The 269,405-nt window shown below is 47.2% G+C and overlaps 10 protein-coding genes across 16 annotated transcripts; 4 read left to right on the top strand and 6 right to left on the bottom strand.

The window, feature by feature from the left end:
• The first annotated feature begins 17,880 nt into the window (after positions 1–17,880).
• On the top strand, positions 17,881–55,529 carry Rgs10 (regulator of G protein signaling 10). 3 transcript variants are annotated; one of them, XM_038344443.2, is made up of 5 exons: positions 17,881–17,988; positions 31,448–31,566; positions 32,917–33,003; positions 43,848–43,991; positions 55,096–55,529. In XM_038344443.2, the coding sequence occupies exons 1-5, from the start codon at positions 17,940–17,942 to the stop codon at positions 55,240–55,242; spliced, it is 546 nt and encodes a 181-aa protein (XP_038200371.1). In that variant the 5' UTR covers positions 17,881–17,939; the 3' UTR covers positions 55,243–55,529. The 3 variants fall into 3 exon arrangements, with proteins under 3 accessions (XP_038200371.1, XP_038200382.1, XP_038200376.1); XM_038344448.2 differs by lacking the exon at positions 17,881–17,988 and adding an exon at positions 22,389–22,483; XM_038344454.2 differs by lacking the exon at positions 32,917–33,003.
• Positions 55,530–89,479: 33,950 nt separating this feature from the next.
• LOC119799913 (proteasome subunit beta type-3) lies at positions 89,480–90,125 on the bottom strand. Its single transcript, XM_038309769.1, has one exon. The coding sequence runs from the start codon at positions 90,095–90,097 to the stop codon at positions 89,480–89,482; it is 618 nt and encodes a 205-aa protein (XP_038165697.1). The 5' UTR covers positions 90,098–90,125.
• Positions 90,126–136,879: 46,754 nt separating this feature from the next.
• On the bottom strand, positions 136,880–137,805 carry LOC119805383 (alpha hemoglobin stabilizing protein). The gene is made up of 3 exons (XM_038317341.1): positions 137,715–137,805; positions 137,470–137,544; positions 136,880–137,240 (listed from the first exon to the last, which is right to left on the bottom strand). The coding sequence occupies exons 2-3, from the start codon at positions 137,542–137,544 to the stop codon at positions 137,007–137,009; spliced, it is 309 nt and encodes a 102-aa protein (XP_038173269.1). The 5' UTR covers positions 137,715–137,805; the 3' UTR covers positions 136,880–137,006.
• A 3,996-nt stretch (positions 137,806–141,801) lies between these two features.
• Positions 141,802–163,362, top strand: Rusf1 (RUS family member 1). 2 transcript variants are annotated; one of them, XM_038338069.2, is made up of 13 exons: positions 141,803–142,149; positions 142,368–142,482; positions 147,542–147,587; positions 148,865–148,897; positions 149,151–149,256; positions 151,715–151,816; positions 158,047–158,117; positions 158,200–158,384; positions 158,470–158,527; positions 159,907–159,977; positions 161,448–161,591; positions 161,692–161,769; positions 162,151–163,362. In XM_038338069.2, the coding sequence occupies exons 1-13, from the start codon at positions 141,859–141,861 to the stop codon at positions 162,246–162,248; spliced, it is 1,398 nt and encodes a 465-aa protein (XP_038193997.1). In that variant the 5' UTR covers positions 141,803–141,858; the 3' UTR covers positions 162,249–163,362. The 2 variants fall into 2 exon arrangements, with proteins under 2 accessions (XP_038194003.1, XP_038193997.1); XM_038338075.2 differs by lacking the exon at positions 161,448–161,591 and having other exon boundaries at positions 141,802–142,149.
• Positions 162,573–168,384, bottom strand: Slc5a2 (solute carrier family 5 member 2). The gene is made up of 14 exons (XM_038338062.1): positions 168,265–168,384; positions 167,668–167,739; positions 167,487–167,591; positions 166,550–166,714; positions 166,149–166,254; positions 165,551–165,631; positions 165,193–165,422; positions 164,717–164,852; positions 164,380–164,487; positions 164,099–164,249; positions 163,807–163,975; positions 163,489–163,704; positions 162,879–163,008; positions 162,573–162,793 (listed from the first exon to the last, which is right to left on the bottom strand). Exons 1-14 carry the CDS (start codon positions 168,382–168,384, stop codon positions 162,573–162,575), a joined length of 2,010 nt encoding a protein of 669 aa, XP_038193990.1.
• Positions 168,385–179,189: 10,805 nt separating this feature from the next.
• Positions 179,190–185,730, bottom strand: Tgfb1i1 (transforming growth factor beta 1 induced transcript 1). 3 transcript variants are annotated; one of them, XM_038337566.1, is made up of 11 exons: positions 185,696–185,730; positions 184,421–184,536; positions 184,238–184,290; positions 183,989–184,131; positions 183,764–183,851; positions 183,551–183,656; positions 183,246–183,440; positions 180,664–180,837; positions 180,305–180,386; positions 179,963–180,111; positions 179,190–179,774 (listed from the first exon to the last, which is right to left on the bottom strand). In XM_038337566.1, exons 1-11 carry the CDS (start codon positions 185,706–185,708, stop codon positions 179,508–179,510), a joined length of 1,386 nt encoding a protein of 461 aa, XP_038193494.1. In that variant the 5' UTR covers positions 185,709–185,730; the 3' UTR covers positions 179,190–179,507. The 3 variants fall into 3 exon arrangements, with proteins under 3 accessions (XP_038193494.1, XP_038193511.1, XP_038193503.1); XM_038337575.1 differs by having other exon boundaries at positions 179,522–179,774; positions 183,250–183,440; XM_038337583.1 differs by lacking the exon at positions 185,696–185,730 and having other exon boundaries at positions 183,989–184,065; positions 184,231–184,290; positions 184,421–184,437.
• A 1,909-nt stretch (positions 185,731–187,639) lies between these two features.
• On the bottom strand, positions 187,640–194,897 carry Armc5 (armadillo repeat containing 5). 2 transcript variants are annotated; one of them, XM_038346481.1, is made up of 6 exons: positions 193,757–194,897; positions 192,223–192,330; positions 191,339–192,125; positions 189,553–190,049; positions 188,798–188,930; positions 187,640–188,691 (listed from the first exon to the last, which is right to left on the bottom strand). In XM_038346481.1, the coding sequence occupies exons 1-6, from the start codon at positions 194,217–194,219 to the stop codon at positions 187,911–187,913; spliced, it is 2,769 nt and encodes a 922-aa protein (XP_038202409.1). In that variant the 5' UTR covers positions 194,220–194,897; the 3' UTR covers positions 187,640–187,910. The 2 variants fall into 2 exon arrangements, with proteins under 2 accessions (XP_038202409.1, XP_038202419.1); XM_038346491.1 differs by lacking the exon at positions 193,757–194,897 and adding an exon at positions 193,584–193,741.
• LOC119825553 (zinc finger protein 239-like) lies at positions 194,302–197,981 on the top strand. Its single transcript, XM_038346501.1, has one exon. It carries the CDS (start codon positions 194,868–194,870, stop codon positions 195,864–195,866), a length of 999 nt encoding a protein of 332 aa, XP_038202429.1. The 5' UTR covers positions 194,302–194,867; the 3' UTR covers positions 195,867–197,981.
• A 28,354-nt stretch (positions 197,982–226,335) lies between these two features.
• LOC119826874 (cytochrome c oxidase subunit 6A2, mitochondrial) lies at positions 226,336–226,927 on the top strand. Its single transcript, XM_038348422.1, has 3 exons — positions 226,336–226,433; positions 226,622–226,758; positions 226,844–226,927. The coding sequence occupies exons 1-3, from the start codon at positions 226,361–226,363 to the stop codon at positions 226,925–226,927; spliced, it is 294 nt and encodes a 97-aa protein (XP_038204350.1). The 5' UTR covers positions 226,336–226,360.
• A 332-nt stretch (positions 226,928–227,259) lies between these two features.
• Itgad (integrin subunit alpha D) lies at positions 227,260–255,848 on the bottom strand. The gene is made up of 30 exons (XM_038335615.1): positions 255,795–255,848; positions 253,958–254,063; positions 251,456–251,559; positions 251,254–251,324; positions 251,006–251,120; positions 246,624–246,754; positions 245,690–245,835; positions 243,121–243,274; positions 242,872–243,022; positions 242,627–242,700; positions 241,308–241,437; positions 241,079–241,221; positions 240,785–240,925; positions 240,488–240,697; positions 239,734–239,864; positions 239,469–239,626; positions 238,379–238,533; positions 237,984–238,112; positions 237,099–237,172; positions 236,766–236,907; positions 232,130–232,243; positions 231,932–232,011; positions 231,741–231,824; positions 229,492–229,570; positions 229,257–229,364; positions 229,090–229,167; positions 228,820–228,933; positions 228,578–228,679; positions 228,043–228,153; positions 227,260–227,592 (listed from the first exon to the last, which is right to left on the bottom strand). Exons 1-30 carry the CDS (start codon positions 255,829–255,831, stop codon positions 227,479–227,481), a joined length of 3,486 nt encoding a protein of 1,161 aa, XP_038191543.1. The 5' UTR covers positions 255,832–255,848; the 3' UTR covers positions 227,260–227,478.
• Between the last annotated feature and the right edge of the window lie 13,557 nt (positions 255,849–269,405).

The raw sequence follows: 269,405 nt of genomic DNA, 5'->3' as shown, positions 1-269,405 counted from the left end.
CATGTCTTTTGTCTTAATTTGGATGAGAAAAAAGGTTTTCTTGATAAGTCAGTCATAAGCATTTCACAGCAGATAGTTTTAAGATAGAAAGGGAAATGTCCAAACGAAATGCACTATTTTTGAAAGTACAGTGATCAAGCTAACACAGGTTCAGACTGTCTTACTACGCAGATTTGAGTTTGTGCCATCTCGGTCCACTTTAAGCCTAAGAACTGTTGCCTTTCCCTTCCTGTGTTCGTTAAGAACAGCAGAGAGACTCTTTGGCATGCAAGGAAATGTCTCTTCATAGTTTCTTGAGATTTATCTTGGTGTGTTTCTGCCTGCCATCGTCTGTGCTTGAATCCTTTTCTACTAGCATTTCCTCGATGCCAGTCCGTCTGATCTTTATGTCTGCCGGCAGTGAGAGGCCAACTAAAGCCAAAGCTGTAAACCACAGTTGAAGTAAGTCTTTCAATAAAGACTAGACTATGTAAGTGGCTTTTTCTTATTGTTGTTTATTGTGTAACTGTTCCAGGCTGCCATGAATTAAGCAGTTTGCTTTTTTCAGCAAGGAGTAAGACATACCTATAGTCTCTGGACTTGGGCTCTTTGTGTGAAATAAAATTTAAGCTCTGAATATGGAGGGACAGAAATTTGTGCACATGGGGGTCAGTAAGATGACTTAATGGGTTTAGGTACTTGCTGCCAAGCCTGATGACTTGAGTTCTATTCCCAGGAAACCACATGGTGGAAGGTAAGAACTGATTCTGATCTCCGTGTAGGCTCACTCTTTTATTCCTTATTTTATTTATCTATCTATCTATCTATCTATCTATCTATCTATCTATCTATCTATCTATCTATCTATCTATCTATCTATCTATCTATCTGAGACAGGGTCACTCTATGTTATTAGTCTTGGCTGTCCTGGAGCTTGCTGTGTAGATGAGGCAGGCCTTTAGCTCAGAAATCCTCCTGCCTCTGCCTCCCGAGTGCTGGGATTAAAGGCGTACACTATTACACCTGACAAATGAATATAATACAACTTTTAAAAAGAAATTCTCATCCTTCTAAGAAGTATATTTCTGTTGTTATATAATAAGAACTTCATTGTTTTGAATTCCATAAGCATCACTCAGAAACAAATGTTAGAAGTAAATACAACAAGGGTTCTAGACACAAAGTACAGGCATCTACAAATTAAACCCTCACTTTTATTTATGGTGTAGATCGCAAAGATGCAGAACCTTTTAATCTTTTCCAGTTTTAAAAAAGCCTTCACTCTCTGGAAGTGGGTGGCGCACACCTGTAATCTCAGTATTCAGGCTGGGCAGGGTGTCAAGTTCCAGACCAGCCCAAGCTACAAAGCAGAAACCCTACTTTAACACCCTCCCCCAAGAAAAATCCTTACGTCACCCAATGGACATGTGCTATGTTTAGTAAAACAGTACCCTAGTAATCCTTCCTAAGTGAAGATTGATAACTAGTCTGGAGGGAGGGTAGGTTGGGCAGAGAGTTAGGGATGACCTTGACCTTTAGCATACTAGAGATGCTCTACTGTGGAGCTACATTCGTAGGAGACTGGCTCCATTTGGTGAAGAAAAGTTAAAAATCTCAGTATGTAGCCCAGATCTCATGATCCTCCTGCTTTAGCCTCCCTAGAGCTGGGATTGCAGGTGTGTGCCTTGGGATTACAGTGTTTAAATGCCTTGTTAAAATTAAATTTGGTTCCTTTTTTCTGCTGAAGTTGGGTTTATTTGAAAGACTTGAGCTAGCCTCAGCACTATAATTAAGGTACCCTGTTAAGGCAAATTTGATTAAGAACCTAAATGTGAAAGAAAATTTAGGGATGAAAGTTAGTAAAGGGAACACTCCACTGAAAAGGGAGAACTGAGGAGCTAGCTGAGTTGGTAAAGTGCTCTGCAAACAAGGAAGACTTGTTGGAAGCCTGGCACCCATAGTGGGGGCAGAAACGGGCAGATCGTGAGACTTCACTGCTCAGCAGTCTAGTTGAAATGGAGTTTAGGTTACAGTGAAAGGCTGTCAGGAAACGGCGGCCGTCTGTGAGGTGACCCCACCGGTGGACACTTAGTTCCATCCCCAGCATTCATATGGTAAAGAGAATTGACCTGTGCAAGTTATCCTCTAACCTCCATACGTGCACCACCCAGTTACATAGACACAACACAGTAAGTAAACAGGGTGCCCAGACTGCCCTTCAACTATCGGGCTCAAGGGATCTTCCTGCTACATACAGTCTCTGGAATAGCTGAGACTTGGGGTTTATACCACTCTGCCTGCTTTCATATAAATGTCTTGAAGTTGCTTGGAAATTTTCACAAAATGCTTACAGCTGTTAGAGGACAGCCAGGTGATCTGTGCTGAAAGGAAGGGGCTCTGCTTACCTGTGCATCTCACCTTGACTTCTTTCCTTTCCACTGAGAAGAGTTTTCCAAAATTTCTAGTCATTAACTGGCACTGTAGAATTGGAATATTTTAAAGATAGATCAGGTTTTAGTGTATACATATAGCCAGTAGATAACACAATGCTGCAAATCACCACCCCTCCTCCTATTTTAAAGCCATTAAATTTGAGGGCTGGAGAGATGGCTCAGAGGTTAAGAGCACTGACCGCTCTTTCAGAGGTCCTGAGTTCAATTCCCAGCAACCACATGGTGGCTCACAACCATCTGTAATGAGATCTGGTGCCCTGCTCTGGCCTGCAAGTATACATGCAACCAAAACACTGTATATGTAATAAATAAATAAATCTTTTTAAAAAAAGAAAAAAGCCATTAAATTTGAGTATACCTATAAACAGAAATTCAAACTTATTTAGGCAAAATGGCACTAAGTAGCTGTGTGCAATATTGTTCTGATAGTTGATAAGTGTATATTCCAGATTTTCATATTCAATAAACTGATTAAAAACTAAAGGTAGACCAGCTGGAGAGGTGACCCAGGGAGAGGTGACCTGGTGGTTGCAAACGCTGGCTGCTCTTCCTGATGACCAAGGTTGATTCCCAGCACCCACACCACAGCTCATGGCCGTCTGTAACTCCAGTTCCAAGGGATCTAAAGCCATATGGCCCCTGCAGGTACCAGGCACACACATGGTGCACATACATACATGCAGGCAAAACACCCACATACAGTAGAAAAATAATACTCCTAAAGTTAGGACTGGGGAGATGACTTGGTCCATAAAGTTCTGTCTGTGTTCAAGACAGAACTCATGAAAAAGGTTTGGGATGGTGACACCTACTTGTAATCCCAGTGCTGGAGGTGGGGAAACAGGCAGACCCTTGGGGCTCATTGACCAGTCAGCCTAGCCTAGTGAGAGGCCCAGTCTCAAAAAACAAGGTGAGCAGCTCCTGAGGAACACCTGAGTTTGATTTCTGGCCTCCACATGTGTGTGTGTAAACGTGCGCACGCACACCAAGAGCTTTAGTTTCTATTCACTCCCCTCAAGAGTCCCTGGGTGAGACTGCATGTTAGTGCCACATAGTTTAGGGAGGGTTGCCTTTTAGAAAGAGGGGCTACCAATATAGCAGAAAGGAGATATCTGAGCCAACCCATAGAAGTGACAGTTGGGCCGGGCGGTGGTGGCGCACGCCTTTAATCCCAGCACTCGTGAGGCAGAGGCAGGATGATCTCTGAGTTCGAGGCCAGCCTGGTCTACAAGAGCTAGTTCCAGGACAGGCTTTAGAAACTACAGGGAAACCCTGTCTCGAAAAAACCAAAAAAAAAAAAAAAAAAAAAAAAAAAAAGAAGTGACAGTTGGGACTCTTGAAATGGCACTTAAGTACAGCATGGACATCTAGAGAGTTCCTCAACATCTGAGATAAATTGGTTAGCAGAGGAGATGATTTTTGTTTCAAAGTTTGTACTTTGGTTTTTTTCTGGAGATTGTTTTTGCTTTTTAAGGCATGGTCTCACAGTATAGCCCATCCTGTCTGGGAACTCGCCTATCTCAGCCTCTTTGGTGCTGGGCTTACAGATGTGCACCATCACATGAGAAAGTCTCTTAATTGTGAGACATGGGAGAGGGGTGATAAGCTTTGAAAGACCAGCCAATCCTAGGAAAGAAGGCATTTCACAGTTAGTCTCCTTGACATCTCCCATGGGATGCCACCATCAAACCAGTGTGTTGGTTAAAGTTGACTTGCCCTGCTGTTGTGAAGGCTCCATGTTTGTTCAGGGCTTGATGTTCTCTGTTCTTAGTTTGGTTGGGTCTTGAATGTGTACCCTGAATCTAGTATTGTCAAACAGACATATCTGGAGGTGACTTGCATTTGCTCACAGATAATCTGCTGACTTACTGAAGTTAACTCTCAAGCTAATGCTCTTTTGACCTTAGGTCTGAGGGAGGATTTATTATGCTTATTAGACTAGTGACAGAACGCAAAATAAGAAACTCCAAAAGGGGGCTGGAGAGATGGCTCAGTGGTTAAGAGAATTGGCAGCTCTTCCAAGGGTAGAGTTCAATTTCCAGCAACCACATGGTGGCTCACAGCCATCTATAATGGAATCTGATGCCCTCTTCTGACATCTATGTGTACATCATGTACACGAGGATAGGACACCATATACATAAAATTAATAATACATAAAATTTTTAAAAAGCAACAAAAATAGATCTCTTTGTAGGGCAGGGAGGGTGGTGCTGGGGATGAAACCCAGGGCCCCTCTGTCTACCATTGAGCTATATCCCTAGTTCTATGAACCTGATGGATACTAATATCTGCAGTATTTGAGGGTTAGGTTGGGGCAGGTTCTCATACATGCTACCCAAGGTTCAACCACTGAGTGCACACCCCCAACCTGTAGTACCGCCTTACCAGGATTTCTTTGTACACATACACACAAGTGCATACACACATACACACAGGTGGTTCATCCCTTGGATGAACACTCAGTGTAAAATGTCACATAGGGAAGTCCACATCGTGTGTATACAGCCCAGAATCTTCAAAAAGTGAATATGCTCATATCAATGGCAGTTGGGTCAAGAAATATGACCTCAGGGCTTGAGAGATTAGTCAGCAGTTAAGAATGCTTGCTTCTCAGAAAGCAGAAAAAGACAAGATCTCCTAAGTAAATTTGGAAAGGGTTAAAGGGGACGGGAGAGGAAGGGAGGGGTGCAGAGAAAAATGTGTAGCTCAATAAAATCAATTAAAAATAAAAGGCAAGCCGGACGGTGGTGGCGCACGCCTTTAATCCCAGCACTCGGGAGGCAGAGGCAGGTGGATCTCTGTGAGTTCGAGGCCAGCCTGGTCTAAAAGAACTAGTTCCAGGACAGGCTCCAAAGCCACAGAGAAACCCTGTCTCAAAAAATCCAAAAAAAAAAATTAATAATAAAATAAAATAAAAGGCAAAAAAATGCTTGCTTTTCTACCAGGAGACCAGAACCCACATGGGCTGGCCCACAACCACCTGTAACTCCAGCTCTAGGGGGATGCCTCAGAGGGCACCTGCACACACATGAATACACACACTTGTAAAATACACACTTTGTTTTAAAGAAATGCAACACTATTCTTCCCTAGACAGCCACTAGCTTGATCTACATGACCACAGATAAGCTGGTCTTATTGGGTTTTTTTTTTTTTTTTTTTGGCTTTTGTTTTAACTAGTAAGTGGAGTGGAACTATATGGTATATTTCTACTTAATCCTGTGGATCTCCTCTCTCTGCATTTTGCTGAGCTTTTCAGTGCTGGGTGAATGTACTACAATTTATCCATTCTACTTGGCTTTTAGAGGCTATCAGGATTCCCACTCCATCCCCCACCCTGACCCCTGAGACAGGGTTTCTTTGTGGTGGTCCTTGGAACTAGCTGTGTAGACCAGGCTGGCCTTGAACTCAGAGATCTGCCTGCCTCAGGAGCGCTGCAATTAAAAGCATGCACCACCACCACCCAGCAGGAATTTTTACCAATATAATACTGTGTAAGAGTGTACACTTAGGACAGAAATTCTGGATTAGAATATGTGTAATTGGGTTACTGTTGCCCGATAGTTTTTCTTTCTTTTTCTTTTTCTTTTTTTTGTGTGTGTTTTTTGTTTTTTTTTTTTGTTTGTTTGTTTTTTGTTTTTGTTCTTTTGGTTTTTCGAGACAGGGTTTCTCTGTAGCTTTGGAGCCTGTCTATAGACCAGGCTGATCTCGAACTCATAGAGATCCACCTGCCTCTGCCTCCCAAGTGCTGGGATTAAAGGTGTGTGCCACCACTGCCCAGCTGCCCAATAGTTTTTCAGTCTGAATACATCAGTTTTCTACATGTGGTATGTGAAAATATCAGCTCCCCACATTGATAGCATTACATATTACCAGGTTTTTCTTCTGTCTATTTTTATTTTGTTCAGTTCTGTGGATCAAATTCAGGGTCTCATTCGTGCTAGGCAGTGTTCTACTACACATCTCAAACACAATTCAACCCGTGTTCCTTTCATCCCTACAGCCATGTAGCTCCAGCCTAAGCAGGTGCCAATGTGATCAACATCCTATGTAATTTGAGGTGAGGTTTACTTGCATGTGAATATTTAGGATCTCATTTTTTCCTAGAAATACAGTCCGTTCCATATCCTCTTTCATTCACTTAGTAAACCTTAGAGTCCATTGTATAAAGGTTACTGACGTTCATTGTTCAAAATCATGACCCTGCTAACAGCCCCAAACCGTCTCAGTGACTTCTCACTGCCCCTGAAACCTGGTCCTTGATAGGTCCTTGTACTCATGTGCAACTGGATGCTCACCTGCCCACCCATCCTTCCTCTCCTGTGTTCCCATGCGAGCAAGCATCAAGCCCACAGGTGGCTCTCATTGCCTGATCCTAGAGTTCCCACCCCCAAGCTGTGGCCTGGGCTGTCCTCTCTAGAAGGAGCTCCACTGTCTGACGTGGGTATTCTCATGGTTTTGAGAAACCGTCCTCGGCTGCCTCGTTTCCATATCTAGATTGAGACCTCTGAGGCTGGAAAGATGGCCCAGTCTTCAAGTGTGGGGACCTGAATCCAATCCCCACAACCCATGTTTTCTGTTTTTGTTTTAAAGCCAAGGATAGTAGAGAACACTGGCAGTCCCAGCACAGGCCTGAGGTGAAGGCAGGAGGCTCCTTTGGACTCACTAGCCAGTCAGTCAAGCTTAAGGAGAGACCTGGTTGAAAAGGAAGTGGGCACTGTCTTTTTGTTTTGTTGGTTTTTGTTTTTGATTTTTGGAGGCAGAGTTTCTCTGTGTAGCCCTAGCTGTCCTGGAACTCTCTCTGTTGACCAGGCTGACCTCGAACTCACAGAGATCCACCTGCCTCTGCTCCCTGAGTCCTGGGTGCACCACTACCACCAGCTTCCATTCATTATCTACCTTTCAGTAACACACACTGACAACTTTACTGTGGGTATTAAAAGAATATAATTTTAATGAGATGCCAAGTCTGATGACTCATACCTATAATCACAGGACCTGGGAAGCTCAGGCAGGAGGATTGCCCATGAGAGCAGCATCGGCTACAGAGTGAGTCCAGGCTAGACTGGGCTGCAGAGTGAAACCCTGCCTCAAAATACCCATTTTAATGAAAGTATTGGCAAGAATGTGGAAAACTTGTAATTCTTGTAAACGGTTAGCGGGATATAAAATAGTAGAGCGACCATGGTCGGCAGCGTGGAGGCTTCTCAAAACTGTGAAACAGAATTGTCATGTGGCCCCACCCCCCTTCTGGGTGTATATCCAGGAGGATGGAGAGCAGGTACTCGGTGGTTTGTGTGTCTAGTTTGTAGCAGAGGCGGGAGAAGCTGCAATGTTCACACACACAATGGAATACCGCTCGGCCTTATTGAAACTAAATTGGCCGCACGTGCCCTGTAATCCTGTCACTCGGGAGGCAAAGGCAAGGAGGATAGTTTTGTTTCTTTGCTTTGTTTGTTGTTTTCGTTTGGAGACAGGGTTTCTCTGTGTATCCCTGCCTATCCTAGAACTGACTCTGTAGACCAGGCTGGCCTCGAACTCACAGAGACCCGCCTGCCTCTGCCTCCTGAGTGCGAGAATTAAAGGCGTGCGCCACCACCGCCCAGCAGCAAGGAGGATCGTAACTTGGCCGTCAGCCTGGGCTACATATTGAGACCCTGTCTTATAAAAGTGGGAAAGAAGAGATGGAAGCAAAGAATGGTAGGACGGAGGGCATGAAGCTGCAGGCTTCTGCCGTGCAAGGAGCCATGAAAACATTTTGCTAAGTGAAGTAAGTTAGATTTGTTTACATTATTAATAAGGTTTTCAAAAAAAAAAAAAAACTAGGGTGTTAGAGGTGAAAGGAGTGGGGAGTGAACAGTTAGTGGGTAGAGCATCAGCTTGACAAGATGGAAAATTCTGGAGAACGCTTTTGCAGAAGGGGTGGCATTCTCTTTTTAGTTGGCAAGCAGTATTCCGTTATATCCATACGCCAGGGTTGTTCCTTCTGGTCACTGATGGCTGTCTGATGTTTCCAATGAGTGCTGTTTCAAGTAGCTGTGGACATTTTGCACTAGGCTCTTATGTACACTGCCGTTGAAAATTTTTGTTATATTTTTATTTTGTGAGCGTGAGTTGAGTGTGTGTATGTGTGTCCATGCGCAAATGGCACAGTGTGTGGGGGTCTGAGGACAACTTTCAGGAGCTGGTTCTCTCCTTCTACCATGTGGGTCTCAGGGACTGAACTCAGGTCATTCGGGCTTGGCAGCAAGCGCCTTTACGTGCTGAGCCGTCTTGCTGGCCATATGTCTCCACTTTTCCGTGGAGTGTTGGATTAAACAGCAGACATATGTTTAACTGTTTTTTATTTAAAGGTTATCTCATGTACCCCAGGCTGGCCTCAAATTCACTGTAGCTGAGGATGGCCTTGAATTTCTGATCCTCCTTTTTCTGCTGCCTGAATGCTTGGCTGACAACCACGCCCGCTGCACGTGGCTCATGAGCTGGGGACTGGACCCAGAGCAAACACTGCTGAATGAGCTGCATCCATCCCCTAGAGTTCAAGCCGGGTTGTTGTAGCCAGGGCTGGTCTGGAACTCCTACCCTCCAGCCTCTGCCTGCCCGTGGGCCCCAAGCCCAGGGCCCTTGTCCCCTAATATTTCTGTTCCTAAGGTGGCTGGGAGAGGCCCGAGGCCTGCCGACACAGCCTTCTCTCCTGTCGGTGATGCTAACCTTCGCCTGCTCTGTCTTCCTGCTTCCTGCGGTCTCTGCTCTCCAGGCAGGAGCTCTCTGTGCTCTGTGGGGCTCTAGGCTGCATTTCCCGGAGCACCTCCGGCATTCAGGCCCTTCCTCCTGTTATGGCAACTGCTGCTCCTCGGCCCATTCTCAATTGGTTATGAGCTCCCTGTTCTCAGGTATTGGTCTTCTAGCTCCTCTCTGCCATTTCAGTGGCCTTTGGGAGGAAGGAGAGCTGTGTCCTTTCTTTTGATCTGCCAGCATTATGTGGACTGTTTCCTACATCAGACACCTTTGCAAGTGCTGGGACAACATGAAGAAAGCAGAGCCACTGAGTCCCTGTTCGAGGGAGCTCAAGGGCGGGGCCAGCCAGGAACAGAACCTGTAAATTATACTGTGTTGAGATGGACCTACTGTAAGACAGGTAGCGAGGATAGAGAAAAAGGAGGCATGGAAGAGCTTGCTTGCTTGCTTGTTTAGAGACAGGGTCTCATGTAGCTCAGGCTGGCCTCAAATTCAGTGTGTAGCCAAGGATGACCTTGAACTTCTGATCCTCCTTCCTGCACCTTCACCAGGATTACAGATGTGCACCAAGTCTAGTTTATGCACCACTAGGGATTAAATCCAGGCATTTTAGGCAAGCAGTCTACCCGCCTACCCTCATCTGTAGTCCTGACTCTGCCATCTTAAACATGATCTGTGGGGACCTGTATGAGAAGGAGAGAGAGGACCTGCGGAAATGACCCCGAGCGACACTCGTATTGAGAGTGCTCTGGATACATGGCAGCAGGAATTGGGCACAGGCAGGTCACAGGCAGAGACATCTGGGGAGTCCCGAGGAGGTGAACTGATCACCAGAAGCCCCACAGGTCTCTATGTGATCTGGGACTTCCTCTCAGGGTGACACGAAACAGTGTCAGACAGAGGGTTGTCATGGAAGACTTCCCTGGATGGAGCAGTCCCTTCAGGCTAGGTCTACAACAGCTCACAGCGAAGGGGAAGCAGGCTGGAAAGAAGTGCTTTATCTGGGTGGAAGCGGTGGCTTGGACGGAAAAGGAAAACAAGAAACGTCAAATTCCAGATTTTACAGGATTATTGGGCAGAATAGGCACAAGATTGGAACAATGGCTGGCAGATACTTGTCTGAGTGCTGATGAGGTACAGTTACCTTTAGCTGGAAGAGAGCAGGTGAGGGAAGGAAGAAATTTGTTCCAGAAACATTGCATCTGAAATGTCTTACTAGGCTGCCCAAGGAGAAGCTGCGGAGGCAGGTGGGGCTGAAGAGACGAGTGTGAGCACCGTAGTTCCGAAGAGCACACTTGATATGAACTCTGGGTAACCATGGTATATCAGTGTGGGCTTCCCCACAAGAGCGCAGAAGCCTCTGCGGTGTGGGAGGCTACCCACATGCAGGTCTGGGAACATAGGAAAGCTCTGTTTAATTTTGCTATAAACCTAAAAATTCTCCACAAAATAAAGCTGATTTTTGTTTTTTAAAAAAGAAAGTGCTATTCAGAGCCATGAAGCTTGATGGAATAGCAAAGAGAATAATACACAGAAGGCAGCTCTGAGAGTCAGGCCCAGCAGCAGAGGAGGGATAGACGACTATGGGTATGCACCACTAGGGATTAAATCCAGGCATTTTAGGCAAGCAGTCTACCCGCAAGTGTAGCGCATGCGGGTAAAGGCAAGGAGCAATGGGGGTCAGAGGAAGGGGCCAGTCCTGGAAAGCAGTGCCCCTCGACAGGCGGAGGAGAGGGCCGACTGTCGATCTGGACTAGGAAGGGTTAGGAGACTAGGAGGAGAGAGACCAGGCATGCTGAGAGAGGGTTAGTTTACCTCAGGTGTTTCCCTGAAAATGCTGTGATGAGGTTGGGCAATAGAATAAATGGAGAAGTGAGGAATTTTTAAAAATTGTTTTGAAGACACGTTTCCCTATGTAGTAGCGCAGGCTGGTCTTGAACTCATGATCCTCTTGCCTCAGCATCCCCATTGCTAGGATTTCAGACACACACCACTACCGTATTAGAAACAAAAGTTTATTATTTACTTATTTAATAAAAAAATATTTAATTTGGGGGGCTACAGAGTTGGTACAGTGGTTAAGAGAGTAATACTACCCTCAAAGAGAATCCAAGTTCAGTTTCCAGAACCCACACTGGGTGGCTCACTACTGCCTGTAACTCTAGCTCTAGGGGATTGGACACCCCCTTCTGCCCTCCCCACACACACCTGCATTCGCATGCACCCTCCAATAGGAGGCACACTCATACAGCAGACATTTGTGCCCTGCGATCCCCAGTTTCCGCCTTCCCCAGAGCCCCGACCCCAGGCTGCCACCATTCTCCCTGGTGGCTCTACAAATGCCGCTGCCTTAGGTCCCCCTGTGGGGCGAACTCACGTTTACCTCTCTGTGTCTGACCTCTCTCAGTACAATGTCCTTCAAGCTCAGTGTGTCGGGAACAGCAGTATCTCCTTCTTTCCTTCTTGGGACTGTTTTGCTTTTGAAATTGGATAAATACAAGCCTAGTTACAAGCTGATAGAATTAATTGGTCTTATATCTTATTTTTTTTTCTTGAGACAGAATCTCACTGTAGCCTAAGCCTAACCTAGAACTCATATTGTAATCCAGGTTGGCCTCAAACCTCTTGGCCACCCTTTTACAATGGCCTCTCTACTGCTGGGATTATAGACACGAGCCGTCACACCCTGCCAGTCTGCTGATTTCGCTGAAATGCTGTCCAGAATCTTCAGTTTTCTCCCCGTGAATGCAGCCGGAGGAGGGTGCTCACAGTAGCTCAAGGAAGGTGCTCCCAACATGGTCACTAACGAAACTAGGTTCAGCAGCTGTCTGGCCTTCAGCTTCTTGATTGGCAGCCCTAGATGCTGGCCTCCAAGGATCTCTGAGCTGTGGCATGCCAGGAACGCATGGGGTGACGTTCAAGAGAGATCAAAGCTGGGAACAGCGAATGCTGTCTGCCTGATCCTTCCAAGGGAAACTGAGTTTTAAGAAAGGAAAAAGAAACAGTGCAGTAAAAGTGACAACCCTGAAGAGGACGGGGGCCTGAGCAAACTGTAATGGTAAAAGTGTACAAAAATGTCATAAGAAAACCACCAAATTACTTAATGTCTATACAATCAATATGCTACTTTGAACACTCACTAAAAATTAAGCGAACTTTTATAAAAAACAAAGTCTTACATATTTGTATCATTAAACTCAAATGGAGTTTTGAGCCAAGTTCTGATTTCTGATTTCTAACTCTCTGGTTTGAAAGTGTGTATCAGCACTAGGGAGGCAGAGGCAGGCGGATTCCTGTGAGTTCGAGGTTAGCCTGGTCTACAGAGTGAGTTCCAGGACAGCCAGGGCTACACAATGAGACCCTGTCTCAAAAATTCCAAAACAAACCAAACCAAAACAACAAAAAATGGTGTATGAACTGCAGCCATCTTGCAAAAACATGAATACATATAATAATGAAAATATAAGTTAAAAAAAGCCTATTTTCCAAAGATAAATTTTAGTAATATTTAGTATTGTTAACTGTTGGCTTTGTGCACATAAACATGGACCTCATCCATTCAAAAAGCTGAGGGCTTACTCTACCAACTGAGCTCTCCCCAGCCAGGATTATCAAACTTTAATTAATTAATTAATTTGTTTATGTATATGGTTGCTCATGTGCCACGACCAAGAGCTGACTTTACCACCTGAGCTATCTATCTATGTATCTATCTATGTTTCTGTCTATCTATCTATCTATCTATCTATCTATCTATCTATCTATCTATCTATCATCTATCTATCATCTATCTATCTATCTATCATCTATCTATCTATCATCTATCTATCTATCTATCTATCTATCTATCTATCATCTATCTATCTATCTATCTATCAATCATCTATCTATCATCTATCTATCTATCATCTATCTATCATCTATCTATCTATCTATCATCTATCTATCATCTATCTATCTATCATCTATCTATCTATCATCTATCTATCTATCTATCTATCTATCTATCTATCTATCTATCTATCTATCGTGTATGTGCATGGTCGTGCCTGTGGAGGTCAGAGGACAACTGGCAGGGCTGAGTTCTTGCCTTCCACTCTGCGGATCTGGGGGATTCTATTTTCCTGTAAGAGTTTTGTTAAAAGTCTGCTCATAAACCACCGCCATGAGCTTCATTTGGTCTTTTTTGTGGTTGGTGGTGGTTTTTCCAGCCGTCTCCCACTAATCTAGGCTGTCCTCAGACTCACTGTGTGATCAACAATAACCTTGAATTTCTGATGTGCTGCCTCCACCTCCTGAATGCTAGAATTAAAGTCAGCAGCTACCACACCCAGCTTTTGTGTTGCTGGTGTGGAATCCAGGCTTCCTGCATGCCAGGCAAGTGCTCTACCAACTGCGTCCCATTGCCTGCTAGCACATGGGCTAAATAGTCTATCAGAGGAGTGTGTGATAGCTTGGTCATTTCCTGAGTGGGCATTTTTAGCTACCATAAATAACACCAAAAAAAGCCATGCCATGATACATGTAAATAATTGCACTGATTATTCTACTTTTTGGCAGAAGTGACTGGTTGTCAAATCACCCACTGGCTCAATGGATGTAAACACTCTCCACACAATGCCAAATAGCATTTAGCCATCCCTGCCTCCCTGACCAACTAACCGAGTAGCTGTAAGGACTCCCCCGACCCCGCTTTATGTCTTGTAAGAATTACTTTTGGTAATTATACCTTGTGCACACCTCACTGTTACTACCATGTCAACTTCCTATAATTAAAAAAAAAATTCAGGGCCAAGGTCTAGCTCAGTGGTAGAGGGTTTGTCTAGCACGTGCCAGGCTCCAGGTTGCATCCCCAGCACCACCCATCGGCAGAGCAAACACTCCCCAGAACCTTCCGACTGTGTGTAGGCTGAAGTTTACTATTTATGGAAGCGGCGTGCGGCAGGAGCACGGGTAACTTGGATTCCAGTGATTTCTTTGTGCGCCTACGTGTGCTAGGCACCATGCCAGGGGCTTTTTTTGTTTATTACTGCTGCAACCACACCTTCAGAATGTAGGTGCTATCCTGTCCCGTGTCCCTGTGACATGCCGAGGAGAGAGTGCTGGTCAGTTTGCATGGTGAAGACAGGTACTAGGGCATTTGACATGAAACCTAGCATGAATCTATTTGTGTATTTAACCCTACCTCAAAGGGCTTAAGTGGATCTGATCTATATACACACACATATATATTATACATCACATGATATATGCCTATATGAAATATACACATATATGGATGTACATATATAATATCACATGTGACTATATGTATATAATATATGTATGTCATAACATTCACAGCTTACCAGTTTTTTTTTTTTTAGACATAGTTTCATGTAGTGTAGGCTGGCTTTAAACTCACTATGTAGCCGAGGATAATCTTAAGTTTCAGATCCTTCTGCCTCCCCCGAGTGCTGGTGTTACAAGTGTACACCATCGTGCCCTGTTCTACTTAGTGCTGGAGTGAAACCCACGGCTTGGTGGGTTTGCCTAGCAACTGAACAGCACCACCAACCAGGTCTACAAAAGTCTTATTACATTTATTTATTTATTTAGCTATTTTTACTTTACCTTACGGGTATGACTGTTTTCCTTGCACACACATGTATATCCCACACGCATGCCATTTGGCTCCTTTGGAGCTGGTTGAGAGTCACCAGGTGGGTCCTGGGAATTGAATGCAGGTCCTCTGCAAGAGCAACAAGTCCCTTAATCACTGAACCATCTCTCCAGCCCCCAACAGCCACTTATTTTAGTCTATAAGTGTTTAAAAGTGTACATATTGGGCTGGACGAGGCGGCGCACGCCTTTAATCGCAGCACTAGGGAGGTAGAGGCAGGTGGTCTCTGTGAGTTTCAAGGCTAGCCCGATCTACACAGTGAGTTCCAGGGCATTCAGGGCTACATAGGGAGGCCCTGTCTCAACAAAACAAAACGTTGAACCATGGTGTCAACGTGGAGGTCAGAGGACAACTTGCAGGAATTGGTTCTTTCCACCGTGTGAGTACCTGCTGACCCATCTCACCCATCCCCACTAAGATTTTAAAATTCCTGGGTGAGCCACGCTGGCCTATAAAGCTCAGCTCTCTGAAATCCCAGTCTACCTGAGGAACTCCAGAGGCGCTGCTTCCGGTCTGTGTGATAGGTGGTCCTTTATCTAAAGGTAAAGCCAGCAGGGGGAGGAATGGTGCCTGACCTATTTGCCTTCTTGGTCAATCAGCTGCCGTGGTTTCTTTAGAAAGCTTGACTGAGAGGAGCAGCAGAGAGGGCAAGACTAGGAGGAGTGATCCCTCTTGGAAGGGGAGTGTCTTCAGTTAGGAGTCCTACTGTGCCCATAAACCACCTGTGTGCACACTGGGAATCAGCTCTGACGGCTTGAGGTGGCTTACTTTTTTTTTTTTCTTGTTTTATTCTGTTTGTTTTTGAATCTCTTTGTAGATCAGTCTGACCTCAAACTCACAGAGATCCAGCAGCCTCTGCCTCTGCCTCAAGTTCTGGTATTAAAGGTGTGGCCACCATGCGCATGCTGCTTTTCTTCTTGGTCTCTGTGACATGCGAACACTGGCTCTTGGATCTACAAATATGAGTGTTTTGTCTGCATGTGTGTATGTGTACCATATGTGTGCCTGGTGCTCGAAGAAGGCAGAGGGGGACATCAGATCTCCTGCATCTAGAGTTTCTGATGGCTGTGAACTGTCATGTGGGTGCTGGGGATTAAACCCTGATCTTTAATCCCGAGCCTTCTCTCCAGACCCAGGCAGCAATTTCATTAGTCTTAAAACAAAAACAAGCAAACAACAACAAAAGAGAAAGAAACTGTTCACAAACTCCTACGCTCGTCTTTTGACAAGCTCGCAGGACAGAGGAAGGGGTCTGAGCAGTTCGCCTTTCCCATTCCCTCCCCCCCCCCCCCTTGTCTGGGAAGCATGAAGCTCTTAGCTCAGCGGGGGCCTTAGAGCATATGCTAAGCCACACCAGGACTGTTGAGGGCATGGTGGGGTGGACCTGGCTCCTAGTGTTGGGTTTGGCTGACTGTGTCTAACTTCTACTCCATTGTGTTAGTTTCCTTGTTTCCTGTGTTAGTTTAGGCGTATTTGTGATTAGCCTTTAGGGAAACTTTCAATGGAGGTTGGTCGGGAAAATTCTGCTACTCTTCTAAGAAGGCAGTGGTTTTATTGGGGTAGTTAAACTCTCTACCTATCTCTCTCTGTGTCTATCTATCTATCTATCTATCTATCTATCATCTATCTATCTATCTATCTATCTATCTATCTATCATCTCTTTGTCGATTCTACATAGCAAGTTCAGGGAACTTGCTATGTAGACCAGCTGTCCTCTAATTCAAAGAAATCCTCCTGCTTTGCCTTCGGAGTCGTGGAACTACTGGGATTAAAGGAATGCACCGCCACGCGCTGTCGGTTTAGGTTCAGCTCTTACAGAGTGCTTGCGTATTACTGAAGAGCCATTTCAATGGCCGGGAAGCCTGTCCCGGGAGTGTGCCAACAGCAGCCGGAAACACTCAGAAAGCCCCGTTTGGAAGCCAGACTTTCTGATCGTGCTCACCTGCAAGACGCAGCTGAGGACTTCGGCAGCCTTCAAGGGAGTGAACATCCTCTTGGGGTAGCACAAAGGGCTGTGTCTGGAAATGATGGAGTAGGAAAAGGGTAGAGAGACTAACCACAGAGGACCAGAGCTGAGATGGCGTTCGGACTGCAGGGTGGACAAAAAAGGGAGGAAAATAGAGCAAAATGGGAAGCTCAGAATAGAAGATATAAAGGAAAGTGCCAACTAGTGAAAATCCTGCGAAAGAACGCGCGGTGGGGGGGGGGGGGGGACGGACGGACTGGGGAATGGTTTAGAAAAATAGCAATTAGCACAGCTAAAAATAAAGACCAATTTCGAGACAAAGCCAGATCCACAAGGAGAAAAATAAAAGTCGCCAGAAAAACAATTCCTTGTGAACCAAATACTCAAGAAAATGGGGCTAATGACACCCCACCTCTTGGGCTGTTCTGTAGAAGAAACGAGAAACTAGATGAGCGTGGAGCCCGGCGCTGAGCAGGTGACAGGCACCAGGAGAGGAGCGATAAGCCTGGCGCTGGGACCAACAGGATTCCCGTAGTTGAGCGTAAAGATTCTCCTGAGACTGCTCCCAAGTGTCGTCCAAGTTAAAAATGTGCCGGCGCGCTCCGCTACGCGCTGCAATCGCTGAGGCTCAGGCAGCGTTCTCCGAGGTCTGTCTGTTCCAGACACTCGAAGCCGGGGCACAAGGCGTGGCGTGGGCCGGAGTGGGCGCCCACAGCTTGGCTCACGGTTCTGGTGACACCTCCCTGGCATCCGCGGAGTGAGCAGGCCGCGCACCCACGGACTCGGAGTCGGGTAGACCCGGGGGCGGCATGGGGGGTGGCGATCTGGGAGGTGACTCGGTCGGGCCTGGCAGGGACAAGAAATGCTGTGCTTCTCCCAGGCCGCGAGGGGAGGGACCGGGATGTGCGCGGGAGCTGAGGGTCACCCGAGGCCACCGCGCCCTGCCCTGCGCGGGGAGCTGGGGGCTGGACTCAGTGCCCACGGGCGCGGGTGGGCAGGGAGAGGGGAGAGCGGCGGGGAGGAGGCGGCGGGCGGGGCCTGGAGGGGCGGCGTCGAGCGGGCTCCTCCTCCTCTCTACCCTCTTCGGGCTCAGCAGCCGAGCCGCCCGGCTGCTCCGTCCTCCCGGAGCCCGCGGCGATGTTCACCCGCGCCGTGAGCCGACTTAGCAGGAAGCGGCCGCCGTCTGGTAAGCGGCTGTGAGCGCTGGGGCGCAGGAAGGGCCGGGTCGTGGTGGGGTCCCCTGGCGCGGCTTGCCGTGCCGCCCGGACAGCAGCTGCGCTCCTCCCCGCTCGCTCTGTCCCAGCCACGGCGGGAGCGCAGAGCCGGGGAGCCGCCCCGGGAGGAAGTTAGGCTTGAAGCAGGAGCTACAGCAGCTTTCTTTCTTTTTTTCTTCTGAAGAAGATCTGGGAGGCACGGGCGACACAGAACAGCCTCACACTCTGAGGCAGCGTGGGAGCCAGGCTCCCCTCCTGTGTGCAGCCCCCACCGCGGGTCGAGGTGGGAAGGATGCTCCACCGGACCTCTGCATCTCCCGGAGCGGCCCGGCCCCGCGGCGCCAAAAAGTGGAGTCCCAAGGTGGTTGCACCCCAGGGCGGGGAAGGTACTTGTGTGACACGGCGGAAGAGTCACTTTGTCTTGGACTAACCCGACCCACAGTTTGGGGCAAGTTGGCAAGACAAAGAACCCACAGCGCAGAAACAGTGATTCGAATCTTGTCATCCTTTTTGTTCATAACACCTAACAAATGATGGCTTATGTTGTGGCCAGGAGCTGTGTTGACGTCTTCTTCATTTTCCTCCTGTCTTCACTCAGAATAGCCGGGTAGGAGGGGTGGGGTCCTGAAGCCAGGGCGTTGGGTAACCTGTGCCACACACTTAGTTGGTGGATCTTTCAAACCTACGTTTGTTTGTTTGCTTGACTTTGGTTCGGAGTTCACCCGCTTGCTTCCCTGTCGCCCTGAGAGTCATTACGTGTCAGCCGGTTTCCTCTTTACCCCTAAACGTCAACTGTGGTTAAGTGACTGCAGTCAGACAGACTGAATCCCACGGTGGTGGCTCACCAGCTGTGTAACTTCTTTGTGAGGCATCGGGTTGTGCAAAGTGGAGCTTTAAGTGCTTAATTGGAGCCGGCCCTCCACCCGTCAATTCATGCAAATCATTTCATTAAATATTTAAGACGACCTTACTAAAGTCAGATTTCATGGAATTATTTGTAGAGTTTGCACTGCTGCCTAACATGAATTAAAGTGTTCCATTAGTGTTGCCTGTGTGGTCGGATTCCCTTGTGAGTGTGGATGGTTGACACAGGCCACGGGATGGTGTTCAGGTTCTAAGCACCGGGGTTAAACTTCTGATTCCAACCCTGAATCCCTCATTCAGTGACGCTAAATAATGAATGTCCTTGGACCTCTCTGTGCTACAGAGCTGTGCTGGTGCTGCCTCAGTGCGGCTTGCAAGACCCAATCGCTAAATATTCAGGATATCTGGGAACTGGTTGCTAAGTCATAGGTGGGCTGAAGTCAACTGTGGTGGGACAAAACATGTCAGGCATCCAGACTTGATGAACCTCTGTATAGTAGATTTCAGAGAGCTGAGGACTTAACTACACACTTAATTTTAAAAATTTTTAAATTACATTTATCATGTGTGTGTGTCTGTCTGTCTGTCTGTCTGTGTGCATGCCACAGCTTACAGTGGAAATCAGAGGACAACCTGTGGAAATCAGTTCTCCCCCTTCTACAGTACAGGTCCCAGTAATGAAACTCAGGTCATTAGGCTTAGATACAGACATATTTATTTACCCACTGAGCCATTTTGCTGGCCCTTAACTACAGACTCTAATTCCGATAAATACGTGTTCAAATTAGTAACAGTAGAGCCAGTGGTAAACACGGGGAGTTCCAAATGCAATGCTGGATATGATAAAGTGTAGGAGTTACTAGCTTCCCTTTCTTTCTCTTTCATGCTCTACAGAGCAGTGGCGAATAGCCCGCTTGTGGCTTTGAATTCAATTTGGCCCGAATATAATACAAACAGAACCCCGAATCATGACAGACACATGCATTTTGGATGCTTTTGCATATGGCCATGCTGCATTCCCAAACTGAAGTGCAGTTTTAGAAACAATGTAGCATGTACCTGTTCCAGGGCCACAGACCTGACCGCTGGTGTTGCTTTCCCATACCGCTGGGGGAAAGGCCAGAAGTTAAACTGCAGCGGTTGGTGTTACACACGGAGGCAAGTGGTCTGCCCCAGAGTGACCTTTGCTTTTAAAGAGTTTTCCCAAAATATCCAACTCGGACCCCACAGAAGTTGGATGCACTTCCCTCCTTGAGCTGAGTGATCCCCCTTGGCCCCCTCATGCTGCGTTCTAAGAACTTGTTTATACTGTACTAAATATATTCTGGTCGCTTCTGCTTCCCCCAGATAGCTGTCCGCTGCGGCAGCCTGGGGGTGGTAGTCAGACAAGAGGGGCCTCAGACAGGCAATAGCAACAGCCTCTTGATAAGGGCTGTCAGGAGGCGTCCACCATGTGAAACAGCCCCTGCAGACTTCCAGGGACAAATTTCTCTTTGAATCTGATTCCCATCTCTTGAGGGCCATGTCTTGTGCCCAGGTTGCCTTGCTGACTCTACCTGGGCTGTTCTTGTCAACCCATCCTCCCGCCCCCACTCAACCGGTAGAGGTATTGGGCATTCCTACCTCCTGAGGGTGTCCTTCCTCCAAGGCTGATTGATCCTTGGCACCTGACAGTAGCTTGTCTTGGAAGAAGGAAAGTTGGGTCTCCAGACGTTCATTTCCAGTGGAACAGACAAGATAACCTGTCTCCGACCCTAGTCGAGGGCTACCTGTGTACACATCTACTCACTCAGCTTGTTAAATATTTAGTGACCCAGTCTGGAGTTGATGGCTTCTTCCCTGTCTCCTTCCCTGCCGTCTGGGAATTCCTGGCTTCTTTTCTCCATTCACAGTAAATCCCTGACTAAAAGGTTTTCACGTGTTGCATCTTTTACTTCAGTTTCCTTCCCGGCTTCTGAAACAGAACCTGAGCCCCTCCATCCTGTTGCTTTCTTCTTTGCAGTAAGTTAGTTCCTTCACCTCTGTGGGCCTTATTTCTGTTGGTTACTGTATAGTCTCAGTGACTGTCACCTGTTTTCGGTAGCCCTTCTTCCTCTCAGCGCCTCCGAACCCTGGATCAGTGCTCAGCTTAGCTCATTCCTGTGAAGGGATTGATCATTATAAACCGTATTTAGGAGTACCAGATGTGGGGTTGACCCCCTGAGGAACACATCATCTTTGTTCTTGAGAAATGTGTGGACTGGAGCCAGGAGAGAGTGTACAATTGGTAAAGTGCTGTTTATTCAACACGAGGACCAGGCCTCAATCGCCAGAACCCTGAGGGTGGCGCATGCTTGTAATCCCAGCACTGAGGACGAGGAGTCATGTGGGTCCCAGGAGCTCACTGGCCAGTGAGCCTGGTCTGGTTAGTAGTTCCTGGCCAATGAGAGACTCTGTATCAAAAATCAAGGTGGGCAGTGCCCGAGGGACACCACAGTCTTCAGCTGGACTTGTGCACACGCACCAGCACACACAGGAAGAGACACACAAAGAGAAAGATGTGGGCTGGGGGCGTAGCTCAGTGAAGAGAGTGCTCTGAATTCAATCTGCAGTACAACATGGTGGATTCTAGCACCAGAAGCATCAGAAATGCAAGATCATCCTTGGCTGCATAGCAAGTCAAGGCCAATCAGAATTATATGGAGCCCCCCTCAACACACACACACACACACACACACACACACACACACACGCACGAACACGCACGCATGCACGCACGCACACACATGCATGCACACACACATGCACACACACCAAAAAACAACAACAAACCCAACCAATCAAGCAAGAAAGAAAATAAATATATGGGTTAATTCATGGATGACATCCAGGCTGGGGTTGTTAGGTGTCTGAGACCAGCCAAGAGCTACACAGGAAGACCTTGCCTTAAAACTGCCCGCCCCCGCACACGCAAAGACAGCATGACTGATTCTGACAATTTTATAGCGTTTGGGATTAATGAGGGGCCCTGTGCATGGTGGGTAAGTGCTCTACCACTGAGCCACACCCCTAACCCAGAAGTCCCTTTTCTGGAAGTGAGGAGACCGGGAAGACAGTGTGGGGGAGGAAAGATACATTTAAGCATAAATATCAAAGCCCTGTTCTTGTAGACAAGGGAAGTCGGTGACAGGCCCTTAGGACCATTGCCGCTTTTTTCCAGGGCCTCGGGACCATTATTGCTATTGTGGTTGTTGTTTTGAGATAGGGTTTCCTTGTGTAACAGTCCTGGCTGTCCTGGAACTCACTTTGTAGCCCAGGCTGGCCCCACCTCCCAGCTGGGTGCCGTCATTGTTTTCCCGGACCTCTTTGCCACCTAGAAAGCGGGGATTGTTGGGAGGGCGCAAGCCAGAGTGTGAGACCGTGGCATCTTATTTCCTTCCCTCTAGGCGATGCTGAAAGCTCTGGCCATCTGTTGTTTAGTCCACCCAAAAGAGGATGTTGAGTATTGTTTTCTTTCTGGACCTGACGGCAGGCGTCAGGGTGCCCTGAGCTCCGGCCTTTCTCCTACCAAGCGGCTTTGAGAAGGCAGCGGTGGTTGGGTCTGCGTGGACCGGAGCATGGACAGTAAGGATTGCCCCCAGCCCCTGCAGAACCAGTTCTTGACTTGAGGGATGGAGCGGGGCTTAGGGAGGAGGTTGTCACATAGAGAGTGCTGTGACTTTGTACACCCTTGCCTGCCTTTGAGTCTCGAGCTCTCTGATCAAAGTGTCACAGTGCATGTTCGGAGCTGTGCACCCTCTGCGGCCTGTTTTCCTGTTCTTGTCTTACGTGCCAGTTCTTAGTAAGCTTGTTTTAAAACTTTTAAATTTAATTTTCTTTCTTTCTATCTTTCTTTCTTTCTTTCTTTCTTTCTTTTTCTCTTCTTTCTTTTTCTTTCCTTTCTTTCTTCCCCCCTCCCTCCTCTCTCTCTCTCTCTCTCTCTCTCTCTCTCTCTCTCTCTCTCTCTCTTTCTTTCTTTCTTTGCTCACTGCCACACTTTGCTGTCTCCCCAGCCGGGCCCTTGCATGCCTGTAAGGTAGTTCTCAAAGGATAGATGATAATTGGAGTGATAAATACGTAAAGTAATATTTAAATACAGGATTTCCATGAGCCAGTTTCTGTGGAGCCTTAAGCAGATCACCAGTTAAAACAAACAGAGTCTCTGCTTCTATATTGGGATATAACTTTTAAAAAAACGTATTATGCTCCATGTGGTGTGGAAGATACGAGCTTTTGAATAAGTTTTGTGGGTACAGCCTTTGCTTGAAATCTCATGCTAAGGAGTGTATCTGTTTTCCTTCCTTTTTCTTTCTTTCTTGTACCCACCCCCTCTTCTTTTTTTTTTTTTTTTTTTTTTTTTTTTTTTTTTTTTTTTGAGCCAGGGTCTTTTGGAGCTCACACTGGACTGGTCTGGGGATTTTGCTATGTAGCTGATGTTGGCCTAGTCCTACCTCTCAGCCTTCAAGGTACTGGGTTATAGCTGAGAGCCACCGCACTGGGCTCGGAGGAGAGTGCTTGGAAGGAAGGGAGGTGCGCTGTCTAACTAGAATTTAGGGCTAACATCTCCGCCTTTTCCTGGATGTGAATGTCTCCTCTGTCCCCTTCAGTGTGCTGTGAGTTGCTGGTACTTAGAGCAGATCTTGTGAAGATGTAAGTTGCCTCGGCTATTGAGGAAGTTGGATGTTGAGAGCTTATTAAAATATTATTTGAATGGGGGAAATGGTCCACTTACGGTCCTTCATAGCTCTCCCCTACAGAGCGGTAGCAGAAAGCGAAGCCGCAAGCACTCAGGTCAGTTGAGTGCTGCAGATGCCTTTGGAGTATGGATTTCTAGGGAATTCCTGTCTGGAGAAAGTCTCGATTAGCCGTGACTTCATAGCTACTATAAATAATGTATTACGAAATGGATCGCAAGCAACATGCTCCAGCCATCTGCACGGCCGTGCTGCACACCTCTTCGGAGACAGGCTTTTAGCGAAGTCAGTCAGAAACCACACAGAAACAGCACTGATAGAAAAGAAACTGCATGTGCCGTCCGTGTGCTAGATGCTTCTCCCTCGTCTCACAGGACTCCCCCCCCACCCAGCTCACTCAGTATGGAGTTGACCGCAAGTTTCTCAATCTTCCCCATACTGTGATTATTATTAGTCTCTCAGTCTCCACAGAGCTCTGGCCGAACACTATATAGACCAGGCTGGCCTCGAACTCAGAGATGTGCCTGCCTCTGCCTCCCAAACGCTGGGACTAAAGGTGTGCGCCACCACATCCTGCTGTTGTCAGCCTCCTTCAAGCTGCTCTTTTCTGGCCTTTCAATATAAAGATGAGCAGAAGTCAAAATTAAACACAGCGATGGAGCCTTGTGGGAAAGGACAGGTGCCCTGAAGCCAAACTATCTGTCTGCCTTTGGGCCACAATTTCCACTTCCCAGCTAGGTGACCCTAACAGGTCTCACATCTCAGCTTCTTCACCCGTAAAATGGGGATGTTGTAAATGTCACACGAGACTGCTTTGCGAGGCTGAAATGATTCAACAGCCGTGAACATGTGGCGCGCAGCCTCACACCTGGCAAACGATTTGTAAGTGGTGTTGTCATCAGCTAAAGAGAAATTTACTGAAAAACTAGGGCCAGGCATGCAAAACTGTGAAGATCTGAAAAGAGGTAGTTGCGAGTAAAAGGGAAAAGAAAACAGAAAACAGCCGAGCAACCATAGAACCCCCTTTCTTCATCACAAAATGTGAACAGAAAAAAATGAGACAAACTCATATTACTGCAACTTGCTTCTTATAGCTTGAGAAATCTTAACGCTGCTGGAAAAGCACGTTTAATGTACCCCCTCCCGCCCCAACCTGGGCATTCTAAGCCTGCTTTCCTGCCTTATCATCTACAATGAAAAAGGATGAACAGGCTGATGGAGCTGGCTCGGGCAGTCAAGTGCTTGCTCTCTGAATGCATAGAGACCTGAGTGTGATCCCAGACGCAGGCAGAAGAAGCCAGTGTAGTTTGCGATTGTAATCCCAGTTCTGGGGAGTGGGGCGGATACAGGAGGATCCCTGGGGCTTGTGGTCAGCTAGTCTGGCAGAACCAGCCAGTTCTGGGTAAAAGTGTTCTCAATTCAGACTCAAAAAGTAAAGTGGAGAGTCGCTGACACTGAAGATGACACACACACACACACACACACACACAGAGAGAGAGAGAGAGAGAGAGAGAGAGAGAGATGCATGTACACACCCATATGAATGAGAGAGTACCTGAATTTTAAGGACAAGGTTTGAGGACGAAGTTTGGGCGGCTGTGAAATCTTGGTGTTGCTTGACTTTTTTCTGTTTTTATTGTCGTTATTAGTATTGGTCATGGTAGTATTATGAGACAGTCTCCCCACATAGCCATGGCTGGTCTGGACCTCCCTACGTGGGTCAGCCTGGCCTTGAACTTCCAGGGTTCCTCCTGCCACAGTTACAGACATGTGCCACCATGTTCTTAAGCTTAGAAGTAAGCTTGCTTGCTATTGAGAAAAGCTTTTCTTTCTCTTGTGTGTTACAAGGTGAAATATCATGTTTAAAGGGAACTGAGATAGTCTATACCCAAAACTTAGATTAAGTCTTCTGAGCAGGAACACTGAGTCAAAGAACTATGGTGACTTCAGGGTGTCTTTACTGGTGACACCAGATGGAGCGGGCTGGTGATCTCTCTTACGGGAGCCTGGGGATGATGGCTTGCCATGATCTGGGTGCAGTTTGGCTCTGTCTCAAAGTTCCTGTCTTGAAGTCCAGTTCCCATTGTGAGGTCTTAGGAAAGTGGAAGAAACATTACCCAGATGTGCTATTTAGACCTGGGGCCTCTGGGAGCTGAATCAATGAGCCAAAATAAACCTCTTGTTTTTATAAAGTAGCCTGCCTCAGGCATGTTGTTACAGAAATGAAAAGATAGACAAAATATAGATGCCATTAAGTGAGTTATGTTTGCAGATGTTGAAGATCTGTTGTAACAACAGCAAAAGTCTTCATCTGGTTTGAAAGTCAGGCTGGGTTTGATGGCATGGACCTATAATCCCAGTTCCTCAGGAGGCTGAGGAGGGATGACTGCCAAGATCAGTACCTATCTGGGCTACAGAGTGAGTTCAAGGGCAACCCGGGCAACCTTTTCTCCGAATGAAGAAGAGGAGAGGGAGGGGGAGGGGGGAAGGAGAGGTGGTGGGTGGGAACACAGTTTAGTGGTAGAACACTTGCCTGGCACGTGCGAGGTCCTGGAGTCAATCCCCCATATTGAAAAACAAGCAACAAAAACCCTTAAAGTCAATCTGAAGTCTTGGAAAAGATCCAAACCAATATCCAAAGAAAGTGAAAACACATGACAGGAGCTGGGAGAAGCCTGTGGGAAAGTTACAGTGGCAGAGGTGGACCAGAGGGAAGGCTTTCTTGTAGTTAAGAGAACTGAAGTCCTAACGAGGCTCAGCAGCTAAGAGCGCAGACCACTCCGGGAAGATTTGAGTTTGGTTCTCAGCCTGCTGGTCCATCAGCTCACAACCACCCGGAACTCCAGCTCTGGTGTCCTCTTCTGGCCTCCTTGGGCACTGCACTCGTGTGCTCATACCCCTCTCATACATACACATAATTAAACACACATGGAGCTCTGAAGTCAAAACACCAGGAACCAGGACTTTTGAGAATACCTTTCTAAGTGTCTCCTGAAAAACCACCCAGTATTATTATGTCTTGGCCCAAGGGAGATGAGAGCCCTGGAGCATACCAGTGAGAGGCTACCATTCCTTGTGTTCCAAGGACTCTGGAGTCCTATGGAAGCAGTCCTGATGGGGCTAGATAGGTCCCGCTGGTTCCATGTGGTGATTCTGTAAACATGTCATCCAGGACAAGCTGTTTTCTTGCACTTCTGTTTCTAGTCTAAGAAGGAAGTCTGAATAGTGGACCTGGAGTTGTACAACTCTGTGTTTATATGTGTGCATGTGCACATGCCTTCTGTGTATGTGTGCATGAGCACAGCATATGTGTGGAAGCCAGAGACTGATGTCACGTGTCTTCCTCAATCACTTCCACCTTGTTATTTGGGGACACGGTTTCTCACTGAACCTGGGATCCTGTGATTGGCTTTACTGCCTTGTGGGTGAGCCACCGAGTCCTATCTCTGCCCCCTACCACTGGGCTTATATAGGTATTGCTGTATGCTGTATGTGGGTGCTAGGGTTTGGCTGCAGGTACCAAAGGGGCCATCTCACTTTTTGTACAGCTGAAAGCTGCCACTAAAAGCTAATCCACAGATCTGGAGTAACATCAGCAGTGAAGGGGTGTTTGCATTTCCCCAGCAGCAAAGCCAGCTTTCAGTGGCCTGAGAGCAACCCACCAAGTGCATTCATTTGCCAGAGAGCAGGGCGGTGAGCCCCCTAGCATGGTGTGGTTGATTATTTAAGGGAGCGCCAAGGATTCTGGCATCCTTTCAGGCCACGGCTGAAAACATGGAAGAGAACTTGTGGCGGCCCGAGGTCGCTCCTAGAACAGGGCTCGTGTCCTGCTGTTTATTTGCTCACGAGAATCTGACAGGGCAGTGGAGTCAATGCTCAAGCAGTGTTCTCGAGGCAGAAGACAGAAGGCAGGTGACCGGGATGCTTGGCAGAATGAGCCTGCTTCAGGAAACCGCTTATAATGATGATTTAAAAATCTGATATGTGGGGAGAAACTGTGTCCAGAGTTTGACATTCCATGACGGATAGGAGCCAGGAACTCATTTCTTACCCACGAGCTAGAGAGAGTCACTTCGGGAAGTCAGCAGGGTGTTTGGTAGGTGTTCTGGGGAACTGGCTTCGATGGGGAGAGGAACGACGCTGCCACAAATAATTTCTCACACTATTATGAGTATCTGTCATGACGGCAAGCATCGACACACCATCCCTAGGTCTCCGATGCTGTTTTCTAGGGGTGCAGGAGATGGAGCCCCAGAAAATTAAGAGGTTAAGGTGTGGAGCTATCTGTGGTGTTCAGACAGGCAACTCCAGCCCCAGAAAGACCAAGGTAGAAGTCTGTGAGTTCCAGGCTAGTATAGGCTACATAGTGGGACCCTCTCTCAAGATGCCAGGTAAAATCAAGGTTAGGATGTGTTGCTTTGCACCCTAAAAGAATAGCAGCTGTCAACTAGTAAGTCTAGTGTTCTCTGTGTGTGTGTGTGTGTGTGCACGTGTGTGTGTGTACAGATATGCATGTAAGTGTATGTACATATGTGTTGAAGTGAGTGGACAACTTTGAGTGTTGTTCCTTAGTAGCCGTCCACTTTGTTATTGAGGCAGAGTCTCTCAGTGGCCTGGGGCTCACATATGGGTGCTGGGAATCGAACCCTGGTCCTCATACTTGTATGCAAGGCACTTCACCAACTCTTTGGGCCCAAGTCTAGTGTGTTCTGGCATGAATTTTCTTAAAAAAGCATTTCAACTATTTTTAGTGATTAATAAGGTATAAGATTTTTTTCAACCATGCTTTAAAAGTAATTTACTTTGTTGGTCTCTTAATTGAAACTTAACTTTCTCTTAGATTTTTTTTGAATATAACATTGTCTTTAGTGTTGTACTAACTGTAAATACAGTTCCTTCAGTAGGTTGTTATTTCCAGAAAGGGGAGAAAGGGACAGACAGTGTGCTGCTCTCAGATGGACTTCCTATTTTTTTGTCCACCCAATGGAGACATAATAATTCCTTTTTTGTAACCAAATTGATTTTATTTAGGAATTTTTCTTTTTTAATTGATTTTTATTGAGCTCTACATTTTTCTCTGCTCCTCTCCATGCTTCTCCCCTCCCTTCAACCCTCTCCCATGGTCCCCATGCTTCCAATTTACTCAAGAGATCTTGTCTTTTTCTATTTCCCATGTAGATTAGATCCATGTATATCTCTCTTAGGGTCCTCATTGTTGTCTAGGTTCTCTGGGATTGTGATTTGTAGGCTGTTTTTCTTTGCTTTATGTTTAAAAAACACTTATGAGTACATATGATAATTGTCTTTCTGGGTCTGGGTTACCTCATTCAAAGTGATGTTTTCTGGATCCATCCATTTGCCTGCAAATTTCAAGATGTTGTTATTTTTTTCCCGCTGTGTAGTACTCCATTGTGTAAATGTACCACATTTTCCTTATTCATTCTTCAGTTGAGAGGCATTTAGGTTGTTTCCAGGTTCTGGCTATGACAAACAATGCTGCTATGAACATAGTTGAGCACATGCCCTTGTGGCACGATTGAGCGTCCTTTGGATATATACCCAAAAGTGGTATTACTGGGTCTTGAGGAAGGTTGTTTCCTAATTTCCTGACAAATCGCCACACTGATATCCAAAGGGGCTGTACCAGCTTGCATTCCCACCAGCAATGCAGAAGTGTTCCCTTTTCCCCACAACCTCTCCAGCATAAGTTGTCATCCGTGTTTTTGATCTTGGCCATTCTTACAGGTGTAAGATGGAATCTCAGAGTTGTTTTGATTTGCATTTCTCTGATGACTAAGGATGTTGAGCATTTCCTTAAGTGTCTTTCAACCATTTTAGATTCCTCTGTTGAGAGTTCTCTGTTTAGGTCTGTACTCCATTTTTTTAATTGGATTATGTGTTCTTTTGATGACCAATTTCTTGAGTTCTTTGTATATTTTGGAGATCAGACCTCTGTCTGATGTGGGTTTAGTGAAGATCTTTTCCCATTCTGTAGGCTGTTGTTTTGTCTTGTTGACCATGTCCTTTGCTTTACATAAGCTTTTCATTTTCAGGAGGTCCCATTTATTAATTGTTTCTCTCAGTGTCTGTCCTACTGGGGTTCTATTTAGGAAGTGATTCCCTGTGCCAATGCATTCAAGTGTACTTCCTACTTTCTCTTCTATAAGGTTCAGTGTGACTGGCTTTATGTTAAGGTCTTTGATCTATTTGGACTTGAGTTTTGTGCATGGTGATATTTTCATTCTTTTACAGAGACACAATAATTCTATATATTTGGTAGATACGGTGGGACATTTAAACGAATGTCGTATCAGGATCGGGTTAGGGTAATTGCCGTATCTACCACTTCAGCGTCCCCTCATTTCTTCATGTTGGGAACATGTAAAATCTTCCTACCTGCTGAGGAGAACATATACGGTCTGTCTTGAATCCCCTAGATGACCTTGAGCTCAGAGGCTCCTCTGCAATGCATGCATGAATTTTACCACAACCTTCTGTGTCTCAAGCCAGTCAAGCTGGGCTTTGAACTTGGACCCACCCAAAGTGCATGCCGGCAGATTTCCCGTGATTCCCGTGATTCTAGGACTGAGTCAGGGCCATAGACGTGTTTTATGCATTGCTTCCTCCTTCAGCCTGTGGCCCCAGTGTGATAGTCTGAGACCCTCTTTCACTCTTTCTTTGGTAAAGAGGTTGTTAACTGTCAACCCTGTTCATGTAAGATCTTCCATGCAGTCACCCATTCACCCTGTGCACCACCAGGTTAGGGGGCTGCCTCGGGGTTGGTGATAGGTCATTCATTCATTCATTCATTCATGACAGCATCTCATGTTTCTCAAGACGGCTTTGAACTCACTATGGGGCCAAGGATGACTGAACTCCTGATCTCTGTACCTCCCCAGGGCTAGGATCCCAGGCAGGTGCTACCATGGCTGCTTTGTGTATGTAAGGAAGGAACCCAGGGCTCTGTGTATGCTGGGCAAGCACACTCTCCCAACTGCGCCACATCCCCAGCTATGTTTTTTAGAGATATGACATATTTTTTTTTTAAAAAAAGAAACTAAACTGAACTAATGCAGAGCCCTTCACGATGAACTCAACATCAGAATTTTAATAAAAACTGGAGAAGTATGATGCAAAACCACGCTTGGGATCCAGATGGAAGGAAACATGGGGACTATTGCTGCGTTATTTAAAATGTTGGCGTTTGCTTATCATGGATTTTCTTTGTTCTGGGACTCGGGATAGAGCCCAGGATGGACCCTGCACATGCTAGGCAGGCTTTCTACCCCACACATACATTCCTAGCCCCATTTTGGATTCTCTGAGCATTAATTTTGAATTTAAAAAAATGCATGAAGATATTTATCTTGATGCCTGCGTCTCTTGACACCTCTTGGTGTGATCATCCTCACCCTGTCCCTGCTTCACACTCTTCCTTATGTACCACGGAAGGAACACACTGCTACATTGGAGTTTTCAGATCCATAGAGTCACCATAACTGCAAAAGAGGAGAGGAAGGAGTCGATGCTGGGTCAGGGGTCCATGGGCGGTGGGTTGCAGAGAGATGCAAGGGCCAGTGGACAAACTGGGACTTCACAGGACATAACAGAAATGGCAAGTCCCTTGCTCTGAGCCTCATTTTTTTTTGTCTTAACCTATTTTTTACTGAACCACAGAGGGAATAGTGGCCCCCACCTACCTCAGTAGAGTCTTCTGTGACAAGCCCTAGCACACGTTGGTTTGGTGACAGCGGTAGTGACCGTGCAGTACAGATTGACAGTGATAGCCTCACGTGCGCTGTCTGCACCAGACAGACTCTTTGGGTGGTGACATTGTCTGAACTGTGTCTCGTAGATATCCATGATGGTGATGGGAGCTCCAGCAGCAGCCACCAAGGCCTCAAGAGCACGGCTAAGTGGGCAACCTCCTTGGAGAATCTTCTGGAAGACCCAGAAGGCGTGAAGAGATTCAGGGTTTGTCTTTTCATTGTTCATTGGAACTGATGCAATAGGAAAAACTTAGATATGCGTATGATGGGAGTGGATTCACAGGGACCAGGACAATGTTTATCACTGTCTGCTCCAGCTAGAGCCTAAGAACTGCTCATCTTTCATGACCACGTTGGACTTCCAAAGGGACATACAGTCTGTCTCTGGTTTTCATATATTGGGAATAGGGAGAGTGGAGTGGTAGGGGAGGATGTTCTACTAGTGTGGGTTCTGGAAGGATTACCAGGACTGGCAGGGATGATCTGGGTCTCTCGGGCATGAAGGTTTGTTCTTTCCAGTCTCAGAGCCTCTTTGGATGCATCAGTACTGGTGAGAGAGGCTGGGTGGTAGCTGACAAAGTGAAGCAGGGGGAGGGAATCTCCCAAAGGAGGGCTGATGATGGACAGGGAAAGGCTGATGATGGACAGGGAAGGGCTGATGATGGATAGGGAAGGGCTGATGATGGACAGGGAAGGGCTGATGATGGACAGGGAAGGGCTGATGATGGACAGGGAAGGGCTGATGATGGATAGGGAAGGGCTGATGATGGACAGGGAAGGGCTGATGATGGACAGGGAAGGGCTGATGATGGACAGGGAAGGGCTGATGATGGACAGGGAAGGGCTGATGGACAGGAAGGGCTGATGCTGTCAAGAAATAACTTTCCCTGCCACTATGACTGTTGCTGCCCATTGGAGGGTCACACGTGAATTCCAATACTGACCCTTGCTAACTTGGCCTTTTAAGTGAAAGGCTAAGAAGCCAACTGGTCCCCGTGGAGCCCCTGGGGCAGGGAGGAGAACTGTAAGCATCATCTAAATGCCAGGGAGGTTTGGATGCAGCCACAACTGACCATGTGCTGACTTGACCAGCAGTCCCAGGACAGCACACCTCCAACTTCAAATGGTCTCCATCACTGTGATTTGGACAGGCTTAATATGTTTTCTTTTCTTTTGTTTAAAAAAAAAAAGGGCCTGGCTCTGGAGGAATGCACTTTGTTTAAACAGTGTCTGGAAGGGGCCGATATATCTTCCACTTTAATTTACTTTTTGGTAATTTATTGTCAGCCTAGAAACGCGAATAGGTTCCCCGCTTTGTTTCCATTCCGCCTTGCAGTGTCAAAACCATTAAGGTGAATGCGTAAGGAATTCTTGCTTCAACATTAAACACGTTCTTTGTTTTTCCGGGTGGAGTTTGTTTTTTTTTTTTTTTTTTTTTGAGGGATGATTAAACCAGGCTCCTCTGTCCGCTTTTGCCATGTCATCTTCTAAAGGAAACCCAGGTTTTCTCAGCGCCGAGCACCGTATGATTCTCTTCCCCCTTCTTTATCCATAGGAATTTTTGAAAAAGGAATTCAGTGAAGAAAATGTCTTGTTTTGGCTAGCGTGTGAAGATTTCAAGAAAATGGAGGACAAGAATCAGGTACCTTCTGCCTTCTGCTTTTGCCATGAGCTTTCCCTCCTGTTATGGTCACAGACGCCTGTTGCCTAGATTTGGGAACTCTCCAGACTGTCTTGATTCATACTAGGTCCGAGGGACGATTTCAGCTCCCCAGTTGGTGCCTAGTGCTGACCAGATATTAGTAATTTTTTTAAGAGCACATTAGCCATTTCTAAAGAGAACTGTGTTGATGGTTCCTTCCATGAATAAGTCATGAGGGTGCTCCCCAAGGTGACGCTGGTGTTGTCAGAGCCAAGCAATGGATTAGCAGAAGTGTGGCTAGATCCCGTCTGTGATGGTGTGTGACCCTCCGGTAGCCGGCAGGCATTCTGTGTAGGAAGTTTCTGACTTCTTCCAGGTGTTGGTCTTTTGTCAAGGTGGCCTTTAGGTCCTGTACAGCTGCCGAAGGATGGATGTGAGACCGGTGGCCGGGTGGGGCTCTGAAGTTGCTTCTGTCTTTCTAAAGGGCGACTAAAGGCCTTAAGTCCCGTGAACTAGTTTGGGTTCTGGGCAAGGCTGTTGGAAGTGAGGGGCCGGGGCCAGCAGAGGATGTCCCGTCCTGCTTCCAATGCCTGCACTGTTCACTGAGGAGCCTAAAGGTTATGCTTCCTGTCTGCTTCTGTCTCCAGCTCACCGCTGGGTTTCTCTCATTCTAAAGAGAAACCATCTAATTTGTCGATATTGGAACTAATGTTAGTTTATAAAGTTTACCACCTCACTGTCTTAGTTACTGCTCTATTGCTGTGAAGAGACACCTTGACCAAGGCAACTTAGACCAGAAAAGCATTTAACTGGGTGGGTGGGGGGAGGGTAGCCTGTAGTTTCAGAGGGTTAGTGCGTGATCATCATGATAAGAAGCATGATAGCATGAAGGCAGGCAGGCGTGGAACTGGATCAGTAGCTGAGAATTTACATCCTCATCCATAGGTGGAAGGCACATGCAAGTATGCTTATGCACAAACACACACACACACCACACACACACACACACAGAGAGAGAGAGAGAGAGAGAGAGAGAGAGAGAGAGAGAGAGAGAGAGAGAGAGAGAGAGAGAGAGAGAGAATTTGAGGACTGGTCCCTGGCATGGGCATTTGAAATCCCCCAGTAACACACCTCCTCAACAAGGACACACCTCCTAATCCTTCCCAAACAGTTCCCCAGCTGGGAACTAGACATGCAAGCAGATGAGCCTATGAAGACCAATCTCATTCAAACCACCACACTTGCCCTCCAGATAGAACACCTCTCCAGACAGCTGTGGGTTACAGGATGCCGGGTCTGGAGGTTCTGTCTCTAGAAGCTAGAATCTCCAGGGCCAGTAGCCATGAACTGTTGTTTGCAGACAACAGCCTGGAAGATGCACCACTTCCAAGGCTCTCTTCCCAGGAGGGAGCGGCTTGTGACCTTCCTCTTTAGGATGGGTGAGAAGTGATTCGGAGATGGCTTCCTCCAGCTTGAGTCTCCCAAGCTGGCCTGGCTCTGTGAGGAATGACTATGACTTCTGTCTGTGTCTTTCTGCCATTTCTTCCCCCAGAACATCCTGGTTGGAGAAGGGACTTAGTGAGGAAGTGGGAAGTGGCACCAGCCTTGGAAAGCTGGCTTCAGGGTTGAGGTCCCCTGGGAAGGAGCACACACCATTCTTCTCTGTCCCCAGCGCTGAAGACAGCCCTGGGAGATGCCCAGCTGTCTGCTGGCCTTGTGCATCTGGTGTCACCAGCATCACGCCCCAAGCATCGAACTCAGAGTCGGGTGGCCTTGAAGGTCAGGCGTGGGGAGGACCACCGAGAACAGATCTATCCTTGTGGCCCAGACAGGAAGCCAAGGCCCTGAGTAGAGCTGGGTTTAAGCAGTGCTCAGGAGTCAGCCAGCCATCCTCCTGCCCTGTGTGTGTCTGTTCTTATGGAGTGCCCAGTCATTGCAGAGCGCCTGCTCAGTGCCAGGCATCGTGAAAAGCCGTGGAGAGAGACATCCACCTCGTGAACAAAGCAGAGAAGCTTCTTTCAAAGCTCTGCAAGCATGAGGCTTATAGACGCGGGAAGTGTGAGGCCTAAGGACACTCAGGCAGTGGAGTCCCAAGGTCTACTGGAAAGTGAGTTGTAGCCTGAACCCTGCAATGCTGGTCGAGGAGAGGGAACTAGTGACTCTAGGAGCAGGAACAACCTGTGGGAAGACCAGCTCAGGGGTGCGAGGGTTCCGTTTGCCAGGTGGAGCCGCTACGGGGCTGTGTTTGAAGCTAAGGGTAGGTGTAGCCAAATCTAGGAATGTGGGCACATGACACAAAGGGGACCTCATGCTGTGGCCTTGGTAAGTTCCTTCAGGACCTTAATGTTGTATGTGGCAGATGTAGCATTAGGTGTCACTGTTCTGTTACATACTGTGGAAATAGACTCAGCAGTTCTTCTCTTCACCCTCATGCCCAGCGCCTATCACGGGGCTCCGGAAGGCTTGAGTCCCTACGGTTGGAACATACGCAGTGGCATATAATGAGTGTTGCCTTGCTCCCCCCTCGGCTCAAGGCACAAAGATGCTTGTCTCAAACTTTCCTTCGGAACCTAAGAAGCCAGGCCCCCATCGTCTGCATCTCTCAGCAGCTCCCGTCTTCCAAGCTCCCACAGAAGAGCTCACTAAGCTTTGGAGGCCCAGTGATTTTTCTAGCCCAAAATTCCAAGGTCCTTCTACAACCCCCCACAGAACCCCATGGTCAGGGCGGTCACAGCATACCTCACTCCTGCTACCGATTTCTGTGCTGGTTAGGGTTACTATCGCTGGGATGAAGCTAAAGTGACTCAGAGAGGAAAGGCTTTCATTGGCTTACACTTCCACATCAAAGTCCATCGCTGAAGGAAGTCAGGGCAGCAACTCAAACGGGGCAGGACCCTGGAGGCAGGAGCTGATGCAGAGGCTGTGAAGGAGTGCCCCTTACTGGCTTGTTCATCATGGCTTGCTCAGCTGGCTTGCTTATAGGATCCAGGACCACCAGCCCAGAGTTTGCACCACCCACAATGGGCTGGGCCCTCCCCCATCAATCACTAATTAAGAAAATTAAGGCTTATCAATAGCTCAGTCTTATGGAGGTATTTTGTCAATGGAGACCCCCTCCTCGCAGATGACTCTAGCTTGGTTGACACAAAACTAGCCAGCATAATGCTGCTGGGAACAGTGGAGTCATTGGTGACATGTCTGGGTCTTGGTCTGGGCCACAGCGTCGAGCCTTCACGTGCTCCCATGCGCAGATGCAGGGTTGTGATTTGAGAAGCCAGCGGCAGCCCATCTTAGGCTACCGTGCACGTTGCATCAGCTCATAGAACCAACCTCTGGCTCCCCGCCCACAGGCTCGCCTGGGTCCTGCTGCTGGGGAGGTAAAACCAGGCAATCAGCTCTGAGTTACTAGTTTTGAGGAGTGTAGGAGGAGGCAGGCCCCGCAGAAGGCACCTAACCGAATTTCACAATCAGACTTACCACATCTGCCCCAAAGGGAGCGTGGGAGGCTTTAATCTCTCTCTGCAGTCAATAGGCAGCTGTGAGCTTGACGCAAATCAGGCTGTCAAACCTCTTCCAGTTTGAGGACAACTTTGTTGATTTGTTTTTCTCTTTCTGTTTGCATGTTTACATGTGCATGCATGCATGTGTGTGGTGCGTGTGTGCATAAGTTTGTGTGTGTGTGTGGGCACAGGTGTGGGTGCTCATGTACATGTGAGAACATGCATGTGAAGGCGTGAGGTTGACATGAAGAATTATCCTCCATCACCCTTCCACTTTAGTCGTCGACACAGGGTCTCTCAACCAAATCCAGAGCTGGCTGGTCTCACTAGCTCGCACTGACTTCCTTTCCCAGGCTGGGATTGCAGGGAGAGCCACCGTATGTAAGTTCCAGGGATCCTAATTCTGGTGCTCACACTTGTGTGGCAAGGGCTTCCCCGCCGAGCCTTTCCTCGGTGAGTATCTCACACTCTCTGATCCTGAGCATCTTGTACCACTTACTTCTCCGCCTTTTGTAGCCTGTCTTTCTCTCTCATGCTCATCAGCTCAGGCATCTTTGTGTTTCTTCCTCTCCATCATATCCAAACGCCTAGACCCATGCCAGGCATGCAGTGCGGTCCTTCCTCCCCCTGGGATGAAGGTGTGCCCTCCAGGCAGACTGGACTCTCACCTTGTCCTGAAACCCTGGCCATGACAATGGGCTTGGAAGACGAGCATACATTCTAGCCTACTGAGACTTTCGTTCTTAGGTGCCCCCAAAGAGTGGAACAGACCGTGTCTTGATGGTCTTCCCTGGTCTGTGTTCCACTGTGACCTGGCAGACCACTGGGCGAAGCAGGGCCATGGCTTAGGGAGGTCCGACATTGCAGGTGTCAAGGGAAGGCTGGGGACTTTGGGAAACCGGGGAAAGTGACTCTTCCCACCTCCCGTCCACATGTATCTGTAGTCTGCGCTTCCATGGCTCTGTGGTTTATCCCCTCAGGTGAGTCAGCCCGTGATGTACGTCTAACTTCTAGGGTAATTCAGCATCACACCTTGCAAAACCACGGAGACGGGGCTGGAGAGATGGCGCACCCAGTCCAGAGCCCAGGCTAGTCTCCCAGAGGACCAGGGTTTGGTTCCCGGCACCCACGGCAGCGGGCTCACAGCCTCCTGTAACTCCAACACAAACATGTGCACAACCCCATAATATACAGATAATTAAAAATGGGAGTAAATCTTTAAAGAGAACTCCAGAGAAGCTCCAACAAGGCATTCGTTTTTGGCTAACCCTAAGTTCATTTGTTCATTCATTCATTCATTCATTCACTCATTCATTCATCCATCCATCAGCTCTTATACATTGAGCCTGTTTACGATGTGGCAAGTATTGAAAAGTGCTTGACCTTGTACAGACCATATGGAGAATGGGGCGGGGAGGTAGAATAGGAACTGGTTTCCAGTGTTCACCGCCCGGAGAGCTGTGCCAGCCTTTGTGCCAGCATTTAAATATGGCAGTCCCTTGTATTTTAATAGCATTTCAAAGCTTACAGTTATGGGAGTCGATGGTATTATTTTATATTATTATATTATTATTTTGGTATATTTTAACACTACAACTTGATCTCATAGCTAGCTATATTTGGGTGTGATTTTTTTGTAAAAAGTGTTTTGAAAGAGTTCTAAAATGTTTCCTGCCGGGCGCTGGTGGCGCACGCCTTTAATCCCAGTACTCGGGAGGCAGAGGCAGGCGGATCTCTGAGTTCGAGGCCAGCCTGGTCTACAAGAGCTAGTTCCAGGACAGGCTCTAGAAACTACAGGGAAACCCTGTCTCGAAAAAAAAAATGTTTCCTAAAGGAAGTTTGTTCTCCACGAGCGAGTGGCTTGTGTGAGAAGGGCAGCCGTGGCCTTCACCCTCAGCACCCTCGGGAACTCAAGGGCTATCTAGTTTGGGTACTGTCTTGTGGTGTGAAATTTTAATCCATTGAATCCATTGTCACTGCTGGAGTAGCAGGGTCCACGGTGAACCTCAGGAACTCAGTGTGATCTTGGCTGCTGTGCTCACTGCCTGCTGCCTCGGCTTCTCCCTTGGTGAGCGGCAGGGTGGACTTGGCAGGTGGAGGCCTGGGGCAGCCCAGCCAGTTAATAACACATCAGCTGCCCCTCTTTCCTCCCTTCCCCCGTTTCATCCACTGGAGCCAGGACCTTGTGGTGGTGGTCTGTGTCCTACACATGTAGGACCAGAGGAGGACACCAGGTGCTGTCATTCTCTGGCTCATTCCCTTGAGACAGGGTCCCTCACTCCACTACCACTTGGGAAAGATTAGGGTCTCTTAATTGCTCAAGGTTGGGGTTAGGTACTGAGGACACGGCTTCCTTCTGTCGACTCCCTTCAAGGGAGGTGCCCAGACTCCCACTCTTTCTGGACATGTCTCTTCCACCCCTTCTCCAGGCTCTCATGGGTACCTAGGCTTGTCCCTCCTACTGTGGTCCCCTCTGTGCCTGTGCCAATTGCTCTCCATTTCCTGAGCTAATTCTCCAAAAGTTTCCTGTGTCCACTCTGTGGGTCCTGGAACTCAAAACCAGGTCGCCAGGCTTGGTGACAAGTGCCTTTACCTGCTGAGCTACCTCCCCATCCCCTCGCTGTGTTTATTTGATATGTCTCCACTCCATTCTCTTTATGAAACACAAACACATACGAAGGAAGTTCATACACGATTATGTCCTGTTTTTATGTGTTCTCTCCTGGGTCTCCTCTGGTGGAGGAGCAGGAGGGAGAGAAGTGGGCTCGTGGGAGAAGTGTTCTGGAGTCAAGCATGCAGCAAACAGGGTGTGGGCCATGTGAAGAGGTGTCACGGAGACTTGAAGTCCGCTGTCCTAGAGGAGAGACTAAAGCAGCACAGGCCAGGAGGTGACTTCCCTTTTCAGGGTGTCTCTGGGATACCTGCCCCGTTGCCAGCAGTCCGGTGACTCATGCGGCAGCGGCTTGGGAGACTGTTGGGCTGCATGGTGGAGCATGTAGTTACAGCCTCCAGGGCAGGACTCGAGTTTAGGGAGGGGCTAGGAGGGCACCAGACTCGGTAAAGAAGAAAGACAGAGTCTGAGGATCCTGAGAGAACCGGGCTCCTCTGGTGAGGGAGCAAGGTGAAGGAAGAAGGCAGGCAAGGTGCGCAGGACTGGAGCCAGAGAGGCATCCAGGGGCCCCTGGAAGGGCTTAGCTACTGGAAGCTGCACGATCCACCAGGCACTATGGTCGGAGGTGCAGGATTCAGCTGAGAAAGGTGGAGAGAGTAGAAGGGGGAGCCACCAGAGGATGCGTCTCTCTGAGATGCATCTTGGAAATTGGGAGCGAGGAGGCTGTTTGCCACGGGGAAGTGATGTAAAAGCTTTTAAGGTGGCAGAACATCAGCGTGTGCCCTAAGTGGGCACGGGGGTAGGGAACGGACCACACTGCACCCTCCTAAGTGCTGGGCAACCCATTACTTTGCTGTTCTGAGCAGATGGGTGTCTGGATCTGTGAGCGAAGTGAATTCGCTTCTCTTGAACCTGTATTGGTCAGGAGCAGCAATGGAGGGCTGGCTTCCTACCCAGTGCTGCTGCAAACCAGGCATTATAGTACCCGAAGGCAAGGCCCTGGCTTGTGTCTGGAGGAGCTCACTTAGGTGCCAGAGACCGGCACATCTATTTCTTAGGACTGTGGTGTGGGCGACAGCTGGACATGCCTGGTAGTGTCTTCACAGACCTAGAACTGACTCCATCGAGGGACGTCTGTTCTTCTTACAGCAGTTAGAAGAGGGTTAACCCGGCTCTGGAAAAACCTACCAGAATAGCTCAAGTGACCAGTTCTCCTTTTCTGTTCAGTGTGTTCTCAGCCTGGACACCAGGCCCTCTTCCCGTGACTGGCCTGTGGTCAGCAGTCCCGGGGCTTCTCTTTTCGGTCGCACTTCCTATCCTCGCCCAGAGAGACTCCGCTGCTCACTCGTTCCGCTGCACCCGCTGGGTCAGCACAGGGGCTCATCCTGTTCTCAGAGGCTGGAGAAGGGTGGCTGACGAGGGAGAGGGTTGGCTGAGGGCCAGGGTTTGGACATCTGCAGCCCTGGCACCTGCTTCCTCTCCCCTGGGCCACCTGCCCCCACATTGGCGTCTCAAGCTGCTCACTTGCGTGTCTCATTTTCAGAACCACTCAAGATAGCCTGGATTCATGTGGGCCACGTGTGTGCATACACACATGACAGAGCGTTCGCGCATATGTGGATGGATGTCTTGCGGCGGGGGTGGGATGGGGAGGCCCTGCACACAGGCATGCAGTTTGCTCGTCTGGCTGACTGAAATTCTACTTTCATGAAGTAACTAAAACAGGAAGTGGGTTTCCAAAAATGTTCCCTTCTGACAAAATGGCGGTGGTGGGAGAGGCTCTGTGGAGCCAGTGGGCCTTTGAGAGACGTGAAGTTCCAAACTGCTGGCTGCTCTGGACCTCGTCACGGTCCCCAGACCTATCCTAGGAACAGGCATATTTATCTTAAGAGGCTCCTATGTCTTTGGGCTTGACGTTAATTAATTGTTCCTGTAGTCAAGAAAGAACAGACGCAGGGCTTTGAGTGGTGACCCCACCTAGACTCTGTTCCTGTAACAGCAGGGGTCTAGTCGGGTCTCCACCTCATGGGGTCTTCTGCCTTCTCGTCTCTGCCATGAAACAAGCTCATTTTCTCTGCTGTCAAGCTCTGTTAATTGAAACCTTCCCAGGATTTTCCTAAGACCAGAAGTTTTCAGAGCCCATTTCTCCCTTGGCCAAGCTCTGCAGGCATCATTAGAGGCTGAGGACCCCTCTGGGAGAAAAGTGTTTTCTTAGGGCCTCTGACCGCATCATCTCCTGTACAAACCACAGCTGTGCTCACCACGCTAAGGGCATCTCCCCGTTGCCTCGCTCCGTGGGGTCAGAAAGGGCCTGAGACCTGAGGTTGACAGAGTAACTGTCTCTGCTACAGGGAGGCAGGGGCACACAAAACTTCCTTTTCAAGCACGGGAGCCTCGAGGGAAGTTCTTGGGAGACTGCTGAGTCCATTGCCCTGCCCGAGGCACTTTGAAGATGGCTCGCTTAGCGTTTAAAGTTAGCTCCTTCCATCAGGGAAGGTCACAGCCTGTCACGGTTCTCGATGGCTCCTGCCATGGGGTCTGTCCCAACCCTGGCACAGTTCTCGGTGCAATGGGACTACACGTGAGTGAATATCTTGCTGGCACTCTCTCTGGGACACCTCCATGCTTTCCAGCAGGGCCGCAATAGGGACTTCTAGGCACACAGTGAGTGTCCTCTGCATTACTTACTCTTAATGTTTGGTTACTTGAAGGGAAACACCCTCTTCCGGAAGACTGATAAGCCATGCACCCAGAGAGCTCAGTGAATCTCGTGGGACCCGAGTGGGCTTGAAGTTTGGAATTAGACAGTTCTGATATCACCTATCCTGGCCCTGGTCCTCACCAGGAAACCAGCATTAACAGGGAAAGAGACCAAGAGGTTAAGGGAAGGGAACAGGCCTAGTATGTTCGCAGTACAGCAGGCACTGGCCGTGAGACATGCACGTGTATGTGATTTCACGGGACTTTGTTTGTCCTGGTGAAACACACATAATAAAAACTTCGTTTGAGTGTAGTCACAGTGCTGTGTAGACGCTGCCACTTACGAGATCCAGATTCTCTCAACACAGCAGAAAATCCTCGTGACCGTCACGCCTTTCTTACCGGTGGTCAGAGTCTGGTCCAGGTGTTTCCAGGTTCTCAGGCAAGGAACTGAAATAAAGGTGCAGAGAGATTGTAAAGTAGCAAGGAAACTACTTAACAGAGAAGCCATAGTACAGATCAGAAAGACATGCTCCGTCAAGAGCTACAGCAGAGACCAGATGTGGTTCCACACACGCCTTTAACCCCAGCACCCGGGAGGCAGAGGCAGGCAGATCTCTGTGAGTTTGATGCCAGCCTGGTCTACAGAGTGAGTTCCAAAACATCCAGGACTACAGAGGGAGACTCTGCCTTTAAAAAGAGACAGAGAGAGCCAGGCAGTGGTGGCACATGCCTTTAACCCCAGCACTGGGGAGGCAGAAACAGGCAGATCTCTGTGAGTTCAAAGCCAGCCTGGTCTACAGAGTGAGTTCCAGGACAGCCAGGACTGTTACACAGAGAAACCCCATACCAAACCAAACTAAAACAACGAGAGAGAGGAGAGAGAGAGAGAGAGAGAGAGAGAGAGAGAGAGAGAGAGAGAGAGAGAGAGAGAGAGAGAGAGAGAGAGAGCGCGCAGGTCACATGAGTGAGAGCATACTCGGGGCCTCAGGTTATTGAATGGGATTACTGTGATGGGTCTAGAGGAAGGGCTGGTTACTAAGGGCTATGCCTTGGATGGTTCTCTGTTTTATTGACATGTCTATGATACGTTTACTGTGCTTATCCCTCCCCATAATGCATCTGATCTCAATCACAAGCACACTCGGTTGTACATAGGTATAAGATGGTAGATAGAGGATTCTCCCTACCACTTCACAGAGAGGACTCAGTTTGTCCTATTGCTCACCCACCCCAAACCAGTTCTGGACAGAATGGCCCCTACAATGCTCCTGGTTATGACTGGAATATGAGTGACTGGGGACATGAATATGTTCGGGAGCTGTTGAGGGGAGGGGTGGGCTGTTTGTGTAGCCCAGCACAGGTGGGGGTCCTAGGTCAGTAGGTCCCTAGGTGCATTGTTAGGATAGTGGTAGCTGTGCATATAGTACACGCAGGTGAAAGCCCTAGGCTCAAGGCATCGCTGGAAGAAGGATGTGTGCACCCCAAACTGAGTGAAGACGCAGGCTCTTGCCCTCTTCGCCTCCGTTCCCGTTTCTTCCTCCTGCAATCCCCTAGCAGCTACTAATCTTTCTGTTTCTGGGGGTCCGCACATCCTAGGTTTTCCCATGAACAAGATTATGCACTATGCAGCCTCTGTGTCTGCTTTCCTTCACGCAGCTCAGCCGTTCCAAGGTTCATTCAGGGCGGAGTTCTGACTAGCGAGTGCTTCATTCCCCGTCGAGGCCCATTACAGTTTCCATGAGCTCTGAGTTCATGGTTCTCACGGGATTGGTCCGAGTCATGGTGGGGTCCCATGTTCAGTGTTTTTGAATGATCAGTCTGGCAGTTTTGTTTCAGGAGACTTGGCTGCACATTCATTAGTAGGTATGGGGTAGGCTGGGCTGCTGTAGGCTCTCTCAGGGAGCTGGGCTCTGGAGGTGGCAATAGCTCCCAGCTGCAGCTCTTCCAGGGCCGGCTGGAGGGTGGAGCTGGCTTCAGGCCAGGAAAGGCTGTTCTGGTGGGTAACAGTCCAGCTCCTCTGTCTCCTCCAGATGCAGGAGAAGGCCAAGGAGATCTACATGACCTTCCTGTCCAACAAGGCTTCTTCACAAGTCAACGTGGAGGGGCAGTCTCGGCTCAGTGAAAAGATTCTGGAAGAACCACACCCTCTGATGTTCCAGAAGCTCCAGGACCAGGTAAAGTGACCTCCTTACCCGTGCCTTGCTCTGAAAAGCTATGTATGTCCACTCCAGGCCTGGGAGAATTCTTCAGGGAACTGCCACATTCCCTAGGAAGTACCTCATCCCGCTATGCAGGCCAAGGTTCCTGAGCTCTGATTGGTGAAATTTGGGGAACCCTGGGTTGTGACTTTGGGCTGTGTTGATTCCTGTGCTGTGCACTGTTTGAACCACTAGGGTTCTCAGCCTTTCCCATCCAGATGGGATGAGGGACTGGGTCTGTCTGAGGGACACAGGTTAAATAAATGTGGCAGCCATTGAAGGGAGGGACAGTTAGGGAAGTCTCGAAAGAGCAGCGGGGAATTGAACAAATGTCCCAATAACTCCCTTGCTGCTGGTGGCCCAGAGCTGGAAGTGACCTCTTGGTCATGACAATGGGATATGTTTGCATTATATTCATTCCATTTAGAACCTGAAGAGGTAAGTTTTAAAATGGGCGTGTTAAAGAGGCAAACCTTAAGTTTTCTGGCAGGATTTCTTATGAGGAATAGTCAGTAAACGTCACTAGACAAAAGGGATGTGACCTGATTTCAGACCTGGATTTGTAAATGTGTGTGCACGCATGTCTGTACTCTGCTGGGAAATGTGATATTCACACTGGGTCAGGGGTGTACTTCTGCCAGAAAGGCAGACCGAGGTTGAGGGACCCATGCTGAAGAAGTAACATGGAACAGCTGTTGAAGGTAGAGAGAGAGAGGAGTCCAGAAACAGCCACAAGAATTCGAAGATTCAGAGACCCTGGAACTGTTTTTTTGTTTGTTTGTTTTTTTGTTTTTTTTTTTTTTTTTTTTTTTTTCGAGACAGGGTTTCCCTGCAGTTTGTAGAGCCTGTCCTGGAGCTAGCTCTTGTAGACCAGGCTGGTCTCGAACTCACAGAGATCCGCCTGCCTCTGCCTCCCGAGTGCTGGGATTAAAGGCGTGCGCCACCACCGCCCGGCTCTGGAACTGTTTTTGTATAGATACACAAGCACCTTCCTCGCTTCCTGTCCTGGGGAGGTCACTCACATAGAGGCCCCCCAACATGAACAAACCAGTCACATGAAGGGTGTGTTAAAACTGATGGTGGGTCCCACTCCCAGGGTTAGCTCTTCAGAAGCTGTAGATCATACATGGTGTGGGACCACCTCCCCATGTTCCCAGGGGAAGCTGCTTTGGCAGCTCTGAGGCTACACACCATGGGGACTTCTCTCTCTGTGTTGGCTGAGCTTTTGCTTTTCGAGAGCAGTGGTTCTCACCTGTGGGTCATGACCCCTTTGAGGGGGATCACACATCCTGTGTATCAGATATTTACGTTATGATTCACGACACCAGCAAAATTACAGTTATGAAGTAGCAACGACATAAATCTGTGGCTAGGTCACCACAACATGAGGAACTAGATTAAAGGGCCACAGCGTTAGGAAGGCTGGGAACCATTGGCCTAGAGGATGTCCCAGCATCCATGAAGCTTCATCTCTGCTCACCATCTGATAGAAAACAAAACACCAGGCAGAAACATAAGCAGAAGTCCTTTGAGAACAGTTTCCACCTGACACAGTGGCAAGCGTAGATTCCACGCAAATTCCGAACCGGATTTGGGTGTTGAAGGATTGCTGCCTGGGTCTCTGGAGAGGCTGATTAAGGCCGGTATGGGCATAGATCCAGGAGAGAGAGGAAGACAGGGAAAGGCAGTTTTTGTGACTGTAGCCGCATGGGCACACCTGCCTGTCCTGGCCCTCAGGATCTTCTTAAAGGCTCTGCCGGGTGCTTTAAAATGCATCCGGTGTTGAGAGCTTGGCCAGCTACTAGATTCTGGATTATCTGCGGCAACAGTGCCCACTCCCGCTGAGCCGCACTGAGAGCTGTTGTCTCACTTGGCATGGACTCTCATCCGTTCTCCAAGTGTTCTACTCGTTTTGTTGACAACAGAAGCAAGGCTCAAGGAGTTGTAGTGGCTCATTAGTTAAAGTCACTCAGATAGTAAAAGTTGCTAGAAGCTGATATCCCATCCTCCTGCCTTCCAAAACCGTGGGTGCTCTGCCTCCTTCATAGCCGCCCCTGTCTTCCAGTTCAAGGGCAGTTTCTCTCTGCTTGGCAGAGGCCCCGGATACCCTCAGGACAGAGGGAGTGCAGAGATCACGAGAACACAGGCAGTTGCTTTATGGGGCTCCAGAGACCAAGGTGGGAACAAGAGGAGAGAGGTTGGTGAGATTCTACACAGCGGCCTGCACGTGGTGCCAAAGAAATAGAGCCAGCTGCTGTGACCTGCACCCAGCCCAGGCAAGTGTCTGCTGGGGGCCATGGCTGGTGCAGAGAGGAGACATGTGACAGAAAGGGTTTTTTTCTTCTTTCTTGAATGACAGCATAGTTGTTATTCTGAGACATAGTTTGGCCTCAAACTCAAACTTCATTCCTCTGCCACACAAATGCCAGGGTCACAGGTGTGTGTCTCCACACCTGGCTAGATGACAAAAAGTTTAAAAATACTTTTTTATCTACCTGATAGTAAAAGGCACCTGGGAACTGAAATCTATTGAAGGCACACCCCCGCCCCCGCCCCCACCATGATTTTACCTGGAGATAGCCACTAAACAACATTCCATCTGAGATGCCCATCTTTCGTGTTCTATAAATAACGTGTGCCACCACATTCGTTACCAGTGCGGTTCAAAGTCTGACTGTAAAGGAAGCGCTTTTATATCCTGTTGTGAAGAAGAGAGAGACAGAGAGAGAGACAGAGAAAGAGAGAGAGAGAAAGAGAAAGAGAGAGAGAGAGAGAGAGAGAGAGGACTAACTGTCCTAAGGTGTAGGTGGGTGGCTGGGAGAGAGTCGTAGCCATCCCATCCTTCAGTATTCCTGGAGACAGGTTGCAGGAACCTTCCTGATACCCACACCCTGTGCCCAAGGTCTCTCTATCAAGCAGGGTTAGATGGTGTGTAAACCTAAACACATCTTCCCACATGGTTTAAATCCGATCCGACATGGTACCACGTCTGTAGTCACCTTCTATTCCTTAGGGAATCGTGCCAGGAGAGGAGCGCTCGGCACACATTCAGCTGTTGTTTTCCCGTGATGCCCAGCACGGCCTCCTTGCACAGCATCTGCTGATTTCCTGGAGGTGGGGAGTGCTGGCGGCACCCGTTGGGAGCCTCTGTCAGGGGCCAAGACACAAAGGGGCTCAGCATCACCTGTACTCCCAAAAAGCTCCTCTGAGGACCTTGATTTCTTAGATGAGGGATGTTAAGTTAGAGGGAAATGTGATGGAGACCCCAAGATTTTAAAATGTTTCTATTTATTTATTTGTTTGTTTATTTTTGGTGCGTGCGCGTGCGCGCACATTTGTATATGTGTTGCATGTAGAGGCCAGAGGTCAATACTGAGTGTCCTCAATTGATTCCTACCTAATTTTTTGAAAGAGTCTTTTTCCTTGGCACAGAGCTCACAGAATAGACTAGACTGGCTGGCCAGGGATAACCTGTCTTTGCTTTTCCAGTATTGGGATTACAGACACGTGTCACCCTGCCCAAGTTTTAGGTGGGTGCTGAGAGTTGGAACTCAGGTCCTCATGCTTGTGTGCCCAGCACTTGGTTAACTGAGCCATTCCTGGTTCTAAGGTCTCAGTCTCAGTCACAGCTTTGGCTTCACCATGACCACCGTGTGGCTTAAGGCGGGCCTACCTGAACAGGCGGCCAACTTTTGCTTTCAGCCACTGTTACCAGAAAAGCTCCAGGTGGCCAACCACTCACAATGTGTCCTCGTTCCGCGGCTCTCGGGGAGGATAGTGGTGTCACATGACTTTCATGGGAGCTGAAAGTGCAGCAAACCATCTCAAGCTCAGATTAGATGGCCCTGCATCTCTACACCCTTACAAGAGCCTCTTAGGTCCTTTACCCAGGTCCTGCTAACATATACCCAGGGAGCAGGCAGGCAATGATACTGGACGTTAACCACAGCATGGTGATGTGGGGCCAGAACACACGGGACCCATGTTCCCACACACCGCGGTATGGGCGGGCTTCTCTGTACTACAGGATGGTAACTTGATTGGTGAACTAACGATGCTCACAAGACACCAAGCAGAAGCTCCCCATGATCAGTCTACTGTGTGAAGAGCGCACTGTGCACGTCAATGAGCATCTTGGTGGAGGCGAGAGAAGTGAAGGCTTAGCTCTTAATCTGAGAAAATCCCCTTTGGGATAAGGGGAGAGATGACTTCCGATTTAATTTATGCTTGGCTCATCTGTACGCCCAGTGGTGACCGATTGGGAGAGGTGGAGGTTGTCCTGTGTGAAGTGGGAAGGAAGGTCACTTGGCTTCTTCCGTGACTGTGCTAAGAACTATTTGTGATGCAAGGAAACCAGCTCCTGTCCGTCCACAAGGACCAAGATAAATGCTGAGAAGGAAACACAACAGCCAAGAAATGGGCTTCGAGTGTCTGGGAGGGGTTCCTGGGGGGGTCTCTTGGTCCCTGGAGAGGCCAGGGTCCTGAAAGACAGCAAATGATCCTGGGCTGTGGGTTAATGGGGGGATTTTGCCTGCTTGGCCCTGATGCCCAGCCCTGGCTATCCTGCCTGTCCTGTCTGGACTAGAGAGTGCAAACGACATAGTACTGAGCCACCTCTGTCACTTAGGGGGTCCACTGTGGCCTTAGCTTCACAACCATGGACCAATTATTTGTCCTTGGCCTGGTGCCAGCCCTCCTCCTCATCCCTGTCTCAGGTCATCACTTCCTGGATGCTGGACTCAGTCACAGTCATGATCACCACATGGTAGATTGGCTCTTGGTGTGATTCCCATCCTGTCTCAGAGCCCACACAGGTTCTGTGTCTTAGTGTGGCTTCTGTGTCCCCACGTGTAAAATGGAGACTGTAAGCTAATGTGCTTCTCCTCCTCCAGAAGGAACTTTGTACTGCTCCTTCCAACAGACCCACATGCTGCCAGAATGCCCTCATCCTTGGGTAGTGCCACTGTCTATTCAAGGTCAAACACAGCAAAATGGCCTCCGGAATGTGCCAGGTTCCTAGTTAACAGCCTTGGCAGAGGAAGGAACCAAGTCTGGGCCCTTTGCTTCTCATCCTCTTCCTCCATGTCAGTAGACAAGGGTAGATTGGTGATGCGAAGGGCCTCCGGGCCTCCGGGCCTCCCGGGGTTCACCCCAGCTCCCCTGTTTCTCCACACAGGACCTTGGTCTGTGCTTCCTTGCATCACCATCGCTCCTCCTTCTGGGCTGTGGTTGGCAATCAGAGCCAGGATGTACGCCATCTCTGTACGGGTACTGTTGACATTCACTCCCAAAGATCAGACCCAGCCCAGAGATGAGCAGTTTCCAGGGTGGCCATGGATTCCTGTTCCAGTGGAGAGCAAAGGGGTTGCACATCTGTGTGGTCAGGTGTCTTCAGCAGGGTGAGGCATGGGGGACTTTCAGACTGACCTTACAACTTTAAGACACGAGACTCCTTGTCACGGCAGAAGTGCCAGGAACTGTCACTGAACTTCGGATTTGAGCTTCACAGACTCCGGGTATGGCTGGGTAGCCCACACTGAGAGAGCATATTTTGCCCCATGCCGAGGGTCTTTCTGACTCGATTTCTGATCTTCTTGGGGTCCTGATCCCACCCTTGGCACATTTACATGCCTGTGAACTAGAAGTGATATCCAGGTCAACAAAACCTTTCTGGTGGCCCAGTCATGCTTAGGGGACAGGTTCTGCCCTCTTCGGCTTGGCACTAGCCTGCTGTCTGCCAGCCCCCCTCAGACCTCCTGGGTGTACTCCGTTCCTTCCTTAGAAGAGGGGGAGGGACTTCCATCTCACAGGGTGGGCACATCAGTTCTGTAGATACAAGGAGAGAGAGAGAGAGAGAGAGAGAGAGAGAGAGAGAGAGAGAGAGGAGAGAGAAAGAGAGACAAAGGAAGAGAGACAAAGGGAGAGGGAGGGAGGGAGAGAGAAGGGAAGGGAGAGAGGGAGGGAGGGAGAGAGAGAGGGAGGGAGAGAGAAAGAAAGAGAGAGAGAGAGAGGGAGGGAGAGAGGGGGAGGGAGAGAGAGAGGGAGGGAGGGAGAGAGAGAGAGGGAGGGAGGGAGAGAGGGAGGGAGGGAGAAAGGGAGGGAAAGGGAGGGAGAATGCTCTAGAATGACAAATCAGCAAAATCCCATTAGCAAACTTCATGTTACATTGAAAGATTTTGTTTTTTCCTCCTTATGCGGGTTGAAGTGACCTGGAAAAAAGGGGGGTAGGTATTTCCTTTAGCCCTTCTCATGCACTTGATTTTGACATGACCAAATATTTATCAGGTCAAAATACAGTGGATGGAGGCAGCGGATTAACCTGGAACCACCACTCTGAGGCCAAGAGCTTCTGGCGGATTTCTTTCCTAGAACAGCATGTTGGGAACTACAAGGGTGTTTTTGTGTTTTCCCTCCTTGAAGCTCAATCCAGGACTTGAGGAGGCATGGTGGGCATCTGGGTGATGCAGGGACGTTGCGCTGGAAAGCAAGGGGCAGGGCACAGTTGCGCAGGCGCAGGACATAGCAGGGAATCCCAGGCAATGAGGCTAAACAGTTTATAGCGCAGGCCTGCAGATGTGGGGCCTGAAGACCAGAAAGCCTTGCTAAGCCACATCTGTCTCGGAAAAAAAAATCCCCGCAGCAGCCCAGCTGCCTCCTCACAGTTTCTGCCTTGCCCACTGGTGATAAATCACTCCTGGGCTGTGCTCGGAGGCCACTTCCGCCTCTTCCTTCCCCTGTCTGAGTTGTCTAGAATTCTGATCACATTGTTTAGGTCCGGGTCAGCTGTGCGGGTAGGGTCGGCTTTGCTTGTCAGAGCCCTGGCGTCTCTGCTGGGGATGAAGCTCCCTAGCACCTTGGCCTTGAACTGCTGTCTTCAGGACCACGAGGGAGTTCGCATGGTAGCCGTTTCCTAGTGTCGTACTAACTGCCGATCTCACATACTTTCTAACAGCAAAAACTTTTTGCACAACTAGGCTAGGAGCCTGGGACCATCTGTGGGCAGGGTCTGGGCTCCTGAGGAAGGCTCTTGAAGACGAACTTGCCTTCCAGTTGCTTGTCATCCTTGGAGTCTGCAGACTATGGCCCTGTCACTGCTATCTCTGTCACTCTCGTCAGACGGCTTCCTCCTTTCCTTCTACACCTGCCCAACGTCCCGTGTTGGAATCCTCACTTACAGCCCTCCAGGATGTGACTGTATCTGGAGACAGGGTAATTAAGTTAAATAAGGTCACACGGGTGGACCCTGATCCGAAGCGACAAGTGTTTGGTTGTTTTAAGGGGTTATGCTTATGTGTGTGACAACATGCGCGTGGAGGTCAGAGGACAACTTTGAGGAGCTGGTTCTCTCCTCCCACATTGATGTGAATTCTGGAAATCAAACTTTGGTTCCCAGGCCCTCGGGCCAAGCCCGCTTACCCGCTGAGCCATCTTGCTGGGCCTTGATGGGTGTTCTCTTAAGGCATACATGGGGGACAGTCGTGTGACACACAGAGAGAGGCCCTGGAAGAAGTCAGCCTGCTGGTAGCTTGACCTCAGATTCTGGCCTCTGGAACTCTGAGGGAAAGTTGGCCATGGTTCTGTTTTGCCAGACAGAGCTGAGCAGCCCTCGTCATCCTGCCAAGCCCTAGCCCTAGGTCCTGGTTTCCTCCTCTGCGAGACCACAGTCCCCAGGGCATTGTCACGGTTTCGGGGGAGAGCGCTCTATCGGATGCCTGGAGTGTGTGGCCACAGATCTCTCAGACACGTTGGTCCTCACTTGACGGTCTGTTGAACACACAGGAAACATGCTAGGCTCCGTCGCGGCCATTTGTCCTGTGATGGGCTGTGGTCAGTAGCTACGGCCATGTGTCCTGAGATGGGCTCGTGAAGGATTTGGAGTCAACTTCCTCGTGTTCTGTCACCCTGATGCATCTCACAAATGAGGGGCTCCATTGTGAAAACTCTTGGGACCCAACACTCTCATGCCCATGCCAGGGGGCCGTTCTCGGTAGCAGCGGGAAGCTGGCCCGTGGATTCCCTGCAGAGCCGCAGAGCTGTGAACGACCAGGAAGATGAAGTCTTCCTGGGCCTGCTGCCCACAGCTGCTTCCTAGTTCCTCCAGTACCCAGAGGTGATGAAAGCCAGACATCCGGAAACCACAGCCTAAGCACTTCGGGTCTGACTGGGCATTTCACACCTGCCCACTGCAGGGAATGGCCCTGTGCTCTTGTTAAATCATTTGTGGCAGGGCCAGCAAGATGACTCAGCAGGTAAGAGCATTTGTCCACAAATCTAAGTTTGCTACTTGGGTCCTGTGGTAGAAGAAGAGAACCAACCCCTAAAAGCTCTCCACTGAGTCCTCTGACTTATGTACGTGTGTGCTGTGCTCACATTCCTCCTCCCCCACAACCCACAATAATAAAACACATCCTCTCAAAAGAGTTATTTTATTATTTTATGTGTATGCATATTTTATGTCTAGGCACTATGTGCATGCCTGGTGTCCTGGCATCCTGAGAAGTCAGAAAAGGGCATCAGATCCCCTGGGACTGGAGTTACAGGTGGTAATTCCATTGTGAGCCACCATGTGGGTGCTGGGAATCGAACGTGGGTCCTCTGCAAGAGCAACAAGTGCTCTTAATTGCTAAGCCGCCTCTCCCAGAGCTGAGAGAGCAGAGGAATGCAGAGCCTCTGGGGTTCTTGGGTACTATCCCCAAATGAAGCAGCCTTCCGGATTCAGCCTCTCACCTCCGCACACCCTGGGTGCCTCTAACACACCCTTTCTCTTCTCTCTGAAGTGTGAGCTTCAGAGTCGCAGACGGCAAACAGGATACTCCTCTCCCAGCCACAGAGACTTCAGAGGAGAGGCCCTACCCCTGCTACTGGTGCTGGCTGGGTTTGCTAGGGACCTGGGGGAAGTGACGGGGGTATAGGACTGCATGTCCGGAAAGGCCTTCACAGAACTGGCTCCCTCAGGCTCACTCAGAGCATCTGTTCTGGACTCGGAGCCAGGAGGGCACCTGTTAGATCCTCTGGAGGATCATGTACCTGAAGGGCTGAAGGATTCCCAGTGGTGAAGGGCATTGATACCTGCTTAGCACGTTTGTGGGAAACCTAGAGAGGAGAGTGAGGTTTCTTATCCCCAGCCTTCTCCCTTCGCTGTTGATTATTTTCTTGATTTCTGGGGTGTTACATTTTCATAAACAGTGATGTATTCAAACCTTAGCTAGTTATACTCACTTTAAAATTACAAAATTGGCACAAAATAGGTAAACCACTGCAGAGCTTGGGTAGGAATGGAATGGCCCAGGGGAATGGCGGGCACCGGGTGGACACTATGAGCAGCGCAATGTGCCCAATGTTTCCTAGGTGTGATCTCTGCAAAATGGGTGATTCGGTTCTCATGTAGTCCTGCTGAGAACGTGAAGGTGAAAGACAAAACATTCCCATCCCTTCCCTGGGCACCTCCTGCCTTCCAAGCGGGTGTCCCAAGGCCTCGGCCCCTGCGTGGTGTTGGGAGAAAGCAGGTTTAAAAGACATCAGGGTTTTACCACCGACTTGACAACCCTGCCTGGTAGCGAGTGGCATTCTGGAACTTTCCATTCAGTCAAGTCTGAGCGGCTATGCAGGAAAGCACGTTGGGCTCTTTAATCTGGAGGTAAGAGCCAGTCACATACACACACACACACACACACACACACACACACACACAGAGAGAGAGAGAGAGAGAGAGAGAGAGAGAGAGAGAGAGAGAGAGAGAGAAAGAGACTGGCTCTGTGACTCTCTCTCACACACACACAGTCACAGAGCCAGTCTCTCTCTCTCTCTCTCTCTCTCTCTCTCTCTCTCTCACACACACACACACAGAGAGAGAGAGAGAGAGAGAGAGAGAGAGAGAGAGAGAGAGAGAGAGAGAGAATGTCTTGACAAGATGACTACACCAGCAAGAAAATGTGTCATTCCTTCCTTTCCCTCTCCATGTTACAGGGCGAGGGGAGGTGAGCAGGAGTGGATCTGGGGTCCAGGGAATGTGGCTCAGAGACAGGGGGCTTCTATGTGGGGCCTCCACACAGTGCATGTGTGTTGCCAGCAGGCACAGCTCTGTCTAGTCCCAAGGACTCAGCCCCATCATACCTCAGAACCCCTACATCCCAGAGACCGCAGCCTGCCTGGTTGACAGGGGTCTGCTCTGCTGCTGCCTTCTGTGTTCTCTGCAACTGAGACCTGGTCCTGCAGCCTCTCCTCATGCAGACTGTACGAGCACCCCTTCCCCTCCATGAGATATCCTCCCTTTGTCTTGGCATGGTAATAGGTTTGAACTTTCCAACACCAAACTTACTGGGTCCTGATATGAGGCTTCAAAAAGAGTTTTTGTTTTCCAGACAAGTCTCATGTAGTTCAGGCTGAATCCCACTCACTATGTCGCCGAGGCTGAGCTTGAACTCCTGAGTGGTGGTGTGTGCCACCATACATGGCCAGTGAAGATTCTAAGGGCGTGACTCAGGCTGTGTGCATCTGTACTTCCACGGAAAATAAAGATGTATTTGTGCATGTGATTCTCTGGAGCCCTTTGAAACTGTTACGTGATGACCAAAAGTGTCCAGGGTGTTTGCCTTGTCCAGCACAGCCCTACCCTAGTGTTCTTATTGTTATTATTATCAGTGTGTGTATGTGTAATGTGTGTGTCAGTGTGGGCATGTACATGCCATCGGCATGTGTGTGGAGGTTGGAGGACAACTTTTGGAAGTCTCTCCACTGTGGGTCTTGGGGATGGAACGCAGGTCATCAGACTTGCATGGCAAGTACTTTTACTTACTGAGCGATTTCATGGGGCCTATACTAGCATGTGTTGTGTGTGTGTGCGCGCGCGCGCGTGTGCGCATGTCTGTGTGTGTGTGTGTATATGTGTGTCTCTGTGTGTGTGTGCATGTGTATATGTGCATGTGTGTATGCGTCTGTGTGTATAGGTGTGTGTCTGTGTCTCTCTGTGTGTATGTGCATGCTTGAGGGTGTTACTCTTTGGCCCATGGTAGGTGTTTGACACGGTGATTCATTGTCTGAGTTTGTGGTGGCCCTCAGACTCTTTCTCTTTCCTCTTTAGATCTTCAATCTCATGAAGTATGACAGCTACAGCCGCTTCTTGAAGTCTGACTTGTTTTTGAAACACAAGAGGACGGAGGAAGAGGAAGAAGATCCTCCTGATGCTCAAACCGCAGCTAAACGAGCTTCCAGAATTTACAACACATGAGCCCCCGAGAGCCAGCGGAGCAGAGGGATGGACTCTTGGAACTGTGCAGGGTTGTCATCACTTGTCGCGTTTGAGGACTGAAGTGTGCCAGACCTTCCCGTGGGATATGTGTACTTTATTACATGTTTGACCAGTAACTTTTGCATGATGACTAATCTTCCATTAAAAACAAAGTAGCTTTGAAGTTTCAGTTCACAAAACAAATGAGATTCCGCCAACACTGGACACTCAGAGCATTTTAATCCTAATTAAATTTCCTGTGAGGCCACAGGTGAAGCCTTTCGCTACTTCTGCTTTGTGAGCCTTCGTCCTGCCTCTCTGGCCTGGGTTGTGTGTCTCCACAGACTCTCTTGGCAAACGCAGGCGTGGTGGGCATTGCTTGCTGATTGCTTTAGGGTTAAATAGTTCTTAAGAAAAGTTCAGAGATGTCTAAAGCAAATCTCCGACAGCTGCTAAAGATTGATTGACAGGAGCTGAGAGTTAGCACTGGCAAAGGGTTGTTATTTTCTCGTAAGGAGTCCCTTGATCCATGACATTTCACACATCACACATGTAAAGTTCATTTTCACAGAAACACCGTCTCAGCCAAGGGGGAAAAAAAAACAGAAGAGAAATTGTTCAGAGGTGATGGCTGGGCTGCTCCTGGTGGTCTCCAGTGGGACCCCAGCCCAAGATGTGCTGACCTGGGGTTGATGGGATGGTCCCCCTTTCCCTTTGACTACCTAGAGACAGATCAACCCTGTACCTTCTTCTCAAAATGCCTTTCTGCATTTGTGAACTCTGGCTTGACATTCCAACGAGGGGAAAGAAGTGCTGTCTGCATGTGTTCAAGTCCCAGGCCAGCCTGGTCTACATATGAAGCCTGCTGCAGCTGGGTGGAGAGGCTGGGAATGACCAGGGACCCCTCTTTTACAGTGGAGCCCAGCGGGGCCCCAGATCAGACTCAGCTGCCTTCAGCTAGTGTCCACACCTCTTGCAGGGCTCAGCACCGTTGCTAGACTGTCTCCAGCATGTTTGCTAGCTCTCATTGGTACCCACAACGAGCCTCTGCTGCTATGGGCCCTCCGGACTCAGGCTCTATCATTTGCAACCCCCCCTGCCGTTGAGGTGACTGTGCAACTTACCTCTTAAACCAGGACACTTGAGAGACACATTTTAAAATATGATGAACAGGCATGTTGTAATCCCAGGCAAAGGTGGGTCGATCTCGGTGAGTTCAAGGTCAGCCTGGTCTACACATAAAGTTCAGGCCAGCCAGGGATACATAGTGAGAACTTGTCTCACGAGACAGTCAAGAGCTGGAGAGGTGGTTCAGTGGTTAAGAGCCCTCGCAGCTCTCCCAAAACACCTGGGGTCAGTTCCTAACATCTGCATGGTAGCATACAACTATTTGTAACTCCAGTTGCAAGGGATCCAGTGCCCTCTTCTGGCCTCTCTGGGAACTGCAAGCGCATGGTGCACATATATCCATGCAGGCAAAACACTCATACACATAAAATAAAAGCAAATCTGAAATAAAAATAAAAATATTTTTTTAAAAATACAAACCCCCAAAGAATTATAGTGTCCTGACATCTTTGATAAAGCATGAGCAGTGATTCCCTGATGATGACCTTCTGATGACCTTGCCCTATCTGGACTCCCTAGTCTGCTGGCTGCATCCTGTCCTTTCCTCTTGGTCTTGGAGGAGGAGTGGCCTTTGGGGAATGATTCCCTGCTGAAGAAAGAGCAACCACTGAGTATCTGCTGACAACTACGAACCCAAGACATTACACACCCCTCAGGCACACGTCTCCAATGTGTTGTCCCTCTGCCATGACAATGAGAATGACCCTAAGCGTCCTGTCACCAAAGCCACAGTGTCACTGTGAGCAGAGTGGATCAGCACATTCTAAAGAGTAAAGGTTAACAATGCAGGTTCTCCAATCCACCTTTGCTTGGTTGGCCAGAGGGATTGGGGGGAACAAGGGAATGCAGGGATCGGGGTATGCAGGGATCAGGGCTATGCAGGGATCAGATACACAGGGATCAGGGCTATGCAGGGATCAGGGCTATGCAGGGGATCAGGGGATGCAGGGCATACAGGGGACCCCTCTATATCACCGTGGATGCAAGGGGCCAGGCTAGCAACTCCCAGAAAACCACCAAGGGCAGAGACCAGAGTGGCTGGAGGCCTCTGACTTCTCCTCTTACACCACTGGGTTCAGGGGCTGTGTCAGAAGAAACTAAATGGAATAAAGGGACAACCAAAGAGAGTCCACAAACTGTCCATATGAGGAAGAGTGCCCTCTCTCGTTCCCTCTCTCTTTACTTCTTGACCACCAGAATCTTAGGGACCTGTAGAATCTGGTCCCTAGAGAAGCAGTTGCAATGAGATTAAAATGTAGGACCCCAAATAAATGCTTCTATCCAGCCCCTCACTTTTATCCTTGTGTCTGTCTGTCCAGTCCATACACCTACCAACCCACTTGCTCATCATCCATGTATCCACCAAATATACACCCACCCACCCACCCACCCACCCATCACCCACCCTCCATCCATCGTTCCAACATCCATCAACTCACCCACCAATCACTCATCCACCCATGGATTAGTATCTAAGCTAATTCTGCCATGCTCTGAGGATTATTAGACACCAGGACTGAAGTGTGTGTGTGGGGGGAGGGGGGAAACAGAAGAATAAACAACTGTCACACACCATCGAAATTTATAGATGTAGTTTTATTATTATTATTAAGGTGTAGCGAGGCTAGCAAGCCAGGAGACAGTTCCTATTTTAGAGACTTGGTTGCTCTCAGTTCCTAAGAGGGGGTTATGCAGTCACGCAGGGCCATATGGGGTTTGTTGTACAAGGGTGCTGACGGGAGGCAGAACAAAGGGTGGCACGGAGTGGGCCTGTCTTGTCATTTCCTGGGTAAGGCGAGCAAGTTCAGGATGTTTGGGATTGGCCAGTATGCATATTTCTGCTAGGCTCCTGGATATGGCTGTCCCCTTATATCCTGTACCTGGCTGTGGGGCAGTAAGGGTAGGTGGACCGTGGCCCAGCATGGAAGAGCCTGAGAAAAGCATAGTCTAGTTGGTGTGCTCTAACGTGGCTGCTTTGTGTATGAAGGGATACAGTCCAGTGGCTTATGGCTTAGAACTTGGCTGGCTCTGGGGCGGGGGGAGGAACATCCTCTCCAGTGTCAGCAAGGTCCAGATGTCATGGCAGCAAAATAAAAAGACATGCTCCGTCCAGTGGTCTCCAGGGACCTCAGCACTCAGCCTGCAGGCCACGGGTGCATTTTGCTGTCTTTGCCTGGGCATCTGTTTAAAATCTCGCTACGCTGATGCCTCAGGCAGATAATGCCATCAGCTCCTGTAGCCCATAGGCTCTCTCCCCCGTTGCTGTCGCCCTGTCTCAGGCCACTCACCGGCCTCTGTTACCAGCTCGTTCTCAGTGTGCACCCTCATCTCCATTTCCCACCTGCAGAGAGTACAGCCCAGGGGACCCCTTTTCTCAGACTTTATGGTCACTCATTCCTCTTCCCTATGCGCTCCACTGCCCTGCCTGGCTTTCTGAGAGTAAGCCATGGTGCTTTTCTCCCTGGGGGTTCTGCACTGTCTGCCTTCTTTTCATTGTTAAAATTATGCGCTCTCTCTCTCTCTCTCTCTCTCTCTCTCTCTCTCTCTCTCTCTCTGTGTGTGTGTGTGTGTGCATACATGTGTAGGTCAGAGGACAATTTGCAAGAGTTGGTTCCCACCTCCCACCACCTGGGTCCTGGAATTGAGCGTGGGTGGTCAGGCATGGCAGGGAGTGCCCTGTCTGAGGAGGCATCTCACACCCCTGCTGTGCCTTCTCCATGGGGGACTCCTCTCTAGAGGCGACAGGAACCACTGGGGCTCTTTCTCTTAGCCTCCTACCCGAAGAGATTTGGGGTGAGGTCACCAGATCGAATAGTAAATACAAAGACACACTTGTGAGGGGGGATCTGAGGCTGGAGCCACACCTGTCTCCTGACCCAGCTCCCCTTTGGCCCATGCCCTTATCGGACAGAACCTTTGCGAGGCCACGCTGGGGTGAATGCTGGTCTTTAAGCAAGCACGCTCATTTCTCACCCAGCAGGTATTAAATGAGCACCGACTACGCACATCCTGGGCTGCGGGTCCCCCGGGCGGGGGGGGGGGGGGGGGGGGGGAGTGGCTGCCTTGACAATGGCCCTGGGAAAGTGCTGCATGAATCCTGTCTTGGGGAAGCAGCTGGGCAGGCGGTGATGTGACGGTCCCAAAGAGGGACGGATGGACATGATTGACCGATTGTGTTCAGCCCTGAGGCTCACAGGCTAGGTTGTACTGGGGGTGCTAGTCTGAGACAGGCAATGGTGGGTGAGCTCTGTTCTTCTGGGGGGTGAGCTTTCATTTCAGCCTCAGAGGAGAAGAGCTGGGCCTGAGCTAAGCTTTTTCCGATTGCCATTGGTGACTGGGCCACGGACAGGCATTGTGTCATGTGTCACAGAGTTAGAAGCTGATTAATTGACAGCCAGCACCCAGGCCCCAGCTCTGCTTTGGGGAGGACTCTTTGTTTATAAGCTCTGCAAACTATCCGGCGAGCACAGTCCGGATTCACATCCGCTACTGTTTACTTTCATTTTGCCTGTGGTTGCTCATTTGTTTAAGTGCTCCATGGTCTTGTCCCATTAGCTTCCAGGGATGCTGTTTTCAATTGTCTTCCTCCGCAAGGTTAGCTCAGTGCAAGGCAGCGAGAGCTATAAAGAGGCCAATGGCTAGAAAGGGCACGAAGAAACTTCACTGCTGAAATCAGCGCTAACCCTTGAGCAGGCACTGTGACCTCTCATAGGATTCCCACCCACGCTGCCAGTCCAAAGTCACAGGGAAAGCTGTAGGAGCCTGTGGGCGAGGGCCTTGCAGGTGGTAACTATGCTGGGGGCTGGGCTGGAGGGGTGGCCCCAAAGCTGTGGCCACCGGGAGAAAGGTGGCCCTTTTCAGACTCTCACAAAGTCAGAGAGAGACAGCTAGGTGTTCACAGCATCTCTTCTTTCCCACACTGTACCATGTGACATAGCACTCACCTTGAGTTCTGAGGGTTTTTTTTGGGGGGGGGGGGTGTATGTGTTCATGTGTGCATGCATGTGTGGAGTGGAGGAGGTCAGAATTAAATTCTGCCTCAATTGTTTCCCACATTGTCTTTTTTGTCCCCGCCTCCCCTGCTCTTGATTTGCAGGTACAGCCACCATGTCTGGCATTTGTGTGGGTGCTGAGGATCTGAACTTGGGCCCTGATGCTTACTTATAGCAAACACTTTACCCCCTGAACCATCTCCGCAGCTCAAGGGTTTTTTTTTTTTTTTCCTTTACTCTTTGGGGTCTGCCACCCAACTCCCAAATAAATACACAGAAACTTATTCTTTTTTAAAATTTTTTTTGTATTTTAAGTACATTGGCTGCATGTATGTCTGTGTGAGGTGTTGAATCCCCTGGAACAGGAATTACAGACAGCTGTAAGCTGCCATGTGGGTTCCTGGGAATTGAACTCGGGTCCTCTGGAAGAGCAATCGGTGCTCTTAACCACTGAGCCATCTCTCCAGCCCCAGAAACTTATTCTTACTTATGGATGCCCAGCCCTTGCCTGGCTTGTTTCTAGCCAGCTGTTCTAATTTAAATTAACCCGTTTCTCTTCTACCTTTTGCCTCTGGGCTTTTTGCCTTTCTTTATTCTATATATCTTTCTTTCCTTCTTGCTTCATGGCTGGCTGTGTGGCTGGTCCCTGGTGTCTTCCTCCTCTTCTGTCTTTTTTTGTTCCTCCCTCCTCTCTTCCTCTTTTCTTCTTTTCTCTCTTGAGCCTAGCTTTCTCCTTCTATTTATTCTCTCTGCCTGGCAGCCCGGCCTATTCCTCTCCTGCCTAGCTATTGATGAGTCAGCTCTTTATTAGACCAATCAGATGTTTTAGGCCGGCAAAGTAACACAGCTTCACAGAGTTAAGCAAATGAAACAACAGAATGCAGCACATCTTTGTATCACTAATCAAATGTTCCACAGCGGAAACAAATGTAGCACATCCTCAGCTAGTGTCCTATAACAGTGCTACATCCTGCTTCCACCTGCACTGCCACAGCACTGATCAAGCAACTTGCTTCCTACCAGTGACGGCTCTAGTGTCCCCTCGCCCTCATTCCGCCCAGAATCTGTTAGAAGCACAAACTTGGCCAGATATACTCACTCTGTTGTCTTCCCCTCCTTCTCCACCTCCCCCTCCTCCTCTCCCTCCCCTTCCATCTCCCCCTCCTCCCCCTCCTCCTCCATATCCCCCTCCTTCTCAGAATGAAGATTCAGGTCACACCTGTTGTCTTGGGTCTACAGGGCCAGAGAGATCTGGGTCCAGCTTGCCTCACTTCCTATAGTCTCCCAGTCTGGCTCTTAACAGCTTCTGGGACCTGGAGTCAGCTCTGTAAGGAGGCACCAGGCTACTTTTGGCCACCTCTGTGTAGTATTCTGCTTAGGATAACCTCCTCCTAACCTTAGAGCCCATCCCTCCCCATGCACCAAGCCTCAGGCTGACGGCTAGTTCCAGGGAGAATATGTGCTGAAGACCCCTTGAATCAGCCCCTCGCTTGGGGCCTCTCCTGGCTTCTTTTTACTTTTACTGGTTCTGTCTTTCCAGGGCCAGGGACCAGCTCTGTTTCCTGGTGAACACAGTGGCCTGCTCAGTGGTGCTCGGCCTGAGAAGCCACATAGAAGACACAGAGAAGCCACATAGAAGACACTCCAAAAATGCTCTCTGTGCTGAGTGTATGAGTGTGGAAAAGACTGGAAGCTGACATCCTCAACTAGTCTCAGTCATAGCCCATGCCATTAGCATAACAGTAAAGACTCTGGAGTTCCACAAAGTCGTGCCTCCCACATTCTCCTCCCCCGCCATAGGTGGCACTACCTTAGCAGGTGTGATTCTCCAGGGCCCTGTAGGGCTCTAACCTTCAGGGTTGCTGAATCCATCATGGGTCACTGGGGCTGCTCTCAGCAGCACCAGACCCAGAATTGGGTTTTCTAGACCTTGATAGTTTAAGACCCTTCCCTGCACCAAAACAGAGCAGCTTCCGGCTGGAGCAAATCTTGGGCTATGTTGTCCAGGAAGCATGTCTCCAAAGACTGGGGCAATGGTTCTGTTCGCTAAATGCTTCCCCCTCAAGCATGAGAACCGGAACTTGATTCCCAGAACTCACCTCAAATATCCAGGTGGCAGTGCATGCTTGTAACCCTAATGCTAGGGAGAGAGACAGGAAGATTCCTGGGCTCACTGGCAAGCTGGTCCTAGCCTACCTGGGGAATTCCAAGCCAGTGAAAGACCCTACCAAAAAATGGCACCTGAAGAATGTCACCCAAAGCTGTCCTCTGACCTCTACACATGGACACACATGAAAAAGAAAATATGTCCTATTTCTCTGGTCTCTGCACATAGGTACACACACACACACACACACACACACACACACACACACAAGTGTTTTGTTTCTCAAGAAGAAGAAGGTTATAGGACAAACAGTCTTGTCTTCCTTTTGGTCTCCAGGACATGCAGAGGGGTCCTGACCCCTGCCCAGTGGCAGAGCCAATGCTCCTTCACAAAGTTCAGTTTCATATTTACAACCGATTTTTTTCTTTACTGATATATAGTGAATTCCTTTCCGTGCCAATAAATGTAATTATACCCCATTCCCCCAAAGTCTTGTTTGGAGATTAGATAGGAGATAAATGTTTCCCTTGTGCTAATTCTAGCTCAGTTTATATTACTGTTTTGCAACGTAGGCAAACTGTTTTCTTCTTATTTAAGCATCTAAACTCTGTGTTTTAAACTGTTATGGCATACAGATCTCCTCAGAATAACAGATGTCTGCTTGATAGAGCTGTTTCCCAGGAAAATAACTGGCTGCCTTCTGGTCTCCAGAGGGTGACTGTGCAAATATGTCTTCTCACCCTCTCACCCTCTTAATGGAGGGAGCAAACACGGTGCCTCGGGCCGCACTTCCAGATGGGGACAGACACAGCGGCAAGGCTCTCAAGAGGCTGATCTTCTCCCTCCGTCTTAGAGGAAGGATGCTTCTTAAATCTCCTAGGTGAGCAAGGTCATGACACAGAGACACCAAAATGTGTGTGTACTTTTACTAAATTTGCAAGTTTCCACTGAATCTTAGTAGATAAACTGTCAATTATCACTACCACCATCATAATAATTGTTATCATGGTCCCCACCACCACCACCACCACCACCACCATCATCATCATCATCACCACCACCATTGTGGTTGTCATTATCCTTCTGACAGTGAGAATTCTGGATCACTCAAGTTGTGATGTTCTACTGTTTAAATTCTAACCCAGCTCTGTCACTTCCTAGCTGTGCTCTTGGGTCCCACATCTTTGTAAGCCCATCTCCTCTCTTGTTAGATGGCAGTACCGTGGGTGCCCACGCTTTAGTCTGTTTAGGCTCCTCTAACAGAACACCCTAGGCTGAGCAGCTTACAGACAACAGAAATTCCCTCCAGAGGCTGGAAGCCCGGGGCTAAGGTACCAGTGGATGTGGTCGCTGGTGGTGGGGCCAGCTTCCTCACACAGGATGCCTCCTTACTGTGTTCCCATACGCTGACCGGGGCAAGTTGACTCCATCCAGCCCTTTCAGAAGAGCACCAATTCCATTCTCAGATCAGAGCTCTCAAGACTTAAGTTCCCTTCCCAAAGACTACCTACCCCTCTTAATCAGAACACACTGGGGATATGACTTTTGCAGGGACATAAAGGTTCAGATTCCGGCATATGGCTCGGAAGAACATGTATGCCATGTGCCAGACACAGGGCCTGGTACACAGGGGGTTAACAAATATTAGTGTACTGGGGAATCATGGAGCTACAGAGGTCGCCTGGTTTGTCTGAGGCCACACGAGGAAGGACAGCGGTACCTGGTCTGACTGCTACAGTGGGTTTCCTGTCACTGCTGCCCGTGCAGCCCAAACACATGCCACTCCCGGTGTCACCCGCGCGGCCCGAACACATGCCACTCCTGGTACACCCGCGCAGCCCGAACACATGCCACTCTCGGTGTCACCCGCGCGGCCCGAACACATGCCACTCCTGGTGTCACCGCGCAGCCTGAAAACGTGCCACTCCCGGTGTCACCGCGCAGCCCGCAGTCCTAACAATGCTACTCCCAGTGAGGTTTGAACAGCCACAGGAAGCGCCCCAGGGCCAGAGCTGGGTCTGCACGTCACTCCAATGATTAGTGTCCTAATCAAACACATCTTCAGAGCAGGATCTGCTGAGGCCCAGAGCAGAGCCAGCGAAGGAGCAATGAGGGAAGAGAGAGAGAGAGAGAGAGAGAGAGAGAGAGAGAGAGAGAGAGAGAGAGAGAGAGAGAGAGAGAGAGAGAGAGAGAGAGAGAGAGAGAGAGAGAGAGCGCTAATGGCAGAGCTCCCAACAGCTGGGACATAGCTCAGTTTCCAACCTGAAGCCAGCTTCCTCAACAAATAGAGCAGTTAGGCCGAGGCAAGGGAGTGGGAGGGGCTTGGAGGACCATGGGGAAGTAGCTAGGAAGGTTGGAGTGGGAAGTCTCTAGACATTCTGCATCTGAAGGAAGGAGAGGGGACCCTGGGGTCTCTGGTCTCTGTGTCACTTGGCATGAAGGTCTGAGTGGGGCCCACAGTACCCACATGAAGACAAGCCTCGCGCGGTAGTCATACCTGAAATCCTAGTGCTGAGGAGTCAGAAGGGACCCCTGGGGTTCACTGGCCAGCTAGCCTAGCCAGTCAGTGAGCTCCAGGTTCAGTGAGGGACCCTGACTCTGAAAGTAAGGTGGAAGGTGACAGAAGATACCTGACATTGGTCTCTGGCACCAACATGAGCGCGCTCACACGAAGGGAAGGTTGCAGGATGTTTCCTGCAGTTCACAGCTCTACCTCAGGAGGGCGATAGTGAGCTATGGAGGAAGAGAGGCTCCTGGCAGAGGAAGTTTTTGAGGAAAGAGGACCCTTAAGTCCGGGTCACCATCCTGGATGGATTCTTTTATATGAGAGGGTGTGAGAGGCCTCTTCCCCAGGTCTGGCTGTGAAGGCTCATGTACTAATCTTCAAAGACTGATCTGGCAACCAAATGCGGGTGGCGGAGGCTGAGACTCAGTCTAAAAGAAGAACAGCTGCATCTCTCTTCTGGTCCCCAGGTCCAGTGCTGTCTGAACAGGGGAAAGACTCGAAGCACTTTCTGCCACGCTGATATCCACCCACCCCACCCCCCCCCCCCCCCCCGCAACTCTTGTTGTTTGTTTGTTTGTTTGTTTGTTTAGTAAACTGATTGGCCTATTAGCTCAGGGTTTTTTTTTGTTTGTTTGTTTGTTTGTTTTGCTCTTTTTTGGAGACAGGGTTTCTCTGTAGCTTTTGAAGCCTGTCCTGGAACTAGCTCTTGTAGACTGGGCTGGCCTTGAACTCACAGAGATCTGCCTGCCTCCACCTCCTAAGTGCTGGGATTAAAGGCGTGCGCCACTGCCCTCCAGCTAGCTCAAGCTTCTTATTAACTCATATATATTTCTTTTTTTCTTGATTTTTATTGAGCTCTATATTTTTGTCTGCTCCTCTTCCTGCCTCTCCCCTCCCCTTCAAGCCTCTCCCAAGGTCCCCATGCTCCCAATTTACTCAGGAGATTCTGTCTTTTTCTACTTCCCATGAAGATTAGATCCATGTATGCCTCTCTTAGTGTCCTCATTGTTGTCTAGGTTCTCTGGGATTGTGATTTGTAGGCTGGTTTTCTTTGCTTTATGTTTAAAAACCACTTACGAGTGAGTACATGTGATAATTGTCTTTCTGGGTCTGGGATACCTCACTCAAAATGATGGCAACTCTTGTTTTTTATTTGATTTCATCCTCTGTTTTGGTCTCTGCAACTCTCAAAGACCCTACATAGTCCCAGAAGCCCAACAGCAAGATGCTTACGTTAATTTCTTAATTCTCTCTCTCTCTCTCTCTGTGTGTGTGTGTGTGTGTGTGTGTGTTAGCAACTTTTTATGGGGTTTTCTTGTTGCTTTTTGGTACAGTCTTACACAGGTAGCCCAGGCTGGTCTTGAACTCACTAGGTAGCCCAGGCTGGCCTTGAACTCATGACCGCCCTCCTTCAGTCTCCCAAGTGCTCAGATAACAAGCATATATCATCAAACGCAACAGAAGCATTGTTTCAATAAAGTTTATTACTTAAAAGAACTGCAGGGTTTTAATTTAATTTTATTTTACAGTAAACTTCCTGACCCTAAAGCTACATTAACAATGATCAAGAAATGACTGGCTGGGTACACAGATGTTTAAAGGCTTAAAATGGTTGAGATATTAAACTTCTCTCTTACCCATTACTTGACTTGAAAAGCAAATATTTAAATCCTCATCTTGAGCCAAAGAGATGACTCAGCACATAAAGTTGCTTGCTGCCATGCTGATGACCTGAGTTGGATCTCAGGGTCCCACACGGTGGAAGGAGACAGGCTATATCTGACCTCCACACACACACCATGGCGCCAAGGCCATACCATCCTCCCATACATAGATATAGGTGCACACGTAATAAATAAATTTTTTTTGCTTTGGGTGTTTCTTCTAAACTATAGTTATTTTGTAAACTTCAGAGACAAGAGGCTAAAATTTTGGCTTTTTCTACTCCTGCTTGCTAGGGTAATTTTACTGAACAGATGAAACATCCAGAAAACCTTTCAAACCCTCAGAGCTAGAAGGAGATCGCCAGCTCATTTCCAGTTCCATAGCCTCTCTTTTTTTTATTGTTATAGCATTTTAATTATACAGACTAATGGATTTTAATTATATATACTAACAGACTTCGTTGTGCCAATTTTATACATAAACATAACATACTTTTGTGTTGTGCTTTCTTTCAGTCACAGCAACATGAAAATTCAACTTTTCAAAGCTCTGACTCCGTCTGAAGGAATGTAGGGCCAATGCCAGTGAACGAATGGTCTTGCCGGAAGAGAGAGAGCAGGGGCAAGGAGACCAAGACAGCAAGTTCCTGTTATCCGTGTACTCTAGAACAGGCTACTGGCAGAAGCTGGGTCGTCCCGCTTCAAAAGGTCTGGATTAAAGGTGTATTTTTCCACCCCAAAAGACTCAGATTAAAAGTGGGTTCGCCCGCTTCAAATGACGTAATTAAGAAAAAGATCCCTCACAGCTGTGCCCGGTCGCTTGGGCTTTAGTTAATTCCAGATGTAGTCAAGCTGACAACGGAGACTAGGCATCATAGAGCCATGGCCTTCTGCTTGGCCAGGAGCCCCATGCTCAGGTCTGGTCCCTTTCCATATACACACCGTAACACAGAAATCTTGTCGGGGTGGGGAGGGGGAAGAGGTCATTAGAATGTCAAGGCATTATCTGTGATCCCCACCCCTCTCGTGCGTGTGTGTGAATGCAGGGGCTGGGCAGCAGCTGTTGGATATTTTCCTCAGTTGCTTTCTGCTTTCCACTTTGCTTTTAAGACAGGGTCTCTCCTGTCTTCTTGTTGCCAGTGCTAGGATTATGCATATGTGCCACTGGGCCCAACTTGTATTTGGGTTCTGGTGATCAAACTGGGGCCTTCATGGTTGCATGGAAAACACCTTACTAACGGAACCACCTTCCCAGACCCCAATCCAGAATCTTTAAGTTCATCTCACCTTTCCTGTCCCCATGATGCGTGAGGACAATTCCTCCAGGGCACCTCGGACAGAAGTCACTGTGGGGAAGAAAACAGGAAAAGAGCTGTGTCTCCCCCTGCCAGCCTGGAGCTTAGCAGCTGTGCGGTCCTTGGCTAACTTGCTTGCTGGAATGCACTCTGGCTGAAACAGCGTGGGACAGTCACTGAACTCCAGCTGAGCTGCCAGAGTTGAACAAGCCCAGTCCTGCCCGTGAGTTCATCCTGCAGCTGCATGGACAGGAATAGTGTCCACCAGACTGAAGATGAGCTCAGCGGTAGCAAGCTAAGCTCTCTTTGTGTGCAGGAGGCTGGCTGTAGGTTCAGTCCCTGGTATGGAGTGTTTATGAGAGCCGATTTGAGCTGGGGTAGGTCTCACAGTGTTATTGCAGTTCTCCAGGGATGTCATTTTATGATGCCCCCTCTCACTCCCATATTTAATGAGGCCATTTTTTGCCAAATCTTATTAGGTAGAAGGAGTTTGGAGCTCTTTTTCAACTAAAATATCAGTATTTCTTTGATGAATTATTAAAATTCTAAATTAGAATGTTGGATTATTTCCAGTTTTATTATCCTTTAATAGTTAATAATAATCTATTTGTATGAAGCACTGCCCCCCCACAGACACATGCACATTTGCCCTGGAACTAAACGTGTCTGGTGAGGCCTGCAGACCAGCCCCCTCCTCTAGCTGGCGTGGATCCAAACTGCTACACCTCCCCTTGTGGTGCATGACTGCAGAGTTGTGCCCTGGCCCGGCGTGACCCTTGCTGCCTTCACGCCCTTAGCTGCGGTGCTTTTCATAAACCTGTATCAAAAGCAGCTTCAGTCTCTAATCTGCAAAGAAGCTTTCGATCGGGTTTAAGTATCTTTCTGTAACAGTTTCTATCGCTCACAGTCTGGGCACTTGCTCTGTGTACGGCAGGGTGGGAATGCTTGTTCTTCATCTCCTAGATCATCTGCAGCCCCCACTGGGAACAGGGGTCAAGGTGGGAAAAAGGTAGGGGCAGGGGCACGGAGGCAAGTACCCTTCCAAGAGGTTTACCCGGGAGGAAGTCATGCATTGTCTGCTCAACCTCAAGATGCAGCAGAGTCCCAGCTGCCCAGAGCATCCAATGCAGGGCTGGGCCACCAGCTGTCCATCATCCCAAAGGCTCTAGATCTGAGGCTTCTCCCACTCTGAGAGGTGGCTTATGGAAGATGCTTTTCAAGAAAGACAGGAACTCAGGTAGTTCAGTTTGTGTGTTTACCTAGCTCGCACAAGCTATGCATAAACCAGGCATATGGTGTATGCTTGTGATCTTAATACTTAGGAGAATCAGAGGCCAAGAGCAACTTCAACCACATATTCTATTTTATGTTAACCTAAGCTACAGGAAACCCTTTCTGAAGTGGGGGGCAGGCTGGAGATGAGTCAACAGTTAAGAGCATACTAGCTGATCTTCCAGAGGATCCAAGTTCCATTTTCAGCACCCATATGGTGGGTCACAGCCATCTGTAACTCCAGTCCAGGGGATTCCAGTACCTTCTCTGGCCTCTGCAGACACCAGGCATGCATGTGTTGCATAGCCAAAAATACAGGCCAAACAACCATACACACAACGTTAAAGAAAACGTTTTTAGAAACATAGGAATCCACATTTTCATTTTACACAAAGGAAAAGAATGAACTAAGTAGGGAGACCGACGAAAGAAAAAAAATACCCTTGAAGACCTGATTTATTTCAGTCTTGGCTCAATTTCTAGCCTGAGCTCTGGAGAGCTTTTGAGGGCGCATCAGTCAAAACAATTGCAGTGGGCTGATAAATATTAACCAGTCCCCTGGTTACCAGCAGCCTTTGAAGCTCCCCATTACTGGCTGCTCTACCCGCTGCCCTACCGTGGAAGGACTCTGCATGACCCAGAAAGGCCAAGTTCAGCTCCACTGCACAGGAAGAAGGAGAAAGTGATGGATGGTGGATGTGGCTGGAGAACGGCTCAGTGATGCAGCGCCTGCTGTTCCTGCAGAGGATCGGAGTGTGGTTCCCAGCACCCACAGAGACTCAGAACTGCTGCAACTCTGGCTCCAGGGGATCCAACACCCTCTTCTGGGCTTGGTGTCACTTGCGTGCCTGTGTGAATGTGTGTGTGTGTGTGTGTGTGTGTGAGAGAGAGAGAGAGAGAGAGAGAGAGAGGAGAGAGAGAGAGAGAGGAGAGAGAGAGAGAGAGAGAGAGTACACACACAGAGACATATATGTAAATAAAAATAATAAAGTAAATCTTGTTTTCAGAGGCAGCAGGAGCTGTCAGGGCAACTGCCTGGGTGAGGGTTGCGGTGAAAGAAAAACGGGGCTGCTAATTAGTTCCCAGAACTTGGTATGTGACTTCTCAGTGTTGGGGTGTGTGTGTGTGTGTGTGTGTGTGTGTGTGTGTGTGTGTGTGTGTGTGTGTCGGGGGGAGCAGAATATGTCAGACTAGGTTTGTTCAGTGTCAGATGTTAGACTGGTCCTGGGTTTTATGATTACTGTTTGCCCTTGGGCTGCACAAGAGGTGGATGCACGCTGCCGTGGAGTGTGGACCAGAGTGGACTATCTTGTCCCATTGGTTTGTCCCCTGAGAGGCGGGCCGCCTATGTAGTTTCCTGAGAACCCCTCTCTACCTGTCACAAATGCTTCTGCTTTTCTCTTTCGAGACCCACTGCAAGCCCAGAGACCTACACACAGGGACCCTTCGACCACTGAGTGGATCCGGAAAAGAATTCCCAAGGGCGAAGCTGCAGAAGACGCCCACACTGCGCTTCCTTTTTCTGACCCGGCACCTGGTGCTCTTCCCATCATGCCCAGCTACAGCGCTGTGAACACCGGCCTCCGTCCGCCAGTAATTGGTCTGGCGGCGCTATCCTCAGAGAAACTCTCAAGTAACTTTGGGACTCGGGCTGAATCGTCAGTCTGGTTTTTTTCCACGCTTTCATTTGCTTGTTACAGTTTTCAGAGCTCCATTGAACCGTTTGTGAAAATGAGTGATGGTACATCTGCCGAAACATAGTGTGGGTGGTGGCATCCTGCTCTCTATTCTGCACACACAAAGAGACGCTGCTGCTAATTACATCTGTCCCGTCCTCATGTACCCGGCTGCCTGCCTCAGCATGGTCTCTGCTGATGGTGTTCCAAGCTCAGACGTGAGGGAGGAGGGCCAGGCAGCCGAGCCTTTATTCTCTCCATGGTGTGAACCCCAAGCTGGGGAAGGGTGGTGTTGTGGAGTTCCACTTTCAGCGTTGATTGTGTTGGAGGGGAAGACTGGGGTGCCTCTTGGAAGCAAGCAGCCGGGCAGCCTGAATTGCAACCAAGAAATGAAGCCTACGGTTTACCTTGTGGCCAGCTCAAGAATGGGTTTGGAAAACTCGCAAGTGCAGTTCTGGAGTGTTTGGGGTCTAGATGAAAAAGAAAAATCCCATAAAATGACTTGGAAGCTCATCTGAGTAAGACTGGCTGAAACCGGTCTAACAAGAACCCCTTGACGAACCCAAAGAAGTCAGAGTGATGGAACAGGCAGAAGGGAGGAAGGGGTATGTTATGTTAAATACAGCTTTTGAGACAGCCTTGTGGGGGAACTAACCTGTGTCCTCAGACTTCTGTGTGGAATCAGCGTAGGGAAATAACCACTCTTTGCTTATTTTTAAGCATTCTTTTGGGCGACCTTGTGAACTGAGACGAAAGGAAAGGATGGTCTGCTGTGCTGGTTTCGCTCAAGTTCAGGCTGTAGAAACCACAACTCCTTAAGAGATCAAACCAATCTGCCGAGCCCTTTCCTCTCATGGCGTAGGAACAAAACGCAAGATGCCATTAGCTGTGCAAAGGTTACTGTGTCTCTAGTTCTGGAAGTTTCGGGTGGGCCATCTCATCATTCTCTTAGGACAGATGCTGAGGGGCAGAGGTCATGTGACACGTCTCGCCACCTCAACAGAGCCCTGCAGTGAGTGTGGACCCTGACATGCGATTCTGAAACCCCTCCACTGTAGCTCTGTAGACTTCAATCTCGTGTACGCTCGGTTCAAGACTTCCCTGTATCACCAGTTCAATGAGTTTGTCTCCAAAACTGGCTGCAGGTGCCGGTCTGCAGCCCTGTGTGTTCTGCTGCTGCTGCTCAGCTGATGTCTAAATCAGGCCATGCACTTTCCAGGGGCCATCCCGTCCACGACTGGTGTCGTGTCCTGTAGAAGGAATTTTGACCTGTAATAAATGTCAAAGCCTTCACAGGGAGGGATGTGTGCCTCCCTATTTTTTAGTGTCTCATGTAGCCCAGGCTGGCCTCAAGCTCACTTGGGTAGAAATCCTGCTTCTGCTCCCGGCCCAGCAGAAGTCTGGACATTTCTATAGATGAGAAGGGTTTCCTGAGGGCCACCATCCTTGTGTCCCTGGATAATTCATCCCCTATGACACATTCAAGCTCTGCAATGTGCACCAAACACAGCAGCCTTCCCTCAGATCCTGCAGGCGGGAAGGAAGGCACGCTGGAGGAGAGGGGAGGCTTCTGGGTGCTGTCAGCAGCACATACTAACACCATGCAGTGAGTCTTAGGAAAAAAAATCCATTCAGTGTCCAAAGGGAGTCAGCAGAGCTGTGGCAAACTGAAGTCTCAGATAGCTTCACTAGCAGCTCTGTGCCTTGGCCTCCAGGTCCCCAGACTGCCTTCCTGGGCATCTCTAAGGGCTGGGTCTTGGCACATGGTGGGGATGGATGTCATGCTCTTGTACACAGTAAAAATTTGTCATTTGTATTGGCTTAATGAAATGCTGGTTGGCCAGTAGTCAGGCAAAAACTATCACTGGGGTGACCAGACTAGGAGAATTCTGGGAAGAGGAAAACAGAGAAGTAGTCACCATCAAGATACAAAGGAAACAAGATGAAAATACTGCACTGAGAAAAGGTGGCTAAACATAGATAAGAATTAGAGGTTAATTTAAGTGTAAGAGCTAGTTAATAATAAGCCTGAGCAATAGGCCAAACAGTTTATAATTATATAAGCCTCTGTGTGTTTATTTGATTGAATGGCTGCAGGACTGGGTGAGACAGAAACTTCTATCTACAAAATGTTTTTTTTTCCTGACCATTGTCTATAACAACTTGTAACCAACATGCTAAACAAAGACAAACATCCTTAATCCATTTTTTTGGGAAGAATGTAGGTGTAGTTTTCTAGGCTATTTCTTGCTGATTGGGGTGCTGATAATCTTATGGGGACTGAAAGAAAATTTAGGATTACGGTCAAGTCCTGATTGGAGTATTCTGTAAGGTTGGATCATCTCGGACATCAGCCTTGAAGCTGTTCTGGATGCAGAACTCAGAAGAAACTTCAATAGAGATGCTCTGAAGTGTTGGATCATCTAAGCCACCCATTCTCATTGGAGATATTTCCTCAATGAAACCTTATTTTTCTTAACTCAGAATGAACCCACAGCCTCTCATTTCCTGTGGAAATAAAAGCAAAACCTCTTCTCCAAAGTAACATATCTTTATTCATTCTTCAGTCAAGGGGCATTTAGATGTTAGGAATATTTCCTAATGCAAGCTCTCTGCCGAGGCAAAATCCCAATTAAGCCAAATCAAAACAAGCCAAATTAAGAAATATCCAGGTTTAATGGGAGTTTTGCACTCTCTGGTGGCCCCAGCAGGAACCTGAGGCCCCGCAAACAACGACCACCAGGAGGAAGGAAAAGAGACCACGTGTTCCTCTTTTGAGAGTTCATTTAAATACTCTGTGGGAGTGGTCCTGACCACTCCCCCGCCCCAGGAGGGATCAGGACCTGGTCTACTGGGATTTAGAGTCCAGACCAATACAACTCTCAGGCCTGGGTGCTGGGATAGATGCAAGGGGCTGGGGCCTAGGCTCCCAACTTAACACCAGGTTTTGGCTATAACAAATAATTCTGCCATGAACATAGCTGAACATACAGAATCCTTTTTTATTTTAAAACCTTTCTCAGGTTTTATGTGGAAAAATGTCCCACATTGGGTGCCATTTGTAGATAGAAGTTTCTGTCCCACTCAGTCCCAAAGAAACACACAGAGGCATATATTAATTATAAACTGTTTGGCCTACTGTTAAGGCTTCTTATTAACTAGCTCTTACACTTAAATTAACCCGTAATTCTTACCTATGTTTAGCCATGTGACTTAATACCTCTTCTCGGTGCAGCATTTTCATCTTGCTTCCTCTGTGTCTGGATGGTGATCACTTCTCTGCCTTCCTCTTCCCAGAATTCTCTTAGCCTGATCACCCCAGCAATACTTTCTGCCTGGCTATTGGCCAATCAGCATTTTTTTCTTTTTTTTAAATATTTATTTGTTTGTTTGTTTGTTTATTATGTATACAATATTCTGTCTGTGTATGCTTGCAGACCCCATTACAAATGGTTGTGAGACACCATGTGGTTTCTGGGAATTGAACTCAGGACCTTTGGAAGAGCAGGCAATGCTCTTAACCTCTGAGCCATCTCTCCAGCCCCAGCCATCTCTCCAGCCCCTCAGCATTTTATTAAACCAATACAAATGACAAATTTTTACAGAGGACAAGAGCATTACCTCACAGCAGATGGATGTCTTTTCAGAGAGAAGAATTCCAGGGGAAGGGGGCTATTGAAGGAAGTTTATCTAGGGAGGAAGGACACAGAGTCTGAGAGCCCCAGGGAGACAGAGACAGGGACACAGTCAGCAACTGGGAAGAAGAAAGTGCAAGCAAGCTGAGAAAGATGCTGAGGAGAAATCCCTTGAGCTGTCCCTTCTGGGCTGTGTTCTTCCCAGAACCAGCATAAGGAGGCAGGGGTGATGTCTCCTGGGGGCAGGTTGGAGAATGAATAGCTGTCCACATTAGGAAAAAGGAAAGGATTCCCTGCCTGCCTGCCTGTCCTATGTCTTCCCCAGAGGCTGCTAGCAGTGAGGGTTTCAGTGGTCCAGGGATGCCAGGCACTCTGGCTCAGTTATCTGTACCACTCACTATGAAACACACTCCCTGGTGCATCCCGGGAGGAAGCAAATGATTGAGGGGAACATTTTCTCTGGTGGCCTTGCACACTTTCACAGAAGACAAAATGTCAACTTCCAGGCCCTCACTGATTCTCCGAGTTTCCTCCACATCTAGATGCACAGCAAGGATCTTCTTTGGGCTCAGGACCTTGTGAGTGACCCCAGAGAGAACCTCCAACTAGGGTGCTTATCACATGTGCACAAGACTTCACACTTCTCACATTAGAGAAGGAACATCTGTGAGAGCAGTCGGACCACGGGGACCCAGACTGAGAGAGATTAAGAAACTTGTCCAAAATTACACAGATGATAACTGAGGAAGGCAATCAAGGCTTAACTGTTTGTGGACTAAATGTTGACATGTTAGAGATGGAGCGAACTAAACAGAGGTGCTTGGAAGCACGAATTCCCACAGCATGAATGTGGACCAGAATTAACTGACCACCCCCCCCCCACACTGATGCTGCTGGACCAGTGCCACTAGTAGGGTCACAAGATGTCAGACTAAATTTTGGACAGTCTTTGATGAAAGTCTGCACTGCCTTTGCAACATCAGATTCCCCACTGTGAGTGCAACTAGCGCAGGTCTTGTTCTTAGGACCATGGCCACCCACCCACCCACCAGTCCACGCTCGAATCATCCACTCATCCACCTAGCCACACACCCATGCATTTATACATACATCTATAATCCATCCTTGCAGGCGTCATCCACCTATCCATTCATTCATGCATCATCAACCTACCCATTCATTCATGCATGCAATATCCATTTGCTCATCCCTCCATCCCTCTATCTGTCCATCATCTACCATGATCCAACCACTCGTGCATACATGCATGCATTTTCCACGGATTATCCATTCACCCATGCATCTGTGAATCCATCCATGCATCAGGGATATAATAGATCTCTCCCACCTACCCACATTTTCATCCATATATCTCCACATACAGGACATGTCTTGTTCAGAGGATCACGGCCATCCATCCATCCATCCACACATTTAATCACTCACCTACAAGTTATCATCCATCTCCAGGCTCACTAACTCCCAAAGAGAGCCATTTACAAATCACTGTTTCCTCTTGGAGCTCATTCATTCAGTGTGCTTTTCTTCACACTGGGCAGGTAAATCAGTTCATGGTATTCCCCTGTCACTTCAGGCCCCCGTCTCTGTATGCAGACAGCATGAAAGGATGATTAGCTTGCTGCCTGGGCAAACTCTTGAGATGGTGAAGGAAAAGGTCCACATCACAGCTTGAGTGTGATAGAATGTGCCCTTTTAGTATGAGGATTAGTCAGAGTTCAAGACAAGGGAGAAGCAGGTCTAAGCACAATTCTGCTTTTCTACTAGAAACAGGGCTAGGTTTGTAAGTGCTGCTATGCACTGAGCCACCTCTACTTTTCTGTTGGATGGGGTTTGTAAAAGTGTTCCCCCCTCTGCTCTACCAGGGATATCTTTACATCTTGAAGGACACCATCTAAGGAACCTATATTGAAAATCTTTGCCTACCTACCTTGATCTACCTTAGTTTGTCCATTTATTTGTTTTCCACACCTCAAAGTGCCTTTCCTAGTCTTGTCAAGTCTCTGAAAATCGTGTCCTTTGATTGTACGTGGAAGTTTCTGTCCCACCTTGTCCCACAGCCATTCAGTCCCAAATAAACACACAGAGGCTTATAGTAATTATAAACTGTTTGGCCTATTGCTCAGGCTTATTATTAACTAGCTCTTACAACTTAAACTAACCCATAATTCTTCTCTATGTTTAGCCGCTTTTTACCATTTTTAGTACTTTTTCCCAGTAAGGCATTCTCATCTTACTTTCTCTGCATCTGACTGGCAACCGCATCTCTGCCTTTCTTCTTCCCAGAATACTTCTAGGCTGCACCCCACCTATACCTCCTGCTTGGCTATTGGCCAGTCAGAATTTTCTTAAACCAATACAAGTAATAAATCTTTACAGTGTACAAAAGCATTCTTCCATGAGAATGTGAGCACGAGCTGTTCACCCAAACAGTTTGTATTAACTGTTTAACTGTATTAACTAATTAAGTCTTTGAGCGATTATTTAAAAGTGGCTTTGAGATGGGACAGGACAGAGAAACCTCTGGTTACAGGTAAGAGTCCTAATGGCCGCTTTTTGCACTGGCCACCAGAGCTGGGTCATGTGATGGAAGTTCTTGGTGTGGTTACTGTGGGGGCTAGACTTGGGTGGAGTGGAACCCCTGGGTTGAGAAACGGTTAACTGAGAGGCCCCAGCTGCCAGTATGGGCATCTTTCAGCAACAGCCACACACAGGTGAACGAGGTCCGCACCTCTGCAGAAGGAAAGAACTGCAATGTTAGGTTCACTAGGGAATGTGCTTCTCTTTATAAGACAACAGTGTTTGTGGCTAGACACACTGGTACTGTGACGTTGCGAACAGTACCTGAGAGGCTCAGAGCAGGACGGAAGCTGTCATCATTGGGAACGACCTCCAAGACGGAATCACATTCATTCATCAGTTAAAAAACTCCTTGGACAAAAGGAACCATTGGATACTAGAGTTATAATAACAATGCCAGTAGCCACAATGCCCTTTTTTTTCTGAGATAGGGTTTCTCTGTGTGGCCCTGGCTGTCCTGAAACTCACTCTGTAAACCAGGCTGGCCTCAAACTCAGAGATCTGCCTGCCTCTGCCTCCCACGTGCTGGGATTAAAGAGCTGCACCACCACTGCCCAACTGCCACAATGCCCTTCTAATGGAGAACACTGATTTGGGTTCTGTTATAGAAATGGTGTCTTGATGAGCTGGGGAAATGTCCAGCATATCCATCTGAGGAGTATGGATACTTTTTTCCTATGGCGAGCTAGCTCATCACATGTTCAGTCACCTTCCAGTTTGGGTCAGAGGAAGGACCTCATGTATCTGTGCAAGATCTGGCTTGCACACCAGTTTCAGCAGCTGGGTGGCTGGAAGGTGGCCCAGGGGGGAGGCTTCCTGATTGTGATCTGGAGGAAGACATGATAAGGTTTCCAAACACACGAAGACCTTATACTGTGTTTCCACAGCAAAATCTAAGAACTAAGGATGTCCTACCTCAGGGAATCATGGGAAACTCCTTGGGAGGGAATGAGGAGACAGAAAAGCAAGCACACAGAAGCCCAAGAGAAGAGCCAGTGTTCTTGGATTGGGCCTTTCTCTTTCTCTCAAAGAAGCTCTGGAAGCCACCACCCCTCCCTTTGTCAAGGCTTAGAGTAGTGTCTGCTCTGTGTGCAGGTCAGGAGCTCAATGACTGGGTCAATGGTTCTGACATGGAGCCGGTAGTTCTGCTGTGGAGCTGCGTTTTAACTCCAGCACAGTGGCTGTACCTCAGTCTACTGCTATCTCAGCCGGCAATTGCAACTCCGCAGTTATCGGCCTGCTTCTCTGGCAGCAGCCCAGCCACTCAGGCTGCAGCGACTGGCCCTGTTGCTGCCGTTAAAGGTAGCTTTAACTAAATCTCTAGCATTCTAATTATGAATAAGACTTGAGATTCAAAGGCTGTGGTGGAAACCTGTTAGCTCAGTGAGGCTGAGAAGCAACTAGTTAACCCTCTCTCCTTGCCGGAGTCCACATAAGATTCATGCTTCCGCTTTGCCAAACCACAAAAACCTGTGCCACTGCAAATCCCACCCTACCACTTCCTGTGTCTATCTTCCCCAGATGCCTTCTGTGAGTACATCTTCTTTTATGATTCATTTATTTTTTTTCTTTTTTCTAGGCATTGGTATTTTGCCTGCTATCTGTGTGAAGGTGTTGGATCCCCTGGAACTGGATTTACAGACAGTTGTGAGCTGCCATGTGAGTGCTGGGAATTGAGCCCGGGTCCTCTGGAAGAACAGCCAGTGCTCTTAACCGCTGAGCCATATCTCCAGCCCCATCTCTGTGATTACTTCTGTCAACTAGTTGCTAACTCAGCCTCCTGGCCCCAGGTTAATTTTATTTAGTTAATGAGTGGTGTGATTGAATATCTCCTAACAAGGAGCCAATGATTTTAGCTTTTCAAGAAAGGATAGGATGCAGAAGGAAATGATGAATTTCGCATGGAAACTTCCGGGCATCAGCTTCCTCAGGGGCTAGCCTCAGCTCCAAGGCAGGTCCCATCTTACTTGTGCCTGTAATGCAAAGATGTGCCATGCACATGTCCCCAGAACACATCATAGGCAGGCCTGTGGAGCGTACATGCCACTGAGGCTACCCGTCTATGTGTCTATGTCCGTGTGGCAGGCTTGTTGCTGCCCACCTCTCTCAGAGAGCAATGCATTTCAGCACAGCAGCCCTGTGGCTGCAGCCAGACTCAACTCATAGGTAGACGAATGGCCCTGGAGCCTACTGGTTCAAGTTGAAGAATGCGTAAAGGGCAGAAACCATCCTCCTGGAAGGTAAGGATAAGGCCTCCTTCATAGTCTGGGGTGATACACAGGAGTTCCCCTCTCTAAAGGACGCTCATAAGACCGGATAGAGATTGTGCTGTCTTTTGCAAAGAGAGACCTGTCTCCAGATCAACAAAAGCAGAGAAGGTTCTTATTACAAGTCAGTGGACATTGAGTGAGAAAAATGCACACTTGAAGCAAGACAGGATCTTCTACAAAGAGCTCAAATGCATGGCACAGTGCCATCCATCCACCATCCATGGATGCCTTCTGCTGGACAGTGAACGGGCAGAGAGGGTTTTTAAAATTATTATTATAAAATATCATTTAAAAGTGCAACTATAGAAACAAAGGTGGGAGGAAGACTCACTGGGGGAGGAGGGTCAGAGTTCATGGTCTGTTCTCTTGTTATGACGTCATGAGTGGACCAAAAGGAACCGAAGAACTGAACTGATCACATGACTGCCCCTACCCCCCATGGGCACTCAGGTTCTCATCTGTGCACAGCGCTGTGCCGGGACCTCATGATGGGAACACATGGCAGCCAGACTTATGCTCTCTTGACTCAATGGGGCTTCTTTGCTGCATGTGGACCATGCCTTGACTTGGAGGCTGAAGGAGAAGCTGCTTTCCAGCAGCTTCCCACAGTGGTTAAATGAATGGGGATGGGGAAGAAGAATCATACCTGTGGGCAGGAGGCCAGGTGATACATGGTGGGGCTGGAGACCATTCCAGAAGGGCAGCATCAGCAGAGCATGAAGATCTCCACGTGCCAAGTGTCCTGCTCTCCAGTAGAACTTGGACATGTATTGTTGGGTCCTAATGGCTCTCTTGGGGGACAGGGTGAGAAGGCAGGGCAGCAATGGCACAGACACCACTAGTCAGGTAAAAGGCACACAGCAGACTTGTTTATTCAGCTATGGGAAGAGCCTAAGGTACCCTCCTCCCAGCACCCAGGCTGCTTTCTGCTCCCTTAGCATTGCATGGTCGCCCCTCATTGGTTAGGCAGGATCAGGATCAGGACGTCTGACAGCGCCTGTTGCTACGCCCTCAGGCCGACTCCAGGTTGACTTATCTCTAGGCCATGTAGCCCTTATCTTCCTTCAGACAAATGGTCATTTGCATTTGATGCACGGTCAGCCCAAGAAGGTGTGAAAGTCCCCCAAGGGCAGGGCTCCATGTTAACCTGCACCTCTGAGGCCTGGGGCCGGGGTGGAGCTGGCTGCTTCCTCTCTCCACGGGCCTCACCGTGACTAGTTCCAAAGGCCAGGCCCCTTTCTAGCAATGAGCCTGGGGATCTCTGCAAAGTCTTGGGAGAGCTTGCAGTGGAAGATAAGAGGCTGGTGGGCTTGGGGTCCTCCAAATAGACTTAGGGCCCAAAGCTCTCAGGTTCTTCAGAAAAGCACGCTTGGGATAACCGTCCCCACAGGTCTGGCTCTCACAGTGCAGAGTTTCAGGAGGATCTGGGGAGCTATACAGTTTGCACTCAGGAGGCTGAGGCAGGAGGATTTTGAGTTTGAGACCAGCCTGGACTACATAATGAGATTACCAAGAAGTAGTGTGGGGTGTGGGCCAGGACTCTGCATTTTAACAGGAGCGGATCCAGGCATACCTGGCTCACCCCATGAGAAACCCTGATATTTGGTGGCTGTGGTGGCTGTTCTTGGTGTCAGCTTGACTACATCTGGAATTAACTAAAACCCAAACAGCTGGGAACACCTGTGAGGAATTTTTTTTCTTAATTAAATCATTTGAAGTGGAAAAACCCACTTTTAATCCAGATCTTTTGAGGTGGGGAGATCCACCTTTAATCTGGGCCACACCTTCTGGTGGCAGCCTCTATAAGGACTTGGAAGAAGGGAGTTTAGCTCTCTCTGCTTGCTCTCGCTCTCACTGAAGGTCCATTCCTTCACAGGCACTAGGGCCTGCTTCTTCGGGATTCTGGTGTATACTGAAGACAGCTGAGACATCCAGCCTCAGGAACTGAACAATTATTGGATTCTTGGACCTTCTATTGACAGAATGGACACCTATCTCGATTGTTGAATTATCTGGACACCAGCCTGTAAGCCATTCTAATAAATCTCTCTCTCTCTCTCTCTCTCTCTCTCTCTCTCTCTCTCTCTCTCTCACACACACACACACACACACACACACACACACACGCATGCACGCGTGCACACACACACACACATTCTATACAGTCATTCTATAAGTTTTGTTCCTCTAGAGAATCCTGACTAATACAACGGCTAAGGCCAGTGTTGAGGTAAAATCATGCTCAGGGCCTAGGGAAACGGCGAGACGGTGCTGATCCCGTCCTGGTGAGGAGCTGATGGCAGACCTGCCTCCTGTCACCTCCTGGGCCTTTAGGGGTTGGGCGGCAGCTCCCCAGCACTGTTCAATTAAGTCCACTGAGTCTTCCAGGGGTGACTTGTGTCTGATACGTTGAGAAACCCAATTAGAACCTGCCTCTGGCCCACCTCTCCTGGGGACGTGGCAGTGAGTTTGTCTCATACTCCATTGATAGCTGGGTTTCTCCTCAGACATTCCATTTGCTGGAGAGATGGCTTCCATCATGCTACATGGGCCAACACATCTGTGGGGCCCCATGAGGTAGTCACGATCTGGTGAGCACTTTAACACCCAGCCAGTGCCTGGACAAGACTCCCTTTTTCTCTGTAGACATGAAGGTGGCCACTCAGGATGGGCCCTGACTCTCATTTCTCTGTGGTCCCATGGTGTGGGACAGATGGCACCCATGACAAGTCCTTATCATCAGTACGCAGCTCCAAAACATAGTAGAAATCCCCAAATACCACAAAAACCTCTTGGAAACCCCTGGCTGTAGCAGCTGAGGGGCTCGTCAGCCTGGTAGGCATTGGTCATGCTAAAGGTGACCAACTGTCTCTTTTTGCTCAGGACTTAAGACTTTCAGTGCTAAAGCCAGGCCAGGTCCGGGTGGCTAGGGGCATCGATGACAAGAGAAATTCCCTTCCATGACCTGGGTTCTTCTTCCAGCCTTGTACCCCTAAGGTGCCTCGCTACCTCACGTCCCCCCACAGCTACCTGTTCTTTCCCCGTGACTCCTGGTCCCACTTTTACTTACGGGATGCTTGTTGGCACTTGGATTATAGGCCGAGATTTCCATTATTGAAATAACCCAGAGTCCTATTCATCATGTGTCCTCAGGGGCTTGGCACAGAGCCTGGAGCCTGTGGAGAGGTTGAGAAATACATCCTGTGTCATGCATGATCTCATCCGATCACCATAGCAACAGATAGCCCAAAGGCCAGGAGGATGGCTCTGGTCCTGGACAAACCTCAGACTGGGTGCCCAACTCAACTGCAGCACAGCGCATGGACCGCGAAATCACTGCTGTGCCCTCGCTGTCACTCTCGACAGGGCAGCGCCCATCCCGTAGCTCTCAACAAATCTAAAAAATAACCGTCGAACAATAGACACCCAGCTGGTAGCCTGTGCTGTAAGTCTGTGGCTGTCAACCCCAGCTGCATCTTAGAATCACCTGGAGTTTGACAAATCCTGGTGCCCAGGCTTGGTCCAAGACTACTGGGGCCTGGGTATAAGATTAGTACTGTGTGTGTGTGTGTGCGTGTGTGTGTGTGTGTGTGTGTCTGCCTGCCTGCCTGTCTGTCTGTGGGTGTGTCTGTATGTGTAGGTACTCAGAGATAATTTTGAGTGTCATCCTCAGGAACACTATTCACCTTGAGACAGGACCTCTCATTGGTTTGGAGCTCCCAATTAGGTGAGACTGGCTGGCCAGGGAGCCCCAGGGGTCCTCCTTTGTCTGCCTTCTCAGTGCTGGAATTAAACGCACACACCAGCACATCCCATTTTCTGTGGGAGTTGAGTTCTGGACTCAGAAACTCATGTTAGCTTTGCAAACACTCTTCTAGTGACCGAGCTGTCTCCTTCTCTGTGTCTTGCCTCCCCCACTTGAAACAGGGCTTCATGTAGCTTAGACTAACCTTTCAAACTCGCTGTGTGTGTGAGGATGACCTTGAGTTTCTGGTCCTTTTGCTTTCACATCATAAATTCTGGGATTACAGGTGTGTTCCATCTCACCCAGCTCCTAGGGTGCTGGGGGCCAAACCCAGGACTCTGTGCATGCTACAGAAACACCTTCAGTCACCCCGCGGTGCCTTGACAGGTCAGCGGCTCAGGCTGGTGCCCACATCTGGGCTTCTCTTTTCTATTTTATTTTAATGTTTACTTATTGTTATGTGTGGCTGTTTGTGCCACAGCATGTATGTGGAGGTTGGAAGACAGCTTTGTGGGGTTGCTTTTGTCCCTCTGCCTTACACATGGGTTCCAGGAGCTGAATGCACGTTACAGGTATGAGAGAAAAGCTTTACCTGTGGGAAGCCATCTCTTCAGCCCTGGGCCAATCTTTCCCAGGTGTAAGGAACTGGGTTGTGCTGTTTCCATCCCCAAACACAAACAATGCAAGACTGCAGTGGTTGGCCCGCCACTTCAGCCCCAGCGCCCGCAGGGCCAGCAAATCGGTAGCCTCATCAAGGGTGATAAGCTGAAGGCAGGTTGAGAAGCGGGGCTGACTGCCCATCAGCTCCGGCCAGGCAGAGAGGCAAGAGTTCTGCCTTCCGCAAGGAGTGCCAGAAAACCAGGTTTTCCTGGGAAATGTCTTTGTCTGAAACGTTTGGCGATTACCTCAACATTTGTTCGTTTTTAAGATAGGCTATACAGGTGGAACAAACACCTACCCACAGTGTTGCCAGTTTGCAAGCGCTATAGCTTGACAGGTGTGGATGGACGGGAGGAGGAGGCAGAGTGGTTCCCTGGAGGTGGGAGACTACACGCGAGCTGGAATGGCTGGGAGACTCAGATGCTGGGAGGGATCAAATGTGGGTGGGGGCCAGAGATGGGCTCGGTGGGGACCTAAGGAAGGAACATGCCTGGGTCTCAGGGTTGGATCCAGGGAACAGGGCTGTTAGATGTGTGACCTTCTGGACCTCACGGGGCAAGGTTGCCAAGATGGATCTTGTGTAGCTGCCACCATGGTTCATGGGTCAGGTAGCCTAGTCTAACCCAACTCAGTCCTGCTTCTCAACGTACCTCTCACCTTATCATCCTTGATGACACTACCTATTTGCCAACACTGCGGGCTCTGGGGCTGCAGCGGCGGGGTGGTCAAGGAAGGGAGGTACGATTAAGATGCTGTGGTGAGGAGGTGCAGACCACAGTGCCCAAAGGCAGAGCAAAGCTTGAGGCTTCTGGTGGTTCTTCTCTGTCCCAAAGCACCAGGCCTGGCCACTGCCATTCCCCCTAGAGGCCACAAGGTGGTAGCAGAGGGACAGTAGTGTCCCTATTGGTCCCACTACTCCATCTCAAATCCTGGCATTGAAGGGGAAGGTTTGGAGAGCCTGGGGAGGTGCAGAGACAGGGAGGTGTGTGGGGATCATCTTCCTTTAATTCTCTCACCATGTCCATGTCCGTGTTGAGGTCTCTTGAGACCCTGACCTAAGACATCCGCGATACACTCGATCGTGGCCGTGGCGCACTGTTCTTCAGGCTTGTCACACTGCATAGACAGCTGGCCATGACATAATGGAGTATTGCCGCAGCCATCTCTCCACACCCCTGACTTCTGCTGCCTGTTCTTCCAGCTCCCGCCTTGACTGTACCGTAGTGACAGTCTGAAGGCGCGGAGGTGGTGCGGTTTGGGTTATGAGTTCCATGCCGTTCTTCACCATGCCTTTACGTCGTCACTGGCAGAGCGATTCTTCCTCTTCTTCTAGACTTAATCGGATGGCAGATCCAGCCCCAAATCCTTCCTGTGTCTCTATGACCTGGGATGAAGCTGGTGAGAGGAAATGGTCAGGCAGCGGTGGCTGCATGAAAGAGGCCTCTGGGGATGAGGGAGCCAAGCCCTGGGGTTCTCTGGCTCTCTACGTGTAGAAGCTTAGCTGCTTCCCTTCAGACTTTCAGCCCTGGCCCTCCCTAAGTTCCAGCTTGGGCTTGGATCTGCCCTATGCCATTTGGGATGCAGAGGTGGAAGATGAGGGTCCCTTTGAGGCTGGACTTCTCACCTGCTGCTCCAGATGCAGTAGGGGATCCAAGGGAAATTGCCTATGGCCTTGCACAGGTGTGGAACTGGGCCAGAAGACCCTCCCTGTCTCTATGTGGTTGTGATTGACATCAGAGGACAGACGCCTGTGGTGATCTAGGCAGGAGCAGGAAGTGACTGACTCCATATGGCATCAAAGGGAGGACCCAAGGACCAGCACTGGGGCGGCAGCAGCTGGGGGAGGCGCAGCACTCCAGGGAAGACTTGCTGGTCACTACTACTCCTTCCTCTCTCTGGCTGCCGGGTATCCAGACCTGGTCCATCCCACCCCAGCCAGTCCAATCCTCCTCACATGTATGTTCTGCCCGTTCACTGATCTTCCCACAAAGTGAATGGAAAATTAGAAGATGGTCAAAGACCCGAGGACATCACCACCCTCCTGCAGTCTTTGGCCTTAAGCCAGTGTCTGGGCTTCAGAGCTTAAGGAACAGGAGGCCCAAGCAGTCGCCAGCACCTGGCAGTCCACCTCCTTCTAGCTTGCCTTCTCCTTAGTATGGCTTTAGAACGGCAGCTGGCCCGTGATCATCTCATAGATGAGGCAGCCCAGGCTCCAGGAGTCAGGGCTCAGCCACGTTGCTCACTATTCAGGACTTCTCGACCTGAGCACAGAGGAGGGAGTAACTGGCAGCAGGATGCACCCTGAGCACACGTGCCAGGGCTGCTGCTCAACCCAGCACCCCCAAGGTTGACGGCCTGGAGTCATGGGCCAGGACAATCTTCCCTCCAGCCTCTAACCCAGCAAGTACTGTGAACACCACTCTGTCCAGAAAACCTTCCCCAATGGTGCTCTCTGACTGTGGCTTCAGAATTCTTTTTTTTAACATTTATTTATTTAAGATTTATTTGTGAGATATATATATATATATATATATATATATATATATATATTGTTCAGCCTGCATGTTTACCTGCATTCCAGAAGAGGGATCCAGTTCCCTGGGAATTGAACTTAGGACCTCTAGAAGAGCAGACAGTGCTCTTAACCGCTGAGCCATCTCTCCAGCCCCTTCTTGGGCTCAGAATTCTTACCAACATGGGTGGTGTCTCCCCAGACAGAACCTACACACCAGTTTTCACTACTGTGTCCCAGTGACAAGCAAGGTTGCCACCAACAGGGTGTGCTGCACACGTGTTTGTCTCAGTGAAGAAGGGTGTCTGTCCACCCACCTTAAAGATTATATTAACCTACCTGGACTTTGAACCATCCCTTGGGGGTGGAGTGGGGGCTGGAGATGGCTCAGTGGTTAGCAGTACTCACTGGCTGTTCTTCTAGAGAACCAGGGTTTGATTCCCAGCAGCCACATGAAAGCTCACAACCGTAGGGAGCCCCAGTTTCAGGGGGTCCAACACTCTTTTCAGGCTTCTGTGGGCACCACCGACATGATGCACAGATGCATGCATATACATAAAAATATACACAAAATACCCATATACATAAAAAACAAAAATACGTTTTAAAAATCTCTTACTTCATCTTCCCCACCGCTTTAACAAAATGACTTATAGATTTGCCACAGAAGTACAAGGGGAGAGCTGCATGCCTTGAGATAACCAGGATTAACACAAAACTCAGTCATGACTTTAAATATCAATGGTTCCAATTGTTCAAATAAAAGAGACTGACAGAATGGATCAAGAAAATCCACTGATCTGCTGCCTACAAGAAACACATCTTAGTTTTAAAGATGGGGCCACTTCCACTTCGGAGTAAAAGAATGGGCAAAAGTACTCCAGTCAAATGGGACGACGAAGCAAAATAGGCTTTAAACTAAAAGTAACCAGAGAAGATAAAGAGGGACACTTCATTGTAACCAAGGAAACCGTTAACCAAGAAGACACCACTACACTAAATATACGTGCACCAGACTCTGGAGCACCCAGTTCAGTTAAAAACGTACTATTGGAGTTAAAGACAGAGATGGACAACAATCCACTTATAGTAAGTGATTTCACTACCCTACTTTTTCCCAGTAGGCAGGTCATCTGGACAAAACTTAAACAGAGATGCAGAAATAATTAACACCACACATCAAGTGGATGAACCCAGTAGATATTCACAGAATATTCAACACAAAAAGCAAAGAATACAGATTCTACTCAGCAACACAGAGAAGCTCTTCTAAAACATGCCACATCCTGGGATGCAGAAAAAGCTTTACAAATTCAAGAAGATTGAGACTACTCCTTGTATCCTACCTGACCATAGTGCAATAAAACTTAACATTGATGGCAAACTCTAGTAAATATACAAATTCATGGAGATTAAATAACTCATTACTGAATGACGAATGGGTAAAATAATATCAAGAAAGAAATAAAAATGTCTTCACAGAACTAAGTGAAAACACAATACAACAAAACCTCTGGGACCAATCGAAAACAGTCCTACGAGAGAGATTTATAGCTCTAAGTGTCTACACTGAAAACTCAGAAAGGACAGAAATAAACGGTTTAGTGATGCAACTCAAAAGTTGGAAAACCAAGAATAAATCAATTCTGCACCCAGTCAACTGCAAAGAACAATAAAAATCAGAACTGAAGTCAATGAAATAGAATCAAAGAAACAATTCGAAGAATCAATGAATCCTAGAGCTGGTTCTTTGAGGAGAGAAACAGGATTGACAGACCCTTGGCCCATCTAGCCAAAAGAGAAAGCCCAAATTAACGAAGGTAAGAAATGAACAGGGAACTATGACAACAGACATTAAAGACATTCAGAATAGTATAATGGAATATTTTTTAAAGCCTCTACTCCATTTAGTTGGATAACAAATGAGGAAATTGAAATAGTAATAAAAAGCAGTCCATCTTTTAAAAAAAGTCTAGGACAAGATCAGAAGAATTCAAACAGACATTCAAAGAAGATATATAGTTAGTCTTTTTAAACTATTCAAAAAGGAAACTAGGGACAGAAGCAACACTATCCTTTGATGTATCTCAACCCTATACACTTTATACCTCTTTACATGAGTTTATTTTCTGAATTTGTTCACAAGGAAAAACTATAACTATCTAGTCTTCAACTTCATCAGAGACACAATGATGGAGGAGAGTTATCTGTCTATGTTTCTTTCATTGGTTAATTAATAAAGAAAACTGCCTTGGCCCTTTAAGAGAAAATTAGGTAGGTGGAGTAGACAGAACAGAATTGTGGGAACAAGGAAGTAGAGTTAGGGAGAGACGCTTCAGGCAGTCGCGTGGTGAGTCTCCATGCTTCTCCTCTCCGAGATGGACGCAGGTTAAGATCTCTCCTGGTAAGCCACACCTCGTGGTGCTACCCAGATAACTAAATATGGGTTAAAGGAAGATGTGAGAATTAGCCAATAAGAGGCTGAAATTATGGGCCAGGCAGTGTTTTAAAAGAATACAGTTTCCGTGTAATTATTTTGGGTAAAGCTAGCCGGGTGGCGGGACACAGCCCGCCGCTTCACACTACAGACACAAGATGGGCATACTACCTAAGTAAGCAGGAAGTGCAAACAAGTAACTTCCAAAAAATGTGAGAAATGACAGAAACAGCTACCTGGACGGTCACCCAAGGGCCCTCTGTAATGTTGGGACATCCATATGCAGCCTACAGGCCTAACATATACGACAGACTTTTCTGTGAAGTAAGCTATTTTGAAAGACTGTCCTTTTTTTGTCTTAACAGTGTTTGGCAGTCACTTTCTTTTGTGTCCTTCTTGTCCAGTTAGGACAATATATTGTCAGTAGTCAAGGAAAGGACACTTTCTTGCCCTGTGGCTAGCTAGCTTTTGACACAAAGAGAGTAAACTCCATATGGAATTTTTTTGATGCCCATCATCTTCTCTGAAGTATATTGGTGCTGCCAGGAGCATTATCATTATCTCATTATCATTTAAAAAAAAAAGAACCTATACTATTAAGACTAGTAGTTGTTGTTTATTTTTTGTTTAAAAGTAGATTCAATAATCTATTCTTTTTTCTTTTTTTTTTTTTTTTTGAAAGAAAAGCAGTTTTATTAAAAAGAAAAATAACAAAAGGAAACCGGGACCAGAGTGCAGGGTTAGTCCATCCGGGCCTTCAGTGTCCTAGTGGTGATCTTGTCCTTTTCAATGATGTGGACAATGACGCCCATGCCTGAGACAGCATCCCGGTCCACGGCGTTCAGCATGGCTTGGGAAATGGTCTCAAACAGGTGTTCTGGATCCATGTTGGGCTCCCAGAGAGACTCGCACATCCCATACATCTGTTCGGAGCAGGTTCCACTGACTACAAAGTCGTCAGTCACCATGGGGCAGCCAATGAGGTCTAGAGAGCAAATGAAGGGCTTAAAGGTCTTCGGGTCCAACCCGGCAATGACAGGCTCTGTGTAGTAGGGACCAAACCGTTTCTCATACAAGAGGTTGGCCACCATGCTCATGAGGGTGTAGGGCTTGATCTGCCGACCTTCCTTCAGCTCATACAGATTCAACCGGAACTTGAGGCGCTGGGCAACTGTCTGGACGTCGGTGGCCAGCCCGGCCAAGCCTATGTAGAGCCTGTCACCCATGGGAAAGATTTTCTGGAAGTCTGTGGTCACCATCTGGGCCTGGATCCCGAAACGCCTGTCCGCGGCGATGGCCACACAGTTCTTTCCCTTCATGGCCATGACAGCCCCTCCGTTATAGGACATAATAGACATGATTGCGCTCTAGTCGGACTCCGATCGCCACTGCCAATAATCTATTCTTTTATCCTATCATATCTATATCCCTCCTTTTTCTTTTTAGAACAAGAACCCTGAATCTAATCTCCTTTGTTCAGCTTTTTTTTTTTCCTGACCATTAACCATTACCAATAACAACTTGTAGCCAACCACCTTAAATAATGATAAATATCTATAACCAAAAACTGCCCACCCCTCCTCTTGGGAATGTGGGTGTTTTGTTCTTAAAATTATTTCCTGCTGTCTGGGGTGATAGCATCTTTAGTGAACCCTGAAAAAGATTGGGATAGTTATCAAGTCCTGGGAGAAGTAGCTGTATCATTTGTTGTCCAGTCTCTGTGTAATGGGAAAGTGCAGGGCTTGTCCCAAGTCCTGGTTGGAGTAGTCTGTGAGGTTGGGACATCTCAGCTAGCTACCTTGAAATTGTTCTGAGCAGTTTGTAGTCCAAAGTTGATCTTTAGGTAGTGTTTGTCAGCTTAGTGGTGTTATCACAATCCTGGTAGAATTGTCATTGTGAGATTCCATCCTCCTTTTGGAGACTTCAAAGGTCACTGTTAGGCATGGTCTCGGTTCATTGCAGAAAACCTAAACATTTTAAATGTCATGTGCCACTGATCTCAAGAGGTTAAAGGACCATACTTTGTTATGTACATCCAGATTATAAAACTTAATTCCTAGTTACCTGATAGAGATTAAAACCTGAAATCACATACAGGAAACTAGATGATCCTTATTCTAGAATTAGTTAGTGTTCTATATGACCATTAATATCATGACAAAAAGTTTAAAAATATATTAATCTTATAAATTTTGAGATAATATTTATAACTTAAAGTGTTAAAGAGTCAAAATAAGATGAAAGAATTACAAGATTAGTGAATTTAGAATAGTCCCTAAATTTTAGCTTTTGTTCTATTCCATATCAGGTGGCTCTTCTAACATGATACAGAGATTTTGGATTTTCCTTCAACAAGCATGCTTGGGTTTAGAGAAGGAGAGAGCCACACTCCGACTCCAAAGCCAGCTTTAATTTTTAATTAAACTGGGACTAACTACAAAAGGACCATTTGCCGTATGTGTCTATAGAGAACAACGGAAGCAAACATTTGGGAAGATTTATGAAAATTTGTCCTGTTGGAGATGTGATATGCCAATAGGCCAATTTACTCTCTTTCTTGGGACATTTTCTCTGGATGATTCATCCTTTTTCTTCAGACATCTCACTTGCCCAGTGGTCTTTAAATTCCTTAGCTGCCTTCATTCTCCTGGAAAGACAAAAACAAAACCCTGCCCCAGCCCTAACTTTGGGGAGGTTCCCTTTTGGCAAGTTATACCTGACCCAATGAAAAACATTTTTTTTAGTATTATAAGGTAGTTTAGATTGAATGGTCATGCTGTTTGATGATCTATCATCTCTTCTAATTAAGAAGTCTCTCTTGTTCATATCTAATCTTTATAATATTTGCTTTATGGTTTCTCCTGAAATTGTGCTTTATCTTTTAAAGCTGTTCTATCATTCAGAGCAGTATGTTTTTTTACAATAGGCATTAGGTCCTTTAATTGCTCTGGGGAGAAGTTTTCCCCATGATGAATGAATGAACCAAATTTGACATGGGGGCATGTAAGAGGCTCCCAAGAAATTTACAGATGGCAAAGGGTTACCTTCCCTATTCCTTGTTGATTTGGATTTATTGGTCCAATGTTGATCTTTACCATACTTTCTGCATATTCCAGAAGGGAGGGGTCTTCTGTTTGGATTATTATTAGAAAAAAATATTGTTTTTAGGAATGTCCTGCCTACAATCCCTTTTTAGGTGACACTGTTTGTCACAATTAAAACACCTGACATTCTTATTGTTCTCCAAGCCTCTGAAAATTACCTCTCCTACCCAAGCATCATCATGGTTATGAGATTCAATACTGACTGCATCTCAGATCCATTCTTGTATGGGTACTAACCCTGCCTTTAAAGGTCTAATTACCCCTTTACATTGTGAATTAACATTTTCAAAAGCCAAAGAGTCAATTATTATTTATCTAACTTCTGAATTTGATATTATTTCATTTACAGCTGAAGTCAATCTTTATAAAAAAAATCAGTGAACTTTTCTTTTGGGTCCTATATAACTTTAGTAAATGACTCAGTTCTCTTTCCAACTTCTTCAGTTCTGTCCCAAGCATTCAAAGCTGTTGCACAGCATAGAGCCAACGTGTGATCATCATATACAGACTGTCTTTGTACATCAGGTTAGTCGCCCTCTCCAAGAAGTTGGTCTTGGAAACTTCAATGCCTCTACTTATGTTTCATCGTTCAGTGGTCCTAGCCTCATCTTTCCACCAGGTCCTCCACTGCAATTGAGGACCAGGCTCCAATACTACTGTCACCAAGACTCTCCAGTCTTGTGGGATAATTCTATTACTAGTTGACCATGAATTTGACATCTGCTTCACAAAAGGTGAATGCATACCATATGAGACTATCACTTCCTTAAATCTCCTTAAATCTAACATTTCCACAGGAATCCCGTCAGCTCTTACATAGCTTTGGGGATATTTGTCATTTGGCAGTTCCTGTAAGGCAAATGGATAAATTAAGGTTGGTTGCTTGATAACTTTGGGCTGTTCCTCTCTATCCTTATAATGTAATGCTGAGGTTGGTTAATAATGATAAAAATTTCAGCAATATGGCAGGATACAGAATCAACTTGCACAAATCAATAGTTTCTGTGAACCAACAATAAACATACAGAGGAGGAGATCATGAACACAATCTCATTCAAAACAGCCCCATAGAAAATAAAATATTTAGAAAAAACCTAATCAAAGAAGTTAAGGACCTGTTTCGTTGAATAGTATTTTAAGATGTGTTACATTTTTTTATGCTGCGAAACATTTGTTTTAATGATGCAACCATGTTTGCATTCTTTTATGCTGCAACCGTTTAACTCTGTGATGCTGTGTTACTTTGCTTGTCTAAACACCTCATTGGTCTAATAAAGAGCTGAACAGCCAATAGCAAGGCAGGAGAAAGGATAGGTGGTGCCAGCAGGCAGAGAGAATAAAGGAGAGGAGAAATCTGGGAAGAAAAGACTGAGGAGTAAGCAAAGGAGGAGAGGAGAACATCAGGGCTGGCTAGCCATAGAGTAAGAAGTAAAGAAAGACATACAGGAATAGAGAAATATAAAAGCCTTGAGGCAAAAGATAGAAGGGATAATTTAAGAAAAAGGTGGCTAGAAAAAAAACAAGCTAAAGCTGGTCATTTATAAGAAAAAAAAAGTCTTGGTATGGTTTATCGGGGAGCTGGGTAGCAGGTCCCCCAGAGGGCTAAGAGTAAAGAGTTAGACAAACCAACCACAGACCTCTACAGTGAAAACTTTAACTGTCTGGAGGAAGAGATAGAGACCCTACAATGGAAAGCATCCCATGCTAATGGATTGGTGCAATTTACACTGTAAAATGAGCACTCTACCCAAAGCTGTTTACAGAGTCAGTGCAATTCCAATCCAAAATCCTCATCTTCCTAGAAACAGAAAAAAAAAAAAAAACTATCCTAAAATTCTTTTGGAGCCACAAAGACCCCGAATATCCAAAACAATCCTGAGCAATGCTAATATGACTACACTTCCAAATCTTAAAATACATTACAGAGCCATAGTAACAAAAACATCACGGTATTGCCACAAAAAAAGAGACACGAAGACGAAGGGGGGAAAATCCAGGACCCAAACATGAGCACAAGCAACTCCAGCCACTGAGTATTTAACGAAGACTCCAAAACATAGACTGAAAAAAGGAAGACATCTTCCATCTTCCACAAATGGTGCTGGGAAACTGGATGCCCGCATGCAAAAGAATGAAACTTCATCTGTATCTATCGCCTTGTACAAACACTTAACTCCAAATGAACCAAAGACCTAAACCCGAAACCCCAAAACTGCTAGAAGAAAACACAGGCAGCGTCCTTTATGATACAGGTACAGGAAAAGTCTTTCTCAACAGGACTTTATTTTGCACAAGAATTAAAACCGACAGCTGACAAGCGGGACTTCATAAAACAAAAAAGCATCTGTGCAGCTAACGAAACACTCCACCAGGTCAGGGCCCCCCATGCACAGGCTTCTGTCTGAAGATGTGATCTCAGTTGTCCTCTCAGCGTAACCGTGTGGCTCTGGGAGACCGTAGGTGAGACGGGTGGAAATTGCACATTAGAGAGGGATGCTAATGAAGATGGAGGGGAGTGCCTAGGTGAGGCTGCTCGCTGGCTGGCCTGCAGCATTTAATGCCCAGTGGGCTCCTTGGAAGGCCAAGGTCACCCAATTTAAAATGTCCTGGAGGATTCTGGAATTGCTTCACAGGAAAAATATGAAGTTCTTGACATTTTGCAACCATTTGCTTAAGGGGAAAAATTTGTAAAGCGGTTTGGGAAGCCACTCCTTTCCTGAGGGATTGGCCTTTGGAGGTGGTTTATTTTTTCTTCTCCAAAGAAATGAAGAAATGAGAAGGGCAAAGGCCTGCTCTGGAATCTGCGCTCGGAGTCCAACGGGACCCCAAGGCCCAGACCACACCACGCTGCCCTGAAGGCCATGCCTCTGCCTCTGTCACCCCCTAGGGAGGGTCAGGACTACATTTCACACTCAGGAAGGAGCACAGGCCTTTCCACGGGGCCTGGGCCATAAACACCTGCCTGGTTTGAGTGGCATGGGTAGCCCAGCCCTGTGATGCTTGACAGGAAAGGGGAAACGAGCATGTGCGTACCACAGTGGGCCACTGGACCTTGGTGTGGGTAGTACGGTGAAAACACCGTAGCCTAGACCCCTCAGAAGACCCTACTCCATGCTTCTTCACACATAGGTTGTCAAGGCTGGGAATGTTGGAGTCAGAAGCACACAGGAGACCTGTGAGACAAATATCATGGATGTCTGCCCCCACCTCTGGGCTCAGGTTGTCTGGTCTCTCTGGGCCAAGGTCATTGTGAATTAGTTTCTATCTTCATAGAGATTGGACACAAATAGCCCTTGGCTAGGAGGTTAGGAAAGGCCAGTTCTGGTCCCTGTCCTCACACAGATGGTAGAGGACAGGCTACTGAGGTCAGGGACTCCCAGGAGGTCTGGGAGGACCTGACATCACAGAGTTCCCTGAAGGCAGAGCAAGTCCTGGAAACAAATAAAGAGAAGTCACCAAGACCAGAACATCAATCTCACAATTGGGAAGAAGGCTGTAAGGCAGTGGTTCTCAACCTGTGGGTCCCGACCCCACTGAGGGTCAAGCAATCTTCTCACAGAGGTCACCTCAGCCCATCAGAAAACACAGATACTTACATTATGATTCATATCCGCAACAAAATTACAGTTATGAAGTAGCAATGAAAATACTTTTCATGGTTGGGGTCACCACTGTATTAAAGGGTCACAGCATTACAAAGGTTGACAACCATTGCTTAAGGGAAGGATGGGCCAAAGGAGAGACCCCAATGGATGATATCTCAAGAGGCTGTCACATCACCCAAGTCCCGCTGTGCCACAGCCTAGGAAGAAGCTCAGGCAGAAGGCTCAGTTGCCGGCGGGGATCACCCTGTCCCCAGTATCTCCTCTCTTTAGTGACAGGCTCTTGATCACGAAGGGGACTGTCTGACTTTCTAGGAGGTGGGGCAGGCCGAAGACTGGATTTCCCAGTGGAAATTGGGTAAAGGTAAAATGTGCCCAGGGCTAACAATACTGGCACCTAGATGCAGTTCAGCACCAGCTAGTTCTGTTGGTTTAACAGATGGCATCTGTATGGCTGGTTGTGTGTGTCAACTTGACACAAGCTAGAGTCATCAGAGGAAGGAGCCTCAGTTGAGGAAATGCCTCCATGGGATCCAGCTGTAAGGCATTTTCTCATTTAGGGATCATTGGGGGGCGGGCCCAGCCCACGGGGGTGGTGCCATCCCTGGGCTGCTGGTCCTGGGTTCTATAAGAAGGTGGGATGAGCAAGCCGTGGGAAGCAAGTCAGTAAGCAGCTCCCCTCCATGGCCTCTGCATCAGCTCCAGCCTGGGGGATCCTGCCCTGTCTGAGTTCCTGTCCTGACTTCCTTCAGTGAGGAACAGTGTTGTTCATGTTAGGATGCTGAAGAGTAAGCTTAATAACCTCTTTCCATCTCCCTTTTAGGGATGGTGTTTTGATGAAGCAACAGAAACCCTAAGACAGTATCTATCTTTTTGAGAACTAGTTCACACACCCAAATCCTGGGCAGTCTCATCAAATAAGACGAGTGTTTTCATTCCTATCCTGATTACAAACCAGTTTTGCTGTTCTTTGTTATTTACATGGGCTTCTTTTGATATGCTAACAACTCCAAATAAGGGCAAAAACTCTCCTCCTCTCAAGAAACCATTGGCTGTGGGTTGGATATGACAGCTCGCCAAAATCAAATCCAAAGGGAGTCCAGGGCAAGGTGGTCAGGACACCGAGGGAATTTAGTACTCCGGGGTTTCCAATCCTTTCTTTTAACAGACAGGCAATCAAGACAATCAGGGGGTTCTTTGCTTCCAGCCCTTAGGGGAGAACAGAAACACAGATGCCGGCTGATATTTGGCATGGAGGCTCTCAGGAACATTCTTTCTTGTTTCTAAAACCTCTTGAGGTCCCAAGATAATCTCTACCCAGAGAGTCATGCAAAGTCCCCAGTTGACTCTATGGTGCCCATGGATGTCTGAGGTCACCATGTTTTGATGTTGGCCAGTTCCATCCCATTTCTCAAGGGACTCAGAGGATTATGGTGACTTTGGTGGGTGCTCAGGGAGCTGACAGGGTTGCACACAGGCTCAGTGTCCAGTGTGGAGTCCCTGACGTCATCCTTTACCTTTCAAGAGCTCTCCCCTTCCCCACCCCTCCCCGCACAGCTTTTTATTATTTGCTACAGCGATCCGACTCCACTGGGTTCCTTCAGGAATGTGATGTAACTGGCTAGATCAAAACCATTGACCCCTTCTCTTGAACACATCAGGGAGTAGCTCAGTGTTCACTCAAAATTCAGGAAGGAAGGCAGAAGAGATGTCTCAGGATTGAGAGCACTCACTATTCTTCTAGAGGACCAGAGGTTAACCGCCATTATTCACATCAAGGTGGTTCACAACTACCTGTAAGCCTAGCTACAAGAGATCTGTTGCGCTATTCTGGCCTCAGCAGGCAATGCACTCATTCAGACAAACCCACAAACACATAACCACATGAGTTTTAAAAATTAATAATATAATACTTTTTAAAAAGCAGAAAAGACACAGAACTTTTCAAAGTCCTCTGTGGAAGGCTCTGAAGACAGTGTGAAGCCCTGTTCACTGTGAGAAGCTCCTAGGAATGGACTCTCTAGAGGTCAGGTCATGGTGGCATTAAGGTGAGAGGAGCAGAGGGAGAAGGTTAGAGCAAGCTCAAGCTGGGGTGGGGCAGGACATAGAGGCCTGAGTCGCCCACCTATCTGAACTGGGTGCAGAGTTCTGTCAGGGTCCATCTGTTGTCTCCACACAAGACCCAGCTTGCCCAGCCAGCAGCTGGCATGGGCAGGGTGGGAGAGGAAAAGGTAAATAGAGCCAGTCTGGTCTTGACCTCAGGGCTTTTCTCCAGGAAGACTCACAGGTGATGCCCCCGCCTGGAAACATTCCAGTGTCCCTTGATATTTATAAAATGGGCTAAGATCAGAGCTGATGGTCTCCACATTTTCTTAACCCCTGGCTTTTCTCTACTTCCAAATGAAATTTACCTAGAGACCCAACATTAAAAAGCAATAAAATAATCTTTAACGGTGTTTTACATATGTTAAAACCCAACAGTGGCTAGCAATGAATGGAACACCTGACACATTATCCTGTTTAATCCCCATTGAAGCTGTGTCTACATCCTGCAGAAAAGGAACGTTCAGAAAGGTTAAGTAGTTTTCTCAAGACCTCTCAACCAAGGAGTGGTAGAGAAGGGATTTGAACCCAAGCTGGGTTATCCTGGGTTGAGATCTGTCTGGAAGTAAATGGTTTATCCGGTCTCTTCGTCCATCTCCTAGGCGGTCCCTAGGTGTGATCTCAGCCCTTGCTTGGGATTTTGTCAGTGTGGAGACCAAGACTCTGTGAAGTCTATCAGAGGCTGATGGGAAGAAATCCAAGATGTACTGAGGCCACCTGGGAAGATGGAGTGGGAGGCAAAGCAGGACCTAGCCAGGGGCTTCTCATCCTCTTAAACCCTGTAGGTGAGGGCAGCTAACAGCTCTCTGCTCAGGGACAACAGGTCTACCCAGAGTCTGGAGGTAACACACATGTGTTTATTACAGTAGGCCATCCTCACACTCCGGGTTGGCTGTTCACAGGCAGAGAGCCCAGGCAGGGAAGTCACAGAAAGGACAGTTAATGATGTCCTTTGGCTTAGCAACCACAGCTTTGAATTCAATTCTACATGAAGAGATTAGGTGACTGCAACCAGATCCTCTTCCCAGTGACCCCAGGGAGGGAGAGCTATGGCAACATGAAGGGGCCAAGGAGCTTCTGGTCAGCACAGGCCTGGATGGGAAACTTGAGCCCTCCAGGAGAGTCAGAGATGCCAGGGCATTGTGCCACTCACCTGGGGTCCTCTCCTGCTGTCCTCGTTACTGCCTTTTCTGCCCATCCATTACTCTTCCTGAGGTTACTCCAGATTCTGCGGGATCCTAATAGTTCTCAGAGAGAGTGGGGAGGGGGGAAAGAGAGAGAGAGAGAGAGAGAGAGAGAGAGGCAGAGAGAGAGAAAGAGAGACACACAGAGAGAGAGAGAACACAAACATTATGCCATACTAAAGCAGGGTAGGTCCCTGAAGTTGAGTGGCCAAAGTCCCTTCATTTCTGTCCAGGCCTCTCTCCTCTCTTTCGTCCTTATCTCCTGCGATATCCGCTATGTACCCCTAAGCTTCAGCATGCCAACTAGGAACACAGCCATTGAACTGTTTCGTCACGGTGCTGGTGGCCAGTCACCTATGATGCAATCACCACGGACCGGCCTTAGAATGTGTAGAGAAGGTTATGGTAGCAGTCTGGTCGTGTGAGAGTTCAGGGATCCCAAAGCGTGTTGGTAAAGCAATGGATCTGGGGTGAGTGCACCCTTGGCTTGGGGTGGGGGTTGGTGGCTGCAAGAGTGTATGTGGAAGGTTGTGATTCTCTCAGTGTCCTGGGCACAGCACTGCACTTCGTGGCCCTCCTGAGTTCTGTCTGTGGTGTCACAGAGTCTTCATTACTTAATTCAAACAGGATAAGCCTGGGAATTTTGGGAACTGAGGCAGGTTGGTGGGGGTATCTGTCCTGGGATAAGGCCACCTGCTGGGAGCCTTACTTAGCACTCAATCCAGGAAGCTTGTGAGGATGATCCCCACACCTACAGCCTCTGTTGACAATTGCATACCCACCCCTGATGACCTTACAGAGAGATGACTCCAAACCCAAGGGCAGCTGGAAGCCAGGTCCCAGCTCAGCCTCTGCCCTTCAGCCAAGGCTAACAGTCTGGCAGGCAGCTCGTGAAGTGGAGAAATTGAGTTCCTCTGGTACTGCTTCCCAAGGAGAGGGTGATGATACCCCACGGGGCCAGACTTGTGTCCCAAAATATGGGAGGCCAGAGGAGCCCACTTGAAACAGTCACTGTAGATCAATCACTTCCATCCCTGCAGTGTGGCCTTGACTGTCACAGCGGAAGGGGAGAATAACAGACCAGTTGGAGAGGGAGGCCTGAGCAGTGTAAGATGAGAGCTGGACCTCTAGGGAGACCGAGGATTTACGGGCTAAAGAGGGAGTTCTTGGTGAGGGCCTGAGGTTGCTCAGTGAGTCCAGTCTAGACCATGAAGACATCAGCCTGCAGGGACCCTTAAGGCAGTGCCACCAGGGAATTCCTGGGAATTGTTTCCCCCTTCACCATGCGCGACAGAAGGAGGAAAGGACTTCTGTTTCACATCTGAGAAGGCCTGGATGTCACCGGCTCTCATAGCCAATGCTTTGTCCCTGCATCAAGTTCTCTTGTCTGAAAAGGTCAGAGTGGAAAGCAGATCAGTTGCATCAGGCGTCCTTGGATCCACAGACTCCTCTCAGCCCCTCTCTTCTCAGTGGTCATCAACTGTCCTCTGACACCATCTGAAACATACACCATACAGATAGGGAGGGAAGTTCAGAGGCAGCCCTCCAAGGAAGACCCCCTTGGGGTTCACTGAAAGAATAAACCCCTCGTGTGTCGATGTTGGTTCGTGGCAGGGCTAAGAACCATCTAAGCAGCCTATGAAACCGAGCCTCATGAACTCTCGTCCAGTTTCATGGGGAAAAAAAAAACAGACTTGGCTTCATCAGTTCCACTCGAAACCAACTTGTCTGCCTTATATCCCTAACCTCCTTGGTCCTGGTGTCTCTCCATCTCTACCTCACTTCTCTGGTTTCCAGAATTCTCTCTCAGGAAGGTCCCTCGTGGGTTCTTGCTTAACCACTTGTCCCTGGACTCGACATCATATCCCTGTAAAGAGTTTTCATAATACCCCACGATTCTTGCTGACTTCAGGACCAACTGTCCCTCAAATACCCTTCCAGACCTGCTTCCTGTTTCTGGCTCCTCTCTCATGCCCTGACCATTTCCTGGGTGGACTCTGTACTTCCAGCTACTGGGCCCTTGTTTGTTCCCATGGACAGAGCCCTTTTCACCCATCATGCTATCTATGACCCAAGAGAGGCTTCAGGACCCACAGCCAAAAAGTCCTCTGAGCAGCTAGGGCCATCATCCACCTAGCCCCACCCCCAAGTGGTAACAGTCACGATCACTATGCTCATGGCTGCTCTGTGATGAACATCTTACTACACGCCAGGTCTAGGTGCTATCCACAGAGTGATCTTGTCTAACCGTTTACTATTGCTGTCTCTATTTTACAGAAGCAGAAATAGCTCAGAAGTTAAGTGTCTTGCCCAAGGTCCACATACCTGAGATTTAAAAATGCATTTTATATCCTGGCAAACTGACCAGAGAGCCCCATCCTTAAGCAGCAGTGTGACGTGAAAGACATCAAGCTCCTTCCTAGGTAGCACACAAGAACGTGACTTTGGCCTTGAAGAGCAAGCCCTGTAAGTAGCCCCTGGATTCCAGAAAAGGAAATGCAGTTGCTTGTGTGGTGTTGTCACGTGCAGGGTGTGCGTCCAAACACACAGGCGCACGTGAACAGACACTTATATAGACACCAAAGCTAATGTCCAACATATGTTTTGCTTCAACATACGGAAGCATCCCCCTGAGGAGCTGAGCGCTCATTAGCAGCGGTTCAGTCAGTGGACAAAAGGTCAGCCTGGGACACATCTTCTCTATCTCCAGATGCAAGTACTTAGGTCTCAATGATGTGTATATTCTCATATGTGGGCAGCTGGCTTTCCCCATGTAAACTATTTGCAATTTCCCAATATGGACAGAGTTGGCTTTCGGGAAAAGTGGAGCAGCGGAGGCAAGGCTCTCGAAGAAAGGGAGCCTCAGGGGTTCCCTTCATTTTACACAAGGGGATTTCCTTGTCCTGTTGGACCAGGATGAAGACAGCTGTTTCTTGAGGACCCTCATTTCTCCCTGGAGAGGAAGACAAGGGGTGGACGCTCCTATAACTGTATCCTGACTAGCCCTTGATCCTTCGTGAGGGGATCTCATCAGCTATGGGAAGCGTGGCTTCAGGAGTTGGGCAGGAGTGGTCTTCAGGCACCCAACAGAAGCCAGGGTTGAAGGTAGCTTGTGGGAGCCAGGGAGAAGGGCTGGCTTAATAGCTGTCAGCCCTGAGCAGAGGCTACCATGTGGGGTGTTCTACCTTCCTCACACTTCTGCTGTGAGGTGGGGATCCTGGTTCCAGCGTCTTGGACATGGATGGTGAGCCTCAGAGAGCTCTAGGGAAGAGCAGGTTGGTGTTTCACTGCTGTCTCCTAAAATGGAATGTTCTACAAGAAACCAAATATTCAGGAAGTGGTGGGCTTGACATGTGAATTCAGGGCCACCTCAATCCCAAACCTAAGATCTCTCTATTCCACTTTTAAAATGAACGGATGGGGCTTGGCAAATGAGACGCACTCAACATTGCTTGTCGGTTAAGTGTGTGTGCACATTTGTGTTTGCTCATGGTGGAGAGTGCTTGCCTAGCAACCACAAGGCTCTAGCTTCCATACCTGACACCACATTAAAAAAAAGAACTTCCTGATTGGACACTAGAAGTGTCTTCATGGAGTCATCTGGTCTACCTCTGCCTTGGTAACAAGTGGGACCAGTTTTCTTAGTCAGAACCAGATGGAGAGTCAGGATGTTTCAGGCAGGTCTTCGGAGCTGGAGGCTAGGGATGTCAGAGCTGCACTTGGGAGATGTTTCTTGGGCCTAGGGACTCCCCAGCCCAGTCTAGGTACTGCCCTGTTTCTTGTGGTTTTGTCTGATGATATGGGAAGTCTCTGTCCCCAGCTTTCTAATAACTTCGAAGCCCTTTGAGTGAATGGAAGATAACACCCTGCCACTTGCTAGGATCTGGAGATCTGGGTTGGGAGAGGAGGGGTAGTAGGGGCACAAAGGGCACTTGTAGACTGGACTCCTGGCTCAAAGTTAGGCATGCTCTCCAACCATAGACAGAAGACGCAGGAGGGAGTTGGTGGACAGCAGCCCATAGTGAGCATTCTTTGCTGGGGACTGGTTCAAGGTCTGGGTGATAGGAAGACAAAGCACCATTCTTCCCCCTATATAATCAAAATCGCAGGGCCTTGTGTGAGAGTTGGGGTTGCCTGCCCTCAAGTTCATCTGGGATAGTCCCTCTTGGTCTGTGGCCAGGAAGGAGACAACCCACAAGCCCCAGACAAGAACAGATCAAAAGAGAAAGAAAGGTTTTCTTTCTGGGTCACCGGTGAGAAGTAAATCAGTTTAGTTCACACGCAAAGGGTCCTCTGCCCTGGTTGTAAAGTTGACATCTGGCAGCTGGTGGTAGGAACACCCCTTTTCTCACTCAGGGTCCCCAAGATCAGCCCAGTAGGTCAGCTGCACCTGTGCTCTTTACTGCAGAATCATCTTCTCACCAAGCCCCATAAGGTGCTCTTCTCCTCCTTCCTTCCTTCCTTCCGTCCTTCCTTCCTTCCTTCCTTCCTTCCTTCCTTCCTTCCTTCCTTCCTTCCCACCTGCTTTCCTTATCCTCTGAAGCAGGACTTTTTTATATTTATTTATTTATTTTTAGGTGTGTGAATGTTTTGCCTGCACACGCCTGGGACCCTCAGAGAACAGAAGAGGGCACTGGATCCCCCTGGAACTGGAGTTAGGATGGTTATGAGCCACCGTGTGGATACTGGGCATCCAACTTGGGTCTCCACAACAGCATCAAGTGCCCATAACAGATGAGCCATCTCTCTAGCCCCATGAGGCAGGATCTTGTTATGCATAACTCAGGCTCACTTCAAAATAACGATGCTTCTACTGCTTCAGCCTCCAGAGTGCTAAGGTGTACACCACCATGGCCAGCTGCTATTCGTTTTCTTAAAGATGATACACTCCCACGTTCTCTAAGCTTTAGGCCTCACGAAACCTGGACTTGCCCTTGTCTGCAATACAAAGTGTTGATGCCCAGCCTCACAGGCCCTTCTCTAGGGGCCTATCCAAGACTTAGCTCACACCTCAGCAGCCTTCAAGCCTTTAGGAGGATGTGTCCAGCCTGCCACCTTCCATCTTCATGGAGACCTCAAAGACCCAGGGTCTGAGTTCTGTGGAGTCTCACGTGGTTGGGTGTTTGGGCAACTGGAAGGCAATGCCTCACTACTTCCATCTAAACTTGGTGAAGTTTTTAATGCTTAGGCAGGATTGACGAAGAGTATAAATCTCCTAAGAGGCCTGGAGGGAGATGCATAGGAAACATAGGAAACACCCAGATTCTGTGTTTGGAAGTGACAACAGCCTATAAGAGTCCCACAATTCCTCCACAGTGCAGGCAAGCCGGTAATTGACCTCTTGCACCTTCTGGGTGGTGGCCCCGAGGACAGTTTAGGATTCCATTAGCCCAAGAATAAGCAGAGGTAGAGGATGCTATGTGACATGCTCCTGGTGTCTGATCCAACTTTATCCAGCAGCTACGGGTCCCCTAAGTGTCCACTCTGCATCCAAGTCACAGGCCTCAGCTCAGGAACTTAAAGGCCAACAGAGCTGGCCAGCAGCAGTAGTTCAAGGCTTACTAGAACTTGAGCGGCCAACTGTGGGCAGCCTCTTGATACCCAAGGAGAGCTCAGAGATGGCCCCATCAGATGCAGGTGGTTCCACCACTGAGACAAGGACTGACCATGTCTGAAGGTGAAGGTGTTGGTAGGCAGTGAGGTGGTCCCTCCATCTTTTCCTTCCTGGCGCCTGTGCTCTTGAAAGTCTCTAAAGCAGACTGAGGCTCTGAAGGAATCCGTTTCTCCTTAGAGCAAAACCGGTACACTGCCAGTCTGGGCTACACCTGGGAGCTGATTCAAGGGACATTTTGGGGCTTGGGTAACCACACAGTGGAGGATAGAGCACAAGCTCCAGACTTGGACGGACAGGAGCATAACCCCAGTCCACTCTCTCTTCTTTGTTCTGCGGTTATACAGCAGAACGTAAACGTGACCCTGTCATCACTATTAAGTGTACGGTCTTCACCTGCACAAGCATCTGTCCCTAAAGATTTTCACCCTCCTAAACAGGAGCTGTAGTCACCCCTGCCCCATTCTAGCCCTTAGAGAACTCCAATGTGAATTCTGTAAGTTTGTCTGTCCTGGGCTGGCGAGATGGCTCAGCAGGTCAGAGCACCGGCCACCAATTCTGAAAAGAGAAGTTCAGTCATTGGGACCCACACAGTGAGGGTACTGAACCAACTCTCACAGGTTGTCCTCTGTCCTCTACATATACATACAGACATGTGTGAGCATGTGTGCACCACACACACACACACACAGAGTTAAATCTTTTTTTTTTTAATGATCTGTCTGGGAATTTCATATAAATGAGCTCCTGTAGGATTCTGACTTCTTTCACTTAATGCAATGTATTTATTTATTTATTTATTTATTTATTATGCATACAATATTCTTTCTGTGTGTATGCCTGCAGACCAGAAGAGGGCACCAGACCCCATTACAGATGGTTGTGAGCCACCATGTGGTTGCTGGGAATTGAACTCAGGACCTTTGGAAGAGCAGGCAATGCTCTTAACCGCTGAGCCATCTCTCCAGCCCTAATGCAATGTTTTTAAGCTTCATCCATGTTTCACCCTGTGTCAGAATCTGGGGGCATGAAATATGCCATTGGATTATGTGTTGTGCTTTGCCTATTCATTGTCTGTTGATGGACGCCTGGTTTCTAGTCCACCAATTATAACTAATACTCTTACGGACATCTGCAGACATGTGTCTATCTGAGCCCCTGTTTTCAGTTCCTCATCCTTCCTTATTACTAAAGAAGGTGGCCCAGGGTAAAATGGTGACAAGTGTTGTTTTCTACTTGGAACCCTAAAGACGTTGGAATGAGCGGAAAGCACAAAGCCCCGTGCAGTATCCGGAAATTGTTACAATGTTTCTCTTTCCCGCCTCACTAGAAACCCACTTGTGGTGAGGAAGCAGAGGAGATAACAATTCACCATGTGAGTGGGTGGTGGTACCAGTCGCCTTCTCCACTGAGCTCAGGCACAGCACACAGCGCAGCCTTGAGACATTTACTGCCGCGAAGAGCAGCTGCAGGCAGGGATGGTGGAAAATGAAAACCACGTCAGGCAGTGGTCCTTGTGATGCCGTTTCTCTGTTTCTAGCCCAGGCTTGTGGAAAGTTCCACCAGGTGTCACCACTCCCATCCCTTCTTTCAAGCTGTGTGACCAAGGACATCAACTCTCTCTCTCTTTCTACATGAAGACAAACCATCTGGCTTAGATCAGTAATTTCCAAGCTAGGTTCCACCCCATCTTGCAATGTTTCCTGAGCCTTAGGTGTGGGAGTGTTTTCTAGATGTATCCATTGGACCTGAGCTAGATATGGAGGGTTGCCTGGAGCCCACGCCACTTCTGAAAAACCTATCTATGAGGAAAGACATTCCTTCTTCTTAGGAAGGTTTGAGAGACGTTCTATATTGCTTATAATTAATTGAAAGCTAAGAGATAGTTGTGTTTTTCTTCCTCCTCCTTTCCCTCTTTCGTCTTCTCCCAAGTGAAGCAAACCCACTCTTCAGATGCTTCAAATTGTGAGAACTGCATTTCCCAGGTAAGCAGATACAGCGACAGAGAGTGACTGGACGCCCTGTCAAGAGCAGTCTGAAGAGAAAACAAGGTGGGCAACTCTGCCCCAAGCCAGGAGATGGAGTGCCAGCCACGGCGGCTTCGTCATATCAAACACCTTACCCTGTCCTATGGTCACTGTTTCTGATCAAAGGCACCTCGCAGGAGGCGTCAGTGTTCTGAGTAATGTGGGATGATTGAAGAAAGAGGTATTTAGACTTTGCAGCCACAGCAGAGGGACCAACCTCTGAGGGACTGAACTCCAAAAGTCTTGCAGAAAAGCGCCTTTACTGATTGTTACACAAAAGACTTTTTAGCAAGTCAATTTCTGATTTGAACCTCTTATCTGATCTAGAAGTTGTCTAAAGGAACAATTACCTAAGCCAATCTCAGTCATTGCAGCAATTGCAGGTTTGCCAGGAATGTCTTATGACTGAGGTCTTGCTAAGGCTTTGAAGTTCCCAAGGGAGAGCAACCCTATAAATCTCAGATAACGAGCACTGATTATGTATAAGAGATTACTTCAAGGCCTAAGTGTTCATCACTCCAGAGTAAATGCCAGGTTCATGGCCCTTCTAGTTTTTCCTCTACCGGGAGGAAAGGGTTTATTTGGCTCACATATCCAGAATGGTAGTCCATCGAGGGAAGTCAAGGCAGGGACTCAAACTGGGCAGGAACCAGGAGGCAAGAAGTGATGTCAAAGCCATGGAGGAGTGCTGCTTACTGGCTTGCTCCTCAGGTTTGTTCAATCTGCTTTCTTATAGAGCCCAGGACCACCAGCCAAGCCCTACAAATTAATCAGTAATTAAGAAAATGCCTGACAGGCTTGCCTATAGTCTGATCTTTTAGAGGCATTTTCTCAACTGAGGCCATCTCCTCTCAGATGACTCTAGCTTGTGTCAAGGTGACATAAAAACAGCAAGTACTCTGTGAGCATGGTTCCTTCTCTGAAAAGCAAAGCACTCATTTGGGAGTGGGACCAGGATTCTTTCCCCATTATGACACTACAGCTTTTCTGAGCTTTCCCTGGCTAGGGGATACTTGCTCCCTGGCACTGGGCATCTGGCCTTCTATTCTGAAATTCCCCCCCCCAAACTGATAGTGCTTGGAAGGAACTTGGTAGAAAGGAAGGGCTGTGTCCTTGGCCGTTATGGAGGAGCAGGGATAACAGTCCACAAACCGGGCTGTGGGGGTTGCTGTTTTTAGCCTGGAGGTAACTTCCATCTCTTCTAGGGAACATCTTCTCTCCAAGTCTGAACAAATCCTCATCAAACTTTCTGGTTCCCAGATGCCGATGCTTCCCAAGCTCTGGGAATGACTGATGACTCAGCCCCAGCCAATCAGAGTCACCCATCTTCCAGCCCCAATGACAGGTTCAAACAATGGGCAAATGACTCAGCCCCAGCCAATTAGAAACTTCAGTCTCCACATCACGGCAATGACATCAGGTGTGTTCACTTGACTCAGTCATAGCCAAATTGGAAGCCTGTCTCTTGACCACAGCCGATCAGGGAGTGGGCCATGCCCAGACCTAGCCACCGAGGTCAGGGGTGGTGACCCTAGCCCTAAAGCTTCAGCTAGAGCTTGGGATTTGTCTGTTAACCCACATGCATGCCCTGTTGTCCCTTCCAACCAAGAAGCCTTCTTCCCCACCCCTCTGGAACCTAGCATACACCAAAGCTAAAATACTTATGAACCATCTGTGCCTAGAGATATGGAACCTGTAATGGTAAAATAAAAACGCTGTGGATCCCTGAGTGGCTGCAGCAGCAGAAACAGTGCAGGTCCCCAAGCAGCAGCAGTGGGCAGCGGGTCCCGAGAGCAGTCAGTCCCAGGCAGGGACAGTGCAGTTTCCTGAGTGGCTACAGCAGGTCATGAGACCCAGACAGGGAGCTGCATGGTGGGTGAGAGATCTCGATGGGGCAGCCAGTCCCACAAGGAAAGACAGACAGATGGGCATGCCATGAGACCATGCCGCAGGTCTCTGAAGGTGGCTGGTCCCAGGCAGGAAGTCACTGGCAGTGGGTGAGAGACAAGAGGACATGGATAGGCATGCCATTCAGAGTGAGGTTTGGATATTTATTTAGTGGGTTCTGGAGGGAAAGGGTGCGAAAGGGAGAAGAAGAGGGAGAGAGAGATAGATGAGAGAGAGGGGGGGGGGGGGGTGGGGGAGATGAGACGTTCGCGCAGGGAGAGCGAGTGATCGGCGAGGTTACGCGATGCGGGAGAGAAACAGAAGGGGGCACGGTGTAGGGAGAGACTTGGGGGAAAGGGAGAGTACAAAAAGCTGCTCTCTTCAAGGGAGGGAGACAGAAAAGGAAAGGACTCAGGCTGGAAGCTGAAGATCAGCTTACCTTAGCAGACTAGAGGGGAGGGAGTGGGCGTGGCTTGTCTCTTAAAGGGACAGAGCAGACTATCACATTTATGAACCATCTGTGCCTAGAGATTGTGGGAGCCCAAGTGATAATTATGAAGTGGAATGTTAGGTGAGTTTGATTATAGCCACAGGAGGGACCCTGGCCACTGTGGTTCATGGCTGTAGCCTGCATCGGTGAGCATGAGGCCCTGCCCAGTTTACTGCTCACTGACTTCCATGCAATACCACCTTACAAGAAAAAAAAAACACCAACAAACCTTTACACTTTTCTCCAACCAATGAGCAAATCACCAAAACCAGAGCAAATTACCACGAGTCAGTTTTACTCAAGTATGGGAGGAAGAACGGTATCTCTTATTTGATTGGGCATGAGATAACCACAATTTCCAAAAGAAATTACAAGATTCACGTCTGATATTGTGACAAGCTAGAGCTTCCTAGAAAGAGCCCTTGCTTATCTTTGGTGGGCTGCGGACTTAGGACTGATAGATGTCTCTCAGGCAACTAAACCCCAGCCTGAGGCCATAGGCATCTGCGTCTGGCAGGGAGCTTGCCAAGAGTAGATAGAAATGGCTTTGAAGGCAGAGCGTGTTTCAGTAGGAACTCACAGATTTTAATATGACTGTAGAAGTCATTTGCTAAGGTGACTTTCTCTTTAGTGCACCTTGTGACTCCTTAAGGAATTTTACCTGGGCGGGCTTTCTTCCCCTCCTTATGATGTTTTTCTGTCAGTACAGAAACAGGGATGCTACAAACACCAGGCGCAGTGACAGTGTGAGGCTGACACAAGCCGTCAGGACCCGCCTTCACTGCCTCTTCCCACGCACAGAAAATCCCAGGAAAGAAAGCCACTGGCAGTTGCCGTCAGGGTTTTGTTCTCAGCCTCTGACAGAGGATTACATTTATCCTTATCTGCAAAGTGCAATGAATGCAATGTTTGAGATTCCTTTAGTATTGGACGATGTCATAGCTGGGGAGACCACGGACATAGGAATGGTCTGGCGGAATGGCAGGAAGTGCAAGCCCAAGTTCTCAGCATGCAAGAATAACACGGAAGGCAGGCACTTCCCGCAAAGGTGGATGATACTGAAGTTGGAGGTACAAGAAGCCGTGTGGCATGGTTTTGGAGTAGACCCTATCTGAAGGGTTGCAGCAGCAGCTGCATTGCTGACAAGGCTCTTGTGGACCTGCCCACCCTCTGTTTCCCAGTGTGGTCTGAGAATTGTCAGGAGGACAGAAGCCTTTCTCTCTATCTCTGCAGCTGGAACTCCTGGGAAGCTGTACACACAGGTATATGTGCACTGCTTATACACATATATACACACTCACACACACCAACTCATACATATACACACACCATACACATACACAAACACACACATACACAAACACACATACACAAGATACATACATATACAAACACACACCTTCCACATACCACACACACATACACTTACAAGCATATATCCCACATACATACACACAACACACACACAATACACACACTATACACACATGTCCCACATGTATACATACATACCACACACATACAAAACACACATCTACATGCACATACACATCCACACCATACCCACACATACACACCTGTAGGTATGCACACATATACACACACATACACAAATACACACATACAACCTGCACACACTCACACACACCACATATACACATGCAGGCATGCATACATACATACACACGGACATACACAATACACACTCTATACACACTATAACACGTGCCTCTCTTTCTCTCTTCAGTCTGGAATCTTGCTTTGGGTCCTGTACCTCACTGGTAAGTCCTCAGTGCTTCAAAGTATCCACAAACCACCAGAGCATCCATCCCAACTTTGTCCTTTTGCTTCCTTTATTCACCCATCAAACTCTCTTCTAAAACTTCATGCTTCTTGGTACTAGAAGGTTCTTTTAGTTTTAAAGGTCCCTTCTTGAATTCAGGACAGAGTATGTGTCCCCTGCAGGGTGCCACGGAGCAGTCTTGGGAGAGTGGTTTAAAGAAAGTGGCAGGTGCTTTGGGGTGAGGGCCAAGCATGAGGGAGCCAGCATCAGCAAGTCGTGTTACGTGGGGAACGATTTACCCAGGGATAAGTGGAACTGTATGAAGACCTGTGCTCAAATGCACAGCAAGCCTTTTCTCCATCTTCCAGGCCAGCCTGACACTTGCCCAAGATGCAACCTCCTTGTCCTCACAACCTAATTCCTAGCAATAGCTGGTGCCCTGCCTGGGACCATGTCTCGCCACCCTGCTGACATACTGCTGCCGCCCCGCCCCCAAGTCAGAGTAACAAACACAGAGGGAGGAATGCTGGGCAGGAAGCCTCTCTGCTGTCACTCCGTATACTGCCCCAGACTGGGCCCGAACTGTGCAGAAGTAGGTGGACAGAGACTAGATACACACAGTCAGCTGATAGAGACATTTTCCTGGTTCTAGTCAGGACTCAAAAACTTTCATCTTCGTGGAGAAGTGCCATCTCTTATATTGGATCGTTTGCATCAAGGTAGAGATCTCTGGTCCAGCAGCTTGGTCCTGAGGCACAAATGGGGCAGGCTTCAGGAACAGCAGTGAGTTTGCAATCTAGTTTATCTATCCTGCTCAACCCAGCTGAACGGTCACTAATTTCCTTTAAGGAAATTCTTCCTAACACCCTGAACCAGAGGGGTCTCTGCATCATACAGAATTCTTCCAGGCAGGCAAATGGGTTGCACATTTGTTCAAAGATCTCAACATTCCTTCCTATTGTTTTTAACATTTCCTCCTACTAGGTGACTAGAACTCCAAATGGATTGAAGACCTAAATCTGAAACCAAAGACAAGGAAACTTCGAGAAGAAAACATAAACAGTAAGGATATAGATATGGGAAAAGACTGTTTGAAGATGATTTTATTTGCCCAGGGATACAGGCCAAAAACTGGCAGATGGAAAAATTGAGAGAGGCCTGCCCTGTAATGAAGGTGCTGGGGGAAAAGAAAGCTCAAGGCTACTCCAAGTGGGGGAGGGACAGCTCTCACAGGACACCAGTCCCATAACCTCCTCTCCTTCCACAATCCCGAAGACTGCACAGAACTGAGGGTACTTGGAGAAAGGAGAATGTCTCCAGGGCTCCCCATATTGGGGGCAGGCAGGCTGCTCATGGGCCTCTATCAAACATCCTCTCCTGATGTGGGATTCGCCTCTGTATGCTGTGAATATTATTGGTTAATAAAGAAACTGTCTTGGGCCTGAGCATGGAATGGAGGTAGGTGGGGAAAACTAAACTGAATGCTGGGAGAAAGGAGGTAGAGTCAGAGAGAAGCCATGGAGCTAGAGATAGATGTGCTGGAACTTTGCTGGTAGGCCACAACCTCATGGTGATGCACAGATTAATGGAGATGGATTAAATTAAGATGTGAGAGTTAGCAAATAAGAATCTAGAACTAATGGGCCAAGCAGTGATCTAAGTAATACAGTTTCTGTGTGATTATTTTGGGGCTGATCAGCCGGGAACCATCAAGCGGCCTCTATATAACACTCTCCTGTCTTGGCCTTGGGGTTTTCCAGAGACAGTGGTACTTGGAGAAAAGAAAAACATCCAGAACTCCTCGGAGATTGTTCCAGGCAGAGGAGAAGCTGGGCTCTGGAGAAATCTAAGAACCTGAGGTATGTGTCCTGGACGGAAGGAACTTGGAGAAAAGGAAGCGCTCCAGGCACCCCCACCCCCCGGATATGGTGTCAGGCTGGCCAGGAGGCTGGGCCCCTAGCATCTTCTCTGCCCAGATCTTGGGTCACATGGAGATTTATTTAAAAAAAAGCTTCAGATTTGGGGCCAGGCCGGTAGAAATACTAGGGCCCTAGCACCCTCTCAGGTCACAACCCTGGGGCCTGCTGTAACAGAAGGAACTTGGAGAAAATGTGGGAAAAGCCCCAGAACTCCCAAGGGAGGGGCCAGTCTTACTAGGATGCCCTTGCATCTAGCACCTTCTTGTTTGGAGAATTGGGGGGGGGTGTCGTGTGTGTGAGTAAATAGGTATGTGTGTGTGTGTGTGTGTGTGTGTGTGTGTGTACGTGGGGGGGGGAGCAGGACAGGTGTGTTTGTGATGGAGGGCACTTGAAAAAAAGGAAGAAAAAACTCCGGGATACCGTGAAAGGGGCCAGGCTGGCCAGCAAGCTGGGCCCCTAGTATCTACAGTCCCAGGACTCTGAGGCCAGTCTGGGATGGAGGGCACTTGCAGAAAAGGAAAAAAATTTCCTGGGCTTCCCCAGAGGAGGTGTGGGGATAGGGGTGGGGTGTGGGGAGGCAGGGCCCCTAGCATCCTCTTTGGCACTCCTGACCTGGTCCCATAAGGAGGTAAAGGTTATGGTCTAACTGCTCAAGTCTGTAATACTTTTTTGACAAAAGGCAGGGGCTGGCCATAAACAAACACCAGATTGACTGGTGTAACAGTTGGACCTTCGAGTGAGTTTGAAGCCTGCCTGGTCTGCATAGCCAGCTCTGAGCTACAGAATGAACCCTGTTTCAAAAGTAGTTACTGGGAAAGACGTTAGGGGGATTCTGCTCAAACCCGACCCCCTCAGCAGGCACCCAGCTGTAAGAAAACAGAGACAGGTTTATCAACTGGTTGGTCCATATTTGCACAGTATTGGGGGATGAGATGGACCTATGGATCTTAGAAACCAATGGAAATCCATAAGTCTTTACCATGTGACTACGTAGTGAAACTACAGGTAACAGCTTAGATGTGGTGGATTTATGCAGAACATAGGAAAGCAAGGGACTCTGGCAGAACTACACACCAATAATTAAAGGATATTGAGTAACATCATAAGTGCCATACAATCCAGTTTTCCTCTCCAACACTAACAAGCCAAAGAAACTTCATTCCCTGTGTCTAAAAAATGTATGTATGTTTGGTAAAAGCTCTCTCTCTCGGCAAGCTCTCTCTCTCATCTCTCATCTCTCTCTCCTCTCTCTCTCTCTCTCTGTGTGTGGGGTGGTGTGTGTGTGTGTGTTCTTTAAAGGATTTTCCCAAGTTTAAAGTCAAATATGTGCGAGGTATCCTGTTACCTCTGATCACAGCACTAGGGAGGCAGATCAAGGCCAGTAGTCTACATGGTAAGATCTTGTCTCAAAAGTAAAAGGGGTCATGACCATATTGGGGAAAATTACAGAAATAGCTGACCTAAACTAGTGAGAGCTCACTGACTCTAGACTGATAGTGGAGGAATCTCTATAGACTCAGACAGTCTCACTGAATGTGGGTGACAGTTGGGGCAGACTGTGGGACCACTGGCAGTGGGGCTAGGATTTATTCCTAATACTTGAACTGGCTCTTTGGAACCCATTATCTTTGGCGAGATACCTTGCTCAGCCTATGTTGTGGGAAGCTGCTTATTTGTTTTCCTGGCTGCCCAGACTCCCGAAATAATCACAGAGAAACTATATTATTTAAATTACTTAAATGATTGGCCAGTCATTTAAGTGTATTACTTGCTAGCTCTTATATCTAGTATTAACCCATTTCCAGCATTTTATATTTTACCACAAGGATCATGGCTTACTGGCAAGGTTTCAGCATGTCTGTCTCTGGTGGTGGCTCCATGGCTTCTCCAGAATCTACCTCCTTTCTCCCAGCATTTAGTTTAGTTTTCCCCGCCTATCTCTGCTCTACCCTATCACAGGCCCAAAACAGTTTCTTTATTAATCAATGATATTCACCGCATACAGAGGGGAATCCCACATCAAGCCTAGATATAGGAGGAAGACCTCTGTCCTGCCTCAAAGTGATGTGTCAGACGTTGTTGACTCCCCTTGGGAAGTCTTATCCTCTCTGAGGAGTGGATGAGGGACTGGGGTGGGGGGAAGGTGGGGGAATGGGAGAAGGAAAGGGAGTGGGAATTAGGATAGGTATGTAAAATGAGAAAAGATTTTTTAAAAAATAAATTTAATAGTAATAAAAATTAAATATTTAATTAAAAGCAAATATGATACATTTAAGCCATTTTCTAGGTGATATTTTAAAAAATAAACAGTTTGGGGCAGGAAAAATAACTTCATGGTTAAAGGCTTCTCTCTCTCTCTAAATAAATAACAAATAAATGCATGTAGGTATGTGTGGGAACAAAACACAGGACAGGAAAAGGCATGCTTCTTCCAGGGTGAAAACAAACCAGTCATCATGGAGAACATCATTTTCCTTCAAGACCAGTGACATTACTAAATAGCATCTACCATGTTGGTGTTTAAAATTTATTATTATTATTATTAATCATTATTATTATGAAGATGGGGCATTACTCTGTAGTACTGGCTTGCAGAAAAATTACAGGAAGTATGTGGTATAAAGAAAAATTAAAGAATCCAAAGGAAAGAAAAAACAAAAAAAGAGCGAGATTAATCAAGGCAACGACAGGGCTTGCTCTGCTCCACCCTCCTCCCCCTGTGGAGGGGGTTCTTGCTACCTTGTGCTCATCTTGGGCAACTACTGCAAATTAGGTTTTGGAATACTGGCCAATGCCTAGCAGGAATACATAGAGAGCCCCTCACTCGGAGGAATGAATACATGATACAGCAATAAATAAACATGCACAAAACTGAAAGAAACATGGAATGCAGGGCAGGGCAGGAAGCTGAAGGGGGCTGAGGAGGTGAGAAGTACAATAAGATTTATTCATAAGGCCAGATTAGGAAGAGGGCCAAAGAGATCCTGCTGGGCCTATCTCCCTTTCTTCCCTTCACCATAAAAAAGTAAAGGCTAGGAGCTAATACTTGATTATTAGTAATAAATAACAACAACAGCAATAATAATAAATTCGAAATAAATTTGAGATGCACACTGTTTTCATGACAGCACTCAGGAGGCAGGTAGTGAGACAATGTGTCTGCAGACCTGAGGGTAAACCGGGGCTTGATGGTTTCCAGATAAAATTAAATCAAATTAAAACGAGAAGTAAAATCAAATAAGCTAAAATACTTGTGGGCATGGAGTTTCCTCCGAGAGGGGGAAACAGCTGGGTTTGGAAAGCAGCCTGGTTTTCTCTGTCCCCTGCTCCCTGTAGCAATGCCATGTCCGGGAAATATGGTTTACATGCTAAGAGACTGGAGCTTTGGCTGGACCTCAGTCAGAGTTAACAATGCACCTTGAAGTCACTTACAGCTGCCACCCTCCTGTGCAATCGGACTGCTTAACCTGCCTTTAGGAGAACAGTGTAGCAATCGGCATTACCTTTGGATTTCCCATTTATAACTTGGATTTAAGCTTGATGTAGAAAAGACTCAAAGCAATAGGACTGATGTTAGAAGAGACTCACTAGTTGATTTGCTGAGGAGACCTCCAGTCACACAGTGCAACTTAGCTAAAGGAGCTCCGCCTCCAAAATACCCCAGAGGTAAAGGGTCTGCAACCAGGCCTGTTGGAGATGAGGGAAGAAATCAGTAGTCCTAGGATGTTAATGTTTACTCAGCAGATTAACTAGCTGATGGGCAGCTCACCAGGGTGACACAGGATCACAACCACCATTAAGTGCTGGTCTGCTATGAACTCCCTTGTGCTCCTATCAGAAAGGGGCAAGATGGATCTGGGTAACAACCATTGGAAGAGAACAACACTGGTGCCCTAAAGTAACCCTGGCAATATGTAAGCTCTTTGCTGTGTACACCTCCCATCTGTCTAAGTACCCAAAATTGCAGCTTCCTGTTTCTGTTTAAATTGTTGGAAGTGTAACCTGGGGCCAGGCCCAGAGAGATTTAAGGATGGCAGCGTCTGTAGAATATAAAACCCGAATGCGTGCATAAGCTAATGAAATCTGTTGGGGGTCGACTCTTATTTGGGCATGGCCCCTGTGGACCACGTACAGTGGACCCTGTACTTAAGTAAAGAGTTTTCCTTCATTTCTAACCTTGTGGAGGGATTTTTTTTTATTAAAAGTGCATGTTATTTCTGTAACAGTATAATTAAATCAGTTTTATCAGAGTAATGAGAGCTGGGAACATCACTTCCCAATTATTGCACAGCATCGGGTAGAAACATACATTGGGTGCACCAAGTGGGTCTCTCCAGGGCTGTGTTCAGCAACTGTGGACTGAAAATAACCTCAGTGGTGGCAGAGAAACCGAGGAGAGGACAATATACAAATAAGAGTTTTTACTACCATACGTTTTTGGAGACTTGATTTGCTAAAATCAAGGGTTTCCTTTTTCTTGTTTTTTTTTTTTTTTTTTTTTTTTTTTTTTTCTTTTCCTCTTTTTCTCTTATTTTTGTAGAGTGCAGTGTGTTGAAACCCTTTTCAAAGCTTTCGGGTATCTGCATCTTTTAGGTTTTGTGAGTTAAAGTGTTCACTGGCCACGCATTCCGGGCATCTCAAGCCTGACTGTGGTGTCTGTTAGAAAAGGAGGAGTGAGGGGCTGGAGAGATGGCTCCGGGGTTAAGGGCACCACCTGTTCTTCCAGAGGTCCTGAGTTCAATTCCCAGCAACCACATGGTGGCTCACAACCATCTGTAGTGAGATCTGGTGCCCTCTTCTGGCCTGCAGGCAGAGCACTGAGAATACTGTATACATAATAAATAAATAAATCTTTAAAAAAAGAAAAGAAAAGGAGGAGTGAGGTGTGGAAAAACAGCAGCTCACACCTCCTAGAGGTGAGCAGGCGAGAGGCCTTGACATTCCTGCAGGCATTTGCCTCTTTCTTTGCAACCCAGTGGTGGTTGGGAAAGAGAGTATGTCTTCACTGTGGGAAAAATGGTTGGCAAAACCACTTCAGGTCTTTACTGTTTGCAATGCACACTCTGGCAAATGGGCCAGTTAAGAAAACAATGATTTCACCAAGAGGTGAAGATGCACGCCTTTAATCCCACAACCCGAGAGGCAGAGGCAGGAGGATCTCTGAGTTGGAGGCCAGTCTGGTCTACAGAGTGAGTTCCAGAACAGGTAGGGCTACACAGAAAAACCCTGTCTTGAAAGACGGAAACAAAACAGAAACAGAGAGAGAGAGAGACAAAAGAAAAGAATGAAAAAAATAGCGATTCCCCCACCTCACCCCTGGCAAGCACAAGACAAGGGTTGGTGCTGATGTGCGTTAGTTCACAACTCAGGTTTTGTTTTGCTTCTTTTTTTGTTTCTCGTGGAGATACAAAGCTCCAAATGAATCCATCTGTATTTCCTTTAATTTTTAATAGAAGAAATTTGAATATATTATTTAATAAAGGGTAAAAGAGCGGGCGGCAGTGGTGCACGCCTTTAATCCCAGCACTCAGGAGACAGAGGCAGGCGGATCTCTGTGAGTTTGAGGCCAGCCTGGTCTACAGAGTTCCAGAACAGCCAGGACTGTTATAGAGAGAAGCGTTGTCTTGGGGAAAAAAATGCTTGAGCATGCACGGAACATGTGCTCATCAGCTCACTCCTCAGACACCGATGAGGATGGCATGTTCATTGTTTAGATGTGGGAATTGTCATTACAAAATGACACAGTGTTTGCCTATTGTCTTCTTTATAAATGTGAATGGATAACTGGCAATGTATGAAAGAATACAGAAAACCCATTCAGGGGCTTCTGCAGTAATTAGCAACTGCAATGCAAACACTTAGGGACCATTGTAATCAGCTGCCTTAGGAAGACACCTCGTGTACAGATCTAGTTAGCAATTTAAATAGCACAGAGATCATACATCTATTAATAGGGGAGATTGCTAGTAAATGTCTTTTGTATTGTCTTGTGTTACATCAAAGACCCTGATCCGGCTTCATGCTGGACCATTGTGAGCTGTGGCTCGTGGGCTGACACAGCTGTAAACAGGCAGAGGTGCAGCTGCAGACAGGAGGCACATGAGCTGATGGAGCTTGTTCTGCTGCAAGGGAGTTCCTTCAAGAAATGCTCTGAATAAAAACACAGTAGGGATGTAGCCAAAAAGAGAGACTGAAACTGAGAAATACTGACTCTCTCGTGGGCCACGGAAATGTTGCAAGTGCAATACTGAAAAGAGTATTCCTAAAGTCTTATATCAACTATGTCTCTTTTGTTATTATTCTTTATAGCAGTGAGGATCATCAGTATACTAATGGTTTCAATTAATAAGGTGATATGGTTAAATTATGGTTGAGGATTATGCTGATGGCAATCTGTTTCTTTTTAATATTTGTGCCTTATGTTGAGAATTCTTATATTCAAGTCCTGATGAAAATATAAGATAGAATTCAGGTGTGCTCTGTGGCAGAGATGCCTCAGTCTGGTCTTAGGTCTCTAGGCAACATAGTCCTATAGTCCCATAGTCCTCTATGCAGTCCTTCCCATAGCCCTCCACGTAGTCCTTCCCACAGTCCTCCATGTAGTCCTTCCCATAGCCCTCCACGTAGTCCTTCCCATAGTCCTCCACATAGTCTTTCCCATAGTCCTCCACGTAGTCTTTCCCATAGTCCTCTATGCAGTCCTTCCCATAGTCCTCTACATAGTCTTTCCCATAGTCCTCTACGTAATCTTTCCCATAGTCCTCTGGTGGATCAAGACTTTGAGTTGAAAATCAGCGAGAAGTAAAATGTCAATTGAGATCTTACCACTAAATATTTTCTTTTAATTTGGTTTAAAACTCTTTACATTTTAAATTCAATTACTTGGGTGAAAAGCAAAGACAAAAACCTCATCAAATCTATAATACATTTAGAAGATCATCAAATACAAGAAGGCACTGAGTCAATATTCAAAGTTTCAGGTGGAGCTTTTCATCTGGACTGCCAGCCAGCTCCCAAGTAACCACACAGGGACTTAATTATAAATGCTCAGTTGATAGCTTAGGCTTGTTACTAATTAGCTCTTACAACTTAAATTATCGCATACTTCTTATTGAAGTTCCACCATGTGGCTCATGGCTTGTTACCTCATTTTGTACATGTCCTGCTTCCTCTGTGTCTGGTTCTTGATCTCAGACTCCACCCTTCTTTTTTCCAGCATCCTTGTACTTTTGCTCTCCTGCCCAATCTCCTCCTGCCCAGCTATAGGCCAGTCAGCTCTTTATTAACCAATGAAAATAATACATATTTACAGTGTACAAAGATTGATTCATAGCACAAAGTGATGTTAAAAGCTAAGATAAAGCATTTAAATACCAAAGGTTTTTTTAAAAAAAATAATGGAAGTTAATGAACAGAATTTCACTTGGTTTTTAAAGTTAAAAATGTGAACAAACTGATGATTTTTTTAATAAATGGGGTTGGATATAATCAAAATGTATTATATAAATGTACAGAAATATCATCATAGCATCACTTTGGACATTTGGAATATACTAATAAAATATGTGTGTGCCCTTTAGAAGCCATTACAGAAGCTTTCTAATTTCTGTCAGTGAGCAAGCAGATGGAAAAGTTTCTATCCAGTCATGCAAAACTCTGCCCTGCCAGTATCTCATGCCCGTCTACTTTTTCCTCCGCTGGGCTACCTCCCACCACAGCTATGCCTGTCTGGGGCCAGATACTCCCACCCCCAACTCTCCTTTTCAAAATTTCTCTCTCTCCATCCTGCCTCTGCAACCGCTGCTGCTGCACCATCTAGCCCAGAGAGCGGGTCCTTCTTTCCCGTCACACTGCAGCTGCCGGTGCTTAAAAGTTTCTTGTCTACGTCATGTATAAAAGAATGTGTAAATGATGTGGCCACATGGATGTGATTTCTGTTTTAAATGTATGTTCTATGCATCCTATATGTCTCTCTTGTTATTTCTATCCGTTTAAAATCCCAGTGGTTTTTCCATTCTTCGCATTACATGAACGCTACCATCTTTGTTAGTGGCAACAATTTCCCATGGTTTCTCCATGCTTTTGTACCACATGACCTTGCTACCATCTTTGTTAGGGGCAACCACCACCATTTAACTCTGGCAGAGTAGTACCACTACTATACTGCAAGATCAAGATTTTAAATTCTCTTCAGTCATTTTCTAAAGATAATTTTCATTGTGCAAAAACATCTGTCACAGTCATTCTGGCATAAATATGCTGCTGTTTATACAATGTATGTGTCTAAAACTTACGTTTGCACAAACTCAAAAGATTCTTATGCATTCCGGGGAACTGAACTGAAGAATTCACCTTAAGCAGGTCAGATACCCCCTCCTCTCAATTTCCTGGTCCTGACACTCTCCTCCTCAATTACCAGTACCTAAAGAAAAATAAAATTTCTTTCTAAACTTAACCTTGTCCTCTACTCTGCCAGCACCTCTCCAGGTCCAAGAGACACTGGTGAGTTCCATACCACCAATCCTGGGCAGGAGAGAAGCAACAAGCTACCCCAGGATATGGCCAGCATCCCAGCTTTCTCAGGTCCCCCAAGACTTCAACGCCCACAAATCAACAGGAAGCAGTCTCCAGAACTGTCCTCATTCACTTATCCTGCCATGCCCAACTCCTTGCCTTTTTATTATAAGACAGGAATGTTATAGTTATAATTTTGCTGGCCTGCCCTGTCACCTGGGTACACCTGTCCCTTTAAGAGACAAGCTCTTCCCACTCCCAGTCTCCTCCTTCCCACCAAGGCAAGCTGGTCTCCATTATTTCTTCCTTTCTTTCTCTCTGTTCTCTCCTGAAAAGTCAGCCTCTGCCTCTGTCCTCCCCCCTCCTCTTCCCTCTCTGTCTCCGTCCCTCTCTCTCTTCCTCTCTCTTCCCCCATACCCTCCCAATACCCACTAAATAAACTCCCCATACCCAAGCTCTCTCTGCATGGTGTATCTATCTGTCTCTCACCCGCCATGATCTCCCACCCACCACGGGACCTTCCAGGGTCACCTGAGCCATAAATCATAACATCAGGAATAATGTTTTTGATGCATGGGATGCATGGGTTCTATGAAGGACTGGAGGCAGAACTACAAAGATGTGAGAAAACAACTACACTTTTGCTGAAATGATAGGATTGTGTACCTCCATTGATTTACATGTCTGTTTATTCTAGTACCAACTTGCCTTGGTTACTGTAACTTTTAAAAAAATGTTTTCCTTTTTATTAGTTCTTCGAGAATTTTTGAACAATGATTTTTGAACATATTCACCTTCTCCCCCAACTTCTCCCACCATCCAATCCAGTTAATGTTTCCCATGCATTGATGGGTGTGTGACCTTCCCTGGAGCTCACCGGTGGTCATGCCCTTAAAGGAAACAGGCTTCTCTCCCCAGCAGTCATCAATTGCCAATAGCTCTTGGGTTTTGTGCTATTTTTGTTTTGTGAGGTGATGTCTTTCTACGCAGCCCAGACTGGCTTTGATCTCAGGCTACACTTGGTTATCCCTTGAACTGTGTCTGGAACCAACTAAGACACAAGCTGTAAAGAATTTTTTTTATCAGATTATTTGAAGATCTACCCCACGTGTGAGTAGCACACACAAGAATATAAATGAGCACTCATACATTTCAATAATAAATAATGCAGGATTATGTTTTCCAGAGGGAGTTTGTATACGTTAAATATGATAAACTGTGATTTATAGATTTTGGAAGCCTTTGCATGATAAAATGAAGATGTTATATTCCCATCCAAATGTAATTTTCCTTTTATTCTTGAAGTAGAAAGCTAGTTGTTTTTTTTTTTTTTAACAGTCATTTGGACAATGGTTATCTCGGTTGCTTTGACTTTAACTAGGGATGTGGCTGTGTGGACAGCGGTTTTAGCACCTGCTACATTGATTAGGTTTTCTAAGATGACCAAGGGCTTTCCATGCACACATTATATCTCTTCCCACTTAACAGACACAAAAGAAGGCAGAATGAGGAACCACCAGCTATGGGCAAGGACAGCCCAGCCTGTAAACGAAGTGCTTCCCAGCACACTTTACCAGCAGGAGCTCCATAAGGAGCAACTGGCGGCCACAGCAAATGGTAATTACACATATTGTGTGTAAGCCAAGACTGCAAGTCATAGGATGACTTTGCAAAAGAGAATTCATTCATTAAAACCATGGTCTTGGATAAGAGAATTCATTCATTAAAACCATGGTCTTGGATAAGAGAATTTATTCATTAAACTGATGCTGGAGAAAGGCTAACATCTTCCACAGGATAATAACAAGAACATTTGGGTAATTCTGTTAAAGACTAAATGTTCAATGAATTATAAGAGTCAGTAGAGGTGGGTAAGCAATTGCTAGACATTGTCGGGTAATCATGAATTAATAAACTACTAATTAGCATATCTCTAGCACCACCCAGAGGTTTTAGATTTTTAGTTTTTGTCTCTATTATCTTTTGGCTGAAATGAAGTAAGGCAGTTTTAGAACCAAGCAACACAAGTTCGCCTTGCACTTGACAAATTCTGTCTGTCACAGAAGACTACATGTGCTCAGAGTAAAAGACAGGTAACCCTTCCCCGTGAGTGGTCACTCAGTGTCTTATCGTGTGGCGGAATGCCAGCTCCACAACAAGCATATGCCTTTTAACTTTCATTGCACGTTCGGTCTAACTAAGCTCTAGCATATTACTGATATTTTGCTTTTGTTTGAATCTGTCAATTTTCAGTTGCCTGAAAAAACAAATTTAAGTGAATATAGTTTAAGTGATCAAAATTATTGATTTTGAGCAATTGTTGCTTTTACTTCTTCAATACCCTCATGAGAGCACTCAAGGTACATCTGAATAAATGTCAGTTCAGTTCATGTGGGCTGTCAGAGGCAGCGGGAGATGGTGAAGGCACCATTCTCTGTTGCTAAGATGAAGTTACATTTCAGCTTCTGACAGCCTTTCCAGTGGTCACCTGTCTATCACTTCTGAACATCAATGACAAAGTCTTAAAGCCCATCAAACTACTTTAGCAAAGTTAATATATTTTATTAATATTTCTATCGAAATCAAGTTTTAGAGACACTTATTAAGATAAAGTGGCAAAAAGCAGCCACATACTAGCACGGCTGACTTTTCTTCTGACTATCCAACTCAGGTCCTCATGCCCATATGATGAGGTGTGGCATAATGTCCCTCCTGCCAGGCAACCTGATAGAGGTTATAGCAAGCAACCTCCTCTGGCCGTGAAACCCTACTGGGCCATTCCTGGCCTAGCTCCAGAGTTAGCACCCAGCATTTAATCCATCCTTTGTGTTACAGATACCTTTTGTTGCCCTATATGAATCTTGTCTGAGACTTTCCCATGGATACAAAGCCTATGCAAACCTGGTTATGGGAAACCTGAAAACCATGGTACCTCATGAATCAGGCATTTGCACTTGGCATTGTATTTTTGGAAGTTTCATTCAGTTTGTTTTGAGTTATAGAAATCTACTAGCTAAAGTGTAAACATAGGGAATAAGATTGCCAAGAGGCAAAAGGAAAGCCCTTCAATTCTCAGAAGTTGAGCTCCCTGCAGTTGAGAGGCTAAATTCATTAACCTTACACCTAACCCTAGACCTAATCTTAACACTAAGTGTAAACCTAAACTTAGTACTAAACCTAACCAACTCCTGTATATAAATCTAGCTCCCCCATTACCCATAAGGGCTATTATTGGCTCTAACCCCAACAGGAGACCCAACCCTAACCTAACCCAAGACCTAGCCCTAACACCAGGCATAAACTAACAGTATCCCCAACATTTTGGGGGCCTGCAGAAGTGGATCTGCTCCACTTTGACCGGATATGTGAAGACCCACAGCAGTGAGTCTGCTTTACCTTGACTGAAGGTCAGAGAGTTTAAGCCAACTCTTGCTCTTTCAAGACTATTGGCAAGATGTTTGACGTAAGGTGTGGCCACAAAAAAAGATATCTTGACCCAGTGGTTACTTGGTGTGTTGAGTATTGAGATGACTCACAGAGATGGATCTGTTGCACCCTGACCCAAGGTCAGAGAGTTCAAGCCTATTCCTGCTTCTTCAAGAGGTTTGGCCCAGAGAGTGGTTGCCTACAGGACGCTTGGTCTAAGGTGTAGTCACTGCATGTCCTGCCTAAACAACAGAATGCTTTACTCAGGATATAGTTGCTTGATGTTTCAGGTACTGAAACAAGTAATTGCTCTGTTTGTTTTTTGTGTCATGTTAAAACAGTCTTTTGATTCTTCCCCCTTTTTGTATTGGGGTGTATAAGCATATGGAAAATAAGTGTGGGTGTATTCAGTATCCACTGGATTGCCCTTCTGATTCTGTCCTATGTCTCTGTATGTCTTTCCTAACCCTGTTCCTCCTATCTAATATTTCTAATCCACATGCCCCTACCCTGGAACATGCAAGCCCCATCCAGGCTGGACCCGACACAACACTAACACTAAAGCAAGTATTAATGGTAACCCCGACTCTATCTCTAACACTAATCATAATTCTAGTCCTAGTTCTAACCAAAACCCAAGCCAAAATTATAACCTTACCCCCAAAATATACCTTTACCCAACATAAACCAAACCCTAGCTCTAAACTTAAATTTAGGTCAAAATTTTACCATTAATACTAACAACAAGCCTTAGGGACACCCTAAACCTAATTCTAACCTCAACCTAATTGCTAACCCTAACTCTAGCCATAATCCAACCTTAGCCAACAGCCCTAAACCTAAATTTAATACTAGACTTTACCCTGTACCTGCCCTAACCAAACCTTAACCCTAACCCTAAAACATCCCTAACTCTAACCCTCTATCAAGAATCCTAGCTATAGACCTAAACATAATTCTAGTACTAAGGATAAATCTAGCCCCAGTCTTAACCCTAAATAGACCATAAACTTAACCTTGACCCAAATCAATACCTAATACAAACCAACAACCAAATTCTAACCATAATCCTGCCCCAAAATGTTACTAATCTTTAACCTTCCCCAGTCATAACAATGCACTTAACGCTAACTTCAGCTAAACTTAACACTAGCCCTAATATTAAACTTAGCACTAATTTTAACCCTAATCCTAATCTTTAAAATAATCCTACTGTAATAAGGCCTAAATATGTTCCTTACCATGAGACTAGACCCAGACCAAAGACTATCCTTATGCTAGCTTCATATTACTTAACCAATTCTGCTTCCTAGTCCTGTCTACACAAAACCCTAACACTCACTGTAAGCAAATATCTAACCCTAACTCTAGTCATGATTTTAGTCCTAAAATAACTCTAAAACTAACATTAGCCATAACTATTACCCTCACACCAATCCTAATATTAAGCCTTTTACAATGCCCTAAAGCTTATCTTAATACTAACCCAAACCCTAACCTTAATCTTACAACCAACTGTAAACCTAACCAAATCCCTAATCATGCTATCTTTAACCATAATCTATATTAATAATAATATATAATAAACCAATCTAAACTATAGGTTTAACCTATAGCATCAGCCCTAACAACAGTCTTGATATTAATCCTAACCTTAACCTGAATCATAGTACTAATCTTAGCCCCAGCCCAAACATTAACCCAAACATATCCCAAACCTAACTCAAACCAAACTCTACCTCTGCATCTATCTCCGACACTAGCCACAGCCATGAATCTTCACCCTAGACCCAGCCATATTACCAAACAGTGTTAATCTTAACACTAATCCTAGCCCTACCCAATCATACCAGTTGACTTAAACATAACTGTAGAACTAACCCTAACCCTAATTGTAGTTCTCATCCTAGCCATGACCCATCAATAATACTAATCCTAGCTGTAACCCTGTCTAGACCTAACACCAACCCAAGGCCTACTTATAACTCTAACTCTGATCTGAACAATAGTGTTAATAGTTACACCAACACCAAACCTAATCAAAACAGAATTAACCATAACCTTAGCCCAAACCTTAGCTATAGACAAAATCATAACAATAGATCCAGTTCATGCCTAAAGCTAGTACTAACCCAAAAGACTAATCCTAGCCCTTAAATAGCTAACTGTAGATCTACTTACTCCAAGTTCTAAAAATAGTCCTGGCCATCACTCTAACCCCAGCGGAGACCCACACCTAATGTTAACAATAACCACACTAACACATTTAACTCCAGCCCTAACATTACTGCTAAATGGAACACTGCTAATAGTAGCCCATCCCAACACTAATCCAAACCTAGTTATAACCTTAACCTGTAACATGAGGGCCTGCTTGTTGGGGTTTCTGTCCTGCCCAGTTCCCACAGCCATTTAGCCCCAAAGAAATCACACAGAGTTCTATATTAATGATAAACTTATTGGCCCATTAGCTCAGGCTTCTTATTAACTCTTATAACTTATATTAATCCATTATCCTTATCTATATTAGCCATATGGCTCGGTACCTTTTTTGGCAGGGTAGGTCACATCTTCCTTCTCCTGTGTCTGGGCAGAACTGTGGAAAGAGTTTCCTTCTTCCCAGAATACCCCTGTTCTTATTGCCCTGCCTCTACTTCCTGTCTGGTTGTCCCGTGTAAACTTACTGCCTGGCTACTGGTCAACAGCATTTATTTAAAACATAATTGACAGAATACAGAACTGTCCCGCACCATTAACCAAAACCACAAACCTATCAGTACCATAATCACTTGTCATAGAAAAAGCCTGATTCCTGACTCAATCCAACACAAAAACCTAGCCCTGAGTCTAACACTACCAACTAGCCTTAAAACTAACGATAGTACTAACCCTAACCCCAGCCCTGATCCTAAACATAAACCTAACAGAGTCCCTCTAACCCTAACTCTAGACAAAAACACAACCCTTATTGGATACCCAAACCTAGTCTTAAAACCTAACTATAACCAAAACTTTAACCTTAATACTACCAAAACAATCCATGACCATATTCCAGCCATACTCTAAACCTAACCCTACAATTAAATGGATCCTAAGCAATAATCCAAGATCTACCATAACCCAAAATCTAGATCTACTCAAAACCTGACCCTCACTCTACCCTAACCCTAATTCTAGTCCTATCCTAATCCTAACTCTATATTTAAAAATTATTCTAACAAGCCGGGTGGTGGTGGCTCACGCCTTTAATCCCAGCACTCGGGAGGCAGAGGCAGACGAATCTCTGAGTTCGAGGCCAGCCTGGTCTACAAGAGCTAGTTCCAGGACAGGCTCTAGAAACTACAGGGAAACCCTGTCTCGAAAAACAAAAAAAAATTATTCTAACACTAATATTTTAATAATAAATACCTAATCCTAATATTTTTCCTGTCCTAACACTAACCATAGCCCAAACACAACACAGGTACAAAAATAGACTTAAGCCTAGCCAAAGAACTAATCCTAAACCAGGCCATAACCCTAATCTTAACCCTAACTCTAAACCTAACCATAACTGATATGGGATGTCCTTCTACATATGTGTTACTTTTATTGGCTAATGAATAAAGCTATTTTGGCCAATGGTTTAGCAGAGTTAAACCAGCTGGGAAAATCTGAACAGAGATAGATAGAGTAGGCAGTCAAGGAGACGATATGTAGCTGCTGAAGAAGGACAAGCTGGAAATTTACCATAGGCCACAACTTCATGGTGATACACAGAATAATAGAAATAGGTTAATTTAAGATGTAAGAGTTAGTTAATAAGAAGCCTGAGCTAATAAGCCAAGCAGTGCTGTAATTAATAGTTTCTATGTGATTATTCAGGTCAGGGCAACCGGGAAACTTATGAGCCGTCTCTGCCTACAATGAGAAATGAATGAGCAATCTTCCTTTACACATAACCCTAATCTTATCTCTAATCTTAACCCTAACCCTAACCCAAAAAACTAGTCCTAAAACTAACTGTTGTCCTAAACCTAAGACTTGCCCCAGCCCAAACTGTAATCCAAACCCTAGCACTAACCCTAATGAGTTTGAGGCTAGCCTGATCTACAGGGTGAGTTCCAGGACAACCAAGGGCACATAGAGAAATCCTGTCTCAAAAAAACTGATGATGATGGTGATGATGATGATGATGATGATTTGAATCTTCTCTTTGTGTCTTTGGGTAATTTGTCTAAGTCAATCTTAATTTTCCCAAAGAACCAAGTTTTGTTTCGCTGATTCTTTGTTTTGTTTGTTTCTACCTCATTGATTTCAGTCTGAATTCCGTTATTTCTTCTCATCTTCCCTTTTGTGGTGCTGTTTCTTCTTGTTTTCATAGAGCTTTTAAGTGCATTGTTAAGTTACTAATACAGGACCTCTCCAGTTTTTTAATGTATGCACTCAGTGCTATTAACGTGCATCTTAGGTCTTCATTGCGTGTCATGGTGTGTATTTTCTTTCTCATTCGTTCCAAAAGGTTCTTAATTTCCTTCTTTATTTATGTCTTGACTCAATTTTTATTTAGGAGTGAGGTGTTCAGTTTCCACGAGTTTGCATATTTTCTGGTGTTTCTGTTTCTGTTGAGATCCATCTTTAATCCCTGGTGGTCAGATAGGATGTAGGCTGTTATCTCGATTTTCTTATGCTTATTGGGATTTGGTCGGTGTCCTGTTATGTGATCAGCTTTGGAGAAAGGTTTGTGAGTTGCTCAGAAGAAATTATTCTTTCCTATTTGGGTAGAATGTTCTGCAGATCTCTGCTGGATCCATTTGATTTATGTTATTTAACTTCAGGCATTCTCTGTTTAGCTTTGTCTGGATGACCTGTTTATTGGCAAGAGAGGAATTTTGATGTCACCCATGAAGCCTTAGTCAGCGTTCTATTGATGTGAAGAGACGCCATGACCACAGACACCATGACTACTCTTATAAAAGAAAATATTTATGGGGGCTGTCTTACAGTTCAGAGGTTTAGTCCTGTTTGGTTCAAGGCATCACCCCAGTCCCTGACACCCATCCTTGGAGTGCCAATGGAACAGGAATAGAGCAGGAAGCTCCATTTCAAGTTCCCTCCCCTGGGAGTTGCCTTGGTCTGGACTCTACCTCCAGAAAAGTCCACCAAGCAGTGACCCCTCTCCAGGGAGGGTCAACAAAGCCCTCCAAGTGCTGACCCCTCACTAGGGAGGGTCAGGACCACTCCCATGGACTATTTAGGTTGCCCCCAGAAAAGGAGCACGTGGTCTCTGGGTTTTGTGTGGTCTCTGGGTTCTCATGGTCTCCCCTTCTCTCTCTCTCCATCACCATACTTTCCCGGGCCACCCAAGAGCACTGCATTAAACATGGGCATCTTTTATTTGGTCTAATTTGGTCTGATTGGGATTATTTGTGTCGGCGGAGAGGCTCATCTAAGAAATATTGCTAACAAATGGAGGTTCCTACCAAAGGGGTCTGTTTTTCCCACGGGCCCAGTGCTGCATGCTGGAAGACGCCCTTCTCTACCAAGCTAAGATAGCCTTCATCTTGGTGAGTCCTCCCCCCACTTTTTTTTTGCTTTATGCTGATAGGGCTACGGGACCCATTCATATTTATTTTTGTCAATTTTCAGGCTTTCCGTTGAAGTCACAATCGTGCTGTGAAAATCCGACCCAAGCAGCGAAGCCCAGCTTCGCTGAGGTGAGAAATTGCATGGGCCAGAGATGTCTGCCACTCATTTCTCTTGACCCCCATTTTGACTCAAGAGCACCGTCTAGTGGACACATTGCCACAGGCTTGAGTCCCACAATTTGGCACGAGCTTCTAAATGTGTTCTTGTGATTCCAAGCCAATTCCTCAAACGCCCTTGGGCTGACTTTTACAAAAATCCTTTTAAATTGGGGCTATCTAACATCTAATGTAAAAGCAAACAAGGCTCCAAAAGTCCATGGTTTCTGCCACGTGCTCCTGCCCTCTCCCTGCTGTTTGCTGTTTGTCTCACTCTGGAATTCTCTAAACTGGATCTGTTTCCGCTGTCCTTCCTCTCTAACACCATTAGAGTTCCTCTGTCCTTTTGTTTCCCCTTGCAGTGTCTGCTAATCTGGTCTTTAATGGGACCACCTCTATGCTAAAAAGTGTTTTATTTGTCTGTCTGTTAGAATAATGTGGCCAAAGTATGTCTGTGTGAGTATGTGGGTGTGTTTTCATAGTATGCTTGATTTATGTTTCTGTGTGTGTGTGTGCTTGTTTTAAGATCAGTAAAGCTTATAAATCCAGATTACAACAGCTCTGGAAAAATACAAACATGTGGGTAACCCCCATTTTGATGTTACCACCACCATCTTGAGTAAGAGCGCCCACATGTGCTAGTATTCTTTCACTTATTAAAATATCCCTTTTAATCTTCTTACATTTACTAGCATTGGTGAGCTATAACTAATTGTATAAAATACACGTATAAATTTAGCTTATATGCTCAGTTTAAAATAACAGGTAATGGTGCCCGAATCTCAAGTGCCTTTACAGATCTGAGAGTATGGCATTTAACAAAAGAGCTTCTAACACAGAGACATGCCAGCTCCTGCAGCACCCTATAGCTCCTGCAAGAAGATGTGTGGTATCAGAAGACCTTCCGCCTTGAGGCTTGCTTTTAGGTTTGGCAAAGCCACTCACACAACAAAAACCAGCCTTCCACCTCTTCAGCTTCCTGGATGCCACCTGGGGAATCGATCCTCTCATCCTGCCAAGGCAGGTAGACTAAATCTTCCCCCCACAGGAAAATCTTTGGGCCTCTTGTACTCAGCAGCTAACGGCAAGCACTGCTTCTAGGCTGATGTTCATCAAGGACTAAGGAGAGACTTGGGATTGCCTGTGTAGATAGAAAAGCTGTCTCATTTCTGCTCATTTATCCCCTTAGATCTGTCTAGTGGCATTTGATGAACTTAAGGTACTGTAGCTCATTACTTCATTAGTTAAATTTTCTTCTAAAAATACAGACAAGTGTGCCTCTTTCACAGGCTTCATAGTTCAGGATTGACAGGTTTCAGGTGTATCTTAAAAATCCAGAGTTCCCAATTCCCTTTAATTGTCTTCTAACATGTTTATACCTTTTAACCTAGTTTTGGTTTGAAGACTATTCTGTCAGTTATTAAAAAGTTACACCTGCTTGTTTCCTTGGTCTATTTGAATGGAATACCTGTTTCCCTGCTCTTTAGACAACATCTATCCTTGATGGCAAGGTGTGTTTCTTGAATGTTGCAGAAAGATGGATCCTGGTTTCTAATCCAATCTGCTAGTCTGTGTCTTTTCAGTGGGGAATTGAGAACATTGATATTGTGAGTTATCAGTGAGAAGGGTTTACTGATTCCTATTATTTTATTGTTGCAGTATGGGTGTGTTTTCTTTCTTTGGATTTACTGCTCCGGGATTATTTATTGCTTGCATCCTCTTGGGTGTGGTTAACTTCTTCAGAGTGAAGTTTTCCTTCTAGTGTCTTCTGTAGAGTTGGATTGGTAGATAGAAATCACTTAAATTTGGTTTTATCATAGAATGTTTTTAATTTCTTAGTCAATGGTGATTGATAGATTTCTTGGGTGTGATAGTCTGGACCGGCATCTGTGACTTCTTAGAGTTTGTCGGACATCAATCCAGGCCCTTCCAGCTTTCATAATCTCCATTGAGAAGTCAGGTGTTATTATAATGGGCCTGCTTTTATATGTGACTTGGCTTTTTTTCCTTGAAGTTTTTAATTTTCTTTGTTCTGCATATTTATTGTTTTGGTTATTTTATGTCAGGGGGAATTTCTGGAGTTAAGACATTTGAAGTATTTCTTGGTATAGGCATCTGGTCTCATCTTTGTTGGGTGGGTCTTCTGTTCTTTAGTTCCTGCTGCCTGCTTTGGATCCTAAGCCATTGTAATGGCTGTGGGGTCCCAATAGTACGTCTGCAGATCAGTCCATATCACAAAGCAATGGAGTTTCTCCAGGAGGAAAGACTTAGAGGGGTGGGCATTGGAAAGAACTGGGGGGGCACCAAGATGAGGAATCTCCAGGCAGTGGAGGCAAGGTGGGAGGAGGGGCTCCTGCAGGACTAAGAGCAAGTCTGGAGAGACTGGAATGGAGGAGCTACCTAAGTCCCAGCCCACTGTGGACACTGGGTTTCCCTGGTAGAAAGTGTTCTTTGCAGGTGAGCAGGGGACAGGAAGCAATGGAGACGGGCTAGAATGGAAGGGGAAGAGGGACAGTGGGAAGCATCTAGGGGACCCTGGGTCTGCACCAAGGGGTAGAACTTCTCAGGGAAGCCATATTTTAATCTTTTAAAATATCAAATAAATCAACTAAAAATACATGGAAGGCCTAAGATCAGAGTAGAGAAAAGGAGATCAACCAATATAGCTATGACCCCCTCCCTTCTTCTCATTGTTACCATTCTGACATTTATGTATTGCATTTGTCTGGAATTAAATTTTTGTTGGTGACAAATAAATTAAAAAATAATTAATTAATTAAATATTTAAAGTGCTCCTCTCTCGGGCTTACACTCCCAGACTCCACCCCCTTTCTGCTAGTATTGGTGGAGGAAGTGGAGAAGGGTGGTAGCAAACTGGAGCATGACAGGCCTGAGGGTCCCCTGGACACAAGGCAGCCATGCTGCCTCCCTGATAATGAGGACGACAATCACGATGGTGTTGGTGAAAATGACCATGGTGCTTCAGGAGGCAGCTCTGTACCAACACTATGTACTTGTTTTTCATACTGTTGATCCTAAAAGGGTTTGCATGAATATGGGGAAAATACCACTTTCAGATGTATTGAAAAGAAAACGAAAGCCAACCAGGGAGGGAAGTGGGGGGGGGTGGCTGTAAGCAGAGACTGCTTGTTCATTTCCTGGCTGCTCAGACCCGGATGATCACACAGAAACTATATTAATTACAACACTGCTTGGCCAATAGCTCAAGCATATTCCTGGATAACTCTATGTCTTAAATTAACTCATTTCTATTATTCTTTGTGTAGCCACGAGGCTGTGGCCAACCGGTAAGATTCCGGAGTCCTTCTCTTTCCGCACCTACCAGGCGTCTCTTTGACTCTGCCTACTCTCTATCTCTGTTCGGATTTCCGGCCTGGCTCTGTTCTGCCCTGCCATAGGCCGAAGCAGCTTCATAATCACAGCATACAGAGGGGGAAAAAAAAAAAACCCACGTCAGTGCGCAGGCGCACTGCCTAGAGGCCGGCTGCGGTTTGGAGCTCCTCTGACATTTGCAGGGTCTTAGTCGGTGTGAATGGAATCCTTGTTCCTGGGACGTCCGCCCTGAAGTCTCGAAGGAGAGAACACCGTGTCTGCAGCGGCGCCAGTGAGACGGTGCTCCTGGGGCGTGGGGGTGCTTTGAGGAGACCAGAAGCAGTGCAAGAGCCTTTTGGAAGAAGCAATCCCGGGGAAGTCACAAGAAACCTTTGCCCTTGTCAAGGGTGTCTGTCATTTAAAAGCATTCTTAGCAGCTTCCCTCGCACCCCGGTCAGTCATTGCTCATTCTGTACCTCCGACCATTCCAGAGAGGGACGCTCTGTCAGAAGCATCAGAAGAAGCTGCAGAGGGGTTGGCAGTCCAAAACTGCCAGGTTACAACAGAGGAACCAGAGAACGAATGGGCTTCACATTCTGAAGCCTGGTGATGCGTTTTTTAGGGCACATCGAGCAAACAGTCACATGAGGCAGGAAATGAGGTGCCCTGCTTGACCTGGAAGCTGTTCTCTTACCTGTTACTGCTGATATTTGAAAAGTCAAAGCAAGTCTGAACCTTAGTGTTCTGCTGGTTGATGGAGCGCTCATTGATTAAGCACTGTCTGAATTGGTGTTAGGACACAGTGGCAGTGTCCGGGATTGCTTTTCAGAGAATTCTATCCTTCCGCATTGTTCTTGTGTTGACAACCGAACATGCGCAGTCTTGTACGAGCTGTGGTGTGCTCGCCCTATGCGCCATTTTCAAGTAGATTCAACAATTATATTACTTGTTTTCACACCTTAAAGGCACTTGAAAAATATCTATATCTATTAGAGGTTTTGAAAAACCCTTCACAGGCTCTAGAAACTACAGGAAAACCCTGTCTCGAAAAAACCAAAAAAAAAAAAAAAAAAAAAAAAAAAAAAAAAAAAAAGAAAAACCCTTCATTCAAATGTCATACCATAATCTTTCAGGCAAGCAGTTGCATGAACCCTATGGAGAAATTTGACTATAAGAGCAATATTTTATACAAATTTTTAAAGTAAAATTTTTATGTAAATTTTTAAATAAAATTTATAAAAATTTTATGAAACTCTAAAAAAGAGAGAGTCGGGCTCAGGGTTAGAATCATGCCGTGAGTCAGAGTGACTTCATCATCAAAATTAGTGTGACCATAATGTCTGTGTCCAGTGCAGGGCACTATGAGGGCAAGGTGTCTGCCATGGGCAGAGCGAAAGCCAGCAGGGGAATCTTATCAGAGCTGAAGGTGTGGTTCAAGTTTGCAGTCAGCCTTGGCGAGGGCTCACTCCAGGGCATAGATAAGGGGGGCTGTAGCTTCATCTCACCTCCTGCCTATAGCCTTCCCTCCAGAACGAGTCAAGAGCGTCTCTCACAGAGTCTTCATCCTTGCAGCTAAAGTTGCCTGATCTTTCTTCAGTAATGGATTTGAGGTACACAACGACTCAGTAACTTTATTTTTATTTAGTTTATTGTTTTGAACTATTAGAGATTCTCTAGCTCTAAATACGACACTCAGAGCAGTCTAGATTTACCCAAAAGACGTAAGAACAGGGCCACCACTGATAGGACCTTCTCAGTTTCACGGGGGGAGCGGCTGGTGTTTAGTTGTTCACCTCATTAGACAGACCAGTTCTTTATCGTCTTCCCTGGTCTGAGCACTTGAGGACAGGTTACCTTCATGCATCACAGAAAGACTGTCTTCATGCATTACAGAAAGACTGTCTTCGTGCATTACAGAAAGACTGTCTTCATGCATTACAGAAAGACTGTCTTCGTGCATTACAGAAAGACTGTCTTTGTGCATTACAGAAAGACTGTCTTCGTGCGTTACAGAAAAACTGTCTTCGTGCATTACTGAAAGACTGTCTTCATGCATTACAGAAAGACTGTCTTCATGCATTACAGAAATACTGTCTTCATGCATTACAGAAAGACTGTCTTCATGCATCACAGAAAAACTGTCTTCATGCATCACAGAAAGACTGTCTTCATGCATTACAGAAAGACTGTCTTCATGCTTTACAGAAAGACTATCTTCATGCGTTTAGGTCAACTGACTTCTGACTAGTCTTTGCAGGTACACTGAGCACAGTAACAGCATGAATAAAATAACTTTCTTATCTGGTTCCTCCGTGACTCCTGCACCTACCTGCACTCTACTCCAGGTCCTGACCCAGGTGTCACGCTGTTTTCTGTCCTTTTTCAAAGGCACCAGATTCCCATTGACAGCCTGAGACTTGCCAAGGGGTCCAGGGAAAAGTCTCCAGCCACCGTGAGAACCAGCTATCCTCAGAGGGGCATGCATCCTGCTTCCCTGGAAAGCTGCCACTCCCAGTAAGTGGGGGGTGCCCTCCAAGTAGGAAGGTTGGAAGGATGCTGGGACACTCTTACTCTGAGCCAGTTCTAACCCTGCCCCCACTTCTCTCTCTCTCAGAAACTGAGCTTCACAGATGCCTCTTTTTCCCACTGGAAAGGAACCGCGACAAACGACGTGAGCGCACTCTTCCTCACCCTGCTGCTGCCCCATTTCTTCCTGTCTGTGTTGTCAGGCTTTCACGGAAGAATGAACTGTGATCTTAAATTTTTGTCTCATTTTTCCCCCTAACCTGGCTCTGTGTCCACCCAAACTTTCTAAAGTAAAAAAAAAAAAAGTCTGGAGCTCAAAGAAAAAGGAACCCTTAGTCTGTGAGTGACAGGAGACAGCTAAAGCAGTTGGAAAGCTGACTGCTTCTGTTTCTGGGACCTGGGATCTATACTGGGTGACGACTGAGCCCAAGGTAAGGATTTCCCACCCAATATATAAAGGACGCACCCAATGCTTCCCAACATCCTATCCTGCTGCAAGTGACCACACTACTCCTCTGAGTGTCCGTGGGTGTGCTTTGTAATAGAAGATCCTAATATATTGTCAAGCTGGAGCTAAGGGAGATAGAAATGTAAGGCAGAAGACTTGGCAAAAGATGAGCCAGAGGCTTGGCTAGACAAACAACTCTGGAAGTAGCAATTTATAGAAGACTTATATCTGCTTTTCTTTTTTTTTCTATTACTTCCCTCACCCAGAACTTTCCTTTGGTCCCTGACTGGCTGAACACACACCAGCATCCTCCTCTAGCATTATCTAGTGTTTTCTTAAAGCTACCAACCTCTACTGGACTGAATTAAACCTCTAAAGTAATTTTTTTAAAAAGTGCATAATTTTTAAAAAGTAACCAAATGCACCCACATCCAGGAACCATGGGAGAAAGAGCCAGGAGTCAGCAAATTCGTATTGGTCTTTATTGAGATGTCCAGGTCCAGCAACACCATGAGAGAATAGTCTGGAGACATAATCCAGAGCCCAAGACTTCAGGGTTCTTAGATGTAATACCTTCAACTTTTAGGCTATGAGGAAGGCAGTTCTCTGTTTGAGGGTTCTCTGGTCTTCAGAATGGTCCTATATTTGGTCAGAAACTGACTGCCCAAAGCACTCAGCTCTTGCTGGAGTTCTTGCAGCGCCTTGTCTTTTTCCTGCTGCTCCCCAAGCACGTGGTTCTTGTAATAGTTGATGTACAAGTTCACCCAGTCATCCACCACAGTCACCATGCTCTCCTCAGGGATGAGGGGGTCATTAAAGACCTGGGGGCAGGGAGAGAAGGGAAAGATTGGCCAAGGAGAATGTGGTCAGCGATACGGAGTGCCAGGATGGTCTTATAAACGCCCACAATCTCTTTTCTTGGATTTGCATTCTGCTTCTAGACATTTGGATCAATGCCACCATTGCCCTTACAATTTCAAATGAACCTCCTCTGCCCTCCCAACACACACTCTCCCTCCATCTGTTTTTTCAAACAGTGCCCGGGCTCACCTGCTGATTCAGCAGAACGTTAAACTCCTTTATCCCTGTAGAAATCAGTTCCTTATTGGTCTGGAAAGGGGCCATCTATCAGTTAAAGAAAGGAGGTAAAAATGTATCCTTTTCCCTCACACGCGGTATCCTCCCCAGTTCTCCCCCACCCCAAACATCCCTCATGGCCGAGAGGGACACCTCCTTTCTAAACCTTTCAAGCCCTGCTCTGTGTGGAAGTTGCATTTCTCCCAATATAAGCTCACCTTCAAGTCCAAAGGTGCTGAGCTGGCCTCAGCCACACTCTTCGGGGTTGGTGTGTCCTCTGCACTGAGCTGGAGGTAAGCAGAGTCCAGAGTTAGCTTAAGACGGAAACGCCCTGCTTCGAGGTCCTGATGGAGCGTGATAGGTCGTGCTGGGGTGGGGACAGTGGGCGGTGAGGCTTCCCTGGAGTTAGAAAGATAGAGAGACCATGAAAAAAATAGATAAATGAAGACAGAAAATGCATGAAACAAACCAGGAACATATATATGCTTTGTCTTTTTCCCTATAATCCCAAACCAGTCTCTGACTTCTAAGGAAATTAACATTTACTGGACCCCATTACGTAATGGGGACTTTTGCATTATACACAGTGTAATGGCATTGGTTTCTCCATCTACAGCATCCATATTCAGAGCTGTTTAGAAGCCAGACTACAATCCCACATTCAGGAGGCACAGAAAGGAGAATCAAGTCAAAGGCCAGTCCCAGTTCATATCCAAACAAAACCTTGTTCTCAAAAAAGAAGTTTATGCCACATCCTTTGCCGTTTTATGTATTCTTTTATGCCAGACACTTCTTCAAGCATATATTAAATATTTATAGTTAAAAAAAATCCCTTCAGAAAATATAAGCTATATTGGGGCTTTTTCAACTACAAAGAAAAATGAAATTATGTCTTTGTCTCGGGGGAGCAAAAGAATCTCTGAATACTTGCCACTACCTCCAAATAATTAATAACATCTAAATAGTTATGTAGTGGGCTGGCAAGATGGCTCCTTGGTACTTGCTGCCAAGCCTGATGACCTGAGTTCAATCCCTGGGGTCCACATGGTAGAAGGAGAGAAATGATGCCCAGAAGTTATCTCTTGATGTTCATATGCAGACCATGGTGTATATGCATTCTCTCTCTCTCTCTCTCTCTCTCTCTCTCTCTCTCTCTCTCTCTCTCTCTCTCTCTCTCTCTCTCTCTCTCTCTCGTTTGTGTGCACGCGAGCATGCGCATGCACGTGCACACACACATGCACAAATAACTAATTATCTAAATAAATAGATAAATATAGTATGTACCACTTACCAAATCTGACTTAGACCCCTATACACATATAATCTGTTTAGCCCTCACCCTCACCTATCTGGTATGCACTAGTGTTATTTCCACTTTTAAGATGGAGAAATTGAAAGGCAGAGAAATAAATAACTTTCCCGAGATCTCACAGTTACAACCTTGCATGCCAAGCAAGGCCGTTGGGTGAACTCATGCACAGAAAGTGGCTTTGGGGTTTGGTTCATTCACAGAAGCTAGAATAAAGAGTATGGTAACTTGACCTCTTCCTTCCTCCTGGGAACTCAATTCTTCACAAAAGTGCTAGTGTTTATCTCAACCTTAGACAGACTCTGTGTGGGGTCAGATATGGAGGCATGGGTGGGCAGGGTGCTTCTAGCCACAGTTCATGATGAAGCCAGCAGTCCTCGAGAATCAGAAGTTTCCAGAATGGAGTTGTTGTCCAGGGCAGTGGTCATCCAAGAATGCCAGACTAGCAACAACGACATCTTGTTTTCTGATTTAAAGAGAAAAAAAGAAGATGCTTTTGGCAAATTCCTACTTTAGGGCCAGTTCCCTAAAGTAAGCCAGAAGAAGGAGGACAAAGAGAAGGGGGTGAGTTCGGAGAAGGGAAACCGTGTGGCTTAGACTCTCCTCCTGACTCCACGGAGCTCCCCCATGAAGAGAAACACACAAGACTTCCCCACACTTATGCTGTGTTCTGACAGTACTCCTGCCCCGCGCCCATGCTCTTACTCCCCGGGTCCTTAGAGGCCTTTAAGAAATAATATTCTAATCTGGGGAAAGATGAAGGACAGAGAATTTCTTCTCGCAGCATTAGTGAACTAAGCTGTCTGCTTGCTACAAAACCAATGACTCAGGGAAAGTACTTGGGCAAAGAAAAAAAAACTTATTTGGAAAGCCAATGAAACAAAGAGGCTAACGGATGCCAATAAAAACCATCTGGTGTGTAGGGGCTTTGCAGAGAGAGAGAAGCAGAGCAATAAGCAAGAAAGAGCTAACCGCTGAGGACATTTTTAGAACAAAAACTTGATGCTGGGTGATTTCCTGGTGCCACTTCAGAGGCCTTACTTGGTTTAGTTACTCTTAATCTTGATGTTTTCGGCCTTGGAAGGGAAGGTAGCAATTTTAAGTCAAATCAACCTTGGTCTAGACAAAGTAGCTCTTTATAATTAATATAGCTGCATGCAGATTTGGGCAGAAATGGTCTGAATCAAGATTAAGGTAGCAAAGAACTCAGAGACCTGGTGAAGATGACGTTGTCACTGGATCTTGCTCTGTTTCCCTCAGTGCCCCAGGCCTTGTGTTCTCTATTAAGTGAATTCAGGTAAGACACACAGAGTGTAGCATAGAAAATAGAGCTTTGTGTGTAATAATAAGGGTTGAGGGTGGGCAATGGCCAAAGAGCCATAGTAGAGGAAAGCCCTCTCACAGAGTGAGAATGGACAGTGTCCAAAGAGACCATTGCGGAGGGCACGCTCTCAAGGGGTAGGAATGGACAATGGTCAGGCGGACTGTATGTATCAGCCGACATGTTTAGGGAGGCTGTTACAGGATGGCTGTAAATGACCAAGCAGTACTTGACTGGGCATGCTGGGGCTCTTCCTTGGTCTTAGCTCACTTCCATTCTTGGCAGAGCTGGCACTCTTTCTTAACGAGTTATCTGCTTCTCTTCCATGCCTAATTTAAAAGGCACAGTTTTCTCCTGTTTCTCCTGGTGGCTGCCAGGATCTCCACCCATCCTGTTCTGTTTCCCTCTTAAACTAATAAAACTTTCCTCAAGATTCCTGTTCTTTCCACTTCTAAATTCTTTTATTAAAAAAGATTTTATCACTGCCCCCCCCCCCCGTGTGTGTGTGTGTGTGTGTGTGTGTGTGTGTGTTTAAATACACATCCATGTGTTTGCCGTGGAGGCCAGGAAGAGGGTGTCTGAGCCCCTGGAGTTAGAGTCACCAGTGGTTTGTGAACTGACATCAGCACAGGGAACCAAATGCTGATTTTTCTGGAAGAACTGCAGGCGTTTAACCACTAAGCCATCTCTGAGCCTCTAAATTCTTTTAATTAGGGAGATGAAGTTCCCATGGGAACTTCAGTTTCCCCAGTAACAAAATAACAACAAATGCTTCCAAAGAACCCTTCTGCGCTGCTGGTTAGAATGTAAACTTTTGCAGCGGCTGTGAGAAGCCAAGGGGAAAAAAGAAACCACGGCATGGTTACCACTCTGCTGATGTAGGTATACTCAAAGGACGCCATGTCCCACCGCAGACATACGGGTACATCTGCGTTTACCGCCGCAGTACTCAACAACAGTCGAGGGATGGAATCGGCCTGGAGCTCTGTCAGTAGACAAATGGGTAACAAAATGTGGCATTACGGTGGAATTTTATTCTGCCACAAAGAAAAGTGAGTCAATCATGACGTTTGCAGGAAAATGAGTTTAAGACTTTCAGAAAGACAAATACCCCATGTTTTCTCTCATATGCAATCCCTAGATCCACACTTTTGTATGTGTGTATGGGTATGGGAAGGAGGTATAGGTCATGAAGTTAGAAATGGGACCATGAGGAGGGAAGAAGGGATCTTCAGGAGAGTAGAAATATGATCCAAATCAAGTGACATAAAAGCCACAAGGTGTGGGGTGGGATGTGTGTGTGTCTATCCAGTAGGGGTCAGGCAAGGAAATGAGGAGGCAGGTGGTGAAGGAGAGGCAATAGGAAGAAAGTATGTATAATAATGTTATAATGAAGCTCTTAAGTCTCAAGGCAATTTTAAGTTTTTCAGAAGCTATGTTGTCCCAGGCCTCACTGAAAAACAAAAAAGAAAGAAAAGAAAAAAGGCACTTGGGACCCAGAGAAGGATACTTTTCAAATTTACACAGCTAAAAGTTGGAGATTTGGTCGATCACAACTATTTCCACAGGAAGGCACCTTTCCCTCTTCCGATTGTTGAAATTGACAGCAGTCTGAGTTCCAAGATAGTATAGGAAGATGATTGCCCCTCTGCGGCCGCCGTAGCCGAACAGGAAACCTTATTCGTCCCGCTATTTGCCGCGTTGGACTTGGACCGGCCGGCTGAGCCTGGGGATGGCTGACTCTGCGAGCTTGCGAATGCAGCTGTGCACCGAACAGTTCGGCTCCCGAGCCCCGCGCGGCTGTCGTGCTGCCGCCGACGGGAGCCTGCAGTGGGACGGGGCTCGGCGCTGGGGCTGGCTCTCCCGGGCCCCGACAGAGAAACCCGGGCAGGACGCGGAAGGCGGGGAACCCTGGGCAGCGCTGCCCGCGCTTTCGGGCCTCAGAGCCGTGCTGCTGCCTCAGGGCTTCCCAGATAGCGTCAGTCCGGACTACCTGCCCTACCAGCTGTGGGATTCGGTGCAGGTGCGGCCGGCCGACTGCCGTGGAGGTGGGGTGTCGGCGGTTTATAGCTGGGACCAGGGAAACAGGCCCCTGCGGTCTGCATTTGCACATGGAAGGCTGGGGTGCACCGCAGAGTCCTGACAGTTTTCCAGGTCACACACCACCGGTGAGAGCTGGTATAGTACAGCAGGCTTCCGTGTTCCTGCGACCACCCCTCATTCCGCTTCTTCTCTCTCCAGGCCTTTGCTTCCAGCCTCTCCGGCTCCCTAGCCACCCAGGCAGTGTTGCAGGGCTTAGGGGTAGGCGACGCAAAAGCCTCTGTTTCAGCTGCCACGTCTACCTGGCTCCTGAAAGGTGAGCCAGAGCCCGGGAGCCTTACGTGTTGGTCACACACACACACACACACACACACACACACACACACACACACACCCGCCTTCTCTCTCTAGCCTCTGATTCCTCCACTGCAAACCCTAGTATGGCCGTTCCGCAGCGTTCTGACCCCCAACAGTGACTCTGGTGTGTGTTTGTGGGTGGTCTGCTGTCTGATGAGACAGTACACAGAAGCCGTGTGTCCCCATCCATGCCTAGAACAGTATTCTCGTTGCTCATTGCTGGAATACGGTCATCAGTGAATGAGCCCAAAAGACACAACCTGTTACCCTTGCAAACTTCAGAATCTGGATCTCTCATCCTTAAATTAACTTTAAACCTACTTTGTGCAGAATTGCATAAAAATGCAGTTTATTACATAAAGCTGCCAGCTTCTCAGGATGGTGAAAATTAGATACTTCAAGTGGGGAAAAGGGGATGTAGCTGGTTCCAAACTGGTATGATTAAAATGTCTTCTGACTCCTCTGGGGTAGAAGACGGTGCTGTTAGTGATGATTGCGGTAACCATGTACCGAGAGTATAGCTTTTCGGGAAAAAAAAATCACCAAGAAAAAAAAAAAGAAAATTTAGCACCATGCCACCTAGAGTGAAGCAGAGGAAAGGGAACTCTGCCACTTGTTTCATGCTTAGGAGAGCTCAGTCTTCTGGTCCCTGCTGCTAAGGAGAGTTCCCACTGAGTTTAGCAGCTGCTTTGTTTCCCCGGGCCTTGATCTGCCTTTTGTGACTGTTACTTTTTGTGTCCCTTACCTTGTGTTTGAAGTGTGTAAATCTTACCCAAGTGTTTCCTAAAAGTTCAAAGACTATGCAAAACTTGGTTGTGGGAGGATTCAGAAAACTGTCCTGTGGCTGGGAATTGCTTTGGCTTTTGTCTCTTTGGGGAGCTTTGGATAAAAGGTTTTGGTATGCTAAAGTATAAACTTTATAGCAATAAAAGCCTTCTGCAAAGCTACTGTCAGTTCATGGGAAGCTGAGTCCCCTGCGGCCGAAAAGGCAAAAATCATCCTAGAATGACTCTGTTTCCTCCACGGACCTGTGTGATCCATAAACCAAACACCCGACACAACAGGTATTTAAATGAAACCTAGGGTCAGGCGCATCCAGTGGCCTGGCCAGGTCTTTGGAGAGCCTCCCTGGACCCTTTGGAGATCCAAAGGCTTCTGTGTATGCCTAACTGCTAGAACTGGGCACACTGTTACTAGGGGTCACCTCTTGAAAGCGCATTGTTAGAGCAGAAGGGATCGGTGGCACTTGTCCTCATTGTCTTTAACAATGGCAGTGCTAATACTAGGTGCTGGCCGTGTTTTTCTACGGCAGTCTTCACATTTGCTGATTAGACATCATAGTAACTGTAGAACAGTTGTTGCTGTTTTCCCCACTTCATAGCCGTGGACATAGAAGGCTACACATAGGTAAGTTGTAGAGCCTGGATTTGAACACAGGCAATTTAGTCCTCTTCACAGAAATCACACTGTGCTGAACTTCATCTTTCCCGTTGCTCTCCTGTTAGTCACGTTTCAAAGCTGCAGTTGAAGTCTGGGTCAGTATTTTAGCCGGTATCAGAGTTTAGTGTCATTTCTAATCATCCCCTTTTCATCGCCAGCACTGTCATGCCTGTCTGGTCACTGTGGCTCGTGGGTGTTGCAGCTGAGTGGGACTCTTGGTGACTTTTCTCCCTTGGTACCGCACATCCTTCTTTCAGACACCATGAGAGTTAGTCCTTGTATTATTGGCTTATATGCGCTGAGCCATCCCTGCCTCTTGGGGATAAGGCCAACTTGATCTTTTTGTTCTATACCTGTATTCTGCTTATAAATATTTTATAGAGGACTTTGCATCTATGTTCATGGGGGAGATTGGGCTGTAGTTGCCTTTTTTTTTGCTGCGTCTTTACTGGTTTTGGTATTGGAGTGACACTGGCTTCTTAGAAGGGGTTTGGAAATGCTCCTTCTGTTTCTGCGTTGTGGTACTTCTTCCAGTCGTTCACTCTAAAGTTTTGTCCATTCTTGAAGCTAGGAGATGTGTCTTATAGACATAGACTGGTGGATTGTCTCTTAGTCTATTCAGCTAGCCTATATCTTTTGATTAGAGAGTTGAAACTATTAACATTTAAAGTTATTGTTAAACGGTATGTGATGATTGTTGCCATGTTTTTGTGTTTTCTGTTTGTGTTTCAGTAATTATTGTATCATTTGTTCTCTTTCTATAGTCTCAGCTGTGTTGGTTCCTCTCTTCAGTCCAAAACATCGCTTCTGGCATTCTCTGTGTGTCTAGGTTAGCATACATGGGTTCTTTTAGCCTGTTTCTTCATGCTTCAACTATGGCAGACTGTTTGGCTGGGTATAAAAGTCTGGGTTGGCAGTAGGTCGAGGGCATTGCCCCAGCCTTTTCTGGTTTCTGAAGTTTCCATTGGGAAATCAGTTGTTATACTGATATGTTTTCTTGTATAAGTGACTTGTGGGTTTTCTCTTGATGCTTTCAGTAGCTGCCCTCTGTTCTGTATATTAAGTGCTTTAGCTATTAAGGATGTCCTGGGAGTTTCTTCTCTAGCCTTGTCTCTTTGGCATTCCGTGTGCTCCTTGTATCTGTATTGGTTTATCTTTCCTTTTGTTAAGGAATTTTTCTTCTATGATCTTGTTGAAGACCTAGTTTATGCCATTGACCTGGGATTCTTGTGTATTTGTTCCTATAATTCAAAGATCTGGCCTTTTGATGGTGTCTCGCGGTTCTTCCATGTTCCTTTTATATATTCTTATTTTTTGCATCCTTTGCTTGTGTGATCTAATTCCTCTACTCCATCTTCAGACCTTCTACTTGATCCATTATCCTTATAAGGCCTCCCTCCTGAGCTTTCTAATTAGGCTATTGAGTGGTTCAATTCTATCTTAATTTCAGCTTGAGTTCTCTTCAATATTTATGACTTTTCACTGGATTAATATTTCAGATACTGAATTGTCTCCATTAGTGTTTTCTTGGACATCATTCAGGCATTTATCGTTATCCTCTTCAGGTGACTGAGCTGTTCTTTGAGTCTTTCTTAAGCTCCTTGGATTCTTTTCTATAGTTTGTGGTTCTTTTGTATTTGGTGTCCTGGGTTCACTGGAGAATATTTCTGGAGGACTACTGGATTTGAGTGAGGACATACTCTGTTGACCTTTTATTTTGCTGTATTTTCATAATGTGGCCTGAGCGTGTGGATTTCTTTCTTTGGTGTGTCTGATGTGAGACCATGGCCAGCCTTCAGTTGAGCTGGCCCAGGAGCTTCATGCATGAACGGGCAGATGAGCTGCTGGATGGGAGCCGGACCTTCAGGTGTGGAGATGTTGTGGAGGTTGATGGGATCAGGGAACCTGAAAGGTGCTGCCTCGCACTGCGCATCCAGATGCAGCCTGCAAGTGTGGCAGTAGTGCTGGAATGGTTTGGGGTCAGAAACCCGCCAGGCAAAGGCAGTTTGCGAGCTGTGTATGCCATTAACTGCCCCTCCTTTGCAGGGATTTTATAGCAGATCCACATATAATTTGTGGATAGGTGATTACTATTTCATCATTAGACTGGGAAATGTCTAGATCTTCAACTCTGCTAATTATAAGACCGAGAAGAGGAAGTGAGAATTAAGATTCCTATTCTGGTAGATAGTATTGACTTTCAGATCATAGGTAGGATATTATGCCATTATTTTACCATAGTGCTAGTCTCCAGACTGTGAAGAGGGCCCTAGAGGCTGCTTTTATTGATCCATAGACCTCCCCTTGCTTCTGTCACATGGCCCAAGTTGGATATATGCTCTGTTGATGTAAGTAAGCAACTAAGAGGAAGAAATGGAGTCTGTCCCAGTTACTCCCTCTGAATCAGTAATAGTAATCTTGCCATATTCAGAATTAAAAATTGATATAATACAAAAATCTCAAACATAAAAATTTTGTTTATAATGTAATTTTTACTTGAAGGAAGAAGTCCAAGTAAGTTTTAGAAATAGGATACCTCTCAAGTTGCTTGGGTGAGTATTCCAGGACCAGGCAAGGGACAGAAATGAAGCAGAGCAGATGGCATAGGAAAGTGTCATGCACAAAATATCTTTTGAAAGACTGTAGTAGTGAGGGAAGGGCGACCCCATACCCCTCGAGTCCAGGCTTCAGCGTGTGTAGTAGAAGGCACACAAGCATGGAGGATCTGCAAGGGCTGAATGCTCTTATTAGTAAAGAAAGGGGAAGTTCTGCCTACAGTTTAATATGGCGGGAAATTCCCAACTGACATTCTTACAGCCTTCCCTTTGCATTCTCCATTTAAGGGTCTGTGCCCTCAAACCCAAACAAGACGAGTCTTCCACCTCTTCAGCCTGTCCTTCCCAGCGCCACCCTGGGAGCTTGCCTGGTTCTAAAACATTCCTTCCTGGTAATCCTCCTGCTCCACCTAATGGAAGCTGTCTCCACACACATAGGGACGGGCTGAATTAGCAGACGTTTGCTGTGGGTCAGACAGTCTTACCTTTGGCAAAGCTTCTCAGTTCTACCATTTTGCTATAGGAAGGGCAGTGCACTAGACAAGATTTTGAGTAGTTGTGCCAAATAGACATGTATTCCTCATTCCTACAGTTGTGCAGCTTCCCGAGAGGCGTGCTGTGCCGTGCTGTGTGCAGTTTCTATGAATTAGTCTGTCATGCAAGGTTGTAGTGCTAAGCATTTGTCTCTGCTATCCTGTCGTTTTCACTGTCTGATGTGCCACTGAGCAGCTCTACCAAGGTTTTGTGAGTCCCCTTCACACATCTGCATCATCCCAGTGCTTTGCTGTTATTACAGCACTGCAGGCTGAGGCTGCAGCTCACTGTATAGGGTGCCTGTCTAGCGATGCTGCCAGCAGTATTTCTTGTCTGCTCTGTACGTGGGCACATAGTTTGCGCGTACAAACCAAAAAGCTGCTGACCTCAGCGCACCCCTCAGAGTTTGTCCCAAGGGCAGTGTGACCAGTGTCTGTCTTGCCCTGCAGCTCCTTCCTTGTCCTTATGATGCCTTCTTCTCACCCCCAGATTCCACGGGCATGCTGGGCCGCATCATCTTTGCCTGGTGGAAGGGGTAAGTGCGTCTCTCTTCCCAGTCAGCTGGCTCTGGTAGTACTTCCCAGTGGCACTGGTAATAATAATACAAGCCTTTGCCTGTTGGAGAAAGTTCAATGGGAAAAAAGAATCCATGCAAAGTGCTTACCATTTTGTGTCCCACTGGCGTTTTGTAACATCCCCAGTCCCTGTAAGCACTGGGGAGGACTGAACATTTTGGAGATGCGAGTCTGGGAATGTGGCTCAGATGCAGAATACTTGCCCTGCCATGGGCAAGGCCCTGGATTCAGTTTCCCCAAACTGAATGGAGACAGAAGTGGTAGAAATATCTTAGGCCTGGATATTGGCACCCAGCCATCTGTCTTGGTCTTCCTTCCCACCCACCTATTGTTTCGTGAGCCAAGAGAACCTAGGCTAGCTAGCTATAACCTGCAGTTATACCGAAGGTGGTGTGAAGAGTCCCGGGTATGTGGACTTTGCCCTACTTACCTTTGAAGGAGCAAGGAGAAAAGGAGGGTAACCCAGGAATAGCCTCTTCAAAAGTTGCCCAGAGAGTGGGAGAACAGCCAGGAAACAGGATTATTTCCTTGGAGTCAGGAAGGGAGAGCTAGGCAGTGGTCACAGATGGTGGTCCTCCCAGCTAAGGGTCATATTTCAGGCAGCAGTGATGGTGGGAATAAAACACCAGTCAGAGAAGCAGGTACAGAATTTCTTTCCAAAGGGCTTCCTGGGGAGAGCCAGCTTCCTGCCTTGCAGGAGGAGACCAATTAGGAAGGATATGACGTCCTACCAAGAACAGTGTGGTGGTGCCCCAATAGAAGGGAACGGGCCTTCCCTTCCAAACCCAGAGAGAAGCCAGGTGAGGAGAGATGGTGGCCATGCATGTATAGTGTGACAAGGGGAGCCCAAAGGGAACACCTTCAAATCACCCAGACAGAGGTCTGACTTTCATGGATTTTCCAAGGAGTAGCAGCAAGTTTCACACCGTGTGGCTGAGTTTGCCCAGTCTGTTGCTCAGGGGATGGAGCCAGCACTAGATAGGGCCTGGGCATATTCTGCAGCTGAGCTAGGAAGGGCTGCGAGGCTTTACCAGCTGCTATCACAGGGCTGCAGCAGGGCGTGGCCGATACCTGGGATAGAGGATTTGTGATCTGACAGTGCCAGGGCCACAGCTGTCTGGTTGAAAGTATTTCCTTCCCTGAGTCCTTTAGACCTCATGGTGATATAGTGCAATTCCCCTACAGCCCACAGCATTTTCCTTTGTTCTAAACTGTAACAACCTCTTATCCCCTACAGGAGCAAATTGGACTGTAACGCAAAGCAGTGGAGGTGAGAAAGAAGAGAAGGGAGAGAGTGGGGGGGAATCTGCTGTTATAAAAGTCTCTTGTAAACTGGGTGGTGGTGATGCATGCCTTTAATCCCAGCACTCAGGGAGGGAGGGGCAGGTGGATCTCTGTGAGTCGGAGGCCAGCCTGGTCTACAGAGTGAGTTCCAGGATAGCCTGGGATACACAGAGAAATCCTGTCTTGAAAAAAACAACAAAAGTCTCGTTTATGACCTCTAACCTCTGGTCCTTCCCTAGGCTCTTTGCTGATGTCCTCAACGATATAGCGATGTTCCTGGAGATTATGGCTCCCATGTACCCAATCTTTTTCACCATGACTGTCAGTATCAGCAACCTAGCCAAGGTACCCACATCTGGGGCACTTCTATACCTGGGGTACCATCCTTAATGATGCTATGCATGGCTTACCTGGGCCCTCCCTGTACTGAAGGCACTTCCAAAAGGGGGACAAAGTTCATGTGTTTCTACTCAGACACAGACAGGCTTTCTGATCCTCCTTTGACGGGTAGTGCTTGTACCTTGGCCAGCGAGTGCAAGGCTGTGTTGGGAGCACCACACTGGTGAGGTGGCCCTGAGCTGAGAGCCGGAGGGATTCTCACACCAGTGTCTGGGGACTAGCTTCCTTGCCACTTTTTATCCTTCAGTAAAACGTCTTTTCCATGCCTACTGCATGAGTGACAGGCCACAGACTCTCCCATCTTTAAAGGAAATGATACATAATTACACAGATATTTGTGGAATTGCAGTTTTGGGCATACCAGATGGGAAATGGTCTGGGGATACAGAAAGGCCCTGCCTAGCCTGAGTCCTGGAGAAGAAGAGGGGTTTAAGGTGAAGGGAAGGTGTTCTGGGAGCAAGAAGTCACACACACAGCAACCCACATGTCACAGCACAGCATCAGGTTCAGATGGAGAGGCGGCAGGGCCGCTGACACACATGCAAGCTTCCTTCTGTGCCCTCACAGCTCCTGTTGAGGAAACAGAGGCCCACTATGGTCAGGCACGTAGAACACAGTAAAACTTCACAACTCAGTCTGGACCCATCTCAAGGGCCAGTCTGTTCAACACCACACCCAAGCAGGCGCTTTGGGTGATTGGGCTTAAGCAGTCATTTTGTTTAAGGACAAGCAGTAAATTCTGCTCACACCTTGTCCTTCACCCCTGGTTTTGTTAACAAGGTAGGAAACCCCAGCAGAAAACACTGCTGTAGCGGTGGACCAAGGGATGTGACTTCTGTCATGTCTTTGATATTCTGCACTCTACTGCTTCCGAGGCCTGTGTGATTATCAAATACTGCACTCGAGCAAGGCCTGCTCTTTCCCATTGAGATCACTCTTGATAGTTTTGGTCTCTGTGACCAGCATTCCATCCACAGCCACAGCAGCTGGAGGTGGTGTCATCTGTATTCTTCCCAGCTGTCACCCTCTACTCAGTTCTTGGGAGGTTTCCTCCCTCTTCCCTCCGCCCATCCCCATCTCCCTGTCAGCATCCCTGCTGGAGAAGCCGTTCTTTCCTAGGTAGTATGAGCCCTCTTCAGTCCTTAACAAAGTCCAATACTCTTTTGAAAGTGGAAGTCATTGGGACAGCAGGATGGTGGCACCAAGCCTGCCAACCTGAGTTCAATCCCTGGGACCAGCATGGTGGAAGGAAAGCCAAGGTCTCTTACAAATCTCTAACCTCCATGCATGCATCATCACACGCCTGCACACACATACAATAAGTAAACATTTTTTTTTTTTTTTTGGTTTTTCGAGACAGGGTTTCCCTGTAGTTTCTAGAGCCTGTCCTGGAACTAGCTCTTGTAGACCAGGCTGGCCTCGAACTCAGAGATCCGCCTGCCTCTGCCTCCCGAGTGCTGGGATTAAAGGCGTGCGCCACCACCGCCCGGCTAGTAAACATTTTTTTAATTAAAAAATAGTAAAGGTGGAAATCAGAGGGGTTACTTATCTGACCCATTGCTCTTTGGGACCCTTAAAGGCTTCCAAGGCTCTACTTGGACCAGATTGTTTTCTGCCAGCTCCTCCAGCCTCATTTTGTACCATTTTTCTCTTGATGTGAACAAATTAGTTCCTCCATTTTTATAGCTATACATGAGCTTCATCAGGAAGCCATGTCTGTTTTTAGCGCAGCATATCATTCTGTCTGTCATCTGCAAGAGGCTTGATGAGCAAAGTCATCAAACTAGTGACTCCAGTCAATGGACTTTGCTATCTGCAGATCTCAGGAGAGGTGTAAGTGCCTTCTGGAGTGAGTGTAGATTGGCCTGAAAGGCTAAATAGGGTTAAGCTGGGGCAGAGAGAAGAAAGGACTTAAGGTTGCAGCTACAGTAAGAAAAGGAGATGGGAGGTGTGGCTTAAAGGAGACAATCTCTGCGGCGGCACACACCTGTGACTCTGGCGTGCTGGAGCCTGGGCTAGCATCTCTGCGGAGGCACACGCCTGTGACTCTGGCGTGCTGGAGTCTGGGCTAGAACTATTGCAAGTTCTGGGGCAGCCTAGGTTACATGGCAAGACCCTGACTCAAAGGGTGAAAAAAATATTTGGGGAGGAAAGGGAGTTGGAATTCCCTCCAGTCAGGGCCCCAGGGTGACAGTGGCAGGCAAGGCTTTTGTTTTTCTCATGGAACAAGATAAGATAGGGAGCATGTACCTAAAGACATGGAGTTTGCTGGAGGGAGGAGCCCCCAGAGACTAGCCATTCTCTGGTTGGCTTGAGTTATTTATGTGCTCATCCACAGAAGGATCTGTGTTTCTGCAGCACATGGCAGCTCTGACCTTCACGCTTCTCTTTTTTTCCCACCCAGTGCATTGTGGGTGTGGCTGGTGGGGCCACTCGAGCTGCGCTGACCATGCACCAGGCCCGAAGAAACAACATGGCTGATGTGTCAGCTAAGGACAGCAGCCAGGTGAGCATCAAGCACTGGGGAGACAGTGAGGTGGGGCAAGGGCCAGGACAGGCCACAGTTTGGAAATATGGAAAGAGGCCCGTGAGTGTTTCTGCTGTGACCCAGGGTGTGGGGGCAGATCTGACATCACAGTTCAGAGACAAGTTCAAGCTGAGTTCAGCCCCTGCTCCCGGCCTGTGTGGCCAAGAGTGAACCTTTGCCCTGTGTAGGCTGCATCCCCATCCTGGGAACTGGATGTGCTGAGCACAGTTGGCAAGTTGAGGTGTACTCAGCATGTGAGGTTGCTATGGCCACCAGCCGGAGGCCTCCACTCAGTAGTTTGGAAGGCCCTTCTGGCCCAGCTCCTCCCCCTGACTGGGGGAGTCTGGAGCAGAACGGGGCTGGGAGGGACAGCCCTAAGACCAAGGTCTGGGCTAAGCGCTTGCTAAGGCTTTCTCATTCAACTCACACCCGCCCTGTAGAGTCAGCGCTGTTAGGGTCCTTGCTTCCCGGGTGAGGACTGTAAGGCTGGGCCAGGTCCCAGAAATGTGAAGTGATATTCTTTGTTTAGTCCCTCTTGTAGTTGTTGGATTGTTGTAGAAACCTATTCTATCCAGTCCTGCTAGCCTTAGCTTACATCGTTTTGCTCATAATCCTTAACTAATATTTGTAAAGCATCAATCACAGGTCAGATGTATCTTCTCCATGAACTCAGTCCAGTCTTCACAGTGTTACTGTACCTATTGTGACCATTTCACAAATAAGAAACTAAAGCATAGGAAGTCCCAAGTCCATCTAGATACCCTTGGGCAAGCCCCTCTTCTCAGGCAACGGAACTAGATTAAGTAAAATCCAGACTCTTCTCTCCAGCATCTCCCTGCCCCCCAGTCCTGCCTCAGAGCTTCCTCAGTGAGGGAGAAAGGCATCACCAGGGCACCATAGACCATGTGCTCAGGCCTGTAGCTGACCCTGCTTTCTGCTCCTTTCCCGGGAAAGTGGGATGCCGTTTTTGAGGTTCTTAGTCTCATTAATAAAAGAATTTAGAAACAGACTCAGTGTCTATGAGCAGGTGCAGTGAAGAAACTACTAAAATGGTCACTTTAAAATTAGGTTTTATTATTTTTATTATTAGGTTTTTACTGTAGATAAGAGAGAGGAAATATCCAGAGACATCTGGAAGAATCCATAACAGAAAGAAAGGAAGTAGACTGGGCATGGCCAGGACTATCTGCGTGAGAGGCGAGAGAGACATCAGTAAAGAAGAGTGGAGATAGCAAGAGACAGAAAGGTATCAAGAGGGGAAATAATGAGGACAGCAAGAGTGGAGAAGACAGGGTGTAAAGAAAGGGGCCAGGATGCTAGCGGGGGGAGGGGGCTTTGAAATGTGTAACAAGTGCTTTGAGTAGGGACCAAGGAACCTGGAGGTCAGCATGGACTTGATATGAAATCCACAGGTGCATGTCAGTGGAGAGCCATATTGCTTTCTGCCAGAGGCAAGGGAAACGACTCTTTCTGAGGGACAGAAAACCTGTTTCACAAGTTCCTGAGGCATGATTGCTTTTGTCTTAATACCAGAAGTCCTTCCGTAGTTCAGCTTGTGCTCATTTCTGGACATATGGACTAAGACTCAGAAGGAAGCTCAGGAATAATTAAGAGAAATACATAGCAGAAGTTTGGTGGAAATCCCAGCAGCCTCAGGAGGAGGGATGAGGAAAAGGTCAAAGCCTTTTAAGTTAGACGTGGAATAGAAGTAGCTTATTAAAGGAAGACGCACTCCCAAGAATAGCAGTGGCTAGCAAGCTAAGGAAAGACTCCAGAGAGCATCCAGCCATACAGTGGTCTTTATAACCACCTCCTGTTTGTGCTCTGCAGGCTGTGTTTCGCATAGGCTCTGTTAGATGATACCAGGATAAGGAAGGGCACAATTGTCAACATAAAACCCACAGCTGTCATCTTGAAATAAGAGATAGTTTATTCTGGAGCCATTTTGAGTAACCATTGCCCAGGAGCGCAGAATTAGATTGCTCCAAATTCTGTGTTCCAACATGGAAGCAGTTTCATTACAATTTTTATAGTTTCACAGAAGAAAGACAGACACAAATCAAGGGAAGTTTAGAATACGTTGGTGGGTGCACCAGAGGGACTTAGCACCTGCCATGAAGTGGGCCGGGGAGTTGGGGTCTTTGTAAGTCACCATAAGACAACAGATATTCACAGGAGGACACAGGGTTAGATGTGGCCGACTGCTGTCTGGGAGTCTTTATTGATACTTCTAGCTTTTCTTGGGGTGTATGATTGAAAAGGAACATGAACAGTAATTTTCTTGAGGGTCCAGGCATTTCCCTGCCAGAGGCGCTATAGACATTGGAGTATATGGAAGCTCTCTTTACTCCTATGGGGCTTTAGATCATTTCTCTCGACTTTTACAAATTAAAGCCAACTATAGGAATGCATTAAAGTTTAAGATTTATCTTTTGGCCAGAGGCGGTACTTGTGTTTATCAGTGGTTGGGGTCTGGACTGACGATTTCCAGATTCTTGGCTTCTCAGCCCAAGAACTGGAAATAAGAGCCCACAGAAATGTGCACAAGAAGCAAGATAATTTTATTTGGAGCTAAGCTATCATAGAGATTAAAATGGGATACCCTGTCAAGATTGACAGCTGGCCGTATGAGTGAAAATACTCAAGAACCCTGGGCTACAGCCTGGTGTCTTTCTTATGGGGCCTAAGGAAATGAGGAGCTGGTTAATAACAGGCATAGTTTGGGTTGTTCAATATTTTGATTAATAGATTAGGTTACTTAATTATTTCTCTACTGTGTATACCCTATTCCCATATGCTTCTAATTTTAGTCATATGCAAACTCAATTATGTAGACATTAGATGCTAAATAGGGAATTCTCCCTAAAAGGTTACTAGAGGTCACAGTTTTGCCCTACTGTGTATGTACTCCAAACCAGTGCAGGCCAGGTTGGCCTTTCTATTCTTTATACCTCGATGTGTAAGGAATACAGTGTTTGGAGGTGTGTGTGTGTGTGTGTGCATGCACACACATAGTACATGCAGACAAAGGAGCCCAGCTGCTCAGTGTATTGTAACATAATACAGATGTGCATAAACCAAAACCAAGTGGGGGCCCAGGGTCCTAAAGTATCTCTGTGCTTGCCCACCTGGCTAGAGCCCCTGAAATAAAGTAGAATGTCCCCTGATGCCACTCTGGGTCCGAGACCAATCTCCATGTCTTTAGCTACCTAAGCATCCCCGAGGATAGGCCCCCAAGTGTAGCCCCCAAAGAACTAGAAACACTGTTTCGTGCTCCCCTCCCCAGTACACCTCTTCCTCCCTCTATCATTCCAAACCACTGGGTGCAGATCCCCACTGCCAGCATCTCTGACATGTTTCCTGTACTGAGGTTGAACATGGTCTCCTAAGATGCTCTAAAAAGTAAACAAAAATGAAGAAAAGCAAAGATCAAGTAGGCGCAAAGCTCTTTTGTTTTAAATCACTGTATAGATTAAAAGCACAAAGTGGGTGTGGTTTTCTGTTTGGGTTTTACCTCTAGAAACACTTCACTTGGAGATAAAGGTTTTCCTGCTACGGAGAAGACGTCTAAGAGGTGAATCAGTAGATATCCAGTGTTACCTTAGCTGCAGAGACCTGAGTTTCCCGAACAGCATAGTCAGGACCCACAAGCCACCATATCTCCCACCCAGTTCTGTAGCTCATCTTTCCTAGTGTGCTCTTTAGTCCTGAGTCCATTGAAGTAGAACTCAGACTGTAAACCCTTGTCCCCATTAAGAATCATTGCTATGGAGAAACGGCATGTAATCTGGGAGGGCCCGACAGGTACCAGCATTCCAAGCCGTAAGCAGTAAGATCCTGCAGGGAGTGGAATCAGCATTCACTATATCATATGATGGTGGGGACACCCAGAGACATTATACCCCTTCTTGGTAAAGGAATACCTGGGTAGAGACCTGAGGGCAGAGAGTGAAAGGAAGAGAAACCAGGGAGATAGGCATCACATAGAGCAGGGTGTGGGGGAGTTTGGGATCCCCACTCTTGTTAACCTTCAGGCCTTGGAGGGTGATGGGGGGCAGGTAGATGGAGCTAAGAGTTTCAAAGGACCATCTGAGTGTGAATTGATTGTAAACAGCACATAAAGTTAAAAAAATACACAATGTCTCCATCACACTGATATAATCCATCACATTATATCAAGATTATAAAAGCTGGGCAGTAGTAGGCACACCTTTAATCCCAGCACTTGGAAGGCAGAGACAAGAGGATCTCTGAGTTTGAGGCCAGCCTGGTCTACAGAGAGAGTTCCAGAACAACCAGGATATGCATAGAAACCCTGTGCCCCCCCAAAAAAACCCAAACAAAACAAAACAAAAAAGATTATAATAAACATAACCCATTTCTACCACAAAAATGTAGAGATCTAATTCTAAACCTGTTTACCAATAAGACAGAGGTATTTGATATGGCCGCAGTCTGATTTTGTAGATCTTATAGAGCAAAAGAGCATCATCAGAACTGTAAGGGATATACAGACAGCTTTTTGTTTAAATGGAGTTGTTAAAAGAGCTGATCCTGATTTCAAGCCTCAGCACCCTTTTGTGGTTCTTCTGTCTTGCCTGGGCCCCACCTGACTGGACCCCGGGGTCAGGCACACAGTTCATAGCGGCCTCTGTGCCCAGAGCTGCTTCTCTTGGTCAGTGGGCCTAGAAGATACAAAGGATGAGAGGGACAAAAGGGATGTAGAGAAGATCGGGGTCTGCGGACGGATACGGGCAGAATGGATTGCCAGGGTCTCTGGGGACACTGCAGGTGGGTGCACCTCCTGGCCTTCTTCTCTTGCCTACGTGATTTGGCTGTCACTGCTGCCTTCACACATCCTGCAGCCCCATCACTCACCTTGGAAAGGCAGACCCACTGGGAAGCAGGGGCTGGCTCTGCCATCACAGCCCTCCAGCCCTTACACACCAGGGATGTGGGCACTGAGCCTTGAGGCCTGAGACAGGACAGAAGAGAAAGCCTGGGACCGAGTGCTTCAAAAGGAACCTTCGACAGCAGGGAGCTGAATCTTTAGGAGACTCCCTTGGAATCCTTCCTGGTTACCACATCTTACAGGGGAAGCTAATGTTCTAAGTCTCATTAATGAAAGAGTTTAGAACCAGACTGAGAAGGAAGCTCAAGGATGATTTTCTTAGAGCTTAGGAGAAAAACAGTGCAAGTTAAATGAAAAATCCCAGCAGTCTCCAGGAGGGAAGATGGAGAAAAAGCCACAACTTTTAAGTTAGACATGGAGTAGAAAGAGATTATTTAAAGGGGTAAAAGTACCAGGAATGGAAGTGGGCTGGTGAGCTGAGGAAAGAGTCCACAAAGCACCCAGCAAGCCTCCCCACTGTCAGCTGATACCAAGAAAAGAAGGGCACGAATCTCCCTTGAAACCTGGCTCCTCTCACACGTTTGTCTTGAGGTAGCTTCTCTCGGGCCCTGCGTTCACATGCTCACATAGTGTTGTTGCACTTACGTGGCTGCTGGAACTGACGTTCTCTGCCAACAAATGCAGAGGCCTGTCTGCTCCTGAGTTCCTAAGCACCTTCATCCTCATTTACTACTTCATATGCGGCCTTTATTCCCTCAGTCTACCTCCTTGCCAGGAAAGCTGGGAGCAAAAAGAGTTCTTGAGCCTCGGGGCCTGTGTGCCAAGACTAGCTTTTCCCAGAACCCCAGTAGTTAGGACCCTAATTCATACTCTTGAACAATGCACTGGGGCAGGCAGCAGGTCTCTTTCCCCCTAGGATGCCTTTTTCTGGCTATCAGAGCTCTGGTAACCTTGGTCCACAAGCCAAGGCCAAAGCCCGTTCCTGCTTTCCTGGGCTTCCTTGTTGCCAGTATAGGATACCAATCAATAAGAGGGTCCACCTTTCCCAACACACTGGAAAACTGGTCGTGCACAGCCAAGAGTGCCCAGTGCAGGGATTCAGGGGACTCTTGGACACAACAAAGATATGTTCCATGGGTGTCCTGAGGGTGTTGTGTCTATTGAGCAGAGAAATTCCCAGCATCTTTTAAACAGTAGCTCTCTCACCACAGTATGAAAACTGTAGTTGGCCCTCCTGTTAAGGTAGGGAGCCCTGGTTGGTTCTGAAGCACTAAGGATTATAATAAAAGGCACCCAAGGCCATCCCTTCTGCCTTGAAGGAAGCCAGCTAATGCTCCACTCCTCTGCCATTTTCCAGGAGACAGTGGTGAACCTAGCCGGGCTCCTCGTCAGCCTGTTGATGCTTCCTCTGGTATCAGACTGTCCGAGGTAAGCCAGGAGTGAGGCCAGGGCAAAGATGCCCACCTCCGCCTCTTCCTGTATATCCTGGCCGCCTTCCTCTCTGCCCCAGCCTCGGCTTTGGATGTTTCGTCCTCCTGACTGCTCTCCACATCTACGCCAACTACCGGGCAGTCCGAGCCCTCGTCCTGGAGACTTTGAATGAAAGCCGGCTCCAGCTGGTCCTAAAGCACTTCCTTCAGAGGGGAGAAGTACTTGAGCCTGCTTCAGCCAATCAGATGGAGCCATTGTGGACAGGTCAGCTAACCCTTTGGTCTCATGCCCCTGCCTCCCGGCCTCCCCCGCCCCCACACCTGAGCATTCTGACTATAGCTTCCTACAGGTTTCTGGCCATCCCTGTCTCTGTCCCTGGGTGTTCCGTTACACCACTTGGTCTCCAGGTGAGTGGCCCGGTGTCCCCTGCCTCACTACTGCTTCCCACACTTCCCACATGGCCCCTGTTCCCAGTTCCATGCTGATCTTTGATCAGGTTTTATTGTTTACCGTGTTCTAGGTGCCTTGTTGTCATGTACAGGCCTAGAGATCTGCCTGAGCACTTGAGGGAAGCAGGGAGTAGAACACAGTAGATATGCTTTAGCAATGAACTGCCCTCTAAATACCCTCACATATCCTTAGACAAACTCAGCCCTCAGCCTCACCTTATGAGTGGTGCTGAGTGCAGAGATTCATGGTCATCCAAGGGACAGAGAATAAATGGAGGATGTAGAGCCATTCATACAAGTCCCTTACCCCATCCCCTCCAAGGCTCCTGAAGCATTGTGGAATGGGGCAGGGAGTGTGTAAGAGCTGGAGGGTAGGATAAAGAGCTCTGAAATACATTTTCTACACTGGGTAGATTTACTATTTTGCTATCATAAACACCATGACCGAAAGCAACTTCGGAAGAAAAGGGTTTATTTGGCTTATACTCCCAGGTCACAGTCAGTCATCAAGGGAAGTCAGGAGAGAACCAAGACAGAAGCCATGCTGTTCACCAGCTCACTTGCTGGCTCATGCTCAGCTCATTTTTTTATGCAGACCTGGCCTGCTTGTGTAAGGATGGTGTCACCCATAGTGGGCTGGTCCTTCCCAAATCAATCGTCAATCAAGACAGCATCTCACAGACATATCTAAAGGCAGCCTGGTCAAGGCGGATGATTAGCTGAGGTTCCTTGTCTGGTGACCCCAGGTTGTGTCAAGTCGCCACAAACTGAGCACTGCACAGTACAACCGTGCGGTCATTAACTCACAGCTGAAGTTACCGGCACTAAGCCCACAAAAGCCGGCTCTACCAGGCAGCCAAGGAAGAGACTGCTAGCTATTGATGGCTCCTGTGAGAGGGGAAATCAGTCTTTAGCTGTGTCTCCTCTGCTGAGCCCACCTGGCTTCAACCTTAGCTCCAAGTCCATGGTCATAAAGAAGGACCTTGCTTAACTTCAGTGGGCAGAAACAAAATAAATAGAATAAACAAAATAAAACAGCAAATCTGAGAGAGAGGTTTGTGGGGAGAAGGAAGGTGGGTGGGGAAGGGTTTGAGTGATCGGTGTGCGTGATGTGCGTATGCAAAGCTACATAATTTCAGCAAAAGCGATGCTTATAGAAGAAGGGTGGTGTGCAGGGAGAATGGAGGGCGGGGTTGGGGTTGAAGCAGCAGCTAGGAAAAAACGAGTGAGCAGCGAGCAGAAGGGCAATGGCAGACGGACAGTTAGAGCCACCAGTTTGGCAAGTGGGTCCTCCTGCCTTGCTTTCCCCCGCCCCAGTACACGCTTCTCTCCATCAGTGTCTCTGAGCTGAAGCAGCTGGTTGAAGGGCATCAGGAACCATACCTCCTTCGCTGGAACCAGTCACACAGTGAGTGCTCTACGCTCTGAGTTCACTTAATTTTCTACTCCAGGCCTTCAATCTCTGGACAGTTTGGAGTGCGCCTAGTGACCTAGAGAGTGCTCTAGACTAAAAGTTTGATGCATTCAAATTAATAGCTTCATGCCTAATGAATTCACTATGTGCCTACATAATAGCTATTCTCGACCTGCGGGTCACGGCTTTGTGGGTCGAACAACCCTTTCACATGGGGTTGCATATCAGATAGCCTGCATATCTAATATTTACAATTCATAACTGGCAAAATTACAGTATGAAGTAACAACAAAAATAATTTTATGGTTGGGGGTCACCACAACATTAAGACCTGTATTAAAGGGTTGCAGCATTGGAAGGTTGAGAACCAGTGATCTATAGCATGAAGCCACAGAAGTTGCCTTAGTACTTGTGGCATTTTCCCAAGGATTGCGTGGGGTGATTATGTGTCAGGATCCAGCCCCAACATAAATTATCTCTCGGAACAGGGTAGAGGCATGGGAATAACTGAGACACAGTTCACACAGCAATATCAGGAGGGAGTCCCAGGGTTCATTCAAATTCTGAAGATCATCTGCGTTTTTTCTCCTAACAACTCTTATATCAAAGGGTAAACTGAGGGGGAAGTTCATTAGCATTCTGTTTCTGGGTAGCAGGACTTAGGTCACGTTAGCAGCTTTGGCTGCTCTGTCACATAAACTGAATCAACACCTCTTCCCAGGCGGTCTCCACAAAGGAGCAAAGAGATATTAGCATATCCTGACCCTTTGTTTAGGATGGTGTCAGTTTGTCTAGAAATGCCAGGTGACCCACTTTTGTGTGGCCAGGTGCAAACTGGCCAGAAAGTCTGGCCGCCATACAATGTAGAAATATGGGCCTGTATAATATGGCCCTACAATTGTGTAAATAGTACTTTGTGCATTGTAACATATTGAAATAAGACTGTGGCCCACTGGACTCTGGAGGTCACTTTGTCTCTTACCCCGAGTTCTTTGTTAGGGAAACAAGTCCTTACGATTTCTGATGGTTAGTGGTATGTGAAGGGAGAAATTACCTCTTGGAGGCTACTGTGAAATTGTCCTTGGAAATTGAGCATTTCAGTTTGGCTAAAGAAACAACTGGAGCTGGAAGGGGAAGAGTGGGGATCCCACACCTGGTGGTGACCCCAGGCACTGAGTGAACCAGGGAAGAGTGGGGACTCCATGCCTGGCCGTGACTCCCAGGCACTGAGTGAACCATGGAAGAGTGGGGACCCCACGTCTGGCAGTGATCCCAGGCACTGAGTGAACCAGGGAAGGGTGGGAACCACACACCTGGCAATGATCCCAGGCACCAAGTGAACCAGGGAAGAGTGGGGACCCCATGCCCAGCGGTGACCCCAGGCACTGAGTGACTCAGAAAGGTGAATGGAGGCACTGGAGAAATAGTTCTCTGCTGATCTTTATCTATCCTGGGGCTCTCCAGACCAGGTCCAGGTTGCTCTGAGCCAAGTGGCTGGCCCCGAGGCTATCTTGAGGGCTGCCACTCACGGGCTGGTTCTCGGAGCCCTGCAGGAAGATGGACCCCTTCCAAAAGAGCTAGCACTGCTGAGGGAGCAGGCTCGGGCTGGTAAGAGCTTCATGGTCTAGGGCTGATGACCACAGGGGTGAGAAGGGATGGGCGTCTCTCTTGACAAGGATATGAGAATTTCCACTTTCACACCCAACAGGTCTTAAGAAAGAAAACTGGGTTCTCGTCAGGGAGACACATCAAGTGTTGGACACGCTGTTCCCAAAGTTCTTGAAAGGTAACCCCAGCTCTGGGCTTCTTCAGCCTTGGGCCCTGCCTGGGAGATAGAGGACTGATTTTTCTGTGATCTTTGGTCTCAGTCTGTCCCTTCCCTACAGGATTGCTGTGTAGAATGGTCTCTTAAGCTCTACCAATATTGACAGTCTGTAAACCAAGTTGGTCTTAAAGCATTTCCTTCATTCTGCCCATTTTCCATGTGCTATGCCTAACCTCTAACTATGCAAAGAAATTTTAACCTCATTTTCTACCATCGATAATTCCAACCAAAGAGCCCAACTAGAGCCAAAGGCTACACAAGCCTGTGTTTCTGTGCTCATAACCTGTCCCTAGGTTCAGCCCAGAGCCTCCTTCCTGGCCTCACCTTGTGATCTCTTCGTAGGACTGCAGGCTGCTGGCTGGAAGACCGAGAAACACCATCTAGAAGTGGATGAGTGGAGGGCCACATGGCCCCTATCTCCAGAAAAGAAGGTCTTATGAGCAGTCTGGCTGGAGACCCAGAGCCCAGGACAGGAGCCTGGAGCCCAGGACAGGAGCCCGGAGCAAGGACGCTTCAGCCACAGCAGGATGAAGGGCAACTTTATTTTTGCATAGGCAAACTGTTATGACCAGTTGGCCACTATCTTGTGGGAAGTGACAACCAATCAAATGGACTGGATCCCAGGCACAGAGGAGGGAACCAGTTCCTTCCTACCACGTTCTTGCCCCTTTTCCTTTTTTGAGACCCACTACAGGGTCCCCACCCTCACTTTCTGTGAGACTCAGATGTCCTGGTTGCAGTCATGGTATTGAACAAATTTGACCTTATGCATAAAAGCCCCAGAGGAACACAGCCACGGTCATCATGAGCAGGGCATTAAGGTTGACCACCCGGGCCCAGCCAGGGTCCTCACTGATGTCCTCTAGCCGCCTGGTTGTCGCAGCCACCTCCTCGGTGGGTGGAGGACTACCTGACCCACTCCTGCTCATCCCACAGAACCAGAGCAGGCACTGACGGAGCCGGCTCGGTGCTGGGGCCTGGACGTCTGGAAGAAACAGGGAGGCTACAGTTAGTCTGGAGGGAGTTAGCTCCCCTAGTTAACCCAGGACACTTACCGGGGCGTGCCTCACCTTCGATCTCCACTGCATGTTCCTGGCACTTGTTCTGCACAGGGGACGGGGTTGGGATTTCTAACTCATCAGCATCTAGGTCCTCCCGTTCCTCCTTGCTGTGCCGGAGACTGAAAACCAGGCGGTGGAGCTGGGGAGTTAGGGAGAAGGGACAGGTGGGAGCTTTGCTCTCCACTCCAAGTCTACACTGGCATACCCACGTTGTCACTGCCTCCCTAGCCCCGACCCTGGCCTGCACACTTGCCTAGGCTCAGCTCACTCGAGACTCCTCTCTCTGGGATAGCCTTTGCCGTCACTAAACCCTAGCTCTTCATCTAAGTGTTAAAGTCATTGGCCCCGCCCCCATGTCTACACCCAGAACTGTAGTTCTTCAGACTGGTCTTAGAGTTCTGATCACTGTGTGTTCCCATTGTCATTTGCTCTGCTTCTCCAAAATGTCACATAAGTAAATGTGCTTGCCCTGAAAATAAAGCTTCACACTGAACTCGCAGCTTCTCCTACCAACACTCAGTATGGAATTTCTCCTTGAAGCAGACTGGCTAAAGGGGTGGCAATGGTTCGTCGGTGCAGGTCATGTTTGGTCTCCCAGTTCCCCCGGAGCAGCACTCACGTGCTTCTGTGGGATGGGCGCACTGCACAGGGAGACCACAAGTGTGAGGAGGCCGGAGCAGACGAAGAGGACGACGGCAAAGTAGAGGTAGTGCACCCCGCAGAGCAGCACTGGGCATGCTGAGGGTCGCACGCAGCTGCCCGAGCCGAAGAAGAACTCGGGTATGAGCCGTGCCAGGCCCATCAGCAGGCCCCCGATCAGTCCCCAGAAAGCACCCTGCGGGAGAAACAGCATTAGTCTACCCCGGGTACCCAAGCCTCACCCCGAGCCCACACACACACACACACACACACACACACGCGCGCGCGCCCTACTCACCTTCTCGTTAACACGGGGCACGAAGAGAGCGAGCACAAAGACTGCGGACACCGGGGGCGCCAGGTAGCTGGAGACGGACTGGATGTAGTCGAAGAGCTGCCCACCCTGTGCCGCCTGCACCACAGGGAGCCACGCCACCGACACTGCCACAATGAATACCACCCAAAGCCTGCGGTTGAAGAGTCAGGTTTTACCGAGGCCCCACCTTCCCCATCAGCCTGCTGGTGTTCCGTGCCCACACCCCAGGTTCGTTTGTGGGGCAGGGGTTGGGACCTAGGCCGCTAGGCAGTACCTTCCAATTATCAGCAGCTCCCTGTCGCCTGCACGAGGCCGCAGGCGGGTGTAGATATCCATAGTAAAGAGCGTGCTGCTGCTGTTAAAGATGGATGCTAGAGAAGACATGAGGGCAGCCAGCATGACGGCGAGCATGAGTCCACGCAGACCTGTGGCCAACAAGAGCTGTCAGGCCAGAGCCATTAGTGTGTTCAAGGAGGTGAAGGATTGGCAAGAGGTGGCCCTCCCAGAGGCAGTCCCCGTAAGCTCGGCCAAAGGCAGCCCACTTCTGGCTCTCACCATTGGGCATGAGCTTCACAACAAGCTGTGGGTAGGCGATGTTAGAGCAGCCCACCTCAGTGCCGCACACCCGCTTACACACCTCGGGTACCACACATGCAACTTCATCTGCAAGAGAAGCCGTAGGCGGCTGGGAGAGACTGTGGCTGGGGAATGAGGATCCCTGGAGCCTAGCACGGACTGGAGATCCTAGAGATGGTGGTGCTGGTAGGAAGCAGGATGCCATACCAGGTTCCCAAGTCTTAGGACAGTATAAGAGACAGGCACGTGGATCCTGGCACAAGAAGGTAGGTTGCTGAATGGGGCACCATTGAGGCTGGTGTGATGCAGACATTACCTGGGTAAAGAATGCGGCTGATCATGCCCGGCATGACCATGAGGAACATGGGCATCAGCTTCAGGTAGCCACACAAGATGCATCCGGCTTTGATGTGAGTCAAGTTCTTTCCAGCCAGGCAGCGCTGCACTATGACCTGAGATGTGGGGGTGGGGGTGTCCAACTCTGGGTCAACCCTGGACCTCACCCCCACAGGCCTTGCCTCCACTTTTCATGTCCCCTTAACGCTTCACCCTACTCTAATTCATACCCAACCCCTAACTCAATGGAGTCCCTACGACATCTCCATCCTCGTATCCTGCCAGTGGATTCTGACTTCTTTTAGGTCCTCCCTGGCATGATTCCATCAGCTCAGGCCTGCCTTCAACCTAACTCCAAAGGGTGGTATCAGGCCCACCTACCAGTCAGCACAGGGCATTTAAAGTTCCATCCCAGGCATGTGCATATATGCCACCCCAAACCCTGTCCTCCCTCACCTGGTCACTGCACCAATACCAGCCTGAGACTATGGTAAGTCCCAGGAGTAGGGCCGGCCACGGCAGATCTCCTGTCACCGGGTCACGCAGTAGGTGGTAGGAATCGGGCCTTGGTTGGTAGCAGGTGCTGGAGATGTTGCCAATAGCCGGATCCTTAGACACAGTCAGTGAAGTCACTGCTCCCAGGTATTTGTCGAAGAGACCCGAGTAGCCGCCCACTTCATGGAAAGCTGTGCAGGCAAGGTTGTCAGGGTGTGTCGCCCCCCCATGGCAGAGACAAGCAAGGTTCCAGCCCCTAGGTTAAAAGCATTATGACAGCACAGACCCATGCCCTGCCCCAATTAGGTAAACCCTGTACCGTAACCAGTGAGGATGAAGGCCCCAGCAAGAATGACAAAGGTCTGCACGGTGTCTGTGTACATCAGTGCCGCCAGCCCTCCTGCAACGACCCCAAGTCAGTGGAAGACAGCACACAGCTGCTGGACCCTGGTACCCATATTTTACGAGAAGTACCCATTCCAGAGAACAAGTTTTATAAAAGACGATGCTAGGCTTGTGCCCTAGAGCTCCAGGAAGCAGAGTTGAGGTTTTTAGGCCACTGATGCTTTCTTGGCCAGGAATCCATGCGGTGCAAGATTCCCACAGTACACTCCTAGGCCCATTTTCTCAGCTGGATAGGGTGCGGGGGGGGGGCAGATCCCTCCAAGACTCAGCCTTTGGTTGCATCCTATGCTGCAGCGGCCTCCAAGCCACTTTGGCAACACTCCACCCAATTCTGTGTGTGACCTGGGATCCTGGGAACTGCACTGGATTTACCCAAAGGTCTTGGAGACTGACCAAGTCAACTCTTCAGACATCCAAGAAGGGCAGGAGCTTCTAAACCATCTCCAAACCAGCTCTCTCTCACCACCCCTAAGCTCCCCGCCCCCCACGGCCATCCCAGTGCAGCCAGTCACCTGTCACGGTATAAATCATGGTGATGCCCAAGAGTGCAATGACAGAAGCATAGATGTTCCAGCCCAGGGCCTGCTGTATGAATACCGCCCCGGAGAACATGTCCACCTTTCAGGAGAGAACAAATGCACAGATCAGAAGCAAAGGTAGTGACTCAGGTCCACCTCTGGCCGGTGAAACCACCCATCCAATGTGGCCACACCTCAAAAGTCCACTCACTCACTGTTCAAGGACCTAGTCTTCCCGGGTCCTAATCACTGTGCCCACAGCTTTCCAGACCCGCTCTTTCCAGTTCACCCCAATATCCCCCACCCCAAGATTCTTTCATTTCTCCTCAGTCCCGCCCCCTCCAGAATTCCCCAAAGACCTCCTTTGGGTGGTTCTGCCCACCACGCATGCGCACCGAGATCTTGGTGAAGATGTACAAAAAAAGTGAGAGCACCGACAGGTAGAGGCGAATACGGTGCCCGCCAAAGCGCTTGCGCAGGTACTGAGGCATCGTAATCACGCCTGCCGTCAGGTACACAGGCACGAAGAGCCAGCCGAGTAGCAACACCACAAAGAGCGCCTGTGGGAACAAGTGACAGCCCAACGTGACTGTCTTAGCATCTCAAGCGGGTCTGTACTAGCCCTCACACCCCGGACCCAGAAGACACCAATGGAAGAGCCGGGGCCCTGAGCGAGAAGAGAACGGAACCTTGACATCTTCCTGGCACCTTCATTAGAGCCCGTTTTACCCTTACAGGCCATCACCTCCAAGTAGTCTCCCCCAAGGAGATCGTTACGGCCTCTCCCTACCTCTCTAGCAAATGAACCTGTGCACAATGGCTCTTCAGACTGACCTCAGCATCTGTGGGGCTCCTCCTTTCCTCCACCCACCCAAGAATTTTATCCTCAAAGGCTCAGTTCAGAGGTTTCCTCCAAGAAGGCTCAAACTCTCATCTCTCCAACCCTCCCAGGTGAGCCCAGTCCCAGGACTTGGTCACCATGTTTTTGCCAAAGACTTCAGGCCTAGAGATGCTCAGAGACCATGGTGTCAAAGAACATCTGGACAGGTACGTCTCCCACTGTGAGCTGTCTGCCCCACTTCAGAATGGAGTACATAGGTCAAGGACCACTAAGGACAAGGACGGATGCTGGCGTATCCAGGAAGTCAGGAGCAGGACCTACCTGTACCCCATTGCCTGTAAGCTAGCACATGATCCTTGCTCCCAGCCCAACCTCACCCCACAACTGGGCTGTTCTAGCTTGTTCATATCCCCACACCAGGAGCATCCCCACGGGGTGATCTTTCCAGAAGTTTCTGCTAGAGTGGGTTATTATAGAAAAGAAGCCCTCACATTCCACTCAAATCCAGCCACAGCCAAGCCGCTTGCCGCGCCGGTCCCTGCCAGGCCCACGAAATGGCCACTGCCAATGTTGCTGGCGAACAGAGAGGCTCCAACCTGGACGGCCAGAAATGAGGGTGAGCTAGGCTGCTCCTCTAGGGTCCCTCCCATCTCATGGCCCAGCCCTTCTCACCGGCCACCACACCATGTTTCGTCCTGCCAGGAAGTAGCCACCAACCGTGCCTCTGTTGGTTCTGAACATAGACTGGGAAACAGAAGTGGGGGGGAAACTGGGATTGGGGCACTTCTTTGGCCTTCATTAGCTTCCTCAACACATTCCTCAGTCTTGTTCCAGGCTGAAGATTAACTAGCACTAGACTCCCCCGACTGTTTGTCCCCTTACCCCCAACCTCCTCCCAGGCTCTCAGAACAACCCAGGTACAAATCCTAGAGCAATCTTAGAGCTGGAGCCTAAATATGGCTGAATTCAGCATGACTTACCCGGTGGCTTCAGATATGGGGCCACAGCCATAATGCAGACAGGGAAACAGAGACTTCATTTAGAATGCTTCTCTTAATGAAAACTCACCGATAACCCCACCCTCTTTTGCACAGTCAGAACGTATGAAGACAAAGAGTTAAGGATTTCCTTACCTACTAGACCTAGTTTCTCCCTCAGATGTCTCCCTCACATAGAGCGCCCTTCTCCCACCTCTCTCTGAGGTCTCCCTTAATCTTTACCCTCAAGCCCCAGAAGCAATTCCCTATCGAAACCCCCTCAGCTTCTCACCCACAAGCCAACACCAATGACCAGCAGGAAATACGCAGCAATGACCAGGATGTCAGCAGGATTGTCAATTAGGACCCTCTGCTCCCCAAGTTCAGAGCCGTCCTTCACATGTTTCTCCATTCTCTCCAGCATCTGTCCCTCAAAAGGCTAGTCCCTGGATTCTCCCAGGGGAAGGATTAATGGTTACCTCAGGAGCACTGAGCCGACAAGTCCCCCAGGTCTCAACCTCCTCCCCAGCTTTATTTAGCTGAATCAGGTTCTATCAAGGCCGAAGGCTGGTCCTGGGGCGCTGGACCCTTCTGAGTTAAGGAGCATATCTCTCTGGGTTTAGTATGCATCCTATCCCCAGTGTTCCAGGTAAAGTCACTTCCTGTGTTCTCTGAAAATATACCCCCTAGCTTCAATGGAGGGAGCCTGGCTTAGCCAGCCTCTAGATTCTAATCCAATGCTGGCAGGGTTGCCGCTCTACCCAGAAGTCCTCCTCAGCTCCCCATGATAGTCAGTAGGGAGTACATGCTCCCCAGACTGGCTGCCCAGGCTTGCTGGACCTTGACATCTGCCATACAAAACCTAGAATGAAATCACATTGCCCTCACCGCTCCCCTGCCCTTCTCAACCCAAATATTTTCTAGTTTCTTTATGATCCACTCCAGGAATTTTTTAAATTTTACTTTTAAAAAATTTTTGCGCAATACATTTTGGACATGTTCATTTCCCTTCCATGGCTCTTCACAGATCCCCCTCTCCCTAATCAATTTCATATTCTTTTCTCTCTCAAAAAAGGAAGAAAGGGAGGAGGAAAGGAAGGAAGGAAGGGAGGGAGGGAGGGAGGGAGGGAGGGAGGGAGGGAGGATGGGAGGGAGGGAGGGAGGGAGGGAGGGAGGGAGGGAGGGAGGGAGGAAAGAAGGGAGAGAGGAAGGAAAGAAGGAAGGAAGGAAGGGAGGAAGGAAAGCCAAAAACAAAACAGAAAAAGAAAAGAAAACATTGAGGCTGTTTGTGCTGACCAGGTACTCCTGAGCATGAGACCTGCTCTGGGGTGTAGTTAATGTACCCAGTGTCTCTCCATTGAGAAAGCCGATTTCCCTCTCCCAGTAGCTATCAATAGCAAATCGCTTCTTGGTGCCCACTCCCCTGCTCTATGCTGGGATTCTGTCTAGTCTGAACTTGTGCCGGTCTTACACTGTCTGTGAGATCAGATCCACAGCAGCCGTCTTGTGTCTGGAAACCCTGCTTCCTTGGAGTCAGCCTCCACCTCCGGCTCTTAGAGTCTGTCCATCTCCTCGTCCACGTAGATCCCTGAACCTTGAGAGGAGGGGTGTGGTATAAACCTCCCATTTAAGGCTGAGTGCTCTAAAGCCGCTCCCTCTTAGCGTGCCCAGGTGGGTCTCTGTGTTAATGATCCGATGAGGTTTCAGTGATGCATTGATTGATGGATACAGTAATATGTTACTAAGAATCATTATATAGCTGCATGCACTTAGCAGGATGATTGTAGTATGTTGTCCCCTAGGGCCTAGTTTCAGGTTTTGGATCACTTTAGCAGTGTTGGGTATGAGTTCCATCTCACGGAGTGGACCTGAAATACAACCAAAAAGTGGTTAGTTACTCTCAGAATGTGTGTGCACCGACGAGTATCTTTTGAGCAGGTCTCTGTTGGAAGCTGTAGGGTTTGTAGCTGGGTGAGACTGAGGACTACTTTTCTCCTCTGGTAGAGCATACAGCACTTTCCAGCACTGTGGACAGACACCACTCAGTAGGGTGAGGCTTCTCATTGGACACCTTCTCGATTTTTTCATGTTCAGTGACATAAATAAGTACCATCTCCAGCAATAGTCTTACCATCAGGCTATGGAGCAAAACCAGTAGCCTTGGCAATGTTTGGGATTCCATCTGACCCCTCTGGCCAATGACTTCATCAGATGGTGACCCGTTCTTGGTACTGGGATTTTGTACCAAGTTGGGACATTGTCTCCCTCATTATATGGCAACTCCGTGGAAATTCCATTAATGTGCATTGCATTTTAGGAAGCTTCTACAGTAGTGGGTTTCCACGTGACTCTTCTTTTATTTCTTTTTAATTGAAAACGGATTTATTTCATATTATATATACTGATTACAGTTTCCTTTCCCCAACCCCTCCCAGATCCTTCCCACCTCTCTATCCACACCTTTTTTCCCTCTCTCTCATTAGAAAATGTCAGCTAAAAGATAAATAAAACAAAAACAAACAAATAGGAGAAATTAAGAGGAAAAAAACCAAATTAAAAAAAGCAAGAAAAACATACAGATGCAGAGACACACATATTTGCACACACAAAAATTCCACAAAACACAAAATTGGAAAAATCCTAGACTAAGCATTATGAGAGACAAAAATACCTTCCAAGATACCCTTGAGTTTGTGTTGACCATCTACTGCTGGGCATAGATGTGGTTTCTATACCCACTGAGACTCTGCTTGAGAAAACTAATTTTTTCTTTGCAGACAAATATGATTTGGAAATAGTCTCTGAGTTAGGGATGGAGGCTCATGTCCACTTCCCCTCTCGGTGTTGGATCCATAGACCTGGGCAGGCCCTGTGCGTGCTGCCCCAGTCTGTGAGTTCATATGTACGTCAGTCCTGTTGTGTCCAGAAGGCCTTGTTTCATTGCTGTCTTTCATTCCCTTTGACTCTTACACTCTTTCCTCTTCCTCTTGTGCAAAGTTCTCTGAACCCTGAGGGGGAGGAATTTGATGGAGACATCCCCCTTAGGGTTGAATGTTCCAAGGTCTCTGTCTCTGAGTGTATATATATATCTCTGTCTCTCTGTCTGCACATGCCCAGATGTGGGTCCCTGTCTTAGTTCCCATCTACAGCAGGAGGAAGCTACTCCGATGATCCACAGAGCTTTCAAAAGCCCTTTAGTGTCAGCTGCCCCTCCTCACTTTCCCTCCTCTACCCTGTGTCCCCATTTAACCCTCCTATTTAATTTTCTCCTTATCCCCTTAAAACACTATATTCTGTTTCCCCTGCCTTGGAAAATCCCCTCTCCTCCTTGGTCACGTAGTAGCTACCTAACCTCTGTGGATATTGTGAATGAAATACAAATATCTCACTTTCCTTAGCCTTCCATCAGTTTATGGACATCTAGGCTCTTTCCCATTTCTGGCTATTATGAATGGCGCTGGAGTGAACGTGGACGAACAAGCATCTCTGCAGTAAGAAGTAAAGTCCTTTGGGTATGTGCCAAAGAGAGGTATAGTTGAATTTATGGTAGATTGTCTTCCAACTTTTTCAAGAACCTCCATACTGATTTCCAAAGTGGCTGTGCCAGTTTGTGCTCCCACAATGCATAAGTGTCTCCTTTCCTAGAATCCTTGCCAGCATGAGATATCATTGTTTTTATTGATCTTGGCTATTCTGATGGGGCTAAGAACAAATCTCAAAGTCGTTTTAATTTGCATTTCCCTGAGGGTGAAGAATATTGGTTGAACATTTTTAAAATTGTTTTTCAGTCATTGTGTCTCATTTTTCAATAACTCTCTACTTACTTCTATATCTACCATTTTAAAATTGGGTTATTTTTTCTTGATTTCATATTTTTTATGAATATTTGTATATTCCAGCTAATAACCCCGTCAGATGTGTAATTGGTAAAGACTTTTCTCATTCTCATTTTCTCATTGCCTCTTTGTTTAAATGATGGTGTTCTTTGCTATACTAAAACTTTTTAGCTTCATGAGATCTCATTTAGTGATTGTTGGTCTCAATGCCTGTGTTATTGGGGTCCTGCTTCAGAAAGTCCTTTCCTGTACCAATGAGTTCAGCTTGCTGAAAATTTTCATATCCCTCAAGTCTTCACCTTAGCGGAGTTCTGTTGTGGGATGTTTGTACACTGTGTGGAGACACATTGCCGCGATTGGTTTAATAAAGAGCTTAACGGTCAATAACTGGCAGTAGAGATAACGTGGGATTTCCAGGGAGAGAAAGGAAGAGGAGGAGGAGGAAGCTAGGTGTGTGGGAGACACCGGGAGATGTGGAGAAGAAACAGGAGGTCCAAGGTGAAAGAGATAGAACTATGTAATAGAATATAGATTAGTAGAAATGGGTTAATTTAAATTATAAGAGCTAGCTAGGAACAAGCCTAAGCTATAGGCCGGGCTTTCATAATAAGAAGTCTCCAGAGCTAGCAGGACAGAAAAAGACTCATTACAGAGCTCCCTGACTGCCAGATGACCAGTTCTTCCCAGCCTTCCGTACCTAGTCTGTGACACCTCTTTAAAACCATGTCTCAGCTGGCACACAACTATAATCACAACACTCAGTTCCTGGTTCCTGTTTGTTCTGCTTGCTGGTCTACCACGATGTGAAGAGCCTCTACCACTGTGCACCGAGCTGGTCTGCCATGACTTCTCAACCACAATGGATAAACCCTGTGATACTGTGAGCCAAGATGTACTCTTTCCCCTATTGCACCCAAAGTTCGGATCCCCAAATCATCATCATGAGACAGTATCTGATGCAAAAGCAGTCTTTATTGCGACTTAACTTGGATCCCTCCATCGGTCCACAGCAGCAACAGGAATAGTGCAAGAGAGTCCCTCCCTAGCTGTGAAAAGAGGGGGTTTATATAGGGGACGAGGTTTGGGGAATTCCAAGCTTCTGGACTTGTAATTGGCTGCTCCGGGCTGGTGGGGTGAGGGGAATTTCAGACTTCCAAGTTTGGGATTGGCTGCCCCCTATGATGTAAGGGGATTTCCAGGCCTGCAGTGAATTCCCAACTGCCAGTAACTGAGGGGGAATTCGAAGCCTCTAGGAGCTCAGTGATTGATTTGTTTTCCCTTCTCAGGGATTGGTTGGTTTTGTGTCAGGGGCAGAGATGGCTCTGATTCTGGGGCCAAACTGTGTTTCTTTTTGGTTCTGGATTCAGGATTCAGGGACAAAGTGTCTCTTCCCCTGGCTCTGGTCCCATTTTCAGGGTGTGTCTTTCCTTAGTTTTGAACCTGGAGTCGGGTTGCTCGGGGGTTGTGCTAAGGCTATGGACTCACTGAATCTTTGGGATCCTGAGCCTCTCACTCCTTTTAAGTCCTTGTCAGGTATTTTGGTCTCTGTGACACACAGATGCTACTGTGGCAGAGCGCGTGCCTGGCATGTGCAGATGCCCTGGCTTTGATGCTGAGCCCTGGAAAGAGAGACTAGATGAGAGAAGCCCGCTTCTTTGACTTTTCTGGTATAGTTCTGGGTATACTTGTGGCCCTTGTCTGGTTCTACTCGCTCTTACCAGCAGGTTAAAGACACCTCAAGAACAGGCTGATGTGATTGGTTCTTGGTGGCCCATTGCTGAGCATGGGCTGTTGTGATTGGTTCTTGGCCCACTGCTGAGCACGGATTGAATACAGGAAGGGACAGTAATTATCCACTCTTCTGTCTTCTAGAATTGATCAGACTGGAAGTCAGAAAGGGGCATCCTGAGTCAGGAGGACTTGTATGATTAGGCAAGCATCCTTAAAGCGGGAAACAGGGAAAGGTATTTTGAATGAATATGATGTTTGTGTTTAAGGAGCGGCTAGAGCTGCAAAAACAGAGCTTAAGATGCGAAGAGGCATATGGTCCCCGAAGACGTACGAATGGAAGAAAGACATTTTGGTGAGTACCCAGCTGAAGTTTCTGTCCCAGTTCCGACAGACAGAAGGGCACAGGTCACCACCGTCTTAAGCCTAGAACTCATGTGATAATTAAAGTATACTCATTCCTCAGGACCTGTAAGGTCCAGAATTCACTACAGAGGTGAAGATCTAAGGATGCTCAAGTCCCACACATGCCTAGATATTGTGTTATCTCAAGATTCCTTATGATACCTTAAATGTTGTAAATGCGCAAAGGCTGGTTGAATTCACACCATCCCCTCAAGCAGACATGGCTGGGTGCCCTGCTCATATACACATGGCCCATCTTTAAAGTCACAAAACGTCCCTCTCAAGTCTCCAAGACTCCCCACTTCTTCCTGAGTTCCTTGTCTGAGAATAATCGAGGGGGAAGTGAGATGTGGAAGTCACAGTTGTGGAAGGCCAACCAAACTTCGCTGGACATGTGATTATAGTAAGGTCTATGAAGGAGTAGAGGAAGTAAGACAAAGGAGAAAGGACAGAAAGTGATGCACTATTTAATGGGTAGAACTTATGAGAAGCTGGAGCCCCTAGGGGTCTTAGTTACTGTACAGACTGAACCTCAGGATAGACCATTAGCTGTACAGACTGACCCTCAGAATAGACCATTAGGTGTAGAAACTGAACCTCAGGATAGACCATTAGCTGTACAGACTGAACCTCAGGATAGACCATTAGCTGTACAGACTGAACCTCAGGATAGACCATTAGCTGTACAGACTGAACCTCAGGATAGACCATTAGCTGTACAGACTGACCCTCAGAATAGACCATTAGGTGTAGAAACTGAACCTCAGGATAGACCATTAGCTGTACAGACTGAACCTCAGGATAGACCATTAGCTGTACAGACTGACCCTCAGAATAGACCATTAGGTGTAGAAACTGAACCTCAGGATAGACCATTAGCTGTACAGACTGAACCTCAGGATAGACCATTAGGTGTAGAAACTGAACCTCAGGATAGACCATTAGCTGTACAGACTGAACCTCAGGATAGACCATTAGCTGTACAGACTGACCCTCAGAATAGACCATTAGGTGTAGAAACTGAACCTCAGGATAGACCATTAGCTGTACAGACTGAACCTCAGGATAGACCATTAGCTGTACAGACTGACCCTCAGAATAGACCATTAGGTGTACAAACTGAACCTCAGGATAGACCATTAGCTGTACAGACTGAACCTCAGGATAGACCATTAGCTGTACAGACTGACCCTCAGAATAGACCATTAGGTGTACAAACTGAACCTCAGGATAGATCATTAGCTGTACAGATTGAACCTCAGGATAGACCATTAGCTGCTGTACAGACTGAACCTCAGGATAGACCATTAGTTGCTGTACAGACTGAACCTTAGGATAGACCATTAGCTGTACAGACTGAACCTCAGGATAGATCATTAGCTGTAGAGACAGAACCTCAGGATAGACCCTTAGCTAGGGGATTGAGATGCTGCACAGAATGCACCTCAGAATGGACCATTAATGGGCTAGAAAACTGGAGTATTTATTCACCAATCCTTGTCTCTCAGTGAGGTGAAAATTTCATAGATACACACAGGTACCCACATACACATGCACGCACCCCTTAACCAGGTGAATACATAGATTATAAGGCAAAGAAGACCCTCACCCAAGAAATTGGGTAATGTCTCTTAACATCTGAGAATCAAGAATTCTAACAAGAGGCTAGAGAAATAGAACCTGGCTTCTCTCACAGAAGACCCAGGTTCAATTCCCAGCACCTACATGGCAGCCCAGAGCCACCTAATAATCTTTTAATTTAAAATATTCTTTTCATACAATATATTCTGATCAGTTTTTCCTTCCTCATCTCCTTCCAGATCCTCCCCACCACCCTACCCTTCCATCTCCAAGCCTTCTCTCTCTGTCTCTCTCTCTGTCTCTCTCTCTCTCTCTCTAGCAGGCAAATAAAACAAAACAAAGAAAAATTTTTGTGTATATATACTTTGTTTTGTTTTATTTATATACATATATATACACATACAGAGACAGAGAGACACACATACACACAAGCATAAAAACACAAAACAGGAAATCATAATATACAAACAAAAGACCAGGAGGTAAAACAAAAAAAGCCCAAACAAAGCAATATGAAGCAAAAAAAATCTCCAAAAATACCACTGAGTTCATTTTATGTTGGCCATCTACTGCTGGGCGTGTTTGTATAGCCAGTGAGATTCCATTGGAGAAGACACATTTCTCCCTTTGCAAGTAGCTCTCAGTTGAAGATGGCCTTCTGGTTAGGGATGGGAGCTCCTGTCTATTTCCCCTCTCAGCACTGGCACTCCATTTGGCTTGGACCTGCACAGGCTCTGCATGCTGCCACAGTCTCTGTGAGCTCATATTTGACTCAGTCCTGTTGTGCCTGGAGATGCCGTTTCCTTGATGTCTTTCATCCCCTCTGGCTCTTACAATATTTTTGCCTTCTCTTCTGAATAGTTTCCTGAGCCCTGAGGGGAGGAAATTGGTGAAAACATGCCATTAAGGACTGGGTGTTCCAAGATCTCTTACTCTCTGCACATTGTCCAGTCATGGGTCTCTGTATTAGTTCCCATCTACTGCAGGAAGACGTTTCTCTGTTGGGCAGTGTGGTGCACGCCTTTAATCACAGCACTCGGGAAACAGAGGTAGGTGGGTCTCCGTGGCCAGCCTGGTCTACAGAGCTAGTTCCAAGACAGCTAGGACTGTTACACACAGAAACCCTGTCAAAAAGAAGGCGTTTCTTTGATGGGTGAGAGGGACACTGATCTGTGGGTATAGGAGATGTCATTAGAAGTCATTTTATTGTCACATTCCTAGCAGAACATAGTTTTATTTTCTTCTAGGTCTATGACCTATTTAGTCTGTTTCTTGGCCACCTGAGCAGAGTAAGGCATGGGTTCCATCTCATGGAGTGGGTCTTAAATCCCATTAGAGAGTGGTTGGTTACTCCCTCAATGCTTGTGCCACTGTTGCACCAGGATATCGTGCAGGCAGGTCATATTATATAGTGAAGGACTTGTAGCTGGGTTGGTCTTTACCTTACTCTCTGGTGGCATGCAGAGTACCATGATCTTGAGTGAGAGCTATTCCCATATTCCTGAGGAACTTCTACCCTGATTTCCAAAGTGGTGTATGAGTTTACACTCCCGTCAGCAATGTTGAGTGTTCCTCATAACCCACATCCTCACCAGCATGAAATGTCATTTGTTTTACTGATCTTGGCCATTCTGACTGAAATGTTCTGACTGAAGATGAAATCTCTAAATAGTTTTGTTTTTGTTTGTTTGTTCATTTTTGTTTTTTCAAGACAGGGTTTCTCTGTGTAGCTCTGGCTGTCCTGGAACTCACTTTATAGACCAGGCTGGCTTCAAACTCAGAGATCCGCCTGCCTCTGCCTCCCAAGTAATGTTCAAAGTTGTTTTGATTTGCAATTTTCCTGATGATTAAGGATGTTGGACACTCTTTAAATGTTTCTCAGCCACTTGGGTTTCATCTTTTTGAGAACGCTGCTTAGTTCTGTACCCCATTTTTAATGAGGTTATTTGTTTTCTTAACCTAAACTTTTTTTAGTTCTTTTTATATTTTAGATATCAACCTTCTATTGGATATGTAATTGGTAAAGACCTTTTTTTCATTCTGTAGCCAGCCACTTTGTCCAAACTAATAACCTTAATTACCAAAAAGAGGACTAGAAACAGAGAAGTAGAGGGTGCTTTAGAAACTCATCAGCACTTCAAACCCTATATACGCTGACCACTGGGACACTTAGGCCTGGCTTGCCTGGCTTTGAGGAGCCCACACCTATGGTTTGAGGCATGTCTTCCTTTCTTCCCCAGAGCCCCTCCCCCCCACCCCCGCTTAGCCCTGTGGTTAAGACCTATGTTAAAAGTTTCTTTTTAATAAGCAGTAACTCTGCTCTATAAACTAGTTCATCCTGAAATCCTCTTCTGTGGTATAGTCAAGGGCCTAGTTTTACCTGACTTGTGATCCCCTAAAATAGTTAAAGGCAATTCTTGACTTTGATGTGACCGCTGAGAGTTCTTTAAAAGGAGTTGGGTGAAGCTGGGCATGGCAGTTCATGCCTTTGATTCCAGGCAGAAGTGGGCAGATCTCTAAATTCAAGGTTAGCCTGGTTCAAAAACAACCAGGGCTACACAGAGAAACCTATCTCGCAAAACCAAATCAAACAACAAGGGAGTTGGGGGGGGGATAAAATCTGGGAACCAAACTAAGGAGAAAGAGAAAGGGGGGAGAATGCACAAATTAAGCACTTATTTCAAGAATTCAAGAACACAGGGAGCTGGGAGGGGGAGGAAGAGGAGGGTTGAAGACGCCCCAGACTCCGTACTTGTCCTGCTTCCACCTCTACCTGTCCAGTGCTTTACAGCTGAGTGTTCTTTCCAGCCTAGTACTTTGAGTTGTTTTAAAGGTTTAGTTTTATGTGTATGCGTTTGCCTGGATGTATGTATGCACACTACATGCATGCAGGAGCCCCCTTGGAACTGGGGTTACAGATGGTTGTGAGCCACCATGTGGGTGCTGGGAACTGAACACACACACACCTTCTCAACATGCAGCAGCAACTCTTAACCACTGAGTAGTTTCATCAACCCTTTTTAAAAACTGGTATTTTGTATGTATTTGCCAACAGGTATGTCTGTGTCCCATGCATGCACCTGTGGAGGCCAGAAGAGGGTGTTGTGTTCCCTGGATTGTAGTTATAGACAGTTGCGGCTGCTAGGAATTGAACCTGGGTTTTCTCCCCACCCCACCACACCCTGTCTTTGATACTAGGTTTTATACTGTAACCTAGGATCCAGGCTGGCCTGGATCTCACCATATCCATGCAGACTGGTTTTGAACTTGCCGCCCTGGTGTGGGGTTACGGTCATGAACAGCCATACCTTTCACTCGGTTGCCACTGTTTTGGATTTGGGTTTTCAGTTATTTTTGTTTGTTTTTTTTAGAGGGTTATTTTGCTTGCTTTTAGTTAGTCTCATAAACCCAACCTGGCCTCAGTTTTGCTATACAGCTGAGGATAGCCTGCCTGCCCTGGCCTCCCTGTTGGGATTACTGGCATGCCTCTCCGAGTTTGCCTTCATCCGATATTCGTTTTCATCTCCAGGGCTGAAGAGAGCTGTGGCCTAGAGCCCTCCTTAGAGCATCGAGCCTGGCCAGGGCGTCTGGGTAGTAAAGCAAGGTTCTCTGGCACCGTGAGATGTGGAGCGTGTTTTTATGTTTGTAGAAAAAAGTGTACAGAATAGTGAGCGGTGGGGGGTGGGGACTCGGGACATCCTGGCCTCTGATTGGTTGGAATTACAAGAACTGGGATCAGGTCAAAGTGAGGTCTACATTCCAGGTAGTGGGCGTTTTAGGCGTGTGGGTCCCTTTCTGAACTGGACAAACCTAGAGTACCTTAGGGGTCGGTCTGTTCAGTGGCTGGGCCACAACGGGGATGGGAGTGGGGGTAGGGGCAAGGGATGTCTGGGTAGCTCCAGAGCTAGTGATCTGGAGGACTCAGTCTTTCCCACAAATGGGTTTTTGGAGACTTAGTTTTGGAGATCCGTGATCCAACAGGAGGTCAGCCGAAGAGCTTCAGGAAGCAAGGCTGGCAATAAGGCTTGCTGGCACGCTCCTGGAAGGAGCCTTTGGTGAGTGGGCGCAGGCAGAAGGTGCAGGTGAAGTGATCCGGATGGAAGCGGCGGCCCAGAGCAGACACACAGCGGCCAGTCACTGGGAGGCCACACGTGGCACACAGAGAACCACGCTGGGCATGGAAATGGTTCTCACACAGCGGGCGACCCTCGTGCTCAAAAAAGCTGCCCCCGGAGAAGGGCGCGAGGCACTCCTACCAGAAGGAGGAATCGACAAAATGAGCCAAAACCCTGAGCAGATAACCCACATAGGTAACTAACATCCACCTTAACCCTGCAGCCTCGCAGCCTTTGTGAAGAGCTGCTTTCAGAAAAAGTTAACCCAACTAACCAATGAATCACCCCACTCTGGGCTCCTAGCCCACTCCCCACAGCCACGCACCCTGCAGACGAAGCAGTCTGGGTGCCAGAGCGCGCTGAGTGCCGAGATGTAGTTATCCAATATGGGGCCTTGGCAGCCCTGGCAGCGCGGGGCGAACAGCTGCAGGAAGTCCCGCCGGCAGTAGGGGCGGCCCTCCCGCTCGTGGAAACCTGGGGGCAGAGACAGAAGATTTGGGCAGGACTACGAGATCCAAGAGTGGCAGCGGGTGTGGGTAGTAGGAAGGGAAGGATAGGGTCTAGGTCAAGGAAAGGGCGAGATGGGGTGGGAACGGCCAGACAGAATAGAAGAAAACTCTAGGCAGGGAGAACAGTGGATCTGTAGCTTTTAAGAGTGAGCTCTCACCCTCTTCTCCGAAGGGTTCTCCGCAGCTGACGCAGCAGAAATGTTCTGGGTGCCAGTGGGTGCCCAAGGCGGTAACCATTTTCTGCAAAAAACGAAAAAGGACACTACTGTCGCCTTCTGTCCCTTCTTCCTCCACCTCCCTCTGGGAATGGGGATGGGGGAAAGACCTGGCGGGGAGGGGAGTGGGGACAACAGGAAGTATATGTCTGTAGGGGGAAGAACTAACAAGGAATTTGGGGTTAAAGAGGAAAAACAGGAGAGGCAGGATGGGGTGGGCGTGGAGATAGCTGGGAGAAAGGTCGATATTTGGCCGTTTCTCTGCGTGAACGGCCAAATGGGCGGGGCTCTGTAGAGCTTACGTGTCGGATGGGTTGGTTGCAGAAGCCACAACGTGGGGAGAAGCGCTCAAAGTAGCACTCGGGGCAAAAGGGAGCCCCATCCTTCTCGAAGAAACTGCTGCCTCCCAGGGTTGTGGAACAACCGCTGCAAAGGAAGTGCTCGGGGTGCCAGGCTCTACCCAGAGCTGTAACCACCTGCGAAGTTGAATGGAGGTTTCTGTCAGCTCAAGTGGCTCAATGTTTGGGGGTGCTGGGTGAGCTAAGGTTTACAGACCCGGCATTTTCCCAGTCTTAACCCTGGTAGGTCAGGATGAAAAAACGAAAGTCCAGGGTGATGCAAACTGTGTTAGAGGTCCAAAGCCGGCCTTCTGGCTTCACTCCAGGGTCTTTGTTCACAAAGCACATAAGGCATAGTGTATTGGGGCCACACTCCTTCTAAGAGCCCACAAAAAGGTTTAATTACTTTAAAGTTTATGTAGGGTGTTTTTTTTTGTTTTGTTTTGTTTTGTTTTTGAGACAGAATCTTTCTAAGCCGCCCTGACTTCAGACTCCCCGTGTAGTTCAATCCTCCCAACTCTCAGCCTCCAGGGTGCTAGAATTAAGGTATACACACACCACTGTGCCAGGTAACAGAGTCATCTTTTAGGCCAACACAAACCTACATTTTAGCAGAGGAAGCGACCTATGAAGACTGAAGAGCCTAGAGCCTCACAGAAACCATACTACCCTGCTTTCTGTGGTCATTAACTCTGCTATGGGAGTCAGGTACTTAATCTAAGGAGATGCTTTAAGCCGACCAGGCACAGCTCGCTATACTGGGTCATATTCACGCAGTCCGTGACCCAAGAACTAGGACTCCTGGACCAAACTCCGAAAGGGAAGAGAGAGACTAGACAAAAGCAATAGGCTCTTGTGAAGATTAGATGAAGCAGGGTATGAAAAGGAGCTGGAACAGTGTCTGGTGCACAGTAGGGTCACATAGAATACTAACCAGGTTGCACTTATTACCCTATGGCTCATCACTAAGAGTTTCAGTTTTCTCATCCATAAATACATATGGTGCTAACGGTTAGTTCAGTGTGGCAAAAGATGTATTTGGCATTTGTGAAGGCCCTGGGTTCAGTCCCTAGCACACACACAACTTTTTAAATTAAGGAAACATAAGACATAGCTGGGCATGATGGCTCACACCTGTACTTCCAGCACTTGGGAGGCTGAGGTAAGATTGTGATGAACTCCAAGCTAGTCTGGGGTACAGAGTGCATTTCTGGTCAGCCTGGGCAACAGTGAGACACTACCTGTTGGGGAAGCTGGCCCAATCCCTGCGTTCAGGGGCATGGCTGCCCCAGGGGAGAAAGGTACCTTTAAAAAGAACCGGGTTGGGGAGAGACCCCCCTGTTTTTTCCCGCTTGACTCTCTGCTTCGTTGGAGCTTTGGCTTTGTAAGTGTGCCCCTCTTTCTTCTTTTATTAAAACTGATTTATTCTAAAAGGACTATTTTTGGTTATTTCAAATCTCCCGCATCAACTACCTCAAAAGATAAAAATCGTGTTTTTTTTTTAACATATAAATAGTAATGTCCACTTTTGGTGGGCATAGTCACACATGCTGGAAATCCTAGACCTTGGGGGGTAAAGGAAGGACCATGGTGGGTTTTGTAGCCTGGGCTACATAGTAAGGTCTTATTTCAAAATTCCAAGGGTTGGGCTAGGGTTGTGTCTTAGGTGGTAGAGTGCTTGCCTAGCATACACAAAGTCTTGGGTTTAATCCCCAAGAATCACAGATAAACTCGGAAGGGGAAAGCATGCCTACAACCCCAGTAGTCAGACTGGAGTTTATCCTTGAATATAGACTGAATTTGAGGCCAGCATGAGATACATAAAACACTGACCCCCCCCCCCAAATCTGAGAGTTAGGGTACAGCTCAGCAACAGAGGGTCTATCTAGCACATGCAACAGCTTCACAAGAAAAGCAGTTTCCCCTCCACAGGTTATTCATTGACAGGCCCTGTCCTAAATGGGGCTCTGTAGTGCACCCTCTCCCCACAAGGCTCAGAGATCATCACAGAAGAGGGCTGGGGAAGATTGCAAGAGCCAGAAGCAGGGAGACTGCTGTGAATCTGAACATTCTCGGCAAGACAGGATGTTGTACTCATGAACGCAAGGCAGCTGTGGCTCTTTCACAAGACCTCCTCAGTATCAAGCTAGTTAAAATTCCTTCGAGGAAGGAGGGGGGCGCTCGCCTAGCCCAACCTCCAGCAGAGGAGCGATTGGCAGTTGTGACCTGCTGGGAGAGGGTGCTTCTCTTTTCTCCAGGAATGTGGCCCCTGGATGGTGCCAATGCGCCAGGGAATGGCCCTGCACCCAATCACATACCGGAAGCACTGACTGTACTCAGTGGCTTTGGAAAAGATGACATGAAGTTGAGAGGAAGGTGGGGGAACTGGAAGGAATTAAAAGAGGGGCTAGGCAGAACCAAAATATGCTGATTATATGTATTAAATTCTCAAAGAATAAACAATATTTATACAGGCAAGAGCAGGGCGTCTGGTTCCCGGAGGTGGCTGTGCAGGCATATGCCTCTGTTCTCGGGGCTTCACTTACTTGCCCAGCGATAGGTTTATTGCAGGAGCCACAGAGGCCTTTGGCCTGAGTGGGCACCCCACGGCGGCTGAGGTCGGACTGCAGTAGGCCCAGCATGGTGTCCAGACTGCCCTTGCCAGTCTGTCCTGGTGGAGAAGGGCTCCCCTCTTGGGTGGCGCTCACCGCCGGTGGCTGAGATGGCCCCGAGGCTGGAAGCTGCGGTGAAGAGGACATAGACATTGAGTCAACAAGGCCACAAATTGGAAGCACCAGAACTGGATTGGTGAACCCCAGAGTGACACCAGGCAAAATCCTTCCAGACTCACGTGGTTCTGGACACGGAAGTCAGAAAGTGATGCCATTAATCTATCCAACTCCAGAGTGGCTGAAGTGGCTGAAGGCTTTGAGGAGACTGGCAATGGACTGGAAGGGCTGTGGAGAACACAGTGGTATAACCTCAGAGCCTGCTAGCATGATGCCCCCTCTAGTAAATCAGACATCCAGACCCACCACCTCCTTCCTAGCTCTGCCAGACTCACACACTCGGTGGGTTCTTGTCCTCAGCTTGGTCCTCCTTCTCTTCCCCTTCAGCCATCTTACTAGATGGGAACTGAGACATTATTTCATCTGGAGAGATGAGAAAATAACACGAGGCAAGAGGCCACTCTCAGTTCACCCTCCCAGCGAAGGCTTTGTGTCCCTAGACTCTGCCCTGCTTTGCCCTGTCCCCAACCCATCAAAGACTGGCTCCCTAACCCTGGTACCTGTGATGTTGAACTGGGTGGCGTTAAGTTCCTGAAGCAAACGATCTAGCTCACAGAGCCCATTGCCCAGGACACCGCTGGAAGAAGAGAATGGAGGGGCCACAGGGGCCACAGGTTTCGGTGACCGAGGCTTGCATACTGTGCTACGGGACAGAAGGGAATCTGGGTTTAGGGAAGGGAATCCAAGTCCCCTCGCCTGAACTTCATCTAGCTTCTCCATCTCCATGCCCCAGTCCCCAAGCCTCTCACCTGTATAGATGGTCCTTGTCCCCAGAGGTTCCCGAAGGTTCTCCAGATCCTGTCTACAGAGAGTAGAGGTGTGTATGGAAGGACAGTCATGTTCCTTGCCTCACGCGGACTCTGATTTCCCCGAGCCCAGACCAACCAACCCAGGCCCTGGTGGCTGCCCCAGACCCCAGAATCTCATCTCACCTGTGGCTGGTGGCCATAGGGTGGGGGAGGTGTGAGTGTCTCTGGTGGGCGCTCTTTTGGAGCCCCTAACCGTGACATGTGGGAAGTGGTGGTCTCCAGGTCAGAGAGCAGGGCATCTGCAGTGAGAGGCCCTTGGGTGAGAGGTCTGGGGGGTGAGGGTGTCAAGGTCTTAAGTGTTTAGAGGATAAGGGGTTCCAAGTGGCAGTATTTGAAAAGATAGAAGCCGGCATTAGAGGCAGAGGCTAAGAAATCTAAACACAGAGCCAGGCTATGGCAAAGAAGTGGAATGGTAGCAGGGGGTATTTATGACCAGAAATCTCCTCGACTTATCCTGGGAGCCAAGCACAAACCTAGTTACTTGACTCTTTTATTCCCCCCAGCTTTCCTGATGCAGTTGAGATTGGCTCTTACAGGACTCCAATCGTCCAATTGGCTGTATGCTTGACACCCAACTTCCTGGGTAACTGTTCTCTGTGCCACACTCACTAATTCTTCCCCATATTTTAAACAGCCTGGCCAACCTGGCTCATTTCTTGGTCATAATGGAGTCTCACCCAGTTCTCCTCAGGGGCAAGTGGTACTGGCAGGGAACTGCTTTTTGGTGGACTTCTTATCCATGTACTATTATTGCGGAGCGCCCTCTGCTGTTGGGTCCAGAAATCCCACCACGGGGAGCACAGCCTTCCAGACCCAGCCTCCGCAAATAGGGAGGATAAGACGCCTGGGGCGTTTTGAATCTTTACGCTCCCGGTCCTTTTTCTCTGAGAGTCTAGGTAGCTGCCTTAAACTTCTTTCTGTCACCTTGGCACTGTCTGTTATTCTCTTTCTTCTTGCCCTGAGGACTTACCTGACCTCTGCTATACTTCGGAGCTCGCTCTTCTCCCTCCTTGAAACACTGGTACCGGCTAACTGGCCCCTTTTCATCTCCGAACTTGATGTCACACTCTCCTCTCTAGTCCGTTTTCCCAGTCTCGAAACCCAAGGATCCCTTAACCCCTTCCTTCCCAGAGCCTCTTAATCCAAGCTCCCCATTGGTGTCTAAACGCCTAGTCCATTGCACGAACCGGGTTGAGGGAGCAGAGCCAGCGAAGAACGGAGAGCGCGGCGCTGCAAGCGAGCCAGGGAGAAGCAGTAAAGGGTACGTGGATTTGGGAGGGAGACGCAGGCAGGCAGAGGCAAGAAAATGGAGGAAGAAACCCAGGATGGGGGAAATGTGGGAGAAGAGGACAGACGCAGGCGGGGGTGAGAAGCTAAGGGGATTCGGTCCCCACTCACCCAGGTCCTCCATGGCGGTGCGCTGGCGGACAGCTTGGGGCGAGCAGGGCGGGGGCCGTGTCCGGTGGGGGCGGGGGATGGGGGGGACGTCAGGGAGTTAGAAGCAGGGCCGTGACCATGTATGGAAGCCAGGACCCGCTGGGATACGATCGAGGGGGGGAGCGATGAAGGGGGAGCAAGGGGACATGAAGAAAGACAGCACCAGGGCCCACCCAACCAAGCCAGCGTTCTGGCTCTGCTCAGAGGAGGCCACACCCCAGCCTTTGCCTCCGCGGCAAGTCCTAGAAGCTGAAGCCAAGTCAGAAGTGGTTCTTCCATAGCTCCTGCCTAACTAAGGAGTCTCTTAAGTCGAAGCCCCCAAGCCCGCTCCTCCCAAAGCCTGCACCTGAGTTCTAGGCAGGGCCCCCACTCCCACCCAGGGTATTTTAAAAAGACTTGTCTCTTGCAAAATTTCGTTAGAGGCAAGAGTGGCATTCTAAGGATCTATCAGACTCCCAAGTTCTGACAGCCAGCCAAATAGAAATCGCAGGGCAAGAGGCATGCACACTAAAAAATGTCTCACACAGAGAGCACCAATCCAGACTCTAAGACAGGTCTTTCCCTGCAAAACATACCTGGAAACAGGTACACAAAACAGAGAGAGCAAAACCTAGACCTAAACCCCACGTAAACTCCCACGACGACAAACTGCAGAGAACTTGTAAAAGAAAACCTTTCCTAACACTGAGGTGATCAGAGCACATTCCACAGCTCTTGTCACCTTTCTGGCCCTGATGAAATAGCCCTTTCTGGTACGGATGAAAGAGAAGAAAGCATATAGACTTCAATCACAAGAGTGACAAGAAGCTGTCCCTGTACGACTCCCCAAAAAAAAAAAAAAAAAAAAACCAAAGTTGGAAACACCTGGAGATGGGTGTGGAGCGATGGCTGCTGTCTTACAGCCATCCTGGAGAGCAGATTTAAACAATGGACTAGGGGCTTCAACCCAGGAACAAGTCAGAACCTGGAAAGTTTGGTAAAAAGTACTGAAACCCAGCATAGTCCTCCATGCCAGCCTAAATCAGAAAAAGACAAGGCATAAATACCTAAGTACATAGGATCTCACTGTGTAACCCTAGAACTCAGAGGTCCACCTGCCTCTGCCTCCTGAGTGCTGGAATTAAAGGTGTATGCAACTACACCTTAAATGTACAGCCTGAACCAGGGAGGCTCAGGGACAGCAAGAGCCACCCTAACTCACCTTTCTGAAATGCCCAGACCCTGGCAGGCTCAGTCCAGGGCTCTGAGAGCCCAGTGATGGAGACCCTTCCTTCACCTCAAAGCCAGTAAAGCAACATTCCCTGAGCATGACTAAGACAGGCCTCAGAAACCCTAAGAATACAGTGGCTCTCCCCTTAGGCAGATGACATTTTAAAACTTGGCTTGAACCAATAAGACAGCTCAGCAGGTAAAGGTACTTTTCTGCCAAACCAAATGACCTGAGTTTGGAACCATATGACAGAAGCAGAGAAGTAATGCTCTCAAGTTGCCCTCTGACTTCCACATAGGAGCCATGGCATGCACATACTCACACATAAATTAGTATCTTAAAGTAAAAAAAAAAAATTGGCTTGAGATGGGAATGGACACAGAGACTGAGAGGTCTGGGGAGAGTCGGAAGGCAGAACTGCTATGACATGCCACCACACTCGTTGCCCTCAGCCCAAACCTCCCAGCCACGGCCAGCTTCTGTATTTAGATGGGGGGCTGTGTCTAAGCAATGAGGATCCATAAACAGAAAGCTGGCCTCCTCCAGGGGTCCAAAACTGTATCCCACAGAAAACCCACGCTATCCCAGGCCTATAGTAACGGCTAGGCAAGGATGGACCATATGAAAGCACGGGGTTCTTGGCAGGGGAATGGTGGCGTACCCCCAGAGGAAAGCAAGCAGAAACACCACACGAAAGCAGTGACCAAATCTCAAGTTTTTAATGTTGACACCATAGGGGCCCTGAGCTGTCCTCTTGGACTCCGTGCGCAGGCTCTGGTGTAGGTTTTTCAGCCGTGGATCTTGAGATCTTCAGCCTGGGGCTCAGCTCCACTTGCTTGACAGTCCCTGAGGATAGCTCCTTCTGCAGTCTCCCCTCATGCCATGCTGAGAGAAGCCTCCTGTCCAGCCAACTCACCCCTGAGTGCTCCCCCAGGGAGGCTAACAGTTTATCCAAGAGCATCTGTACTATGACTCAGTCTCCGTTACCACAGCCAGCAAAGCTTCAGCGAGAAGCCCTGCCTCCTCACCTGCGGCTTCCATGAGCCCCATGAGAGCCAGGGCCCGTTTTCTGGGGCACCGCCCTGGCCCCAGTGTCCATCGTGCACAGTGGACAACCAGCCGGGGCCGACCTAAGCGGAATATCTCAACCACTGACTCAGGGCCACTCTGGGGACCCAAATGGATGCGGGCAACAGCCTCCTCTAGTTCCTCCTCTAGTGCAGGCAGCAAGAACCGGCCAGCAGCCTCCAGAGCTTCCTCAGCCTTGGAGCCCAGCAAGGGCTGGCCGGGTGGGGGTATGGGCCCCACAGCAGTCCCACAGCCCCGACAGCCATGCACATGATGTAGGACAGGCCACGCTGCACTAGGGGACAGGCCTCGAAGTGGCACCAAATCCATCTGGGCTTCAGCAAAGCTGCCAGACAGCAGGGCCCGGAAGAAAGGAGAGGCAGCAGCTGAAGCAGCCCGCCGAGCAGGGAGCCGTAGGCCTGAATCCAGAACAAAGTGCAGGTCAGGAGCTGGGAGAGGGGCTGGACCCAGGAGAGGTTCGTAGAGGCAAGGGGAGGGTGAGTCTAGCTCCAAGGATGTGGCAGGGCTCACGGTGGGAGACACCAGGGCTCGGAGACAGGAGAGGGAATCTACGGCAAAGAAGAGGAACAGTGGATGTGGAGCTGGCTGCGTCAGCGCTGCGAGGAGGTGGCGGAGGCCACCCTGGTCCAGGAGTAAGCGGCGCAACAGAGTAGGCTTCCTGTGGGGAAAAGGGGGTCTTTGAGCGGGGAAGGGAGGTCTCGGGGCAGCACAGGAGAGGCGCAGTCTTACTCATGATCCCTGCAGAACACCCGTCTCCCCCTCACCGGCAGATGAAGGGTAGGGTCAGTGCACAGGCCACTCGGTCCTCAGGACTCCCAGAGAGCAGCAGGTGGGTGAGGGCACCTACTCCAAAGGGGGACTCGGCCTGAACAGTCAGGTTCTGCAGCAGCATCTCACCTGCAGGGACAGGCACAGCAAGTCAGGTTGGGGTGCTATGGGCAAGACAGGATTCTGGGTACATAAAACGAAGGAGAGTAAACTCTCAGGGCAAGAAATCAACAGAGGAGTGCCAAGAATACCGGTCAAGGACAGGCAAGTGGATGGCCAGGGTGCAGATGGGGGCCCCTAAGGAATAAAACAGCCTACAGTCAGGCCCAGAAGACAGGGTAGTCCTGAGATGAAAACTTTCAGTAGTAGAGCCTGAGAGGACACAGTGCTTCGGTCTGAGTTCATAAGTGTGCCCAGGGCAGAAACAGGACCACGCAGAACCAAGAGCAGAGTGGGTAAAGAAATGAGGAAAGGTCCGATTCTACAGCACTAGGAGCCAAACCTGGTGACCAGGTTATCTGGGCCCCAAGGTTTGGACAAAGGACAGAACAGAACTCTCTGTATTCCAGGGCTGTGGAAGAGACGGGAAAGTCCCCGGCCTTCCAGCCCCCCACCCTCAATGCCTGGGGCTGAGAAGCTTAGATGGTAGGCTGCAGAGAATGGTGAGGGCGAGTGAATGAGAGGTTCAAGGATCACACAAGGTATGGGAGCAAATGGGCCTTTCGTGTGGGCGGGGACAGGGGAAACATACCCAGCTCTCGGTGCTGGCTTCGGTGTACAGGCCGGGCACATGCCACAGGCCAGTCATCTGGTGAGACACCAAGTATGAGCCAGGCACGCAGCAGTGCTGCACCGTAGCTGCGCACAAAGGCCTCAAGGCAGGCAGGGTTACAGGTGAGACGCGCCAAGATGCGTAGTGCACGCGGGTTTGGTGGTCCCGGTGCACCCGTCACGTAGGCCAACAGGCCACACAGTGCTGGGCCAGTCACTAGAGCTCCACTCGGGTCAGGAGCCTGGGAGAAGCGTGACAACAGCAACAGTGCTGGCCCCTCCTGGCCCCAAGGCTCCTCGGCAGTGGCAGCGGGAACGCGGGCCAGTTTGCGCAGTGTGCGGGGTGTCGACATTGAGGGCTGGCCAGGGGTAGGGCTGACTGACCCAGATGGCTCTGGCATCGGACAACGCTCAGGAGACCAATCTGGGGAGATATCTCCAGGGCCTGCTGCATAACCCTCAGAAATCAGCCACAACCTACAGAGGACAGGAGGAAAAGGAGTCTGAACCCAGAGCCAAGGTGAGGAAGCAGAATCCAGAGAGATGGTTCTGCGTCACAAACTCAAGGCAAGCCTGGGAGAGTGAGATCTGGGACAGCCTGCTGAGATACCATCTCAAAAAGGAAAAAAAAAAAAAGTAGATAGATGGGACGGAGAGAGGGAAGAAGGAGAAATTAAGGAAGGAGAATGGAAACAGTTCCGTGAAGATGTGTAAACTGAGGTGGGCCCACACCTCATTCTGAATTACTAGTGTTTATGATGTGCCAAGTCCAGCTTCAGGGGCTCAAGAAAAGCAATGAACAAAATATTATTCTGGGGTTTATGATCTACTGAGGAGAAACAGCCCAAGCAAGTAAACCACGTGGTGTGACCAGGTACACAGTGTTTTATGTCTGTGATCCTGACACTCGGGGCACTGATGCAGGAGGATGGTAAGTTTAAGATCAGCCTAGGCTATGGAGTGAGACCCCTTGTCAAACAAAACAAAACAACCAACCCTTTCCTGGTACGTTGCTGTCAGGGAGGCATGGTAAAAGAACGGGAACCAGGACACTGAAGGTCAGAGGAGAGGCGAGATATTAAATAAGATGGTGATCACGACCCCTCACAAAGATGGCAAGAACCGAACAAAGTTTTGAAGGAGGTGAGAGATGAAGGCACGTAGGAGGAAGAGTGTTCCAGACAGAGAGACTCTCTGATGGTACTAGAGAGTGGAGATGTAGCTGGAGTCCCCAAGGCTGACATTACTGGCCATCACTTGGAGTTAGGTCAGGGTAATCTCGGCAACAACTCTGTATGTAGGCTGCTGCCCTCCACTCTACACACGAGAAATCAGCAGCTCAGAAAAGTCAGTTAGTTTCCCAAATGTTTCAGTAATGGTAACAGAATAAGAGCAGGGCAGGAGGATAGCTTCAGGTTCAAGGACAGCCTGGGCTACACAATGAGATTCAGGCAGCCTGGTCTCCAAAGTAAAACACTATCTCAAAAATTATAATAATAAAAATTGGGCTCCATAGCATACCACTGTAACTAGGACACATGCCACCCCCAATCAATTTGGGTAGGGCCCAGAGTTCTGGAATGATGGGGTGGAGCCAGGGTCAAATGGCAGACCAAGTGATTTTAGGGAAGAGCGGTGAATTAGGAATACATCTTGGCGAATCTCTTAAGGCAGAAAGGAGGCAGAGGTAAGGAATATGGCCAGAGCAGACACAAATTCCCTTCCCAAACACCATCCATCCCTCAGGCCCTAATAAGAGGACTCACCTAAGGCTTCGGAAGCTTCCTGCCTCTGTTTGCCCAGGGGTCCGTTCCTCAGGGAAGTCCCAGGAAGCAGCTTCTATTCCTTCTTCTTCCTCTTCGCCAGCTTCACCACATAACTGCCTGGCCAGAAGAGGCACGAGGCCCAGAGCCTGTAACTTGCCCAAGGCCCCAGTATCATAAAGGAAGCCTACAAGGGCAGCCACAACACGTGGATGCCAGGCACTGGCACCAGGGTCCTGCAACAGGCCCATCAGCAGCTCCAAACCACCAGCGTCCCGAAGCCGGGCCCGGTTGATGGCTTCACGGCACAAGAGACACACAGCCCGCACTAGAGGCTGCTGGGAAGCTGAGCTGGTCCCACTGGGCCCCCGTCGCCGCCTAAGCTCACCTAGTAACACCTCCACACCACCAGCATTGCCCAGTGCGGGCCGCACCAGGCCCTGGGCACACAGATTGGCAAGGATCAGGATGGCAGCCTCACGTATTGCCCGTTTAGGGTGAGAAGCCAAGCTGACAAGAGGGCCCAGTCCCCCACCCAGACTTAGCTGCTCAGCACAGGCCCGGGAGCAGCCTCGGCTGAGTTCCAAGAGAGCACGGACTAGGGCCAAAGTCAGTGCAGGGTCGGGGGCAGTAGCCAGGAGCTCAGCCAGTGGCCGAACTGCTCCCTGCTGTGCCAGGGCTAGGCGGTGCTGGGGTGAGTCTGCTAAGTTGCGGAGGGCCCGGACTATACTCTGGAGACACTGTGAGTCCTGGCAGGCCGTCAGGCTCTCAACAAGGAAGGGAACAGCCCCTGGAGGAGGAAGCGGGAGACAGATGATGAGCAAGGGTAGACTCGGGAGTACTCCCACTACAAATCTCAGCCAACTCCACTCTCGCAGCCTTCTCACCAGCAGAGTGGATGTCCCTGCAGCTCTCAGCTTCCATGGCTAAGTTCCCCAGAGCACGAGCCGTTCGGTTCTGGATGCTGTCTGTCTTCACACACTGAAGAATGGTCACTGCAAGGAGAGATTGTCTTCTGGAGGGCTCTACCCCATATTTGTTTCTAGTCAGTAATCTCTACATGTGGTAAATGTCCAGGGATTCAGGTCAGTCGTAGAGTGCTTGTCTAGCTTGTACCAAACCCTGAGCCAATCTCCAATGCAAAGGGGGGGGGGGGGGGGAGGAAGAGGAGAGAGGAGGGGGAAAACATGATTTGAGAGGGTTAGGGAAGGTCAGAAGATGCTAAGAGGTGAGCGAGAGCTGACAGCTGAATGGATACTTGCCAGAAGGAGGGTAAAGGAAAGGCCAGAGTCTCAGGTTTGGAAGCAGCTTTTCCATATGCCCCTGGGTAATGGTGTCTGTTCTATGATTTCACGAAGTCCCTCAGATAACTGTCCAAGGAGTCAATTAAATGTGAAGGCAACAGAAGCCACAAAGGGGTTTTAAGGAGAGCAGTGACGTTACACACTTGGGCAACTGCAGTGGCGGGGACGGGAGGATGGTTGCGGCTGTCGTGACAGTCCAGGTAACTTCAGGTAACTGTAGTGGCGGGGTATTACAAGAGAAAGGAGCAGGGACGGGAGGATGGTTGAGGCTGTCATGACAGTCCAGGTAACTTGTCCAGGTAACTGTAGTGGTGGGGTATTACAAGAGAAAGGAGCAGGAATGGGAGAATGGTTGAGGCTGTCGTAACAGTCCAAGTCAGCTTTCACTCCTGCCACTCAAAAGGTAATTGTGCCCAGCACAGAAAAATGGAAGCAAAGTTAGAGAGAACTTGGTATTTATGAGGCTATTGTCAAGGCTCTTGTCAAACACATTACTCTACAAGTGCATTCCATGCAAGTTTTAAATAAATAAATGCTTCACTTTAAAAATTAAGATTTTTGGCAAAACTGGCATACTATCAGAGGAAAAGCATTGACACAATTTTGTTCCCATCATTACCATTAGGAGGCGCCAAATCAGCCGGTCCACGGAAAAGCTTATCCTTTGCTGGAATTTGTTTCCAATACGGTTTTAAGTACCCAGCCTGTGCTCGGAGTTAGCTATTACACAAGGGATTCTAGCTTTGGAGGGACTGATTTGCCTGGCATGTCTGACTGCACCACTTCCTAAGTCCATTCTCTGAACTTTTAAAACTACCGCCTCCAGCTCATCCACGTGAAGCCATCCATGCACAGGGACGCACACAGCAGTAAGCACTGTCCGCTAAAACAATAAAAATATAAAGTGCAAACCATTCGCTCAAAAGTGAGGCAAGGGTCAATACCTAGTCCTGGTCTGGGAGGGTCCGGGTATAATTTATAGGGAGAGCAGTGACGTCACACACAGCATGACACTTGAGATGAGTGGCGCTGGAGCATCCATCACAAAGCTCGCACTCAGAGACGTGCCGCAAGAACTAAGATTGCACAGGACTAAGAAATGGGGCGGAGCACTTACCCAAAGGGAGAATGCCTCCAAGTCGACGCACTTCGGCTCGGCACGCCCCTTCCGTACAGCAGTTGGCTAGAATGCTGAGCGCCAGATCCAGCGTCTTGCGCAGGCGCACTGTCGACGAAGGCGGCAAAGACGACTCAGCGGCGGGGGCGTGGCCAGGGGAAGAACCAGCTGACGCAACCGTCGAAGGGGCGGAGCCAGAGCCTGCTGGGGACGGGGCGGGGCCCGCGGCAGCCGTTCGGCGTAGCAGGGAGAGAAGGGGGCGGAGCCCGCCGCGTGCCCGGAAGCGCTCAATTCCCTCTGCTGCCTTGATGTGGCGCGTGCGAAGCGCTAAGAGCGCGCGGCCCAGGGGTGTCTCGTTGGTAGCGGGGTCCTTTCCCCAACCCGGCCCCTCCCCGGCCGCCGCCGTGAGTTGCGCGAGGCAAAACGAGAGCGAGTCCGTAAGGGCCGGTCTCGCAGCCGCCATCTTGGCCCGGGCCTGAGGCTCCGCCCCGCGCCTCGCCGGTTCCCTGAGAGAGCGGAACTGGAAGAGAGGGGCGTGGCCAGGCTTCTGCTCTGAATGGCGCCGCCGCAGTTATCGTGCGAGTCGGAAGTTGAAGTTCTAGAGTCTGGAACTTGGGTACTTGCACAGTCGCAGAAGACATGGCGAGAATGGTATTTATCTGGGTGAAAGCAAGAGGCGCGTGCGATGCATGCTGGGATATGTAGTTGGTTTGAAGTGGGTGAGACACTTCCCAGGGCTTGGGAGTGAGCTGTTGCTTCTAGAGCCAGACGGCCCGCTATGGAGTCTGTGCTGCTCAGCGGGACTTAGCGACTCCGCTCCCTGTACGTCCTTGTCAGCGACCGCCTTTCCTCATTCATATTTTATTGGCAACCCTTAAGCGCGGTGGTCGAGGACTGGACTGATCGCCGCAGAACTCCAAGACCTCGTTAAGTGAATGAGAGAGTTAAACCTACCGAGAAAGTTCGCTGCTACTTCCTAGAGCAGCTCGGGCTTCAAGACCTTTCCGTTTCCGGTGCTGGCCTCCGAGCCCCAAATGCCTCTTTTTTTTCTCGAGCTATGCTGACGAGCTAAGCGGGTGGCATTTCGGAAACCGAGCACTTTTCGCCCGCTATGGAACTTGCGGCGCCAGAGGCAGGTAGGGAGAATCCATATGGGGCAAAGCTACTGGGAAACCGGACGTCAAAATTCCCGGGAGCCCTCGATCGCGAGGCTGAGCTGCATGAGCGCCCTCTCCTGGCGCGGCAGGAGCAAGCCTCTGGGGAAAAGTTGCTGGTCCAGCAGTACCTATGTAGGTCAGGCTCAGGCGCTGAGAAGGAAGCCTTTGCCAAGACCGATGATCCTGCAGTCCCCAAAGCTTTCAGGTGCCGGAATTGTGGGCTGACTGTGGCCAGCCTCTCTGACCTCATTCACCATCAAAGCAGCCATGGGTGTGACCGACCTTTCAGCTGTCCAGAGTGTGACAAAAGCTTCCGGCGTGGCTCAGATCTGGTTAAGCACTTCAGGGTGCACACTGGTGAAAAACCCTACCCCTGCCCAGAATGTGGCCGTTGCTTCAGCCTCAGCTCTAATCTCACTAAACATCGGCGTTCTCATTCAGGTCTCCGGCCTCATAAGTGCATGGAGTGCGGAGAAGCTTTTGGCCGCAGTGCAGACCTAGCAAAGCACCAGCGGGTACACACAGGGGAGAAGCCCTATGCTTGTGCTGAGTGTGGTAAGGCTTTCAGGGTTAGCTCCAACCTCATCCAGCACCAGCGCACTCACACTGGCGAGAAACCCTACCGCTGTGGACTCTGTGGCAAGAGTTTCAGCCTGAGCTCTAACCTTTTACAGCACCAGCGCTGTCACACGGGTGAGAAACCCTACTTCTGTGTCTGGTGTGGAGACAGTTTTGGGCGCAGTTCCTATCTGCTGGAACACCAGCGTTCACACACGGGGGAGAAGCCCTACAATTGCTGCGAGTGTGGCAAGAATTTCACCAACAGCTCTAACTGCCTGAGGCACCAGCGCACTCACAATGGAGAACCGCCTTTCAGGTGTCTGGAGTGTGGACGTGGCTTCAGTGAGAGCACCATGTTCACTGAACACCAGTGCATCCACTTGAGCAAATGACCGACCTTTCCAGAATGTGGCAAAATCTTACACCACAGTTCTATTAATGTTCACACATGGGCACAAAGCCCTAGAAGTTTCCTGGTGGCAGCTAGTATTTTGAGGACAACACCAGCATATCCACACAGGCCAGAGACCTCACATTTGCAGCGAGTGTGCCAGGAGCTTCAGGCAGGTTTCCCACTTGCTCTTCTACCAGGTGATGCACAGTAGCAAGGAGACTTACATCTGCCTGTAATGTGATAAGGCCTTTGCCCATAACTCCCAATCCTGTCTAACACCAATGGATTACCAGTACGGGGGCTTCTGCAGATATCCCTGGCTTCAATTTTAATCCAAATTTTATTTCTGGGGTTGGTCCAGTCCTGAGAAGCCTGAAGGTACCAGGATTTTTTTTAAAACAAACCTCTTCTGCATCCCGAAGGTGGTTTAATTAAGGCCTGATAATAGGACTCAGTATTGCCATTTGGATTGAGACAGGAACACCAGGCTAGAACATAGCACTAGAGCTGTGACTACTACCTTCAAAGAGACAGATTTAAAAAAAGAAAGGTCCTATTCTATGAGGTTACATTCAGAATATTCATTAGCTAGAGGGAAGTTTTTGTTTTGAGCTATCCAGAGCCACATGACCCTGACCCAGCTGCTTTGAGATAGGTTAACCATAACAAAAGCAACAATTACTTTTTCCCAGAGGAAGAGGACTTACAAGCCAGGCAAAGTTCCTGTTGAGTACTATAGTAGAAGAGGTTGAAGGTAGACCAGAGGGGATCATAAAGAAGGCTATGTTCTAGCTAAAGGACCAAAGAATTTGAATTTGAGATTGTTACATAAACTCAGTGTAGGATCCCATTCAAAGAACTAGTATCACTTAGTAACTATCTTTACTGTTCACACTAAGATCGTGGGGAATGAGGTCAAAACAAAGAAACAGACTTTTGAGTTCAGGATGCTTCATGGTATTTCTAGGTATGGGCCAAGGCCCAAGATTTGTCATCTGGCCTTTTCCTAGTACTTAATGCCTTCTCTCAAAAAATTCCCCTCACTCATTCCTCCCACCATGCCCCACACACACTTTCTCGGTCCCCTCTGGAAGATTAGTGAAGACTTCTGAACTTTTGAGATTAGACAGCCTTTTTGCCTGACATAGAAGCAGGTTGTTCACCCAAATGTATTTCTATTGCTAAAATTAGTGTATATGAGAGTTGGGAGTGTTTCCAAAGCATTGCATAATCATTAATCAGATGATTATGTCCAAGCAGATGCAGTCTGAACAGTTTCCTGAGAGGCCTGGACTAACCTTTTAAGGTTGAGGATGGCGTTTTCTGTTTCAGGGACCGACTAGCTCCTTTGTGACAGTCCACTTTCATCCTTAATTGCAGACTCCTTGTCCCCTGCCCTCCAGTTCTGCTGCATCTAGAACTGGGTCTATATAGAGTAAGAGGCTAAAGAGGAAGAATGTCAAGTGACCCAGCCTCAGTTTCTAAGTGTCCAGGTTTGTCTCTTCCTAGCTGTGTGGCCCATCACCTCCTCTGGGTCTCGGTTGCTTCATCTGTGAAACATGCAGTCTGCCTCACCAGGCTATGAAGAGTCCATGAATATACTTACTTTCATGAAGTACCTGCTTAGGGAAATGGCTCAGTAAGCCTCAGTTCTCCTCAAGTCTGGAGTCCTGTTGGTTATGTCATTCATAAAGCATCATGGCAGCTCACAGATCAGCTTCTGCGATTTCAGAAATGAATTAGACACTCCTGGAGTAGACTATTGTCCCATGAAGGCAATGTCACCTGGAGCAAATCTGAAAGGCATGACTCAGGCGATGTCTAATAAAGAGCGCTGGCTCCTCAAGCTGGGTAGAAGAAACTTACTCCAAGCAGGAGTAAGTAATTAAAGAAATTTTTGATGTGTTCCCATCACTAGTACTTTAAAAAAAAATACAACCCAAAGTTTGAGTTGAATACCTGAGCATAGCACATACATAATTGGCACTCAATAAATAGCTATGATTGGGTTCTGTTTATACTGCTTACAATTGATCTTTGGCTCCCTTACAATGAGAGAGTGTAAATATTTTACCCATACCTGTGTGTGTGTGTGTGTGTGTGTGTGTGTGTGTGTGTGTGTGTGTGTGTGTTAAGCACATGGCACAGGTGAGCGTGGAAGGCTGCCTTCTCACATTAGAGCAGATAATCACTGGACCTACTATCTTAACTGTAGAACTAATAATAAAAAGCCAGAGACAATATATTGGGGTTCAACCTAAAAACCAGAAAAGCAAATCAGCCAAGCCACTAGAGAAGTCTTACCTATACTAAGGCTGGGTGATGGCAGACTAAGCAGGTTAAACAGACTGAGCCTCTCTCCTCCCATTTTATATTCCGTCTAGGACTGGGATTAAAGGTGTGAGCCACCACCACTTGTATTTGTTTCTGCATTGATCTTGTGTAGCCCAGAGTGACCTTGAACTCACAGAGATTCATCTGCCTCTCTCTCCCAAATCCTGGGATTAAAGGTATGTGCCACCACTGCCTGACCTCTAGTGGCTTAGTTTTGCCCTTCTGATCTTTAGGCAAGCTTTATTTATTAAAACATAAATAAAATATCACTATATTCCCCTTTTTGTCTAAAATAAAAGGCTATAACTAAGAAAAACTATAGTATGTGAAATAACTATATACAATATATTCAGACAATAAGTACAACAGTGTCTCGTCCATTTGTTTGACAAATTCAGAGGAAATACTGCATATCTTCCCTATCTTGATGAGTCCAAAGTCTTGTACCTAATTTACTTTCTGTCTTGCTTTCTCTGGTAAACAAAGAAAACTATATCTAGTCTTTAACTCCCTCAGAGATCCAAGAAGGAAATAATATTAACTGAGTAAGCAGGAAGTATAAGCAAGCAATGTCCAAAAATGTAATGACAGAAACAGCTGGCTGGCTGGGCAGTCGCCCAGAGTTCCTCTGCAAGCTTGGGGCGTCCATCTTTGGCCTACAGGCCTAGCATATCCAATAGACGTTTCTGTGGCAGTCAAGAGAAGGGCATTTTCTTGCCCAGCTGCTTACTTTTGCCACCAAGAAAAACTACATGTGGAATTTCTTTGATGCCCATTATCTTCTCTGAAGTAGATTGGTGCTTCCAGGAGTAGACACGTCTCATTGTCAAAAAAAGAAGAACCTAGGTTATTAAAACATCTTAAATGCCATATTTTGTAGATCTCTGAAGTGTTTGAAGATAACCTGTCTATCTAAAATCCATCTTTGTTTGACCTTGAAAACATACCTAATGTGACTACAAGTTTGATTATACTACTAACCTGCATTTTATTATTATCCTTAACAGTTGGTAATAATAATTTTCAAGGACTAGAAATTTGCATTACATTGTTAAATAAGTTATATAGGTACAATACCTTGATCAAGAGTAGACATGTTTGTACAATATATTCTAACAAAATTAATCTCAATATACAAAATTTGTATACAATATACAAAAGTCCAATGTAAAACATTTAAAACTTTTAAAAAAATAGCTTCAATAATCTACCCTTTTATCCTATCATATCTATGTCCCCCCTTTTTTTTCTTTTCAAAACAAGAACCCTGGATCTAATTTCCTTTGTTTAACTTTTTTCCTGGCCATTACCACTAATAACTTGTAACTAACTCCCTAAACAATGACAAATATAAATAATTCATTGAGTGACCAAAAACCCCCACCCCACCTCTTAGAAACGTGGACCTCATATTCTTAAATTTACTTCCTGCTATCTGGGGGTGATGGTATCTTTAGGGGATCCTGAAAAGAAAAATTTGGATTAATTGTCACATCCTGGGAGAGATAGCTGTATCATTTGTTGTCCAGTCTCTGTATAATGGGAAAGTGCTGGGCTTGTCTCAAGTCCTGACAAGAGTAGTCTGTGAGGCTGGATCATCTCAGCCAGCCACCTCAGCATTGTTCTGAGCAGTTTGTAGTCCAAAGCCGATCTTTAGGTGGTGCTTTTTAGCTTAGTGGTGTTATAATAGTCCTGGAGGAATCATCATTGTGGGGCCCTGGCCTCCTTCTTGAGATTTCAAAGGTTGCTATTAGGTGTGATCATAGTTCACTGCAGAAAACTTATAGAGACTCAAACCCCAAATCATGTACAGGAAGGTACCTTTTTCTAGAACTAGTTGGTACTCTATATGACCATTAACATCATGACAAAGTTATATATATATATATATATATGTATATATATGTATATATATATATATAAATTTTGTAAATCTTGTACCTTAAGAAAAGCTTTCAAAGGGTCAATACAAAACCAAAGGATTATGAGATTAGTAGCAATAAAATAGTTCTTAAATTTTTGTTTTTCTCCTGTCCCATATCAGGTGGCTCTTCTGACATGAGACAGAGATTTTTGAATTTCACTTTAATAAGCGTGCTTGGGTTTAAAGAAGGAGAGAGTTGCACTCTGACTCCAAAGCCAGCTTTAATCTTTAGTTGGACTGGGACTACAAAAAGACCATTTGCATTATATGTCTGTAGAGAATAGCAGAAACAAACATTTGGGAAGATTTATGAAATTTTACCCTTTTGGAAATGTGACATGCCAATAGGCCTATTTACTCTTTTTCTTTCTTTCTTTCTTTCTTTCTTTCTTTTTTTTTTTTTTTTGGTTTTTGAGACAAAAACTACAGAGGGTTTCTCTGTAGTTTTTGGAGCCTGTCCTGTAACTAGCTCTTGTAGGCCAGGCTGGCCTTGAACTCACAGAGATCCGCCTGCCTCTGCCTCTCAAGTGCTGGGATTAAAGGCGTGTGCCACCACCGCCCAGCTACTCTTTTTCTTGTGACTTTTTTTTTTCTGGATGATTTGTCCTTTTTCTTCAGATGTCTCATTTGTCCAGTGGTCTTCAGATTCCTTAGCTGGATACCTTTATTCTCCTGAAAAGACAGAAACAAAACCCTTCCCAATCCTAACTTTGGGGAGATTCTCTTTTGGCAAGTTATATCTGATCAAATGAAAAGCTCTTGTTAGTTTTATAGGTTAGTTCAGATTAAAAGGCCATGATATTTGATGAACTATCATCCCTTCTAATTATGAAGTGTCTCTTGTTCAAATTGAATCTTTATCAATTTCGATGGTATCCATAGCTTTTCTTCTCCTGTGGAAACAAAAGCAAACCCCCTTCCCCAACATAGCACATGTTCCAGTTTCCATTCTGAGGTCAGTACATCTTTAAGGTATATCAGCTGATTTAATTCTGTAGTTTTTTTTCTACTATCCATTGTCTCTTCATAGCTGTTGTTCCTTTCTCATTGTGTTTAGAAAATTCAAAGTTAATAAAGCATTATGAAATCTATTTCTGGGAGTATTTATCAGCCCTTTCTGTTTATTTAACATATCCTTTAGAGTTCGATTTGATCTTTCTATAACTGCCTGTCCTCTAGAACTGTCTAATATTCCTGTAATATGCTTTATATTATAATAAGCAAAAAACTTTTATTTACTTAGAGACATATGCTGGAGCATTGTCTGCCTTTATTTGTGCAAGTATACCCAGGATGGCTATAACTTCTACCCAGTTTGTGATTACTGAAACAGCCTTTTCCAAACTCAAAGCCACTGCCCATTGAAAACCTGAATAAGTATCAATGGTGTCATGTACATATTTTAGTTTTCCAAATTCTACAAAATGGAACACATTCATCAGCCAGATTTTATACCTTTGAGTATCCTTTGGGTTATGTCCTGTAGGTACTGGTGTTTGGTTGTATAAAGAATAAGTAGGACGTTTCCTTATAATCTCCTTGGTTTGTTGCCATGTAATGGAAAAGTCCTTTTTAAACCTTTGCTACTGATATAATGTTTTTTTTTTAATTCTGAGGCCTTATACACATTCCCAATCAATAATTGATCAATTTCTGCATTACCTGGAACTAGAGGACCTGGCAGAAATGTATAGGGATTGGATGTGTGTTATGTATATGGGATGATGCCTATTCCTGATTATATCTTGTACTTGAATAAATATATTTCTACTCTTGTTTATACACACACACACACACACACACACACACACAGATTGTAACAAAATTGACCTTAAGTGTGTATCAATAAACCAAAATCTATACTAATGTAAAGTATTTATAACATATCCCCCTACCTACTTACTTTCTTTTTCTTTCTTTCTTTCTTTCTTTCTTTCTTTCTTTCTTTTTTGAAATTGACTATGACCATTAACCATTTATAACCAACCCTTTTAAAATGAAATAAACATTTATAAACAATCATTTTGGGGATTTGGGCATAGTTTTCTCCAAACTGCTTCCTATTGCTTGTTAGGTGATGCATTTTTAGTGTTCATGGAGAGCTATACTAATTACAACACTGTTTGGCCAATAGCTCAGGCATATTCCTAGTTAGCTCTTACATCTTAAATTAACTCATTTCTATTAATCTATTTATCACCAAGAGGATGTGGCTTACCAGTAATGTTCTTGCATCTTTCTCCTTTGGAAACTACATGGCATCTCTTTGACTCCTCCTACTCTCTATAAAAATCTCTGTTCGGATCTCCCACCTGGATTTATTCTGCCAAAACATTGACTGAAACAGTTTTATTCTTCAACCAATAAAAATAGCACATATACAGAAGGACATCCCACATTAGGTAGCTATGTTCAGGGTTTTTAAAAATTACTTAGTACCAAGAGAATAGCATATAATTAGGACTTTCGGACAGACTCATAAGGGCTTTCTTCCATTTTACTTAAAATTTCTGATTTATAGCCTGCCTTTCCTGATTTATTTGCATCAGTTTAGAATGAAGGGGCTCCAGTTATTGGCATGTCTCATACAATGTGAAAAAGAATCCAATTGGCTCTCTTTATACGTTGAATTCTCTCATATTGGGGATATTTGTTGTTAATATCTCCCCCAAAATTACTGCAAGTTCTTTCCCAGGATTCACTTTCTTCCAATAATTTGTTAATTTCATTATTATTGAAAGGTACTATAATTTTTGCTGGATCTATTCCTGCTAATTGATGAAGTCTCAATTTTCCTTTTATAATTAACTCAGACCTTTTAATCATAAGTTTTTAATTTTTTATTTGGTTTATGTGGCAAAAAGATCCATTCAAATATATCATCTTCCCTCTGCATTAAAATTCTGTAGGGGAATGTTTGGAGGGTAATATGACCAGAATGCAATTAAGATTTGGATCCACATGATCCACATGTTTTCTGTAATTTCTCTTCAATCAAAATCAATTCTCAGCTTCCTTTGATGATTCCCTGGGTCTATTTAACTCATTGTCACCACCTAAGGTCTTGTTTAAATGAATCAGTTCATCAGGTTTTATCCCAATAGTGAGCAGTAGCTGGGAAATGTTTCCTAGCAATCTTTGGAAGCCATTAAGAGTCTACAGTCGACTCTCCCAATTTGTACCTTTTATGGTCTAGTTGTCTGTAGCCCTATTTTATAGCCTAAATAATTAATAGAATCTCCTCTTTGTATTTTTTCAGAAGCAATTTGTAATCTCCAATAAGGCAAAGTTTTCTTTGCTTCTCAAACATTCCTTCTAAAGAATCTACATTTGAGTCAGATGTCATCCATGTAATGGTAAACTGTAGATTCAGGAAATTGCTTACATATCATTTCCAATGGCTGACTTACAAAATATTGGCATAGGGTAAGGCTGTTTAACATTCCCTTTAGGAGAACCTTCTATTGATATCTCCCAGTAGGCTGAGAATTATTATAAGTAGAAACTGTGAAGGCAAAATTTTCTTTTTTTTCTTGTAAAGGTATAGTGAAGAAATAATCTTTTAAATAAATAATTATAAGAGGCCCTCCTTTAGGTAATAGAGAAGGCAAAGGAATTCCAGACTGTAATAAACCCATTGGCTGAATCACCTTACTAACAGTTCTTAAATCTGTTACCATTCTCCATTTTCCAGATTTCTTTTTAACAACAAATACAGAATTCCAAGGGCTGGTTGATTCTTCAATATGCTGAGCCAATGCTTAACCCATACAGGTTTGTCTGTCAACTCTTTTAAAAGTGGGACTGCAACTGTTGTGCCCTATTCTTGTACAGCCTGAATGTTTGGTGATGGTTCTTTATAAAACCGTCTAGTATTTTTTTTCAGAAACATACGTTAATTTATGGTTTGTTTCTAAGATTAGGGGAATATTAATCTGAGTATTCCATTGTAACAAATCATGTCCCCACAAATTCATTGCTATGTTAGCTACATATGGCTTTAGTATTCCTCTCTGTCCTTCTATCCCTATACATTCAACCCATCTCATGCTCTGCTTTATCTGAGATAAAGTTCTGATCCCTAAGAACTGAACATTTATGTCCTGAAGAGGAGAATTTGGATACCAAGATTCTAATGAAATTATTGTTACATCTGCACCTGTGTCTACAAGACCTTCAATAACAATGTCATTTATTTGTATTTTTAATTTTGGTCTTTGTTCATTTATAGAAGTTTGCCGAAATACTCACTTTATGGTTTCTCCTCAATTTTTTGTTCTTCTTATATAGCTGTTCTATATCTGTTCTATATCCGGAGCAGTATGGTTTCTTACAGCAGGCATTAGGTTCTTTAATTGTTCTGTGGAAGAGTTTCCTCTATGATGGCAGGAAATGACTGATCTTTCTTCTTGTTGCTTCAAAGTCATGAACATGTTGCCTCTCATCTCCTTCAACCCCAGACCCACATCATTCCCATACCTCAACTGTTTAAGAGTTAGAAGTTGGAGAGAGGAGGGAGTTCCCTTTGGGGTCATGACTGTGAAGAATGGGAATGAGAACTTCCATTCAGCATGGAAAGCTGCTCTTAGCAACCGTTCTGGCCCAGGGGCTCACAATAGTTCTTGTAGTATTGACTACAAGAAGCCATGATTGGAATCCCAATATGCATAGTTCAGAAATCCAGTCACCAGAGAACCCTAGGCTCCTTTTCTGGACATGGTCCCCTGTAGCAGACATTTTTGAACCACAAGTTCCCAAATCATGACACAGAAACTTATTAGTTATGAATGCTCAGCCTTAGCTTAGGGTTGTTTCTACCTTTCCCCCTTTACTTAAATTAACCCATTTCTATTAATTCTGTGCTGCCCTGAGGCTTGTTTACCTCATGTATGTATATTGTCTGTCTTGCTTTCCTGCTTCCTCCTTGTATGCCTGGCTAGCCCCTGACTGGCTGGCTGGCTGGCTCTCCTTTTCTCTTTGCCCACCAGCTCCACCTATTCCTACTCTGCCTAGCTATTGGCTATTCAGCTTTTTCGTTGTTGTTGTTAGACTAATCAGGTACTTTAGGCAATTAAGGTGAAACAGCAACACATCTTTATATAATTAAATGCAGCATAAACAAAAGCAACACACCTTTACATAATTAAACAAATGCAGCTTAAACAAATGCAGCACATCTTTACATAGTTAATAGTTAAACAATTATTCTGCAATATAAATGTAGCATATCTTGAGTTAGTTAAACAAATATTCTGTTCCACAACAGTCCCACCCATACAATCTACCTCTCTTCACCAGTGCCAGCCCTGAACTCACGACAGATTCTAAGACAACCTAGAAGATACCAGAGTGACAGGATAAAAGAAAGACTAAAGCCCTGCTTGTCATGTGAGGCCTCTCTAGGTTTATTAACATCCACTGCTTTCCAGGGATGGAATAAAAAAGGCTTTGACTTTTTTATTATGTTAAAAAAGCAGACACCTCCAAGCACATGCACCCAAGCTCATGCACTCAGCTCAGGAAAGGTTTGGTTCACTTCTCTTCAATGTAGCATCAAAGAGTGAATGAAACAAAGTCTAGTTTCTAAACCAATTAACTTGCTTTGAATAGCAAGAAGAAAGGAAAGATCTGTTCTTGTTGATTTCCTCCAGTTCCTTTCTCTCCTTCCTGAGTGATTTGAAGGTTATCTAGCTAGGGGCAGACAGCATCTTCTGTGGGCAGTAATACATGACAAGGTGAAGAGTGTCCATCCACATGGCAGATGGGCCGGCATAGGTTAATGAGCATTAACCAAGTAAGGGGATGGCAGGAGTCCAATTGGCACAGATAAAATAAGCACTTATACTAAGAATAATGAAAGTCAAGTTTTTCTGTCAGGAAAGAAAGACATAGATGAGAAAAGGAAGAAGCCTAAGTAGCTCTTGAATTGGGTTAGAACTGAAGGTGTTAGTAGACAGCATCATCAGTAAATATGCAGACACAGAAATAAGCAAGGTGTATGTGTGCATACACACCTTTGTGCCTTTGTTTGGCTATCCCTGGCTCTCGATGGTCTTGAACCAGTGCCATCCCAGTAATAAAAGATTTAAGGTAATAAAAATCAAGGAAGGCTGATACACGGTTCTAGAATAGTGAAGACTAAATAGACATGGTTATTAATGCAACAGGTACTGGACCCTTTTTCTATAACAAATAGATATTTTAAGTTAATTGGGAAAGCTGAAATGGAATCTAAGGTTTTTTTTTTTTTTTTTTTTTTTTTTTTTTGGTTTTTCGAGACAGGGTTTCTCTGTAGCTTTGGAGCCTGTCCTGGAACTAGCTCTTGTAGACCAGGCTGGCCTCGAACTCACAGAGATCCGTCTGCCTCTGCCTCCCGAGTGCTGGGATTAAAGGCGTGCGCCACCACCGCCCGGCCAGGAATCTAAGGTTTTGATGGCAGTTAACTTACTGATTTTGATGGATGTAGTTAGGCAAGAGAATGGTCTTATATGTAGAAAATATATACTCAATTATTCAGAGGTTGTGCATTAGGACATTATTATCAAGTCATGTAGGGATAATCATTGTAATTTTTCTGCTTTAAAATATTTTTTTAAAAAATCAGTCTGAACAGGAGGCAATGGGAGGAGGATCATAAGTTCAAGGCCAGCCTGGGTTATACAGTGGGAACCTCTGTAGCAGGCTTTCTTGGACCACCAGCCATCTCCCAAATCATGACAAAGAGACTTATTAATTATGAATGCTTGGCCTTAGCTTAGGGTTGTTTCTAACTACCTTTTTTGCTTTGACTTAAATTTACCCATTTCTATTAATCTCTGTGCTGTCCTGAGGCTCATTTACCTTATCTAAGTGCTGTTCATTCTGCTTTCCTGCTTCCTCCGTGTCTGTCTGACTGGTCCCTGGCTGGCTGGCAGGTTGGCTCCTTGATGTGGGATTCCCCTCTGTATGCTGTGAATACCACTGGTTAATAAAGGACTGTCTTGGGCCTGAGCAGGGAATAGAGGTAGGCAGGGAAAATTAAACTGAATACTGGGAGAAAGAAGGTAGAGTGAGGAAGAAGCCATGTCGCCCCACCAGAGACAGATGCTGGAACTTTACCTGGTAAGCCACAGCCTCGTGGAGATACACAGATTAATGGATATGGGTTAATTTAAAATATGAGTTAGCCAGAAATATGCTTAAGCTATTGGCCAAACAGTATTGCAAATAATATGGTTTCTGTGATTATTTCAGAGCTGAGCAGCCAGGAACAAATAAGTGGGCTCATACACCAGCTCCTATTTTCTCTGCCCAACAGCTCTGCCTATCCCTATTGTGCCTAGCTATTGGCTGCTCAGCTTTCTATTAAACTAATCAGGTGCCTTAGGCAGGCAAGGTAAAGCAGCAACACATCTTTATATAGTCAAGCAAATGCAACACACTTTTACATTATTAAACAAATGCATCATGAAACATGCAACTCATTTTTACATGGTTAAGCAGTTATTCTGCAACACAAATGTAACACCCCTTTACAGAGTTAAACAAATATTTTATCCCACAGCAGCCCTCTTGAAGGGGAAAGAGGTGCGAGACTAGCTCATTCTTAGACCTTGCCTTGCACATCCTAGTTTCAATCTCTAGTGTGAAAAAATAAATCTACAAACTCAAATAGCAGTTTGGGAATGTTTAGTTTAAGGACATAAATCTATATACCCAAAATTGTCACTGTATTAAAAGATGACCTTAATGATTATTAATGGTTATTCATTCATTTATAAACATACTGTGCTAATTTCTGAGAATAAAATAATATGTGAAATAAACATCTCAGCCCCAAAACTTTTTGTAGGTAGAAGTCTGAGTCTAGGCAGCATTATGTAAAGATAGTCTGGTTTGGCACCTTCTCTTCACTCACCCTACCTTGGGTGACAATGAACAAATCTGAAAATGAAGGAATGTCCAATATAATAGTGTTGTGTGACATTCTTCCTGGGGAGACATGCAGTGTCTACTTTCCCTAGACAGGAAACCAACAACAGAGCAAAGTAACTATATCAACAATGTTGATCTGAAACAATGAATTTTGGGGGGTTAAAGGAGCATGAGTAAAGGGTTATGTACAGGATCACCAAAAGCTCACCCCAGCATGGGTGATAAATCATTCCAGGTGGAACCTCAGGGCTCTCTGTACAATCGGCAGAAGCCCAAAGTTTGAAGAGTCTCCTCTGAAATCCTTACCACTTCCATAACCTTGGGGGAGGGAAGGGCTTTGTGTAGCCCATAAATTCAGGGATGTCCTGAGGGTACTGAGTTGTTTGCTTCCTCAGTCTTAAGTAGCCTCCCTGCAGAGTGAAAGGTTTCAGTTCAAAGGAAATCGCTGTGCAACAAATTTGTACAGCATGCTGGGAAACTTTTGCATGAGATCTAGAATGTAGAAATTAGGAAGGAACTATTTTTTCATACAGCTATTGGCTGTTCCTGGTGATCAAAAAGTAGAAGAGCCTGCGGATTTCCTGTAGTGTCTAGCTGCCTACTTTGTAAAGAGGCAGTATTCAGAAACTTCCTGATCTCTGGATTGTAACATCAGTCTGCCAGCATGAGATGCAGCCTCGGCTCACTCTGGACCACAGCGTCTGTGTGCTGAACCTGAGGAAATACTCCAAGAAGATTTAACTTCCATGACACAGCTCCCATCTTAATCAGACCTGACTCCACCCTCAGCTGGCCAGTATTAGTTGACCCAGCAAAGCAAAGGTTTCATTTTAGTAGTTTTGAATTCAAAATAGTATACAGTGGCCCTTATAGAGTCTTGGAGAGGCTCTCAAACCTCTCCCTGGAGTCACAAGCCAGGCATCCATCGTTTACATTTCTCTCAGCTCTTTATCTGCCATGCTCCCTCAGAACAGTCCGTTAAGTTGTGAAAACGTCAGCTCTGCCAGCTTAAAGATCCAAAACCTTTTCACAAGCCCCTCCTAAAAATACATGGCTAGTGCCTTGGTTGGTTTTATGTCAACAAACTAGAGTTATCTGAGAGGAGGGAACCCCAACTCAGAAAATGCCCCCACCATAAGATCAGGCTGTAGGCAAGCCAGTAGGGCATTTTCTTAATGATTGATGTAAGAGCACCCAGTCCATTGTGGGTGGCACCACCCGCTGGGCTGGTGGTCCTTGCTTCTAAAGAAAGCGGGCTGAGAAGCCGTGAGGAACAAGCCAGTAAGCAGCACATCTCCATGTCCTCTGCATCAGTTCCTGCCCCCAGGTTCCTGGTCTGCCCAAACTCCTGTGCTTTCTCCAGTGATGTGGACACATGAGCCAAATAAACCTTTTCCTCCCCAAGTTGCTTTGGTCATGGTGTCCATCACAGCAACAGTGACTCTAAGTCACATCTGTCACAGCAATACCCCACAGCCCAGTACCAATTTCTGCCTTACGTATGGTTTCTATGCCTGGGGCAAAACACCAGGACCAAAAGCAACTTTGGGAGGAAAGTGTTTATTCCAGCTTTACCACTCTCAGGTTTCTCTCCATCATTAAAGGGCGCCAAGGCAGGAGCTTGAAGCAGATGCTAGTGTAGGGACTACAGAGGAATGCTGCCTGTAAAGGCTCTAGCCGGCCTTGCCCTTCGCCCATTTCATCTTCTTTGCTAGATGACATTCTTAACGCTGACCACCAAGGTCTGTTCCCCTATTTGGCTACTTCCTTCTTCTGAGGCTGACTACCAAAGCCCAGCTATCAAAATATTTAGGTGGAAGCTCTGCCACGCTCCCCTCTAAGCCCCACCCCTCAGAAAGCTTGCCAAGGGGCAGCGCCTCCCCTGGGATGCTCAAGACCACACCTCTACGGTATTTAAGACCCAGGACCTGCCATATGATTCCTCCCGTTTCCAAGGGTCACCCGGGAATGTTTTTGCTTTGCTTTGCTTTGCTCTGTTTATTAGACCTGATTTTTAACTCATCTGGATTTGGTTGGTTGCATTGGCAGAGAAACCCCCAAACCAGGGATTTTCAAAATCCTTATCATAAAGTGCCTGAAGTCCAGCAATCAGAAGCCCCTTTTCTCTCACCTAATTAACCTGTCCAACAAAATCAAACACCTCATCCTAACACAGGGGTTTCCCCTTTTACCTTTATAATCTGTCATTTTCCTATGGGCCATGTCTGTCTCCTCTCTATCCAGAGGCAGTCAGTCCTTTGTCCCTCCCAGGCAAACACCCCTCTCCTCTTCTCCCTCATTCTCTAGCTCTTATCTTCCTCCTCTTTGTCCCTCTGGGGCAAATAAATCTCCTTTGTGCTAAGAACCTGGTCTTGGGATGTCTCATACCCATCCCAGTCCTTTGACTGCTGACTGCCTTGTTCATCCTGCCTTCTTATATAGCCAGGGCCCAAGACCACCAGGGATAACACTGTCCACAGTGAGCTGGGGTCTTCCACATCAATCAAAAATATACACCACAGGCTTGCCCATAAGCCGATCTGGTAGGAGCATTTTCTCAGTTAAGGTTCCCTCTTCTAAATGACTCTAGCTTTTGTCAAGTTGACGTAAAACTGGCTCGCACGATTGGCCTGCATCTTCAGGCCTGATCCCGTGACCCGAATCAGGCCCTGCCTCCCCGTAGCTCTCCCTGAAGCAGTTAAGAAGCAATTTGTGCTGTGACTTGACAGCTCTCAATTTATAGTATGTGTCCTTCATGTTCCCTGTCACATGTGCTGTGCTGAACTAAATCGGGCGATGTGAAACTTCCTGCCACCTCTAAAAAAACGATTAGAATTATAAAATGTCAGACCGTTCCTTTGTTCTGGAGATCAGTCTGAGAAATCTCAAGGAAGCCCTCTGCAGAGGCTCTTCTGGCCTCCCCCACACCATCCCTTTCGTAATGGCTTATTCTACCTCTCATATATGTACATATGTGTGTGCATGCGTCATGTGCATACACACACCAAGCACTCTTAGCCTTACTCTTAGTGAAGCTCTTCCCCGATATTAAAGGAAAAGTCTCCCCTTCCCTCTAAGGCCCCATCACGTCCCATGTATTGTTCTTGTCTAATGTTTTCTCTTCCGTCTTGGGGCCCCCTCATGGCCTTGAGGCTCTTTTACTTTAATAAACTTCATTACTGAAGGGAAATATGTGTCTGCTTCCTCTGTGAACTGACAGCTGCTATTATCTTTTGTTATATTTAGCAAATGGTAACTCATATTTGGCTCAAAAATAAATTTTCTTATTCCCTTTTAGATCAGACCTGAGTTTTTGAAGGGGTGTGGTCGGTTGGCAATTGGAATTAACCAAACTAGCTTTATTATAAAATACTCAGCTTTACTAAAAGGAGGAAAAGGGAAAAAACTTACAGAGCCAGAGTTCCAGCGAAGCGCAAGAAACAAAGAGAGCGAAAACAAATGCACACGGATGTTTTAAAGGTATTTGCCCCCCCCCCCAGGGGACATGCCCCTCAAACAAGGGAATTGGTTAGCTCCCCCATCAAGTTTTTTGTAGACAGTTCCTTATTAATTAATTAACCAGGTATCTTAGTTACTTTCCTGTTATAATAAAGCGGCCTGAAAAAAGCAGTGTAAGGGAGAACGGCCTATTTGAGCTCACAGTTCCAGACACAGCCTGCCATAGCAGAGATGTCATGGCAGCTGCCTTTGGGAAAGGTCATGTGACTGTAGTCCAGACACAAAGGCAGCATGCCTTATACTCAGCTTGTTCTCTCTTTTTAATATGGTCCAGGATCCCCTTCTGAAGAAATGGTCCTGTCCTTGTTTAAGATGAGTCTTCCCATATCAATTAATGTATCAAAATAGTCTCCCACAGCGGGCTGAAAGACTGTAAAATCTAGAGGGTATGGAAGATACCAAGGCAGCAGGGTTTTCCAGACATAGCAGGACTGACCCACATATGAACTCACAGAGACTGTGGCAGCATGCACAGGTCACAGAGCTGAGAGGATGAAGTTGCCTACCCTATCCCTCACCAAGAGGCTATCTTCAATGGACAACCACTTGCAAACAAACAAAATCCTAGCTTTCTCCAGTAAAATCTCAATGGATGTCTAAACCTCACTTAGGAATAGGCCCCATGCCTAATCCTAGACAGTCAGCACAAAATGAACTCAGTGGTATTTCTGGAGATTTTTTTTTCTCATATTGCTTTGTTTGAACTTTAAAAGAACAAAACCAAAAACATACAGATCTTTCATTTCTATAGTCTTTTGCTTATATATTTTCTGATTTTGTGTTTTCATGTGTGTGTGTATCTCTGTATATGTGTTTCTCATGCTTTTTCTTTCTTTTCTTCTTTCTTTCTTCCTTCCTTTTTATTCTGGTTGATTTTTTATTTGCTTATTTGTTTTCTGAAGAGAGAGAGAAGGCATTGAGTTGGATGGATGGGGAGGCAGGGAGGATCTGGAAGATGAAGGAAGGAAAACCATGTTTAGAATATATTTTATGGAAAAGGTTATTTTCAATTTAAAGAAAAAAGATAATCCCTCATAGGAATGCCCAGAAGCTTGCCTCCTAGGCGATTCTAAATTCTGTTAAAGTGGACAATTAACACAATCTCGCCCAATAAGCTTCCAGGAGATTTGTATTTTGAAAGTTAACTGAGGTGAAAACTCTTTAAGGAAGGCCTTGATCCTTGAGCATCCTCAGGTTCTGGTGCAACCAAGAGGCATTCTGGAGATTCTGGTGCAGATGACTGTGGATCCCGATTCTGGACCAGATTGTGGACCTGGTGGTCCGTTCAGTTCAGTCCTCCTAGTGTGACTCTCGGCTCTAGGGATCGAACATGCTCACTGTCATCTTTAATCAGAACAGTTGTGGTCAATCCCCGACATGACCCTCTCAGAGGGACCTGTTAACACTCCCTCCTGGGAAAAAAGGGACCTTCATGTTCCTCTTCCCTGAAGTTATGCAAGAGGTAACCCACAGAGGGCGCTCTCTGCCCTCAGGCTCTTCCACAGGGTAGCCCCTATAAATCGCCCAAGGAAGTCTCTAGTCGTGCAATTTTTCTGGAGTCATCCAGGATGCTGGAGGGACTCTTAGTGACGCAGCTGCCTTTAGATCAGATCTGGGGAGTAGGACTTTGCGGGGGTACAACTTTATTAAACTGGCTTACACTGCAATAAACTCAATGGCTCACCAAGATGAATCTGCACAGAGTACTTTATTCTGGAGAAGGATGTGACCTACCCAAAGTTATCGGAGGTTGGCAAAGCTCAGACTTTAACTGGAGTTCTTTCTAGATGGAGTACCAGGGCAGAGTCCTAGAGACAGAGGCAGTAGTCTCTAGTGCAAAAATCAAGGGGATCCCAAAACCTTCTGCAGTCAAGGTTAAGTAATATTTAATGCAATTTTAAAAAATCATCCAACTGCTGAGAATGGCGGTTCATACCTATAAACCAAACCTTTGGACAGTTTACAGGCTGCTAATAGCCCAAGGGCAGGGAGCTCCTTCCCTCGGTTACCTCTGGTCTAACTTCAGGGAAGAGGATGATGAGGGCCCCTTTCTCCCGAGGAGGGAGTGTTAACAGGTCCCTCTGAGGGGTTCATGTGGGGGATTGACCACAACCGTTCCGATGTAAGATGGCATTGGGCATGTCGGATCTCGACAGCTGAGATATACAACAGAAGGACTAAACCCGAAGAACCCACTGGATTCCACAATATTCTGATTCCGTGGTGGAGAAAGGATGACCATAAACTCCAGGCTAGCTTAGGCCATCTCGAGAGAATCTCAGAAAGCCAAGCGCTGGGGATGTATTTAGGGGCACAGAACTTGTCTATTGTGTGCAGTTCCCAGAGCTGGAGACAAATAAGCAGAGTACAACTTCTGAGAGCCACATACTCTTCTTAATGCCATCGTTTTAGAGCCAAGGCCACACTTAGAGTGAGTCTAGGCAGAAGAGAAAGGCCCGTGAGTGACGAATGAGACCAGGAATGGGAAAGGAGCCCTCAGCCCCAAAGTCTGGCTGAAGCCTCTCCCCAGCTTGAAGCAAGAATTCCAGCACATTTGCTGTGAAGATTGCAAAGAGATAAAAATCCCCTATTTATTATTATATAATAATAATGTTAAATATATATATATAATAATAATGTTAAAGTAGTAATGAGCCAGGCTTAAGGCCTGAATGTATCTGGCCATGGTAGGGCCTCACTTCTCTCTCTAGCATTTTCTGGGAGACTTTGTTTACAGAGAAGATTGCATAACTTCCTGCACTTTGGTGGTCTAGAGTTTTACTGTATCAACTGTAAACCTGTTAGGTGTTTGCCGAAGTATTGAAGATATTGACTTCTAAATTTGCCAGAATCCTGACTAGCGTAGCAACTAGGCGCAGCTCTCTCCGAGAAGCTCACACCCAAGCTTCTCCGGGTCTTAAATCCATCTCTTATCCCCTTTAATGAGCCCCAACTCCACTCTATACTGGCTCGTCCTGAAATTCTTCTCTTCGTTGAAGTCAAGAGTACACACCCTTTTGTGTCCCTCAGGGCGGTTCCTGTGAGGCTGGAGCCCTCTCCAGTACCAACAGCCTTCCCCAGACAGCGCTGGGCGCTGTCTGAAGACCGGGAGGTTACTCCTCGGCTAGGCTGCACCCTTGGGAACCTTGCAGGAGTTGTGTAGATGCAGTAGATGCAGGATCTCACAGGGTACCACATGGATAAAGGAATGTTGTAGACATATTCCGTTATCGTACCCCGGAATGTTTAGTGAGGTTCCACATCGTCTCCACATAAACACGTGGTGGGGGGGGGGGGAGGACAGAACAAGCAGCTCTACCGTCCCTTTCAGCTTTCCTTCTGGAACACGATTATCCCATTGGCTAGATCCTCCCCTTGGAGTCTCAGCCTCCTTCCTACAATGGTCCTAGGCCTCTCCATCAGCCCAAGGTCTTTCCCACACCGCATATACTCTGGCATAACCACCCACCCACCTCTAGGGCCAACTTTTTCCAGACCTTTCTTCCATATCACTTTGTCTAAACGTACAGCGCGATCCTACTGGAGACAGTTTCAATGGTATGAGCATTCGTCACCTGCTCACGTGCTGAGAGCCATGGGCACCTTAGTTTAGGTCCTTGACCTCGGCTCGTCAGCTCAGCATCACCTGGGACCTCTTTCTCAGAAAGGAGCTGCAGGAACAGGATGGACCTAGGAAGTCACTGATGAAAACCGGGTCCTTTAGCTCGATTTTCTCAACATTGGCGAACACAGCTTGAAAAGGTCCTGGGTAATTCTGTTACACAGGTAGGGTTGGAGACCACTGCTTTATTATTTTTAATTAGTAACTATTTTATTTTTTATTAAAATATATTTAAATACAATCTTTTCTCATTTTACATAATTATCCCCGTTTCCCACTTCCTTCCCTCCTCCCACTTTCTCTACCTTCCCTCCTCCCCATCCACTCCTCAGAAAGGGTAAGGCTTCCCATGGGGGGGTCAACAAAGTCTGACACTTCACTTCGTGGCAAGACCAAGGCCCTCCCCCCTATATCTAGGCCGAGCAAGGTATCCCTCCAAAAAGAATGAGCTCCTAGATACCAGTTCAAAGACAAGGGCTAGGGATAAATCCTGGTCCTACCGCCAGTGGCCCCACAGATTGTCCAAGCCTCACAACTGTCCCCTATATTCAGAGGGCCTAGTTTGGTCCTATGCAGGTTTATCTGCTATCAGTTTCTGAACTGATCAGTGAGCTCCCCCAACACAGGTCAGCTGTTTCTGTGGGTATCACCATCACAGTGGGAAGGCAAACTTGTACAGCCACTTTGGAAATCAGTATGGCAGTTTCTCAGAAAATTGTGACTCACTCTGTCACAGGACCCAACAATAGCACTCTCAGGCATATACCCAAAGGATGCACACTCATACCACAAGGACATGTGCTCAGCTGTGTTCATAGCAGCATTATTCATCAGAGCCAGAACCTGGAAACAACCTAGACGCCCCTCAACTGAAGAATGGGTAAAGAAAATGTGGTGCATTTACACAAGGGAGAACTACTCAGCGGCGAAAAACAATGACATCTTGAAATTTGCGTGCAAATGGATGGAGCTAGAAAAAAACATCCTGAGTGAGGTAACTCAGACCCAGATAGACAAACATGGCATGTACTCACTCATAAATGGATATTAGACATAAAGCAAAGAATAACCAGCCTACAGTCCACAATTACAGAGAAGCTACGTAAGAAGGAGCATTCCATTCCCTCATGTTCTCCACCCCCCCTCCACCCTCCCTTCTCCCCCTCTCTCGTAATTTTCTCAGGAGGCCTGGTCTGTTTCCCCTTCCCAGCCGGATCCAGCAACTGATGGAAGCAGATACAGAGATCTGCAACAAAGCACTGGGCTGAGCTACCTGAGACCAGCCCAAGAGCACTAAGGGGTGAAGACCACTACTTTAATCCCTAGACAGGTAGATGGGGCCCTAGGGGGTGGGATAAAAGCCTAGCCAGAGGTGGGGCACCGTACTCTTTATCCCAGCTTGCTCCAAGTGTAACGTTTCCTTAGTATCCCTTGCTACAAACCAGGAAGCGCTGTGCAACTGTAACAAATGCGCTTCTCACAACCTTCGTAAATAATTGGAAGACAAAGGAAATGAACCTGCCCCAACCCCGATAAAGGCCGCGTAGACAACAGACTGTAATCTAGAGGTAAGATAAGGAAATCCTTGGGCTAAGAGGAAGGGATGGCTCTGGTGGCACAGAAGACTGAGGTGCTGAGGTGGAGAAGGGAAATAGCAAAGCGTCAACATTAGCAAAGCACGACTGGCAAGCTTACTTAGGAAATAAACACTAGCTTGCACCAGAGTAAGAAAACAGAGTACTAATGCCTCCAATCTGAGACCACAGAGCTGTAAAGGGACGACTGCTTTTCTAAGCCTGCTGTGTGTTCCTCCTCCTTCTGGAAAAGAGCACAGGCAGCCAGTTCTGCTTGCTAAATATAAAACTGCTGTAACTAGAAACCTACACATTTCCGCGTCTGTAAAACTTGCTTAGCGCTGAGAATAGCCTCCCTTGGGTGGGATAAAAAGATCTAAATGCCACATAGACAAGATTATGGCAATGCCTAATCCTATATATATTTTATAAAATATTTCTGGTTGGGCTGGGCCCCTTTAACAATAGGGAGAGGCTACCACTGTGTGCTAATTAAAGAGCTGGGATATCTCTGAGCCCTGAGAATTGTCTCCCCCGGAACAAACGGAGACCCCAGCAAGATTTCCTCCATGTCAGCCCTTCTTGCCGCTGCTCCCCAGTCTCAGAAAATGAAATGAGAGCTCCCTGACAGTGTGTTTGGAACTTCCTCTGAATGGCTCGCCGACTCCCAGAATGTCTGACTTCTACCCTATACTCTCTTGGAGAAAAAGACAAACTCACCAGGGGATCTGCAGGATTAGGTTAAGGTGTCAGGACTGGACCCAAGTCCCAGTACAGCCCACCTCACAGAGGTGGAGAATACTGGCCACATACTATAGGGAGTGTTCTTTGGAAAGACAACTGGTTGGGGAAGGGCTTTCACGATACTGCCCACCAAAGAGGCATTAGACCATTAGGAGGCTTTCTTAGGAAGGTCACTGCCGTGTGACATACTTTTTCCAGGGGGATACTGAAAGGGACTGGTATCTGCTTAGGACAGCCCAAGACCAAGTTCTCAGCACAAAGATTTACTTGCTCCAGAGGGACAGAGTGAAGGGACAGGATATAGAGGACAAGGGAGAAGGGGAAGGGAACGAGGGAAGTGGGGCAGGGGTGTTTGTCCCAGAGGGATAAAGGTCTGCCCTTGGATAGATAGGAAACAGACATGGCCCAAGGAAAATGGTGGTTGATCAATGTAAAAGGGGGAACCCTGTGTTAGGATGAGATGTTTAATTTTTTAATTAGACATGTTAATTAGGGCAGCCAAAATGGGGGTGTTGTTTGCCAGACTTCAACACTCTGATAGCTAGACCTTGGTAGTCAGCCTCAGGAGGAGGAAGTAGCCAGAGAATAGACCTGGTGGCTAGCTTTAGGAATGTAACCTAACGGTTTTTAGCAAACAGAGGGGATTGGAGAGAAGGGTAAGGCCTGACAGAGCCCTGTCTGCTATGCTCCGGCTGGGAGTCCCTTCAGATACTGATAAACATCTCTCTATCCCGGTAGAGAAGTGGTGGCAGAGCAAGGTCACCTGTCTTGGCTACTTTTCCATTACCGTGACACAACGCTACCACAAGAGCAACTTAGGAAAGAAAGCATTTAATTTGGGGGTCACAGTTACACAGGTTAGACTCCACAACCATCACATGTGAGATCATGCATGACGGCAGGCAGGCAGGCAGGCATGGTGCAGGAGACTAGCTGAGTGTTCAAGTACAAGGCAGAGAGAATGGCACCGCCTTTGAAACTTCAAAGCACACCTGAGCAGACACGCCTCCTCCAACAAGGCCACACCTCCTAATTTTTCCCACAGTTCCATCAACTGGGGCCCAAGTGTTCAAATCTATGAACCTGTAGGGGCCACTCCCCGGTGAACAATGAGTTTCGTGGGAATGTGGGGGAGGGGTTACTTAGAGAAGCACAAACGATTCAAAGACAGGGGCATCACCGGAGGCCACCCCGGCGTGAGTGACAGCTCACAAAAGCTGGAACCCTGGAGCACTGTACACAGGCTGCAAGCACAACAGGTTGCTGAGTGTTCTTGCCAGGCGGCTCAGTTGGTCTGAGCCACCTCCGGGCAGTTCAGCGGGTCCCTGCTTCTTCCCTGCAGCTGGGCTTGTCTAAGAGCAACTCTGCTTACTCTGGGGAGGGATGGGCAGCAAAACTAATCAGTTTCGGGAGTTTCAACCTGTGGGTAGCGACCCCTGTACTCTTTCGTGGGGCCACCCTAAGACTGTTGGAAAACACAGATACTTACATTACAGTTCATAACAGTAGCAAAATTACAGTTGTGAAGAAGCAAAGGAAATAACTTTACAGTTGGGGGTCGCCACAACATGAGGACTATGCGTTAGGAAGGCTGAGACCACTGCCTCGAACATCCTGCTGTTTCACCTCCCAGTGAGCGCCCTGTCTTAAGAATTCTTGAATCCCTCCGAAATGGAAGGGTTCAATCTCAGAAGAAACTGATACCCAACAGTCAGGAACCTCCCAACGCAGTCCCTCTTCCTTGCTGAGGAACTTCATAAATCCTGCCCAGAACAAGATGGTTCTGGTCCACCTGGTTGTTGATCCCCCGTGTACCACCATAGAATTTCTCTGAGCTGTGGCACCATGCAGGGCTTCCATGATTTGCCAAAGACTAGAGATGTGAACCACACTAGGCCCTGAATGTAAACGCGTACTGGGCTCTTTCTGCTGGAGAGTTTCCCCTCTTAAAACTCCTTAGCTCCATGCATGCTGCCTCTGCTTCTGCCCCACCGAGCCTGGATTCTCATGCTGGTTCTGCAACAGCCTGATACCGTCATTTTCTGAGTTGCTTTTGATATCTGGTTTTTATGGTTTTATGTTGAATGTTCTCCTGTTACAGGTACTTATGAGGTTAAAAGGAGGGCAAAGGGGAAATTTTGAGTTTTTCAGGTTCACTGAGCATCTGCAGACACACAGAATTGATTATAGTTATAGGTTTTCAAGTAGTTAGTCACCCCAAATCCAGTCAGGGCATGTCTAGACATTGATAAAAACAGATACCTCTGTCAGTTTGATCCTGTTTGATCATGAATACAAGCTTCCTTGCACCTACAATCTTATTAATTTACAGATATCAGAGGGTAGCCCTCTAAAACATTTTTTTTATAGTTTACTCAAAGAACAATGCTGTCTATCTCATGAGAGTCCCCATCAGGCCCAGCAGAGAAGACACAGTTGGACAGCTCTACACAGAATAAAAGGAAGACAGATGCTTTAGATCCATATAGCTGCCACTAGACTCAACAGTGAGTTTGCTATCCATTATAAACCACAGGACTTGGTTTTATTTTAAAAATGCCTTTAGGGCATAGATGATGTTGGTTAGTTGCCGAATGCTGTTTAAGATTGCTGAAAACCTGCTCTGGAAATGGGGTCTGACCTGGAAATGGGATCTGACCTGGAAATGGGATCTGACCCGCCCACTTTATATCCAAACAGTTTTTGTCTCAGTTTCCTTACAGGTAATATTAGGCGGGCTAATGCAAGCTGTAATACTTCCTACCGTACCACAGAAAAAGTAAAATGCGTCAAAAGATATAACTATAAGGTTATATCTTTAATAAAAGTAATTAAAATAGTTTAGATAAAAGTGAATCATATATAGATACAATATATAAGCTTTGTCCTAAAAGTAAAAATTTAACAATGGACGAAACCATGACAACGTAAAGCCAAGTTATAAAAGGTCTGAATATATAATTATATAAGTAATATAGAGTTTATGAGGAATGGGACTTGATGTGTTTACTGATTGAGATTTTTAACGTTCCTAAGGTTATAACGATCTATTCATGACAGCAAAAACTTATTTAAAGGGTGTGTCTAATCTCTTCCGTCTTTGTTAAACTTTGTTAAACTTTATGGTTTGGGAAAACCAAGTCACGATAGCTATAGTAATGACTCATTGCACACAGCTTCATTCTTATGAATGTCTACTGATGAAAATCAATCTGGCCCTCTCTATAATCTGAATTATATCCTTTATGATGAAAATGAGCTTGCTTGATATAAAAGATAATGTCAGATGTTGACATTCCAGGAAGTCTCACTTTAGAAATGATGATTCCAAAATAAAAGAAAATGCCAGTTTTGGGGGAAGCAAATGCTAGAAAGGAATAAAGTCACTTTTTGGATTCTGAATATAATGGAAAATGAAAATCACCTTAAGAGTTTCTGAAATGGGGCTGGAGAGATGGCTCAGCGGTTAAGAGCATTGCCTGCTCTTCCAAAGGTCCTGAGTTCAATTCTCAGCAACCATATGGTGGCTCACAACCATCTGTAATGAGGTCTGGTGTCCTCTTCTGGCCTGCAGGCAGACACACAGACAGAATATTGTATACATAATAAATAAATAAATATTAAAAAAAGAGTTTCTGAAATGGTTTTTACTATGGAAATTAATAACATAAAATGTATATAATAAATAAAAACACATATTTGATGATCTAGGAAATGGTTTGAGATTTTATAGAGGCACACTATAAAAGAATCATCAAAATGAGGTTCCAAGTTTCTCTGCTTTGTATTTATGGCATGAAGTTTATTTTGGTACTAAAAAAAACTTCAATCCAAAATTTGTTATTTATTAAGGCTCAAAATCTTAACAAAGATAAATTATCCCAGTGGATAAAATCCTAATCTTCTGGGAGTTTCTGGTTTATTATTAATTTTTAAGAGAAAGGTAATTTAAATTTGGATTAACTAATCAGTCATCTTATAAGTGATGAAATGTTTTTTACTATGCCTACAACATGTTTGTAGCCATTCAAATATAAATGTAATTTATTTACAGAGACAAGGTTGGAGGCAGAGGCCAATGGACATATCACATTATACAGAGGCCAACGACATCTCCCATTATACAGGGGTCAATCAACATCTCCCATTATACAGAGGCCAATTGACATCTCCATTATACAGGGGCCAATATACATCTCTATTACACAGGGGCCAATCGACAGCTCCATTATACAGTCTGCTGTGTGTTGTGAAAATGTCAGGGCAGAGCTTTCCAAGCAGAGCAAGTTTGGAACTAAGCTTGAAGTTTGCTAATCGGAAATAGTATTTAAAATCAAGAGTATTTTAGCCAAAGGAAACTATAAGACCTGGTTATGGAGGATTGAATAGATTTACAGTATGTGAACCCTGTAAGAGTAGTCAGTTGGTATATTTGCATGGCAGGGCAGCTCCAGGCTCAAGTAGTACCCTCTGCTTTTGGATAGGACACAGACCACATCAGAGAAAGCTGCATGCCAGCCTCAATACAAGATAGGGACACATAGGGAAATAAGACTTTCCAGAGTCGTCTGCTCCTGTTGGTGGCTATGCAGCCTGGACCAGAGAAATCTCCTATCTGTAGGGAAGATGGATTGCTACTAGTGTCTCACATGATCGGCAAATTCTCTTGCACAGTGGAGCATCTTGGAGCCCATACCCCCACATCCCAAATATCTCAAGCAATGGAGAATCAAATAGCAATTTGCTTCCTGAACACATTGTGATGCTGTAAACAGGGGGACCTTGTGCCTAAGCCTACCGTCTTGCTAGCATGGGGCCATGCTGGTTAGCACATCTGTTAACTTGGCATTCAGTTCTCTTCTTAGCAAGGATAATCCCAGGACCGAGAGGTCAATACCTGATTTTATGAGGAGTCTCCAGAGCAATGTCAAATAAATGCAATGAAGATGCTCTGCCATAGAACCAGCCAGCACAGCAGGCTGAGCTCTGGACTCTCATTAAACACTAAATTGCAGACGTCTTCCCATGGATCCACCATGTCTGGGGAAAGACAGCAACCCCAGCTGAGGAAGAGGAAACCTGAACCAACCCCTTTGTCACAGGGGCAAAGGCAGGCTCATTAGCCCTCCTCCCCCTCAACCAGAAGCTGATTGGTCAATGTATGACAGAAATCTGAATAACTCCACAGCCCTGCTCCAGTGGCAAACCCAAAAGCTGATGGGTCTGTGCATGGTTTTTCAAGACAGGGTTTCTCTGTGTATCTTTGGTGGTCCTGGAACTCACTCTGTAGACCAGGCTGGCCTCAGACTGACAGAGATCCACCTGCCTCTGCCTCCTGAGTGCTGGGATTAAAGGTGTGCACCACCACGCTCGGCTCACATGGCAGAATCTTAAGGAATTCAATAGGGGCATTTGGAGGAGGTGGTTACAGTGCCTTCTGCTCCCCTTGGACTCACAGTACTGTTGGCCTTAATGTTTCCTATAGGCCTAGCCACCACGCCTCCAAGGTGTGAAGGTAGGAAGGATCATGTTAGCCCTGCTGTACCTGGGAATGATAATATTCTGGGAAAATTATCTACTTTCTTTAATGATTTATGCCTAGCTATACATCTCACCCGTCCCTGTAGATGGATGTTCTCTAAAAATGAAATAGAACAGGTTTCTTCTACACCATGTTCACCCTTTCTTTTTTTCCCCACTATGTATACACTATTCTGTCCGTGTGTATGCCCAACAGGCCAGAAGAGGGCGCCAGACCTCATTACAGATGGCTTGAGCCACCATGTAGTTGCTGGGAATTGAACTCCGGACCTTTGGAAGAGCAAGCAATGCTCTTAACCGCTGAGCCATCTCTCCAGCCTCACCCTTCCTTCTGAGTCTGATTTCCCCAATAACGTGTGATGACTTGGGCAGGAACTCAAAAACCTTGCTAACAATACCATGTAGTGTCCTAGGGAACAGGCATGAGAAAGATTGGTGTGAGTCATCGCTCCACGCACATTGCCACCACCATTTGGCAAATGTCTGACAAATGGCTGCTCAATGGGGCTTAGCAGTTGGTGAGTTTATTCTGTTTTCTGCCTGAAGCAAAGAACAAATTAGGCTTCCAGGAATAGGAATCTAATGACCTGCACAAGAGAGAGCTCAGAGACCGTGACGGGTGCCCATGCTACGGTTTCCATACAGAAGCAGTTAAATTAAAACCAGTTGGATGTGGAAGCAAGCACCTCAAAATACAGCACCAAAGAGAACTTCACTTCCAGGCCAGACAGGGGTACTCAGGGAGAGCTTGTCTCAAAAGCCAAAGGAGGAAAAGAAAAGGTGAACCGGGGGTGTGGGTTTGCCTAGTATGCCCAGCCCTTAGGTTCAGTCCGGAGCAGCCCAAAAATCAACAACATTGCACACAAGTAATAATTTTCAGGTACTTGGGCAAGTGCACCACACGATGGCGACAGAGGACAGTAGTGACCTTTGCAGTTTTCAAGTCATAGCCAGCAAACCTCTGGGATCCTCCAGGCCTAGCCAGCAGGGATGAAGTTCTCAGCAAACCACTGAGTGGCTTCTTAGGAGAAAAGGAAGACCTAGAGTCTTTGTAAGTAAAAATGCCTCTCTTTCTGTTTTCTTCAGTAGCCATAGTGGTACAGAATAGGGAGGGGGTTACAGGAAACTGTGCGTACAGGGAGGTGACAGGTGAATTTAAAGTCCCATGGCCACAGCAGTCCCAAAGTCTAACAGGACAAAAGTGACACTCAGAATCCATTATAGTTCAGCAGAGTCGCCAAGGAAGGTGAACTGAAGGAGGAACCTCGGTAAATGGAAACCATTTAGTTTCTATTACATTTAATTGTTTATTTGTGGGAGAGGGGAGCTTGAAGGTGCGTGGGAGTCTCTCCTACCTTGTGGGTCTTTGGAATCAAACTCAGGCTCGACAACAATCACCCTAACCTGCTGAGCCATCTCAGTAGCCCCGACTTAAAGTAAATAAGAAGTATGGGTGTAGAGGCCTTTCCTGAAATTGTACCTGACTCACTTCTGCAAACTGAGTTCAGATTAGGTACATTAAACTTTGTTCCAAGCTGGAGGCGTCCTGTCAAGACTGTAAATCTGAGCACAGTGTAATTCACACCTGTAATGCATGAGTCATGAGTCTGACCCAGGCCTAGCCTTCAGAGGGAGCTTTGAGGAGATAGCTCTGGCTATTTTCTTTCAGTCTTTCCTCCCTCTGTGCCTGAGATGGACCAGTGGGCAAAGGTGCTCGCTAAACACACTTGGTGACCTGTGCTTGGTTCCCAGAATCCACCTGAAGATAGAGAGAGAGAGAACAAACCCCACAATGTTGTCCATCCTCTGAACTCCACACAGTGCTGTGACACACCCTCTAATAATACAGAGTAAGACAAAGCAAAGACAATGACAGCTCCGTGGAAATGAAGTGGATCAGTGTGGGCTCAGGACCCCCAAGACCAAGTTCTGAGCCTAAAGATTTATTAGCTCCAGAGGGACAGAGGGCAGGGAATAAGAGACAAAGACAGGAGACAGAGGACAAGGGAGGGAACTAGGGAGAGAAGGAGGGGTATTTGTACCCGATGGGGAGACAAAGGATTGCCTCCGGTTAGAGAGGAGGCAGATGGGGCACATAAGCAAATGGTGGTTTATAAAGGTAAAATGGGAAACCCCGTGTTAGGGTGATGCAGTTCATTTTAACTGGGTGTGTTAATTAGGTGAGCCAAAGGGGTCTTTTGATTGCTGGACTTCAGTACTCTGATAGCTGGACCTTGGTAGTCAGCCTCAGGAGGAGGAAGTGGCCAAATAAGAAGATAGACCTTGATAGTCAGTTTTAGGAATGTAATCTAAGGGTTTTAACAAGGCAGAGGGAATGAGGGAAGGGCAAGGCCTGTAAGAGCCCTGTTTACCATTCTTGAGCTGGCTAGAGTCCTCTCAGGAAGCTCATTTAATTAGCATGCACTCAGTCCTGGGATTCAATTCCCCACACTGATGAATATTTTTTTAATGGGCACTTCATTAATATTATGCACATTGCACGCCTAGTCTGTACTAGCCCCTGAGAACAGTACAATACTTTCCCACTACTATGGAAATAGTATATTTTTATTTAGTTAGTTATTAGAGAATCTAGTGTAGCCTGGCTAGCTTTGACCTTGGTATGTAGTCTAGGATGGCCTTGAACTCCTGATCCTCTTGCTTCCACGTCCCACGTTCTGGCATTAAAGATCTGTGCCACTATACTGGGATTACGGTAGCCCTGGGGACAGAACATGGGGCATTGTGGGTACTGGGCAGACACTCCAGGCGTTCTACCAACTAAGCTACATTCTCGTTGCCCTTCTACCTCCCATTTGTTGTTGTTGTTTTCAAGACAGGGTTTCTCTGTGTAGCCCTGGCTGTCCTGGAACTCACTCTGTAGAGCAGGCTGGCCTCGAACTCAGAGATCCGCCTGCCTCTGCCTCCCGAGTGCTGGGGTTAAAGATGGCCACCACTGGCCATCTTTTATTTCGTTTTTAAAAACAGGGTCTCACGTAGCCCAAGCTGCTGTGCTCAGACTCACTGGGCAGGCAAAGGTGGCCTTAAACTCTGCTCCTCCTGCCTGTGCAGCTCAGGCGGTGGGGTGACAGGCCTGGCTCACCAAGCCAGGTGCAGCTTTCACTTAAAATGTTCTCTTGCCAACTTGAAAGGCGCATTGTGTCAGCTGACTGGAGAGGCTCACTTTAGATAGAGAAGGCCCCTAAAAATAGCCCTCTGTTCCAGCTCAACAGGTGATTGGCTCAGAGAGGGCAGGGAGGCCTCCAGGCTGCGTGAAGGGGAGAGAAAGGGGCAGTGTCATTCCCGGCGTCTCCTCAGCAATGGCTCTGCCTCTTAAGGTCCTGAGTCGGGGCCTGGCCAGTGCAGCCAAAGGAGACCATGGCGGGGCAGGAGGTGAGTGAACGAGGCCTGACTGTGACTTAGCAGCCTAAGCCATCTATTTTGTCCTCCTCTTTCCCCTCCCTCTCCTAGTCACCCTCCACCCATCCACCGGTCCAGGGGCACTGATCCACGGGCACCGGTCTTCCAGGCCTCTAGGCCCAGGGATAGCCTCTCTCTGTCCCTCTCCTTTGTCCCCGCAGCCAACACCTGGCGCATCCTGACCTTTGTGCTAGCACTGCCCAGTGTGGCGCTCTGCTCCCTCAACTGCTGGATGCACGCTGGCCACCATGAGCGCCCAGAGTTCATCCCTTACCACCACCTCCGCATCCGCACCAAGGTACAGCCGGAGCCTGAGGGAGGGCCGGCAGGGGAATGAGTCCCAGGGGAGGGATTGTAGCGATCTGTCTGCCTTCTCTCTACAGCCCTTCTCCTGGGGGGACGGCAACCACACGCTCTTCCACAACCCCCGTGTCAATCCTTTGCCCACCGGCTATGAGGACTCTTGAGGCAGACAGACTCTTTTGCGGTCTCCAAATTGACCTTCTGTGTTCCGGCTGCGAGGGCCCCTGAAGTTCCAGGGGACAGTCCCAAGGGCAATAAAGGTGTGGAACTTTTGTGTCCTCTGGCTCTTTGGGAACAGCACGGCAGAGGGGGTGGGGCAGACTCCAGAAGGGCAGTTGGTATCTGGGGTCAAGCTCTTCCGTACAAGGAAAATGTGAACAAGGAAAATGTGAAATCTCCTCCTCCATTTTCACTTTATTTAAAACAACATTTCATCCAAGCGATGCATTGCATGGTAAGCATATTCGCCTCACTCTGTGTTGTAAGTCTTGTCCATAGTGTGCTGTCCCTATACTTGCCCCTGCCCCTGGATCAGCACCCAAGTCTAATACATGGGCAAAAGCATTAAAAACTCCCAGCTCAGGAAGTGTGGCATCACACCTGGGAAGTTGCCCAGGCTAGCCCTGAGCCATAGAGTGCTTGTTCCCATGCCAGTCGATTCACAGGCAGAAACAAGACCAACTCCTCCTGGTAGAGATCCTGGGAAGGCAGATTCCTAGGACGGGAGCAGATGTGGGGTCTCACCGCTGTTATCGGCCTCACCGGCTGTCGCAGGAGCTACAGGCTTGCCATCCAGCATTTCTTTGTACCGGCGTTTGAAGAAGCCAAGCTATGAAATGTGGTGAGCCAGAAAAACCGGGTAAGAGGGCAGGGGAAAAAAGCTGAGAGGAAGTTGAAGATAAGAGAACTAAACTCCTAGCCATGTCCCAGAACATGCATGTGAACAGCTGTCCCGTGCTGAGATTGTGTGCCAAGCAGGTGTTAGAGACATAACTACAGGAGAAAAGCGCAGATTAACCGTCAGGCAGATTTACATGCATTTCTGTTTCACTTCAGCCAATCTGTGATGTAAGTCTTGTTGTTACTCCAAAAATGAGAAGCAAAAAAAAAAAAAAGAGGCCCCCAAATGAGAAGCAACTTAAACTGTAGTGACAGAGACGGAACATGTCCCCAGTCTGCCCTACAACCATGATCCGAGTGTTCACTATGGTGTCTCGTGCACGGCAGAGCTGGTGGTGCACACTGGGAGCGTTAGGAGAACAATTGGAAAACACCTCACCTTGTACAGCGCGGCTGTGATGAGAGCCAGCACCAGCAGGCCGCCCACCGAGCTGCCCACGATGAGGGAGATGGGCTCGTAGACCTCAAATTCTTCTACTACTGTCTCTACCTGATTTGAAGACCAAAGAGAGCTCTCTCTCCCTTTCTCTCCCTCCCTCCCTTCCTCCCTGTCTCCCTCCCTCCCTCCCTCTCTCTCTCTCTCTCTCTCTCTCTCTCTCTCTCTCACACACACACACACATATACATATATACACTAACACACACTCGCACACACTCATTGACATATACACTCGTGTGTGTGCGCACACACACACATGCACACACACGTACACACCAGGCTCCCAGTCTTTAATATTCCCCTTCGTTGCCCATGCCCTATTCCAAGCATTGAGTTACAGAAGCTCTTGTGCACTGAGTGCCTAAGGCCCCCACTCGTCCTCCCTCCAGGCTGGCAAGGCCCCCAGCCAGCACTGCAGACTGAGCATTAGGAGCCCTCTCGCCAGCCTGGCCACCGCCTGCCACACAGCCACTACCTGGGCTCTCAGAAACGCCTCCTGTCCTGGCAGCTGGGAATACACGGATGTGTCGAGTGTGATCTCAGCCACACTCAGGACCGCCACCTTTTTCTGCAATGTCTGCAAAGGAGAGGGTGGGGCAGAGCTGGGAGTTGGACCTGGGAGGAGCTCAGGGTTCAAGAACCACCCTGACCCAAGGGTGCTCCAGAGCCATCAGGCACGCATGGACTGGGGGAGGACCTCTGCTCCTGGCCACGCACCTGGCTGACCCAGCCGAAGCTGAGGTTGCCCTTCAGAATGAAGTCAAGCTCGTCCTGGATGCCCAAGGAGGGGATGTCACAGTGGAAGTGCAGGCAGTCAGCAATGGCACAGTCCTGGAGAAGTGGGGGGAATAAAGCCGAGGAGGGTCTTTATTAGAGAGGAAAAGAGGGACTGAAGCATGGGGTAGAGGATCTAACACCACAGACAGACCACATGGCTCTAAAACATCAGTACATCCCTGTGTCCCCCAGGGCATGGGCTTTTCTCACCAGCACAGAACGCCTTTGAATCTGGGTCAGAAAATCAGAATGCTGAGGGGGTTCCCTCTGGGATGCACAGGAGACACCCTGGGGGTGGGGTGGGGACATTTTTCTGATAAGAGCACGGTGTTGTTACAGAAAGTGATTCTGGGGATAGAGAAACTTCAGGCTGGTACCTGTGTTGAGGTCATCACAGCCACATCCCACACAGCCACACCGTTCAGTAGGATGGGGACCCAGAAGTGTACAGTGATGGCCAGCTTCCACGAACTCAAGTTATTCACCTGCAGGAAATGGAGACCTGATGTTAGCATGATCCCTAGAACACCCCCATTTATTTCTTACCCATAGTTCTCCACCCATCCCCACCCCCACCCGGAAGACCGACATGCAAAGCCTCTAGCTTCTCACATGATATCGATGTCTGGCCTCTTTCCTTCTCTCCCCGTCGAAAGAAGAAAAGTTGAAATGCTTTGTGGAATCTTCCTGCCTAGAGAAAATGGCACGTTGGTGAAAAACCGCTCTGACGCCTTCTCCACTTGAGCCGTAGCTTGCTGCAGAGTGCTGGGCCCAGCAGATGACGCAGGAAAATAACACCAGTCTCCACGTGCATTTACAGCCTCGGTGCCTATGCCACTCCTCTCCCTACAGTGTTCTTTGTCAGACACATGAAATTACCAGCTCTTCCCTTGGCGCCCCGGCTTCTGTATACCACCATGGATTTGTTCCAGCTCTTTCTTTGGCATGAAATGTTCTTAGTCGATTTCTAGGAATTTTCACTTTCAGACCCAACTTCTGCATGTCACTTGTAATGTTCAACGTTTCCCAGTGGAGAGAAAGCCTTTATATGCTTCCTCCAGCTGATAGAGTCTAGTAGACAGGGAGTAGCCTCAGGAACTACTAGAAGGTCTTCTGCCAGAATAAATAAGCCTATGGGGGATCTAGGAAGCGAAGGCCAGATTACTTGGAACAAATGGAGTAGGAGCCCGTCTCTGGCGGCAGTAATGAGTAGATACAGTCGTGTTGGGGCAAGTGAGCCCACGAGAAAAGGGAGGCCCAGGAGCTCAAGTCAAGAAGGCCCCTAGACGCTGACAGGGGTTCTGTCTACTGGCTCCTTGATTTTGTATTTCCGAGACAGGCCTCAAACTGTATCCCAGACCAGCCTTAGATTTGCAGTGATCTTCCTGCCCCTGCCTTCCAAAATGCAAGGATTACAGCTGCAAGCCAACACATCTGGCTTATCCATGGCTTTCAGTTACAAAAGAGAAAAGGGAGGGCACACAAGGAGCAGGAAGGAGGGAGAGAGAGGAATGGAGGCTATGTAAATACATTACTCATGTATGAAATTATCAAAAATAAAAATTTAAATGAAAAAATAAAGAACACATATTTACTTTTGAAAAAAAAAGTGTTATGGTATACCAATGCTGAGATAAATAAAAGCATCATCACACACAAAATTTTTTTCAAGATATTTGGATTGTGCTGCTGATTTCATTAGTTAAGTTATAATTCCCACCTTCTCAATGCTGGATGTCTCAGATTTCAATACCATAAAGCAGGCTGGGCACAATCCCAGCAAGTAGGAGTCAGAGGCAGATGGATCTCTGTGACTCTAAGGCGAACCTGATCTACATAGAGAGTTACAGAACAGTCAGGACCACATAGTGTGAGCCTGATTTTAAAAAGAAGAAGAAAGAGAGAAGGAAAAGGAGAAGAGGAAGAAGAGGAAGAAGAAGAAGAGAAAGAGGAAGGGACCAACACGCCTTTAATCCCAGTACTTGGGAGGCAGAGGCAGGTGGATCTCTGTGAGTCTGAGGCCAGCCTGATCTACAAGAGCTAGCTCCAGGACAGGTTCCAGAGCTACAGAGAAACACTGCCTCAAAAAGTCAAACCAAAACCCAAACAAAACAAAACAAAAAAACTATATAACTATTTCCAAACCCTACAATAACAGAAAACGCTTAAAATATCCCCAGTATATTTAACTGTACACTGTGCTGTAAGCGTTTTCCTAGGGATGAAAGAGAAAACTCATGCATGGACTCCATGCATGGGTCATGTCACTGGCAACGACACATTTGATCCTGATCCCCTCCAGTTCTCCTACACGCTCAACAGCCACGGCACCAAGTTCCTTGGTATTCTCTCAGGCTTCCACACAGTTCCTGCTATCTAAAATACAGCCCCTTGCTTGCTTCTGCCTGCCCTACCCCCTCACCTGCACACCTTCAAACCCATCGCAGCAGCTTTGCCTTCTCTCTCTTGCCAACTCTACCCTCCTCTGCCCTGTCTCGCCTCTGTGTGGTGACAGACCTATCCTACTAGGTCAAGTTCCCAGCACACAATGCCCAGGAGAGTCTTGACCTTAACCTAGTAGCGTATCTTGGTGTGTTCGTGTCTAGCACCAAGGAAAGCATCATGTGAAAGGAAGACTGAATACAGGAGGAAGAAGAGGGTAGCAATGGTGAAGAGGTGAGCAATCCCACCAGCAGGCTCGATTGTCCGAGAATTATACAGCTTTTCTGTTAGGATCCAGCCTCAGTCCACCATAGTAAAACGGGTTGATTCAGACTCTCATTACAATGAGAGCCCGCTGAGTAAGAATTACCAGGCCTGGAGGAAGCAAAGGGCCAAGGCAAAGGCTGAGGATTTAGTACCTACGGATCACTGTATACACAGTGTATTTCACCGGGAGCTCTAGCTGGAAGGCAGTTGTGTTGGATTCAGGCTTATTATTCTCACTGGAGAAAAAGGAGAGGAAGACAGTTGTGAAAGAGTCCAGGAAAACAAGAGCCAGCTGGGGTGAGGGGCTGGAGGGGGAGTGACAGTCTAGCTCTCCCGGGCTCACCTGCTGGCATCCGCCCTCATGAGCAACCTGTCTCCCAGGAAGGCCTTGTAGGAGACATCAAATGTGATAATGAAGGTGCTCTGAGGGGGGAAAGAAAGGAAGACACGGAGAAGGTCATGGGGAAGGAAAGGGGAGTGTGTGGGGACAAGGAGACCAGCGATGAGGATCTCGGGGGGGGGGGGCGCAGGTAGCACTGACCTTGGCGCCTTCCCGGAAGATGGGGTGATTGATGCTACAGCTGCTGCTCTGCAGGCTCTCCTGGTCCGTGGACTCAGCCTCGCACGCCAAGCGGAGTGGGCGCTGGTGAGGTTGCTTGTAGGAGAGCAGATGAATTCAAGTTACGGCACTGGTTATTTGTCTGTGACTCTGACAACGCCATGGCCAAGGCAACTTCAATATAGAAGAGTCTCTTTGGCCTACAGCTCCAGAGGGATAGGAGTCTGTCATGGCAGGGAGGTATGGCAGCCAGAGCAGAAAACAGAGAGCTCACGCCCTCAACCACAGTGTTAAACAGAAAATATAAGCTTCAAGGGGCCTGAAGCTTTGACTCTTGACCCCAACCGAGCGGTGATGCACTTCCTCCAGCAAGACCCTAAACCTCCCAGACAGTGTGTCACCAACTGAGGACCAAGTGGTAAAATTCTTAAGACTGTGGGGGACACTTTTCATCCAAACTGCCACAGTTATCTGACATAAGATGGTGGTGGCATTGCTGAACAGTAAGGGAAGGACGGGCTTTTCAATAAATGGTACCAAGAAAAATCGTCTCAGCCGGGCGGTGGTGGCACACGCCTTTAATCCCAGCACTCGGGAGGCAGAGGCAGGCGGATCTCTGTGAGTTCAAGGCCAGCCTGGTCTACAAGAGCTAGCTCCAGGACAGGCTCAAAAGCTTCAGAGAAACCCTGTCTCAAAAAAAAAAATCATCTCATATTGAAAAATAAAAATACAGAGAGAACAATGAATGAGATCCCTGCCTCCTTTTATTAAATATTAAATAAGTTCTAGTTGTTTTAAAGACTTTTAAGCACAAAAGTAAAACTATAAAGACTTTAAAAGGGATTATAGCTTATCATAACCTCGGAGTGGGGAACCTCACTCGTGCATGTTGGGTCAATTCTCTACCACTGAACTACAATCCTCCCCAGAAAATACATTGTTTTCTTTTAAACATGAATGCCTTGTTAGATCTCTCTCTCTCTCTCTCTCTCTCTCTCTCTCTCTCTCTGTGTGTGTGTGTGTGTGTGTGTGTGTGTGTGTATGTGTGTGTGTGTGTGTGTGACATCAGGGGCCACTTTGCAGGAGCCCGTTCTCTCCTTCCATCTTGTCAGTCTTGGGGATTGAGCTCTGGCCATCAGTCTTGGTGTCAAGCATCCTTAACCACCTTTCTCGGGCTGGGGATGTTTTGTAGCTGTGTTAGGATTGATTCCTAGAACCCCATGAACTGGGCATGGTGGCACATGCCTGTAACACTTAAATTCAGACGTTCAAGGCCAGCCTGTGACCATGACACTTTGTCATTACTGAGTTTGGTCTCCATACAAGGTCTGATTGGAATCAAGCCGTGACATCACCTCAGGGGTGGCGGGAAATGGGGAGACACCGAGTGGCTGTAGGTGGGTAGGCAGTGACCCTTGGTGCACAAGTCTGAGAGACAGTATGGACTTGGGGAGAGGGGACAAAGAGCAAAGGCCTGCCATCTATGGGTAGGTGGAAAGATATACACACTTGGGCATTAGGATATTAGAAAGTATTTATTAGACAAGATTCATACACAAAAATACTAAGAATAGAGGAAAAGATTGATAACTCAATTGGATTGAATTAAGACATCCTTTATAGAGCTGGAAGACACAACGCAGAGACTGAAAGGTCAGCATATCGCTCTACAGGACCATCGGAGTATGTAAAGAGTTCTTGCAAATCGACATTTGAAGCTGGGTCTCCCTGGGTAGTCCTTAATGGCCTAGAACTCACTATGTGTACCAGCCTAGCCTAAAAATCACAGAGATCCTCCCGCCTCTGCACCACACAAGAGTTTTGGTATTAAAGGTTTATACCACCACATCCAGAGCTATTTATTTATTTATTTATTTATTTATTTATTTATGTCTCTTTTTTGCTGATTTGTTTTTCTGTCTTTTTGGGTTTTTGAGACAGGGCTTTTCTGTGTAGCTTTGGTTGTCCTGGAACTCACTGTGTAGACCAGGCTGGCCTCAAACTCACCTGTCTCTGCCTCTTGAGTGCTGGGATTAAAGGTGTGTGCCACTATGCTGGCTAATTTTTAAAATACAAGCAAAAACAGAAGAAAATATGTAGATAGACATATCCTGCCCCGACAAAAAAAGACCCAAAGGACCACAAAATGTATGCAAAGTTGCACAATTTCTGTAGAATATTCCAAACAAAAACTGCAAGGAAATGTGTGGCCATACTGACAGCTGAGAAGTCTGATGGTGTCACGAGCTGACAGGAAGGCACGGGGGCTCTCATACGCTACTCACAGAAGTGCAAATAGGCAAAAACTACACTTCTGAAAATGTTCAATCTATAGAATTCCTGTGTGGTATAAATCTCCCAAAATGTTATGCATCATGCAGATAGCAGCTCAAGAACAGTCCTGGCTCAAATCAGGAAAGCAGCCATCAGAAGCGGAGCGGTCTGACTGTGACACAATCATGTGGAGCTCTCACACACAGTGAAGCTGCTGCACTGTGGTGTTATGCTAGGGTCTGAATGTGAAATGTTGCCCACAGGCTCATCTGTCTGTATACTTTGTCCCCCTTGGTGGTGGTGCTGTTTTCTGGGGTAGGGGGAGATTGTAGAACTTTGGGGGTGCCCAGCCTCGCCGGATGGTGCAGGCTACTCTGAATGGGTCTTGAGACATATAGAAGCCTGCTTGAGTGAGGCCTGTTTATTCTTCACTGATGAGGTATAGTCAACCCCCTTACGCTACAGAGGCCATGCTGCAGCCACTGTGCCTCCATCACCTTCTATGATGGCTGCTAATCTAGTTATCAACCTGACTACATCTGAAACCACCTAAACGCCAAGCTGATGGACTTATTAAATAATTTGATTATTTGAGGTGGGAAGACCCACCCTAAATCTGGGCCACATCTCTGGTGGCAGTCCACAGAAAAGGACATTAAAGAAGGAAACTTGGCTCTCTGTCTGCTGTCACTGTAGTGCAAACAGGTCCTGAGAACTTAGCACGACTGACGCCATGTTAGAGGCAACGTCCTGATCTTAATACCCAGCACATAGGCTCCAACCCCTGCCAAATGAGAACAAAATCTAATCCATAGTTTCAGGGCCCAGAAAAGCCCCTAAAGTGCTGACCTTGCTCTATATCTTCCGTAGTTTTGCTTCCTTGCTGACTGCTCCTGCTAACCAACGTGTATCAACTAGGTTGTGGTTTTTGTTCATAAAAGACAAAAAGTGGTAATGCTCAGAGCTGTGTGACTTGGAAAAGTTCCCTGTGCAGCCTCCAGTTGGCAATACAGCTTGGTTTTAAGGGTATCTGTGTGTTATCTGGTAGAATTACCTCACAACGCAAGCTGGCAAGTTCACCTATCTTGTGGCTGTGGCCAGTATTAAATCCATCTTTTTCAGGATTCCAACACAGACTGAAGCCCAGTGGCTCTCTGAGGGTCCCCCAGGGCTCCAGCATCAGATTGAGAGCGCTGAGATATCAGCTTCATGACTGACAGCTACCAGTCCTGAGTACAGCCACAGCCACAGCCTTCCTGGCCCAGTCAGCTCTTGCTGGACTGCCCAGACAGCATCCTATAAGCCAGCCTAGTCCATCCCCTCTTAATATATACTCATTGTATCAGTTCCATTCCTTTAAAGAACCCTGACTAACACGCCCTCTAAAGTGTGCACCTCCCCTTTTAATAGATATTCACACCGTCAGTTCTGTCCCTCAGCAGACCTGACTAACACACCTTCTAAACTGGAAGCCAAATATGCCTCTCTCCTTTCAGGTTGTATCTGGCAGATATTTGGTAGCAATGGTGCAGCTGCCACAGTCACACACAGCAGCACAGAGGACCTCACAAACAACACTGAAGGAAGGGCTCAAGACGCAGAAGAGCATGTACCACACGTTTCCATTTACATAGAGTCCAAGCCCCAGTGAACCTGAACTGTGTGATTTAGGGACACACCCGTGGATGGCAACCCTACAAATTCCTGGAAACGACTCTCGTGAAGTTAAAAATCTGCTCATCATGGGAGAGAGAACGGGGTTCTGACAGGGAAAGACAGAGAGCAGGCGGCTTTAAGGATGTTAGCAGTTTTTTACTTCTGACTAGGTATGATTTTATGCATATTTGATCCATATTATATTGACACATAGGCTTAATATATTTTATCTATGATGATCTATAATATCTAGACACATACATGGTAGAAGGATTACAAAACCGGAAGTTATAGGGCTGAGATTTGAAAATGGCTTGAGGACCCCAAGATTTTGTGTGTGACATTTAATCCCTATTGTGAGATATTAAGGAAGTAGAAACTGTGGCGTTTAGAAGTGGGGCCTTTGGGAAGTGATTAAAATTAGATAAGGTCATTAACGTGGAACCCCAGGATAGAGGAGGACAGAACGCCCACACGCACACATACACCCATCTTTGCTATACTGTTTCTTGAACTGCCTTGAGACTCTGCCAGTGAGGCCACCACCAGGTGCACCCCTTAAGTTTGCACTTCCAGAATCATGAGCCAAATTACTGTCATTTCTTTATAGTTCATTATGTCTGCAGTATTCTAGTATCAGAGACAGAAAAGGCCCTAGTATCTGGTAGAGTCCAAGGGACCTGCTTACCTGTATTTCCATTATCCGACGATAAGATAGCCCTGCTGGGTAGTAGAATTTGATTAACGTTCCATAGCTGTCTTCACCCTCATTCCACACAGTAACTGTCACGGTGAGCTCTGGGGAGCTTCCCACCACCAACATCTGCAGGCTGAGGAGGGAAGGGCAAGCCTGAAGGAGGGGCTCCATTGGGGGTAAGTGGGAAGTGGATCAAGGCCAGGGGCAAGATAGTGAGAACTCATGAGCCTTGAGCTGATGGTATTCCAACAGAATTCATTTTTTTTTAGACAGTCAAGGGGGTGGTCACAAGTTGTTCATCATCTGGAAGGAGACAGCACTCACCCTGAGAAGTTAAAGCTGATGCCTAGGTCCCCTTCACACAAGAGTTCTTGCTTACAGTTCTTCTCAAATGGGAGCTGCAACAAAAACGGCTTGCTCCTTTCTCTTCCATATCGGACTCAGTCTCTAACTGCCTCTCTGGACTGTGAGCAAACCTCTGCCCCCAGTACTCTCGTAGACACTAGCAAGGAATGAGCCTCGAGCTGAAGGGGACTCAAAGAGTGATAACATGAGACCTTGGCTTCAGCACAATGAAGTCTAGCTGGATCAAGTCCCGCCCGCACCGCAGCAGCTAGTCAGCAAACGTTACTAGATGTTAGAAATAGGGCAGGAGTTTTCAACTGGGTGGAAGTTTGGGGAAGTAAAATCTACAGGTGAATTAGATATGGCTATAATGCACCAGAAATGTGTGACCCAAGACAGTCACCAATGCAGATGGAGCATCTCAGTTTCCAGGTTTACCGCTTTGAAACGGGACAGTCATAGCGGACTTAGGAACCAGAGGAAAAGTGGGAGCTGGGAGGCACCGGTGTGGTCACAGATGAGGTGCGGGAGGCACTGGTGTGGTCAGAGATGAGGGTGGGAGGCACTGGTGTGGTCAGAGAGAGGAGATGAGGCAGACTCTTTCTTTGGACAGAGAGAAGGGAACGCTTTTCAAATGGGAATTACTGCAGACTGAGGTTCCGAGGTAAGGATGAGAGAAGAGGGCAGTGTGTAGAATGTGCTGGGCATGCGCAAGGGTACCAGCTAGGCCAGGCCTAAGAAGCTGGGTGGGCATCTTTGGGTGTGTCGTCCCTGGTGGGCAGTTGGGATCTGCTGTGGGTTCTTGAGCACAGAGCGACACAATGAAGCCACCCTGTCCCTGGACTCCACTGGACAAGTACTCACAGATGCTGTCACGTGGTCTTGAGAGCCCACTGCCAGCACAGGACGAAGATTCCCGGATGAAGCAGAGTCTCCCATCAGGGAAAAGTTGAGGCGCAGGATGATAGGGCTCACCACGTCCTCCACGCAGTCCTGGGAAAGAAGGAACTTTGAAGAGGCACCATCTTCTTCCTTTCCTTCACTGGGCTCCTCCTCTGTATCCAGACAGACAGCGTCTCATCCAGGCTAAGGGGCCAGGCTCACTCCCAGCCCTTCTCCTGTCTGGTCTCAATGTCCTCTCTCTGCCCATTTCACACAGTAGAGACCAGAGACCTGACAAACTAGTCTTGGCTCTTTCCCCTTCCCCAAGCCCTCCTTTACCCACTCCCCTTCCCCAAACCCTTTCCCCAAATTCTCACGGGCAAAAGAAGCTTTATCACTTCACAGTGATCGCCAAGCCCCAGAGTCTTTCTTCGAGACAAAGTCCAGTTCTTGGTTTCGTCAAAAACAGCACGAGGAATCAGACGGCCCGGGTCCAAGGCCAAATCGTACCTGACAGAGCTCTGGATGTCACCTGACATGAAAAGGAAGATTAGAAGTGCAGAAGCGGAGAACCTAGAGTTCCTGCTTCCATTTAGCTGTTTAAGCTTGCTGAGCCCTGCCCATGACTGCACCACCTTTGGGGATACACATGAAGACAAGGATGGATGGATGGATGGATGGATGGATGGATGGATGGATGGATGATCCGTCGGTAGATAGGTAGGTAGATAGATAGATGATAGATAGATAGATAGATAGATAGATAGATAGATAGATAGATGAATGACAGGTAGATGGATAGATAGATGATAGGTAGATAGATGACAAACAGACAGACAGATAGACCCTTCATTCATGAATCTCAGTCTATTAAAGAAGCTAAGCACATAGACTGTGAATGAAGCCTGGGGAAAAGCAAGTTTTTGATGTTCATAAGATTGTGGGGGAGATAGGGCTGGCACAATCACAGAAGTACATAGAGGGAGAGGGGTAGAATGAGGTGTGACAGGAGATTCAAGGAGGGACCACAGTGGGATGGAATCACAGAAACGACTGGAGTCTCCAATACTGTAAGAGAAAGCAGTGTAAGGGTGTTAAGTGTTGGGGCAAGGAGCCTGGTTTCGCATTTTGGGATCAATCAAGCTTAGTTTCTCATCGGTGAGAGGGGTAAGGATGGGTGTGAGGGCCACTGAGAGAATCTCTGCTTCAGTGCAGGTAACAGAGACGTGGTAGCTTAAGCAGGGACAGAGGCTGAAGTGGGAAGGAGAAGAGACAGGCTGTGGGTCTTCCTAGACAGGAGCCCATAGGCCTTGGTGCATGAAGGGGGAACAAAAGAACTTAGGCCCTAACTCACGCAGCTCAAGAAAGGTCAAGAGATTAGTGTTCCTGGGCTTTCTCTGCCCTCTACAGAGCCTTAGAGGCCTCGAAAGGGGGCGATGTTGGACCCAATTTTAGGAAACCACTCACCTAACTGGTCAGGTGACCCTTTGCGGATAGTGAGACAGACAATGGCCTCCCCAGCTTCAAGGACAGTGGGGATCCTTTTCCAGCACTGGTACACAGCTTTTGCCACCTCCACGGGGACAAATCTTATAGCAATCTCCACTTTCAGCAAAGGCAGACTCCTGGGGACATAAACAAGGGCTGAGGACGTGATGCTGATCTCTGGGAGAAGGACCAGCACAAGTGACTTGGACAAGGCGGACTGGGTGGGATGTGCGTGAGTTCTCACCTAAGCAGCAGCACGTGTCCCTGGGCTCCCACTGCCAGGTCCACCAGGCCGTCCTGGGTAAGGTCTTGACCCCCACTTAGTGCCTGCCCAAAATACTGGAGCCTCAGGGAGAGCTGGGAGCCAGTGACCCGCTGATCAAGAAGAGAGAAGAAAAGAAAACCAATAGATGACAGTATCCAGGGGTTGCTAAAGGAGAAATGAAGGGTTAGGAGGTGAAAGCAAACAGTGTGGGGGTCTGAGGAGATTCTCAGAAAAAGAGAAGGGGGGCTCCCGCTTACAAGTCCAGCTTGCCCTGAGGGTATAAGCAGCAGTGAAATAAATATACAGACATAGGATTAAGGTAGTTTGTTCATCATGTGTATGGTCATCCAGAAAATGTGTGGTATATGGAGTGCTCAATGCACTCAGTGTACGTATTATCCTTACAGAAAGGAGTTGATCATTTCTGTTACATAGGGAAAAACTAAAGCCTGCAGAATCGGAAGCAATCGTTCGGACAAAGAACACGAAGCAAATGATGGCTGCTATTGCCAGGGATTTGACTCAAGAGTTTAAGTTCCCAGCTTAATCTCTTAGAAAGCTGTTCATAGCAGAGCGGAGGCTGGGTCAACCCAGAGATGCTTGGTGCTCAGTGCGGAGGAGCAGACTACCGAAAAGAGACAGTGGCTGTCACCAGCAGCCGGACGGACGTATTTAACCAACCCAAGACATGGAGAGGGGACCGAAATAGAAGAGGCCGACGATAAGGCCTCACCTGGCTGGGCGAGGGGTTGACGTCCAGTTTTGAGGCTCCATGAAATATGTACACGGCCCCTATGTTCTCTTCCTCTCCAGGTGCTCCAATAGCCACATCAGTCACACGGTCCCCATTCACGTCCCCTAGTACTGTCAGGGCCGCTCCAAAGCGGCTCCAAGGATGGCCCTGCTCCCCGTGGAGAGTGGCCTCACACTGCCACCTGCTCCTCTGCAGAGCAAAGCCAGCGTCAGACCCGATCTGGGCAGCCCTCCACCCACACCCACAAACCACCAGCCAGGACCATTCACCACTTACCCCACCGGGCACGGGGCACACAGACACCTGCCCCCCTCGGGTCTGCTCATAGTAATGGGGGGCCCCAATCAGGACCAGGTCAGTGCTGCCATCTCCGTCCATGTCCACAGAGCAGAGGGAGGCCCCAAAGTAGGAGCCGATCTGGTAGGCCAAGCCTGAAGTCATCTTACAGATGCTCCATCTGGGCAAGGCCCTGCCCCTGTCCCAGTACCACAGCTTCCCCTGTGGGCTCCAAAGCCCCTTCATCTCCTCCTTCCCCACCCTGGCCACACTCTGACTTCTTCTTCTACCAACCTGTGTCCCGCTGACTTCAGACTTGGGCCTCCATTGCCTGGATTCCTGGGTAAAGATGACAACCTTCCCCGTGTGCTGGTGGCGAGGGGCCCCAAGGACCAGGCTGTAGACCCCCTTCCGAAAGGCCAGTGCAGTGGAGTAACCTGAGGGGCCCAGACCTCAGCACCAAGGCTTCTCCTGTCTTCAGGCAGCTCGTCCCGCCCCTCCTCCTCCCACAGCCTCTTCCTACCCAGGTAAGCGTCCCGCATGTCCACGTTCTCCTGAGGCATGCTGATGAAGGTGGGTCTCATATTTTGGGGGTATAGGAAGGCACCTCCAGACCAGCTGAAGCTTCCCACAGCTCCCAGAACTGGTCCATCCTGGGAGGAAAGGATCCTAGGACTAAGTAGGCTGGAGCAGGATGCAGATCTAATCCAAAGAAGCCTGTCCCCAAATGTCATTTTAATTTTTCTTCTTCCTTAGCTTTCACTAGCTGTCTCTATGCCTTAACTCCACAGTCTCTCAATACGTAGTCCTTGCCCTTGTCGGCCCTGTTACCCTTCCACCCATTCTGCCTTCCAGGCCTCTGCCATTTGTTCTACCTTCTCTCATCCCGGTATCAGTCCGCCTCAAACCCGGTATACAGGCACCAGTATGCTAGTAAACCATCACTGGCCCCCTTAGAATGTCATCTGGGTCACTTCTCAGTTGAATCTGGGCAGTGAATCTTTGTTCCCAGACATAGGGGACCTTGTCCTGACCACCCCCGTCCCTCTCTCAGCTCCTCTATGGCAAAGCCACGCTCGCTCGTCACAATGGTGTAAGGTCTCTGCCAGCACCCTCGGGGAGCAATGCTTCACGCTCCCCAGAATTCCGTATTCATTTCTAGACTTTGGATTATAGAGATCTTAGAAATATAAAAACACCGAAAGAAGTGCTTAATGGCCCTTTGAAATAGCCCCAGTGGCCAGTTCCAAACAAACTTGGTTCCCTTCTGCCACGCTCTACTCAACCCCAACTTATTAGAAGAAAATCTCTTTAGATGCTCTGGGCACACACAGCTTTCAGACAAGTCTTACTGCACTGCTTTCTCTCTGGTCCGTGGGGTCTGGGCCCTCCTAGCCCTCCCGCTGCTCACTGTCCCTAACTCACTGTGCTCCTGCTGCGCCCACCCCTTCCTTTCCTAGCCTAATAGCTTTGTTCTTCCCCAGAACCATTTCAACAGCTTCCCCCCTCCCCCAACTGCAGTAATCGGTCCCCAGACCTTCCAGGGCTGCCCCTTCCTCACACTCAGGGTCATCTGAACACCTTCTTTTCTCTACCCCAAAATCCAGGAGAGTCTGAGAGAGCTTTGTGTGTGGCCTCTACCCACTACAATGCGTGTCCCATGAAAATTCAAGCTCTGGCTGTCTCCTGCTCTCCTTTGTGCCCCGCACCTTAAGAACCGTGGATGATACTGTTTATTCAGAGGACTTAAGGTCAAATCTGCTCCTGGTCCCTTCTGGGCCCCATCCCGCCCACAGAAGGCCCCGAGTTGATGTCTGTTCATCAAGTGCCCCTTCCACCCACCATTGTGAAAGCTGCACTGAAGCCTTCTTGGGACATCTCGTGCTGAAAGGAGCTGCTTGTCCTTGATTGAGTTCCTGTGGGGAAGCATGCCACTTAGACTCTCCAAAGCTATGGGAGTGTGAGGGTCTGGGGCCTGAGCTCTATACGGCATTTGGGGGTGACATGAATAAAGATGACATCAAGACTACAGGGAGCAATTGGTAGCAATCCCTTCAACCCCAAGGCCGGAGCTTGCCCCCACTCACCCTCAATGGTAAAGATTTTCTCCTGAAGCTGCTTCTGGATGCTACCGAGTGCTACAAAGTTGTTCACCTTGAAAACGTGGTCCTGTGGAGGAGCTGAGCCAATGGTGTTCAGCTCCTGCAGGGCACTGGGTTCCTGGAAGGCATCCCCCACCTGCAGCAGAGAGGCATCTGAGCAGTAGAAACCCACTGAGCCTTCACCGGGAGAAGAGAAGGCTGGGTCTGAGGGGCATGAGGATAAAGAGACTGTACCCCAATAGCATAGCGAGTGATCTTAGCTTTCTCTGCCTCGGGGATGACATCACTGTACTTCTTGGGGTCTCTGTATTTCTGCCCATCCGTGATGACAATTAGGATCTTCTTGGCATTTTTGCGGGCCCCATTCTTGCTATGAAATAGCTCTTTCCTGTCAGACAATGAAGAGAAATGACTATCAAGACAGAATTGATCCTGGAAAGACAACCTACAAAGACGGGAGCTCATCTGGTTATGTTAGAAAGGGCGTGCAGGGCACGCTATGGAACTACCCAGCGTCGGCAGTGGTGATGCAGGACTGCAGTCCAGATCTTTGGAGATGGAGACAGGAGGAGAATGAGCTCCAGTCTGGCTAGGCTCAGGCTACACAGCGAGATCTGGGACACACACACCCTCACCCTGACTCTCACACCTATCCCCTTACTTCTTTCCCATTATACAAACATCCCCCCCAAAAAGGGGGGGGGAAGGAAGGAAGGAAAGATAAAAGATTTCCTTTTGGAAAGCTAAACTAGAAATAAGAAAAATAGCAAAGCCATTCATATTACTGCAGTCTCTCTGCCACAGAACTCCAGTCCTAGAGGCAGTGTGGTGCGGAGCAGCTCTGGATGCAGATGCCTCTGTATGTGCTACTTAACCTCTCTGCGCCTCTGATTCTCTCCGAGCAAAATGGCAGCAATTGTGCCCTGACCATGCTTTAAAACTGTGTCTTCTCTCACAGAGAACCAGGCCTGCCCGTGACTCACTTCCACCCAGAGAAATGCAGGGGCTTATTTCTCGTTGCCAGGCAAGTGCTCTCCTCATGGATGTAGATACACGGCTACCGGCTACACTTGTAAGTCGCGGTGAGAGAAGTCTGGCTGCTCTGTTAGAGGTGTCAGGAGCAGCCCACAGGAAGAGGCCACAGGCGGACACAAGCCCCACCATCTCAGCTGAGCCCAGTCCCTCCAGCCAGGCCTTCCTGAGCACCAGGCATAGGAAGGAGCTCTCTGGGTTCTGGCTATATAAAAGAACATCTGTAGAAACAGCTGGACCCGCCATCCTCTCTGGACTAGGAGGAAAGAATATGTGTCATTGAAGTCACCAGATTTGGCGACTGAAACAAATGGAGCCTGGTTATTGGAGAGATCACATGACCGTGAAAGGCCCGTGAGTGAGTGCCAGTCAGGTCGTAGCTCTAACAAATGCTTTAAAGGGTCCTGTGCACCGTCACACTCAAGTCCAGAACGTATCAGAACACCTGCCAAAGACAAGGCTAGAAACTACCCAATTGTCCAACATTAGGCAGGGAATTCAACAAAACATAACTCGATTTCTTTGGCTCCTTTGTTGAAAAGTAAAAGTCAAAACTGTAGTGAGATATGAAACATGCTATAAATTTAAATTTTCCTTTAAAAATACAGGAAAATCTGGTTTCACCCTGTTGTGACCATACACCATCAGCCTGCATAAAGGCAAATGATAGAATTTGAACCGTGTCAGGCAGGTGGAATTTATTGATTCATTTGAATGTATCACTTTTTGTTTCTAATATTCTATATGCTAGAATGTCTAAAGGAATTATGGGTAACCCTTCATCCTGTAACCTTACCACCGTTTCGGAGTTTGTGAGCTGTGGTTTGACGTAAGGTCTTATGAATGACTAGCTGAACTGGTCTCAGATATCCCAAGCAGATCTCAAAGTCAGCCTAGGATAACATTGATCTTTTGGTCCTCCTGTCTCCACCTCCCAAGGGCTAGGACTAGAGGGATGTCACTCCCTATTAAATGCTAAGAATAAGACACAGTGCCAGCCCTGCCATTTTGTCTTTTTAAAATAAAATGACTTAAGGGAAAGAAGGAAGAAGGGAAGGAGGGAGAGGGCGAGGAAGAAGAGAAGAAAATTAGCTCAGCGCTGGAAAGAATCAAGCAGTAGCTGAGTTCCGTGCTAAGATGAGGCTGGCTCTGGGGTACGGGTCGCTGGAGAGCTGCAGTGCATTCTGGGATGTGGGCCTGGAGCCCAGGGTCACTGCCACTTCACTTCCCTAGGGCCGGCAGCGGGAAAGCATTGAGGGCTTGAGGAGGGGCTGCAGGAGAGGTGTTTCTGTGTGGTTTTAAGCCCTTTGGGGTTTCTATCTTTTGTCCAAGGCACAAGAGCCACCATGAAATAGAACGAGTGCATTTAGCCAGAGGATCTCTTGCCTGGGATGATCCTAGCACATTTTAGCGCAGCACCCAAGGATGCGCAGAACAACAAGAAACCCCCGGACACTCAGTCTCACTCCTCCACAGGAGAACCGCACCCTCTGCCGGACGCACCACCTTAAGTGGGTTTTGCAGGGACCACCTGGCTCCAGTACTGACCAGATGTGTAGAAGAAAGGGTTTGTTTAGGTTCCTAGAACCAGGCATAGGGGAAGCAGCTGCAGAGGAATCCAGTCTCACGCACGCGTGGGAACTGCACTCTGGAAAGCAGTCTGCCTACAGCCGACCCTCTTCCCGATGGTCCTCCAGAGCCTCCAGAGGAGAGCTAAGAACTGTACTGACTCAACATTAAGCAGAGGCGCGGGCACCCATGAAGGACTCACACCACTTCCTGGATGGCTGTGGCTGTGTACGTCAGGCCCTGCAGCTGTACAATGGGATCCACCAGGCTCTGGGGGTTCGAGCTGCTCCGGAATTTGGTGAAGGTAAAATGGGTCTTTAGGATGTTTGAGTACTGCATCAGGGAGAACTGCGAAAGTCAAGGGAGCCCCAGGATCAGGACTCTCCACGGCTCCTCCCCTCCTTCAGCCTTCCATTCCCTCTCCCCACCCTTCCATCCCCCCTCCCGCCCTTCTCCTTTCCCCCACTCCTTCTCTGGTGTGTGGGTTTGGGTCTTTGCGCGCATGCGCATGCCCAGGTGAGCCATGATGTGCCTGTGGAGCTCAGAGAACATCTTTCAGGATTTGGTTCTCTCCTTCCGCTGCAGGTCCCAGGGAGAGAGCTCAGGTCATCTGGCTTGTGCAGCAAGCACCTTTCCCCACTGAACCACCTCACCAATGGGCCTGTTGTTATTTTCAATTAAACTTCACTTTAAGAATAATTTTGGATGTACAGTTCATTTCCCGTGTACTTTAAGATAAAAATATTGTGGATTATACAGAACACACAATAAAGAAACCACTCGCTTGCTTGAGTTACCTACGGTAAGGTTTCACGACTAAATTGTCTTAAAACCCTTGGCTGCTGTTACGTGTATGTTTGTTTGGTTGGCTGGTTGTTTTTTGTCTGGAAAGGGTCATGTTTTATGGTCCAGCTGAACCTGAATCCATGTGACCCTGCTGCCTCAATCTCCCAAGTGCTAGGATCCCAGGCATGCGCTGTCCTCAGCTCTTTTGGTGTTAAACAACGTGGAACGTGTGGACACTGTCCTTGGCTCACAGCCCTGTCATGAGCTCTCCCTCTGGACTTCCTCCTCCACCGGCTGTGTGAGGCCACATCTGTGCCACCCTTCCACAGGCCACCACGTCTGGTACTCACCGAGGTGTTGGTGCTTGCAAACTGGCCCATCAACGTTTTGACAAAGGCCTTCATCTGGCTAAAATCACTTTGATCAATGCTGCCAGAGCCGTCAATCAGGAAAACAATGTCCATCTCTTGTACTGGACACTCTGCAGTAAAGGAGAGAGAAATCAGATGCACATATGGGCCTCAACCATCTCCTGGGTCCCAGAATTCCTTCTTACTCAACAGAGACAAGCCCTCTGCAGAGACGGCCCTTCCCTCTTCTTCCTGCACCAGATGCCCTGGTCCTGTCCTCACTTGCCCTCAAAGAGGCCAGGAAAAGTGGGGAGGGAGGAGTAAAGGCCAGGGACCAAACAGGCTCTGCAGGAAACCAGGCAACTCCTCATTAACTGCATGCTCTGAGGCATTAGAAAGCACAGGCAGGATAATTCGCAAGGTGGTTCAAGGTTGCCTCGTGGCACCAAAATACCCAGCTCCATCACTCCCTAGCTGATGAATTTAGGCAGTCGTTTAATTGATACCTCAGCACTTGGCTTCCCTGTCTCTAAGATGCAGATAACAGTAGTACCTACCACATCAGATTATCGCCACAACGAACGCACTTACATCAATACAAGGCATGGCCCTGAGTGAGGATTACTGCTGCCATTACACACGTGCCAGGAGTTCTCTAGGCTTACAGAACACACCTGCAGTGAATAGTGGGGTACCACCCAGGCCCATCCCCTTCCGATGCTGATGCACTCGCTTCTAGCCTACATGGAGCTGGCCAGCAATAGCGCTTGGTGTTCCAAGAATCCCTCTGGACAGGAGGTGTGTTACCTAGGGTTCCAGCCTACATACGGGGTCAACTAGTGTCCAAACTCCCAGGTCAGGGAAACATCTATAGAGAACCGCCTCACCATTCACCTCGCTGTTGTGTGACAGATTTCTGGATTTGACGCACAGAATCACCCCAGAAAGTGAACCCAAAACAGACCCAAGTAGCAACTGCATTAAAATTCAATTTAGGGCTACTGCAGGGGTGTGGTGAGGGATGACTGACAGGAGCAGGGGTGACCCAGAGGCCACTGTGTCACCAGCACAGATGATAACACACGAAAGCTGCAACCCTGGAGCTCTCTGCACGGCTTGCAGGCGCTCCACAGAGCCAACACATCTCTTCCCAGAAATGCGGGTTCCCTCTCTGCCAGTTTTCTAAGCTTGCACAGCCCTGGGGAGGCGCCCTGGGGAATCTTGGCAGTGTCTGCTTTCGCACTTTCTCAGAGGGTGAAGTTTGGTTACTTCCTCTGCCTCAGGGGGCTCTCACTCCTCCCTAAAGAAAATGGTTTTTTCCATTGGAAGGGAAGTGCTAACCAGCCCTTACCTTTTGTCCAGATCACTCTCCTCTGGCATACCAGCCTTGCTCTCCAGAACATCCTCAAACCTCAGAATATGTTTCTGGGAAAACCTGGCTGCAGGGCCCTAACTTTCAAAAAGCTACTACCTCGGGCCTCATCTAGATCACACTGTAAGAGGAAAGACATACCACAAGCATGTAAATAAGCAGGGCCCTTCAGATTGTCCCTAGGTTCACACTGGGGTTGTGGGTTATACGCAGGACCCTGTTGCTGCCTCCACCAGCACCCACATCCTGCGTTATCCACAGGGTGGGGAGCGAGCCGACCAGCATAACCCTGAGGTGTCACACCGAGACATTAGCGCTACAACTTGCCTCCCACACACCATTAAAATAAAAAGGGCTTTTTTCCTCTCGCAGCTGCCCCTCCACTTCGTCTGCTCCATGCACCAGGGCCTCAAGGGTGCTTGTTGGGAGCCATGTGGCCTAGTTTCAGACCAGAACATGAGTGCTTGTCCATCGGGTCTCCAGATGAGTCAGGGACTCCGAGGGGGTCAGTGTCACTTAGCAAGCACCAGTGGATTTCCAGACAGCGCAGAATACTGTGCTGGGACAGCGTAACCTGCAATCTCTCTTCTCAGAATATTAGCGATTCTCTTGGCGGTTTTTTTTTTTGTCATTTTGTCGGTCACGCAGGGGACAGATGTGATCATTCCTGGAAACCCCATTTTTCTTCTTCTCAAATATTTTTATCTAAATTTCTTTGGGAGCTGATGCTTCTCAGGTTTCTTTTATTTTTATTAAAATTTTCCGCCTCCTCCCCGCCTCCCATTTACCCCCCTCCCCCCTCCATTCCCCCTCCCTCTCCTATCCAGAACTTCTCAGGCAGGTTTCTTGTCTGGGGGGTGTCAGCTGTCACTCCTGACCCTGGGAGCTGTCCCGATTCAGTGCTGACAGTACTGGCGGCAATTCACCCCTGTTTCTGTAATATGCTTTGTTAAGTTTGGAATGATGTTGTTGCTCTTGATAATGTGTGCCGATGCTCATCCCCTTTTAGATTTGTAAAGATAGGATGTACCTGGCTCCATATTTGGCCAAGCTGGCAAAATGATAAGCATTTTTTTTAAAAGATGTTTTGATGTAAACGTTGGGAAAAAACCGTATTTGATGTATTTGTTTCTGCTAGAAGTTAACATTGGAGGGTGGGAAGTACATGTTTGTTTTAGGAGTATGAATAAAGACGCTGGAGCTATTTGGGCCAGCCTCTTGTGTGAAACTCATCTGGCGGTCGGACACACTACTTCATTTCTTCTCGCCGACGCCCCTTCCCCAATCTCAGGACCTGAACCGGAGCTGCGGTGGGACCATGGCAGGTGCTGGGGAGAAGTGGGGGATCACCACTTCCCTTTCTACTTCTGCAGTGACCACAGAGTCTAGCCTTCCACACAGCAGGCTGAGACGCCTCGGGCATCCTCTGTTCTGCAGACCTAGAGATGTGTGAGGCCAGGGATGATGGTGACCACAGCTAACTGTCATGAAGCGGCAGACAGACCCCGTAGTCATCACCTTATATGCATATAAATTAACTTTCTTGTGGCAATAGCCTCACACGGGTGGCACGGCAGCTCCCCTCACTGCCCTGCACACACCCGAGTGGTTGCCATCCCTGGAATTTTGTCCCCGTTTTCAGTCTTTTTACAAAACAACATCTTTGTGTTCTCTCAGGCCAGGTCTATGTCAAGTTCTATCAAATGTCTCCTGTTTCTTTCCCTTTTTATTGTGTCCACCAGGCTTCCAACAGCAAGTTCCTGAATAGAGCTGAGCATCTCCCAGAAGGCAATAAACCAACAAGACAAAGGTTGGCTGAGCTCTGTGGCCTCTTTTTTATAAGTGAGGCCTCCCTGATCCTGATTCTCTCACCAGTTAAATGAAAACACAATCCTGCCTACAACCCAGAGGCCTTACAGAGCGCTGGTCCTCTGGACGATGGTAGCCAGTGGACCCTAGTTCTTTCTACCTCTGCCAAACTTGCCTCTCTTGAACCTAGTTCATGCATCTATGTTCTTCACCATCAGGCATCCAACCTTGTGACTTCCCAGGACATCTGTGAGGAGACATTGACCTCCTCTGGCTGGACACAGTCTCCCCAAATCCTAAAACCCTAGACACTGCTTCTCTGTTCTTTCTGCTCCCCAAAGAGATTCTGGTCTGGCAGCATAGTCTGGGCTGTTGTTGCTGCTGCTTTAACATGGACTAAATGTTCACTGTTGACGGCACTGTGGCCTCTCTAATCTAAAGCATTGCTCTCAGCTTAGCATCCTGTGCGACTCCTGCCCTCCATTCTTAGGCTACCGATGAGGCAGTTTTTCTGGGCCCTTCCCTCAAGGCAAATACACAACCGTTTGACAGAACAAGGGTTATCACATGGGCTGTTCCAGCCAGGATCTAGTTACTTTGTATACCTTTCATCCTAAATCCTTTCATCTTTATGGCTACACGAATACTAACCCTTTACCAATGAGGAAGCTAAAGTCCAGAGAAAGGCTTTATTACCTGTACACACGAAAACACCTAACCCTGCAGACTGACTCTCAATGAGAGAGCATCCAGGTCCCGTCCTCCTTGTACAAGACTGACACTCAAACAACCATGCACCACACTTTCTGCAGCTCTGTCATTTGTCCTTGAGAGAGTTTGGAGAACCCAGCAGCTTGGTCATGAGGCATCCACGCTGTCTCCCTCATGGGTTTCTCTTCTTTAAGACTTGTTTTTGCCATCAAAGGAAAACCAAGGAGTGCCTAGACACCTGTAGCAACTGTGACACCGCCACACCCTGCTCGGCCAGCACCCAGGCTCTCCTCTGATCCAACCATAGCCAACTGAGGGTTACTGTCCTCATTGCCAGGCCAAAGTGTGCTCCTGCCCACCTCTTCCGCTTGCCGAGGCTCCTGCTCAGCCATACACTGCCCTCCAGAAGGGGCCAGGAGAAGAAGGCCTCACTCTCTGTCTGCACAATGCAAGCTGTGCTCCCCAGAAGCCTTGTCTCCAGCAAACTCACCTGGCAGGGTAGCAGGGACAGCCTGGATGAACTGCAAGCTGGAGCCTAGAAGGAGGCAGGAACCTTTGGCATACATGTTCTTCGCACAAGCTCTCTGCACGGTTGGACCACAGGCCTGAAGGCAGAGACCACCTCCATGAGCATTGCTTCCCAGGCATCGTCTTCCACCCCAACTCCCATCCCTACCCCTAGCCTCCTTCAGTTCCTATTATGCCTCTCACGATCTTCCTGTGACCCAGAGAACTCACCAGCAACTGGGAGTGATTGGTGGCAGCTACCAGGGACAGGCCCAGGGACATGTTCACAGCCTCCAGGGGAGCTGAGAAGACACACACACACAGTCACACTCAACCATACAGCTTCACTGAGGGGTTTAGCCTTAGCTGGGGTCCACTGAAAGGAACACATTAGGAGAGCTGAGAGCACTCATCCCTGGGTTCAGTCACTCACTGGGCAGTAAGATGGGTTGGCACGTGCCAGTGGCAGGTGCACAGTCATACAGTTGTCCTGTTTGGTTGACTGCCACCACCTCCAGAGGGGCTCCCACCACGAGTCTAGAAAAACAACCACAACTCACAGTCAGAGAAGAAACAGGAGCACCCTGGGTACAAGGAACTATCTTGCCATGAGGAAGTAAGACTTTGTGGGGGAAGTTTTGGGCATTTTCTACTTGGGAGGCTATTTAGAAGTCAGTCCTGTGTTTTATCCACACGCATGGAAGGGATGCCCACCGGCTTGTTAATCATGTGCAATCATATGTAGCTGGGTGAATAAAGACTCTGGATTATTTTACAAAAAATATTGCACCATAAATGACATTTCCCAGCGATGGAAACATATTATGCATCTGCCATTCTGAGCCATCTGAGAAACAGTCACCTTGAGTTCAGTGAAACAGCTTTCTGAGACCATAAGCTTTCCAAGCAAAGGTGACTATAGTTAACTGGAAATTTTTCAATATAATGTAAGCAAGTTAAATTGGACAATTTAATATGGTTATAGCAGGTCTGTACCTAATCCTCATAGTAGAAATGTAAATAGTTTTCTTAAAAAACACCTCAAGGGGATTTTTTTTTTTAAATTTGGAACTATTTTGTCACTACCAACAGTCTCCCCACCCAGACAAGAAAAGCAAACAAGGATTTGTATCTTTTCGTCAGCCAAGGCAGCCTTAATTCAACAGGCTCCTAAGGGTTCTTTTCTCCAGAGGATACTTTACAGAAAGTTGCAATTCTGTGTGTCCAGGAGCTCCCTGAGGAGAACCTAGCAGATGGCTACAGGGTTTGGGACTTGATGGCAACAATGAAGAACAAACTTGAGTTTTCTTTACCAAGCTCATTCTTCTACAGAAACTCCATCTTTTTAGTGTCTCCATTATGACTTAAAGAAATTTTCAGGACAAACCGTAGCTTTGTAGCGATCAGGGAATTACCAATGGAGCCTAAAAACCAACTTCCGGTGAGAGTTGTGAGTGCGTCACCTTCCAGGTTACTGGATGTTGGTGCCGAGTAGGGGTAGGTGGGGTCTGCCGGCTTAGGGCTGCAAGCTGATCTAAACAACAGCTACCCTGGCATATACGTGTGTAAAGAATCATTGAGCTGGACCCTTTAGATCCGTGCACCAGTCTATGTGTTGTTTTTGTTGTTGTTTTGTCTTGTGTTTGAGACAGGGTTTCTCTGTGTAGCCTTGGCTGTTCTGAAACTAGCTCTGTAGATCAGGCTGGCCTTGAACTCACAGAGATCCCTCTGCCTCTACCTCCCGAGTGCTGGGATTAAAGGCGAGCATCACCACCACCCGGCTAATGAGTTACATTTTTTCCCTTGTTTTATTTTTAAAACAATCTTATTTTACATACCAATCCCAGTTTCCTCTCCCTCTGGTCCTCCCGCCTCCCCCACACACACCTTCTCCTTATTCACTCTCAGAGAGGGTGAGGCCTCCCATGGGGAATCTACAAAGTCTTTCACACCATTTGAGGCAGGACCAAGGCCCTTCCTCCTCCTATGTGTTACATTTTTAAATAAAGAGATGGGTGGGGGGGGGGGGGAACCAGACCCTGGAACTTAGAGTTTGTAGCTGATGCTTTTCCCATCTCCCCAGCTTGCTAGCTGGGTGGAGGGGTGGCTTACAGAATTCAGGGGCCTCTGTGGCTCCCTGCTGGCCTGGGAAACCCCATCTTCTCAGGCTCACTGCCACCTCCTCCATGGAGCAGCCTGGAATTCCCCTTGATTTGCTCCCTTCCTCCTTGGGTCTCTAACACATTAATTTATACCCATGCCGCATGACTTGAAATTCTTTGGTTCTTATTTTTGGGACAAGAGAATAGGAGTGCTGGGGTGGGAGGAGGGGGCAGGTATATAATTTGTGGCTATCCATACAAAATAAAAATATGGGGCCTCCTGAGGTTGGGGAGAGATTTTCCCCGTTTCCTAGTCTCTTGGTAGTTTTCTAAGTACCCCCTCAATCCCCTAAGGTTTGGGGGGTAACTTCATCAACCTTGACCATGCCCAGCTCATGCCAGGGGAAGACAGCACAGGAGCTGTTAGGCAGAAGTGGGTTATCTCTGCAGAGCAATGCTGAGGGCTAAATGGGTCTGTGGGCCAACTCCCAGCATGCTTCTCTGCTTCCATCCTTTCTTGCTTACAAAACACAAAGGCAAAGGTAAAACAGTTAGCAATCCAGGAGTCTCAGGGTAGACCAGTAAACAGCAAGTTTAGCAAGCGTGAGTCTGGCGCAGTAACAGGGGCCACACAGAGAGAAGGCCAGGTTCAGAGGATCCTGTGCAAAACCAGGCCTTACCTCCAGTTTTGCCGTCCTCCGTGGACCCATTAATAACAAATGGAGGACTTCCCTCTCACCCAAGGCACATTTCTGCTGTGTGCCAGCAGCAGCTACCTGCCTGCCGAGGACCTGGAAGGGGTTGGCATAGGAGAGTAGGCAGGGCCTTCTTACCGAGACCCACAAAACTGGACCACAGTCTGCCCGAAGCCAGCTGCATCCTCTCTGAACACAGTGGGCTTCTCCACATCCAGGTTGGACCCATCACAGGAAGCCAGGACTAAGGAATACAGCAGGTAGAAGGATTGGAAGTCATCAAAGATGCCAAATCCCCAATGACCCCTGGTATCTTGATGCTCAACTCCACTCCAGTTTAGGGTGTCACCTGCCCAAGAGAGTCAAGTCTCCTCCTCCCACTGTGCTTCCACTGTGGGTCCACACTAGCCATCTGGGTGGTCCTCATCCTTTTCCCTCCCTCAAAAATAACCAAACCCAGGCCAGCGAGGTGGCTCAGCTGGCCTGCCACCAAGCCTGATGACTTGAATCCAATCCCTGCGACTCCCATGGTGGAAGGTGCAAATTAACTCCTGCAAGCTGTCCTCTGACCATTACCTGTATGCCATGGTACTCTCACAGCCACACCCCTGCACCCACACCTGCACCCCTGCACCCCCAAACACACACATGCACACAAAATAAATAAAGATGTAACACTTCAAGAAAAATAAACAGCCAAACCCAACAGATGTGCTGGTGCATGCCTCTAATCTCAGCACATGGGAGGCAGAGGCATGAAGACACTGCAAATTCCATGCTGGCCTGGTCTACAGTAGGGTGAGTTCCAGACCAGCCATGGCAAAATGCAGATGTCTCAGCTGTTAAAGGCTAGGTTCACCACCAAAAATGTAAGAAATAAAACAAAGAACAAACCCAATGCAGATGGTAACAGTTCCAGGGAAACATCCCCTCCAAGTCATTTCAGAGGACATCTGGGATCTGGAATTAGGCCATCTACTATATTAGCTCCGGAATACCTCACTCTCCATTTCTAGTACTAGGTAGGGCCTTGGGCGTGCTAGGCTATATCCTCAACTCCCCTCACAGGATAGCCACTTGCTAGTGCATGCAGGATCCAGCGTGTTCTCCTCATCCTTACTGGGTCACACTCCCCTTGCCGGTGGTGAAGCCAAACCCTCAGGAGGTCTCTACCTTTCAAAAGCCTTTCTGCTCCCTCATATTCCTAAACAACCATCTTTCTTCCCCACGCCCCTGGAATTCCCACCTGTCTCTGGATTCTGGAGTCCACGCCACATCCAGGGCAAGGACACTCCAAAGGGTTACTTGTCTGAGTCTGTGCCAGAGAGACATTTGAACTTGGGGTTCAGATATTTAGAGAGCTGGAACCCTGCGGCCACATGCTCGGGAGCCACACACACTTATCTTCCCGCCTTAGGTGACTCCCCTCTTAGCAGGCTCGAACCCTCGTGGACAATACAGGGACAGCAGGAAGTGAATGGGGAAGTTGGGCGGCACCAGGGAATGAAAAACCCACAGAGCTCTTTCTATTAGGGCAGCCATGAGCAGGCTCAGCACCCAGACCTGCCATCTCTAAGAGAGGTGCAAGTCTAGGCTTCTGTATGAATCTGATACATGAATTATTCCCAGTACAGATTTCAAATTATGGACTATTCTCTTGATCGCAGTGGGACCTACCTACCTGAAGTCAAGACTTGGAGAACACCTGGGCCCGGGAAGGTGGAATCCAGCCTTTCCTCCCACCTACTAGCTTCTGCAATGGCCCCTTACACCTCCGTACATGGAACTTTGTAAATGGAAAGCCCCGGAGAATAGGACTTTCTGGAAAGGCCATTCACCCTGCATAGAGGCATAGCTTACAAAGACACCTATCCTCCCTCCCTTTGATTCAAGTCCTTGCCCTGCCTAAGAGTTGTTGGAGATGACCAAGAGTCCCCAGTTAACCTGCCAGGCCCTCCCCACTCCCAAGCCTTACCCCAGCTGCACAGGAAGATCACAACTCCACGAGCCATTACTGAGCAGTGGGCTGGGATGTAGAGAGCTGCAGAGCCTCTAGGGTGCTAAACCTCTTTGGGGGAGTTAAAGTAATGAGTCAGGAGCTCAAGGGGCGGGAAGAGAGCCACCTCACTGGGGGAAAGGACTTTGTTAATAGAATAGATATGTGGGGCAGAGGCAAAAGACACCCCATGACGAAAGGCTTAATGCATTCCTTCCCATCACCTATTGGAAGTAGGCTTCCTTCTCCTAGAGCCTACCCTTCTAGTTAGTCAGATGATAGTAAGAGTTGGTACTAAGTGGCTTATAGGTCCCAGGCCCTTGGGGCTCTTTAAGGCTGCATAAGAGTAGAAAGGGAAGAAACTGGACAGACAGCCATAGAGGCTACGCAGCACATGAATGGGAACTGGGAGATCTTGGAGAGCTGGGGGTGGGGGGTAAAGGGTGGAGGGAGTCTACCCTGAGTCCAGATGTTGGTACAGCAGCACACAGTGTCCTTTGCTGGGTGTGTGGCCGAGCCTGTAATCCCAGCACTTGGGAAGCTGGAGGAGAGAATCACTTCTTTAGGGCTCATAGCAGAACCTAGGACAACCTGAACCACCTAAGAGTTTGACTCCAAAAAAAAAAAAGTAAATAAGTAAGTGACCAGCAAGGAAGAAAGATAATGAGAATGTAAGCCGATGGGCACAGACCAATTGTATCCTGCAGCTGTATGGGGGTCAGACAGATGGACCCAATTTCATCTGAAATGGAGGGAGCTAGACACTCTGTTGACATGGGATACCTTTTTCGAAGATAAAGAGCAGGAAAAGCTAACCAACCACTGGAGCTGGAAATCAAAGAGCAGTCACCTCTGGAGACATGAGGAGGGTGGGACACTTCGGGTTTTTTTATGATAATATTTGCTAAATTTAGCAATTAACACTTCATATTTTAAGATTTGTTAAACGGGGGAGAAGCCTGGCAGGTGGAAAAATGCATGACTGTTCTTCATTCTTTTAATTTTCTGCATGTTTGAGTTGCTCTACAAACAAACACAAACAATCATTTTACAAAAACACGGAGGCGAGTCGCATATGGAGAAACTGGGGCCAGACTTGGATGGTTCAAGCACATGACAGTCACTGCCCATGGCATACACTAATGTGTGTGTGTGTGTGTGTGTGTGTGTGTGACAGTTATTTAAGTGTCAAGTATACACAGCATAAAATTGGCTTCCTTTGGGTTGCTTTTTGTTTTCGCCTTGCTGGCGATGGAGCCCAGGTCCTCATAAAAGTGAGCCAAGTATTCTACCAACAGTGCATGCATCCAGCCCCTGAAATCAGTTTCCTCTTTTATATGAACTTTATTTTCTCTGTTATTGTCATGTGTGATGAAGGGGTGCATTGCCACCGCACACACATGGAGGTAAGTCGGCGGACAGCTGTGGGGTCAGTGCTCTCTGTCCACCTCTGCTGGGCTCAGGGACTGAACTCAGGTCGTCAGGTTTGCACGGCAGGCACCGCGAGTCATCTCGCTGGCCTCCCAAGCAGCAGCTTTACATCAGTGAACTTGAACTGTGCGTAACTCCCCGGAAGCTGAGCTTTTCACTGTGTGGATGGCTCCCTTGCAGGGAACTAGGCCAAGAACTGTGACTGATGGCTGCCAGGCTCCTTTCAGTCAAAGCATCAAGGGCCTCTCCTTCTCGTGGTACGTCTCCACAACAATCACTGCACCTAGTCATCGGTTCCGTGGGTCACTGAAAATCTGTGTTCGGAACTATGATTTTTTTTTATTATTGACCCCTGCCCCTTTTCTTGAGAATAGGTCTCTCTTTGTAGCCCAGACTGGCCTCAAACTCACAGAGATCCACCTGCCTCAGCCTCCTGAGTGCTGGGATTGAAGGCGTGTGCCACCACACTGGGTCAATATTTTCCTGAATGTAAATGTAAAAATATAGAGTTCTTAATCACCTCCCTCTCCACCACGTCTTTTAGTACAGTCTGGAATGCTGTAAGCATTTCACACATGATCTTTCGTTCTGGACTTCCTTCTATGAACAGTACTTGAGGCCCACGTTTTGCTGATTTCAACAAGAATACAAATTTCCAGCTTTGCCTTTATTATACTATCACTTGCCTCAGCAAGAGTGTCTTAGCGAACAATAGAGTCTCAACCTTTCTCCTGCTGTGATAAAACGCCGCAGCTGAAACTCGGGGAGGAAAGGGTCGCTTTCAGCTTACAGCTCCCCTTCTCACTATGTCACTGGAGGAAGTCAAAGCAGGAACGATGGGCAGGAACAGGAAGCAGAGACGGAGGTGAGCCCATGGAGGAGTGCTGCTTACTGCCTTGCTTCTCATGGCTTGTCCAACCTCCTTTCCTAGACCTCTCAGGACCACCAGCCCAGGAGGACACCACCAGTAGTGAGCTGGGCCATCCCACATCAACCATTCATTGAAAAAAAACACCCACAGGCCACTCTGATAAGGACATTTTCTCAATTGAGGTTCCCTCTTCTAGATGACTCTGGTTTGTGTCAAGTAGACTAAAAACTAAGAGTGAAATACACTGTTCAAATACTATCAGGTACCACATCTTGCTACGAGAATATCTCCCTCCCAAACGCAGCGTAGAAGCTGCCAAGACTCTGCCTCCTGCCCCAGCTGCAGTGCTATTCCTCAAACAGCGTCTTCAGGGGACCTCAGAGGGCACCATAACTGTGAGAGCTACTATCTGCCTCAGGGTAAGTGGCACACAGCTGTAATCCCAGCCCGCAGAATTGAGGCAGGAAGATGGCAAATTCAAAGCTAGCCCGAGTTACACAGAAGACTCCACAGAGAAGCCGAGGGCTGGATGTAGCGTGGCGGTACGGCACTTCCCTGGCATGCACAAGGCCCTGACTTCAGCTCCAATGTACAAAAATTGGGTTTTGGTTTTTGTTTGGTTGGTTAATTAGTTTTTTTGTTTTTTGTTTGCTTGCTTGCTTGGTTTTAAGTTTTTTGGGGGGATTTTGTTTGTTTGTTTTTTGTTTTTGTTTTATTCTTTTGTTTTTTCCAGACAGTGTTTCTCTGCGTAGTCCTGGCTGTCCTTGACCTCACTTTGTAGAACAAGCTGACCTCAAACTCACAGATATTTGCCTGCCTCTGCTTTCTCAGTGCTGGGATTAAAGGCCTGCGCCACCACCACCTGGCCACACAATCGCTTTACTAGTACACTACATATTTAATAATTCTTGTAACCTTTCAGCAGAACCAGCCATGCCTGCCACAGCAATGGGAAGTCTGACTCATGACTTTCCCACAGCTTAAGTGCACTGTTCAGAGCTTTTTGTTTCTTCTTTTTTGTTTGTTTGCCTTGGCTTGGTTTCTGACACATAATCACCTTACAGTAGTCCCGTCAGGTAGACAACACACAACCATCAAGTTAGGGTAATCAATTGACCCAGTAAAGTTAAACTCTCACGTCAGTGACTGAGGTCTCCTTGTTAATCACAGGATTCTTCAGCCCCAACTAACAAGAAACCACAGATTCTTAATTCAGATATACCACACGAAAGAAAACAAACAGAAAGGATGAGTAGCATATGATTCCACTTGCTTCAAATAATAAAGATTCTGTCCAGGTTCAGCAGAGAGAAGCCCCGAGACAGATTTTAGGCCATCAGTCCTTTAAGGACACCAGTTGCTTGCAGCAAGAGGAGCTGGAACGTGAACATCCAGCAGGAAGACCTCAGAGCAACAAAGAACCCTTATGTTTATGGTCTAGAAAGTGGAGCTTAGAGAAAGTTCGCTCAGCAGGTTAATGGGGAAATTAAATAAAGCGTTGAGCAGTACTTTAGGGAATTCATCTTGTTCCACCCAACCTTGAGGTTGGTACATGCTAGGAGTTCAGAGGCTGAGAGAAGTTTCCAAATAAGGTATGGCTGATCCCCTCTCCTGGAATCACCTTAGGGATCTAAGACCACTGATACAAATTCTTAAAAATGAAAGTTAATAGAGAGTAGCGGTTCTCAACCTGTGGATCGTGACCCCTTTGGGGATCACATATCAGATACCCTGCATATCAGATATTTACATTATGATTCATAGCAGTAGCAAAATTACAGTCATTAAATGGCAATGAAATAATTTAATGGTTGGGGGTCACCACAACATGAGGAACTGTATTAAAGGGTCAAAGCTTTGGAAAGGTTGAGAACCACTGAGCTAGAGCAATAGGAGCCCATTAGTTGCCTACGCATATAGACTTAGAGGCAAGAGATTGAGAAGCTGGGCATCCATATGAAATATTAAAGTGGATCCTTGCCCTAACCATACAGAAAAGTTGCTTCAATCAGATCAAAGATTTAAACACAACAAACTACGCTTTTAAAAAGTTAAGAAATTCCTCAGAATGTTGGCTATAATAACAATTTTACGGCTAATACAACAAAAGAAGCAATAAAAGAAAAACTAGATAAATTAGAATTTATCAAAACTAAAAAAATCTGTGTTTAAAAGCTGTAATCAACAGAATGAGGGAAATATTTGCATTTTTTATTTGATAAAGTTTTCATATACAGAGCATTTAAAGAAGCCTAGCAATGCAAAAATTTAGCAAAAATTACCCAAATGAAAAATGGACAAGCAGGCCGGGCAGTAGAGGCACGTGGCTTTAATCCCAGCACTCAGGAGGCAGAGGCAGGTGAATCTCTGAGTTTGAGACCAGCCTGGTCTGCAGAAAAAGTTCCAGGACAGCCAGGGCTACACAGAGAAACCCTGTATTGAAAAAAAAAAAAGCTTAGAGATTTCTTCAAAGAAAATATACAAATAAACAAGCATCCAGAAAGGTACTCTTCCTCATGAACCTTTCGAGAAATACAGATCAAACCACAGTGACGTTTGTTCTGCTCACTAAGGTGACTGCTGTCAGGGCAGCGAAAACAAAGGCAGTAAATGAGTATCATTGAGCAGGCAGAGAAACACAAGTACCGAGAGAGAGAGAGAGAGAGAGAGAGAGAGAGAGAGAGAGAGAGAGAGAGAGAGAGAATACAAAACAGTTTTGCCTTTATGAGAAACAGTGTGGTGTTTCCTCATGTCAAATCTTCAAAATAAGTTTAGCACATCAGATATATTTATATGTTCCATACTCATAACAGCATTGACAACACCCAGCAAATAGTCTACACCTGCTCCAGTCCCACCGCTTCTGAGTAGGGGTCTGAATGAATTGAAGTTAGCACACCACAAAGATACCTCACATTCTTGTTAACTGTGGCTCTGCACACAGTAGGCAAGGTACAGATCTGCTAAGACGCCATCAGCAGATGAACGGACAAAGACTCTGTGGTACACAGCGCCAGAAAGGAGAACAAACTTACATCATTGGCTGGAAATGAGTGGAACTGGAGACTACCTGTTAAGCAAAATAAGCCAGACTGAGAAAGATAAATATTGCATGTTTTCTCTCAATATATGGAACCTCACGTAACTCAGGATGGCCTCAAACTTGCTGTGTAGCCAAGCCTGGCCCTGAATTCCTGACCCTCTCGCCTCCATATCTATAATAAAAAATGGAAAAGGAACTCGCCGGGGAAGGAAAGGGACTTCTGGGAAAAGGAAAGAGAAACAAGGGAGGGTAAAGGGAGGGAAGAAAGGCCACACATGTGGTTTCTCACATGTGGTATCTAGATGTGATCTATTTATACATCTGAGTCATCAGATCGGAGGCCAGGAAGGCGGCAGCAGAAGGGGGGGGGTGAGAGGGCAGCAGGTGTGCGCGTGGGCAAAGGGCAGCGCTATAAACAATATCTCCAAGAAACCGTTGCTTTCTATACCAACTAAAAGATTAATAAGGCATAAAGCCGAGCTGACGAAATGCCCATATTGCAATCCCAAGTGACCATTTCTCTCTGACATTCATGTGAAAAGCAACCAGCTGCTTGTTCATTTCGCCATGGAAACGCTGAAAATGTGACTGCTCAGTGACCCCATCTTTAGCCCTTCCCACCTTTCAGCATGACAGAAAGCTTTGAGGAATCGAGACTTCAGAATAAAAGAGGTACCTTTATTTTCTGTTCCCCTCCCCCGCCAGAATCAGGCGTTGCTGTTTGGTTAACACAGTACGAGCCTTTCTTGAACAAGGACGGGGTGTTTTCCTCAAACATATTTGTACCTTCAGTTCAACCACCTTTTTCCTGCCTGAAACAACTTCCTCTCTTATTTTATTGTGTATTTGTCAGTGCGTGTGCCTGTGCGTGTGCGTGTGCGTGTGCGTGTGTGTGTGTGTGTGTGTGCAGTTGAATGCATGTGTTCATTGTAGGAGGGCACACATATGTGCGTGTATGCAGAGGCCAGAAGTCAGCCTCGGGCACTGTTTCCTCGGGAGCCCTGAATCAGGGTCTCTCACAGGAACCTGGAGCACACTAAGGTCAGGCTGCCTGCCACCAAACCCAAGACATCATCTGATCACTGTCCCCAGAGCACTGGGGTTATATTATGCAGTTGGTTGTTTTTTAATCTTTATTTTTTGGGGGTCCACCACCCAGCTCCCAAATAAATATACTGAGACATTCTTCTTATGAAAGCCCGGCCTTAGTTTGGCTTGTTTCTAGCCAGCTCTTCTAACTTAAATTATCCCATGTACTGTTCGCCTCTGAGCTTTTACCTTTCTCTATACTGTATACTTTCTTTTTCTTTCTTCCTTCCTTCCTTTCTTTCTTTCTTATTACATGGCTGGCTGTATGGCTGGGCAGCTGGCCCCCCTGGTGTCCTCTTCTTCTCCTTTCTTTTTTGCCTCTCCCTCTTCTCTTCCTCTCTTCTCTCTTTCTTAAGCCAAGATTTCTCCTCTTATATATTCTCTCTGCCTGCCAGCCCTGCCTATTCCTCTCCTGCCTTGCTATTGGCCATTGCTCTCTTTAGTAGACCAATCACATGTTTTAGGCAGGCAAAGTAGCACAGCTTCACAGAGAACAAATGCAACATGAAAGAATGCAGCACATCTCTGCATCATTAAACAAATGTTCCACAGCATAAAAGAATCTAGCACCTCTAACTAATATCCCACCACAGCATTATGCTTGGATTTGAGTGTGATGCTAGAGATCAAATTCACATCCTTGTGTCTGCACAGCAAGCACATTATCAACTTAGGCCCCTGCCCAGGTTCCTTCTCCAACTTAATAGAGTTAATAACTTAACTGATGGCCTGCAAAAAAAAGCAGATGATTACCTTCTCAGCACTCTACTTAGTAAGAAAATAAAATTAATACTGGTCAAGAGGATATGAGAATATATGTAAGTAGATTATCTCTTTGATACAGGGGGTAGGAGGAGACATTGCTCTTTTGCCTATGGTCCAGTTTTTTGGGAATAAGTGTCTGGAATTATAACAGCTCTTGTGCAATCATGGGGGAGTGGTGAGGACAGCACACACAAAGAAAGGTGGCTGAAATGTTGGGAATGGGACAAGAGAGATGGCTCTGTGGTTAAGACCACTGACTGCTCTTCCAGAGGACCAAAGTTCGATTTCCAGCACCCACATGGTGGCTCACAACCATCTGGAACTCCAGTTCCGGGGATCTGACTCCCTCTTCTTGCTTCTGTAGGCAGTGCACAGCATACATGCAGGTAAAACACTCAAACACAAGCAATAATCTTTAAAACTTAAATATTTTTAAGTTAAAATCATGTTCTTTGTGTGTGGGGGGGGCAGTGGGGTTTCCAGTGGTACCCAGCCAGGCCCTCATATCCTGAACTCAAGCGACCTTCCTGCCTCAGCCTTCCACATGTCTGCAACAGCAGGACCCGGGTGCAGTCCGCATTTTAGTAGACTAAATGCACTAGTAGACCTCTGTGCAGAAGAGGTGTATGCTCTTCTGCACTTGTTCCTTCTGTCACATGTAGCTGTGGTCCATCTTCCTAAGCTTCTTTAGACATTTGTGGCTTTTCCTGCTTTTACTGCGGGAACATCTCTGCTTCAGGATGCTACTCTGCTGTCCCGTTCATACCTCGTGCTAATGCAAACTGTGCTCAGTGGCAAAGTTTTGTGCTGCCCTTTGTTTATCACATTTCTGTTCCTTCCCCTAAGTGGTCATTTCTCTTTTTTGAAATGACTAAAAAGTTTTACAGCTTCATGCTACAGTTGCAGACTGGGCGAAAGCACCAAAAATACATACAGGAGCAAGATGAAATCTCAAAGTAGGTTTTAATTTGCATTTCCTTGCTGGCTAAGGATGCTGAACATTTCTTTGTTTCCCAGCCATTGGTGTTTCATCTTTCGAGAATTATTTGCCTGGTCCTGCACCCTATTTTAATTGGTTTGTTTTCTTGATGTTCAGGGTTTTTTTTTTTTCCTCATGATTTATTTTTTTTTATATTTAAAAATTTCCATCTCCTTCCCTCCTCCTCCCCCTTCCCTCCCCTCCTTCTCCCCCTTCCCTCTCCTCCCCTCCACCCATACCTCCCCTCCCTCCCTCTCAAGGCCAAGGAGCCATCAGGGTTCCCCACTCTATGCTAAGACCAAGGTCCTCCCAACTCCCCCCAGGTCCAGGAAGGTGATCGACCAAGCTGAGAAGGCTCCCACAGAGCCCGTCCATGAAGAACAATCAGAGCCCAGAGCCATTGTCCTTTGCTTCTCATTCAGCCCCCGCTGTTGGCCACACTCAGAGAGACGGGTTTGGTCGCATGATCCATCAGTCCCATTCCAACTGGAGTTGGTGATCTCCCATTAGTTCTGTCCCACCGTTTCCATGAGTGAACGCACCCCTCTCGTTCCTGACTTTCTCCCTCATGTTCTCGCTCCTTCTGCTCCTCATCAGGACCTTGGGAGCTCAGTCCAGTGCTCCAATGTGGGGCTCAGTCACCTTCCCCATCTGTCGCCAGCTGGAGGTTCCCTCACGGTCCTGACTTTCTTTCTCATGTTCTCTCTCCTTCTGCTCCTCATCAGGACCTTGGGAGCTCAGTCCGGTGCTCCAATGTGGGGCTCTGTCATTTTCTTCATCTATCGTCAGGTGGAGGTTCTATGGTGATATGCAAGAAATTAATCAGTATGGCTATAGGAACTGGCCTTTTCAGGCTCCCTCTCCTCAGCTGCCCAAGGAACTAACTGGGGGCATCTCCCTGGAAACCTGGGAACCCCTCTAGGGTCAAGTCTCTTGACAACCCTCAGGTAGCTCTTTAAATTAGGATATATGCTTCCCTGCTCCCATATCCACCCTTCCTATATCCCAAGCACCCTGGATTTCACTCTTAACATTCTCTCTCTCTCTCTCTCTCTCTCTCTCTCTCTCTCTCTCTCTCTCTCTCTCTCTCTCTCTCTCTCTCTCTCTCTCTCGTGTGTGCACCTGTGCTTTCTCAAAATATATCATGAACCATGTCTTAGTCACTGTTCTGCTGCTGTGAAGACACACCATGACCAAGGCAGCTCTTAGAAAAGACAGCATTTCATTGGGAGCTTGCTTACAATTTTAGAGGTTTAGTTAAACTAACCCTCCGTCGGACTGCCTCTCTGCCTGAACGATGGTGTCCTTTGCTGGACAGAAGCTTTCCATTTTCACGAGGTCCCTCTTATTCACTGTTTCTCTTGGTGCCTGTGCTGTTAGTGCCCTGCTCATAAAGTCTTCTCCTGTGCCAATGAATGTAAACCTATCCCCTATTTTCTACTCTAACAGATTCGGGGTACCTGGTCTTACGTTGAGGTCCTCGATCCATTTGGAGTTACGTCTTGGGCAGGGGATAGATATGGATTCATTTGCATTCTTCTATATGCAGACATCCAGTTTGAGCAGCACCATTTGTTGAAGATGCTGTCTTTACCCCAGCATGTATTTTTGGTGTCCATATATTGTGGACTTATGTCTGGGTCTTCAGTTCAATTCCATTGATCAATACGTCTGCTTTTGCTCCAACACCATGCTGTTATTCCTTCAGCTCTGCAGTACAACTTGAAATCTGGGATGGTGGTGCCTCCAGCTGCTCTTCTGATACTTAGGACGGGTTTAGATATCCTGGATTCTTTGTGTTTCCATTTGAAGTTAAAGGTTGATTTTTTTCAGTTTCTGTGACGAGTTGTGTTGGAATTTTGGTAAGGACTGTACTGAATCTGTAGATTGCTTTTGGTAGGATGGCCATTTTTACTATACTAATCTGATGAATCCATGAACGTAATAGATTCATCTTCTGGTATCTTCTTCAATTTTTTTCAATGTCTTAAAGTTATATTATACAAGTCTTTCACTTGCTTGGTTAGATGTGATGAGTTTTTTGTTGTCTTGTTTTTGAGGTTAAATTTTTGTTTGTTTGTTTGGTTAGTTGGTTGATTTTTTTTTATTTTTCAAGACAGAGTTTCTCTGTGTAACAGTCCTGGATGTTCTAGAACTGGCTTTGTAGACTAGGCTGGTCTTAAACTCACAGAGACGTAACTGCCTCTGCCACCCAAATACAGGGATTAAAAGATGTGTGCCATCACTTTCCAGAGAGGTTAGATTTTTTTTTTTGGCTATAGTGAAATGAACTATTTCTCTGATCTTTTTCCCACAGACTGCTTGTCATTTGTATATGGGAAGGCTACTGAATTTTGTGCACTAATTTTGTATTCTACTACTTTGCTGAAAGTGTTTTTCAGCTGTAGAAAGTTTCCTGGTGGAGTTTTTAGGGTCTTTAAGTATAAAACTATAACATCTGCAAATAAGGATACTGTTGTGGAATATTTGTTTCACTGGGCAAAGATGTGTTACACTTGTTTATGTTGCAAAGTATTGCTTTAACTACGTGAAGGTGTGTTACATTTGTTTCCACTACCCTTGTTAAGGATGTGAAGATGTGTTACCTTCCTTTATGCTGCATTTGTTTAATTACATAAAGATGGGTTGCATTTGTTTCGCCTTGCCTGCCTAAGGCACCAGAATGTTCTAATAAACAGCTGAATGGCCGATAGCTAGGCAGAAGAGGGATGGGAGAGAGGGGCTGGAGGGCAGAGAAAATCAATAGGAGAGAATGAGAGAGAAGAGAACAAGGGAGAAAGAGGGGTCATGCCTGGGTCCAGAAGTCAGGCAGCCACCAGCAAGTCAGACACAAAAAGCAGGAAAGTAAGATATGCAAAAGGAAAAAAATGGTTAAAAAAAAAAAAACAAAGCAAAATGTAGATAATGAGAAACATTAAAATAAAAGCTAAGATAAGGCCAAGCATTTGTGACTAATAATAAGTCTCCATGTCCTTATTTGGGAGCTGGTTGGTGCCCTAAGAGAAAGCCTGCTGCAAGATACTTTGCTAGCTCTCTTTTCTGTTTGTATCCCCTAGATCACCTCTGTTGTCTTACTGTTCTAAGACTGCGGCTTATCCCTATTGAATAGGTGTGGAGAGAATGGACATCTTTGTCTTGTTCCTGGTTTTAATAAAAATGCTTTGAGTTTCTCTCCATTTAGGTTAATATTGGCCGTGGTCTTACTGTAGACTGCCTTTATTAGACTGAGGTATGACCTTTCTATCCCTAGTCTCTCCAGGACTTTTTATCATGAAGGGATGTTGAATTTTTGTCAAAGCCCTTTATGAAAACTAAAGAGGTGATCATGTGTTTTGTTTTGCTTTGCTTTGCCTTGTTTTTGCTTTTTGGTCTGATTATGTGGTGAATTATGTTTATTGATTTTTGTATGTTGAGCCATTCCTGAATCCCAGGGATGGAGCCAACTGGATAATGATGGATATCTTTTTGCTATGTTCTTGGATTCAGTTTGCAAGTATTTTATTAAGAATTTTTGCATCTATATTCATGGGGATATTGATCTATAAATTTCTCTATTGTCAGATTTTTGTGTGGTTTTGATACCAAGGCAATAGTGACTTTGTAAAAAGCTAATTAGTCAGTGTTCCTTCATTTTCTATTTTGTGTAATAATTTGAGGAATATTAGTATTAATTCTTCTTTGAAAGTCTGGTAGAATTCTGTTCTGAATCCATCTGGCCCTGGACATTTTTTAAATTATTGTTTCTATTTTACTAGGGTTTATAGGTCTGTTTGAATTACTATCTGATCTTGATTTTAGTATGTCATATACATTTAAAAAATTTTTTTTTATGTTTTCCAATTTGGTGGAGTACAGCATTTTAAAGCATGCCATTATGACTCTCTGGATTTCCTTGGTTTCTGTTGTTACACTCCTCTTTTCATTTAATTTTGTTACTTTAAATCCTCTCTTTGTCTTTTAATTAATTTGGCTACAGGTTTATCAATCTCACTGGTTTTCTCAAAGAACCAACTCATTGTTTCCTTGATTCTTTTTTAACTTTTTCTTTTTTATTATTTCAGCCCTGAGTGTGATTATTTCTTTCGGTCTACTCTTTTTGGTTTTATTTCTCCTCATTGTCTTTCAGGTGTACTCTAAAGTTACTAATATGAAATTTCTCCCATTTTTTTGATGCAGGCATTTAGTGTTATGAACTTGCCTCTTAGAACAGCCTTCATTGTGTCCCATAAATTTGGGTACATTGTGCTTTCATTTGCATTCAATTCTTAAAAGTTTCTTGCTTACTGTCTTGACCTATTTTTTTTTATTCAGTAATGAGTTGTTCAGTTCCCATGAATTTGTGAGCTTTGTATTGTTTCTGTTATTGATATCCAGCTTTAATTTATGGTGGTCAAATAGGATATAGGGTGTTATTTCAATCTTCCTGTGCCTTCAGACTTGCTTCATGTCCAAATATGTGGCAAATCTTGGAGAAAGTTGTATGAGCTGCTAAGAAGAAAATCTATCCTTTCGTGTTTGAGTGAAATGTTCTGGGGTTACCTGCTTGGTCCATTTGACTTACAATGATATTTAGCCCCAGCATTGCTCTGTTTAGTTTTTGTCTGGATGACCTGTTTATTGGTGGGAATGGGACACTGAAGTCACCCACTATCACTGTGAAGATCAATGTGTGGTTTTAGCTGTAGTAATATTCCTTCTCTGAACTGAGGTACCCTTGTGTGTGATGACTAATGTTTAGAATTGCAATATCCTCTTTGTGAATTTTTCCTTTAATGATTACACAGTGTCCCTATCTCTTGACTATTTTTTTGTTTGAAGCCTATTTTGACAGATATTAAAATGGACATATCTGCTTGTTTCTTGGGCCTATTCTCTTGAAATGCCCTGAAGTAATATCTAACCTTGATGTTGAGGTGTGTTTCTTGAATGTGGCAGAAAGATGGATCCTATTTTCTAATACAATCTGTTCGTCTGTGTCTTTTTATTGAGGAATTGAGACCATTTACATTGACAGTTGTCAACAGAAGTGTTTCTTGATTCCTGTTATTTTGTTGTTATGGTGTAAGTTTTTCTACCTCTTTTGGATTTACTGCCCTGGGATTATTTATTCCTTATATCTTTGTGAGCACAGTTAACCTCTTTAGAATGAAGTTTTCCTTCTAGTGCCTTTTGTAGAGCTGCATTGATAGAGAGATACTGTTTGTATTTGGTTTTATTGTGAAGTGTTTCTCTTTCTCTATTAATTGTGATCGATAATTTTGCTGAGTATAATAGAGTGAGCTGACATCTGTGGGCTCTCAGAGTCTGTAGACCACCTGTCCAGGCCTTCTGACTTTTAAACCTCTATCGAGAAGTCAGGTGTTAGTGTAATGGGTCTGCCTTTATCTACCA

The sequence above is a fragment of the Arvicola amphibius genome, chromosome 1 (genome assembly GCF_903992535.2).
Source record: "Arvicola amphibius chromosome 1, mArvAmp1.2, whole genome shotgun sequence".
In the NCBI taxonomy this organism is placed as follows: Eukaryota; Metazoa; Chordata; class Mammalia; order Rodentia; family Cricetidae; genus Arvicola; species Arvicola amphibius.
Note: the sequence above shows the minus strand (reverse complement) of the source record. Positions and strands in the feature narration are given on the sequence as shown.

What these genes read in the sequence shown, in the direction of transcription:
- LOC119826874 (XM_038348422.1), top strand. Translation starts at nt 226,361, where the DNA reads ATGGCTCTGCCTCTTAAGGTCCTGAGTCGGGGCCTGGCCAGTGCAGCC. An exon ending in AGACCATGGCGGGGCAGGAG is followed by an intron (nt 226,434 to 226,621) that starts GTGAGTGAACGA and finishes TTGTCCCCGCAG; the next exon opens with CCAACACCTGGCGCATCCTG. An exon ending in ACCTCCGCATCCGCACCAAG is followed by an intron (nt 226,759 to 226,843) that starts GTACAGCCGGAG and finishes TTCTCTCTACAG; the next exon opens with CCCTTCTCCTGGGGGGACGG.
- Itgad (XM_038335615.1), bottom strand. Translation starts at nt 255,831, where the DNA reads ATGGCTCGTGGAGTTGTGATCTTCCTGTGCAGCTGGG. An exon ending in TCAGTGCAGCTTTCACAATG is followed by an intron (nt 241,438 to 242,626) that starts GTGGGTGGAAGG and finishes CTTTCCTCCCAG; the next exon opens with GATGGACCAGTTCTGGGAGC. An exon ending in AGGCGTTTCTGAGAGCCCAG is followed by an intron (nt 228,154 to 228,577) that starts GTAGTGGCTGTG and finishes TCTTCAAATCAG; the next exon opens with GTAGAGACAGTAGTAGAAGA.
- Rgs10 (XM_038344443.2), top strand. Translation starts at nt 17,940, where the DNA reads ATGTTCACCCGCGCCGTGAGCCGACTTAGCAGGAAGCGGCCGCCGTCT. An exon ending in AAGGCGTGAAGAGATTCAGG is followed by an intron (nt 31,567 to 32,916) that starts GTTTGTCTTTTC and finishes CTTTATCCATAG; the next exon opens with GAATTTTTGAAAAAGGAATT. An exon ending in AAATGGAGGACAAGAATCAG is followed by an intron (nt 33,004 to 43,847) that starts GTACCTTCTGCC and finishes TGTCTCCTCCAG; the next exon opens with ATGCAGGAGAAGGCCAAGGA.
- Rusf1 (XM_038338069.2), top strand. Translation starts at nt 141,859, where the DNA reads ATGGCTGACTCTGCGAGCTTGCGAATGCAGCTGTGCACCGAACAGTTC. An exon ending in TGTAACGCAAAGCAGTGGAG is followed by an intron (nt 148,898 to 149,150) that starts GTGAGAAAGAAG and finishes GTCCTTCCCTAG; the next exon opens with GCTCTTTGCTGATGTCCTCA. An exon ending in CAGCTAAGGACAGCAGCCAG is followed by an intron (nt 151,817 to 158,046) that starts GTGAGCATCAAG and finishes GCCATTTTCCAG; the next exon opens with GAGACAGTGGTGAACCTAGC.
- LOC119805383 (XM_038317341.1), bottom strand. Translation starts at nt 137,544, where the DNA reads ATGGCCCCTTTCCAGACCAATAAGGAACTGATTTCTACAGGGATAAAG. An exon ending in ACGTTCTGCTGAATCAGCAG is followed by an intron (nt 137,241 to 137,469) that starts GTGAGCCCGGGC and finishes CCCTGCCCCCAG; the next exon opens with GTCTTTAATGACCCCCTCAT.
- Armc5 (XM_038346481.1), bottom strand. Translation starts at nt 194,219, where the DNA reads ATGGCGGCTGCGAGACCGGCCCTTACGGACTCGCTCTCGTTTTGCCTC. An exon ending in CAGGGACATCCACTCTGCTG is followed by an intron (nt 192,126 to 192,222) that starts GTGAGAAGGCTG and finishes TTCCTCCTCCAG; the next exon opens with GGGCTGTTCCCTTCCTTGTT. An exon ending in GGAAGCTTCCGAAGCCTTAG is followed by an intron (nt 190,050 to 191,338) that starts GTGAGTCCTCTT and finishes TGTCCTCTGTAG; the next exon opens with GTTGTGGCTGATTTCTGAGG.
- Tgfb1i1 (XM_038337566.1), bottom strand. An exon ending in ATAAACCTATCGCTGGGCAA is followed by an intron (nt 180,838 to 183,245) that starts GTAAGTGAAGCC and finishes TCAACTTCGCAG; the next exon opens with GTGGTTACAGCTCTGGGTAG. An exon ending in GCAACCAACCCATCCGACAC is followed by an intron (nt 180,387 to 180,663) that starts GTAAGCTCTACA and finishes CGTTTTTTGCAG; the next exon opens with AAAATGGTTACCGCCTTGGG.
- LOC119799913 (XM_038309769.1), bottom strand. Translation starts at nt 90,097, where the DNA reads ATGTCTATTATGTCCTATAACGGAGGGGCTGTCATGGCCATGAAGGGA.
- Slc5a2 (XM_038338062.1), bottom strand. Translation starts at nt 168,384, where the DNA reads ATGGAGAAACATGTGAAGGACGGCTCTGAACTTGGGGAGCAGAGGGTC. An exon ending in GAGCTGCTGATAATTGGAAG is followed by an intron (nt 163,976 to 164,098) that starts GTACTGCCTAGC and finishes CTTCAACCGCAG; the next exon opens with GCTTTGGGTGGTATTCATTG. An exon ending in TGCCCCGTGTTAACGAGAAG is followed by an intron (nt 163,705 to 163,806) that starts GTGAGTAGGGCG and finishes TTTCTCCCGCAG; the next exon opens with GGTGCTTTCTGGGGACTGAT.
- LOC119825553 (XM_038346501.1), top strand. Translation starts at nt 194,868, where the DNA reads ATGGAACTTGCGGCGCCAGAGGCAGGTAGGGAGAATCCATATGGGGCA.